General features: G+C 40.6%; 9 protein-coding genes across 9 annotated transcripts; 5 read left to right on the forward strand and 4 right to left on the reverse strand.

Annotated features, from left to right (window-relative positions):
- Positions 1 to 5,532: 5,532 nt before the first annotated feature.
- Positions 5,533 to 13,436, forward strand: ube2b (ubiquitin-conjugating enzyme E2B (RAD6 homolog)). Its single transcript, XM_083910645.1, has 6 exons — positions 5,533 to 5,665; positions 9,043 to 9,123; positions 9,805 to 9,830; positions 10,738 to 10,827; positions 11,297 to 11,385; positions 11,926 to 13,436. The coding sequence occupies exons 1-6, from the start codon at positions 5,622 to 5,624 to the stop codon at positions 12,052 to 12,054; spliced, it is 459 nt and encodes a 152-aa protein (XP_083766771.1). The 5' UTR covers positions 5,533 to 5,621; the 3' UTR covers positions 12,055 to 13,436.
- Positions 13,437 to 13,758: 322 nt separating this feature from the next.
- Positions 13,759 to 14,759, reverse strand: cdkn2aipnl (CDKN2A interacting protein N-terminal like; the record flags this gene model as incomplete). Its single annotated transcript, XM_083903943.1, has 3 exons — positions 13,759 to 14,001; positions 14,092 to 14,197; positions 14,548 to 14,759. 3 exons carry the CDS (start codon positions 14,757 to 14,759, stop codon positions 13,993 to 13,995), a joined length of 327 nt encoding a protein of 108 aa, XP_083760069.1. The 3' UTR covers positions 13,759 to 13,992.
- A 5,467-nt stretch (positions 14,760 to 20,226) lies between these two features.
- Positions 20,227 to 141,735, forward strand: jade2 (jade family PHD finger 2; the record flags this gene model as incomplete). Its single annotated transcript, XM_083910296.1, has 14 exons — positions 20,227 to 20,271; positions 33,382 to 33,445; positions 35,925 to 36,013; positions 51,089 to 51,246; positions 89,701 to 89,855; positions 92,656 to 92,867; positions 94,660 to 94,827; positions 98,868 to 98,984; positions 101,358 to 101,891; positions 102,647 to 102,811; positions 128,650 to 128,767; positions 135,579 to 135,710; positions 138,746 to 138,891; positions 141,019 to 141,735. The coding sequence occupies exons 2-14, from the start codon at positions 33,382 to 33,384 to the stop codon at positions 141,733 to 141,735; spliced, it is 2,775 nt and encodes a 924-aa protein (XP_083766422.1). The 5' UTR covers positions 20,227 to 20,271.
- A 21,301-nt stretch (positions 141,736 to 163,036) lies between these two features.
- Positions 163,037 to 169,962, reverse strand: sar1b (secretion associated, Ras related GTPase 1B). The gene is made up of 7 exons (XM_083909852.1): positions 169,836 to 169,962; positions 167,673 to 167,738; positions 166,687 to 166,806; positions 166,441 to 166,506; positions 165,795 to 165,898; positions 165,430 to 165,561; positions 163,037 to 164,682 (listed from the first exon to the last, which is right to left on the reverse strand). The coding sequence occupies exons 2-7, from the start codon at positions 167,728 to 167,730 to the stop codon at positions 164,566 to 164,568; spliced, it is 597 nt and encodes a 198-aa protein (XP_083765978.1). The 5' UTR covers positions 167,731 to 167,738; positions 169,836 to 169,962; the 3' UTR covers positions 163,037 to 164,565.
- A 772-nt stretch (positions 169,963 to 170,734) lies between these two features.
- On the forward strand, positions 170,735 to 185,825 carry LOC310924186 (protein transport protein Sec24A-like). Its single transcript, XM_083885836.1, has 23 exons — positions 170,735 to 171,049; positions 172,918 to 173,526; positions 174,931 to 175,122; positions 176,971 to 177,030; positions 177,160 to 177,326; positions 177,448 to 177,635; positions 177,738 to 177,840; positions 178,202 to 178,328; positions 178,502 to 178,611; positions 178,703 to 178,815; positions 178,980 to 179,098; positions 179,218 to 179,273; positions 179,578 to 179,784; positions 179,916 to 180,039; positions 181,275 to 181,433; positions 181,542 to 181,715; positions 181,801 to 181,911; positions 182,707 to 182,882; positions 183,002 to 183,139; positions 183,336 to 183,440; positions 183,527 to 183,619; positions 183,731 to 183,834; positions 184,013 to 185,825. Exons 1-23 carry the CDS (start codon positions 170,989 to 170,991, stop codon positions 184,125 to 184,127), a joined length of 3,411 nt encoding a protein of 1,136 aa, XP_083741962.1. The 5' UTR covers positions 170,735 to 170,988; the 3' UTR covers positions 184,128 to 185,825.
- A 559-nt stretch (positions 185,826 to 186,384) lies between these two features.
- Positions 186,385 to 196,556, forward strand: LOC310944165 (four and a half LIM domains protein 1-like). Its single transcript, XM_083909867.1, has 6 exons — positions 186,385 to 186,453; positions 193,241 to 193,420; positions 193,509 to 193,683; positions 194,009 to 194,178; positions 194,268 to 194,454; positions 195,800 to 196,556. Exons 2-6 carry the CDS (start codon positions 193,265 to 193,267, stop codon positions 195,949 to 195,951), a joined length of 840 nt encoding a protein of 279 aa, XP_083765993.1. The 5' UTR covers positions 186,385 to 186,453; positions 193,241 to 193,264; the 3' UTR covers positions 195,952 to 196,556.
- A 264-nt stretch (positions 196,557 to 196,820) lies between these two features.
- adgrg4b (adhesion G protein-coupled receptor G4b) lies at positions 196,821 to 207,406 on the forward strand. Its single transcript, XM_083910480.1, has 18 exons — positions 196,821 to 196,924; positions 197,011 to 197,090; positions 198,674 to 198,824; positions 202,046 to 202,137; positions 202,224 to 202,428; positions 202,503 to 202,668; positions 202,747 to 202,893; positions 202,962 to 203,087; positions 203,170 to 203,215; positions 203,309 to 203,412; positions 204,009 to 204,130; positions 204,226 to 204,494; positions 204,580 to 204,694; positions 204,767 to 204,845; positions 204,967 to 205,168; positions 206,074 to 206,175; positions 206,272 to 206,423; positions 206,922 to 207,406. The coding sequence occupies exons 2-17, from the start codon at positions 197,012 to 197,014 to the stop codon at positions 206,415 to 206,417; spliced, it is 2,151 nt and encodes a 716-aa protein (XP_083766606.1). The 5' UTR covers positions 196,821 to 196,924; position 197,011; the 3' UTR covers positions 206,418 to 206,423; positions 206,922 to 207,406.
- A 948-nt stretch (positions 207,407 to 208,354) lies between these two features.
- Positions 208,355 to 214,746, reverse strand: adad2 (adenosine deaminase domain containing 2; the record flags this gene model as incomplete). The annotated part of the gene is made up of 10 exons (XM_083910481.1): positions 208,355 to 208,465; positions 208,580 to 208,712; positions 209,401 to 209,638; positions 209,881 to 210,095; positions 211,638 to 211,808; positions 212,085 to 212,235; positions 213,108 to 213,236; positions 213,507 to 213,636; positions 213,896 to 214,040; positions 214,595 to 214,746. The coding sequence occupies 10 exons, from the start codon at positions 214,744 to 214,746 to the stop codon at positions 208,355 to 208,357; spliced, it is 1,575 nt and encodes a 524-aa protein (XP_083766607.1).
- A 12,043-nt stretch (positions 214,747 to 226,789) lies between these two features.
- On the reverse strand, positions 226,790 to 250,396 carry cpeb4b (cytoplasmic polyadenylation element binding protein 4b). Its single transcript, XM_083903064.1, has 10 exons — positions 249,985 to 250,396; positions 247,966 to 249,203; positions 239,634 to 239,724; positions 235,679 to 235,729; positions 231,080 to 231,250; positions 230,905 to 230,994; positions 230,469 to 230,587; positions 230,238 to 230,352; positions 229,420 to 229,601; positions 226,790 to 228,313 (listed from the first exon to the last, which is right to left on the reverse strand). The coding sequence occupies exons 2-10, from the start codon at positions 249,154 to 249,156 to the stop codon at positions 228,086 to 228,088; spliced, it is 2,238 nt and encodes a 745-aa protein (XP_083759190.1). The 5' UTR covers positions 249,157 to 249,203; positions 249,985 to 250,396; the 3' UTR covers positions 226,790 to 228,085.
- Positions 250,397 to 275,801: the final 25,405 nt, after the last annotated feature.

Genomic DNA, 275,801 nt, shown 5'->3' on the forward strand with positions numbered 1-275,801 from the left:
TGTGTCTGATAGTGTTTTGAACGGAGCTTTAGATGGTATTGAAACTTGCACTGGCAAACGATTATCTTCATTTCTATCGCATAAGAGATTCACTGCAGCCTCAGATTGTGATAAAAGCGTGACCATAAATACTGGCGTGCAAATTCCTTTTGTCTCTCCTCTGTGATTCTGACAGAAAACAGGGAGGATCTCACACTGCACAGCATGTTCTCTGAGGAGATGTTCTGTTTTTTACCCCAGCACATTGTGGTCAGTGGTCACATGCCTATACCCTGCCCCTACATTTTCTTTTAATCTGAATCAAGGCTCCTATGTTTGAAATGCAGACCCCAGTCTCCTCCTCTGATGTAGAGTAAGACGCTGCACATCAAATACAAAGCAATGATCAAAAGCTGAATCTGCTCGCTGACGCACTTACACACACACACACACACACGCTCACACCGCATGTAAATCAACCATTATTCATCATCATAATTGAAACCTGTAACGATCCTTTGTAAACACAATGAAACACGTGGCGAAATGAAAGGATGACAGTGAGCAACAGTGAGCGTGAGCACCCAAGATAGACAAGTGACTTCTGAGCAGTCTTAGCAACAGTGGGTTTGTGTTGTTAAAAACCCAGTTTTCATTCAGTCATTGTTTACATAATGCATGTTGCACAGTGAAAAACACTTTGCTCTGGATCAGTTTCAGACTTCCTGTGCATATCGATAACCTGCATTTTGGACGTTTTCAAACCAGGGAGATGCTGTTTCGACAGCCTCCTGAATCTTCGTCATTTACTCCATCCATTTTCGCGTCTCTTGATCTGTCAACCCTGTGGCTTATTTTAGATCGGTTGTTTTCCACATTAACATTTCATCAATCACTTTGGAAACAAGCTCATCTCGCGCTGCTTCCCTGGGCTGTTTTCCAAACCTGGCACGCCTCAGCACTTTGTTCGGCCTCATCACGACTGTCTGACCTGCTCGTGTTTAGTTTGTATCTTCGTGACTTCACATTGTATTTTTACCTAAATGTAATGCAGGTTATATTGTAGTTCGAGCCGTGCCAAGCCGAGGTGAGGCGTGGCAGGACCATGTAGAGGAAAAGCAGCAAACGTTGGCTTGTCAAATGTAAACAAAACTAAATCATACGAAGAGCTATTTTTAAGGAGCTGCAGTTGGTCATATGTCGGTCAGCATGTCTCTGGTAATGTGTGCCAAATGTGACGACATGTTTACCACCATTGTTTGAAAAGGACAGAGGCAGAGAGCTTAATCCATAGTAACATAACCCTCAGCTGCAGCACTGATGCACACTGAGGAATCGATGAGGAAACATGGATACAGGAGTCTTGTTTCATGACCAATCAAATGACGGCAGAATATCAGAGGGGGGGTTTGGTCTATTGTGGTTGTAAAAGCTATTCTTATACCTGCTAATAATGATGTTGACGATGATGATGAAAAAAACCTGTGTGCCAGCGAGGTTTGGATAAAAGCCTCCTTTAATTCCGGATAAAGCAGATGCAGAGTGCGTGTTTGATGTTTATGTCAAAGCTATCAGGGTAAAATAGATGAAGCCTCATGTTCACAGCACAATCAAAGACGTGTGTGTGGGGGGGGGGATTAATTTGTTGTTGTGGAAAGTTGGACAGGCAGCAGGTGGGTAAGACAGAGAGACCTTACACACACACACTAACCCTTTAATGGTTGTGTAACATTGGCTTCTCAGGCACATGACATTACATCATAGGTGCATTGTGTGATCATGTGATTATTAACCGCTCCATAACCTTGTGATACTCCAAATAATAACAGGCTGACTGAGCTCACATGCTTTGATTAAGAGAGACATTACATTTAATTACGTTATACTCATCACAGAGCTACAGATGTATAGTTTTTTTTAATTTTCAAACCTCAATCTGTCCCCTGTCCACCAATTAGCATCCATGACTGTGTCTCCAAGACACTTGAAACCATGACAACAGTGCTTTTCCCATTTGAAATCTTGAGCTCCATCTGCTGTTTACAAAGAGGAAGTCCATGCAGGAAGGATTTTTTATTTTAGTTTTCCTCAAATGTAAGGACCAATTTTGGGGGGAACGTGAGCAAGAAGCGAAAGTCCTTTTTGTTTGACACATTTACAGACAATAAGACACCACTATAGACGTGTATCTGTGGCTAAAACTCACCTACTGCCCTATTGTATTGCTGTAAAATGCCTCGTTATTGCATCATGCATAAGAAACCATAAAATTGGAAGCCATGGTACGCTACAGATTTCTACCTGGTTTTCTCTACATCACATAATACAGTATATCTAATGTTGACGCCTGTAATCATACAGCAACGTTGTGCTATTTCCACAGATCATTTCCAAATGAAATCGCTCCATTGTGTGGCCTGAATGGACATTTCTTTTATCAACAATCAAAATAGGAGTTTAGAGTCCTCTCTGTAAACAAAGAAACACCATATTAGGTAATACCCTGCAGGAGAATTGTAGTTCAAAGACAGAGATGTTTGTTTGTGATGGTCGCACACATATTGTGTTTGTTTTCTTAACTGTGGGAGTCAGACAGTTTCCCACCTCGCAGGACGGTGTCATTGACGTCATCTCTACACTGGCCCAGAAAAATCATTTCATACTCCAGACCTCACCCACAGCACTGTCCTCTCCTGCCAAATGAAAATACGCTGCCTGTGGGATTCATGTTCGTTGGTACTTATTGATTTTTATTTCAGAGTGTATGTAAAAGACTCTCTCCCAAGAATGTGTTCAAACACTTTATCAGTGGATACATTGGGAAGGGCACAGTCATTATCATTCGAGTTGCAGTGTGTGTGTGTATTTATGGGATGGGCTGCTTTATGTGGTTAATTTGATAAATGGGAGTGCATATTCTCTCTCTTTATTCCTTCCTGTGGCCTCGTGGACAAACAATGTTTCCCAGTGGAAACGCTGAATTAAGACGTTCTGTCTGTGCTCCATCACCAGCAGATAAAGTAACACGATAACAAAAGTGCGAGTCTGCAGCAGCCGCATCAGTGGCCTAACCCTAACCACAGCAACACAGCATTCAGTCAGCATGTTAACAAGGTTAGAAGAGTTTTGACGTTTTGAAAGTAATAGTGAAGTAAAATCACTCAAAAAATGGCTGCCCCCTAAATAAAATAAACTACATCAACAGGCTGCACACTTGAACGACTGCAGGGACACTCGCCCAGTCAGCTGTGTCATTCAATTAGCACAACTGCCTATGCAGATGTACAAGACAACGCAGCTCTAATGAGACGATTAGCTTGTACCATCTCAAAGCTTGTAGCTCCTCATTAGCTGCTGATGGCTGCAGCACCGCCCTAACACTCAGACTGGAGTCTTCCAGACACCAGAAGCAGCTTTCTGTGTTAAGACGTTAATGGGCGAGGCTGATGAGCAAGAGGAAAGAACCAAAACTTTGTAAAAAAGTAACTTTTACTCTGAGTACATGTTTAACAAGCTATATTAACATAGTTTCAAAGTCTCTCTAAAGCAGCTAAAGAGGGGAAAAGAACACTTGATATCTTCTCATAACCTTCCTCAGAATACATGTTTTATTTACCGCTGTTTGGTGTCAGAGGAAAACAGGACAACGTGGTGGGAAACAAAGAAAGAGAACCCCCCCTCACACAGTCCGTCTACCTCTCTTCTGTCTATTTAAAGTACCTGAGCTCAGCGGTCACACTCTCGTCCTGCCAATTTTAACTGGATCCAGGCATTTGTCCAAACGCTGTCAAACAAACATGGTGGCTCAGAACTGCAAAACAAACTAATATACTCCATGAACACGATAGGCTTTAAAATGTTGTTAATTCGTTAAAAAACCATGATGCGTTACAACGAGCTTCTGTGTTCTAATTACTCATATACCACATGATGTGACTGTGTTTGATATTATGACATTAGGGAGCATGCTTTTCATTACTGGACCCATAAAAGACAAATGTTCCAGCCTTTTGTTACGAGCCTTTTGTCCATGTGTGACCTACATTTTTCACAACAGTGGCTGCAGTCTCTCAGGGAAATGGTCAAGAGAATTGTTTTTAAGACAGATAAGACGGCACTGGGCAACTTCAGCGAGAACAAATGAGCGTCCTTTAATGAGCAGTGTCATTGAGGTCAATATTTGGAACAGTGAATGCTGTTTTTTTTGTCCTACAGAGGACGAGACAGTGAAGTTCTGGGAAGGTAATATTAGTTATTATTCTTACTTTTCATCTGCCCTCAGGTGAACGTTGTTATTTTTTCACTGATTGAGTCATGTGGATGAAACGCTGCATCCTCTGAATGCAGATGCTGTGAGTTCATCCAAATTAAAACACAGTGACTGCACAATTCTCTCTCGACACTGATGATTTTTTTACTCTACCTCAGCAAATATTAACAGAGCTATTTTTTAAAAAGTGACACAAAGGCAAGATTCTGGTGAGGCGATGAAATGTGCATTGCATTTTTATGTAGATGAAGTTGCAATGAAGCTCCCGCTGGTGTCTGTTCCTCCCTGTACGTGCCTTTTTCTCAGTAAGACAGTGAAGTACACTGTTACCATGACAACAGACGAAGTCAGTTTGGAGTCCATAAGCATAACGCTTACATGTCTATATATATATATATGTGTGTATAGTGTTCTGTGTGTGAAGAATGCAATGAGCAAAACATTTGACGTAAACAACAGCAGAGGCCACTCTTTCAAAATAAAGGCTCATTTTATTTTTAAACTGGCAGATGTTGGGCTTTCTTTCAGGCCTTTTTTATATTTATGAATGGGAAAACATTAAAGGCAGAGTTCATAACATTTAGGAGGGTTTGTTGGCCTATACAGGAAATCTTTTGGTTTTATTTTGGAACTCCTTATATGGACATTTGCATGATTATAGGTCATATCTTCAAAATGCAACTGTTTAGTCAAAGTTGTGATTCATTTTATTTGCAAATCTCTTTTAAAAACCGGGATTTTTTCCCCCCGTTTTTCTGTATTTTTGTTCATAAAAAAGAGCCAAGCGAACTTTGAACTGTGTCGTTTTTCCAAATTTCCAAATTTCTCAATTTCAATCCTTTTTATCCTCATATTGCACATTCTATTGTGTGAGATAATGAGAGGTGAACAGAGGAGTTATCTCTAACAATCTGAACCCTTCCATCACTAATTCTGACACACTGTGAGAAGAAAATATTGTTTACATCAAAAATAAAGAAAAATAAAATTCAGTTTCAGGAGATTATTTTGAATGTGTTTGCTGATCATTTGAGCTCCACATCTGCCTTTCATGTGCGCTGTCCACTTCCATTCCCTATGGATTATGTTTGTTTTTGCAGTTCTTCATCATATATACACAGTGCACCGTTATTCCCAGTCAAAGTGCACATGTTTGAATAATAGTTGTCCTAATACAGTTATTTCTAACCAGTGGTTGGTTGTTTGTACCTTTTGAGGCTCCAGCGCTCAGAGCCACTGACGTCACCATAAATAGCTGGCTAGCCAGTTGTTTTGGGAGAAGAAGAAAAGGGCTACAAGCGGAAGAAACACCGTATTTGGTGGCAGATAGTTTTTCGGTTTATGGTCCTGGTTTTTTAACACACTTTGAATTATGTCGACCCCGGCAAGGAGACGGCTTATGAGAGATTTTAAAAGGTACCGCTTTCGTTTTTAACTATCACTATTATCATTTTTTTCTGCTGTGCAGTCACCTCTTGTGTTTGTGTGTTGCTAGCCGCGTTAGCCTGCTAGCTTAGCGTTAGCTTTAGCGGCCGGTGTGAAAACGATACTGTATATTATGATTGAGTGGAGTTATAATGATGGTAAGTTGACGTTTTGCATGGTTTATGTCTGTGTTGGGCGTATGTGTGATTGACAGTCAGTATATGACACTGTATGTGTAATTTTATCGCTATTCGGAGAAAGCAGTTTGGCGTTATAATCTACTTTACCCACGGGGATAACGTTGGTCCTTTTGTCTTTATTTATTCTTCCCTGACTTTAGTGTTTTTGTCGTTGTATGATGTTGGCGCAGTTTCAGGTGAACTGACGTTGGGAAACAAATACAGCCGGATAAAGACAATGCATCATATCTTTTTGTCTTAGCATGGCTGGCCCTGATCAGAGGCAACACTGTTTGTGACAGTACTTATGTTTTATTTACTCGCTGCAGTAAACTGCAGCCTGTCGGATTTCATTTCAACAACATCCAACCTGCCTGCATTCAATGTAGTTTCAGTCGCCCTCGACAGCAACGTGGCTTTCAGGTGTTGCACAACCGGCGACTGAGCCCCCCAGGTGTCCCCCAAAAAATCTCTATTTTACTTGTTCCATACAGTTCATATAATTGTCACTGTAGTTTACATAGGTGTGTGGCAGGGGAACCAGAAGCAGGACATTTAACATGGCAAATAAATACATTATTAAGGACACATTCAAACAAGTTAAAGACCTGTAGCTCAGGTGTAATTATTTCCATTACGCACATTCAGTCTTTTGTTTTGGGATTGTGGCTGCAACCATAGGAATGTCATCATTTTCTTTGACATTAAGAGTTAGATCGGTTCTCTTGATCTTGAGAGTATTGATCCACATGGCCAAGTGGAAAGGGAACTTGGGTACCCCTGAGAAAGGTATCCAACCCCCATTGCACAGTGGCTGTCTGCTGCTCCTAGTTCGAGGAAGGTTTCTAGTCGAGGAAATTATAAAACAATAAAACAATAACCAATAACCAATTATAAAACAATAACCAAATTCTTTGAAACAGACACACGTTCTTTGTGAGAAACAAAGAACGTGTGTCTGTTTCAAAGAATTTGGTTATTGTTTTATAATTTCCATCGCCCCATCTGAGACCCACCTGCAGTACTGGTTTAGATGAACAGCAACAGAAACAACATTTGTATATGAGTAATGAATCGTGCTGTGAAGCTAAAAACAATAATAGGTTTTGGTTTCCTGGGAGAGTCACACCTGCCAAAGGGACTGTCTGTAATACCTGCTATCACCAATCTGTTGCCTTGTTCCATATCCTCTGCACCCCACAGTAGGCACTGTGTGTGAATGACACACACACCTGTCAAGTGGGGGAAAAAGATGCTGTTTCACTAAAGAAGAGCCATTGAGCTGGGGTGGATAAGGTGTCTCTGTAACTCTACTCTGCTGTACCATTCCCCAGGTGTAAAACTGTAACGCACTGATGAGAGGAGAACACAATAGCACTGGATCCCTGGATCAGCATGTGCGTCCATGCCAATGCTGGCTCATTGAACTCATCAGCCCTGTGCGATATTGCCCAACCGGCTTTGTTTGAACTCTTAACTCGTATTATTTGCACAATGTTTCTTGAAAATGGCGTTATGTTTGTTATGTTTGTTATGCGTTATGTTTGGCAAGCAGCATGTTCAGTGAGATATTTTTGGCTCGGTACTTTGTACACTGGTGTTAAACTGTAGTGCCGCCCAAAATATATTTTTCTTTAAAATAAGTGTATGTAAGAGCAAGACGGTGTTCCATCAAGGGAGAGGCACAATTATGCGTCTGTTTGTGTAACTGCATACATTCTTGGTACTCAAATACCTGTTTTCTGCTTTGTTGTTGGAGTAAAATGGTCATTGCTGCAGTTACTACCACGGTTCTTCAACTACGTGTTTGGTGCAGCCGTGAAAAGGACTAACCCCTAATAGTGCTGTCCATTACCTATTCAGTCTGACCTCTCCGGACTTGTGAACTATCACTTCCATGTAGAATACAGTCACTGTGTAGTGGAGCATCAGTTCACCAGCAGAGAGCTCCGGCAGATTGCTGTAAATGAGGTTAATTGCAGTGGGTCTGTCTGCAGCAAGGGATGTAGAAATAGATCTACACTCGCACACATACACAGAAAATCAGCTTAGCTTGTTTTACACATGCACAATCTATATACTTTTATACCAGCCAGGGGATTGTAGTCCTACATAGTCTGTGGTGACTCTTATCCAGGCTTGACCTGCCATGCATTTGTGATCTGAAGACCCGTCATGGCAACAGTGTTGTCTGATTACATGGCTGCCTTTTAATTGTCACGTAAGAGCAATAAACCAGAAACCTGTTTCACATTCAACACTTACTAATAGTTTCAGAGACTTTATTTACACTGTTGACCTATGACACGTGTTTTGATTTGATGACAGCTTTGTTGCTAGGGAGTTGTTGCTGTGGCATTTTTTTGTAGTCAGTCAAACTGCTCTAGGCAGTTTTCATTGTGAAGCTCGAACAAATGCTCATTTAAAATAGTCTGTGTGTGTGTTTTGGCATGTGCAATAATTCATTCTGGCTGCAGAATGTGGAAAATACAGATAAACGCCCATGTTGTGTTTCTGAATTGTCTGTTTGTACATTCAGCAATGACTTGAATGCACATAAATAGAAAAAATCTATATTTTGATGATGTGTTCTTCATTCAAAAAAACCCAGAATTGATTGTGTGTTGCTCAAATAATTTTTTTATGCCTTTCCCTCATTGAAAACCACCCCTGTCACATAATTAATACCCATCTGTGTTCAAAGATGTACATTTATAGATATACTGATAATTGATAAAGGAATATTAATGGGCCTCGGTATCTGTCCATATCTATGGATTAGAAGTAATTTCAGGTGAAGGTCGACTTGGTTGACTTATGATACTGTACTGCATTGATTCAGATAAGTGCTCATGGTACAGGTTATGTAAACTTACGAACCGCATGCAGGGTGGACACTGTGCACAAGATCCTGCAAGCCTGGCTGCTGTCTGCAGTCACATTGATACAGTGATTTATGTTTATAAATTATAATTATCCTGCTGTCATGGTGATAATTAAAAACCTCATGCTCTCACCCAGCCACTTGTTTGTCTTTTTCTGTCACTAATGCTCTCTATCTTTCATTTCTATATTTTCTGTATGCATTGCTTCCTTCTCTCTCTGCTGCTTTTGTCCTTCCTTGTTTGAGATGTTTCCCTCTGGTCTTTCTCTTACCATGTCTCTCTTTTCCCTCTCTGCCTAACCCAGACTTCAAGAAGATCCTCCCACCGGTGTGAGTGGAGCGCCATCAGAGAACAACATCATGCTTTGGAACGCTGTTATTTTTGGGTGAGTCATAAGCTCTAAATCCAACCCCACCCCAACTATCTTTACAGTGCCACCGTGATATGCACGTTCCCCTGTAGAGCTGCAATCGTTTGAAGTTTAAATGAATCTCTTACTATTCTTACGATTGGATTAAATTTATTAAATAAATACACAAACAAGTGTGTTTTGTAATAAAGCTTTTTCAGCTTATTAACTGTAAGTAGTTTATTTGCTCCATATAATAAAGAAAGCATTAAAACTGAAAAGATGAATTGATGAAAATATTCTTTAGTTGCAAACCTTTTGGTGTGTCATTTTTAAAGTGGGTTTAATTTAGAAAAAAGAGGTGACAAGCTTCATATGAGTGGTATAATGTTGAAAGGTCACAAGTAAAGTATGCAAACAAACTGAATGGATGAAGGCAGCTGTAGACATTTATTTTGAATAAAAATAAAAATTGACTTGCTATAAACTTCATCACTTCATTCAAAGTGAAAGCTGCCCAGAACATGAAGGCAGCTGCTCTTATTGGCTCTTTTACACTCTGAATAACGGAGGAGCCTTTGTCGAGCGTGTCCTTTTGAAGTTTATATGATCACAATCGTGTTTTCGACAAATCATCTTATTGATAGCAGGGTGAAGAATTTTAAAGTGTGATACTAATTTTATTTTTCTCTCTCTCTCCCTCTATGTGTTTGGCAGGCCTGTGGGAACACCATTTGAAGATGGTGAGTTGTCCGTTTTTTTGATTTATCTCGTCCATAAAGTGCACACTCTGCGGGAGCACATTTTTATTTCAGCCCTGGTTTGATTTAACTTTCTCCTGTGCTGTTATTGCTGTGGAGTTGCATTATTCAGTCCATCTGTTACAGCCTGCTTGGCAGTGTTTTGTTGATTAAAAAAACATGGACGCCAAACGGCTCAGGGTGATGTGGGTTATGCACCCAAGCAATCGATGTGACTGGACATTAAACACACACACACTGGACACACAACATCCCTGCACCCACAGATACATGCTTTTCAACCAGCCCTAAATCAACAGGTTATTAAAGGGTGTTTTTTTTCAGCTTATAAACGTCGTTTGGCTGCACTTTCATTGTACCTGTGCACTGACAATAAGTGCTTTGTATTTTAACTTATTTAAATGTAATACATCGAGAGCTGGAACTGTTCTACCCCTTATGTTTTGTGCAGTTTAGTGATATCAGAATCAATCTCACATTATTGATTTGATATATTCTGCACAATCAAATACACAAATAATGACAAATATGTTCCATCATTGCCACTGAGTGGCTGAACAGTTGTGCGTGTGTTCAGATTGTAATAAACACTTTAAATAGGGGCAACACTCCCACATTTTTACTCGTACACTTAATGTTTTGTGCTTCTTTTAACGTCTGACTCAGTGTTTATAGTCTTCTCCTGTTAGTCATCTGTCTTATTATGATTCTCCTCGACATCTGCACATCTGTGAGGCATTAGCTTCTCCTTCTAATCGAGCCTGTTGTATTTTTGGTATCATAATTGTTTCTCCTCGAACCTTCACACCGGTGCTCTCCTTACAAAATGACTTGTGTGCACCCCCTCAACGCACTCTCTCTCCATTTTTATGTCTCCCTCTCTCTGCAGGAACATTTAAGCTTCTGATAGAGTTTTCAGAGGAATACCCAAACAAGCCTCCTACAGTTCGATTTGTGTCCAGAATGTTTCATCCAAATGGTAAGTGTTACAAAAGATGTACTCGCACTCACACACTCACTGAATTCAAACCATGCTTCTCTGGAAAATGGACAAAAATGTCGGCACTCGCTTTGTCCAAACCCGTCATTCCACAGTTTTCATTCTTTTGTGTATGACACACGAGAATTCTTGAACGTGGAATGTAGCACAGTTTGTGCCTCCTTTATGTTCACTGCTTAGATCAAGTTCCTCCTCATTCAAACCGTTTCCTCTCATTCAACGTCTTTCTCAGTCCACAATAGAATACAGTTTATTAGGTCACATTGGGATGACTTTGCAATTCAAAGAATTTCTGTTTATTTGTATGAGTAAAATGACACCGAGTTCACTGAGTTCAGTATGTTTTACTCTGTGTCACAGGCTCATCTGTTTGATAGATTCCATATGTGTAAATGTATGACACTGATTTGTCCTAAATGTATTCTCTCTATCTCTCTCTATTCTCCAGTTTATGCTGATGGCAGTATATGTTTAGACATCCTTCAGAATCGCTGGAGCCCCACATATGATGTTTCATCCATACTCACTTCTATCCAGGTTGGTTGTTAAGATTGTCTTTAACTATTTATCTGTGCCGATTTAAACACCGGTGCACTGTGTGTTGTTAAATGCATTGAACAGTCTTATCTGAACAACTAAAACAGAAGCTCGTCAAACGTGACATCCTATACAGATTTGAAGCACAGCATATTGCGGTAAATAAATAAGTAGTTAAATAAGTAGTAGTAAGACTTTTGCCGTTTTTCTGTCTTCTCTGGGCTTCTCCTGATTTCCACCCACAGTCCAAAGACACTCAGAGGTGAATTGGAGTGTGAGAGTGAACAGTTGTTTCTCTGTCTCTGTGTTTGTCCTGTGATGGACTGGGCAACATGTCCAGGGTGTGACCCTGTATCCTTGGCATTCTGTGTGCGTTCCCCGCACTGGCAGCCATGTTTTCGCTGAGCTTGTGCCTGCCCCGTCTCCTGCGGGTTCTCTCGGCACAGGAAGTGCCACAGAGCGCAGGCAGCTTTAAAAAGAAACCACCCCCAGAGATGAGATTACAATAAAAAAGGTGAATGTTTTTGTTGTTTTCCACAGTCATTGCTGGATGAGCCAAACCCAAACAGTCCTGCCAACAGTCAGGCCGCACAGCTCTATCAGGAAAACAAGAGGGAGTATGAGAAGAGAGTGACGGCCATTGTGGAGCAGAGCTGGGTGGACGTCTGAGCTTTCCTCACTCTTTCCTCCCTTCCTTTCTCTCACCCTGTCTTCATCATCCCCATCACTTCAGTCTCCTTTTTTTACCTCATCTAAAAAATAAAAAAAACAACTATATATCTGAAGAACTCAAGTGCCACCCTGTGAAAAAAAATGAATGAAAAACCTCCAGAGAACAACCAAACCAGAATGGACATTAACTTTGCTTGCCAATACATTTGAGGAAAACGAGGGAGGGATATCAGTCTTTTATTTGTTTTTGTCCTTTTTATTTGACTTTTTTTATTGCATGATGTGAAATAAGTTATTGCTAACAGAATTTGTAATATATCTTTGTTGTTTGGATGGATTTTAGTTGGACTGTTAGTGTTTTTGAGTTCACGTTTTTGTTGTTTTTCTTTGTTCCTTTTTGTAAGGTCTGCTGGTTTTGAGTCGTGAAAGAATCCAGAAAATGCCTTCTCAGAGTTGGTATCACTGATATTCAAGTTTTAGTAATGCAGCTGACGATAAAGAACAATTCCCAATCTGTTCTAGCATATCTCTTTATTATTTTAAGACGCCGTAGGTTTTTGGGCTCACAGACGTTACCGGCTGCAGCAGTGCCAGGTGAATCATGTCGCTCCGTTTTGCGCCAGCTCTGAGCTTTTATTTGAATAATTTCTTCTCTGAGTTGGAAGATGACAGAATTAGAGAGTTTTAAGAAAGGAAATATTTACAAAGATATGTGACATAGAAAAGATAGCTGGACTAAGGAAGTGTTCAATCAGTTTTAATCTTTCTTAGGTCACCTAAAGGACTTTGTCATTCTTAAAACCTTTTCAATGTGTATGTAGAACATGTGTCTGTGAGCTAAGGTTGGGTTATGCTCTGGGTTGATAAACATACTTATCTTTAGCTTCATGTTCTCTTTTATTCCACATATTTTCTGTCATTCAGCTCGTGTTGTGCCCACCTGGTTTTCTATTTCCACTGCTGTGCTGCCAGTGACGTGTGTCATCCTGAATTAAATGTCAGGTGTTTTTAATCCTTTTTTTTTTTTAAATGACACAGTTGATGTGTAAAGTTTCAGATGGGATGAGAGAGAGAGCATCACATTTATTTTTTCTTTGCTCTAAAAGGATAGCAGTTGATCAGAGGATTGACAGAGCAGACCTTTCTCCAACAAAAAATGTTCTAATGCCTGCATTTGTTTACTTGTATGTGATACACAATTAAATAACCACCCGAGTATAAATTCATGACTTAATAACCCTGTCCAGCTAATAATAGTCCATGGAATACAGTCATCATGAAACACAGTTCCTCTCTTTCTGAGACAGTAACGGTCATGTTGTGGTTAGTGACTTATATCACCTAATAATCAGATAGGATATGTTATAAAAAAAATTGTGAAATACGCAAAAAAAAAAGTGTATACTTATAATATGCTGTATAAACATAATAAAACACATTTTTCAGACTTTGAAACAAGATTGCCTCTTACTTTACAGTTGCTGGGGTTATTTGTGTAATTATTATTGTAATGTATAGTCTTTAAGTCACATTCCTACACAGCCTTTTTGTTTTAGTTAATATTTATGATCAAAGAAAGGTTTTCCTGAATTGTTAAACTTGACAAAAATGACAATACAATGCCATAAAGGAGAAAATGTGTACTTTATTCTACTGGAAACAGGAGATCCAGTGTCACCTTGATTTAAAAACAGTCTTTAAAAAGCTTAAAACAATTGCGTCGATCACCGTGTTAAAACATCTTCATACAATAAAAAAGTTGTTTCATAAAATAGCACTTATGAGGTTTACACTCAACATAGTGGGATGTTAAAAACAAAACAAACCACTGAAATGTGGTCCAGCGTGTTACAAGCACAGCCTGCACGTAGGAAACAGCAGAGTCCCATCGGCTTTGAATCAAAACAACCAGGAGAGACCACATGTCCGAGCTCGTCATCGACCCTGTGATGAAAAGACGTGTTTTAACCATCAAACATACACGCTTCTGTATGAGTTTGTATACGTGTTTGTGTGCGGTGTTCACAGACGCACCTGTTGCTTCTTCATGATCTCATCTCTCGTTTTGAAGACTGGCGCGTCCTCCACCACGATGCCCTCAGCCATTTCATTCACTTTCTCCAGGAGTTCTGTGCTGTACCTGAAGAATTAATCAGCAGGGGTTGAGTAAGTCAAGTCAATTTTATTTACACATTTATATATATATAGCCCAAAAGGGCTTTAAAATGCCAACATTATGAGAAATTCCAGGTTTGGTTGTTCTCTTTACGGACACAGGGGGCAACAGTGAGCCCAACGTGTGTGGAAATACAAGCGACGAAGAAGATTTATTACCCTAAACATAAAAACACACACTCGTATGTAAACTGCAAATGAAACCGGATATTAAATAAGGGGTTATGTAACTACAAGACAGTTAAGAAAGTTAAAACAACATATATATGTGTCAGATAAAGAGTTTGCCTGTGTTGAGTGTCCGTGTCCACTCACCGGCAGCCGAGGAAGACGTTGTTGGCCCAACACATGGACAGAGAGACCAGGCTGTCCATCTGCTCGAACTCGTAGTCGTCCATGTTCCGCAGGATGAACTCTCTTCTCGCCTGCCAGTGTTTCTCGCTCTCCCAGTAGCCTCGGAACGTCTCCACCTGGTCCGCTACAGCGCGGTTCTGCTGGATAAAATCATCTACGTCCATGGCCGACATGTTTGCTACACAACAAAAGGCTCCTTCCGCTTTTCAAAGCGGACGTTGAACAAGTAAGATCTAAGCGGGGTTTTTAAACAGCGCCACTGAATGGTGGGAGGGGAGAACTACAATTGACGTGATAGACTGATAGAGACTAGGATTTGGCCATTTATTCCTTATTTTATCTATGAATTAATTCAATTATTTCTGTCTTTATTCATTTATTAATGTATTATTTATTTATTTATGTATTTATTCCTTCTTTCTTTTATGTTTATGGTTTATGTCAAGCCTTTTTAACATTTAATTGTGACGTTATATATGTATGCTACTTATGTTTACGTTAACTTGAGTACATTTTTAGACCTGTACTTTCACAACTAAACGCCTAACCTTTAACCTTTAACCTAAACCCAATTCTAACACTAAAACCAAGCCACACTTTTTTGGAATAGTCTGCCCAGTGAGTTAAGGGAGTGTAATAGTCTTTCGATTAAAAAAAAAAACAGCTCAAAACCTGGATTAGGGACGATTACAATTGTAACTATACACCAAATATTTAAGTCCATGAACACACTTTTCTTTTATTGCTTTTTCCTGTTTTATTGTTTTTCTTTTCTTTCTGTATTTATACTGTATTTCTACGTTTAACTGTAATTAAGTGGGTGAGGTGAGGTGAGCAATATCTGTGTCTTTTGAGGCTATGCTCATATCTTTTAAAATTGCTGCTGCATTTTTTTTAATCAACTTTTGCATTTTAGAGGAACCCCAATTTTGAGGCACAACTCAAGGCCAGGGGGCCAGATGTGGCCCGCCACGTAATTTTATATAAATCTGTGTTAAAATAGGTCTATGCTGCTTTAAGGCGTGCGTTGACCATAAACTACATTTCCCACAATGCATGTCGATTGTGTTTCCCGCAGTGACGGAACCGGCACTAGATCGCAGTGTATAATTGTATATGCATCATGCAATGAGTGAAATTAAAAGGTGCCATATGTAAGAATGTGGCCAAAAACGGTTACTACATTCAAATTCAAAATACCGAGGTCTTTTATGTTTCGTTTTTTGACGTAACTGGCAACCCGTGGTCGCTCGGCAGATGAGACTCTACTGACTGCAATGATTGGTAGACGGTGGTAGGTGGCGCCACATGCTAAAACATGATTTCAAAACATAAACATGATTTGCAGTCTGCAAAATATTTTTTTTACAGCAAATATTTTGGCTGTACTGTTGTTGTTGGTGAGTTCAGTTTGTTATATGAACATTATTCCTGAGTCTCTGTGACATATTAAGAGGATTTTATGACCAGTTGCTTTAGGTTTATTACATAATGCACCTTTAATAAGCAATCAATACAGAAAGTTATTTAGCAATATGTTACGGAGTAGTTACCTTTATTTTACATTATATTTGGTTACATTCAGTTCCATTTATTCTGTATGACAGTTTGACACCCCTGTTTTAAGGGGTGACAGAACCAACTAATGTCCTCACTCTCACTCGCTTATAGGTTTGTATGTTTTTGGTCCTCACAAAGATACCCATACACTCTCTCTCTCTCTCTCACACACACACACATACAGACTCACACACCTGCTAAACCTAAGCCAGCTTCTGTCAGAGGTGTGGCCCCTAAAATGTGAAATGCTCATGCCTCAGACATTCTTCTTTCCTCATGAGTCTGAGTCCCAGCAGAAACACACACAAGTACACTCATAAAAATGCACTTTCACCTCCTCCTCCTCTCAAATTCCCCCCAGAAACCCCCCTCTCTCTCTCCCTGAGTGTTTTATATTTTGGCCGGCCTCCAAGTCACACAAGTCACCACTTTATTGAGTGAACTAACCCATTAAGTTTATGGCTTCTTCTTCTTCTTCTTCACTCCGCCTAAATCGTACACTGATGCTGAAATAATACACCGTGTTCCAGTCGACTCTGGCAGACGCAGCCGTTTTTGGATGAGTCACCTAATGTATGCTGACTCGGGAGAAAACTATAATTGGGAAAACACACAGACAACAGGTAGCCCTTTCTTTCAAAGCGAGTCCTGAGAGACTGTTAATGAGAGAGGCTTTGAGGCTCCGCCCTTTCTTTTTTTTATCTCTGTTCATCATTTTTATTACACTGTGTAGTGAATGGGGAATTGTGCTTTTGTCACGAAATTGAATTATTTTTCTGACAAAATCAATGCACATTCGCTCATTTCTCAATATCCATAAACACCAGTCGTGCAATAATAAAAAGTCTACATTTGACATTGCTGTGGCTTTTATTAGCCTACACATTTTAGGCTCACGACCTACGTGATAAATGTAGTCCGTCGTCCCGGGAGCCAAACTAATTAAAAACTAGTGCACTTGACATAAGGAATGCTGGAGCAGAAAAGGCCTGGCAGATAATTCTATGTCCTGAATACTGAGCTGCACTGTCGTATATATGTTTACATGCAGTCTCTGTTACAGGCCTGCAGTCACTGCTGTTGACATGGACGACGTAGCCGTGATACAGTGTCAGGTACTGTAATCCCTGCAGATTGTGGACGTCCACATGACTGTTTTTGTCTTCTTGTTGTTGTTGTTTCAGAATGAGAAGAACTTTATGAATCCTGGAGGGAAATGGCTTTGGTTACAGTTACTGCAACCAAGCAGAGACCAGAACTCGGAGTGATTCACTGCCTTTTAAAAGCTAAGTATACAAAGAATTATGTTTAATTATTACAGCTGTGTTATTATAATGCAAGAACTTAATCAAGAGACCTAGTTTAAAGGTTAAGGTTATAAAATAAAGCAAGTGTGTGTGTGTACATGTGATGGTGTGATGTCACCAACAAGTTGTAGAATTAACTTTAAGTTCCACAAGTAAATAAACTGTAATAATAATATATAATAATAAGAAAAAGCAGGACCCATGTTTGGTATTGTATCATTGTGAAAAGGTTTAATAGCAGTAAAAGACTTCTCAAATCAATCTAATCAGGGAATATTTGAGTCATTAAACTGTTGTGTTAAATAGAATCCACATATTTTTTGGTCCAAGTTTGGCATAAATGCTTCTGTAAATATATAGTTTTTCATTATTATTTTATATTCTACAGACAGAAAACCTCACGTCATCATGTAATCCTTCAACTTTCCTTGACCTAAAGGCTGTCGACAGCGTTCTTGTCCCATCAGGACACGACGACACATTAGCTGCAAATACTAATCGCTCTCAATTGATGCGTCTAATGATTTAATGAGTCTTCTTCACTCTGCCCCATCTGCTGCAGCCTGCAGAACAACACAAACACACACACACACACTGTACAAACCCCCCACTATTATTTGACCCAGAGCTTTACCTCCTTAACAAACAATGTGTGTGCATCTCATCAGCCAGGAAATTGCATTAGTGCACATTAAAAGCGTCAGTGTGGAGAGACAGAGAGATAGAGGGTCACAGGCTGTTTCCTCAGGAGACTCCACCATCACTACGCCTGTGTACCTGCATTATGAGGAGGGGGAGGACAAACTGTGGGACACTGCTGTTGCATTTGAACGCGTGCCATGAAATTCCTCCTCTGTGTCCTTCACTGCCTCATTTCACTTTGTGCAAAACACCAGCACCACTAACACCTCCCACCATCCCCAGTGTGATACAGCTGATACGAGCAATTGTGCACCTGACATTCCTGCCTGTGTGTGTGTGTGTGTGTGTGTGTGTGTGTCTCATTTGTTCATTATTCACCACACATTAAGAGCTGAGTGAGGATCATTCTACAGCCTGTCACAGCCAGAGGTGGAAAATAAATAAATAAATATACTTGTTTTACTGTAATTGAGTTGTTTAAAAGTCATTTTTTAAAAATGTATCATTTTCTTTTTACTTAAATATGAGGTTTTTTTGGAAGTAACTGCACGTTGGTACATTTTAAATCACTCATCATCTGAGTAAAACAAATTAAAAATAAAATCATTAACTTTAGCTGGGAACAGGTGAATGAATGAAGGACTTTTAACTGCTACTCTGACTTCATTACCTGTACTTGAGTACATTTTTAGATCAGTACTTTTACTCGTACTTAAGTAAAAATACCAATATTTTGATAACATTTCACTGGAGTAGAATATTTCAGTACTCTGATGAAGACAATCCACTGAACAAAAACAAACAAACAAACATAAAACTATCGAAATTGATGTTTTAAATGTACTTTATTCACTTATATGTGTTGTTACCTCAACAACAGATGTTACCATTTTTATAACAACCTGTTTTGACTTTGAATGATGCTGTCAGTTCTTCTTATTATAATAATAATAATAAAGGATAAACATGGCTCAGATTAGTAAACAAACCATATTTATTCCACTACTTCATTTACCTGCTCTCATATATATTTAATGCAGCTCCTTCTTCTTCTGCCCTCACACAGTGACAGTACATCATCATCATCATCGTCATCATCATCAGTGGCGGCTGCAGGTGGACGAGGTTCAATCCCCCGCGCGTCCACTGCGCGGCGCACTCCTCCTGCGTTTGGCCCGAGTAGGAAGTGCAGCCTGCGGTCGCAGTGAATTGAAAGTACGCCATAAATATGGCGCCAAAAGAGTTTTCAAGCTCATGATAAAAGCCGATTTTTTTTTGTTGGTGGACTCTTGTGTTGTCTGTTGTGTTTTTTTTTGTGTGTGTGTGAAGGTGGGAGGAGAGCTTTGGAGACAGGACCCGCCTGTGCAGCAGTGGATCAGCGGTGGATCAGCGGTGGATCAGTGTGCACGGCCACTGTCCACAGCGCAGTCAAGACGCGGATGTTTTATTTTTTAAAGGAGGGACGTTTTCGAAAGTGGACTGCGATCTTCACTGACTCACCGTCTGGACATAAATAAAGCATCCTTTTTTCTTTTTTTTCCTCCTCCTCTCCATTTTTACCCTCCTCCTCCTCCTTCTCTTCCTCCTCTTGCTCTCCTCTCCGTCCCCTCCTCCTGTACCGCTGGCACCGGAGAGGAAAACACAGTCGTCGGGGTTTTGACACCACCTCCTCCACCTCCTCCTCCACCTCCACGTTCGGAGCTGCGAATGCGACATGCTTGACTGTGAGCGCAGCGGCGCAGCTGTGCGCACACGCTGAGCACCAGCGCCAAACACTCACTGCGCGTGTTTGTGTTGAAGGCTCCAACTTTACTGTGACACTTTGTTTTTCAGGAGCGGGAGGGAGAGGGGGTTTGATGGTTGATGGTTGGGGGGGCCCCCTGGATGTTGGATTTTATTTGGGATTCTGTTCTGTGGACGCGGCGCTGTCAACGCGCACCGTGAAAGGGAAGTGGAGCGAAGGGAGGGGACGGGTCCTGACTGTCACCCAGCAGCGTGGACTCACACCGAGGAGCAGCAGCCACTGAGGGCACCGAGCGGGGGGGTGGTGGGGAGGGGGGGACTGAGCGGAGCTCCACTGAGCTCCACTGGGGGAAACTACATGTACATGTGCGGGGATCTCAATGAGAGCCTGAACTGCGCCGTCTCTGCACCCGAGGCGGACTCCGCCATCAAGGTAAAGCAGCTGCGTGTGTGTGTGTGTGTGTGTGTGTGTGTAGGTGTGGGTTGAAAATGTGGAAGAAAAAAAAAAAGTGGGAGTGTTTGCACGCGCAGAAGTGCTACATCAGTGCTAGGCTAACAGCAGCCTGAGCTTGGCACGCACTTTTACAGCGGGGCTGTTACAGTGTTGCCTCCCCGCACACATTGATGGGGGAGTGTGTTGTTTATTTTTCTGTGTGTGTGTGTGTTATGTGTTGTGTTTGCAGCCTGCACGTGCACGCGCGCACGCTGGGGTGAAATGGACCGGGGTAAACTTGACCATGTTTGTGCTGCAAAACGTAGCGTGAACGCGCCTCCCGTGGGAAATGAGTGAGTTGGAGGAGTGTCCAAGAAGTGCTGTTATTTATTTATTTATTTATTTATATATGCATAAATGTGTATATTTACATACGTATATATGTGTTTGTTTTTGTGCGTAATTGCAACAAATAGAGAAATGTAAGTTGGACTTGAATTTGACAACACACACACAGGTTTGTATAGCATTCATAGTGAGGACACAGTGACATAATTCATTACCTATAACCCATTACTCTACCTTTAACCCTCACAGCTAAGTGTCTAACCCCTAACTCCTAAAACCAGGTCTTAACCCTGGGTTAAGAACCTCACTTCCTTAGATACATAAGTTGTTTTGGTCCTCACAAAGATACACATACAAGAACACACACACACACACACACACACACACACACACACACACACACACACACACACACACACACGTACAGTATAGCTGGCAGTGGATGATGTGACATGGAGTTGTGTAGGTGAAGGGTGGTGGCACCAACCGTTTACTCTCTGGATTATTTGCAGCTTCCTTCTCCTCTAGTTAATAATAAAAAAAAAAAGGTGTGTGTGTGTGTGTGTGTGTATGTGTGGCAGGTTTAGGAAGACTGAGCACGCAGCCACACACACACATCAACGAATTACAGCAGCTCCTCACTGCCTCCTCCTCCTTGTGCTGTGCAGATCTAGCTGGTTTTATAAGAAGTGTGTGTGTGTGTGTTGTTTACCTCATCTAAGCCACAACACTATCTGTATTCCTGGGTTGATGTAGGAGTGAGTGAGTGAGGTGTGTGTGTGGCTGTTATGTCGTTGCACTGCAAACAACACAGTGATGTCACATGTGGATGCAGGTGCTTCTCATGCTGCTGCTGGTGATGATGATGATGATGATGGTGGGAGTCAGATGTGAGCAGGATTAATGGGGTGTAAGTGGGGCATTTGCCTCCAGGGTGATGTGACGTTGGTGGCTACCTCCTCGTTATAATCGCCCTGGAGAAAACCTCCACACGCCGATGTGATGTTTGCTTATTATTATTAGTGCTGATCCTTAATATGAGCAGTTCATCCAGTTTTTTACTGGTTTATTATTTTTTTTTTTACACATTTTCTTTCTCCATGCACGAGGCCTGTGAGAGTGAACATCATGCTCTGTAGTCTTGAATCAATTAAGCAGGAATCATCTGGGGGCTTGTTAAATGTTCCCGGTTGTGACAGCACAGCCTCTCTCTGCACACACACACACACACACACACACACACACACACACACACACATGCAGAAAAGCTTGACTTTTGCACACATAGTGTGGCTCTCGTACACACTGTAAACACAGATTTAAATAAAGACGTATGCATCATTCCTCCTCACACACACACACACACACACAAGCCTCCTCCTGCTGGGTATGAAACCGGAGATGAGTCATGGTGTGTGGGGGCATAACAGCTCCGTCTCAATCCCTCTATCCCCCCCCCCTCTCTCTCTGTGTCTTTCATATCTTTTCCTGATGCAGTGCCATCTCCTTTTCACTCATTCTCATTACCTCTCCCTCCCTCCTTCCCCTTCCTCCCTTCTCCTCATCTCTCGCCTAGAGACAGCGGTTGTTTACAAGCGATCAGGGAAGGAAGGGTGCTGTTGTTTTCAGCTCTCCTTCCTCTTTTTCCCCTCCATCTTTTCTTGTGTGTGATGTGAAAAACAAGCACGCAGAGAGACATGTGTACATAAGCACACATGTGGGTGTGGTGTAGTGTGTAGTGTGTCTGCTGCATTAAGCTGCTGCGCTCTGATTGGTTGGAAAAGGGGGTAAGGACCCCCACGTGGTGTGGTGTATGGCATTAGCAGTCGTACGTAGTGACGAGGCACAGGAGGAGGATCACGGATGACGTCACGTATACTGTACCTTCACACACACACACACACACACACATGCATATCCCTCCATGTGCAAGTGCATGTTTTTACAGTCACTGCACAGTGAAGGCTGCAGGGCAAACGTGTGTGTGTGTGTGACTCACGAGTACGTGATGTCACATAAGAAGCAGCTGAGCTGAAGGGCTTATGTGTGTGTGTGTTTGTGTTTGTTTTTCTGCTGTAAACACTGACCTTGTCCAGGCTAGTTGTCCTTTATAGAGTTGTTATTATTATATTATTATTGACTTTATTTAATAATTAAGGTTTATTTTGCATCATAAATACGTTTTATTGTGAAGTAGACGTCGTTCCGTATCAAAACAAACAGCCTTTACTTTGAAATTTTGTTACATGTCATTCTGAATATCTATTGTTGTTATAATTTTAAGCTACTGAACAGTTGTTTTTGTTCTCTACATCGCCCCCTCTTGACCAGACTAGTAACTATCGCGATATATTATTTTCATATTATCGCAGTTTAGGTTTAAAGTTGATGGATAGGCATTAACATATCCACAGTTATGGTTAATAGTGATAAATAGTTTTTATTTCAAACACGTGCAGAATTTACATCTTGTAGTAGAAGTATACACTTATGTTATGATGTTATCCCATCACCCAATATTTACATATTCACTGTAATTTCTATATGTTCAAGAATACACGTGGCTTTAATTAGAATTAAGTGTGTTATCTCACTGATGGACAGGCTGACAGATGCTGCCTGAGCTCCTGATGGAAGACTTTCAGCACCGAGTGTTTGTGTTTGTGTGGAGAAAAGATGGAGAAACATAAAGTAAACAACAGACAGAAACAATATGTCCGACTCTCCTCTGCTGTTTGAACACCTGCTGATGCACGTTTGAAATACGCCGCTTATTCACAGATAGTCGAGCTGAGAGTCAGAGGAGGTGCAATTGCACTTCTGTCTTTAGTGTTTTTAGCTGAGTTTAAAGACCTGGTTTATTGTGTCGAGGAGGAGGAGATGTTGTGAGTGTATGAAAGATGACAGGAAGGAGGGATGGATGGACAGAGGAGGAGGGGGGAGGTGCAGGTAGATAAAGAGGTGGGGAGGTCACAGGGAGTGAAGGACAGAGTTCTCCTTCACTCCCTTCCAGGAGCTAATGAACTCCTGATGGCAGCATGAACGGGAGCCATGGATCAATGCTCTCTCTCTTTCTCCTCCTGGGCTTTTTGGTGACGGCCCAAACCTCTCTGACTGCTGCTCACCTCCTTCACTGTTTGTCAGCAGTTTTCCAGAGAGCAGGAGGTCTAGTTAGAGAATAATTTGGGCCTTGGTCTCTCTTCTTTCTTACTTTCTTTCTTTCTTTCTTTCTTTCTTTCTTTCTTTCTTTCTTTCTTTCTTTCTTTCTTTCTTTCTTTCTTTCTTTCTTTCTTTCTTCTATCTCTTCTTCCTCTCTCATTCCAGCTCCTATAATAGTGCAGCAGCAGCAGAGGCAGTGACACCGTCAATAAATATTCTCTTAATGTTCTGGTGGTGGTTTGGAGGCAGCGAGGTGATAAAGAAAATCTATTTGACTTCTGTAGCGCGTGAATTTGGCATCGATTTTTTTGCATAAGTATGTTCTCGGAGTATGTGAGGAATAACGGATGAGGAGGAGGAGCTTTTGCTGAGCTTAAGTGGCTTAACACCTTAGTATACAATAATATGACATATCATAAGTCCTTTTTGTCACTCCCTCCATCTTCCCTCGCTAATATCTCCATGTCCCCTACAAGTTCTTACGACACCACTGGAAACCTCCTCCCCCCTCCCTCCCCCTCTCCTGGCCATGTGCGTTTGTTATTAATGGAGCCGGCAAACCTTTGGAGCCACATCCAAAGGTCTGTCTGCGTCTGTTTTGCATGCTTTCTGTGTTTCACTTCTCACTGTTCGATACCCATCGCGATCGCTGCCTTGATCTTATAGATCAGGGCGTCTCAAAACTCAAATGAATCACCATCACGTCACATGCTGGAATAAAGGGGCAGAAGAACTCACTCATTGAAACACTTTTTGGACAATTCTACAGCCATAAAATCAAAATAAATCCAGTTTGCCTCATTATCATGATGCTCATAAGAGGGGTAACCATCGCAATGACTCTGAAGCTGTTAAATTAGGGTAAAAATCCTGCATAGTTCTGCTTTAAAAGCAAAATTGGGACCCAGCACCTGTTTAGCCGTCTAAAGAGGAGATGACGTCATGAGGCAGTTTTATTTTAGTACAGCCTTAGACTCAAACTGAATTTAATTTAAATAATAAAAAACACATCATTAATTCATTGATGTGTATTTACACACTGTTTTCACACTCTACACTTTATTTATAGTGGTCATGGTTGCTGCTATAATATATTTTTTAGTTGCTTATTTTCTTAGCGTCGTCAGAGGAGAAGCCTTAGCTCCCACAAGCAAAACACGAGAGGACAACGGTTCACGTTTTTTATTTGACTCCCTCCCACCACAGTGTGGAACTGATGGGAACGACAGCGGTGATATCAGCATCAGAGAGAGTGACTCATGACTGCTCTCTTTAAGTGGCACTGTGCCTTCCAGTTAGTCAGGATGTGTGTGTGTGTGTGTGTGTGTGTGTGTGTGTCACACAGGCTGCCTTTGGGAATACTCTTCATCCTAAAGGCCAGTTAATCCATCGTAGCTGTAGAGAAAAGGAGGTGAGTCATGTGTCGGTAAATCTAGTTCTCTCACAAACACTAATCCAGAGACCTTTTCAAATTAAAAGTGCAGGTTTTTCAGTGCTCACATTTACAAAATATAGAAAAGAAAATATAGAAAGTAAGAAAATTAAAAATCCTTAACTAAGTGAGAAAGACGGTCACACACAGACGTGTCCTGAACTATGAACCTGGGATGTGATGGATGAAAGAATGATTAAGTGCTTTAAAAGAGATAAATATGTACATAAACAGATAAGCAGCATTTAAACAGGTGATAGCAGATGGACAAGTGTTTCTGAAACTCTTCTTCATGGATCTAAAGATTCAGATTGTGTGTGTCTGTGTGTGTGTGTGTTTGAAGTCAAATATGAATGACACGATACGTGACATTACAGAGTGCAGAGTCGACACGCACAAATTTAAACATGCACCCACACTGTGACATTTTTATTCTTTCAACTCATTCATAATAGTTTCCCTGTGTCTCCATCTCTCTCTTCCTCTTCTCTTCTCTTCTCTCACTCTGTCTTTTTTCTCTCTCTCTGCTCTTTCAACCTCACTTTATGAATCCTTTTGATTCGTTTCTTTGGTGCCTTTGTCACCTCTCCTCACCTCCTCTCTCACCTGTCAAACATGTCTGTGCGAACCGCTTTCTTTTTGCCTCACACTTTCTCTCTGTCCAAAAATAGCTGTGTGTGTCTGTGTGAGAGAGAGAGAGAGAGAGAGAGAGAGAGAGAGAGAGAAGGTAAGTGTGTGGTGTGTGTGTGTGTGTGTGTGTAGGAGGAAAGTGAAGGAAAGAGTGAAAATAGTCTCTGACTTGTGTGTCCCTGTGGTGCAGTGTTCCCTGCCTCTTTCATACCTTCTACATTGTTGTTGCTTTTTCTTACATTTGCACATTAACATTTACACACAAACACACACACATACACAGAACTATTCTTTTTTAGTACACTGCATGGATTTAAACAGTATAAACAAAGCACATTATCCTTAACCCCGACTTTTAACCTCAGCACAATGTATAATATAACCTTAACCGGGTCTCCAGGAAGTAGAGACTGGTCCTGACAAGGTCAGTGTTTATGCCAGAGAAGGTCCCACACACACATACACAGCCTCTGTGCGATGGCTTGTTATGAAGCAATTTATATGCAAGGACTCTTTATCAAACTGACTGACCTCTGGCTCCACGAGGAGAGGAGCTCTAAGCACCAGTGTCTCTCTCTCTCTCTATTGTTGTTCTGTGTGTGTGCAAACATGCAGCAGCCACAGATCAACTTAATCATCTGCACTTATGATCTCCATCTAAAGTGTTTGTTAAAGAAAACACTAATGTATATATACTGTATATTAGTGTGTGTGTGTGTGTTTGCAGTTCCAGCAGTTACTTGACTTTTTGTGTTTACTGTCGATGGACCATCGTCTGCTTTTCTTGACAGCCACAGACTGCCTACTCACCCCCAGAGAGTGTGTGTGTGTAGTGTGTGTGTGTTTGGGCCAGTCTCTTAATAATAGATCTCGCCGTGGTGGCAGCAGCCATTGTTGCACGCTGACATTAAGTGCTGCAGAGTGCTGCGAAAGAGACACTGACCCACATCAGTGCTGCTGCCCCGAGGTAAATGCACTGTCATCTACAGACAGAGGGACAGATGGTGGACAAATGCACAAACATGCAGAGTCCAGGAGAGACAGACAGGTGGCAGGGTTATAGACGGAGAGAGAGAGAAGTGAATAAAACTGAAAAAGCTGAATGATCTTAAAGTAATTTCTCTTTTCTTTCTTCTTTAAAAATAAGACCTTTTTTCAGCTTCCAGTGTACGATTTTATTTTGCATAATCAGGAGTGAGGAAAATAATCAATATTTCATGTGAGTGACTTGAAAATGCTGCCTACATACAGTCTTAGTGATTTATATTGATGTTGCACAAGGTGCATCTTGCATCTTATTTCAGATTCTTTGCAGTTGAAAGCATATTATTTTAAGTCTCTATTATTGTGGTTTGGATAATCGTCACATTGTCCTCTCCGTCGCTTAGTCGCACCGAGTTCTCGCGAAAGCTGTGATGGATGTTTTCGCCGCTGTTTTACGACGTGAACAATTGACACGTTAATTGAAAATGAAAAAAATAACGAGCACTCTCAGCCTTCATTGTTCTCACCTGCACAAATGAACAAACCCCTAAAAATCAAAGAAATGTTCCGAGGTGAGAATAAGCTGCGATAATAGCACGCTGTGAGCGAGTGGATACACTCTGAAACGTGCAAAAACTGTCTCTCTGTGCTGAAGCGTAGACTTGTAAACTGTGGATCCAGATCCTCGCTTTAAAGTTTGACTCCGTGATTTCTTCCCCACCTGCGGCTCAGTGTCCACGCTCAGCCGTTCCCCCCTCGGCCTGATCCGATGCACGTGTGAGCGGAAGAACCAGTTCCATTTTAAACGCTGCACTCTCGACAGTGTCACAGTCCGCCAATTAATTAGCTCCCCAGGCGACTTGGCTTTTCCCAGCATGCATTAGTCACTGTTTGTCTTTCTATTTTTCAAACCGCACCACCGTGATCATATGTGAGACCGACAGGAAGTAGTGTCCCCACGTCGGCGTCTTCCTGACTGTGTCCCCCATTAAACATCCTTAAACTTGCACTATTACATTTCCTTTATTAACTAAGGAGGTTTATATACAGTATTTTGTTGAGCCACTTTGTTCATGCACAGAGTCAACACTCACACTGCTCGCTTATTATTTGAATTAATGGGCTCATAAGCAAAGCTGCTGGGGTTTAATATTACATGGTGTTTACAGCAGGATGTAGGAAGTTAAAGGTTGTTTATGTTCTTGTGCTGCTACTGTACTTACAGATTGTATATTCTTTTCACTGATGAAGCTTCTCTCCGTTAATCCCTAAAAACGTCATTAGTTCCTTTTTAGTTAATCCAGCAGACCTACAGTGTTATTTACACGTCGGCAGTGTTCAGTCGCACCAAAAGCCGCATAAGATTTACGATACGGTCGTGTTTAATTTCGTCCGATTGGCTTCTCTGGTTTGTACGACATGGGTTTCATTAAAAGCTGACAGCTGCTGCTGCCTGCAGCTATTGTCCTGCTTCACTCTGACAAAGTGCAGATTGGAACAGTTCTGCTTCAGTTATGACATCATCACACTGCAACTAAACAATGCCACGTCTGTGAGACGCTAAAGCAGCACTAAGTAACATCTCCACCACTCATTTTATACTTGTATGAAGAATTAAAAGCCAACTTCACTTGTTCTTTGCGCTCCCTCATTTGTTCTTTACTCCTTCATTTGTTATTTGTGCTCCTTCACTCGTTCTTTGCGCTCCTTCACTTGTACTTTTCGCTCCCTCATTTGTACTTTGCGCTCCTTCAATTATTATTTGCGCTCCCTCACTTGCTCTTTGCACTCCCTCACTTGTACTCTACACTCCTTCACTTGTTCTTTGCCCTCCTTCACTTGTACTTTGCGCTCACTCACTTGTTCTTTGCCCTCCTTCACTTGTTCATTGCGCTCCCTCACTTGCAATTTATGCTCCCTCACTTGTACTTTGCACTCCCTCATTTGTTCTTTACGCTCCTTCAGTTATTCTTTGCACTCCTTCACTTATACGTTGCACTCCCTTATTTGTTCTGTCACACTCCTTCACTTGTACTTTGCACTCCCTCATTTGTACTTTGTGCTCCTTCAATTATTCTTTGCGCTCCCTGACTTGTTAGGAAGTTAAGATGTTTCCAAACCCTGACATTTAGTTTGCTGGATTTACATGACATTGTACATTTAGTGCATCTTTTCCACTTCTCATCTCTCAATAGAGAGAACAAGAAACATCTCAATCTCTCACGTCCGGCCTCTGGTTCGCTGCAGAGATTGAGACGAGGGCTTGGTGATGCAGAGACTTACAGTTTGACCTGGAAACTGAGGAACGTGAGCATTGAGTGGAGGTGGAAAAGGAGGAGATCAGGTGGAAAAGGAGGGCAGTAAGTGAGGCGTAGTGACGGAGAGATGGAGGAAATAAACTCCTGAGAATGTTCTGAGCAGTTGCAGAGCTGTAAGTCTGCCTGATGCCTGAGGTGATGCAGCTCCATGAGAGAAAGGGAGGGAGAGACAGTGACATTTTCAATTACCGTCAATACTTTACCCAAACGAGTGCTTCACTTACACACACACACACACACATGTGGAAATGTGGGCAAGAAGTTGAAGAGACTGTTCTGTCAGCTCATAATTACAGGCTCAGGCCTCGTGACAGTTGAGACGCTGAACCCCAGCCAGTGAAAAAAACTGAATCAATCAGTCAAAGTTTGTCCTTACATGTACAAGGGGAATAGGGCATGGAGGTGTTGTGGAAATCACTGGAAAATCATCAGAATTCACTTCACTATCTGAATAAACTCACCATGTACAGAGCAGGGGGTCAAACTCGGGGGGACAAGAACACAATATTTCATCATGATATTAAAAAGTTAAGCTATTCATGATGATATTTCACAGACTTTCAAAGTAAAAGTCCTTGTTTTGATGTAAACTTCACAACAGAAACATATTTATGATGCAAAAGTAATCTATTTGTGTAATTAAAACACCAAAGCTTTTATATATGTCATTTAATTTAATAATGCAATAGAGTTAAATAATAACTGGGGGACTTTACTGAGCAGAGTGATGAATCAATCCAACCCACAACATTTTAAGTGGACCTAATTTAACTTATTACTCATATATTTGACAATTTACTTCATAACACCTAATATTTCTATGTCAGAATGTTCCAGTACTGTAGTTTTATTTTGTAAGAAAATCCGAGAGACTTGATTTAAGTTGAATTTCCTTTGAAAAGGTGTAGGAGCAGATCCTACTCATTCATTCTTTTTTTTGTCTTTAATGTACACTGACACCAATTCTGGCTTCTACTAAATCCTCGTTTTTTGGAGTTCTTTTATATAACTTGAATTTGATTGAATTTGAGCTTTCTTTCCCACATTGACACAGTAACACGGTGCCTGTGGTTTGTTGCTCTTGACAAAGCCTCACTGTTGCTGTGGGAGATCCTTGTCAAATCTACTGGGAGTCGGCAGGACACTGTATCATCTCTCTCTCTCTTTATGTGTATATATACAGTATATATACATGTATATATCTCGCTCTCTCTCTGTGGTCAGATTGGAGTCGAGTGTATTGTCATCTCTGCGTGTGTTGTTGGTGATCTGGGCCACAAGACGCTAATAAAGCAAGTGCTCAGTGACGAAGTTTCCTGGAATGACTTGTGTGTGTGTGTGTGTGTGTGTATTTGTGTGTGAGGTTCATGCTGTTCTTTTTTTCTTTCTTCCACCTGAACAACAAGTGCAGTCACTCAGTGAATCAGGTTTCTCATCCTTGAGCACAATTGAGTTTGTTATGCAACTCTGCAAAAACACTGCAGGACGAGGAGAACGTTTCAGCGTCACAGAGAAGAAGAACTGAACCCAGTTTTTATATCTGCTGTAGTATCTTTAGCTAATGAAAACCATTGATGGGTGAACCCTTAATCAAAGAATTAGTTTGCTCAATTCATAAAGTGAATTCGAATTCCATAAATTGTCACCCAAGTATCGTGATACAAATCCAATTGAGACAAAAGCACGAGAAATAACTCCATAAAGTAGTTGTAAAGAGTTTCATTAGAGGATTCATGTTAAGAAAACATGTCAACATGTTTTGTACTGCGAACATTTTCCTCTGTGTGGTCAGGAATGAGAAGCAAGTGGACTGGTTAAACATGAAAAAGGGAAAGGAAAAGGAAAAACCCAAGTGTGGTTTAAGTGTGGGTCGCCTCAGAGTTTAATGGGCGAGGGTGTGTGTGTGTGTGTGTGTGTGGGGGGAGGGGGGGGGGTGCAGAGTTAAAGCCAGACAGACGTACCTGCAGGAAGTCAATGATGTACTTAACCGATGTCCTCACAGGCGGCACGATGAGGTAGAGGCAGACCGAAGAGGAAGAGGGAGAGACTCGACTCAGCACGGCTGAGAAAGTCAATAATGTACTTAACCTTACTCAACACGCTCCCCGTGTCCCTGTTATTGTAAGGCAGGGGTGACCGTGAAGGGAGGGAGGTGAGACAGAGACAGACAGAGAGAGACGGCAGGACGTGGGGATGGAAACAGTCGGAGGCGGCGAAGAAGAAGAAGAAGAAGAAGCGCTGAGCGTAAATGTCAGAGTCGTTCCCCCGTATGTGTGGTGGAATATCCCGGTTTTACGGTCGCATAAATCTCACGTCCCCTCACAGAAGTTTGTATCCCTCATCCTCCTCTTCTTTTTTTTGAGTTCTTGACTTCAGCTTCATTTCTCTCTCTGTCAGACTCTTACTTGACCTTCACCCTCCTCCTTTTCTTTTTTTCCTCTTCTCTTTCATTGCTCCTTCATCCTTCTGGGAAAATATATAATGAAATATTTCATCCTCAGGCTGCGTTGACTTTTCGCTCTAATCCTTTATTTATCAGCGCCGCTTCTGTTACAATCCTCCGAGTTTCTGCGAGTAAAAGAATTTGGTGTTGAATGGTTATGTAAACGTCATCAGCAGGTAGTTTTCTCTCTGCCGCTGGCGAACGATTGTCCTCGTTCAGTTCAGGACGTTCAGAAACAAACGTCTGAATCATCCTGTGCTCTGATGAAGCACCAATGTGAACACTATGTTCACTTAGAGTTGTGCACAGATCTGTTTTAAGTGCTATTTTTTGAACAAAAACAGGCGAAAAGGAATTATTTGCCTTGTTTTTCTCTTTAAACAACATGTATGACGTTTGCATTTTAGAGACTTCTTTGTTTCTGTCTTTTTTTTCACTCCTGTTGACTTCTGTAAAGTCACTTTTGAGTTAGAGCTGCAACTAAGGATTACTTTCTTGATTAATCGAGTAATTGTTTGATAAAAATGATTCCGTTATATGATTTCTATGATATATATGGAGCAAAGAAACCAAAAAACGTCTTTAAATCTTTTAAAAAAACACTCAAACGGATAGATTATCAAAATAGTTGACAATTAATTAAGACAATTAATTCAGTTATCGATTCGGAAAATGCATAAATAAAAGTACTATAAGATGAACTAGGACATGGGCAAATAATAGGTGCAGTAAAATAGTTAAAGTTAAATTCAGTAAAAGGAGACTAAACGGTAGAATAAAATAATTTGTCAGGTCCTAAAATGAAGTAAAAAGAGTTTATATAGATCAGAAATTGTGTTTTAATTCTTTAAAAGACACTCAAACTGTTTAATCCATTATAAAACTAGTTGAATAGTCAGCATCTCTCTTTTTCTCTGTGCGCATAATTGAATTAGACGTAGATTTGGTATCTAATAATATTTGCTAAACAGTTATTTTTGAGTCCAGTACTTATTGCTCTCATTTAAGTCTCCTCTCCAGGCTTTTAGCCAGCAGGGCGTCCGGGCGTCCTGGGGACGTACTGTACTGTACTGAGACCACGGAGTAAAAACAATGAAAAGTGCGCTCTTGAGAATCTGTCAACGGTTTACTAAGATCTACTCGGATCTCATCGATTCGCAACCCTGTATTTCATCGCGACTGCACTCGATCCTCGTCGAATGTGGGGATGAACCTGCGCACAGAGAAATTATATATTCCATCCATATGAAGCGGCCGCTTACAGTTTCCGGATGGCAAAAAAGCCTGCTCCTCTCTGTCTCTGAACAGAGCAAAGTTAATTTTCTGTTGTTGTGAAATAAGGTGAACTGTGTTTGATAAATTAATTGTTGTGTATTTTCATCCCTGATGGAGGCAGATTCATCACATTTTTAATCCCACAGTCAGTCAACCCTGTGCTGTTTCATTGTGCTGATGCATCACTGTTTCCTCTGCTTTGTCACTGTCACTTAAAACAGTAAATAGTATGAAAAATGGGAGCATTGTTGTGTGTCACATTGTGAAGTGTTGTTGTGTTTACATCAGCATCTCAGTGTGACAGAGACAGAAGAACCTGATTTATGTCGGTTTGATGCCACACTCAGCTGATACAGGGGTCATTAAAGACGGAGTCACAGTTTACAGTCTTATTTACAGTCAATGGTGATCACGTCTGTGTGTCCTGACATCCTGGTGTCGTCACTGCCATTATTGCCATGAACGCTTTTTCCTGTGTTTTCTTCTAACTTTTCACTTTTCACTTTTCTCTTCCTCGACAGATGGAGAGCGAGAAGAAGAGGAGGAAATACTCGACGAGCAGCAATGACTCTGACACCACTGACAGTAAGTTAGAGCGGGATTCACTCTGTGTGTGTGTGTGTGTGTGTGTGTGTGTGTGTGTGTGTGTGTGTGTGTGTGTCTGTGTATGTGTGTGTGAGAGAGGAAAAAAGAATAAAAAGCTAAAGTGTCAGAGAAGCAGAGTCTCTGTGTTACTGCCGCACAGTCAACTACACTCAGTGATTCTACTCCACTTCACATACACACTGTCTCACTCCTGTTCATTAGATTCACTCTCACACTTTACTTATTTGGTCCAAAACCTTCAGACTTTTTCAGTTTCATCCAAACCTCAAAAATAATGAGGTGTGAAAGAGTTTGTCCTTTTGGACCAGGATTTGTAATTATTATGGTTGTTAACAATATAAATGTGTAGATTAATCATCTATCAGCGTTTTCCCCCTCTTTAAACTAGAGTTATATTGTCGTTTAGGGTGAAACAATTACCCGAATAATCAATTATTACATCTTTTGATCATCGATTTATCAGTTTGAGGGTTTTTTTTATTATTAAAACAAGATTTGTGATCATTTTATTGTCGTAAATAAATATGTTCTGCATTTCTTTGCTCCGTATCGCAAAGAAATCATTAAAACTGAATAACTGAAAAATGAATCAACATTTTTTAACGTTTTCTGACATTTTATGGACCAAACGATGGCTCCATTATGAATATAATAGTTAGCTGCAGCTCTAATTGTAATGTACTTTACAAAATAAAAGCATGACAGACACAGCAGTAAAAACACTGCGTGTTAAAAGCCATTCTGAATAAATATCTTTTCGGTTTGGATTTCTGCCGTCGCTCCACCTCTCACTCTGAGCAGAGCTGAGAGGAGAATCATTTGAAATCATTATCCACTCATGGCTCTCAACTTACATTTCCTCTTCCTCCTGTTGTGGCAGTAAATGTTGTGTCAGTGTGTTTTTAAATGTGTCGTCGTGGGCCAAACGTGTGTGTGGGTGATGCATATGTGCTCAATACATGTGTGTGTTTGCAGCCCCATATATTATTTCTGTGTTTATGTGTGTGTGTGTGTGTGTGTGTGTGTGTGAGTTGTTCAGACGTCACGAGTAAAATTAGCGCAGTGGCAGCGCTGCTGTGGTGAGAGGGGAAATATGTTGAGTGGGAGGCATCACACACACACACACACACACACACACACTTCACAGACACACACAGAGTCATGGTTACAATGTGCTATATTACAAAGTGTTGGCAAATTTGTTTCCCGTCATCATGCCACTGTGAGGTAATTTAATTACCAAATGCGACGCCTGTTTCTTCAAAGAGCACAAATGAAAACACGCTTTTGAATCTTTCTGTTTGTGATCGGAGAAAATAAAGTATGTTGTTATAACAGCATGAATGAAAATGCTTCTTCTCTTCATGTCGGCGTATGTACGTAAGTGTGCCGCTGATTGAAGAGGTGGGCGTGATATTGGCTTCATTGTCTGTTTAATGGCCATTAGGTTGAGTATTAATGAGCTTGTAAAAGGACCACAGTGAACTCCACTGCGTAACTTTATGTTGTCGTTACTTATTACGCTCTCTAATAGATCCACATCAGTTTAAGTCTAAGTATTTAAACACTGTCCACGTCCTATTTCGACCACTTTTGATGAGCTTTGATAAATTCCCTTCCCTTGCTGCTGCTGCTGCAACGTCCGTCCATCGTCTGGTGCTCTGTCCTCCACATGAGAGGTCACAGGGGTCACTCCCAGCTGACTCAGGTCCATCAGGCCAACACACATAATCGGTTTGAAGCTTTTTTCATGATTAAAACAAGATTTCTGATTGTTTTAGCTTCTTAAATGTGAATATTTTCTTGGTTTCTTTGCTCCACATAACAAAGAAATCATCAAAACTGAATCAAGACGTTCAAGAACATCGTAATTTCCAGGTTTGACAAACACTGATCAACGTTTTTTAACATTTCCTGACATTTTATGAACCAAATCGAGAAAACTAGAAAAGCACTCGGAGAGCGCAGACCTCTGCCAAGGCAGCTCAGCTCCCCACAAAATAGTGATAAAAATAGTGATAGCATCTACGGATCACACCGAAAATTTAACAGACAGACAGACACGAACTCCGGTGAAAACAACAATAATCCACTTATTAGTTGATTATGAAAATAATCCTGAGCTGCAGCTCTAATTCACATCACAAAACCCAGGAACACACACCAGGTTCCGACCCGGTCGTGACCCAGGGTCTTTAACCAGATTATATGAACACTATAAACTCATTCTGATGCAAATTTAAAGTTTCTCCTCCGTGAGCATGAAGTTTGATCCGCAGCCAAGGCCCCTGTTCTTCATTTTACCCACTTAAAGATCAGTGTTTTGCACTCATGAATACACATTCTTAACAAATCAAACCCACATTAAGGCCTTTACGCTTTATGCTCTGCCCTCACGTGAGTTGGAACACTCGTGTCGGTGCTAATTTTTTACGTTTTTTTTTGTCCGCCGCTCCAGGTCAGGTGACCTCGTGGTCCAGGTCGTCCAAAAACATGGGCACCAGCAGCAGCACGTGGGTCCGCCACCAGCACAAGAAACCATCCGAGGTAAGAGCTGGTTTCATTGAAAACAGTCACAGTTTCAGATATTTGTTGTGGCCAACATTTTGTCTGGTTGTTGGGTTTTTCTGCAACGTTTATGGCCTTCATTGTTGAAGTGTGGAGAAATCCTAAAGGTTTCTGGATGCGCTCGGTTGCAACCAGTTGTCCAAACGTAATTGCAGCGCTGCTGAGGATGTGTAGGAAATCAGGGGAAAAGTGCAAACAGCAAATTGGATGATTAGAGACCTTCCATGTTTGGAGATTACGAGAGCTTTAGTGTATATATCAGTTCCCGACTCCGTCCAATGTAAATACAGCCGTCTCTGTCACCGGGGGTTAGAACATCCCAGAACGTTTCCCATGAGCTCTCAAACGACCGCCGCGAGGAAGACGCTGGCATGAACGCGGGTGGAAAATAAAACAGTGGCTGCCACAGTCACACATTCCTCCCACTCTGTCAGTGAAGTGGGTTCAAATCCGTTTAAAGGACAACTTGCTCTTTTAAATCAAGAAAATGTTTCACTCCAAAAATAACTTGGACTCCAGTCTGAGAAATGAGGGAAGCAGCACGTCCAAAAAAAGTTTCATTCCACAAAATAAATCAAGTAATGATGAACGTTAGTGGGTAATTAGCTGTAATTTGATGTCTTAATGTTTCCCTGACTCAAAATGTCAAAAAGTGTCTGTGTGACTGCACAAATGTTTGGTTTCTTTGGTCGTGGGATGCGTTCGCCCTCTGAACCGTCCCAAAGTAACAGTCATAAGAGGAGAGCATCTGTCATTCCTGTGCATTTGAAGCTTCCTCCCCCTTCAGCTCCATCCTCTTAACCACAGGCTGTTGGAAGGTCCTGTCAACAATCAGCCTCTCAGTAATTACTACTGTAGCTCTCTCTCTCTCTGCTTTGACCCGGGCCTCAGCTGAAGAGCCAGGGGCCACGTTCCCTTTCAGAACTCCGAGCTCCGCCGCTCGTCCATTGAGGAAAGAAAAAAAAGATGTTTTACAGCGATTTTTCTGCCTTTTTTTTGGAGGCTGAAATGTGGGAAAACTCATGACTGAAATATAGACTCTGAGGTTCTTCTCGGCTGAGTCTGACCCACATTTTTGAAAAACTGGAACGTAGACGTTCAGCCGTGTGTGGAGGTGTGAACGTTGGCAGGATCTGAGCTTCTGTTCCAGCCTCTGGTCTCGTTCTCGACGCACAACAACAACATTGCTGCTCATTTTCACTCGGGCTGCAACGAGTAATCAATTAGTGAATAAATTGACAAACTCTTTATTAATCAGTGAATTCAGTGACACAGCAGATGTTGCTGCTGTCAGTGTGTGACGCGTCCTGAGTTAAGTTTTACATCACAAAAGGTCAAGACTCTTAAATGTCAGAAATCTAAGCAGAAGATAAACAACAACTAAACTTTGTGTTGAATATTAATGGAGATTATTAAACACTATCCACACGTTTATGGAGCGTGTGGCGAATGGCGAGTAGTGTGTAATGACGCTGTAGCACATTATTCTAAAAATGAGCCGTCTCCATCTGTGCCCTTTGTTTGCGAGCCTTTCACTCCAGACTTTTCTCAAAAGTGGTTTCAAGGGCTTTTTTTTTTTTCGGTGGAAGAAGGACATGTTTTTTTTAGGTGAGGACAGAGATTTGAGGTTGTTGAAAAGGTAGGAGTTTAAATGGTTAGGGTTAAGTGGTTTTTCCAACTAATATCACATAAAATCTTATTTCTTTGAATATATTTGGATGTTCCTCACCAATATTCACTCACAACAGCGGAGTCTGCAGATTAATTCCTTACTTTCTCATCTATATATACGTATAGAACCCAGTTTTTCCTCATTTGTTGTCTCCTGTGTGGCTTAGATTTTCTGTTTAAAAATGATATGATGATGGATATACAATTATGATAAAACAGTGCATTTTTGTGTTACTTTCACTGCTGGCCCCCAGGAATCTTCACACTATCAGATCTTGCCCTTGTTAAAGAGTTTGGACACCCAGATATGAAGTTTGAGCTCTTTTTAATTGACTTTATTACGTCAGATCAAATTCTCACCCTCTCGTCTTCAGTGTTGTTCCTTTTCATCCTTTTAGTCACTGTCTGTGCTCCATTAAAACCTTTTTTCTCACTTATACCACACCAAGAAAATCACAAAAATAATAATAACATAATGCATTTCATATGTCACATGTCTTAAATGTTATATATGAAGTGTGTGTGTGTGTCATATGGCTCTTAAAGGGAGAGACGCAGACATAATATGTCACATCTGGTCTTAATGTGTTAAGCAGCTTCTTCTTCGTCTCCTCTGACAAAAGCAAAGCTTGTCTTCTTCAGAGAAATCCCCTAACACACATACACACACACACTGACACGTACACACACACAATTTTAGCACTCTGGGTTTTTTCTTTCAGGTTTGTGGTATTAAAATTTTGTGCCGCACAACATGGAAGGGAAACTCTTTAACCAAATTCGTTGTTTCATTTGCATGTTTTTACAAAACACCTGCACAACACTGCACTTTAGCAGCACATTTTTCAAATATTAACACAATTTGCTCAAAGTCCAGACAAAATAACATGAAAAATACTGACAATAAAATCTAGCGATTATGATTTCAAACACAGACTGAGTGCATTTTGCAGCTTAAAACCCACACAGGTGATCTGTGTTTGGTCAGAAGAGATTAAAACATCATTAAATGCCAGTGTTGAGAATGAATGAGCTTATTTTGATGCATGTATGATGTGTTTTGTTGGTTTAGAAAGAGTTGAGGAGGTGTTTTTTGCAGACTATGTGAAGAGTGAATGATTGATTTTGCATTTTCATCAGGTCAGTTCTGACTGTACAACGACAAGCAGAGTCGCTCTTCTCGCTATCGCAGGGTATTTTTCTCTTCTGGACTTTTTTAGTGATGAACTTTCCATGCCAGTCAAAAATATTATGTGACAGTCATTAAAGATTTTTTCTTACAAAGTCTGTTGTCGCAGAAGAAGTGAGATGAGGACGAGCTCACGGTGCAGCGTGGGGAGGAAGTGGTGTTGTCAGGGTTTGCCAGAGTACATGATGGTGGAGCAGGTGCAACACTTTCTCTGTGGCCTCATTGTTTACTTGAGCATATACAGTTATATTCATATATATGTGTGTGTGTGTGTTTAGGTGTGAGTGGTGTTTGGTGAAGTCGCTGCAGCATTTTCTCTCTCATCGAGGCTGGAAACACTAAAGTAAAAGAGAAATGAAGTCGCATGTTGTGCTGGTTTTCATCCGTTTGCACTTTGGAGGATATTGTTCTCACATTTGCACGATAACATGCTTCCTGCAGAATGCAGATCCTTAAAAACAAGGCCTTAATTCATATTAAAATGTCTTAAATCTCTCTTTAAAGTGTTAACACATAGGAAGTAGACTTTTATGATTATAGATAATAATAAAAGTAGATGCACTGGACCAGAAAGTTGGTTTTAGGTGGTTTTAAGTTGAAATAACTTTTTTCGGCAAAAAGCAGCTTTGTTGTTTTTGTTTACTGTAAAATTGGTCTTAAGATTTCGCTCTAAGTGGCATTTAAAAAGTCTTAAAAAGTCTTAAAAAGACTTAAATTGAACTTGCTTTAAGCTGTAGGAACCCTGTGTAACGTTTGTGTTGCCACATTTGTTTTGTTATAGGTGTGACAAAGTGACAACAGATGAACGTCATCAATAACCATGTTTGATTAATGTGTAATCTGTCAATTTGGGTGTTTTTTAAAGAATCTCCAGTGGTTTTCCAGCCCTCTATGTGTCTCTCACACAGCTTTAGTCTCCCCTCACTTTCTGCCTTATTGCTTGTTGCAGTTCAAATTAAGACACTGGGAAAATTTCCTCGGGGCATTTTTACAACGAACTCTGCGAAGCATTCTCCAAAAAATGTTTTCAAGCAACTTCTCAGCTCAGAGTCATTGTTCTCTGAGGCAGCAGCTGGATTATTGGTCCAGATGTGCGGATGTTAGCGGTGGATCACTGTCAGTCATGATGAGGATGATGAGGATGATGATGATGATGCCCTCTTTGGTGCCAGCAACAAACTCTCTGGAATTCGTAACCATGTGTACTATATATATACATGTACATATACATATATGTGTCCTAGCAGACGAGCAGCTGTTGTAACTCATTAGGCTCTGTGAGAAACAGCTGTGAAACTCCATGGCAACAGCAGCTTGGTGTTGGAGCGTGTACACACACACACACACACACACACTCATGCAAAAAAAACACTACTTTTCCTTATTATTCAACCGTCAGTGGTCGCTCCCCTCGCTCACCTGTGCTCAAACACGTCGACAGAGAAGGGAGTGACGAGAAAGGGATGATGGATGTAAAGATAAGGAAGCCGAGGGTGTGAGGAGCAATGGAGTGAGGGATGGATGACGGGTGAGAGGGTTCATCGCTAAAGATGGAGGAAAGCCAGAGAAGTCCACAGATGTGATGTGAGATTATGATGAAGATTAAATGGATAAAAGTGTTGTTAACAGCGAAACCAGCGTTTATGTATCTGGATTTTCCCCCTGACAGTCAAAGTGTTTACTCTGTGTCAGAGTTTAAGGCTTCTTAGATCAGTGTATCTGGGTCAACACGTGAATGAAACTGAGAAAGAACGTCGATAAACTGGTTACAAAGTCTTCATGAAGTGTCGGACCGTTATTTTTGTGGCCTGGAACATAAACGTCTTTGGTTTCCGAGGTAAACTGAACTGCACTTGTCAGATGAGGCGTAATACTTGACCTTGTCATGAGCAGTCGTTTGTGTCAGCATTTATTCTCCGTCTTCTTCGTGTTTGCTTGTTTTCTGGATTATGGAGATTAAATTAAGTCTGCATAAGGCAAATTATTGTATTTTAAGCTGAAGACATGTTGTATGGGTTAGGATGAGGTCAGGTTTAGGGCCAGTAGTTGTTATGGTTAAAGTTGGAGTAAGTGCCAAATGAATGGAAGTCGGTGCAGCGTCCAGAGACAAATAACTGAGCAAACTGTGAATTATTGTTGGTCAAATGACTATTTTAGGTGAAATATTGTCCTGACAGACTGAAGAAAACATCTCTGTGTCTCATGGATCTGCACAAATATCATTTTAAATATGTTATTCAGATGAAAATGAGAGTAATTAAGTAAAAATGACCATTCCCTCTCATATCACCAATCATCAATCGGTCACCTTTATTTTGTTGCACCTTTAAAAGCTAAATACTGTACCATAATATATACAACTAAGTTGAATAAACTCTAATGTAATGGATGATGATGATGAAGAAATAAAGGACAGTAAAATAAAAGTGTATGAGTGGGCGGAGAATCCTGCAAAACTAAAAAGACGAACATTGTTAAATAAATTAAAAAAAACAAAAAAAAAACAATATGTTTAACAATGTTTGTTCTCTGCTGTGTTGCAGAGCAGAGGCGGTGGTTTTTGAAGTTTTCATCGGTGCAGGTTTCAGTATCTGTGTGTGTGTGTGCGTGTGTGTGCGTGTGTGTGTGTGTGTGTGATCATATCACTTTTCTGTGTCGGTCGACTGCGCGTGACTCTGTCGTCTATCAACGCCATCGAGGCACACACGGCTTCCTGAAAAACTGCTGTGCAAAGAAAGTCTTTGTCGTAACAGAGACATAAAGATAATTGTAAAACAACGTATTTATCTAATCTTGAGCCCACATTTCATTCCGTTCCATATGAAAATCTATTTTTGTGTCAAAAATAGGGATGCAATTTTTATTTTGATAATCCATAACAATAAAACACACTCTTTTTTCTTTATAAATTTGAATATTTTCTCTTTTACTGCTCCTATTTGACTTAAAACTTAAAATATATGCTTTGCAGACAAGCTATTTGAGTATACTATTATGTTTTTTGTTTTTTTTTACCATTTTTTGAATTTTATGGACCAAAAGGTCATTTAATTAATTGATAAACTATATGAAAGATGACTCAATAATAAAATAAATCCACTAGAGGCAAAGTGAGAGTTTAATACCAAAAGTTCTGGAACACACAGGTCATTGTTTTTTTTTTTTTAATGATGTTTTAATGAGCTGTTGTTACGATGAATGACTCAGGGTTTTCTTTGCGTCTCAGAGAGAGGGCGTTGATGTGATGTCACTGCACAGGTCACGGTGTGTTATTATAAGAATCTGCAGCAGACTCCTGTTCACAAGTCACACTGTTTACTTTGGCCCACACACACACACACACACACACACACACACACACATAGAGGAGCACCAGATGGGTGGAGTTTGGTCACAGAGCGGAATTTAAAAATAAATCAAGTGATATTTAGATTGAGTTTGTTTTCTAAACCCTGCTGAGCAGATGAAACGCACAACAAGTGACTCAAAGTGGCAGCGCACTCTCACAGCGCCATTAATCATGGAGTTGTTTTGGTAGTTTTTCTTCTTCTTTTTTTTTCATGCCACAAAAAAAACATTTCCAAAAAAAAACTGGGTCACATCTTCCCCAGCTTCAGCTTCTGCCATTTCACCACGTCGTCGCCGTCGTCGTCGTCTGAGCCTGAGTCTGCCACGCTAAGACTGATATTTGCATCAGCCTCTGTGGGGGAAATTGGTTTATCCCTCCTGCCTCTTAAGTCTCCCTCACTCTTTCTTGTCAGTGACCCAGTTTTTTAACTCGTCATTTATTGAGGGCAGGATTTCTCACCGTGTTTGCCCTCTCTCTCTCTCTGACAGTGAGGAAATCTGACTTCAGATTCTTGATTTTACACACTTTGACTCCTGGGAGTCACAAAGAAGAAGCTCTGCTGAGCTGGTCCATCGTTACAGTTTTCAGGTCTTATAGGAGACTTCTTATATACGCTCTCTAATCGATTCATCTGTAGATTATTTTCTCGATTTATTCTTGTTGTTGTGCTTGTTTGCTCTGTAAAATGCCAGAAAACAATCAGGTGATCTGTGTTTACCAAACCTGGACGTGATGATGTTCTCCAATGTCCTTATTTTATCCACAAACACATCATTCAGATTCAGTTCGACTGATTTCTTTCTTATATATGGAGCAAAGAAAGCAGAAAATATTCACATTTAAGACGCTGAAAAAACAGAAAAAGTTGTTTTAATTATTGAAAAAATATACACAGATCACCAAGATATTTGACGATTCATTTATCGAATGATCAATTTGAAGGTTGTCGGTTCGATTTCCGGCTCTGCTAGTCGACATGCCGATGTGTCCTTGGGCAAAGCACTTATCCCTATGTTGCCAATGGTTATGAATGGGTGAATGTCAAAACTGTCGCGTAAAGCTGCTTTTGAGTGGTCATCAGTATTAGAAAAACGCTATGTAAATACAGACCTATAATACTAACACTAAATACTTTAATACTTTTTTTTTTTTTTTTAAACACTTTCTTTATTGAGTTTTTAGAACAAGTCACATAATGACAACAGTGCACAAGACAAATACGACACAAAAAGGATAAATGTGATTTACAAAATGGAAATAAACGACAAAAGAAAATGATAATGAACAAATATTTCTCCTATAACTTATAATCACCAGTGTCCAACCTCATACACATCACATACAGTGAGTTGCACTATGTCTGCATCCTGCTCCTAATAGGAATCCATAATATGCATTTGCATGATTTCAACATGCATTTACCATCTTTCAAGTATGACATATTTAACGTGTTTAGTAGAAGTTTGGAGGTTAAAAGGTTACTGTATTCCTGAATATTGATCTTTACATTTAAAGTCACGCTCTGTAACTCATGAAGGAAAAAGGCTGGAGCTCCGTCTTTGCCAGAGAGTCAGAGAATCACATCTGTTCAAACGCAGTCAAAAGTCTGATTGAATGGACGAACAAAAGCTTAATTGCGTGACCTTTGAGCGAGGCCTTGGCAGCTCGCCCGCCCTTTTGGCGTGAAGGGTTAGCGCCGCCGCTCACAAGCATCATCACGACGAGGAGGAGCTGGCGTTTGGAGAAAGACTCGAAATTCACTGTTTTTGCTCTACAAGCGACGGATGTGAGATTTCAGATCTGAGAGCGAGAGGAAATCCTTTTCACGCTCCCATCAAACCCTTTGTGTTGTTTGAAAAGCGTGAGTACGCGTAAGCGCGTGGATGTGCGAGCGATCCGCTGTAGCACAACGCTGCGCTTTTTTTACGCATAATAGCGGCGACTTCCTCCTCCGTTTTTCCTTTTCATGCCTCCTTCCCTCTCATCCATCCTGAGCTGGAGCACGTTGAAAAGGTTTCTTCCGGTCTGTGCTCTTTCTGCCCTGCATGGAGCCGTTTATTCTGCAGCGATCGCACAAAGAACGAGTGAAACCGCGAATCATCCAAAAGTGTGTACTTCAGGGTTCATTGCTTCAAAAATAATGAATGAATAAAAATTAAAAAAAGCAGGTGCGTTGTCAAAGTTTGCATCGGAACACGCTCCAAGGAATATAGATATTCAGAAATGTCTCATTTTTGTTTTCCGTTATCTGCAAAACAATGTGAGAACGTTGCTCACAGCGCCCTCTGCTGTTGGTTATTGCTTCACACGGTCTGATGTGTTTGTAGGCTGTATGTTTTAAACTCTTTGACTGGTTTAAAACATAGTTTAAAACATAGTTTAAAAGTTTAAAGTTTAAATCAGGGTTCGAATAATGTGGTATGAAAAAGTAATTTCCTTTATATGATGCATGTAGGTGTCATAATGTGTTCATTTTGTAATTCTCCATAAACTCATAGATTATTCATTTAGTGCTGCAGGATTTATCAGAGGTCGTATTGATTTAGAATTTTTAGCACTTTTCAAGATTGATATTTTTAACGTAGTCTCATAATTTGGAAACTGGACATGTTTACAAAAAGCAAACCATAATTAAATAACCTATAGTGAACAGAGATAGTTCATCAATTTGCAAAAGATTAGTGATCATTGTTCTCTTCATCTCTTTAAAGAATGAAAATATGGTGCAAGATAAATTAATTTACACTGTATTTAACTAAATTCTTTGGTTTGCATATCTTATATAACGTCCATCACTTGTATAATATCCTCATTTTGTTGGTTTATGCCGTAAAATAAGAATGTTGTCAGTGATATAATGCAAATGCAGGTGATGCAGATCTGCTCAGGCTTTGACAGACGTGACCTTTGCCCTGTTGTAACTTCATGTAGCGTCAAAGAATCACGACACTGTGTCACGTTTATGGACATAAAGCACCTGATTCCAGGTGCATGTGAAGGAAAGTGTGTGTGTGTGTGTGTGTGTGTGTGTGTGTGTGTGTGTGTGTTGAAACCTGCTGCAGAAATCACTGAGTCATTGTACTCATGCTCCTTCTCTCTCTGTTATTCTTTCATCAGCCGCTGCCTCTGCCTCTCTCCGTCTTCTTCTTCCTTGCTTTTCTCACTCTTAATCACCCACTTGACACACACACACACACAAGCACACACACGCACACACACACTTCCTCCTGTGGACCTTCCAAGCAGCCAATCATTAGAGCCCGTCCCTGTTCTCTGATGTGGCTGCTAAAATTAGCCTCCTTCTCTCTGTGTGAGTGTCGACATCTGCCATGACGCACTGTGGAGAGCCAGGTAGCCATGATGCCCAGAGGAGAGCAAATAAAACAACAACAACTTTCCTTTTTATTTCAGGCTGCTCATATTTGGAGAATAATATCACATTTTTTGCATTTTGTTTTTCCTCGCCCGGTTGCATGAATTTCATGAGTTTTTGCTCGACTCAGGCTGTGACCAGGGTTGAGGATTGAGATAAATTGGATGAAAACTTAGGACTTTTCCATCTCTGGCCTGACACTCAATATTTCTCACTGCTGTTTACTGTTGTAGGAAAGTGGGCTGTGTTACCATGACAACCAGAAAATATCTCCCCCCCCCCCCTTTTTCATAAGTTTATCACTATTTGATAATTATGCTATGAGGTAACACTCCTCTCATACATTTTAGCGGCACTCTGAAACTGCCGTTACGGCTCTTTTGCACCTTATGTGGCGATGATGACTATCTCTATGATCCCAGTGGAGTTTGAAAGCCAGGGCTTCACGCTGTGGGATTTGTGGGCTTTCATCAGATGAAACTATGACTAGAAGAGGCGATATCTTTTGGTCGTTTGGTCCAAAACGGTGGTCTTATACGCCGTTACCGTTAAGACGGGTTCACAGACGGACAAAGAAGAGCTGGTTCCAGGGGGAGCGGTGCACATGGAGGAGGTCGGAGAGATCGCGTGGAGCAAGGGAATGGAGAGAGACTTGTAGCAGAGGAGGAGAAGCTGCAAGATGATCTGGAACTTAGTGAGTTACCAAGGTTTGGTCCGAGTGAGAAGGAGGGAGGAGCCTATCCAGGGTTTTAGGGTTTTCTTGGGGACTCCAAACTGGACGGCGAAGGATGAGGGTCTGGACGGAATCAGGGAGTGACGGCCGGATTCGTCACACAGTGAGAGTCCTACTACGACCCATTGGTCGACTGAAGAACAAAAACCAAAACGGAGAGAGCTAGACATGGATGGAATGGAAGGAAAAAGTAGTGAGTTGGATTCCAAAGAAGAAACGCTCATTGTTTATCTCCCGTCTGGTGGAGAAGACGGAGGGCACGACGGATGACACTGATGACCTCTAACTCTTGCTTCTTGACCATGCATGGTCTTTGCATCCATCAAATTTGATTTTTTTTTATTTCAGGCGACTTAAGTTCCTTGATTCCCTGCTAGAATTTAGCAGTCTGATAATAATAACAGTGTAAGAAGTGGAAGGAAGAGCTCTCGTTCGCTCTCATCCGTTCCAAATAAGGCTGATTGTTGTTGTTGTTGTTGTTGTGTTTTTTAAAAGAGGGGAAAAAAGAGTCAAAAGAAGGTGTGATGTCAGCAGGTCTTTCCAAACACCTGCGCTGTGCTTTAAGGAAACACTGGCTCAGCTGCTTCATAATAACAAGGTCTGTTGTGTGTGTGGGAGGAGCATGTGTGTGTGTGTGTGTGTGTGTGTGGAGGGAATGATCATATATGCATCCATGTGTTTGTGTTTCTTCCTCTGTGTAAATTAATGTAATCGTTTATAGTTTATCGTCAGTCAAATGTCTCCTTTCAAACGGTGGTTTGTGCAGACAGCACTAATCGTTCCCCGCTCCCACAGATGGTCAGGGATAGAAGTCGAGTCCACGCAGAATAAGACAGACATGTAAACAGACCGCGTGCACAGAGACACAGACTGCTGAAATAATCAGAAGTGGCAGCAGCTCATGAAACAAGGTGAGGGTTTTTGTTCCTGAGCGATCGCGGGTTCACGCCCTCAATACTGCGTACGTAGTCACAATTAAAGGCTCGTTCATGTGTCGTGTAAAAAGAGTAATTACTGTATAATTTATGCTCGGGTTCTTGCAAAAAGAGGATTAGGACCACGTAGGTTTTAGTTGTGGATGTTAGTAGAGCTAACGTAAACAGTAGCAGTAAAATAATGCACACAGTATTAGAGTAAAGAAGAGTAAATAGCAGAGGTTTTCATTTTAATAAAGGATGGAGTTGATTTAATTCCACATTACAGCGACAGTGCAGACATAAGTAACAGAGTCGTGATCCCTAAGTATTAATGCCAGTGCACACACACACACACACACACTTCACACTCCACAGTCCCTGCTCGTGTCATCATCTCATTGTGTGTGTTTTGATCGTGTGTGTGTGTGTGTGTGTGTGTGTGTGTATTAGCATGGAACATCATCCAGAGCAGCTGAATCTGTTCACATTCAGTCCGAGGGTCATCGATCTCTCTCTGCAACTAATTATGTAACAAAAATTAACCTCTGAGCGATTAAAATGCAAATGAGTGCAGGATCTCTCCAGACAGAAACTTGATACTGTGATTGTTGCTGAGTCACGATTTTCGGGAGGAGGATGAAGCCAATCAGGATTCCTGGAATGATTCAGCTGATTTCTAACACACCGAGCCAGATGTCGGTGGTGTCTCTGGTACGGAGACGATTGTGGAATGAGTAAATAAAGCTGTTGCCGTTCAGCTTCTCTTCACTGTGGCATTTTTAGGAAATAATTAGGTGTTTTTTTTTTTCCGCAGTTGTTGCTGCAGGAGGAATTAAAGGGAGCGTATAAACAAACCTTAATAAGCGACCGTGTGGACTATCCACAGGCAGCAGAGCACAATAGGTGATGGCGATGATGACGACGAGGCTTCTCGGTCCCTCGCTGCATCGCTCATGTGTTCTTTTAGCAAAATCTGATTTATCAAATGTGACGGAAGGAAGTGGAAAAATTCAATCAGATGTTCTCCAAAACAAAGTATTTACGGTTGATCGATGTGGAAAGTCTTCCCGGCGATAAATAAAATAAAGTCTCAAATGGAAGAAGAAGAAGAAGAATGCACTTTTTGAGTAATTACCACTTCAGAGTTTCCGAAGCCGCTTCGGGCTCACGACGCTCTCCGTCCATCCAAATCAGCCGCTAATGACATTTGTCCTGTCGCTCCAGTACATAGCTCTTCATTACTTTTTCCAATAACCGAGTACTTTTTTTTCTTTGTTTTTTTTTTTTTGCCTCGACGTTGAAATACAGCCGACGTTGAAGGCAGATAAACGAGTTAGTGAAATCGAATCAGCTCGGGAAAGATTCTATTCTCCATTTTTTATTTCTGCTGAATGTGTTTTTTTGACTTTGAGTTTTAACATTCTTTAGCGTGCGTGTAAACACCAACTGTTTATCTGCCCTCTACCTTTCTGACTTTCAGTCTGTCTTCACGGTCGTGTCATCTTTTTATAATGGTCCTCGTTTCCATCTGTCTGCCTGCCATCAATCATGACGAGGAGTAAAAAAAAGAAAAAACCTGAGAGGTGGATGAGAGCGAGAGAGGAGAAGGCAGAACATAAAACTGCAGGAGCTTGTAATGGTGTTTCGTAGACATTAATTAGCCTCAGTCATTCCTGTACAAACACACAGTAATAAAACTGATATACTCTCCTCATCCTCTCCTCCTCTCCTCCTCTCCTCCTCCACCCAAACTGGTGCGGTGTATGAAGTAACAGTGATAGATTGCAGCAGAAAAAGAGAAAGATGAAGGAGGAGTGGATCAGCCTCGCTCTCCGTCTGTGCTCCTCTTGCTGAAGGGGACGGCGAGATTCATCACGGCCTTGGCTCTCTGTCTGAATCACACACACACATACACACATGCAGACACACTAATTTCTTAAAGACTGACTCTCACGTACACACACAGTTATTTATGCAGAAAAACACACAGCTGCACAATCAGGAGAACACTCTGGACCAACTTGGACGCAGATGTAGCCGCAGAATCGAGGATGCTTTTCTTTATACATTTGTGTCTTTTGGTGTATTAGTGGAGGACACACACACACACACACACACACACACACGCACACACACACACTCCTCTCCTTTTCTATCTCACAGTCAGGTCAGGGAGATCAGCTCCTCTGAGAGTGGAGATAAATACGCAGCAGCACATCATCTGCTTCTCTCTCTCCATTAATGCAACCTCGTCTCCCTCCCTTTCTCCTTTTATTCACGATGCCCCAAACTCCATAATTGTCGTGTTTATTTTTAAGTCTTCAGAGTTGTCTTATTAAAGCACACCGTAGTCTTAATGAATATAGTATACAGTGAGGCTCTCCCACACACACACCTGTGCAAAGACTGCTCATCCACAAGGTTTTCTCTCGTATTATCCTGCTAATTTATGACAGTTCCTTTCATGCTTCATGTCTCTCTGTGTGGTGTGTGTGTCTCAAAATAAACAAAGTATGAAAGAACAAGGAAGAAAACAGTGAGTGGGAGGAGGAGGAAAATGGAAAAGGGAGGATGAGGGGAGAGGTTAATGGAGAGAAGGTGGAGGGGGAGAGGAGCTCATAAAGCGAGGATAAGGAGGCTTAGAAGAATAATCATAATAATAAAGTGCAGAGCTGATTTTGTTCGTGTGTAGATATTATGACTTATATGAATATATGAATTTGTCGTCTAGAAAACTTCGCCACTGATTGGTCAGAGAGTGTCGTCCCTGGAAGAGTCACGAGCGCGACGTCCGACACAAAAAACACTTAAAAACCCCTTAAAACGTGTTAATCTCCAACATTTAGCAAAAGGAAAATATCTTTTACTCCTCTTTGGCCGTTGTGTAGAACTGTTGTCTCCTTGTGAGTGTGAGATTATGTCATGTAATGTTCATGTTATTGTACAGAACTTTGTGCGACTGTGTTGTTTTTTCAATGTTCTCTTCTATAAATAAAGTGGATTGGATTGGATTCTTATCTCTGGTGACAACAGATGCTCGCGCGTGACGCCGACCACCAAATCCCTTATCTCTGTTAGCTCCTCTGCAGTTGTCAGTTGTTTCAATAATCTATGACTCGTGAACGATCAACACAGTCCTTAGTTACAGCCTGAGTGTGCACAGTGTGTTTATTGCAGATTTTGTCCATATGAAGGAGTCAGTGGGTGATTCCGACAGTAAATCCAGTTCGTCAGTTTGTTTTAATTGCTGTTTTGTTCCCTTTGAGCATCTTTTTCCACTGCACAAATAAAGATGCACAGTTTCCACACTGACAGCATAATAAGTGACAAGAGTACGGAGAAAAAAAAATAAAAAAAATCCTGTCACCTTTTTCTCTTCAATAGCACTTAATTGTTGTCACAATCTTGCGTGGGAGTGGAAATCAAACACGATGACAGAGCGGTTACCAAAGCAACCGAGAACTAACCACGCAACTAATCACTCAAATCTGCAACGGAGCCAGTGGATCTTTGTGTTTTTGATCTGCAAAAGAAACTTTGAATTCATGGCCTTATACGTCCCTCATATTGATGATGATGTCACTTATACTTAATCTCCTCTCTTGTACTGTACATCCCTGTCTTTGACCACCAAACATTCTCTTCTAGAGCTGCAACTTACAGTTATTTTCTAATCGCTTGGTCCATAAAATGTTGAATAATGTCAATCAGTGTTTGTCAAACCTGGAAGTGATGTCTTGTTTTTGTGCTCATACGAAAATTAATCCCAATTTATCGATTATCAAAACAGTGATTTTTTTCCTGTTTTCTGTGTCCGCGCAGGTGTTCCGCACCGACTTCATCACGGCCATGAAGCTGCCCGACTCGGCGCAGCTCGGCACCGACGACTTCTACGTGCTCTCCGATCCCTGGAGACAGGAGTGGGAGAAGGGAGTCCAGGTCCCGGCGAACCTGGAGGCCATACCTGAGCCTGTGGTCAGGTAGGACATACTGTGCATATACATTCACACACACATGAAGGATGTGACAACAAGGGATTTATAAAGAGTCGAGCCATGTTGTCCTTTTATGACAACACTTGTGTGTGTGTGCGTAATTGGACAGAGGGGTTGTTATTTGTCGGCTGTGGCCGGAGCACACACAGACGTTATGTCACCGCCGTAAACACGGAGGCACTGAGGGCGAGTTCCCACGCTTACAGAAATCCACCACTTATGAGGATTTGGACACTTGACACTTGAGTTATTAACGTAAAACTGCTTTCGATCATTTTTGACGGAGAAAAAAAAGTCAACAGAAAATAAATTGCATGCTTACACTTATTAGTGTTATATATTTGTTAATGGAACACACAAACACACACACTAAAGCTGGAAGGCAGATGTGTGCAGGCATTTACTCCAGCCCACTTATACGTACATCCACTCTCGTACTGTAGTCTCCTCTCTCTGGTGCTACTGCAGCTGCTCCACATGCCCATATGGTTTGTTTGGCTTTTGTCGGAGCTCATGAAAATGCTCAGACTGCCTGGTTAAATGCCCTGTTACAGGGGCATGCACTGCAAGGCCACACACACACATACACACATAGTTTAGTTAAGTGGAGAAAACTCAAAAGTACAAACTCAAAAGTACAAAAACCTTCAAAGCAGATTTACGCTGTTGTTGCATGTTAATCAAAACAGAACAGAGTCCAAAAAACATGTTGTTCTATTGTTTTCTTCTTTCTATTGAACTTGACAGGGAAGAAAGAGCTGGATAAACATTTAATATATTAAAATAAAGTGTGTCTCATGTGAGTCATAATCAAAGCAAACTCCTTTGGCGCATTATTAACATACAATAAGGGCTTGAGATTCATAAGAAAATCAGTGTCATTCTTGCACGTTAAATAAAGTCAACATTGAAGTGAAGTTTAGTGCAAAGTGTTTAATTAGTTACTTCAAGGACAGTTTTTGATCAGACTTCCATTAAAATGTGCACAATAAAGCAGTAAAAGATGGATGAATAAGTAGTTTAAACTCCTGCTCCTCAGAGACTTAATGAAGGCAGAAGAAAACACTGTTTTCCAGGGATCAAAAGCGCTGTTAACGTCTCATAAGTCATTGTTGATCTGCGTCGACACCTGCGACACAAACAAACACAGATTATTATCAGAGTCTCGTAGCGCAGAGATGAATGTGCAGATTGGACAAAGAGGAGGAGGAGAAGCTGCAGAGAGAGAGAGGTGAGGATAAACGATGTGTGATGGTGATCGACGGCGGTGATTTATGGTCGGAGACGATGTGAGTGCGACTGAGCTGATGGTCTCTGTCAGCGTCTCTGACAGCGGTTTGTTCATCTTTGTTCTTCCGTCTGTCGCCGTGATGTCGCTCTTTGTCTTCTTCCCCTGTTACTGTCATCATCATCATCATCAGTTCCTTATTTTTCCACATGTTCCCTGACAGGAAATGACTCTGACTTTGTTCAGTCAGGTGACCAAAAAGGGGTCAAAGTCTTTTACTTCTGTAACAAAGACACCAGCTCAGACTTTAGCCTCAGGTGAAGTCTGCAGAGCTTTCTGAACACATGACCTCACTCATGTTTCAGAGACCCAGGGTTAATCCCTTAACTTTACTAGCATCGCTGTTATGTTTCCGCTTTCCGTCTCCATCAGTCGTGAATGTAAAAATGCGTCACTCTGTGTCTCCACAGACACGGAATATAGAGACGAGTCTGGAATATGGGGACGGATAGAAACGTGAAATCCGATTGAAAATCCTTAATATTGCGTGCTTCAGTGTGCACAGACTGTGTAAATAAAGTGTAAATACAAATCAGCAAATGCATTTTAGCTGAGTCATGTTTGCAGGGATCACACAGATCCTTAAAAGCTCTTAAAACAAGGCCTTAATTTGCACTAAAATGTCTTGAATTCCTCTTTCAAAAGTCTTGGAAATGTTAGCACATAGAAAGTAGGCTTTTAGGATTATTTTTTTGCAACTGGAAAGTAACAATTATTCAAAAAACAACAACATTTTATGATGAAATAAACATTTTGGGCAAAGTTATCCTGAACTCATGTGTATTTGGCAGCTTTGTTGTTTTTGTTTATACTGAAATTGGTCTTTAATTTCCCTCCAAGTGGCGTTTAAAGAGTCTTAAAAAGTCTTGAATTTGCTGCTCTTTGTTTTCCCTCTTTTTGGGGGAGAACAATATTTGTTCCACAGTTGCAGAACGATGTCTTTGAAATGACTCACAAATGTGTTGCTAACAGCTTCATATGTTCACAAATGGTCTAAAATGACTAATATCGGTATCGGTAGATGCTCAAGTTTGTGATATCGGCTTAGTCAGGATTGCGTGAACTCGTTATTTGTTCTACGATAAATTAGTTTGTAAGAGGGAGACGGGCAATTAATCATTATAAGGTAAAAACATTATATATGTTAATAACAGAGCTTCTCATAAACCTGTTCACCTCCCTCTATCAAGAGTTTTTCATCATTTATTCCAAATGTTGCTCACGTTGAAGTCATTTTTCAGTTAAGAAACTTTTGGGAGCAAAAGGTAGATTAACTTTCCTTTTTTTCTCTCTTCTCTTCTAATTATTTTCATCTCATTTCTTTTCCTCCTCTCCTCATCTTTACATCTCCTTTCCTTACCTTCCCTCCTTCCCCTCTCCAGTGAAGCCTCAGGCACAGACACATTTGTCTTTTTCTTTTCTTTTTTTTTATGAATAATGACATCATCTCCAAAAATTGTTGGAGAGGAAAAAAGGGCTGCAGGGCCCGTCTGGCTTTGACAACACTCCTCTTCCACATTTGTCTCCTCGGACCAGATTTGGCTGCTGCTGCTGCTGAATGGTTTTCTTTGGTCAAACTGTTGTGGTGGACGGTGAAGAGGTCACTGTGGGTTGTTTTTTTTGACTACCAAAGCACAGAGGACAGAAGATGTCTCCTCTCTCAGTCTCTGCATCATCCTTACCTCTGTTTCCTCCTCATTATCCGTCCACATTCTACCTTGATGATTCCTCACTCCTCTCCTTCTGTCTATTTCATTTTATGAGTTTCTTTTTCCCTGTTTCTTCCTCTCTCTCTCCCCTTCTCTCTTTCTCCTCCTTTCCATGGTTTTGTTCGGGCCGAGTGGAAGTAATTAGCCGTTGCATAACACTGGCTATGTGCAGACAGTGAATGGGGCTTTGGCAGCAGCTCGACAGCCTCAGTCCCCAAAGACAACGCAAGAGCCAGAGAGGGAAATAATTACACACACACACACACAAGAAGAAGAAGAAGATCTCTGCCTCTTCACAAAATGAAAAGAAATGAGATAGCGGTTACTTTATTTATTGCTTTATTTCTTGTCTTCGGACCGGTGGCTGAGTCTTCGTCAGTGTAAACCCGTTGTTTGTGGTTCTGGCTTCTTCTTTCTTTTTTTTTAATGACGTGTAAACGGTGACCGTCACACACAGAGACTTTCTACCAATGTGGTTTCTGTGCTGCTGCAGGACTAAGAACTCAGTGATTTACAGAATTCCCAGTTTAAATGAGTGAATAGATCGGGGTTTAAATGGAGGTGATCGTGCAGCACAGAGGGGGATCGCCGTGATCACGACCGCACAGCTTGGATTCTATATAAAAACCTGGAGTTATCGTCACACTCTTTTAAGCCTTGACCAGAGTGTGCAAACACTGAGAGAGGACGGAGATAAGAGCGGCACGATCCAACAAATATTTATCTCCATCGCAATATCAACACGCGCGGTACATGGAGATGGTTCTTTGTGCTGGTTTTGTTTGGCCAAGAACTTAACAGAAAGGTTTTATGGTGGTTTATTCACCATTTTCTCACGTTTCTCATACTTCAGCGACTTGAGAAGAGAAGAGAGATGTCTCGTTTTTGTCCACAAACAAAAAAAATATTCAGTTGTAATGATTTCTTTGTTATACGGAGCAAAGAAGCCAGAAAGTATTCACATTTAAGAAGCTAAAACGATCAGAAATCTTGATTTAATCATGTAAAAACCCTCAAACGGATTAATAAATGGATTATTCTGGTAATCGTTTCAGCTCTATTTCAGTTGCACTCAAATTATTAAGTTTACATCCATTTAAAATTGTACTTGTTTTAAGATTGAATGGATTTTTAAGATGTTTTAAATGTAAATAAAACACTGGTTTGGTGAAATTCTGCCAAACACAGTCTCTAAACACACAGAAAAGGAAAATAAACATCACTCAGTGAATGTATACACATGCACTATGTAGAAAAAACAAGTATATTTATTGCATAAAAACACTCGGCCAGTTTTAAAACTTCTTCATTTTTAACGATTTGTCTGCACGTGTGTTATGACGATCTGTCGCTGGCTGCTAACGACACACAGACATAGATATTATGTCAGTTTAAACTCCTGGAAAAACATTCAGTGAGTTGTTGAGATGTTAATGTTGTACTTTTTGGATTTGTAGCATGTTACAGAGTATTATTGGCTGGTTGTGTGACTGTAATTAGCCTGGACACTCACCAATGAAGTGATTGAGCGGGGGAAAAGATTCAGTTGGGCATAAACAGCAATGATCGGTCAACAGTTTTCTTTTTGTACTTCTTAAAATTCCTAAATGCAACAAACTATCATTCTTATTTTATATAAAACACCGTTTTATGTGTTATTATCGTCAATTTGATGCAAATAACAATGTTGTAGCACCATATTAATGTTATTTTAGTTGCTCTTTTCCATCCTCTGCCCTGTTCGCTTAGAGGAAGCCACTGAAGTTGACTGTAGCTCATTATCGTGTTTGGTGTCAGATCTCGATTTCATTATCGCTTTCGCGTCATGACCCGAAAAAATCGGCAAAGACCGATTACGCGATCCACTTAACGCCCTGAAGTTTGACTCCAGTGAAGGAAGAGAATCAAAGCCACAGTATAATCACATTTATGTGTGCGTAACTGCTCGACACAGACTCTTGGCCCAGACTGGGACACTTCAAATCACTCAATCTGGAAATAATTACATATTTCACTTGTGAATTATTTGTATTGTTTCAGATAATATCGACCGTGTTAGTAGCCACGGTGGGGGAAAAAAAAAATAATCAGCAAGAAAAACAGGTTTCTTTCTACACGAGAGGAGGAGATGAATCAGGAAAAACAAGAAGATTTATGAAGTATGAAGGATGATTAGATCCAGGCGAAGTCAGTAAAGCAATGGTAGCTGCTTTCTGACACATTACTAACTAGCTTTCTTTCCCAATGCACAATTAGACAGTCACGTTGACAGATATATCAGTATTTTACCTTCAAATATATCTATTAAAGAAGTAAAATCCTTATCAACTCAACTGAATCAACTGCAAGTGTCTCTCGTTGTGTAATTTGAGGTTTTTTTTATAACTTGTTTGATATGTGAATCTGGCAAGTGAACCTTTTAAGAAATGTATCCTTCACTGGCAGCCGTTTGAAAGAAAGAAATCTGGTATTTATTTTCCCGTTCTTGGAGAAATGTAATGATGAAATACTCAAATATTTGACTGTGAGACACAGAGAGAGCGTGAGGAACACCCTGGATAAATGTGGCGGCAGTTTCTGACGGAGACAAACAGCCGACTAAAGGTCGCGACACGAGCACTGATGCGAGTGCGTACATCAGTGGCGCTACACGGCGGTTTAGATGACTGAAGCGCTCCTGTGGGACGATGCTCCGTCCACCAGTGCACAAATACAAGAGGATTATTCCTTTTTGTATGGTTTTACATGAATATAAATGTAATATTTATATCAATTAATATTAAGTTTTATTTTAGACCAACAGTGACTTGTAAACAAAATTAACTGGGTTCAATTATTTGTTACCGAAGAAAACGCAAATGGCACACGTGCCAAACGGTGCCAAATTGTTCCAGATTGTGCCAAATTGGAGAACGCCTAAAAATCTCTTTACTAAAACCTCTGTAATTCTGCTCTGCATCACTTCAGCATCATCAGTCTTTACACAGCTCATGTCCACTTGTTGTTGCATGACTTTCTTGAGTTTTTAAGCTCCTACTGAATATTTTTGATGGTGATATTTACTTCAAAATGTAATATTATTTTAGGTGAGGGAAAACAATCCTTTATTTATGCTGGGTTCTACCTGCATTTACTCTGACACAGTGGCATTGACAGTGGAGCTTACTTCCACTTCTGAAGGAATCTCACAAGGGCTATCTTTATTCTGATACCTAGATAATTCACGTAGAGCTTGTAATTGCAGAGAAATACGCTATTTAGTTTGGACATGTCATTTTCGAGCAGGGACCCCAAAATGAAGAGGCTAATTAATAAAGAGTGACTTCAACTTCTCCCAAAATAATTTTCTGGTAAAATACTTTTACTTTTACTCAAGTAAACCTTTAAGTATATAGATTTCTAACCATTCGAGACATTGGACTTCAAACAGAGAATATAATGAGTGATTGAACAGCGCTGTATGTAAAGTAAATGTGTAAATATGCTCACGGCGTTAAGTGCTCTGAGCGGTCGTTAAGACTCAATAAGTGCGATTATAAATGCTCATATTAATGAGAGAAAATGGTATGGTGCCATAAATACTCGCGGCTAACAAGTTCAAGTGCTGTGCAAAGACAAACATGCTGCTAAGGAAGTGATTTGCTCATTAAAGAGCTAATTGGTTCATTTAAGAGAGAGAGTATTTTTTTTTTTCTTCTTCTTCTTGTGAACACAAAGCTGTGCTTTAATCACAGGTAACACATATAGAGAGCAGATTATCTGATTAGATTTAAATAGGTCTATAATGATGAAATAAAAGTCAACCTGATGCTTTTGAGTTAGATGCATCGCTGAGCACTTTAGTTTGTTAGGGTTTAAAGAGTAAAAGTAAGATTATAATAGTTTTGACCTTTTTCTTTTTAAAATGAGTTAGTTTTAATTAGTTTTTAAATTACCTTTTATTTACCTTTATACCTTTTTGGTACAAGATGCAAAAAGGTCATAATAATAAGCATTGTTTGCCTTAAAAACCCAACAAAAGATGTCATTGATGTCAAAGATATACATTTTATGATGTATGAGGACAAATGAACCACCAAATGCGATAGAGTAATAACAACTTAAATACTAATGAATTATTCATGAGACACATGCCGGCAGAGAACAAATAAACACACTTCATATGAACCCAAAAGGATTATTTATGAGATAAAATTACACAATTCAGTTTCAGTTCATTATCGTTTTTCTTTTAACTCTCATTTTTGTTATTTGTTATTAATTTTCATTAACTGTAATAACCTTGAATTCAGTTGTTGACGTGAATCATTGAATGCAGTGAGGACAGAAGATTTTATAATTCACTTTTCTCGCTTCTATCTTGTTAGACTCTTGGAGGAAATGTTTTTTAAATTCTTTAAACGCTTGAGAAAAGTGTTCATCTTTAAATATAGTGCATTACATTGGTTACTTAGTGTGGTCGGGAACTGGATATGGTCTAAGTGTTTTTCTATATTATATCCTATCACATTTCCAACTGACTCAAAGACTGTATTAGTAAAAAAAAACAAAGTATACACAATGATTTTGTTGATTAATGGCTGAGCGGACTGATTGATGAATTGGCTGAAGAATAAAAAGGTGAGCTCATGGTTCGCAGACTCGCTGACGAGCGCGTGGACAGTCACGGTTACGACGACATCCAAACATTCGCCCGCATGAACTCATCACCGCGTCGCGCTGAAGGGTCAGCGGGTGTATTTCTGACCACAGGCTCGTTCGGTTGTTCTTGGACGGACGAGACGGTGAATATGAGAACTGTGTTTCTTAAAGTATGGGTCTGCGGAGCCAAGCTGGGCCTCAGCCATCTGCGTCTGGTAGGTCCCTATGACAACACTAATAATGTAATACATGTCAGAAGTGGCTTTTGATCTCTTTTCCTCGGGGGAAGGGGCTTTAAAGGAACTTCCCACAGAGGCAAAACACAACCATAATGACAAATAACGTCAAATAATACTCATTTTAGTCGTTCACCGAGTCACTTTACCACATAAATGTGCTTCCAAGTCTCTGACTTGTCATGTGATACACTAAGCTGTGAGCTGACAGACCTATCGACTGACTTATTGGCTAAACGGTTGAACAATTAGCCGTCTCTTTGACGACCACATTGACGACTGCGTGCTGTGGAGCCTCCGAGCACAGATTCTCTACATCTTCATGACTTCAGCTGCGACTGTGGAAGTCGTCTGTTGCTTTCCACAGTTCAGGCTTTCTGCTCGAGCGGCTGAGCGACCACGTTGACCACTTAGTGGGTGGCTGGCTCGTCGGCTCGCTGGCAGAGCGGCTTGTTCACTCACTGACTGATTGGATGGATGAGCAGCACAGGGTCAATGGGTGGTCGGATGAAAGTCGAACTGGACGCTTTATTCATCACATGAAGGACACGTTGCCTTGTTTGTGGAACTGATTGAAGTGAAGATGGCAGAGTGCGTGATGGCTGTAGTGACTCAGTCAAGGTTTTTTTATCGATGCGATCAGATTGAGTTCAGGGTTTGTGGACACGGAAATCTGAGCATGAATTCTGATTTTCAAATCAGATCTGTATGTGGTCCAATATCAGATATATATCTGATATACGTGAGCATGCAAATCAAATGAGAATCGGAATCCATGCTGCTTCATTTGCTTCAAGGTCATTTTCACACCTAATAGTCCCAATCGTATGATCACACTCACACTTTCCCACTTTAGTGAGTCAAACCGAAACTGTTTCAAAAAATGTATTCCCCTCCTGGCCTGAGGTGGCGCTGCATCAAGAATTACTGAAGGAGAAGACGAGACAAACCATGAACAAGAAAACTTGCTAATCCGTTGGTTGCATCAAATCCTATTGGTCGTTTATTTGGTTTTATGCAAACACATGACACATAATATACGCTGCAACAATAGACTCAGGCATTTCTACCGGTTATCATTCTACACGCGCATGTGTGTTTTGGTTGCATTTACCCACAATACCCTGCATTGTAGTCCACTTCCTGAACTCAGACCTACGTTTTTTGGTGGACTAGATTTCACACTTCTTTGGTGCACATCGCCAAACAAAAGCAGCGTTTCCGAGCCAACAAACTCGGGTTCGATCAGGAAGGAGCTGGTGTGAACGCGACCTAGTACGCATGTGCTAAGCACTGATTTCTCACTCACACTGCGATAGCTTCCATTCCTGAAGTTTTTCATCTTCCCGATCTCCTGTTTCATAACAGAGTTGCCTCACAAATGTAATTTCCTCTCGTTGATGACGTGTTTGTGCGCAAACACGAGAGCGTGAACTGTGAAATGTGATTTGTAACGAAACCGATCTGAATCAGATTTGTACAATGCTGTTGCTAATGTGAACGTAAACAGTAAAGTCACATCTGGCATTGACGACTAGAAAGTGCAAACCACATTTTTGATGATTGTATTGATCTGACTGACTGGGTTCCTGCCCGTTTGGCTGACCTTATTGAAAAAGACAGTGAAATCAGGACTGGCAGCCTGACTTGATGACTGGTTGCTCGCCTCGCTGGCCAACGGACTGTGTTTCTGACCACAGTAACCAAGTGTTGGCCAGAACCGAGCTGGTTTTTCTGGTTACAGTGGATGAGTCAGGCTCCAGCAAAAACCCATTCACCCCTGGAGGCTTGTGGGCAAAGAGTGAGAGAGGGGGACCTGGACAGTTTAAACATTTTCACCTCCAAAAAATGTTTTTTAACCTGCCGAGCTCTCTCTGTGTGTGTGTGTGTGTGTGTGTGTGTGTGTGTGTATTAAATCTGGCAGAATTTCCTGCCAGAACCTAAATGTGCTGGCGTGAAGTCCATCAGCACATTCTCTACTCAGTGATTCACTTTACAGGTTTTGAGGTAACACTTTAGATTATTATACATATTCAGCATTAACTGGGTGCTTACTAACATGCATATAAGTCGCATACTAGCCCTTTATCAGTAAATATTAAGCACATATTAACACCTTATGTAATAGAGGTAGAATATGGTGTTAATACGTGATTACTAATAAAGGGCTAGTATGCAACTTTTTATTTGTATCTACTATTGAGACTGGAGACTTTGACCAAAAAAACAGTAAGAAACTAGAAGCAGATTTTGAAGAAGGGATCCTGGTGTGAATCTAGATTTGTGTTTGTGCTGCTTTCGCAGATTAAAGCCAATCCCTCAGCTCAGTCACACAGTCCCGGGCATGTGTGACATGTGTGTCTGTTGGTGTTTAGTGCACAGGCTGCCCCTCAGGCTCAGTGTGCCTCGATTTTTGTGAGTTTGCACTTTGTGTGTGTGTCTTTGTTCCCCCGCATGGATGTTATGTGAAGAGTAACCCCCGAGAACCATGTGTGGGAGTCTAGACTCTAACATCGATGTATGTGTGTGTGTGTGTGTGTGTGTCTGTGTGTGTGATGCATGGGAGAAACCCCTATGGTGTTTTCTCAGAACGTTTTCTTTCCCTTCACATTATATACTCCGGTCTCTTCATGTCTCCTCGTCTCCATATGTTGTTTAAGTCGGGTCGTCTCTGTGGTGTGACACATCAAAGGCCTTTTGCCTTCTGCAACATCTGGGTCGGCCCATTTCGCCATTTACCAATCGACCATCTGCCAGTTTCACTTGACTTGTGTCTCCCTGTGTGTGTGTGTGTTGTGTTAAAGATTTGGAGATGGAGACTTCCACCAGTCTCTGCTTTTGTTTGTTTGTGTGTGTGCATGCTTAATTTCACTAAAGCCTGGTTTATACTTCTTCTTGCAGGGACGGCCGCATCGACCGCGTGTACTTGTGCGCTGGTGTGTGTCTCCATCGCCTGTGCAATTACTCTGCCAAAACAAACGCTCGCTGGCAAAGTGCCTTCTACGCCACTGTGTGTGTGTGCGTGTGTGTGTGCGTGTGTGTGTACTTAAAACAATGGCGGCTGAAACTGAGCGGATCATGTTGGAGTTGGGAGATAAAACAGTGATAAACAATAGTTAGTGGAATCAAAAGGAAAGGAGACGACGTGTACAACCGCAGAATTGATTTAAGCAGATTAGGTTGTCTTTCTATGAAAACACGAACATTTACTATAATAATCTTTATTTACAGATCACTTACGATTAACAAAATGTACTAAATGAGGGACAACAGTGAAAAATGAACAGTTTACTATGTAAACATTATTTGCATGTCTAAGGAGGTGAATGACAGGCTACAAGAAGTAGAGGTGGCTTATACCATATCTAAGGTTTTGATTCAACACACATGTAATTGGTAGAGCTGCAACTAATGATTATTATCATAATTGATTAATCTGTCAATTATTCTCACGATTAATCAAGTCCATAAAATGTTGATGATGATGTTCTCGAATGTCTTATTTTTGTCCACAAACCAAAATGATTCAGTTTTTAATGATTTCTTTGTTATATTGCAGCAAAGAAACCAGAAAACACTCACATTTAAGAAGCTAAAACAATCAGAAATCTTGTTTTAATCATGAAAAAAGCTTCAAACCGATTAATCAAAATAGTTGACGATTAATTGCTTCAGCTCCAGTAAGTGGCCTTTTCTCTATAGCAGTTCATCAATCATCTCTTTTTCTTGTCTGCAGCAGTTGCGTCAACTCCTCTTTTTTACCTCCACCTTCAGCCGTTGTTGCCAAGGCAAAGCTCTTGTGTTTAATGGTCACATCGGGGACGCCGGTGCACTCAGGTCGGCCACTTAAACTTAACCACCTCTCGCAGAGTGAACTCTGTTTACTGCTTTGTCTCCCTGCAGATCTTAAAGTCTCTTAGATGAATGAATGCAGAAAGAGGTTCATAAACTGACAAATGGATGGATGAGGACTGATAGTCACTGATGAGATTTTGCTCCGTCGGTCGTGAGGAGGAAACACACACACACACACACACACACACAGATAGCTGTATCTGATGATGCGACTTCCTCTGCCATTTTGCCATTTTCTCTAAATGGCAAAGCGGCAGGAGAGAAAGTGAAGCGTGCAGAGATCCGTCAGACAAACTGTGATCTGATTCTAATGTTGACGCTGTAGTCGCGGCACAAAGGAAGGTTTGTAGAGAAGGTTTTTCTGGAAAAATATGTTGTTTTTTTTGCTTTGAATTTAAAGTGAAAAACAAGTTTATTTTTATTTTACATAACACGGTTAGATAGGAGTTTCAGCAGGCAGCAGGAACATGACTTGGTGACATTGAAGCAGGAGAATCTGCACCATTATGTCTGTTATGTGAATTTTGGCTTTGGATTCAAGACGTGATGCAACTTTGCCTGAGTGCATCTTATTGTGAAATGATAAACCTACACTTATGGCGTTTTCTCACCGGCTCGAATTGAATTAACTGATCTTGTAGGGTAAAACCAACCTAAATCGTGCTGAGGTGAGGATGAAATAGATGGAAAAGAGGCTTTAAAGTTGTCTTTGTGCAGGCTTTGGAAATGATGTTGATGTGTGACCAAAAATGTCCCAAAGCAATTGTCCTGGAACATGGATTCCAATAATTAATCAAATAAGAACTCAAAAATGACCCAAAAAGGCATCTAATATGATGTAAAGAAGCAAACACTGGTGTGGAGTGTTGACTGGACCAAAATAACAGTATAAAAGTGAAAAATAAATCCATAAACTCTTAATGTGATCAGCTTTTTTAGGATGACCACATCAGTGTCTTGTGTTCAGGTGGTTGCTGTTTGTTACTCATCGTTTTAATGGACTTTAATGAAATAGCAGATGATGTCATTCGTGTCCCCCCAAAGACAGTCGCCGCTCCCCCAGAGAGGTCCATTTTTAAAGCTGGGACAAACCAAAGTGATGTGAATTATTCCTGTCGTTTTCTGTGGGATAAACAAAGGAAGTGAAGAGGAGAGAGAGAGGGAGAGGATACTGTGGAAGGTAAACAGTGATGACTGAAGAAATAAATAAAAAAAGGAATAGAGACGGGGAGTGAGGAGGCAGAGGAAGTGGGTAAATAAGTAAACAAACAGGTTGACGAGGCGTTTGAGTGGAGCAGATCTGCAGGGAAACGACAAAGAGAGAGAGGCAAAGAGGCTGATGGACACACCGGGGGGGGGGGTTTCTCCTGACTCCTCTCCCCTGTGTTTTACTGTTTTCTGACGTATGTGTGGCTTTAATTGAAGCTTTTAGGCTCAGAGTTAAAGCAAAATGGGAATAATAATAACGCACCTCTGAGGAGACGACTCGAGGCGGCGATGTCACGCCCCGCTAATGCAAAGACACGTTTGAAACAGAGCTCATCAAAGTGGCTCCAGCAGGAGGTGAAGGAGATGTTTATTTTGTGGCTGCAGCACAAATAATATGTCCACCAATATAACAAAAAAAACCATAATATCCTTAAAAAGAATGTTAACTTAATCTACACTATCGTTCAAAAGTTTGGGCTCACTTATAAATGTCCTTATTTTTTAAGGAAAAGCACTTTTTTTTTCAATGAATATAACATTAAATGAATCAGAAATACACTCTATACATTGTTAATGTGGTAAAAGACTATTCTAGCGGCAAATGTCTGGTTTTTAATGGAATATGTACATAGATGTATTAGATGTATAGCATAGGTGCTATTGGATGGTTAGAAAACCCTTGTGCAAGAGCTGAAAACAGTTTTGCTAGTTAATAAAAAGCATTATTTCTAATTCTTGACTATATTTTCCATTCATTTTGCAACACAACTAAAAGTGTGATTTTTAATCGAAAACACAACAAAAATCGCATAGGTGAGTCCAAACTTTTGAATGGTAGTGTATATTTCACTTTATTTTAATTAAACATCTTTAAAATGATCTCCCTGTGTGTGGTATAGACTCAAACTGATACCAGAGTGGATTTTTCCGGAGCCAAAGCAGCGGCTTTTTCGCCCACATTCTTTAATAAAGACGGTGGAGTTGTTTGTGACTCTGTGTGCGACAGAGCAGAGCATGTTTTCAGCAGCCGCTGACGTCTGGAGGGGCCGGTGGTGGTGGTGGGGGTGATGGTGGGGGTGGGCTGTTTTTGAAGTGCTGGTGGGCTTTACTGGAAGTGTGTCAGACAGGAGAGGAATGCAGGAAGAGGGTGGGAGTCCATGCGTATGTATGTGCGTGTGTGTGTGTGCATGTGTGATATATGGAGTCGGTGCTGGGGTAGCCCCCCCCCCCTCACATTTTATGTGTATTATTATGTGTGTTTGCACATGTGTGTGTGCGTGCACTTGCATACCCAAGGGTTCAACCAAACACCTCCCCTTGTCTCACTTAATAAGCTTACAGTGGTTTCCCACAGTGTTTCTGCTCCTAAACTTGACACCGGGCTGAGTTTACTACCAACATAGCGCTTATTATATTCTCTGAAGCAAAATAAAAATAAATAGTGTAACTTCATAAATGAATAGAAAACAACTGTTTATTTGCCTGAGTGTTTCACGTGAGTAAGAGTTCTCTCCTCTTCTCTCTCTGTAGAGCAAATTAGTTTCGCATTCTCTGCAAGAAAACACAACAACTGACACTGAACACTTGGTGTGTAAACATGCTTAAAATGTATGCGACTATAACGTTGGTAAACTGTGGGGTTCAAACTCCCAAATCCTTTCTGCCGGAGACTGATCTTCAGATTATTAGCAGATCACTGCTCGTCTTCTCTCTCTTTCTGCTGCCGGCTGACACGTTCTTTTTTTTTTTTTCTCTTGAGAGCATTGAGCTTTTCCAAAATCCAAGCTCCAATTATTGGACTTTTGAGTTTGGCAATGCAGTGCATGTGCAAAATGACTTTCTCTTTCTCAGCTGCTATACTTCTCCAAACTATCAAAGAAGGTTAAGAAGAGAATTCTTTACTGAAGTAAACTGTGAAATTCAAGTTGAAATCTAATCATTTTAGACCAAATCATCCATGTTTTACTCTATTAAAGGTCCAGTGTGTTACATTTCAGTAACATTTGCTGCACAGACATCTGATTGTATGACTTTTATATATATTTTAGGAGCTGGGGCAAATGTATGGAGGCTGCCAGTTTTACAATAATCCACAACAGACACTTTAAACATCTTTTTGCTTTCTCAAAAAGGTTCTCCAACCCTTCACCCTTCCCTTGGATGAAGTGAGGCATTTTCAGCCACATATTCCCAATAATTATGAAAGCTAAGACACAGTAAAGATGCAAAAATGTACCTTTTAAGGAACTGCTGATGTTAAATTGTTGTACCAGAAAGACACAGGACAGAATAGACCAAAAAAAGTAATACAAAAACAAACATCTTCCTGTATTATGAAGAAAGCACTTTATCTGCAGTACTTTGAGAAAGAAAGATGAAGTGCAACTTTCAAAAACTCAGATTCAGGTAAAGCCAGAGACTTTTCTTTCAACTTGAAGTAGTTTGTGAATGAACTTTTAATTCGAACCAAGATTAAATGACTAATATTGATCTCTGGGTCGCATTTTTAAGAACTATTAGAAGAGTTTCATCTCAAACCTGAGCCCATCTCAGCAGTAGAACTTCACACTTTTGGGAAGTCAACTTTGTTTGTTTATCAACAACAACAGTGTCTGTTTGTGTTGATATTCACATGTTTCTGCCTGGATTTTAGAGCCTGTTTTATAAAGAACATAACATATATAGTGCTGACTCTGGCAAAAAAGGTTTCCCTCATTTTCTTCTTGATCAAACCAGCGTCTAACCTTCAGCCACATGTCCACAACCACATGCAAGGTGTACAGTAAGTCTGCACTGTGTGTGTAGTGTTTGGCACATCTGGCTGCAGCTGCACTGTGGTTGCCTTTTTGATAATTATCAGGAGATGAAGGTTAGTTAGTGAGAGAGCTAGGAGCTCACAGTAAAATAAAAGATGTCAAATTAAAAGGCAGAGAAAAGCCAGTTTTCTTTTAAAGTGTTAGTTTGTGACCTGTGATCGTTAAAGAAGCTGCAGAGTCGTATGATGAGGGTTTGTCGATACAGTCCACACTAATAATGCCACCACTCTGCACCTTGAGTGTAGCAGACTGCAGATTTGTGCTGTATTTGCTTCAGAACTGTTCATTAAGTAACTGGTGAGAGAAAAATATAATAATAATAATAATAATACAGGGGTTGTTGTCGAGTTGGCAAAAAGACAAAGTGCCGGCAGAGTCGCTGCAGGCTCTGCAGTGGAGAGGCTGCTGGGAGAGAACGGGCATAAAGTTTCCCTATTAACTGTCGTCTCAAGGTTGACAGAGAAGAGCAGATTCAGAGTCAGGACTCTCTAACTTTACCTCTATTTCTCATCCTTCTTTTTACTTCACCTTCTCTCCATCACCATCTGCTTTGCCTCTTGTCGGATTATTAAGTTTACAGATCTGGGACGAGCACCAGCTCAGGTTTGACATGGACTTGTTTGATTATTTTATTGTTGGGTTTTTTTAACGGTTTGGCACCATCTTACCCTCTCTCTATCTAGTAACTTCTTTTTCTTCACTCTCCTGCATGATCAGGCCTTTTCTTTAGCTGCCCCTAAACTTTGGAACGAGTTACCCATGGAAATGAAATCTCTTTTTAAAGACGCACCTCTTCTCCTTGGCATTTACCATTTGACTGTTCTTTTGTGTCACTATTTTACATCTATTTTTGATTGATTTATATTTGATTTACTTGACTGTGTAAGTACTGTTCAGGTCAAATGTGCTTGACACTGTTCAGTGTGTCACTATAGAGCCATTAGTGCACTTGTAGTCTGTTGTAGTCATGTTTCCTTCTTTATATTTATCTAATATTATATGTATTTGTGAGTGGACACTGATATTATATGATAAAGCTTGGCTCACAGGTTTTGTGTGAGGTTAAGGGTCTGGAGCTGCTGCTACTCACTGGCCACTCAAGTACTTTCATGCCAGATTGGAAATAGACATTTGTATGGATGTGGCTTTGTGAACAGTCCCCGTAAACTGATTTTTCAGCTTCTTAAATGTGAATATGTTCTGCTTTCATTGCTCCATTTGACAAAGAAATCATTAAAAACTCAGTAGAGACATCCGAGAACATCGTAATTTCCAGGTTTGGTAAACGCTGATCAATATTTTCCGACATTTTCTGGACCAATTGTTAATTGTCGCTCTACATCGTCTAAATATCTTCCACTATCAGTAAAAAAACTGATAGGGGAACACAGAGCAAAGGGACACAGATGTAATGTACGTCCACATTCACTCCCACCAGTGATGCTTTCAGCATCAAGAAAGCAGAGATAACATTTGGTCAGAATGAACCCTCTTTTCTGCCTCTTTTCCTTCACACCGAACCATTTTTACTTCCTCTCACCTCTCTCTCTCTGGGAAAGAGACGAGCTGACTGTTGGCGTTTATATCCAGACTATATCCAGATATCTTTGAGTAGTTTTATGTCAGTGTGTGTGTGTGTGTGCGCAGAGTCAAGCCTGTGCTTATTATTTCTATGGATGTGCGTTAAAAAGCAGAGATAGTGTCTCTCCATCTCTCTCCACTGCTCTTGTTTTCCCTCCTCCAATGTGTTGACGACGAACAAGTCCGGGACAGTTTATTGCAGCTAATTGGTCGTACGCTGCTTTCCCAGAAATCTCAGCGAGTGTCTGAGACTCAGTGTGACAGCGTGACAGTGAAAACCGCATCTCTCTGTCGCTGTTTCTCTCTCTCCCTCAGCCACCAACTGGTTTGTGTTAATATTCATGACCTGTACATGTTTCACAGAACTGAAAACACTTGACTCTCTGCTCCACATCAGTTTTTCCTCCGTGTGTGTGTGTGTGTGTGTGTGTTTTCTGCCAAAAGCACTGACCTTGTCTGGACCACTTAGTCCAAAAACCTGGTCCTAATGAGGCAGAAGCTCGTCTCTGAGGAGCTGGAGAGGTTTAGGGCTAAGATTTGCATCGTAGTTAGGTTAAAGTTAGGGTTAGATATCAACTGATTATGCTTAAAATACGGCATTTAAAACCCCAGGGGAGAAACAATTCTTCATTCTTATCTGCTCGTCTGTATTCAGTGCAACACTTGGCTTTGGCATGAAGAAGAAGGAGGAGGAGGAGAGAGGGGCTGCTGGGGGTTAGGAGGAGAGTCTTCTGACTGTTCTTCTGAAATAATAGACACCAGTATTATAAATCACAGGCCAGATTAGATTAGATCTGATTAAATTAGCGTTGATTAAATCAGCTCTCTGGGTAAATTGGGTCATTGCTGGAGCAGATCTGCAGCCTGCAGCAAAACAATAACAACAAAAATCAAAAGCATCAAAAAAAAAAAAAAATGATTTGTGCAAATGGAGGGAGATTGTGTGTGTGAGTGGAAGTTAATGACGGGGCGGCTCCTGCAGCTCCTTTTGGTTTGGATGTGGATCCACTGGTGGCTTTATGAGCGAAGAGACGTCAAAAAACAAAGCAGTCTTCATTTTAAATCGTTAATACACTGTTTTAACATGCGGTAAATTAGTAAATAACTGCCAGATATTGAACGTTATTCTGGAAAACTGCAAAACCACTGACTCGCTGGACATTTTCTGGCCCTTTTATGGTTAAAATAAGTCAAATATTTCATAACAAAAGATTGTCCCCTGTTACAATAATGTAGATCTTATGACGTCAGACTTAAATGACAGACCCTCTGTGTTTTTACCTGTGCTTTTTAATGTGTTTTTGAATTAATTGTTAAGTTAAATCCTGGCTCTTTGTCCTGGTTCATGTGTGACCGATGACTCCTGCAGGAGGTGCAGAAATCCCTTCATTTACATTATTCTGAAAGGTCATAAAACACTGATTTAATAATTCTCAATGAAGCCATCTAATAGTTGAGATAAGTGAAAAACAACACCTTGTGTGTTGTTGTTTTATATTAAATTCATAACACTAATATCTTCTCCTCCACCTGCTCACTTTCACCTGGTAGAGGCAGAGACCTTGTGACCGTGAGTCATCATCATGAGTTATTCAGTCTGTATTTCGTGGGCCTTTTATCGCACATTTTTGGAACTTGAAATTCTTGGAATTTCCCAAAGAATATTTGTATTTTATTTTTTTTATTTTTTTTACTCGTAATTTCGATTCAAAGAGCTCTCAAGTTCTGAGAAGGTCACAGGTGTGCAAGTGTGCAGCTGATGGATTGTGAGGCGGCGAAGAAGAGGTAATGAAAACAGCTCTGCCTGCTCCTGTGTGTGTGTGTGCATGTGTGTGTGTGTGTATATGTCGAGATATAAAACTGTAATCCTACCTATCAAGTTGGTGTAGGGATGGCTTAGTGTGTGTGTGTGTGTGTGTGTGTAGTTGCATTTCTGCCGGTGAAAAGTGACTCATCCTTTTCCCACAATAACCCACTTTACGCACACACACACACACACACACACACACACACACACACACACACACACACACACACACACACACACACACACACACACACACACACACACACACACACACACACACACACACACACACACACACACACAGATTGCAACTCTCATGACATCATCTAAGGCAGGGGATGGCATGTGAGCAGTGAAATTACCTTTTTGTCTCATCTCTTTTACTGCTTTTTTTCATCTCTACCTCATCTTCCAAGGGAGCTTTTAAAAACAACCCCCACACACTTTTGTCTGATGTGTCCTCCGACAACACACAAACACACACCATGTGCGTAATTAGGACCTGAGCCCTTAAAAACACAATAAATTGATGGATTTCACTTGAAAAAGCCCCTGACTCTGTGTCATATTTGATAATAATGAAAAGAACAGAGCCTGGACCAGTGTGCTATCGCCCCCCTGTAAACATGTTTTTCCAAAATACCTTTTGATTTCCTCGCCCAGTCTGTTTTCCTGCAGCATTTTAAGGCTGTAATCTGTGTATAAAAGTGAAGCAGAGGGCAGCTGGAGCTGTCAGAATGTGGCGGCTTCATATAGCTGCATGTGACAGTTAAACACGTGTTATTGTTTGAATGTGTGTAAATATCTGATCAAAGAGCCTCAGACAGCTACACATTTTTCTATGGTGAAAATAATCCATTAATCAGTTTGAAGCTTCATTTAAACAAGATTACTGATTATTTTTAGCTTCTTAAATGTGAAGATTCCTTCGTTTCTTTGCTCCAATAAAACAAAGAAATCGTTAAAACTGAATCTTTTTCATTCGTGGACAAAAACAAGACATTCGAGAACGTCATAATTTCCACATTTTCTGATGTTTTATGGACCAAACAATTACTCGGTTCGTCGAGAATATAATGGTGTGTTGCAGCTCGACCCCTCATTAGTTCCAGCAAACGTCGACACAGCTGTGTTCTCTGAAAATCTACGTATTACTTTTATAATTAGGACCAGGTATTTCTCTGGAGATGGAGGATGGAAATGAACGTTGCCATGGTTACCTGTTTTTTTTCTTGAGTCGTACAAGTCTTTGCAATGTTGCTGTAAAGCATTGTGTCGTGTTTTTGTGGACGCACTCACTCAGATGTGAACTCGGGTCATAGTTCATGTCGTATAGTCGTGTCGTCGCCACGGCGATGCTGGACATTATGGTCTGTTTCCTAACCCGTGTGTGTGTGTGTGTGTGTGTGTCCATGTTGTGCACATCCGTGTCTGTCTGTGTTTTTGTGTGTGGTTGTCTGTGTTTGTTTTTTTGCCTTTTCATGTGTTTTTCTGTGTGAAACGACTGTGTGTGTTTGTCCGTCTGTGTGTTTCCGCCCACACACACACACACACACACACACACACACACACACACACACACACACACACACACACACACACACACACACACACACACACACACACACACACACTCAGAGAGAGAGGGAGAGGTTGGTGCAGTTATTCCTCTCAGGGCACTGCATTGACTTCCTTACACAAACTCTTATCCACAACATCAACCATAACCAGTTAATGCCTAACCTTAACCTTAACCTTAACCTTAACCTTAAACCTTAACCTTAACCTTAACCTTAAACCTTAATCTTAACCTGAACCACAGCTCGAGCTCCTGCCTCATTAGGATTAGCCCTCGACGACGACCGGTCCTGACAAGGTTAGCGTTAACGGCCGGCACACACGCGGCGCGTCCTCCTGTGAATTGGCAGAGTGTTGTGTAATCATTTATATAAAGAGGTATTAGTGTTTTCCTCCTCGAAGGAGCATCGGAACATTGCGGCTCGCTCGTGTGACATTCCTCTCCTCCCCGGAGGGCAGACGCAGAACCACGGCGTTAAATCTATTGGTTCCCAAAACTCGATCACATCAAGGAGGCCCTGAGTAAACACTCTTTACTGGATGATGATGATGAGGAGGAGGAGGAGGATGTTGTGCCCACTCGGTGACATTTTGTTCCAGGAAATCTTTGTGTGTTGGTGATTTAATGAGGAACTTCACTGCTGGTTATTCATGTAAACTCGTAATGACATTAAAGCAAAGTAATGTGCTCCTGATTTTTCTGGAAGTGCTCGCAGCTCTCTGTTAAAAGAGAGGTCGTAATGTAATGCTAGAATTAAGACAATTTGTTGGTATGGACTACAGGAAGTAGAAAGGTTCGGGGAAAGACAATTCTGTTTCCCTATATCTTAAAAACGTTACCAAAAAGAGAGATTCAGATTACTCTCATAGGCCCCCTGTACACCTGGCATTAAACTGCACCTGACCACTTGTAAGTACAGGTGTAAATAAAACCCGGAGACACATTGAGGACAGATTGTTATCCAGTTCCGATCTGCTGAACCACTTCAGGAGGTGGTCGGAGACACATTGTGACCACATTGACACAGAAGTGTAAATGCAACGAGTCTCCGATGCGTCTCAACTCCACCCACAACAACAACTATGAGAACGTAAATAAATACGTTGGTGTCTCCTAGCGTAGGCGTTGAAAAGCTTGTAAATGCTGCTGGGAATCTTTGCAGAAGAAGAAGAAGAAGAGGGGGAGGTGACGTGATCACATAGCAATCAGATCTTGATGTGGACACTGGAAACACATCCAAACCCGAAACTGATTCTAATGCCAGGTGTAAAGGAAGCCATTGAGAAAATAAAGCAGGAGTTATTTCACACCTAAGATTCTGAAAACCATCCAAACCAATTCACTGATCATAAGATTGTTGCGCATTAACTTGTTGGAGCTCTAGTACTCATAACACTGACTGAAGGAGGAGGCTCCTTTTTTTTATTTCTGGCTTGCATTGAGTGCACATTTTGCTGGAAGAGAAAAAGTAGGTCTTAAAAAAACAAACTTGACAAATATCTGTCGCCGACCAAAGGTGATCATCATGTGAAGCCTCCCTTCATGATCACAATCGGGCTGATTTTAAGACCCAAAGAGCTTTCATTATGGTATAATACATACAAATGATCAGACAAACCAGACCTTGAGAACGAAGCAGTGGGAGTAAAATAAAACGGCTTCACCTTTTTATTCTAATGTGTGTTTCATTCATAATGTAATTAATCAGAGCTTTTATTAAAAGTTCAATTAATAGATTTGATAACCCTGATTTAACTCCGAGCGTATCGCATAGACGACACGTTGGCATTACCATAATCATGCAACGTTTTGCGCTGTCGGAGAAATTCCAACAGTTTCTGAAAGCTGAGAAGTTGCACGTCAAAGCCGATGTGTGGTTATTACGGTAATATCACTCGGGCTGTTGCAGGAAGCTGGCGAAACAGCGTTTGTGAGTTGGAAAAATGCCTGTACATAGAGAACTTTCCATTTGTTTGGCCTGTTTTTGGACATTGAAACAAAAACCCAAACAAATGCTACTTGATATGTTTTGTACTGTTCAAATGTCAAATTTAACATGCAAAATGTGTTGTTTTTTTCTCCATAAAACTGATAATACACTATTTGAACATGCAGTGAGTTGTAAATAACTGCCAGATATTAATATTAGAGCAGCAACGCTGAGTCAAATGATTTATTTGTTATATTGGAGCAAAGAAACCAGAGAATATTCACATTCAAGAAGCTGAAACAATCAGAAATCTTGTTTTAATCACGATAAAAGCTTCATTGATCAAAATAGTTGACGATTAATGAAGTTATTCTGGAAAAATGGGCAAAGGCAGAAGCACATTTTTGAGTCTCAGGTGTTGAAGGGTTAAGAGAAAATGTGCCACTCTCATCCACTTTATATCCTGTGTCACTGTCGTTGTCTCTCTCTCTGCTGGGCGTATGGCTCCAAACTAACTGAGTGGAAAATATGAATGAAAACACCCCCCCCCACACACACACACACACACACACTTCATCATTGGCCCAGTTCCTGCTTCAGGCACAAACACAGTGCCCATCTTTCTTTTCTCTCGTACGTGTCTTGTTCTCGTGTGATTACGGTCCGCGTCTCAATGTTTAACAATGTTTGCACATTTTCTGAGGATTGGACTGAAAGGAAGAGGCAGGGGGTGCTGGCTTTGTGTGTGTGTGTGTGTGTGTTTCCTAGAGGGGGGGAGGGGAGGGGACTGGCAAACAGGGTGACACACACAGTGTGAGTGTGTTTCTGTGTGTACCCAAGTGCATTTGTGTCAACAGCCATTAATGAGTGTGTTGTTGTGTGTGCATTTGCACTCTCAAGAACTTGGGGTGTGTGTGTGTGTGTGTGTGCGTGTGTGTGAGAGAGAGAGTGAAGTAGCCTGCAGTGCTATAGAGTGGTGGTGTTAATAAGTCTGAGTCATATCCTTGACAACGGGGAGACTGTACTGGCATCTGAACCACAGAACAAAATGGCAGTGACTTCCTGTCTTCAGAGACTGTCTGAAAAACACTCCACTTAACTCCGTGAGTGATGGCGGATAAAGGGCATTAAATTCTCTTCAACTCTGAACTGTGAGTCCAACATCATCCACTTAAAAAAACTCTCAATTCTGTCCGGACAGAAACAATCTCTCTCTGTCAGGAAATAATGTGCACCCACATTTTTGTGCAAGAATCCCAGTCTGCACAGTGTGAAAATAAAGGGGTTTTTACCTTTTCTTGTTTAGTCAGAGGGTCATTTCCATTTTAAAAGTCAGGTGCGCTTGCATCCTGGTTACACTGGCAGATTTACTGGAAGCCCTCTGGTAAATAACCATCATCATCATCACCATCATCACTGTTTGTGTTCTTAAGCAGCAGAACGTAAGAGTTTTGTGCACCTGCTTCCTTTCAGACTTCAGGAATCACAGCACAAAAACACACATTAAAACAGTCATTTTGTGACCTTTAAAGGTCCAGTTTTTGCTTTTAACTTATTTCCATTTTGGCAGAAAGGGAATATAAAAATAGTTATCCTGACAGTGATTGACACTCATGTATGCCGTGATACATGGTCCACGATACAGCGATTGTAGGCGCCGTTATATTCATTTGTAGTTTCTGGGTTTATACAACCTGAACACCAGGGGGCGTAATTTTTAAGGCCCGATGCTGGTCAGGCAAGTTCATGTGTTGGATTTTTATGGTTTAAAGACTTTTTAGTTAAAGTACGAGAAAGTTTCGGTATCAGTTTCTCAGAGTTACACGTCGAGTAACGGCTGAAAATGCGACTTAGCCACGAGGGCCATTCTGCGATAATCAATATATCACCTAGTGATGCATCAAAAACAAAACAAAACGTCTGTGAAAAGTTAAGTTATTATTCACAACATAGAGAATAAAGTTATTGCACGAAGATAACGTCAGGTCACTTCCACGCAAGTTTCCCAAGCTTATTTATTTAAGCAGCGCCACCACAAGGAGACATTAAGTAGTGACACCCAGCGAGTTTACTAATTAAAATATCGATTTCTTTGCCCTGGTGTATTGATTATCGTGTTGATAAATACATTTTGACCCCACTTCTATTGGACACTGATGTATGAATTGTTGTTTTCAGCTCTCCTCGTCTTTAATGGACAAACTAAACATCTTAGGAGTTTTACTGATAACTGAAAGGTTACATAGTTTCTCCTGCAGTCTTGGAAGGAGATCTTCTGCTGCAAAACTTTATTTTTAAGATGCACAAATGAAAACTGTGTTGCTTCCAAAACAAGCAAAGATTCTCGTGTCAGGTTTGGCACCAGCTGTACGACAGAGCTCCAGTTGCTGTTGGCTGCTTTCTTTCAAAGTTTTAAATTGTATGCAATCTTTGGACAAAGTCCAAGGTTTATTTATCCCCACCTGATATGATAGATAGAAGAAAAACTAGATTTAAATCTACTTTAACTCCTTGACAGTGATGAGTGGTTTGATAGTTCTGCTCGTGATGAAGAGATTCTTTAAATTATGCACAAAAACAAGACAGAAACAGACAGGAGAGCTTGTAGTGAAGTCACATTTTTCATTCACCGACTTCAAATGGAAATCATCTGGACGCTCATTTTTGAAATATTCTCTCCATATTTGGTGCTCGGCGCTCATTAACTGCGCCGTTTCTGCTGCGTACCTTCCAGAGTTCATCTGTCAGTCAAACAGTGTTTCTGTCAACGTCTTCTCCTTGGTTTTATTTCTACTGAGAAAAGTTTCAGGAAACTTAAGGTTGAAAAAAAAAAGGACGATATTTCTGTTGCTGTTTGTTCGTGTTTTATTATACTCAGTGTGTGTATGTGTGTGTGTGTGTGGAGTCAAAGGGAAGTCATGGGTTTAAACTCATGCAAAAATATACAGTGAGATAATGAAAGATGATTATTTTGTTAGAGTGAAGACTGCTTTACATGTGTGTGCGTGCGTGTGTGTGTGTGTGTGTGTGTGTGTGTGTGTGTGTGTGTGTGTGTGTGTGTGTGTGTGTGTGTGTGTCTTGCTGATTGCTGCACAGACAAACACAGAGGTGAGTCATCTCTGAAAAGGTCACTGTGCAAATGATGTTTGTGTGTTTGCTGGAGAGATGATTGATTTCGTTGACATGAATATGACATGGAGATGATGACTCACGCTTTCCCGACTATCACTCCTCAACCGTGTGTGTGTGTGTGAGATACAGTTACATGATTTATTCCAGATTTAACAGAGATGACTCCCTATGTTAGGTTTTTTTGGGGTGTGTGTATTTTGCATATAAATGTGACGTGAAGATTGACTCATTTCTCCAGAGCAGCACCAGTCTGTGTGTGTGTGTGTGTGTGTGTGTGTGTGTGTGTGTGTGTGTGTGTGTGTTAACAATAAAATGACGAGTTTTAGATCCAACAAGCTGTTAAATAACATATTTCATGTGTGATTACAATGCACTTCAGTATAAAGTCTGCAGAGTCAATGTGTCGTGGTGTGTGAGGTAGGATTCTGCAGCTGTATCGTACCAAAGTATGTATAAATATCATACTGCTAGTTAGTGATGGGACAATATACGATAAGTTAGTTGTGGTGAATTTTGTGAAATTATCGTGTTCATCATGAATGAAGGAAAACATACATTTTGACGTGAGAATCCAGTCCAAAAACATGCAGATTAGGGGATTAGGCAAAATTGGACTGACTGTATGTTGTTTGACCCCCGCCTTTCGCCCTATGTCAGCTGGGATTGACACCAGAGGATGAAGTGGTAGAAGATGGATGAAGGTTGTTTTTGGTCTGTTCGTGTCTGTGTATAAGGTAAACATGCAGTAACCATGGAAACAGCTGCATTGAGCCCAGGACAACAAACAGATTACCTATCAGGCTCAGGATCTGTGTCCTAAACTGTCTTCATCTTGATTTTTGCTGTCCCCCAATGGACAGAAATAAAAGGAAGTAATGCTGAAATTCACACACACACAATCATACAGAGAGGGACAGACAAACACACACACACAAACACACACACACACACACACTTTTCTACACACATGCTTCTCCTGCTCCAGGGTTAGGGTTAGGGAGCGTTTCTTAGAGGAAGGGGACTTTGTTTGGGTCATCTGAGGATAAGGGGGCTGTTACTGTGTTTCTCACACACACACACACACACAGACACACACACACACACGCACACACACACACACACACACACTGGGTCTAGTGTGAAAACGAGGGGAAGAAAGGAAGGGATTACAGGAAAGAAAAGGGAAAGGGGACGAGAGAGTTTTCTCAGCCGTACTGTGACAGTGAGTTATTTCAAGAATGAGAGATTATTTCACACACACACAGACCACAGTATGTACACACACACACACACACACACACACACACACACACACACACACACACACACACACACACACACACACACACACACACACACACACACACACACAGTGAAGTGATTGTGTTGTTTAATCTTGCATCCAAAGTCCTTATCTGTAAGGGCGTTGTTGTACATTGCGGGTTTAATTTATTCTTTAGACCTCGAGAGTCAAAGAAAAACGTCTTCCTCTGTGATGTTCGTAGACGCGTCCAGTCCTCTCTGTCTGCGGCGACGTTATTAAGCTGAGAATTTGGCTCCGCTGTGCGTTTTCTGGCACTGAAGTAACACACAAATCTAATCTTAATTCAGCTTCCATCGCTCGTTCTGCCTCCATCTCCTTTTCATCTTTTTACCTGCTCTGTTTGTTTATTTATTTATAATTTTCCCTCTTGTAGTCTCTGCTTTTCTTTTATGTGCGATGTTAACGCTGCAGGATTTCATAAAGTTTTGAAACTAACTTTCAGACAGAGTTCCGTGCTTCCTTCAGGGTAAAATGATAACACACAGAAATGAAGGTGTTGGAACCATGTCAAATGTACAGAATCTGTTAATTTTTCCATAATCTGTCCAGCGATTTTGATTCACAGGCGTCAAGTGTGGCTGCAGCTGAAGATAAAGACGAGCCTTGAATGTGCAGCAGTTTTATTTCTCACTGACATTATTATTATTATTATTATCATAATTATTATTATTATTATTATTATTAATAACACATAGCGTTTGCGTGTTTGGAGGTGGTGAAAGCTGCAGTCGTGGAGGTGACAGCTGTGACTGGCAAATTCAGTCACTGGCAGCTAATTAAGAACATTTCTGTGAGGTGGTTTCAAGGAAGACGTAAACTCTTGTGAGGTTGTGCGAGTTTATTCTCCCTCTTACTTCATTCCCGGCGGTTATTCAGACGGACGCTCGTCGATTTCTGTTGTTTAAAACACGTGGTGTCCTGTGTGGGCAAAAAGAGCTGAGATCAGCGTGGCTGTCACTCACACTGGAAACTTCTCATGTAAACATGGTCTAATTTGTCCCTCGTTGAGCAGAGGAGATTATTTTTGGGGCTTTATGATGATGAGGATGATGATGATAAGGAGGAGGGAAGTGAAATGCACACAGAGGTGAGAGACATGAGAGTGAGAATGAAACTCCTGAACCTTGTCTTTTATATAAATAGAGCTGTGTGCTGTTTGTAAAATGACTAAAAGTTGCACTCGCATAATAAAGGAACTGTTTTTATAATAATAACAAGCATATTAAGATTAATTACCAAACCTACAGTTTCTTCTGATTGTGACAGTGAGGGCTGTCGTCATCGTCAAGAATGAAACACGGAGCAGAAAATGATTTGCATCAGTTATTTGATCCAGGTGTCTCTGCAGCGTCTTCTTTCACTCTCGCTCACACACACACTTACACACACACACACACACACACACACACACACACACACACACACACACACACACACACACACACACACACACACACACACACACACACGGGCCAATAAATCACTCGTCCTCCCTGCTCGAGCACTCGTATAACAGACGTTTCAGTGCAGATATACTTTACTGTCCTCACTCGCCTGCTCCCCAGAGGCACATCCAGAGGAGTAAACCCAACACACTTCTGCTCAGGGCCTCAGTGCCGAGTCAGTGCTGTGTGTGTGTGTTTGTGTGTGTGTGTGTGTGTGTGCGCGCGTGTGCGCGTGTGTGTTTGGTTTCCACAGCAGTTTTAAGAATCGCAGCCCCCACAGTCAGTGTGTAGCTCCTCCTCATAAATATTTTACAGGATGCACCAAGTATGATCAAAGCAAACTCAGCTGTTGTATTCTTATGAATGTGAGGAGGGAACGTTCTCCCTCTGCTCATTAGGAATCCTCAATTGTGATTTTTTTTAAAGGTTTCTTCGGTATTATAATTTTTATTTAAATCAAAAATACTCTTGGTAAGGGAGTTTCAACAGAAAAGTCCATAGACGCACATTTTCCACTGATATAAATCAGTGGATTTTATTGTAACCACACACAGATAAAACATGGACTTAGAGTTTCTTCTAAAGTTGTAATCATCTTTGTCTCCGTCTACGTGTTCACGATAAAAGCTGAGGAACCTTTCTGTTTACCTACGTTATGTAAGATCGCTTCAACACAGGCTTTGATTGTGTTTGCCTTTCAGTATCTGTGTGTGTGTGTGTGTGCGACACACGATACTGACCGTACAGGGAAGAACACACTGTGCTCTGACCACCGCTGACTCACATCCTGTTCTGTGGCATGACTCCACATAATTATGACATTATTGTGTCTCCTTTGCCTCTGAAGCTGCAGACAGAATTCAGACGTTTGGATAAATGACGGAGAGACGACGCTGAGAAATGTGAACGGCAGAGGCACGTCACATGACGTCGTTGTGATTGTTCTGTCGTTTCTGAACTCCTATCAGTGGATCAGATTATAATTAATAATTCTGAGATTAGAGAAAAAGTCATAATTTTGAGATTAAAGTCATAATTCTGAGATTAGAGAAAATGTCAGAATTTTGAGATTAAAGTCATAATTCTGAGATTAGAAAAAAAGTTAGAATTCTGAGATTAAAGTAATAATTCTGAGAGAAAAAGTAATAATTCTGAGATTAAAGTCAGAATTCATTGAAGAAAAAGTCAGTATTCGGAGATTAAAGAACAAGTCAGAATTTTGTGATTAAATAAAAAGTTAGAATACGGAGATTAAAAAAAAAAAGTCTGATTTCTGAGATTAAAGAAAAATTCAGAATTCTGATATTAAAGAAAAAGTTAGAATTCTGAAATTTGACTGTTAAAATACTGAGATTAAAGAAAAAATCATAATTCTGAGATTAAAGAAAAATGTAGAATTCTGAAATTTAACAAAATGTTAGAATACTGAGATTAAAGAAAAAGTCAGAATTCTGAGATTAAAGAAAAAGTCAGAATTCTGAGATTAGAGAAAAAGTTAGAATTCTGAGATTAAAGAAAAAGTTAGAATTCTGAAATTTGACAGAATGTTAGAATACTGAGATTAAAGAAAAAGTCAGAATTCTGAGATTAAAGAAAAAGTCAGAATTCTGATATTAAAGAAAAAGTTAGAATTCTGAAATTTGACTGTTAAAATTCTGAGATTAAAGAAAAAGTCAGAATACTGAGATTAAAGAAAAAGTCAGAATTCTGAGATTAAAGAAAACGTTAGAATTCTGAGATTACAGGAAAAAAAAGTTAGAATTCTGACTTACATGTGGCGTTAATATTCTTCTGTATGTAACATCTCTCATCTTTTAAAAAGCCACCACTGGATACGTTAAGTTGACATTTTTAAATCCATTTCTCTCAATGTAACGTAACATGTGATGTCACAGACATACAAACATTTATTGTTGTGGTTTTATCGTCGTCTTTAATGAGATTTGTCAACAAAAACAACAAAAACGCTGGAATATCACCGTCCTCGTCCTTTTGTAATATAATAACAACGTCCATTAATGTAATTAGAGTCTTAAGTTGCTTTAACATTACATAACAGAAATGGACTGTGTGTGTCTGTGTGTGTTTGTGTGTGTGTGTGTGTGTGTGTGTGTGTGTGTGTGTGTGTGTGTGTGTGTGTGTGTGTGTGTGTGTGTGTGTGTGTGTGTGTGTCTGTCTCTAATTCCTCCTCATCCACTTGACTGGACAGGCCTGTTTGTCCAGTATCAGATATCAAACCTGATAGCAGCTCCGTATCAGTTTCAGTTTTCTGCTCCGTGGTCGTCGTCGTCGCCCACAGAGTTATTGTAGAATTTAAAAAAATGAATTAATGATCGGACATGATTGCGTGTCCATTGATTGGCTGCAATAAACCGATCAGCTCTGTGGTTTTCATTAGATGAATGGATGCAGCGTCATTCGCAGGATTATTTGATCCGGTAATCGAGGGGAATCCTGGGTTTTCACCGAGGAAACTCACACAGATGTGTGATCGCGTGCAGGAGAATGTCTTTATCTGCAGGGTTTTCCCTTTTACAAACAACTAAGAAGGCACATTTACTGTAGATGCTCACACAAAAGGAAAAGTGGAAGATGATGATGCATATGAACAGACAGGAGCGACGGGAGCTCATTCCCAAACCATGAAACAAGCTGTTTTTTGAGATTCACTCAGTGAATTTAAATCAAAGTCAAGCTGCAGTGTTTGAGGGTTTTTTTGGGGGGGAATTCTGCAACAGGACGAAGTGGAGAAAGTGTTCTACGCTTGATACGTCACACACATGTTGGTGTATCAGTATAATCAGGAGGAAACATGACTCCATATTCCAATATTATTGTTTTGTATGTATATTACTGTTGTGTATGAAGTAAATTGTCCCTGTATTGAATTGTGGCAGCTGTAGTGATGATGATGATAATGTTGAGGAGGAGAACGATGATCACGCGGCTCCTTGCCGTGCGAGCAGTGACACAAGACAATGATGATAATCATCATCATGATGATTTTCAGGGAGCGATGTGATAACGAGGCACTGGAAAGGTGAAGGAAGTGGGAGAGAGTTAAAGGTTGTTGTGTTGTGTGTTGTCGTGATCACTGACACACTTCACCTTTTCACACTAAAGGTCACGACGCTCCTTAGGCAGATGTGTGAATAATAGCTGTGTGTTGCTGCTGTATCAGCTCCTTTATGTGGGCCAAAATGTGTATGAATGAGCGAGTGAGTGAGTGAGTGCACAAACGTATCCCAGTCTTTATTGGCTCCCAGTGGCTCGAGCACAGTTCCTGACCCCATTTCCTGCTGTTGTTGATAGAGAGACGTTCAGAGCCCCTGAAGGCTCCAGAGAGCAGACACTGCCTGGAGGAACTTCCTGCTGCTGGTGCCACCGCTCGCTCAACTACAAACACTTGATCTGTCATTGTTTTTGCCTCCTCCTCTTTTTTTCGGGGCATCCATCAAAGTATGCTTCAGTCTTTCTGTGAGCGCGAGGTCGGGACCCGAGTGTAAGAGAGAGGCCCCTGACATCAGAGGAGTCTGTCAGTAACTCCTATTGTCATGAGCAGAGACATGAAAAATTAACTCTGTGGTGCAGTTGTGGATGATTATTGAAGAACTCTGAAAAACGCTGAATATTATTGGTCGGAGAAGAGACTTTAAGGAGCTGTGTGCAAGAATGTTATTGTATTAAGTCATAGAAATACCATGATCATTTATTAAAGAATGTTCATTCATTCATTCATCCACCGCTCGCAGCTCACACTGTGATATCGGAATGTGTTAAATTGAAATATTTATTGCCTTGACTGATAACAGTGCACAAATAATCTTTATGTTTATGTTAGGGTACAAGCTTTTCAAATGTTCTTATTTAGATTGCAGTAAACTTAAGTTTCCTATCATACACAAAACCTCTTTTTTTTTTTTTTAAACTTTTTATTTAGCATTTTCAGTTTAAGAGAAAAACAAGTTAACAACAAACATGGGGGCTCTTCAGTTAAAAGTCCTATATATAGTGTCCAGTGATTTTACTTGTTAGTGTGTAGCGTCCTCAATTGTTTTGATAAAAGCAGTCCATTTCTCCCATTTCCTGGGAAAAATTGTTCCTCTTGATCGGAGAGAGAAAGTCATCTTTTCCATGAAGCACATTTCCTTCACTTTGTCCATCCATTGGTTAATGCTTGGAGACTCAGATTTATACCAGTATTTTGTTATAACTTTTTTACAAGCCATCAGCAGTATTTTACACAGATACCAATCTTTTTTTTCAACCACATTTTCATTAAAGACACAGAAATAGAGGACCATCACATTATTAGGAATTGTGTATCCCAAGATCTTTGCCACAGTGGTACTTACACAACTCCAAAAGGTTTGAATTTTTGGACATAGCCAAAATATATGGGAGTGATCTGCGTTCATGTTTCCACACTGCCTCCAGCACTGTTCTTGAGATTGAGAGAATTTGCTTTTTATATGAGGTGTAATGAAAAAACGAATCAAGTTCTTCCATCCAAATATTTTCCATTTCTTCGAACTCGTAGATGAATGCTGTGCACTCCACATAGAACGCCACTCCTCCTCTGATATTTCCATGTTTAGTTCTTTCTCCCATTTTGCTTTAATGTATCCTGTGTTGATCCCTTTCTGCTTCTGAAGACCTTGATAAATGTTAGATATTATTTTCCTATTCTTCTTTTTATAGGCTACAGTCAGAGTATCCACCACTGCATTGCCCTCTTTGGACAATGTTGGTTTGATTCTTTTCTCGTAAAAATCTCTTAATTGCAGGTAACGGAAAAAATCCTTGTTTTCCAGTCCAAATTCCTTCTGTAGCTCACTGAAACTTTTTAAGAGCCCTCTGTGAGTTATTGTGCATACTGCTGTAATGCCCCTGTCACACCATCGCCTGAATCCAGCATCACTGATTCCTGGTTCGAATCTGGGGTCTAGAGCAGGCCAAATTAATAATTTGATGTCTCCCTCCATATTGTATTCCTTAACCATCTTGCTCCAGATAGCCAATGTTTGTTTAATAATTTCATTATTGCTTTGTTGAGCCAATTTGTTTCCTATGTCCCCTAGTATTGCCTGAATCTGGAAACTTTCCATCTTGGCCTCTATGTCTTTCCATCTTGCCTGATATAGGGGGCAGCATGTAGAAACCAGGAACTTTACTTGAGCTGCGTAGAAGTACTGTTTCAGATTAGGCAAGGATAGTCCCCCCTCTTCTTTTGGTAGTTGAAGTGTCTTATACCTGATCCTCGGTCTCTTTCCGGCCCAGATAAATCTAGATATAAGTTTATCCCAGTGTCTAAATTGTGTTTCTGGAATCATCTGTGGGATGGACTGGAAAACATATAACAGTCTCGGTACCACATTCATTTTTATTGCCTCGATTCGTGTCTCAAAGTCCATGTTAAAAGCAGACCATCGCCCGATATCTGTCTTGATATTATTGTTAATGTTCTTGTAATTAATTTCAAATGTTTTAATGTGGTCTTTTGCCAATACCACACCCAGGTATTTGATAACTTTGGAGTTCCATTTTATTTCATATTTTTCTCTAATTTCTCGGCCTGGGGTATAATTCAGCGTAAGAATTTGTGTTTTTGCAAGGTTTAATTTATAGCCTGAGTATTTACCATAATCATCTAATATCGACATCAGATTAGGAAATGTCCTATCTGGGTCTTGAAGGGCCACAATAACATCATCAGCAAAGAGCCCTATCCGATGCTCCTGCTGTCCTATATGGATTCCTTTTAGGTTAGTACTTTGTCTGATCAATTGTGCCAGCGGCTCAATAAATATAGCAAACAGGGTGGGGCTAAAACAACATCCTTGGCGAGTTCCTCGCTGTAAAATAAATCTGTCAGTTAGGTGTCCATTAATTTTTATCCTCGCTGTTGGTTCTTGGTAGAGGCCCTGGATACATTGTATAATTTGTTCATGAATCCCTAGTTTTCCCAAAACCTGATACAGAAATCTCCAATTGACACAGTCAAAGGCCTTTTCTGCATCAAGGCTCACTAGTACTGCTCTCAGGCCCTGTCTTTGGATCTGATCTATCATGTGGAGAATACGTCTAATGTTATCTTGAGTCTGCCTGCCTGTGATAAAACCTGACTGATCTTCATCTACCAAGTCTGACATAAAATTTTCAAATCTTTTGGAAATTATTGAAGTAAAAATCTTATAATCCACATTTAGGATTGAAATAGGTCTATAGGATTCACAAAGTTCTTTATTTTTACCTTGCTTTGGAATGACTGAAATTATGGCCTCTTTCCAAGAAGGGGGCAGTTTGCCCTCTGTCAGAGTCTGATTGAAGGAATTCAGAAGTAACTGAGTTAATTCCTCCTTAAATGTTTTATACCACTCACTAGGGAATCCGTCACTACCTGGCGTTTTGTTTGATTTCAACCTACTAATTGCGGCATCTAGTTCTTTCTTCGTGATGCTGGAGATTAATTTTATATTTTGCTCTTTTCCAATAGCAGGCAAGTCCAAAGAATCAAGGAATTCTTTCATTTCGCACTCTGTTTTTGCTCTGGGTTGGGTATACAGGGCTTCATAATAATCTTTAAAAACCCTTTCTATTTCTTCAGGCTTAAATAGTAATCGTTTCGTTACAGGGTCGCTAATCTTGTGTATAGTGTGAGAAGCTTGCTGGACCTTAAGTCTTCTTGCCAAATATTTTGTTGCTTTAGATCCAGATTCATAATAGGTCTGCTTAGTGAATCTTAGTTTTTTCTCTACCTCTTGACTTAGGATGTCGTCTATCTGACGTCTCACATTGATTATTTGTTGTAAAGCCGGATCATCTTTTTTATTTTTATTTTTATGTTGCTGTTCCAGTATTATTAATTGTTTAACTAATTTCTTATAATCTTCCTCTCTAGTCTTTTTTTGGTAAGCTGCCCTCGCTATTAACCTCCCTCTCATTACAGCTTTTACCGTGTCCCAAAGTATGGTAGGATCCACTGGGCTGTCTAAGTTATCCTCTATGCAGCATTTAATTTCTTTCTTAACCTCCTCCTGTGTTTTCTGGTTATTCAGCATACCAACATTTAATCTCCATAGTGTATTTTTATTTCTCCTAGTCAGGTGGATATTGAGGTAAGTAATACTGTGATCAGATAAGTCAGTTACCCCTATTTTACATTCCTCTACTCTATATCGGTCAATTGTGTTCATAAAAAAATAATCTATTCTGGAGTACACAGAGTGTGGAGCAGAATAGTGTGTGTAGTCCTTCTCTAATGGATGGAGCTCTCTCCAAACATCGAACATCCCCAATTCAGCTAGAGAGGTGCTGACAAGTTTCGATAGATGAGTCTTAGTTCTCTTGCTATTATTTGTGTCCAGTTTAGCATTCAAAATCATGTTGAAATCCCCCGCGCATATTAGAATTCCTTCATTTTCCTGGGCTATGATCTCAAACAGTAATTTCAAAAACATTCTATCAGAGTTAGGTGGCACATAGACATTGACCAGAGTAACTAAATGATTATCCAATTTCCCTTTTGCTATTACATATCTCCCTTCTTTGTCATTTATTTCTTTGATGAGTTCAAAATTGACAGAGTTGGAAATTAATATGGCGACTCCTCTCTTTGGACCTTTCTTAAATGAACTGGAAAATATATTTTTAAATCCAAATTTCCTCATTTTGTCATGTTCTTGTTGAGTTAGATGTGTTTCTTGTAAGTATATAACTTGCATTTTTTCTTTCTTAATTTTTGCCATTACTTTTCCTCTTTTAATCACATTGTTTAAGCCATTCACATTTAAGGACGCTATTCTCACGTTATTACTCTGCATCACTTATAAGGATAAAGACAAAAGAAAAACATCAGTAGCCCCACAAACAATGCCAAAACGGTGGCATGGAACGAACATATTAAATATAACAGGTGAACTTCCAAACAGTTGAGGACGTTTCTGTCCTCCCACAATCTGATCCCGTTGGTGGATCTAGGGAAAACCCCCTTAGATGAAGAGGGGCCTAACTTAGAAATGACAGGGCCTACAGTGAGGGTTATAGTCATTCTAAATGAGTCCAACGTTACAACTTAGAAAAGAAAATTAAGCAGCCCAGACCTCAGATAGTAATTTTCCTTTTAGCATGGGAATAGCAGAATAACCATAATTTTGACAACTAGAAACACAAATTATATCAGAACATTCCTACCGGTTTTGCTTCATTTTATAATCATTAATCCTTAGATAAATTATCTTCGGAACTCTTTCAGCTTTTCCTTGGCTCGTACGGCTGCTGATGGGTAGTTCCTCCGGGATCCCTCACTACGCTGCCACTCCACGGCTGAGCGGAGCCGTGACTCCAGCCCGGCCGCCGCCGCGGTCGTCGGTGTCGCCGATGTCTTCTCCGCGAGTCCGCGTCTCTCCAATTCCTGCTTAACCTCCCCGGCGCTGTTGTATACTCGAGTTCCCGTCTCCCAATGGATCCTCATCTTGGTGAACGGCGTCTGGAACCGGACGCCTTTCTCCTTCAATATTCTTTTAGCGGCATTATACTCCTTTCTCTTCTGCACAACCTCTGTCGCGTAATCGTGGTCGAATGACAGGACCTTGTTCCCCAGCTGTATTTTCTTTCTCCATGCCTCTCTCAGGACTCTCTCTTTAGTAGAGAATTCCAGAAAGTTCACAATGATGGGTCTCGGGTGGGTTCCGTCGGCAGGTTTCTGTGCGAGTGACCGATGCGCTCTTTGAATTTTGAGATTAAAATCTTCCGGCAGTTGGAGTTCACGTCGGAGCAGGTCTTGAACAAACTTGGCCGCAGACTCGCCCTCTTCTTCCTCTGTAACTCCGTAGATACGGAGATTATTTCTCCTCGATCTTGATTCCAGATCAGTTAACTTATCCTGCAGGGATTTTTGTTCTTGCAGTGAGATAATAAGAGCGTTGTTAGCCTCCTGTGCCCAATGTTCCAGCTTTTCAATCCGCGACTCAGCCTCGTTGATTTTGCCGCTCTGTAGTTGCTGCTCAGTGGCGACATTAGTAAGTTGTCGACTTATATCCTGTTTGAAAACATCCAAGTCCTTTTTCACGTCGCTCCTCAATGTTTCGCCAAATGAGCAAAGGGCTTCTTTTAATTCTGTTTTTAAATCTCTTATCTCCTTGCTGATAATTTCAAGATCTGACCCGTCTGTCTTACTTGCAGCGAGGTGTGTTGTGTCATGGCCGCCGTCTTCTTCAATTTCACGGTTAGCTAGCGGTTCCTCCATTTCGTCTGTCGTCGTGTTTTTAGTCTGAGCGAGTCGAGTTTTCCTTCCCATTGCAGCTTTTCCCCGGTCACATTACAGTCGGTGTGATTACAAGCTTTAGTTATTCGAGTTTTCGGGGAGTTTTACGCTTAACTATCGAGAGCTCTGATGTCACGCAGCCTACCGCTCCATGCGCCTTCCCGGACCACAAAACCTCTTTTAAACAAAACTTGACCTTTTAGTTTGGTATTATATAATAAGATTAACATTAAAGGGCCACTTCTTCCAAAAAATACTTTTTTTTAAAATAAATTTCCAGAGATAAATGTGTTTTGAACAACAGAGAGTGGATCTGAGATACACGTCTTATTCCCACAACAACAGAGGAAGTTGGGATTGAAAAAATCATCATAAAATTGACCAAAAAGTTGACTTGAAAGTCACTTCCTTCAAAGAAAATAAAAGCCCTACACTGCTCTTTACACACCGCAGCATCATAAGGATTTTAAGTTTATTCTACATTTGACCAAGTGTGGGAAAAAATGGGTGAAACTGCCCTTTAACTGAGTGTGTGTGCAGTTGACCTGTGTCATCGAAGCTGAAGGTGTTTAAAAACACTTGATTTTGACTTACTTGAGAAACTTCCTGTCTGCACCTGCAGGTTACTGCCGGAGTCGACGTACGGGCTTCCCGGCGACGGACCGGAGACTAACGGCGAACCTCGGACTCCGCCCGCTCGCATCTACAGCTGCTATGACCTGGACGACCTGGACGTGGCGTGGCTGGAGATGGCCAACCAGGAGTTCAGACAGATGGGTGAGTGGGTCTGTTAGTCCGACTAAGACTAGCGTGTTAAGAAAACCGTATTATTGTCTTAGCCCGACTAAAATCTGACTTTTAAGGTGCAAGTAAACACACTGACTGATGATAAAAAGACATATTTTAGTGTTCAACACAACATTTCATATCAAAAGCTCCCAGAAGAATGAGAGGAACACAATTCTCTTTCACTCCACTGAGACCATGTTCTTTTGGCTTGTGTGTGTGTGTGTGTGTGTGTGTGTGTGTGTGTGTGTGTGTGTGTGTGTGTGTGTGTGTGTGTGTGTGTGTGTGTGTGTGTGTGTGTCAAATCTCTATTTGTTACGCCTCACCAATTTTCAGCCCTTTTCCACAATGTATTTTTATTGCAGCTTAATTTGAATATTGCACGCATGAACTTTTGAACTTCAACGTTTTATTGTGTGACTTACTTGATGTCCTCTTTCCGTGTCCTTGCATCATCATCATCATCATCATCATCATCATCACCTGCCATCTTTTGCCGCAGCCTCTTATTTTTGCCATGGTGACAACAACTGGCACAAACCCCCGGCCATCTCTCTCCCTCATCTTCTCCTCTATTTTATTCAATATCTGATTGGCTCCTCTCAGATAAAGCATCGTAATCGAGTTTATAAATCCTCAGGCCTTATTTCTGGGACACATTATCTTTTTAAATCACACACACACACACATACACACACAGATGGTCGACTCAGTTTACTGGGTGAGGCTGTAGGTGCTCTGGACTCATGATTGTCATCCTAAAATGTCATACTTTGACACTCAGGGTTCACGCTGGATGTGCTGAAACTTTAATTCATGTACATTATGTCATCATTATTCTCAGAAAACTCATTTAAATATAATTATAAAAGTACACAAAGGCCGAATGAACGCTTCGTTACCTTGAGACAAAAAAAGGGTAATTGTAGTCGTGTGCACACAGATAGACCTACACGTAAATGTGTCTGTGACAAACACAGATGATAAATATTCAGTACGCAGTGCAGGAACTAAACACACACACACACAGATTGTGTGTGATTAATGCTGTTGTTTTCCTGCCTGTGCATGTGTGGAGTTGTCTAAGGCGTAAATGTCACGGCAGGTTAATGTGTAACTTTACTTTCCTCTTCTCTGCTGTTTCAAAAATCAATTTCCAAATGCAGAAAACACCTGCAGGGCTTTGTTATTAAAGTTAATTAATTTCTAAAATGACCTAAAGTTATTTACTGAAGGACCTCATCAGGTTTGGATGATATCTTCATTATCTGCTGTGTTATTTTCTGAAATAGTCAGTCTTGTACTCATGTTTTTAACTGTTTAACAACGTGTTATGGGTTGTTATTATTGCTGTATTTCCTCTTTTAACTAAAACTTTCTGCCACACTGCCTCTACACTGCCACCTACTGTTTCGGGTTCATTGTGCTGATGCTTGCTTGTGTCGACTAAATTTCTGAGGACGTGCACAAGTAGCGCTTGGCAGCTCAGGTTACTCAACATCCATATTGGCAATAAGACACTGCAGAATCACTTTACTTACTTTTATTTTGAGCGGTATAAATAACAGACACAGAGGACTTTCAAATCCACTGAGGACTGACTCCTCCAAAATAAATCCATAAATAATCCTTAGGGGCAGAATCCGGCACCGCGGAACATTCATGATCGGTGCACAGAGGCATTAGTTAGTGTGACATCATCTCCAATTTTGAATTATTAATATTTCCCAGGAGATTTTAAGATCTCAATGTATGTATTGAGATAATAATAATAATAATAATAATAATAATATATATGTCACATTTCTTTAACACCAACCAGACTGTTTACTTCCCATCTGCTCCTTTTATCTTTTGTGAGTGCAAAAAACCCCCCCAAAAAACTTTGACATCAACTATTAATCAGCCTTAGAGCAAGGCATTACTGTGAGAGCTGTGGTGGAGGAGAGCTCAGCAGCAACATTTGGAATAGCAAATGGACTTTAAGTGATGAAGGACGTTAGGCAATCCTCTGCCGTCCTCTCACTCCCACGTCCTGCAGCCATTTTTCTTCTTTTTTAATCCCGTGCTGACCCTGTGAGGTGTAAACACTAAAGAAAACGGTGTGCATTTTCAATATAAGTCACTTGAATTTGCTAAATTGGCTCGCTCATTTACACGTTTCTGTCTATTTACACTTAACCTCGCTGATGAGAAGAAATGGAGGACACCTTAAGTGTTGACTCTGTCACTTCCCTCTTACTTTTAATTGCTTTGCACAGGTACTTTCTCTAAATGTACATCTCCTCTGCACGAGGCAAGGTCTCAACCTCTGCTTTTAATGTGTTTTCAACAAGTATTATGCGTTAAATCACAGAGCATTACAGTATATACAGAGGCCATAAGAATGTGCAATATAGAGTTCCTTATATACTTTTTTTCCCAGCGAAAACGAGACAATCTGATCAATTTTGACCAACTTTATAAACACACCTGAGTGAAAAGTACTCAAAATGTTTAAAATCCGATATACGTCACAGTTCAAAGTTCACCTGTCTGGTTTTTATGAACAAAATTAAAGAAAAAACTGTATCATTTTGTGACTTCTGCACAATTATTGCTACTTAATATTTTTAAAAAAATGCATTTTTTAAAGCCTGAATATGTGACCTATAATACCAGGATGTCCATATAAGGAGTTGTGTATCATTCCCTCGGCAATTTACCAAGGGATATAACCCTCCTTTCTCCTAAAATCATTGGAAAAGCCGTCAACCACAACTAATCCTGTCTCTCCCTCTGCTCGCTGCAGCCTTACCGGAGCTGGACGAGCTGATGATGGAGTGCGTCCTGGTGGCGCTGGAGAGCGTGTGCGAGGAGAAGATGCAGCAGGCCATCGAGACGGAGGAGGGCCTGGGCATCGAGTACGACGAGGACGTGGTGTGCGACGTGTGCCGCTCGCCGGAGGGAGAGGACGGCAACGAGATGGTCTTCTGCGACAAGTGCAACGTCTGCGTTCATCAGGTCAGGAATTAAGGACGATATTCACTCTGTATACGTGTTATTTGCATATAAACACTTGAAATGAAACATACTAGTAGATATTTAAAATACATAATAATAAATGATCACTAGAATAAATAAATCTGGCAAGAAAGAACACTATTAAAACTAAATTAACGACTATAATAGATGGATAATGTGCAGTATTACACGGCTGCTGGTGCAAAGCTTTGTTTTAGATATTTGAAGTGGATTAGCTTTAATTCTTAAGACTTTAAAATCAAGGTCAAGTCACATTTTTCTTTTCTCTCTCTCAGCAAATATCACAAAAACACAGAGCTGCGACAGCCCGAGGCTTCAGGGGATCTGTTGTGTTTGTACGACGGTGTTAATTATCCTGTCTGTCGGTCTCTCTGCACACCTTCAATGTCATAACACTCATAACACGAGACAGAAATAGACGACGTCTCCCATAGGTTACAGGAAGTTTCACTTACACATAGACAAAAGTAAATAATGCATGGAAGTGAGGTTATCGGAATGGATTTGCTCTTAATCTGTAGTTTTGGGAAAGGACTGATTTAATTATAATGAAATATTATTGTCTTTGTAGATCATCTATTTAACCTGAGTCTCTGAAGTGCTTTGTTTCATCAGTGCCGTCGTTTGATCAATGAAATACTTGAAAGCATTCACGATGACACTGATCACTGTGTATGTTAGCTTTTTTTTTGTGACTACAAAATGAACATTTATTATTATAATAAGTGAAAAGGGAAATGGAGTCCTGATGGCACAATGACCTGCTGGGTTTTTAAATCCACTTTTGATGATGAACATTGACTTAATAATGTGGAAAGAAGAGTTTTGTTCATGTGACACTGGTGAAGTTTTATAGGGTGGAAGAAAAACACACAGTACACTGTAATGTACTTTTCTTTTTTCTTTTTTCTTTTTTTTGAAGTTTTTTGGCTCAGACTCAGCCGCCAGTGAAAATAAAACAAATGAAAAGAAGTTATCGAATTGTGAAATGAAAAACACGGCGACGTGACGGCTTGACCTTGAGGCTCGCGCCTGTTTTAAATCATTGTTTGTGACGACGCTCTCCTTCAGTCTGACTCCTGTCATACGCCTTTAACGAAGGGCTTTAAGCGAGGGATGGAGCAATGTCATCTATTTTATAAAGTCAACCAAGTATATATATATATATATATACTTATATAAAAGCAAGGTTATGATGAGATAACACAACAACTTTACTTTTCAGGCAGCTTTAATGATGATTCAGGCCAAATAACAGATGTGATTTAAAACATAGTACACTCTTAGAAATAAGGGTTCCAGTAAGAACCATTTTGATCCAGAGACCCCTTTAAAACCTCTTTCCTGAATAAAGGGTTTTAAAAGGGTGCCAAAAAGGGTTCTCCAAAGAACCTTGGTTCTACTTCTAAGAGTGTAAAGTACAGTAACTTCCAGAAAAAACATACTGAAGTAAAAGTAAACTTACACATTATTAAAAATGACTTTACAACGTAAAAGTACAAAAAACCCACTCAATAACAGTAACATGAGTAAATGGAATACATTACTTTCCACCTCTGCTTTTAACTAAAGTAAAGTAAAGTAAAAAAAATCAATAAATACAAAATAATATTGACTGTATATATTGTAATATTCATTCTCTTATCGATCGACTTTGGAAAATGTGTCTAATTGACATAAGAGACAGTAAATACACAGTAAATATGACGTTACTGTACGTAAACTAAACACAAGGACATGAAATATCACCGTCTCTGTCTCTGTGTCTCAGGCGTGTTACGGCATCCTGAAGGTTCCACAGGGGAACTGGCTGTGTCGGATCTGTGCCCTCGGTGTTCAGCCCAAATGTCTGCTTTGCCCCAAGAGAGGCGGCGCCCTGAAGCCCACGCGCAGTGGAACCAAGTGGGTCCACGTCAGCTGTGCCTTATGGATCCCCGAGGTAAGAGTCACCAAAAGACTACACAATCTGCTGCAGATGAACTTTATGCACTTTTATGGTTAAGATACTAACTTTACCGAAGCTGATTCCTGTGTATAAAAAGAGGTTTTCACATCATTCAATTCACATCGCTCTGATCTGGTTTTTCATTAAAAAAAGAATATTAATGGTACATAAAATGGCCTATATTTAATTGTTGATTCAAGGATTTTAAGAATGTATATTAAATATGTAAAATGAAGATTGATATGGTTTGGAAAATCAATTTTTTGAGTGTTTTCAAGCAAGAAATCCCATTTGTATTCGTCTAAAAGTCGGATTATTTTAACATCAATATGAAATCACCACATGGTATTAGTGGCATTAATCTAACACCGTGGTTTATAATGAAAGCCAAGAGGATTTAAGGTTTTCTTGTGACTTAATAATGCATTCAACCTTATTTTACTTGATTTATTTGTGATTCGTGTGTCATAAATAGCTTCAGGTATAGTCTAACCCATCTATTCAGTCAGAGAGGAGTGATCCTAACAGCTTATACATATTGATTTTAATATAATCCGGCTTTTACACAAGTACAAATGTGATTTCTTGTTTTTAAGCACTTTACATGTGCATACATATACTGTGTGTATTGTATCTGAAACAGCTGGCTTTACAGGAAAAGGTGGCCGTCATTTTAAAAAGACACTCTCACCTGTACAGTTTTCTTAGTTTACAATAAATCCTCCAAAGACTCCGTGCTGCTGCTGCTGCTGCTTCCCGAGTCCAGAAAGCTCACATCTAACAGCCTGTAGATAATGTAAATTGATTCAAGTGGGAACTTATTTCCAAGCGTGTCCCTAAACCAGCTGCTCATTCTGTCTCGATGATGATGATACCTTTTTTCAGGAAAACGAGGCTCCGCTGAAAGTGTCAGACGCTCGTTTTCGTTGGTTGCTTCACGCCTTGTACACCTTTAAATGGTTAAAGACTGTCAGTCATGTGTCCTCGCTCTATTCATCTGCTCCATCGCTCCAGCTCCACCACCAGCAGCAGCACATTCTCTCAGTAATGGAGTGGCTTCTGGCTCCTCGCACCTTCTCTCTTTTTTCTTTCTTTACTTCTAATTGCCTTCTGTCACCCTTGATTGGGCTAATTGTTTCCGTTGCTCCGTTTGCTTTTGTTTTCTCTTCCTACCATGGAGGTAAAAAAGATCATTTGCATGTGTGTGTGTGTGTGTGTGTGTGTGTGTGTGTGAGTGTGTGCATCCTTGTATGAGCTAACAGCAGCAGAAGTGCACACTGATTTTTTACTGAATATCATAGTGGAAATTTCCAAAAAGGAGGCAGTGTGTGTCATTCAAAGAGAATACTAGATGGATGTGTGTGTGTGTTTGTGTGTGTGTGTGTGTGTCCTCAGTTCTCAGAGAGAGTGTGAGTCTGTCTATCTTTAAAGACACTTTCACTCGCACAAACACACTTGTTCAAAACTTATACTCCTTCCCTCTGCACCTGTGTGTAGAAATGTCTCTTTGCCGTTTTTTTTTGAAACCAACAGTTTTGTATTCTGTCCAACGCCGCTGTTGTTTTTCAGAAACAACAAGAGTTCGTCAACCTGCTCCTGCTCCTGCAAACACACGCCCAATGCACATACCCCAATACACGCCATGTTTTATACCATCTATTTGTCTTTGAATGGGACCATAATTTAGAAAACAAATGATTCATATACTGTCTTTATACACAACATAAAGGTGGAATAAAGGTGTTTTATTCCTACCTGGCCGTGCAAAAAAAGGGGCTGTGTCCTTATGAATTCCTCCCTGTTTTCATAAATAAAAATGGGTCCTTAGGTCGTTTTCTGGCATAAACACTGACCTTGTTAGGACCTGAAGTATTAATGGAGACTAAAACATGGTGAGGAAATGCTTAAAGGGCCATTTCACCCAAAAAATATACAGTTTTTTACTTATTTCCAGAGATAAACGTGTTATTTGATAGTTGACAGTGGATCTGAGATGCACAACAACAGAGGAATTTGGGATTGAAAAAAAATTAAAGTCATTTCCTTCAAAGAAAATAAAACCCCTGCAATGCTCTTTACTGCGTTTCTAAGTTTTCTGAGCAAAAGATCTGGAAAAAAATCAAATAAATAAATACAAACTGGTCAAATTTAATCTGAATCTGTAATAAAATGTGGATTAACAAAGTTTAAGTTCAAGTTTATTCGACATTTAACCAAGTGGAAAAGAAATTTAGGACTAAGATTGGTTAGGTTAGACATTAACTTTGTTTAATCTGTCCAAATGGATGAAAGTCAGCATTATTGCCTCAAAAGAATAAGATAAGATAAGATCAGGTAAGAGAGTCCTTTATTCGTCCTGCACTGGGGGAATTTACAGCGTTACAGCTGTAAGACAGTTAAGATAAGGATAATAAATAATAACCATGCATTAACAAGAAAAGTACAATATAAAAATATATTAAAACAGAGACCATATAATAAAGTTAAATAGAATAGAATGTATAGTGTACATAATAGACGATACACCTGTGTGCATGTGGCCTATTTTGTTTGGGCATCATAGCTAAAAACAGTCCATTCAATTAGACTAGAAATCCTTTTTTTTGCCATCTGTCCGTTATTTGATCAGTTGTTAAACACAAGTGAAGGCTGACGGTGGCGTCGCTGTGTGAAGTCTACTTTATTATCGACGTCTTCAGTGAAGTGTAAATTGACCTCTGCTTCTATCGAACGTGCCGCGCCGAGACGTCGATAACACGGAGGCACAAGGGGCCGTGGGCTCTGATATCCTGATATGTGCATGAGAAGTTGAGGAAAAAAAGGGAAAAATATTTACAAAAAAAAAAAAATCAGATAGAAATGCATGTGGAGAGCGAGGAGCGGAGATCGGTTGTCAGCTTTTTAATTCAAGCGTGAAGGACGAGGAATCGAGGGCCAAGTACAGTATGAGGAATAAAAAAGAGGTGGAATGTTTTTTTGGAAAGGAAGGAAGGAAGGGAAGAGAAAGTGGCTCTTTGGTGATGAGTACTCTTCACTTTCTTCTGCATGGCTGCTTTGGCACAGGTCAGTAACTTTTGGTGAAGCGAGGGTCAGAGCCAGAGTGGTTTTGAATAGAGACAGAGACACACAGAGTGTCACAGTCACACTGGGCTTTACAATTATGTCCTCAGAGCACATGTGTCCTCTTTGCCTGGGCTTCCATCGCAGACATGGTAATCCACAATCTTGGCCGTGAAATTGGAGGAAAGTCAGGAAATCATCATCGAAAAGCTGCAATAACTTTGTTGTTGAGGGTTAATGAAATATTTCAGTTGATGTTTTTCCCCCAAGATAAATGAGACCAAACATATCATGCTCAAGTCGAGTTAAGTTTTCCTTTATTTTGAATTTAAGTAAGTATTCATATGACGCATTTAACCCTTTAACTCCAAGCGAATTGCAGACGACACCGCGATGACCGTAATTACACGACGGTTTGTAATATTGGAAAAATTTCAACCTTTTCTGAAAGCTGAGAAGTTGCCCGTTGAAGGCACATGTGGTTATTACGGTAATGTGACAGGAAGTTGTTCCAGGAAGCCGACGAATCAGCATCTTTATCACCAGAAAGGGGAAAAAGTTTCTGTTTTTTTGGACATTGGGACAAAAACTCAAACAGTTATTTTAAATATCCTGCTTAATCCTAAATCCTAAATTATATCCTTTATTTATCCTATTATATATATTATAACCCTAATTACCCTATTAATACACTTACCCTAACACTATACTGCTCAAATTTGTGTGTAAAACTGTGAATAGACAATTTCAAAATGCAGTAATTTGTTAATAACTGCCAGATATTGAAAGTTATTCTGGAAAAATGGGCAAAAGCACTGACTCACAGGACGTTTTCTGGTCCTTTTCTGGTTAAAATAAGCAAAAAAAAGTGACATTTTGAGGCTTGTTAAATGGTTAAACTACAGGAGTTAAACCAAGGCAAATATCACAAAACATACTATATCCATGTCTCCTTGTCCTGTGTTTCCTTTTAGGTGAGCATAGGCTGCCCAGAGAAGATGGAACCCATCACCAAGGTGTCCCACATCCCTGCCAGCCGCTGGGCCTTGTCCTGCAGCCTGTGCCGAGAACACACCGGAACCTGCATACAGGTACAGGTCACATACAGCATTTATTGTGTGAAGTTTTGTGTGTTCTTTTTGTAAACTATAGAGCAAATACAATTATCAAATGATTTATATCCTCGCCGCACGCTTGTGGAAATCATATTTAATGCTTGAGTGTGCAGGATTTGCACTGAAGCAGCGATTTTTGTTATTGCAGCTAAGTGAATGACTAACAGTGCAGCGTGTGTGTGTGTGTGTGTGTGTGTGTGTGTGTGTGTGTATGTGTGTGTGGGTGGATCCGTTTCAAGTGTGCACTTCTTCAGCGCTCGCCGCTGAGAACACAAACAAACCCCCCGCCGACACAATCACACAAACCTACTTTCCACTTATTAGCCTGAACATTGTTCAGCATTAAAGGGCGGCCCCCGAGGTGAACCGCATCTCTCTAAATTTCCCGTGTTCCCGCCTGTAATTGTGTGCACATACGGAATAATATTCCACAAACGAACTCTGTGTAATGTAAAAATAACGTGTGCACAAGTGCATCGAAGAGATTTCTGCCGTCGCACAGAGAATCCTTGACCCGCGGGACTAAAGAAAGTCTCTTTTTCAGTCACCACCTCGCACATAATGTACAAATCTTTATATACTAAAGCACAACAGAGTCTGAAGGAATAAAAAAGATGTTAATCCACAGTTTTATGCACATCTCTGTGAAGGATGAAGCCCACGTCACGTTGTCTTTTTTTTCAACGCGGTGACAAACCTTTTTATTTTCCCGTGATTGCAGCGTTCCCACGGCGATGACAGTCCAGTGTCTCGGCTGCAGTAATACGCGCTTTTAATTGGCGAGTTCTCCGAGTGTAATGAGACACTTAATTAGCGCGTTATTAAAGGAAGGTCAGCCAGTCGGACCTGCGCGCCGTCTGCTGAAGCTCACAGAGAATCTGTCTGTGAAACAGCAGCAGTCGTCTTTAGTGACGGGGGTGACATCCTCTTTTCTGCTAATTAAGAAAATGCTGCTTCTTCATCTCTTCACAGTCTGTGGAGGAGCCTCGTGTCTGCTCCTCTGCACATTAAATACATTTAGAAAGTTTGTTTTTTGCTTGAAAAATATTGTTACGTAAACATCACATACAGTAGCTTTATTGTAGAATATATATATTCTGCATATCTTATGCTCTCACACTGAGTTGGGCTTCAACAATGGATCAGATCAGTTAATAAATAATGACTTCTTGCAGTAATCACCAACTCTTCATTATCATGTAAAGGGATAGTGTGTTAAACCATTTAAAAGATGCTTAGTTTGTCTTTTGTGGGCTTAAGTAAAGATATACAAGTCTCAACAATCAACACAATCAGGTGATTATAAAAGTAAAATAAAACGACTGTAAAAACCTTTAATCTGTTATTTTTTCTTTATGGACCAAGCTCAGGAATTGATTCATCAATTACGAAAATAATGTCTGGTTAAAACCTTAAAAATGTGACGTGAACAAGCAAAATGAATGAATTAATGAAAGCCTAGCAGCAAAAACCATCAGTTTCCCTCAGCTGTGAGGCTCTGGTTCCAAGGATCAGTCTCATCTTCTCATTTTTCACGAGAACCATGTGATGGATACTCACACTGATTTACTTTCACTGAGCTGTCAAAGCAGGATTGATTTTCCTGACGAGGTAGAATTTAAAGAAAGGTTGTGATGGTTTAGATTTCTGTGACAAATGACTGACGTTTTTTAAAGCTGCCAAACAGCATATTTGAGATAATGGACATATTTTTGTCAAACTATAAACAAATACTCTGTTCAATATTGTGATTTATTTTGTTCACTTTACTTTTAACATTGATAAAGAAAAAGCTCCACATTGCACTCGTGGAACAACAGATAATTTGATTAAAACTCAACCAGATACTTAGACGTCTTTGTATTTTTTGCTGTGTTCACTTATAAAACACAATATAAGTACATCTTGTACATCTCCTCTGACACTTTTTTTTATCTTCTCCTAAACATGCAACAATCCTTAATGATGAAATATTTTAACCTGTATTTCTAAGGTTCAAAGTTGCAGAAAACAGTCAGTAAAGGGAGAAGCAGAGAGGGAAGAGTTCTGCTGTCAGTCCGTGCTCTTTAAGAAAACTCACACAATGCCTGCAGCGACTCAGTGGGAGACCACCTCTGACTCTGACCTGTAATGGATAGTACTGACATGGACATGACACACACACATATTGAAATGTCAGCTGAAAGTGGCGGAACTGTGTTTGTTGTGACTGAATCTGTTCTCGTATTTGAGCCTTGAAAACCCAAGAAAACTGAAAATGACGCCTGGAAACGACCAGTTGTGACAAAAATGTCACTTTTTGGCATCTGTACCTTCCTTCACGTTTTCATATTCCTTCCCTCTCTGCAGTGCTCCATGCCCTCCTGCATCGTGGCCTTCCATGTGACGTGCGCCTTCGACCACGGCCTGGAGATGAGGACCATCCTCGCAGAGAACGACGAGGTTCGCTTCAAGTCCTTCTGCCTGGATCACAGCTGCACCGCTGTCGCCTGCAGCAGCAGCAGCAGCAGCAGCAGCAGTAGCAGCAGCAGCAGTGCGACAACAAACAACCACACCTCCAGTCCAACCTGCGTAAATAACGGCAACCGCATCACTATTTCCACCGCGAACGGAACACACGGCACAGTCAGACCCACCTGCGTCGGCTCTGAGCACCGACTCGAGCAGCAGCACCAGTCGAGCGTCGTCAGTGGCCTGGAGCAGAGGTCGATACCGTTCCCCATGTCTATGTCTGTGTCGGCGTCCGAGCGAGCAGAGCGAGACCAGCTGGAGAGAGAGAAAGTGAGCCAGAGGAAGCAGAAGCTCCAGGAGCTGGAGGACGAGTTCTACCGTCTGGTGGACCCCAGGGAGGTGGCTGAGAACCTGGGCCTGCCCGACTCCCAGGTATGTTAATAATTAAAAGCTTGGAGCTTCTGAGAGGTCGGCTGAAGTGGCCAAATCTGATTTAAATGCACAGTATGTAATTTGTCTCTCTCAATCGAAACAATAACACAGGCTGTAGTATAGGCTGTGGAGTCATGGGAATTGCTGTCGTCTATAGTTCCCCTGTGCGTTTGTACTTTACAGGAAGAGCTTCGATGGCAGCGCTCGCAGCAAATGACACATAGAAATAGTCAAATAAAAAATAAAAAAGACAAAACATTGGCTTAACCCTTTAAATTCCAACGGTTTCTGAAAGCTGGAGACGTTGCACTTCAAAGTCAACGTGTATTCCAGTAAATACGGTTATTATAGTATTTTAAGTACAATAACAGCCAGATATTGAAAGTTATTCTGGAAAAATGGGCAAAAACCACTTAACCACAGGACATTTTCTGGCCTTGTATGGTTAAAATAAGCAAAAAAGGCTTAGGTTTTAAAGGGTGAACTTGTAATGCTGAATATTTAACTCCAACTAAGACCATAAAGCAGATGAACTCTGCAAGTCCATTACCTTGATGGGGATTTAAAGAGTGTTGGCAACATTATTGGCCCATGAAAAGTACATTACTTAACAAAATATATTGCATTATTATCGTTATAGGTCTGGGGCGATCACATATTTCCAAAAATCATGCTCATATGAATGTGTCACAAGCTTTGCAATCAAAGATATGCAGATATGGGTAGTTTGTTATTTCCTGTATTTCTTCTTCCAGGTGGACTTCCTCTATCAGTTCTGGAAGTTGAAGAGGAAGGCCAACTTCAATCAACCTCTGGTGACCTTAAAGAGGGACGAGGTGGACAACCTGGCCCAGCAGGAGCAGGACGTCCTCTACAGACGCCTCAAACTCTTCACGCACCTGCGACAAGACCTGGAGAGGGTGAGTGTGTCTCTGTGTGTGTGTGTGTGTGTGTGTTTGCATTTTTGTTAATTGACAATTAAAAAGATTGTGATGAATTTTGAGGTTAAATTAAAATAGTAGCCTGAAGGGCTGAATATACAGTAGTTATTGACCGAATGATTGTATGTAAAAAATAATTTTTCCTGATGTGTTAAAGTGTTTTTATGTCTCTGACTTAAGAAAGACCTCATATTTAGTCTCAGGTGTCCCAGAGCTTTGCAGAATCCTGTTTTTGTGTCTTGGGATACATGTGATTTCTGCAGTACAACACTGTGGGGGGTATCTACTGTAATTGGATATGACTCTCCTCTTCTTTTCTGAGAGACTTTGGCTGAAAAGCTCTGAAGTCTCCCGCTGTGCTCTGCTGTGCTGGAGTTATCCAGACAGAAAGATGATGGTGTTTGTGCAGCAGCTTCATGTCATGTAGAGGAAGCCTTTGATCCAGATGACTGTAAACGGGTCCCGACAGAGGGAGCTGCTCGGGGAAAAGAACAGCACTGACTGATTTTAACCTACTGAGTGACGCTTAATTCAGCTAATGAAGTAGAAATGAGTCGAAATAATGAAACCTCAGTGTTCAAGAGTGGTGCGATTTGTGTGTGATACCAGAACAGACTTGTACTTCCAAAATGGTGGTGTCTGCTGTGCTGGTAACTAGGGGTTGGAATTATGACGATATGAGATCGTGAAGGACTAGACTAGAACAACTGACCAAGGCAGAGCGATCATAGTATCGTCTACAGGGCGCATTCTATCTATTGCTGTTCTATTTCTTCAGTCTTTTTATTCCTTCAGCCAAATCACACTATTTGCTCATCCTCTTCAAGAAATTCAAGGATTTCTAACTCCCTGCCCTGTTTTATTCAGAGTGTAGCGGGGAAGTCATGGCTGAAAATGATGAAAACAAAACAAAGAAGTCTGTCCCTAAAAAAGAACTCCACCTCTGTTATATTATGGAACTGGTAGCTTTTTCCCCAACGAAAAGGCACACGACTAACCACGACTAACTAACCAACAAACTAAGCAGAGCAGTTACGTTTAACCTTGCAAAAGTCCGCACTGTCGTTTAAGCGTTTAATTTAAGACTCTGAGACTGTGTGTACTTCTTAAATGTCCATTGTACTTGGCACAAATGCACAAATCTGTTCAGCAAAGTTATTTGGCCTCAATGTTTGTTATGTTTATTTCCTTCAGGGCTATTTTTCCCATATCAAAATTGTTTGGTTGCACTTTTAAGTAACGTGCCAAATAGCTTTAGTTAAAAAAAATTGTGATTTTACTGTGAGAAAATACATAAATTGTAATATTTTTTTAAGTATCTCCCACCCTTACTGGAAACCCTAGAACGTTGCTGGTGGTGAATCTGCTTTCTAGTTGAGGGATAAGATCTCTCTGACATGCTTTAGCCTGCGGAAAGTGCAGACAAGTGTTGGCAGGCCATGAGGACTGCAGTGTGTGTGTGTGTGTGTGTGTGTGTGTTCATGCACAGAAAGAGTCAACAAAGACATGGTATTTTTCTTTATCTCTAATTACGCTCTCTCTTGCTTTCAAATTCACTATTTGCGGACAGTCGTTAACAGTGACTCAGATTTGATCAAACTGTGAAAGCACCGGTGTCGCCGAGCCGAACGTGAACTCGTCGTCTGGAATAGTTTTGAAATCTGTGAGAACCCTGAAGTATTCCTGCGATGCCTTCAGCATCACAGCTCACACTTGGCAGCTGAATACTAACCACGATGTAAATTTCCTTTTTGGGTTTTCCTCGGATTGCTTCTGCCCGTGTCTGTCCGTAACCCTCAGTTCAGGCTCTTCAGGCTCATGTTTGCAGTTCTTTGATTGTTGATTGGCATTCACTGCAGCCGCGCTCTCAGAACCTCTTTCTGACCCGCACACCGCGCTCTGCAGAATCTGAGCAACAGCCTGCAGCCAAAACATCTACTGCAACCCGAGTTAAAGGGAGGATACAGTTGACTGCACGTCTTCCTACGCTTGGACACATGTTTAATATCTTTACCACAATCTGGTATCCTGTAGTATTTGCTTACTCTGTGATACTAAACCGACTCAAAGTTTCCACCACAAACCTTTTTAGTGACTTCTAATGTGTTTTTCTTTCAGAAATCTGTAAGATAAACCTAATACTCCTACTGTGTGTGTGTCCTAAATGCCTTTTTTCCCCCTCCTTTATATCCTCAGCATGAGATTTGATCCTCTTGCCTTGGTTTGGTTCAGCTTGGTTGATTTAATTTGGTGCACAGTGGGACGACCTTTTGGCAATTGAATGGTTGTATATCAACCATATTATGAGCCGTATGAAAACACACAGATAGAAAGTAATTGGACGACATATTTTAATTGTTCCTTGGTTTTTCCCGTGAGCAGATCGGCTTCCTGTTGAGCTGATTGGATTCTTAAAGTTACAAATTCTCGCTCCTTAACTTTAAACGATGGCATGAACAAAATACTCCTCACAAAGCCACGTCGTCACCTATTAAATAGCACCTTTATTGACAGATTCAGTGCATCATTGATCTGTTTTCCTCATATATGTGGCCCAGTTCATGAGTTGTGCGATATATTATATTTTTTTTGTAACTGTAGCCTCACCACAGCGCTCTCCAGCGCGGTCAGGGATTATCGATCGTTGCAGGTCCTGCTGACCTCCTGACCTGAGTCAGCTCTCCAGAACTCTTCTTCTCCCTACGACTATTATTGATGTGCGTTGTGCAGCTTGACCCTAACCACTTCAGGTCTCTCTCTAAGGTTTAAAGCTCTTGACTTGTCTCATGTCATCAAAAACAATTAAGCCACTATTGTATTAAAAAATTAGTTTAAAGAAAGACTCAGAAAATACAGTTGTGCAGTATCTGAAAGACTGTTTTTGCTGGAGCTGCAACTAATGATTATGTTCATAAACGATTAATCTGGTGATTATTTTCTCCGTTAATCGAGTAATCGTTTGGTCCAGAAAACGTTAAAGAATGTTGATCAGTGTTTGTCAAACCTGTAAATAATAAGGTTCTCTAATGTCTCGTTTTGTCCACAAACCAAAATGATTCAGCTATATTTGTTATCTGGAGCAAAGAAACCAGAGAATATTCACATTTAAGAAGCTGAAACAATCAGAAATCTTGTTTTAATCATGAAAAAACCGATTGAGTAATTGTTTCAGCTCTACCAGGGATCCTTGTTTGCAGTTGGAGGAAAGTGTATATACAAGATGGGACAGCCTCATGAATTTGTAAATACAACAAGAAATAAATGACACAAGTTCACACTTGACTAACCACAAATACCAAAAGTGTGTTGGTACTTGTTTATAACAAATGTCTCCATGTGATGTTGTGCCTCTTACAAATGTTGAATGCTGTGTTGAGTCAAGGTTTCTCTTTTGGCAGTTCTATATAATACATATTTGTGTGTAAAGTTGCTCAGTATGTGTGGTATTTATAGCTTTTAGGTAAGTGTAGGTGTGTTGTGTGTTTGTTGTCCAATTGCATGTTTTTTCTCTGGCAGGAACAGTGAACTGAGCTCTGTGTGCTCTCTGCACAGAAATATCTACAACACTATCATCTATTAAATGTGTTGAGGCTTTTTCACAGTAGCACTTAAAGCAGTACAGTTACATAAAATAATAGTATTGTATTCATATTCCACTTTAAAAGCAGTTTACAAAGATACTCAGGGGGGAAAAAGGCAGCAAAACCACCTGAAAATACCTTTTGATGGAAAACAAGTTGTTTGGTCTCGAGCTGCTTCAGATGGAGCAGTATTCATTGAAAGGCTGACACAGATGGGAGGATTGAATGGCTCTGCCACCGACAGCTTTCCCATGAGGACAATTGATCATCAATCGGTCACGTATCGGCTCGAATGAATGTTGACACCTCGCCGCTACTCATGCTCGTGGCTGTCAATATACAATCTTCTTTCCTCCTCATCCGTCTGCTTCACTTTCCTTGCACACTTTCTTCTTTTTTATCACACTTTGAACAGATTTAGCACCTGTAAGAAATCAGAAGAGTCTTATTGTTGATTGCTGACCCATTTTCTTTTTTAACAGCATATTTGTTTGGGAACCACTCGGCATTGTGAGCGAAACGCTCTGCCCACTTCTTATTTCTGCCTCTCTGGGTTCAAGCGCGAGGTCTTTACCGCGGAGACGTGTGTTGTATGGACAGCGTTATGTTTGTGTGTGTGTGTGTGTGTGTGTGCATCTGTGCACAAGAGAGTTCTTGCAATCATCAGTGATTTGCTGGCAAATTGAAAAATCCCCTCCATCCTCCATCCCGTTATCCCCAGACCCCAACCCAATCAGACCCCATGACCAAAACCCTGCAGCCTGCTGCTCTTATGAATATGTGTGTGTGTCTGTGTGTGTGAGAGTGTGTGAGTGCACGTTGGCAGTGGTGGAAGATTCCAGGGGCTAATGTTGCCGTGGATTATCACCCCGCCTCTTCTACTTTGAAGTGTTGCCCAGTGGAGTGAATTGCTCTGTGCTGTCCCTAATGCACTGGTGAGCTTTCTCCATTCCTGTGCTACTCTGCAAAGTGCCACCCTACACACACACACACACACACACACTCATACACATCAGTCATCCAATCAGAGTGCATGTCGAAACAATGTGCGGCTCTGTGACTGGGTAATACAAATTAGCTGCTAAATGTTACTTCATTCCTTTTGGCGTGTGTGCTGTTTGTGAAATAGGCTAAAGGTGGTTTGTGTGTGTGTGTGTGTGTGTGTGTGTGTGTGTGTGTGTGTGTGTGTGTGTGCGTGCATGTGTGTGTGTGCCAAGTGAACAGTCAACCACAGGAGTGCCTTTTAACAAACCACTACAAGCCCACAGTTCAACCTGAGGTAAATTCCTCAAAGAAGTATGTGGAGATGTGTGCCAATGTGTGCGCTGTAAAAGCAGAAAATAGGTCTGTGAAGCATGTTGACATTAGTTAGGAATGAATGCTTTTATGTTTAAAAGTTGCAACCAAATTTAGTAAAATTAAAAAAAAACGGAAGATTTCTCCTTACCTGTGGTGTCCCACAAGGCTCCACCCTGGGCCCGTTGTTGTTTTATGTATATTGGCTTCCTCTGGGTTCTGTTTTTCATAAACAAAATGTCTCTTCCCACTTTAAAAGCTAAATGTCATGACTCCCCTGTCTTAATGACATTAGGACTTGGATGAAACTGAATTTCCTCAGTCGTAATGAAGGGAATAGGGAGATTATTTGGTTTGGTGATTGTTTTGTTGACTCTGCTGATGCTCTTGGACCAAAAATCTCTCTTTCAAAAAGCCCCAGTGTCACATTTGATAGCAGTTTTAAATTTGACAAACAGATTGGCTCAGTTTTAGCAGCTGAGGCTCCAAAATTCTCCAAAGTAAAGTCATACGTTCTCCCAATGACTTTCAGAGGGTTATCCATGCCTTCATTTCATCGAGGTTGGATTATTGTAACGGTCTAGTATACAGTATGTGGGCTTAAAGCAACTTTTTTACTTGTATTTTGTTCTCTAAACCCTTTGGTACAACTCTGGTTAGTTTAAAATATTCTTTATAAACAACGGTGACCTTGACGAGCATGCTTGCACAGACATTTTTCTCTTAACTACTTGCATTATATTTAGACTTTGGTTTATCTTATGTCAGTTTTACTTCATGCAATTTTTGAATTTGAAATGAGGCTGCAAATAAAAGATTTGGAGTAAAGTTGCTGAGGGTGAGGTGAGCAGAAGAGAGAGTTGTAGCCAGGGTGAGTGCAGGGGTGGAGGCCAAGGTTCGGCGAGCACAAAAACAGAGGAGAAAGACTGAATGTTAGAGTTTAAGGACAAGAGGTGGTGACATCCAGGAAGGGGGTTTGATGGATCAGGGCTAAATGCCAAGGCTCAGCGTGGGACAGGAGGCATAGGAGCGCTGTGGCTGACAGAGGGAAAGGAGGTGTGAAAGAAACAGTCTCTCTTTTTCTCTGACTTATTTCCTCTCAGATGTTTTCACATCTATAACTACTTGAGGGGAACAATTGTACTCGGTCTTTCTCCTCCTCCTCCTCCTCCTCGGTGCATTTGTGCTGCAGCCAAGGCTGGCACGGTGTCAAATGGCACACAGTGTGGTTCTGTGCCCTGCCCTCCGCTCTCACTCATTCTCTCACGACGCAGACTTGGCAGAACACTTGGCTCAGCGGGTCAGCGGCCCCCGGCATACAGGGCAGTTTACTTATGAAACAGGCCATGTATGGGAAGCTATGTTTCATATAACATGTGTTTTTTACATTGTCAAGTAGAGACGACTCAGGACCATCCACAGTTTTTATCCCAGTGCCATCATTGCATTGAATAATGCCAAAAAACTAGATACTAGGACTAGATAAAAGTGCAAGACTGTCTATTTTTATCTTTAAAAGATCTATTGGGTTTTTTTTATGTACAGTTTTTTATCTTATTGGATTTATACTGTGCCTGTTGTCTGTTGTCTCTACTCTAAGTAAAGGTATGGATGCTGGATGGTAAAGATTTGATGAAAAGAGAGTTAAAAAAAAAAAAAAAAGCCCTGCAAAGAGTTAAAGCTGGACAGACGGCAGGTGTGGCGACACCTCGAGTTCAGCTGCAGTTCACTCAGGTGTTTTTAGGATGTGAGGTGAAGTCAGTTTACGCCCCTGTGCCGCGGCGAAGAGGAAGAAGCCCATCAGCTCGCTTTCTTTGGCTGCAGGTTCTATTTTACACTTTGTTTTTCCTTCCACGTTTGAACAGAGCGCCGAGGAAGTTTCAGAACAAGCACATGCACAAGTCTGTATTTCGAGAAGTGCTCGGACTCACGGTGCTGTGAACGTCTTGGCGGGGAAAGGATAACAAAAAAGAAGTTTCTGCTTGGCAGATGAGGCTCGCTTGTATCTTTATTATCTCAGACTGCCAACAGCTATGGATTTCCTATAAATTTTGTGGGCTGTGTTGATTTACGTCCACAGTTTACAGAGGCCAAGATCCAGTGAACTCAGAGCTTCTCCCAAAGCCGTGTAATTTATTATTTTGTTAACTTGAGGATTGTTGTTGGAGAGAACCACAAGAAAACCTTTGGAGTCTCTTTCCCCCTGACTTTAGTTCCTCTCCCCTCAGTCGTCGTCATTCTGTGAAATTATCCAGACCTAAAATTAAAGAACACACGCAGTAAGTCATTTGTCAGTTTTTATGGCTTTGACCCTTGTTCACTTTACTTCTGGTTACATCTGATTTTCATTTGCCCTCTAAAGTTCCACATTTAATCCCATATTATATAATATATAGAAATCTGTGGACAAACAAGGCTGTAATATACGTATTAAAAACGTATATTACAGCCTTGTTTGACCACTTAATCTGTGGAAGTCTTCAGTATGTAATATTTTTCCTTGTTAATGAGAAACATTCAGAAGTTTTATTCGGTCTATTAAGAGAATAATTCAACCTCAGTATTTGGAAGGGCAAACCTTCATAAGTTTGGATGATTCACAAACGAGAGTTAAGTACAAAAAGTTGACATTGAAGCATCCAAGGCCAAGAGATTTTCACTTTAACCCTGGATTCCTACTTCTTTTAAATCTGATTTATGCTGCCTGGACAGTTCCCAGCTTTCTTCAAAGGCTGCACACCCTGTTTTTTTAATGCAGGTTTTTCTTTTCAAAGTTGTTGCCTCAGTTTTTAAAAGTTCCCCTAGAGCAACAGGAGACACTAAAAACTGTTTCCAGTGGCGGAGCAGTGCAAAATAGACCGAAATTCATGTGTAAAATTATTGCAACGATCCAAACGTGAACCACAGTTTCAACAAACTAATTTTGAATCCAACGTTAGGTAAATCTAACACTATCACACACACACTGAGCTTGATCTGAAGGATTTACTTCACTTTCACTGGCACAGAACATTACACTTTAGTGTACACTTACTTACTTTTACTCCGCTCATTGCACACTACACACTATTATGTTTGTGTAGCGCATGTAGTGAGGACACTCTTAGACATAATGCATTCCCTAGCCCCTTAGACCAGGTCTTAACCCTTAAAAAGCCCCTTTAAGAGGTGACAGAATGTGAGGACCAGCCAAAATGTCCTCACAAAGATACCCATGCATACACACACACACACACACACACACACACACAATGTGACCCTTAAAGGAGCTGCAGACTCTCATTCACAGCTTGACTTTACTGTTATTTGCACTTCTGTCCGATTTGTTTCATCGTAAAAATCTAGATTTTTATCTGTGGAAATGTTGCTGCACTGTACATCCTGCAAAGAGCCTTATTATTGACCTTTTTTTAAGACTTCTCAAGGAACACAATCGACCCAAAGGTGACGCCAATGCGCCATAACAACCTGGAACTGGGTCAGTTCATGAATGACCTGCATTGTAACATCCCTATAGACCAGTATACAGCCTATAGATGATAAATACCTGCAGTTTGTCATCGTCCGAACTCTTGGAGGAGAGGAAGTTGACCTGGATGACTGAAAACCTTCATATACAGAATTTATTTCTTGTTCTCCTGTTGTGGAGGCTTTATAAAGTCAATACATTGCAATTTTGGGCTAAGAAAATCTTGGTCTTTTCTCTGTTTTTCCCCTTTTCCCCCTGATTGTCAATGTGAGACTCTCAATGTCAAACGCATCCATGAGGCCTCACGTTTTCTGCCTGGGTAGTTCTTAAAATCATCTTCCTCATAAAATGGATGGATTCTGGTCTTTTAGGAAACATCTATTGAATGTAAGCAGCGATGAAAATCAACACCTGCATACAAACAAAGACTTGTTTTGCATCCAATTAAACCAAATTGCATAAAATTGTACTGAATTGAGTTGTCCTCTAAGGGAGAGACGTGCACCCCCCTGATTTAGATGTGTTGAAGTTTGCATAGAAGATTTATTGCAGCCAACTACTAAACTACTTTCTGTAATTATTTTGATAGCTGCTCCCTGCACCCGTTCATGTTCCTGTATTTGCGGGTGAGTGCGTGTGAGTCCTCGTCTCCCTGTGAAAGTGTTGCGGGGCCAAACCGTGCAGCAGACACACCCCGCCCTGTTGGACCGGCATCAACCTGGCTCCACGCACATAGCTCCTCTCCAAACCTAATACTGGCTCGCTTCCCAACATACAATCCCCGTCTTCTTAGACTGCGCCTGTCTGATTCCAAGAAGCTTCAAGGTAGTGAGACAAGAGCTTTTCTGTGCACCAGCAGCAGCAGCAGCAGTTGCTCTTCTACCTCACCACTACAAGTGTTTTTGCAGCCAACCAGGTCTCATGTTCAGACTTCAAATATCATCGTTGGCTCGCTCCTAAACGGAAACGTATAGACGTCCTGAAGAAAGATGTCTGGTTCATGCTTTAAGATCTGTTTTTAGGATTTTGGCCCCAGTTCATACTGATGCTTTCTCCAGAGAAACTTCCCAGACATAAAGAAAACTTATATGGAGTTGATGTGGATGTGGATGCGTTGTTTTTTCTGACATGTCCTCACTTGTTTTGTCTAAACTCGTGCAGAAAAGACCAGCTGTGAACAAACCGGGGATTTATCAGGACATGTGATATTGTGAGATTCATTTCATGTGATAAATCAATCACTTTAGGGTTAACAACAATCAGAATGTGGGATTTTAGGTGGGAGGTGGATAGGAAAGAACATATTGACATCGCAACCTTTTAGTTATTGAATATATAAATAATTGGGGTAAAGGTTATGGAGTTATGTATTATTAGCCACCTGTTTATATTGTCTCTGACTAACTTTATAGGTGGTTTGGAACCATTAACACATTAATAACAGGTGTAAATTGGGAGTACGACTTACTAAAACATGTGACCTTGCATCGCTGTGGGTGTAAAATGTCATAAATGTCACATGGAGTCAATGAAAGCACTTTAAACAGGTAAAAAGTAATAACTAAATCTTCTGTTCCATTGTAAAAATCCACTGTAAAAGTGAAAGAACATGCGTCTTTGATCTGCTTGAGAATCTGGCTGCATCATTATGTATGAGCTGAAGGCGAGAACAGGCTTTTACACCTTCAGGTCGCCTTGAGCGCCGTTCACCATGCTGGAAAACCGCCTGTTGAGATTCACCGCTGCTTAAAATGCTACACGCTAAGCTCGACTGTGTAACACGGTCCTGAGGCTTCAAAGCTTACCGAGCGCTGCTCGTCTTTGGCTTCAGCCTTTTGTTAATGCGCTGCCACAAGGTCACTGAGCTGCCTCCCAGGGCAAAGAAACAGGAGAGATCAGAAACACTTTATTATGCCAACATCAATGAAAGTATGTGTGTATTCTGGCTTTTCAGGAGAACAGAAAGTGGCAGCGTGGAGTGCTTTCACGTGTACTGTAACCCTGGATTTATTGAGACGTTACCTGGAGCAGCTCTGCGCGTTAGAGGGCAAGTGTCGGAATGAGTTTGCCCAGATGTTAAATGGTCTTTACCCCCACAGGCTCCCTGGTGCAACGTCAGTGTAATGTCCGATTAAGCTGATGTGGAGAGTCGAGTAGAGTAGGTGATTGTCGAGAGAATTAGTGAGTGAATGAGTGGGCGCGGTGATCTTGTTATTGGCGTCTTTCCAGAAGGCGAGACGGCGTTTGTGAGGGAAAACACAGCAACAGATATCTTTGAAGACAAGTCGATGACATGAATCTGTTGTGTAGAAACTGGTTATGACCCATTATCACACATTAGGATAATGCAGACTCCTTGGATTGGATTGGATGAAACCAGCTGTCAATCCCACTGGTGTCCACTCATATGTGCATACGTAGCTTTTTCATCTGTTTTTATCTAAATGGGAACATAATTAGTAATTTTTTACGATCTAGGGTTCACTTAAAGGAGTCCACAGGACAGGAAGGACACTGGCCTCCCTCTGGTAATCATTGGTCTGATCACAATGTGAATGATGCACGATCAGAGCTCACTGCTTAATTAACTACAGAATTTATTCGGGGTTCCTTTAAAGAGGAATTAGATTTGTGTTACAGGGCCTTTCGTACAAATTTGAAACGATGTAATTAGCAAATCACCAAGGCTCCAATTTAATCCTTCTATTTTGGATTATTTCACCGTGTGTTCTCAGCAGTTCAGTTCATATCAGGACAGTCGTTGAATTTAAACATCAATTCAAAAGGCAATATTTTACCCACATCGTTGAGCCCTTGTTTGTTTGCCGTTGCTTCACCTCACGCGGAGGACATTTGAAGAAGCAACACCAGAACTTTACTCTTCAACAACAACAAAGCATCTGCTGACTGACTCCGTTCTGCTTTCACTTCCTGACATTTTCCACCTGGCAGCTTCAAACCCTGTTTCCCCCCCAAAAAAAAGGACCAGGGCGATGTCGTCTTTTATCCCAGCTAAGCACTTTCAATTGTGCACCTCAATCATTTTCTTTTTAAGGCCGCTCGATCGTAACAGCGGCGACACTTCCTGCGCCGCCTCAGCTCTCCGCCCACCTCGTATCGCTCCTCTAAACTTTTATGATCTGATGTCATTGTCCTGACTTTCCTCCTCCTTCCCTTCTTTCTTCACTATATTCACCATGCAGCCCTTTTCTGTGTTGTCTGTCCTCTTACCTCATTTTATTCCACCCCCTATCCATTTCTCTGTTTTCATCTCCCCATCTTTTTTTTTTTGCTTCACATTTTGTAAAAAAAACGACCTCAGTATTTCCACATTTTTGTGTCAATTTTCTCTTTTTTTATTCTCTCTCTCCCTCTGTATCTGGATCTGGATATCCTCACCATGGTGCTGCCCGTCTGATAAGAGTTCTGTTGGATGAAATAAATATGAGGCGGGAGAGGTATAAATATTTATAGCTGCTTCAGCTGTATAATTCTGTGTGTGTGTGTGTGTGTGCGCGCTATCAGGACCTTGGCCTGTGGAGGTGCATTGGCTGCCGTGGAGATTAATAATTCAATGGGAGTTAAATCTTAAATGCACATCATTTTGATAACACAATACCAAGCAGTATGACAACACACACATATTTCATGCACATGCAGTAATCGTGCATGAAATAGACACACACACACACACGCATTCTGAGTAGCTTACATGTTTATCTTAATGAATGCAGATTAAAACATACATTTACAGTATTTACACACACACACACACATAGAGATCGTCTTTATGTGGCAGCTGCAGCGTTCACATCCGTATCCATTCGCTTTTACTGTGTGTGCATAAATGTGTGTGTGTGTGTGTGTTGACAAGTGTTTGCTCATGTCAGCCACAACACACACTGCCACTGTACAGGCTCACTTTCCGTGTCACACACACAGATACGGACGCGTCAATAAGTGATGAGGGCGATATGAGGTGGACCCAGGTCTTTAATATTTCACCGCAAGGTCTCTTCTCTTCTCTTCGACTTTCAGTACCGTTCCGACACACACTGCCACCACAACTCGAGCGTGAAATCTCACTTTCACAGAGGTGGACGGCGCGCGTCGCCCTCTAAGGTCCACTTTAATAACGTCCTCTGAGAGACTGTGTCAGTGCGGTCCAGTCAGAGAGTGCTGGGACTTCTTTATCCTATGTTTGTCGGACTAAAAGTGTTAATTTAAGCAACGTTTTAGAGTTGTTTATTTGTCATATGCAGGCTGTGGATAAAAAAATATCAATATAGAGGACAAATATTAAGATAAATATTAAGATAATATAGAGCTGAATCAGTTTGAAGCTTTTTTAAATTATTAAAACAAGTTTAGCTTCTTAAATGTGAATATTTTCTGGTTTATTTGCTCCATAAAACAAAGACATCATGAAAAACTGAATCAAGACAATCGAGAACATCATCGATTCCAGGTTTGATAAACACTGATCGACGTTTTTTAACGTTTTCTGACATTTTATGGACGATAAACGATGACTCAATCGAGGTTTTTTTTTTTTGTTGCAGCTCCAAGATGAATTAAATAAAAATTGTCTGTATGCATGTGCTAAAAAATAGGATTGTAAACATTAGTAAAGGTCTCAAACCTGCGGCCCATGGGCCACATATGGACCCCCAATGGATTTCATGCGGCCCTAAAGTTATAATTATTTTAGTATTATATATAGTTTTGTATTGTCTTTTATTTACAGATTAATTTTGCATCATGAATTTTTAATCGTAAACGGTATATATACATAAATAAACACTTTTATTTTGAAATTCTGTGAAATATTGTCACAGTTGTTATTATTGCAGCACCATGATATTGTGATATAGTTGGGAGTTTTTTTCACATGAACACATTCGGCTTTTAGCGCCCCCTCTGGTCACCTGAGTTTGAGAACCCTAGTCTATCGATCTCTCTGCTCTTTTTAATGGTTGACCTATTATTTCAGTTGTGTGTTTCTCTTTTCTTTCTGCCAGACAACATGTTCACTGGTGGACGTTTAATTGCTTTGCTCAAAGGAAACGCCAGCAGTCGTAATTAAGGAAGAGGCCAACATTTTTGTTGTTTTTTTCTGCTAACCAAATACAGTGTATTGGCCAGCATTTCAATGAAGACCAAATTTATTCAAGGCTCGACAGCACAACACATGCGTGCTGGAGATCATCAGTAAATGTGGAAAATATCATAATAATTATGATAGTGAACTGTTTCAAAACACGACTCGGTTATTGTGAGTTAATAATGAAATGAAATGACTCACAGCAACTAAACAAAACAGCTTGTCCCCACTTGACCTCTTTGAGCTTTAGTTATTTTTCTGTAAACAGCATGAGTGAATATTCTAAAAGTATCATCTGTCACAGCATCCCTGTTATCAATTTTCATATTTAATGATAGCAATTTCATGCTGTAATCCTTTTTATGGGAAATAGATAGAGAAATCAACATGTATACAGTCTTTTTAGACTTTTTTATCAATTATCTGGGCACAAAAAGGTTGAAAAAAAGCTCCAACAAAGAGAAGAACAAACATATAATCTGTTTCTATTTTACTTTCTTATTTACAAACGATTGATTTGTTTCAGCCGTGGAATCAACGATGTTCCATCTCATAACTGAGAGCAGACAATTATTTTTATTCAACATGTAAAAACCAAGATGCTGCACATGCATTTTTCTCTCAATACCAGGCGCTGATTTATGGTTGGCCATTATAGTTAAGTGCGCGCTGTGTCTCGTGTGAATATTAAATATCTAAATTACTTCAGTGATGTTGTCACGGTTGCTTTGGGCACATTTTTCCACCATTTTTTTTTCTTTTTACTTTAGCAGTTTTATGAGCTGGTATGTAAACAGTCCCTCGACTCAGCATCTCATAAAGAAAGGTGTTTTATACGTGTTACAGCTGCAAAAACAGGCATTTATAGGATGTGTTACAGTATTTAGTTTTTTCCTCAGGATGTGACTGCAGTGAAGTCGGCTAAAGGTCATAGACTGTTGCAATGTTTTTGCCGTTGATATTTTTTTCATATTTATAAGTTGAAGCCGTCCCTGAGCTGAGGTGTTGACCCTCACTCTTAATAATCACTTGCTGGCGTATTTTATTTATACTCCAGTTTCTATACATTTTACATCCTTTTGCATTCGTATGGACGTTTACGCAGTGCTTCCTCTAGAGGGCAGTGCCGAACACCAAGTTGCAGGCGTCAACAGACATAGATGCAACAATTGAAGAGGTTATTTTACTGTGCTTCATCAAAAATAGACTGAAACGCAAATCTCCCTTTTTCCGTATTTCGCAACTTTTGACAACTAGCTTCACTGGATAGCCTCTCATGTCAAACTACAGCGTGCCTCACAGTCGCTCTCTGTTTTCTGGCTGCAGGAATAAGTCAGCAACAACTGTAGGTTTCTTCTTCATTGTTCTCCTGACTGGTTGGACTATTAACTCTGTACTACCCCAACGATTTCCGGTGCTATTGCTCCGTTTTGTCCGACATCGTAATCCCCCCTTACTCGATGGACGAAATGAACGCAAGGTACGGACGAAAGGCTCCGTCCATCATGGGTGTCAAACACTTCTCATTCACTCTGAAACTGCAAGTGTGGGTCTGTAGTTTCACTTCGCGTTTTGCAGAAGTTGAGAAATGTTCATCTTTGAGAGCATGAGCTTGAGCAAACGCCAGTCAAATCTTTTCAAATCTGTGCAAATAGTCCCAGCACAGACACTATCGCCGATCTAATCACGTTTAATGTTTAAGCTCAAATACGACACAAGCCAAAGCTGAGCCTGGTTAAGGTTCAGCTTGAGTGTGTACCCACGCTCAAAGATAGTGAGATCTCTCCTCTTGATGGGGGAATATTAAAAAATGCAACATGGACGTATGATGTCAGTAAGAGTTGATGAGGTAACTCGTCTCAGATGAATTTCATATCGCAATCACAAGGAATAGAAAATGTATTTGACTAATTTATTCAGTCATCAGTAATTCAGCCCCAGCATTTGTTCCTCTGGTTTTTTTTGTAGCCGGCGCCAGTTTCAGATCCTTTTAATACGAGAACCTATGATAAAAGAAGAAGAATAAAATATTAACACTAATAGACTTGTAATACAGTCACTTTTATGGTTTCGTCAGACCAAAGAAGTTGCCTGCCTCTTCCAGCCTAGCCAGCTCACGCTGCTCTCCTCCTGCGGGGAAGCTTGTCCTCAGTCTGTTAACCAGAGTACAATAAATTGAAACTAATTGGAAGATTACAGTCAGCTGGGTCCACCCTGTTAGCGCCCAAAATCCATCACTTTTCAAACAAGAGCTCCACCGTAAAGCTCCGGACACAAGTTTGCCCAAGTTCACTCATGCTATAATTCCTTCTCTCGTCTGCCTCTGGAGCCGTTATGGACTGAAGTTTCCCTGCTGAGGATCCTGGAGCATCTGCAAACACATTCCTCAGGCCTGCACTTACCTCGGGCTGAGCGGCTCAATAAAACACAGCCAATTAGGCTTCGCCTCCTCGCTGTGTGGAGCTCTTTTTCTCCCGCTGCTGAGTGTGATTCCAGTCTGGACAACTTCCTCCTCCACTTCCTTTCCAGAGGAGAGCTGGATGGAGAGGAGCCTCTCAACACTGCTGTGCCAAAAAAAGGGCGGTCACACTATATGTACCTATATAGTTTTCTTCACATAATCAAAAATGTGCATGTTTTAGATGTTTGGATGGTCGTTCCGCAGAAGTCCTGAGGTTCTAACCAAATATTGGACATAATGAAAGCTCTATTTCTCTGCTTTCTGGCATCCATCCATCCATCTTCTACCGCTTTATCCTACACATGAGGGTCGGGCATGGTGTCGTGCCAATCTCAGCTGACATAGACATAGGGTAAAAGGCCCTAGTCCATAGTTTTTTAATTTTCTACATATCACCATATAACAGTCTAGGAGTTACGGTAATGAGAATGAGGCATTCCAAATCCTGTGGACGATGACGGAAGGGTTAACCCATTAACAGATAGATGACATATTGCAATCTTTCCATTTTTGCATGTTCAAACTAAAGAAATTAATGAATTCATTCAGTAATCCATCCATCCATGTAACTCAAGAATGCTCCAGCCATCGTTTGATACACGTTTTGATGGTTGTGACAGTTCCTCTGGGTTTTTGGACAATAAAGTAATTGTGGGGTCACTGAAGAAATAAAGACTCAGGCCCCAAAATGACCTGTGAAAGAAACACAGCACAGAACAGAGGTCCTTCTTTTCTTTTTGCTTCTCCATTGTTCTCATCTCTGAAGTTCAGCAGCAGACGAGGACAAACGCTTGAGTCACCAACAACTGGTTGACTTTTTTCTTATGTTCTTCTATCGTGCCATGTGTGTGTGTGTGTGTCCATCTGTGTTATTTTATTGATTTCATATCCCCCGGTCAGTTTTCTGTTCCACCTGTTCCTCATTTGTAGCTTGAAGGGAAAGCACTTAAGCAGACTCGACCGTGTTCAGCAAAAAGCCCCTTGAGTTGTGCACCTGCTTATGTAGAATCAGATTATTATTATTTCTATTATTATCTTCTACCTTTAGGACAACACTGCATCATTGACCTTAGACCGAGTTTATGTTGGTTAATAACACGCTCGCTTTCAGCTACTTTAAGATAGCAGCGGCTCGCTTTAGCTCCAGATGCGTTTGTGATAATACCACAAACAAACATTACTCTGTGTGACACGTCGCACACTGATAATTGGACACCAAATAGAAGTCAGTGTTGTACAGTGCAGCTCTGGGAGGTTTCTTCAGGATTAGACATTTCCAAAAGCTCACACCAGTTTCTTCTGTCTTTAATCCTTTCAGGGTTCATGCATGCTGCATACGTGATATCTGGATACATACTTACGCAGACGGAGATTTATCAGATAATTTATTCCCTCACCAAATCCATTTTTGGCTCACGTGAAACAATTTGTACATTTATAATAACATTTTTATAACAGGTATTTGATCTTTAACTGTAGATTTAGAGAGCGGTCGGGAGGTAAAAGACGAGAGAAAAGATGGAGGAGCCGACAGAAGGGATTGAGGAAGTGAAGGGAAAAAGGGGGAGATATGGATTTGAGAATAAAGAGAAGAGTATGTGATTGGAGAGGGAAGAGAGGACTGTTGGTGTCACAAGGTTTATTTAGAGTTTATTGCTTTGGCAGAGAGCCAGCTTCCCTCCCCACACTCCTTCAGTGTGTGTGTGTGTGTGTGTGTGTGTGTGTGTGTGTGTGTGTATACGTGCATGTACACAGTGTGTGTGTGTGTGTGTGTGTGTCCATACCCCTGGACACGTACACGCAATCTTATGTGAAGGTTGCACATAATTTTATTACCATGAACGGAAAGAAAAAGTGGAAAAAGGAAGACATTTTTTGTCCATTTAGACACACACACACACACACACACACACACACACACACACACACACACACACACACACACACACACACACACACACAGCCCAAAGCTGAACATCTGAGCTCTGATTGGAGAATGATGTTGCTATGGATCCCAGGTGGGAGTGGCCACAGTGTCAGAGACTTACTAGCAGGAGCTAATAAATCATGTAGTTTGTGTTTGTGCATGTGTGTGTGATCATGTCTGGGTGTGTGCGTGTGTACGTGTGTGCGTCTGGCGGATGCACATCTGGGAGGGCTTCACAAAGCTTCACTCTGCCTAATTCAGCTGCAGCAGCCTCCTCCTCCTCCTTCGCCGGCGTGACCCACTTTCCTCTTCTTACCTTTCCTCTCTTCATCCCTCGTTCGTTTGCCTCCACCTGTCGTCTCTTCCTCTCTTTATCTTTCATCCACGCTTCAGCCCCTCCTCCCCTCTTCTTGTCCCTTCTTTCCCCCCCTTTTGTATTTTTTAAACGCCCTTAAGCTTCTCATTGTCTTGGGTGATTGCTTCTCAGGAGGTAATTTATTCTGAGTTTATTTGTCTCTCACTTGTCTCTGCAGCGTCCCTGCATACAGTAAAGTATATTAACCATGAGACTGAAGATCTAAAGTTAAAGTTTTATCGACCCAAGATGGAAGGGAGTCATAGAATGATAGTAACCAAGAGTGATTGTTTCTTTTAAGACTGCCAAAGTGAAAGTTATCCACACTGACAGTGAACGCTCCTTCTTGTTTCAGTCACTTGTCAACGGTGCGAACACGTCTCAAAGAGCAGCGAGTTTTAGACTTGAAGATAAAAGTCAGGATCTCCAAATGTGAATTTATCCAAACATCGTCGTGTTGCATGGACTCATAATACGTTTGGATCACAACGTGAGCTGCAAAGAAACTCACAAACACCCTGTTCCAAACAGGACGGTGCAAATATACGAAGCGTTTTTGTCCCCACATTCTCAAACATAAACGATCTGCATGCAAAATACAATTTTAGCTCCTTATCAGAATGAATCTGATGTTATATTAATATCCCCAAAGACCTTCTGTATATCACATTACAGGTTCATGTACATTGGGCATGTATGAGCAGATTCTCCTTCTCTGTTGCCTCGTTTTAAAAAAGTACCACTAAAAAGTCACGGTACAGTTTTCTTTCTCTAATTGAAAAGTATTAATGGAGCTTTTTGTTGTTGTTGTTTACAACTGATTGTTCACAACAAATAAGGAGCAATTACAAGTAACTGCATTACTGATGTTAAGTGTCTCCATTTCTGCCGTGTCCAGACTAAACACTGCTCTGCTCTGGAGAAAACAAACTTGTAGGTCTTCTAAGTTACGGTACAAGGAAATAAATGCTATGACTCCAAACTCCCACTGCTGTCATTCACTCACTCACCGTGACCTTTTAAAACACTACATTTACTGGTCGGCCTCACTTCAACTAAAAACAGAGGGAATTCCTTCCTGCAGAGAATGTGAGATAAACCTTTAATATCACCCTCACCATTTAGACTCTCTTTGAATCCAGATATTGCTTTTATTATCTCGCTGGCACTCGCTCGCCTTTCCGTTTTGGGTCGTGACCAGTCGTTAGGAAGTGAGGAGCGAAGAGAGCGCACGCAGTGCACGGTCGTGTTATTGCTTCATGGCTTGACAGCTTCAGGAGGTAAAAAAGGCGAGAAGTAAGCGACTGTTTTAGCATCCTCTGTAGTGCATTAAAGACGTAAGGAAGCAGGTTCCTCGGTGGCGAGAGTAACATCTCAAGGTCTTTACGGTTGGTAAGATAAATATTTGTGTTCCCGCTGCCAAGATTCTGCTTTTATGGCAGCCATTACTTCAGCACCCACTGTGTTTTATTTTATACGCTTTGTTTAAGTTGGCAAGTCAAGGTGAGTTTGTTTGTCACAAATGCATTTACATTTAGTTTTACATATGGCATTATATACATGTGTATATATATATATATATGTATGTATATATATATATATGTAAACATATATATATGTATATATTTGCAGCTTTACACAGGCAGCCATTTTCCCGTTCACATGGAAATCAGATTTACACACATTTCATCTGAAGCTTTCGACTTTTAATCTTTTGAATCTTGTTCTATTTTGACTGGTGAATCCTCACCAACTCTTAATTGTGTCTTCTTCTTGTTTTTATTTAAAACAAAATGTCACATTCCTTCGCTCCAGTTTATCTCCGTGATGAATGATTTCGACTCGACGATGTAAATCATCCCCATTGTCTATAAGCGGCGCGGCTAATAGACGAAAGCATAAATCTGCAACGCGCCGACACTTTGATTTACTGTCAGCACTTGGGGAACAATCTGTGTGCATTTAAGTGCACACTTCACTTTAATTATTCCAGCTGGGATTGTCTTGTTAGTAATTAACCCTGTCGCTCCATATTGGGTTTTAGGCTGATTTTGGGCCAATTAATGATCAATAAACCTGATCTTTAGCTGACGGCCGCCTCCTCCTCACACTGGTGTCTGTATATTAAGTGCTCATTAGTGGACAGCACAGGTTTGCAGTCACTTTTCTGTGAACCTGTGAGGATCAGGTCAATATGGATCTGAGCTGAAGGAGAGTTTGAGACGTAAAGGTGGAAACGAGAGAGGTTGTGATTTCACTGGTGTAATAAACGAGACGTGTTGTATCATCCTGATACACTCAGTATCTCTGCTTATCTCTGTGTTTGAGAGTCTCCACTGTGTTTTACCACATATCCCCTCAATCAATACGCTGAAATCCATTTTTAGCCACAGACACTTAGACGGACAAAGCCCCACTCTTTATTTTTATCAAGAAAAGCACAGATACAAAATAGATAGAAACTCCTCAGGAAACACACTAACTCTTTTTCTAAGACTTGCTGCCTCCAAATTGAAGGAGATACTCATTACTTATTATTTCCATCTGCCTGAAATTGTGGATAGCTGTTTTTTTATTTTTTTATTTTTCAAAGAGAAATTAAATTACCTGAAATAATAATAAAAATTGGGGGAACATTTTTATTGTTGACTCATAGGAGATGTACGATGGAGTATGAGGGCCAAAAGTTGTAACGTTTTGAGAATAAAATCCTAATGTTATGAGAATAAAGTCTTAATTTATGAGAATAAAGTAATGTTATGAGAATAAAGTCTTAATATTATCAGAATAAAGTCATTATATTATCAGAATTAAGTTTGAAGGGAGAATAAAGTCTTAATTTTAACTTCTCTATGATATGAGAACTTCCCAGGAGTTCCTTTCCACTTGAGTTTCTCGTGAACTCTGAATTGTTTCTGGCCAGAACTAACATTGTTCTTGTTCTTCTCGAGAAAAATAACACATTTCTTGAAAAAATCCCATATTTTAATTATTTTTGACAGCTATTGCGATGATGATTCACCAATATTTGTCAAATCTGATCATTTTTGCATCTTTACTGTCAATTTCCTGACAATAATATATCATTTTTTTGGCGTTTGTTTTCTCATGGGAAGATTTTCGGGGCCAATGAATTCCTGCAGCACTGCAGAATTATTTCACAATAACGCTGCTTTTGTCACAGTTTTATCTGAGAATCTTTTGCTCATTCTTGGTTATTTTGCAGTTTTCAAATCATCATCATCTTCATTCGGTTAAACTACACCTTTATCTCTTTTCTTTTGTTTATTTGATTCATTCCGAGAACCTTTGTTTCCAGAGTGATAGTGAACCATTGTCACCAAACACATGCTCTTTGTCGCGTGTTTGTGAGTTAGCGTTACGAGATGGGATGGATTAAAATAAAGAAGAAGTCGAGCAGTGCTGTGTTTGCTGATTCTGGGATGGATAACTGCTCAGGACGATGAATGGATAGAGACTCAGGGAAAGACGGATGGAGTTGAAGAGGAACGAGGAGAAGTTGGTCGCCTGAGATGTGCGGATGTGATTAGATGTTTCAGTCGAGATGGAAGAACGAGGGGGGGATTATATTGTGGAGGAGGAGAGAATGATAAAGGAGAGAGAGTTGGTTAAAGGGCAGGAGGCTGCGGAGAAAAGGTCAACGAATGTTTGTGCTAAAGCTAAATCATTTCAGGTCAACTCAGCTACACTTTAACCCTTTCACAAGGAAGTCTGTCAAATTACCTTTTTCAAGGTTAACCCGGGATTATTATTGGCTAATTCCAACTAGGAAGACTGAAAACTGATGTGATTCTTATACTTAAACAGATGTAACCTTCTGTCTGCATTAAGGGTGATTAGAAACATCGCAGCTAGGATGCATTTTTTTAAAAAAATTGTGAAAAATTACACATTTAATACGATCATAATAAGTCATGAGGAGAGCTGCAGCTCCCCCTTGTGGATAAATCACAAGGACTGTGTGATGGTGAGCTGCACAGGATTTGTTAAGTCACTTTCGTGAAATTTTCTCTATTCAGGATTATCACAATAATATAAATTCACCATGATTAACTTATTGAAAGTGCTTTTTATCACGATATGCGATGATCATATCCTATATTGTCCCTTCACTATAAGTCTTACAACCAGGATTATGATTTGAAACAGTGGAAAGTTAAACATTTAAGGTGGAAATTCAACAAATAATTAAGTGAATTATTTAACGCGTGTGTTTGTTTAACCCTCGTAATAATCATGCTGTCTGGATTTATGTCGATTTTATGGCTGTAGAATTGTCAAAAAAATGTTTATTTTGCTCCTTTTTTTCCAAGATAACTTTCACTTTCCATATCCTAAACGGTTATTCAACCGTTTAGGAATTTATGGTACCCAGAAGCTGACGTATATAAAGCTCTATTTCTCTGCTTTCCTGTGCTACTCTCTGCTGACATTGGGAGTAAGGCGGGGTCACACCCTGGACTGATCGCCATATCATCCATAGTTTTGGAATTTTCCGGTCTCGGAGTTACGGTCATGAAGTAATGCATGCACAGAACAGAAGGGTTAAAGGTAGTTTCCACTCACTGATATCCATGTTGCAACAAGACATTTTAACTTTGTCGGTCACTGAAATAAGAAAAGAGACAGAAGCTCCTCAAGTTTCTCAGGTGCTTGAGACTTAGAGATCTAGAGAAAGAGAGGGAGGTTAAGTTCAACTGAGCTGTTATTTTACTTCCTCTTTACCTCGACCTACTCTGTTCTGTGTCCAGAGACAGAGGTGGTTGTCTTTTGATAACCGGGTGTACTTGCTCACGCCATTATTTACCCAGTCCTGTTGGCCCATGACCCCCTAAAGCTGTGGCCACATGCCACGCCTTCCTGGAGCCCCGGAGTTTTGTTTTTTCCCAATTTTAACACATTATTCACACTATTTGGGGTGGATAGTTGCTTGAATAAGTCATGTTCATGGATGAATTTTGCTCATTTTCACTCTTTTTCGAAGCGCCATTATTTACCCAGTCCTGTTGGCCCATGACCCCCTAAAGCTGTGGCCACATGCCACGCCTTCCTGGAGCCCCGGAGTTTTGTTTTTTCCCACTTTTAACACATTATTCACACTATTTGGGGTGGATAGTTGCTTGAATAAGCCATGTTCATGGATGAATTTTGCTAATTTTCACTCGTTTTCGAAGCTCCATTATTTACCAAGTCCTGTTGGCCCAAAGATACAAACAGTGTCCTATTCAAAGCCAGCCTTTTGCACATTGTGTCCCAGTTGAGCAGCTATTTTTATCTGCAGCCCTCTAACAGGGATGGAATCGGTTAGATAGGCCAGGCTGACGAATCCATCAAGACTAACTGATAAACAGTCAGCCTTTACTACACACACACACACACCACACACACACACACACACAGTGTGTAATTCCTCATTATGGGAACATTTAGCTGCACAACACAAATATAAAAGCTTGTTTTTAGTGTTGAGATTAGGCCGAAACTGAGACGATTATGGTAAACAGAACATGTGCACACGCAGTCTGTCCTGTCACATCAGCACATGGCTCTCACACATACATATGATGCTGTTACAGACACATGATTACTGATTTGCCGTCATAAGAGACAGAAATCCAGCTGGCTCAGATCCAGTTTTCTGGCTTGTTAGTTTGAGATTTAAAAGCTCTGGCTTGGACCCAATTAGTTTCTCTTCCTCTCTCCACTTGCTTTGCCGTCACGACTGTGTGTCATATCCAACAACAACACACACACATATCCACTCTGTTACTGTGCTTAAAAACACAAACCCGAGAGGATGAATTATTTGTCTGCTACATTAAATAAGTTGTTTGCAGCAGAGATGTAAAATGACACACACACACACACACACACACACACAAACCATGAAGCTTTCCCCTGCGGTGTGTCTGTGGCAGCTGGGAAATCATTTAAAGTCTCGGTCTGTCACTTATATCATTGGTAAATGTTATAGAGGGTAAATGTGCCAAAATGTATTTACAGCATGCAGCACTTTTCTCGTCTTTCTTTCTTGTCAATCACTCGAGTTGTTCGAGTTACTGGTTATTCTCTTCCTCTGACCTCTGGCATCAACAAGAGTCCTTTTTTGAGCCATCCTTGTTTTAAACCCTAGAAATGGTTGTGCCTGAATGTTCCAGTAAATCAGCAGTTGCTGAAATACTCCAGGAGCAGCCCATCTGGCACCAGCAACTGTTCAAAGTCACTTAATCTCCGTTCTGATACTGGGTTTTCAGCACGTCATCGTCGTCGTCCTGACCATGATGCATTGTGTTAGCAGTTAGCAGTAGAACAGGTGTTCCTAATAAAGTGGTCGGTGAAATTCACACAAAGTCAGGAAGAATTTTCAGTTCCATATTCATGTTCTGTCTCAGTCTGGCATTAAAATAATATGCACCAGACTCTTTTTGACCTTCAAACCTTCCAGTTTGATCCTTTGACAGCACGCTGCGAACATAATAACACAACATGAACTTAAAGTGAAATTGAATTATGATTAAAAATGTGCTCTCTCTCTTTGGTCACGGTGTCTTTTCATTGGAGCAACAACTGCAGCAGCAGCAGCTGTGGAATGTTCTGTACTCCAGCCTCTCTTTTGTTGTCTGTGTGAGTCTTGTTTACCTCGTCTCGTCTCTTGTATTTATTTGTTTTTTCCTGTCTTTACTTTACTTTACAGGCTAATAATATGCAGCCTCTTCACTCAGCTTTTGTCTCTGGTTTCCTTCTTTCATATCGTGCCAATTCAGCTTTAAAACAGTCACATATTTACAAAAAAGAGCTTGTCTTTATACGTCCACGCATCGGTGCTGCACATTCTTTACTGTATTTAAAGGCTCATGTGATAGTAATTGTTTGGTATAGACGTGTAGGAGCTGGAGATCTGCTGATTACAGGATGTGCATGAACCTGATGCAGCATCCGTGGCTTTAGTCACTTGTTTTTTTAGTTGTTGACACAGAGTCAAGTGTGCAGAAAGAAACTCTCTGAGACACAACGGTGCACACATGCTCGTGACATTTGTTCTTCATCAGCTTCGGTTATTCCCCCGTCGTATTAGCAGACTCTTGCTTACGTACTTACCCGCAAAAAGAATGTTTCTTGCAGATCTCATGCCAACCGTGACTGAAATATCTTGTCTTCTTGACCATTAGTGACTCAGAACATTTGCCTTTACACTTCCATCTCACAGTATTTGCTTTGTCCTCCACTTCTTTGCCATTGCACGCCTTTGCTGCTCCAGTGCAGTCTCCACTCGGCTATTTTTTTTGCTGACTCACAGCTCAGCGTTTCCCTTTGTTCAGCCTTTACTGATGAGTGTGTGTGTGTGACCAATATTTATTTAACTTTATCAGCAGAGTCCCGGAAAGGGAACAATGAGAGTTAGTAAATTAGAAAAGATTACGTTAATGTTGTGGACAGAATATAATCTCTGGTGCTGAGACTACAGAAGCTGACTCTGATGGTTCTGCTGATGAAGTTTTCACTCACCACATCCTTTTTCTGGCCATTTTTATCACATGTAAAACTAACACGAGTGTCACTTTTGTCCCTGCCTGTAACACTTTTGTGTGATTTTGTGTTTTAGGTGCGTAACCTGTGCTACATGGTGACGCGGAGGGAGAAAATGAAACACACGCTGTGCGACCTCCAGGAGAAGATCTTCCACCTGCAGATACAACTGCTGGAAGAGGACATGGCTGGAGGTAAAACACACACACACACAAGTGCCTAATGATTCTATCCAAACCCTTGTTGGCTAGAAGTGTAGACCTCACCTGACACCTGCACAGCAAACGACACTGAATGCGGGAGCTAGATTCCTCATCTATGCTCTGCACAGATGACTGAGTTCATGCAGCTGTGATGGAGGTCAGGGAGAAAGAAAGTCAGCTGGCTGAGTTACTGAGTTAAGTTGTAAGGTTAAGTGTTTATTTTTATACCACTAGTGGAACCCAGGAGGGTAGAAAAGAGTAGTAGGAGTTTCTGTAGAGGAGGAACTCCCTTTGAGAACTTCCTTTTACATGCATAAAGATGCTACGGTTCATGAATCAAAGGAACAGTTTGATGAAAAAAACATAATAACTGATTGGCTCGTTTTAGTGTAGACTATCCCATACTTGGGAGACACCAATATGGTGTCCATCCATCCTTTAAAATATGACTTGGATGGGTCATGGATCTCCTGAGTCTCACTTACCTGCAAATGTATGATTTGAACCATTTTCCTCTGCTAATATTTTCATACACTTCACATTATAACTCACCTCCCAGCTGCTATTGTGATGGAGGTGATATTTAAGTGGAAAAGCTGTATATTTACCACGTTAATGTTCAGGCTGCTCTCGCAGTGCAGAGCTGCAGCTGTCACGCTGATGTCAGTGATGGCTTGTTGTCATGGTAATAACAGTGATGTCTTGTGGGCAAAGTAATGATAGTGAACTCATGTCAGCCTGCCCCTGTGGCTGTGTGATAGAGTGTGTGTGTGTGTGTGTGTGTGTGTGTGTGTGTGTGTGTGTGTGTGTGTGTGTGTGTGTGTGTGTGGGGGGGGGGGGTGTGCGTGTGCGTGCAGTGGATTGCTGACAAAGGAGGCTGCACACACACACATATCTATACATACGCACTCAACTAAATCTCGCCAACACTTTCTCCCTAACTCCACTGCACACACACACACACACACACACACACACACACAGAGTGCAGAGCTCCTGACTCAGCAGACTGCTGCCATCAAGCCAGCACAGCTGCTGGCACAGAAAAGCCATATCTATTCACACTGCCACAGGAGTTAGATTAGAGGGTAGTGTGTGTGTGTGTGTGTGTGTGTGTGTGTGTGTGTGTGTGTGTGTGTGTGTGTGTGTGTGTGTGTGTGTGTGTGTGTGTGTGTGTGTGTGTGTGTGTGTGTGTGTGTGTGTGTGTGTGTGTGTGTGTGTGTGTGTTGGAGAGAGAGGGCGCAGCAGAGAGTGAAGGATAAGGTTGTCTTCTATAATTATTTGCCGTGTCTTTCACCTCCTATCTACCTATCTCATCTCTTCTTCTTCTCTAACCTATTTCCTGTCTCTCCCTCTCATTCCAAATCTCCAATCAGGCCGAACACCGCAGACGCGACTGTTACTGATGTGGCATTATTGCGTCGCTTGGTGTCACACTAGATTCAGCAGCTTCTCTCAAATTGAACATAAATAAAGACTGTGAGTGACCCACATGGAAGTGGCAATAAGTCTGAGCCACAGATAAAGTCCAAAAATGTGCGATGTTTCCATTCTGCTGACTTGAGTAGAAGCACATCCTCGGTCTTACAGGACGGTTTAATGTTCTAAACATCAGGAAAAAAGTGGCTTCACTCTCTCTCATATTCAGAAAACCTGCAAATCCGCTGACTTTATTCCGCTTCTTCCCCGTGTCCCTGTGGGATTGTTTCCATGTAGAAAACACACACACGCGTCTCTCCTCTAACCCGAGTGAAACAAACCTCTGTCTGCCTGTCTGTCATGTTCCACGCTCTGTCTGTCTGACTCTGTCTCGTCATGCTTTGTGAATGCCAGTGTGTGAAAGGCGGTCCGGTGACAGTACAGTACCTGCAGTCTCTTGGGCAGATAGAAAGTAAACTGCAGAGCAGATCAACAGCCGACAACTCAGTTTTTGACAGCATGTAATTAAAAAAGAAGTCCTCACACCTAAATGTAGAAGTAAGATTAATTGGTTCTTGTGTCCGTGTGCAGATTTTCTCTGCTTCCTGCCACAGTCCACACACTTGTAGACTGGCGTTCGCTTCATTGGAGACTCTTAATTGACCAGAGGTGGGAAGTTTTTAAAAAGATAGAACATTATTTCAAGGCCACAAATTAGAGATTTTTTGTCCACTGTCACTGAGCAAACTCTTTAGCTGTCAAAATATTATAGAACTGCGTCAAACTGATTTTACCCAAGAGTGTTCTACTAAGACTGTGGAGCGTTGAAGAAACTGTTCTGTGGCCCAAACAGCTGACTGTCGTGCATCCACGCAAAAAAAATACCTACCCTACTGAACTGCTTAACTTTAAAGGCCAGTATCTATTCTCAGAAAGTGTGTGTGCATGTGTGAGAGTATGAGGAAGAAATAAGGACAGAGGAGGAGGACAATGGGAAGGGACAAGCAGGGGATGGGATGAAAAACGAGAGGAGGAAGAAATGGTGCTGATGAGAAAGGAAAGAATAATGCGAGACAGAAGAGAGGGCGGAGAACGGAAGGAAAAGGCAGAACGAGAGAGGGAAGAAGAAATTCTCGCGTTTCTTTAATGAGCTCGGCTAAGAAATGGGACGCGGTGGCTACGACTCGCCGCAGTCCATCGTACCTAGAAAGAGAGAGAGAGAGAGGGGTGAAAATTAATCACACACTTCAAAAAGATGAATCCCCCGGTGCTGTTGCACTTTTCCAGACTATAGAGGGGAAGGCAGTTCACGGGGAGGGATAACAGTGCAGAGATGGAGAGAGAGAGAAAAGCTAAGATCTGACAAAACACTGTTTAAGAAGGTTTCCTCCACTGATGGTTAAGATTTGTGCTGAGATTACAACCTGCAGGGGGAAAAGCTTCCTCAAGTTCAAGAGAACAGAGCCTGCAGGCCTCCTCCAAAACCCAAAGACTTTAGCTCTCCAAGCAGTAGAACAAGATCAGATTAGGAGGTGGAGGGGGGGGATTGTTGAAAAATTAACTCCGGTAGATGAAAGGATAAGACGCTCGCTCTGTTAAAACAAAAAAAAAAGAACGAAAGAAGAAGAAGAAATGACATTTTAGGAGCTTTTGCAAAGGAAGGCGTCTCTCGGGAGTTCCCTCGCAGATCCCCCGGCGTTTAATGGCCCCCGCAATTTCAGCAAAAGCCATAAAATAAATTGGAAAACTGGGTACAAGAGTCGTGGTAGATGTAACCGTGGTGTTTAGAAAGAAAGTTTAATAGAGTAACGCAGCGCTTCTGACACGTCAGACAAGAACCTTCAACCCCAACTCCATATTCTTCATCTTCACGGTGTCGGCTTTAGGCTTCATGACAAATCCACCTGCTGCCTCTGCCACATACTGATGTTCTTAACATGTTAATTTTAACACGTTAACTGGGAACTGGGTCAGCGTGAAAAGAGCAGCCGCATTAAATTCTCTTCTATTCATCGCGGATACTCTGTATCACGCAGGCTTCTGCTGCTGCTGCTCAGCTGTGCATGGTTTTAATGAATATTCATGACAGATAATTTGAGATTCAAAGCACAAGAACAAAATGAGGATCGCTGTTCCTTTGGGTGGGAAAATGTGGAGTAAATGTTCTGAAAAAAGGTTTATGTTCGTCCTTGTCGCTAAAAGGGTTTGTAGTGAATGAAGGTAACGCCGTGAGAGACGGAGTGAGGAGAATTCACAACTTCTAACATGAGGACGTTTCCCAACCTTGTTCTAACACTTCATTCCATCCCATTTCCTCCCCCTCATCATCAGTGCACCCCTGTTTTTTTTTTTTATCTCATTTGGTTTATTCTTTCATGTCCCACCTTTGTGCCTGAAATAAAACGTCAATATCGAGCAACGAAACGAAAGTTTTCAGGGCGACGTGAACGTGCAGTGAATATTGTTCTCTGTGTGTGTTTTGCTTTTCTTTGCTAAATAGTGAGCAGTGTTCTGCAAACAAATCAACTTGTCACTCACTCACACACACACACACACCCATCACACACACACACAGACAGTGGGACGTCTCTCTGTGGTCTTCTGCTCAGCTTCAATGAAGTGTGTCCTCCTCCTCCTCCACGCTAAAGCAAGCATGAGGACAACCTGCTGCTGTCTGTGACAGTCAACCACACACAGACCCACACACACACACACACACGCACACACGCTTATACATGTACCAAAACATCAAAAAAGGAACAGGCTGAAGCATGTGGTTTATTTTTCCTGTATAATACAAGGAATCTTTTTTAAGACTTTCAGTTTACCCCCAAAACTGACATCGTTTTGATAGTTTTAAACATAAATAATATCCATAAATTATAATTTTCTTCTCTTAGTTTAAAGCATGTCTGAATGAAGAGTTTTATTCACCGCACAAAGACTCAATGAGATGACCTGAATGTTGACATTGAGAGACAAACAATTATCAACAAATAAATCCAGCTCTTCTATAAAAACACACTTGCATCACACCGACACACACACACACACAGGTCCATGGACATGACACACAGCAGTGTCAGAGTTAGTTAGCCGTGCACACACACACACACACACACGACTCTGTGTGTTTGTGTAAAACAGTAGGAGACGGTTTACAGCGAGACGTCCTGACGACGAGGGCTTCCCCTGTCACACAGTGAGATCATCACTGTACTTTAGATCTGAGTCAGTGCAGTCAGTCAGACTGAGTATGACTGTGTTTCCTCACATGCTGAGTCCTGTGTGTGTTTGTGTGTGTGTTCAACCTACACACGTTTGCATCTGCACAGATCAGCACTACTGTCACCACATAGACACTGGCATTAAACGGAGAGCAACTGTAGATCTGCAGCTGTTTTTATGCTATTTTAGACAAATGGGTTTCAAGCTTAATGCCAACAAATTTAGTAGTGATTTGACTCTTTGTCTGGACTTTTTTTTTTGCTTATTTTTATCATAAAAGGGCAATTTTTCCAGATAATGTTCAATATCCGTACAATACAATTTACTTCATGTTACAATAGTGTATTAACAATGTTAAAATGAAGAAAAACACTGTTGTGGAACATGATTTTGTGCTTAATTTGAACAGTATATAACATTATTTAAAAAAATTAAAAACTATAGAATAGAAACTTATGTACAGGCGTTTTTCCAACTCTTTCCTCTCTGATGACAAAGAAGCTGATTCGCCTTCCTATGACAGCGTGAGTGAAATTACCGTATGACCACGCGTTGGCGTTGACGTGCAACTTCTCAGCTTTCAGAAACCGTTGGATTTTTTCCGATAACACAAACTGTCGTGTAAAATGACGGTAATGCAAACGCGTCGTATGTGATACCCTCAGTGTTAAAGGGTTCATCATCGTTACTGATAACATGGTGTTTGACAGTATTCTGCAGTATAATGAGAGTATTTTTCCATGTTAAACTAGTTTTACTGGCCTGAATTATTGTGATTTTGTCTTTCATCGTTGTTTGCCGTGTTACCTGCCATCACTCGCAGCTGGAGGCCGAGAGCGAGGTCTCCTGCAGAGAGAGGAAAGATCACAGCGTGGAGGCTCTCTGCAGGACTCTGTTACATGCCATAGAGAGTGTGTGTGTGTGTGTGTGTGTCTGTGTGTGTCGGTGTGTGTGATGACTGACACACAACTCGTGTGTTTGTGTGCATAATATGTGCTCGCTCTCGTTCCTGAGAGGCCGTGGTTTCTGACAGGGCGTCACACACACACACACACAGTGTTGTTTTTCTTTTTCTTTTTTTTGAATAAGTCCGGTGGACTCATGTTAGATTTTTGATTTAGATCCAAGAAGAACATGCAGCACAGTGAGTCCACACAACAGATAACCAGGAATAATAATCCTCATATATTTTCTTTATACACCGAAACTAAACTCTGAGATTCCTGAAAACGACAGCATTGGCTTTTAAATGTAAAATTAAACTTACTTGAGCTTTATGTCAACCATTAACATCCATTTTCTGTGCAGACTAATATCACATTATGAGATGTGGAGATTATGGAGATATTTGAAGACATTATGTTCTTATTTGATGTTAAATAATCAGAACTCGGACTCTTTACATTACACTACGTTAATAATATGGCAATATCGAGATCATAATGTTGTTATATTGTGATATTACGGTCTTATAACGTCACTGTCTACCTTCAAATCGATTGCCAACTTCAAATGTACTTTTGTTTCATCTTAACTTTTTACCTTTAATTTGTTTTAGTCCATACTTGAATAAATATAAAGTATGTTGGCCATAAGGGAGGATGAATTCCAACATTATTATATAAAGTAATAATCAATTATAGATAGGTTTTTCATCATTTTTCCACATTCTTTCAGGGAGAGAGTGTAAAAAAACAACCCTGGTGTTATTTTGGTTTTTGGTTTTTCAGGGCAGTTTATAAGAACTGTCCTGGTCTGAGAGTTTGTTTTCAGCCTTTAAGGATGATTATTCCTCCTCCTCCTCCTGCTGCTGCAGGGTGCTGCTCGTCCAGGGCGACGTCAGGGTTTAAGAACATTTCTCTCTCAGGAGCCTCCAGCTCTGACTGAGAGTGCACACAAACAAACACAAAACAGTGCAGAAAAGAGTGCAGTATTCTCTTAAATATGTGCAAACTAAGTCCTCGGGCTTTAAATGCTCTTTCTCCTTCTGGCAGCTGTCTGTCTTCCGAGCTTTGCTTTCATCCACGAGTCGAACCCTCGTGTTTCCTGTCGAGGTGATTTGGTGGAAAATGAAATTAGTTTTGTTTTCTTATTGTTTGCCGCTCAGATGAGGCTGAAAACTGAATAAATGGTCATGTTCTGTGTCTCCCAGCAGAGAAAACCCAGAAGGGAGAAAAGAGGAAGCAGAATGGAGTGAAGGAGAAAGGGAAGGAGAGAAGGAAGGGTAGCCCTGAGACCAAAAAGGAGAGGTGGAAGTCGGAGAACGGCTCCCTGCTTAAAGAGCTAGGTACACTGTATGTGTGTGCGTGTGTGTGTGTGTGTGTGTGTGTGTGTGTGTGTGTGTGTGTGTGTGTGTGTGTGTGTGTGTGTGTGTGTGTGTGTGTGTGTGTGTGTGTGTGTGTGTGTGTGTGTGTGTGTGTGTGTGTGTGTGTGTGTGTGCGTGCGTGCGTGTGTGCGTGCGTGTGTGTGTGCGCCCTGCAGAGTTTGATTGAATATGCTTCACTGGCTGAAAATCTGCCTGTGTGTGTGTGTGTGTGTGTGTGTGTGTCTGTGTGTGTGTCTGTGTGTGTGTCTGTGTGTGCATGTGCACGAGAGCTCCTGCTGACAACAGGTCAGCGCTGTCGCAGCCCTCATGCATCAATAATTCATTTAAGGCCCCGGTTTCAAATTTGCCCAGAGTAAACACAATTATCAAACCCTCTAAGAAGACTTTAAAAGAGTCATATTTCTTCTCTGTTTCATCACGATGACGACGTACAGTGCTGTGTTTCTGCTCGTGGAAACCAAGTTTGCACAAGTTTTACTGAATACCGAATACTGTTTCCCTTCCTGTGTGCTCCTGTGCTGTTAAAAAAAGCCTGTTAAAGTGTGCAGAGCCTCTGACTGCAGCTCTGATGTGATGTGATGCATCAGTCTGACGGACACGAGCCAGAAAGCTACAGCGATACTGGATGTTATAAAAAAAATGTCACCTCGGTAAATCACGGCGCAGACTTCCTCTCAGCTTTTGTGTGACAGATAAATCACCGTGTTTCAGAGACAGTAGACGTATAGACCGTCGTTTTATAGTATGACGGTGCAGCAGATGGTCGTACACTGTAGTGTTTAGTGTCTTACATCATGCAAATCATAGAAAGGAGCGAGGCAGCTGTGTGAGGAAGAAGAGCTGCGATTGGCTTGTTATGACTGCTCATCGTTTTTTTAACGGTAGAAGTTAAAGTATCTCACATGCTGTCGTTCAAAACGTCAACAATTGATTTGAGCTCCAAATCAATACTTACAGTATCCTCAGTGGACTGTTTTTAACCCCGTATGTAAACCATGAACCTGTTCATTCCTTCAAACCTCAAAGGCCACGTATGTAGACGACATTTTAGTGTAAAAATCAACATTAATTTAAAGGTGCCATATGTAAGAATGTGGCCAAAAACGGTTACTACATTCAAATTCAAAATACCGAGGTTTCTTTTAGGTTTCGTTTTCTGACGTACCTGGCAACCCGTAGTCGCTCGGCAGCTGAGACTCTACTGACTGCAATGATTGGTAGACGGCAATAGGTGGCGCCACATGCCAAAACATGATTTCAAAACATAAACATGATTTGCAGTCTGCAAAACATTGTTTTAATGTGAATATTTAGGCTGTACTGTTGTTGTTGGTGAGTTCAGTTTGTTAAATGAACATTATTCCCGAGTCTCTTTGACATCTTAGGAGGATTTTATGGCCAGATGCTTTAGATTTATTACATAATGCAGCACATTATTGAATAGTTTATTACACATTTACTTTATTTTTTAATAATAAATACTAATGAACTTGTCCTAAATCAAGGCCAATTTGTTATTACCTGCAAACCTGTAAGTTCAAGTGAAAGACGCCCAGTGTATGTGGAAGAAAATAAGATAATGAAGTTGTTTCACAGCGTTGTGATTAAACTGTATCTCTGTTTTTTTTTTTTCGCTTCCACAATCAGGACGTTAAGTGACTGTATTTTTATTTCTTACATAACACCTTATTAGATCCACGTCTAATCCCTGCAGTGACTGTGGGCTGCGTATTTACTGCACTTTGATTAATGGAGATTTGATGACTCAGCGGCCACTCTGATGTCATTTATCAGGTTTGTGTAAATGCACCGACGCACTGGATAATAGTTTTAATAATGTTTAACGGTTCATTTGAAAATTAAAGACAAATTTCTCTCTCTGTGATGGACGTGCAGAACAGACGTTTTACTGTGACTTCAGGACCAGGTTTTGGTCTCAGCCAAAGTCAGTGTTTATGCCAGAACAGGTCCTAAAGAGTACACACACACTCACACACAGATATCAGCGATGACGCAGAACTGCGTCTCCTTTCCGTATTTAGCCAGATCGGAGTGTCGCGGCGCTAACGGTCCTTTCCTGTCAAAGCGAATGCGATCAATAAACGTTGACAATAACAGGAGAACAGGAGAGTCTTTTTTTTGCTCTGCGTCACTTTCTTTCTTCCTGTTATGATTGTGTCTTCTCCCACTCATCTGTTTTTCACAGTTCCAGCTGCCTCTCTCTCTCTCTGTGTTTATTCTTCCATCTTCTGTCCTCTTTTTGTCAGTGTCTCGCTCTTCCAGAGGGACACAGAGAGGAGACAGTGTGATGGATATGTACCCGTGTGTGTGTGTGCGTGTGTGTGTGTGTTAGTCTCAGGCCATCTGTTCTCTGTCGACGTCTGGTCCCGTCTCCCAAAGCTCTGTCTTCCTCTCACTGTTTTGGGATCAAGAAGAGCAACATGTACCATGTTATGTACCATAACTCCTTCTCCCTGTCAGATGCATCGATGCCAGCAGGGGAAATAGAAAGTTTTCATTCTTAAACCAGTTAAAAATCTCCACTCAAATGCATGTTAAAGTGTTGTTTTAACAAAGCAGACTACGATAAGAGATTACATCCTTAATCTGGTTAACCATTTACTATGAAAATAGAACATTGTTGTCCTCTCTCCACCCAAATACAATGAATCCTGAACCCATGTGACCCATAAAATTCAGATAATGTCACATATAAGATGTACTTTATGTAAAATAATGATAGTTTATGGCATTAAGAACTTCCAAAAGGAAATTGTTTCATTGATAAAGAAATATATATTATTATTTGAATGGAACTGACTATTATCCATTGATGGAGTGAATTCAAAGTTCCTGCTCTATATTTATGCTCTGTATCTTCAGTGACTTTGTCCATGTATGTTTTATTTATTTCTGCTTATGTTTCTCTCCCTTTTTGTCTTTCTTCCCTTCATCTCTTAACTCTTCATCACCTGTTTGGCCTCCCTCCCCCTCAGGTTTGTCAAAGTCCTTCCCGTTGGACAACTCTTTGTTTGACAGCTGGCTCGCCCAGTCGGTCCAGATCACCGCTGACGACATGCTGAGCCAGTGGGCTCTGGGCGCTCAGCACGGGGAGAAGAGCGGCAGCCTGCTCTCCGACCAGGTACGGACTCAGACTTCAGTTCACACCTGGAATTATCGTCCATCTTTGGTCATAAAACATCATTTTGTCCTCATAAACGGACACGACAGGTGATTCTGTCCACATGTGATCTGATCACAAAGGACAGATGTTATCACCACATCTGAATGAGGCCATAATGAGAAATTAAGTTGATATTTCTTTACTGAAATAAGCCTTTTAGTTGCTTTAGTGAAATATTTGTTTAAGTGTTTTGCAAGTTTAGTTTAGTTTAGTTTAGCTCCAGTACGGATGAAAACTGTTGTATTATATGACGCTTTACCTCAAACTAGATCCTGGAGAGGTTTCCTCTTCACAGATACGGTACAAAAGGTTGTTTTCAGTCGAGGAAAGAACTAAACTCATGTCTGCCAGAGCAGAACAAAATGTGTAGGCGAGATTATTAAATAGTCAACAAGAAGAATCTGAAGAATCTCATTTTAAAGCAACGTTCAAGACAGGATTAGTCATCAAACAGCCAGAACTGTTAGTGTTTGTACTTAATCAGTTGATTAATCTTCAGTTGATCGACAAACAAAATAATCTGGAACGATTTTATTATTAAACACGCGTTTTGGTCAGGCTCCCTCCTACCTGTCAGAGATTTTAACAGTTCGCGATCATGGTAGAGCCCTCCGTTCTTCTGGCCAGCTCCTGTTAGAGGTCCCGAGGTCCAGGCGTTAAACAGTGGGGCGATCGCTCTTTTGCTGTCGCAGCTCCCAGGCTGTGGAACAGACTGCCCTCTGAGATTCGCACCAATACTGACCTCAGCCTTTTTAAATCGAAGCTGAAGACACACTTTTTTAGATTGGCTTTTAACTCTGACTAGGGTAGTCCTTCTCTCAGGTGTACTTATTTTACCTGTTTTCTACTTTATGCACTTTTAGAAGGCCTCTAACACCCTGCAGCACTAGTAGCACTTTCTGTTTTTATGTATTGTTTTTACATATTGTTTTCATGCATTATTTTATTGATTTTATTTAAAGCACTTTGGGTACCGTCTGGCTATTGTTAAGTGCTATACAAATAAAACTTGATTGATTGATTATTTTTAGCACCAAAAACTACTCACAGGAGGATTTGTTCTGTTTATCTTGAAAGTCATTAAACTAAATTATCATCAGATTATTGAATGGGTTTGTGAACTGTTTACACCTTTGATGTAGAATTATTATCACAACAACCCAGATATTTGATCTTCATGTGAGTGGATTTTTGTGTTCTCATGATGTTTGCTGGATTGTGGCGGTGGGTGGATCCGTCAGATCAGACGCAGAGAGCTGGTGGTCAGAGCTGAGCTGCTGCACTGTTCCTGACCCGCTGTTCTCCTCAGGAATGTGTTGTGTTTGTGTATTGATTGGCAGGAGGCTGCGGCCGCAGAGCAGGAGAAAAACTCAATTGTTGGGAAATGTGTCATGGAAGAAAAAAAACAAATGAACAGGAACATGGTTAATTTTCAGAGAAGCAGAATGAGATGTGGACATGAGCTCATTTATAAATACAGTATAAAGGTTTACTTGTACCTAAAGGAGTTCCGAAGGACATTCTGTTTATTTATTGTTAAGCCATTTTGGCTCTGAATGAATACAGCTCAGATTTTCCAAAGGATATTAATTTTAGTGCTGTCATTTCAGTTTCTTAAATTAGCCTAAAATGGCTACATACGAATTTACTTATTTGTTCCTTCCCTTTATAACTTTATATATTTATGTTTTTTTTACACTGTAAACAAGTAAATCTTCTAAATCTAATAATGATTATAATCAAATTCTCCTTGAAATGTATTTATGGAAATTATTGTAGTTTTGTTGTGTTTTTTCAATAAAAACAGTGGATTTGTGTAAACATTCTGGCCTTTAAGGGTTAAAATTTCCAAAAATATTATTTGTTTGTTATATATATAACAATACTTCAGGCGGAAGTAGCTTAAATAGATCGACTCATTTAAAGTTGAAAAAAATTTGAATGTGATGTTTTGACAGCAGTTTTGGGGATGGTGCACATTTTCTGCCTCCAAGAACAAATAAGTAAGTTTTTTAAAGAAACTCCTCCATCTCTGATCCCTGTCCTTCCACACCTCCCCTTCCATCTTCTCCTCCTCTCACACAGCTCCTGCAGGGCGAGGAGAGCCTCCTGAATCTCATGATGGAGAACTCCACCTGGAAAACACCGCAGCTGGGCCGCAGACGAGCGAGCGCCAAGCCCCGCGCTCGTGGACAATCTACTTCCCCCGCCCACGCTCAGACGCTCCCCTCTGCGGCGGCCAACTCCACCGCCAGCAGCCCGTCCACCGCAAAGGACCTGTGGGCTACTGCGGTGGAGGAAAAGCCCAGCTACATGGGCCGGAGAGGGGAAAGGTCCAGAGGATCGTCGAAGGCCTTGCACCACCATCACCTTCATCACCACCAGACCAGGAGCACGGACGTCCTGGGCGACTCGCCACCGCCGCCCATCTCCAAAATGGACTCCTGTCACATCTCGGAGGACCGCGACGCCTGGGAGAACGGGGTTTCATCATCGGCGGCTGGGTCGGTTTTCACGACGAGATCGTCGCCGCCTGCCGCATCCGTCACGGCGCCTGACGTGGGCCCTCGGCTCCGTCTGCTGCGCCAGAGTAAGTCGAGAGAGAGGAGCGTCAACATGCAGAGTCTGCCGCTCACAGGGAAGGACATGTCTCTGCTGGACGCCGCCGCAGAGACCGATGGGTACTTCTCCGACGGCGAACACAGCGATTTGGACACGCACTCCGGTGGACGTAAGCTCCGCCTGCCACAGTTGCATTCTGGGAGCGAGGACCTGTTGAGACGGAGTGTGCTGGCGTCCTAAGGTTTTCAGACTCAAATACGACACACAAACACAACAACAAACACACAAATAGAGAAGCAGACTCACGCCGGCTTCATCATTTCTCCACAAATTAACGACGGCAACCAAATCCCTGTCACGTTCACCAACGGAAAATCTCTTCAGCTCTTAGTTTTTTGGGGGGGTTTGAATGTAGCTGTTTACTTCTCCATTGGACTGTCGTAAAAACACACACAAGACGCGACACAATCAACAAAAATAGGAAACAAACTTTGCTCTTAGACCTTTTTCTGTTTCGTCTTTCAGATCCATTTTCTCCGTGGGTGTTGAAGTACCCTGTTCTGGCCTCATGTCTGTGGTATCTGTCAGAACAAACACTTAGGGGCATTATTATGATTGTTCTTATTACACTTATTAATATTATTCAAGCTGGTTTCAGGGTCTGCTTCTTGTTTGAGTCCTAGAAATATATTCTACAGACAAAAAAAAGACAATTTGTGTGTGAATCGACATATATTCAAGCTTGAAAAGCACAACTAGTCATGAGAGCCGTTATGTAAGCACTTGGGTGTGTGTATAAAAGACGTTTAATGAGGGTCGAGGTCAGTTCTTATTATCGCGTCGTAGCCTCACTCTCGACGTTTGTCGCTTTTCTCCGGTTTGCGAATAACGAGACGGATTGACCTCAACTCGCATGATGCAGATTGTCACACAGAGACGTAAACACACACACACAACCACACACACAAAAGCATATCCACCGTTTCCCTCACATCTCAAATTCTTCCTGAGTTTGTATTTTAATCCCAAAATCCTCGGAGAAAAAAAATAATCGTCAAAACTCTGTGCCTTCTGTCGCTCGTTCTCCCACCATTATCTCAGTCAAACCAAACAATCAACGAGTCGATCAATTCGTCTTTCTCCTTTCAATCGGACTTTGAACAATCAAACCAAAAGAGGTTCTCCACCGCTCCTTGTCACCTTAACGATATTTATCTAGTGCCTGAAACAAGGATGTAAACGCAGCAGCAGCAGTTTGCCATCAATCAACAAAAAGCTTCTGCGGTTCGTTATCAAAACGCAGAAGAAACGACGACAACTATCAGTGCAAAGAGCTGCCGACTCTTCTGTGCCCCCACAACACGATTACAGCGGTTCAGAGGCGGCGTTTAACAGAGCTTGGCCACGTCGAACTTTATTTTGGCGTCACTTTAGTGCTATTTATCCTTATTGTTCATTATTATTCAAATTTCTTCTTTAATATATTTGGGCAGAAACTGAAAATGTCCAGTATTTGGAGTCTCAGTTGTCTAAATGTGGAAAAACATTTTAATGAGCGTCTAAGAAATTGCACCCAGGGCGCAACTAACCATTTTTTTTCGATATGTCCATACTTTTCTTATTCTTTTGTCCATAGAATGTAGTTAAAATGTTGAAAAATGTCAATCAAATCTGGAAATCCTGGGTCTCAAGTGTCTTTTCAGTTTAAATTATAATTTTTTTTGTCAAATGGTGCAAAGAAATCAGAAAATATTCACATTTAGGTTAATAGGTCATAGGTTAACAATCGATTAATCGAATAATCGTTGCAGTCCTTATATATATATAAATACTCAGTTAAAAACTTCCTTACCAAACTGATTTTCTTAATGAATGTATATATTTATTTTATTGAGCACTCAGGGCCACCTGCAGAATCTTTAGGGCCCACCAGGGGGCCACACCCCACACTGTGGAAATCACTGATCCTAATGTATTGGATTATAGTTATATTATTATATTATTACTCATTGCTCATCTTTACTTTGACTTCTTTTGCCCAGTTTAATCAGCCGTTAAATGTGTTCTCATTCAGCCGAGTCATTCATTATCAGTCACATCTGGATCTTGTAAAACCGTAGATTTTGACCGTGTCTCGAGTCGATGTCTTTTGTGTGACGTGACCAAGCTCTCGCCGCTGACGCCTCTGCTCTGCGTCTGTTCAAAGAAAACCACGACAATGTAAGAATAATCAGCTTCAGAGGCCTGTACCTGTCTTAAGTTCACAAATTGAATTGTTTGTAATTCTTTTGCTTTTTTTAAATAGTTTTCTTTCTCTCGGGAGAGTTGTATTTTGTACTTAAGCAGTCCATGGTGTTCTCAGGGGTTTAACAGATTTAAAGAAGAAGAAGAAGAAAAGGTACAAAACGTTTATCAAAAGAAGCAAGGTGTAGATACACACACACACTTACACATACACATTTTATATCATATACTATACTATATATATATATATATAAGTGATATGTGTATGTCTAGAAACTTCCTTATTTGGCAAGCTTCACTGTTTGAACTCGTACATGACTACTATACTGAGCATGCTCCTCCTCTCAGTGTGATAAATATAACCATCACTCGTGGGTTCGGTCGTAACCAGACGATAATCAACGGTCGTTTTAACGCGTGGCGTCGCACTGGCTTTGTGGTCACTGATGAATGAATTCTATGTCAAAGTTTCTTGCAGCTAAAGACCCGAATTTGGGTCCAAATGTTTGGACACGTGTCCTCTAAAGTGACCGCGCCAAAGAACGAGACGTTAGAATGTTAGATAAGGATGTCACGCGCCTCAGTCGGCTCGGTTTATATACGACAAACACTGTAAGCTCAGGCACGATGTTGTGGTGTCGCGTGAACTTCGCTCCTTTTTAACCGGCGCTGTCGATTCTGCTTAAAACGAACCAAACGTGGACTCATGTAGGGAGAGACTCAGACTTACACCTTATTATCCTCCCCACACCTTTCAGAAAAAGCCAAATTGCTGCTGAACTGAACACATGATACACAGCTTATACACACACACACATGTACACACACATCAGAGCTGGTATAACAGGGTTATAATGTACAAGATGACTAGTTTTTTATGTATATGTGCGGTCCTGACTGCATCAGGAAGTACGAGAGTTACTCAGAGAGTGAAATGTCCCCCGGGAGAGTATTTTAACAGGAGACGTCTCCTGTCTTCTTTGTCCTTCAGGTGTGTAGCCATCAGACAGACAGACAGACAGGCAAAGTCCAGTTTAAGAAAAACAACAAAAACAAAAACACCCGTTCTCTGAATGTCAGGGGTTTTTTTAAACTTCATCGTTTAAAGCAAGTTGACACAACGGCATAAAGACAGGACAGATGGACAATTCTCCTTTGGCTTAGCGCTATTAAAGATCCACATGGAAACGGACCATAACAACACATACAACAACAACAACAACAACAACAGCCGCACCAGAAGCGAGGACGTGGTTCGGTGTCGACCCTTCATGTGTTGCTAAGACAGACAAAAAAAAAATGTACTTTTTGGTTTTTCAGTATTCAATGTTCAAGAGTAGCCTGACTTTGTAGAGACAGCGATGTTAGACGAGGCCTCACATGTACGGCCTTTAACATGTAGTACGTAGCCCACGCCAAGGCTGCACAATGCTGGCAAGAAAAAGAAGAAACAAACACACAAAACAAAACAAAAAACAAAGTGAAGGTGAGTTAGATTTTGCTGCTTTTTGTTTGAGGAAAGCATCGTAGTGCCGTCTCTGGCAGTTTGCCATTTTGATAATTGCAGTTTTGTTTTTTTTCCCTAGATATTGTGCAGCCTTTGCAAACACAAACTGGTTATTATTCTGTATTTACAGTGTGGCTTCAATGCCCTCTCCTTCCGCTTTGTAGATGCTGTAGACTGGAGTCTTTTACAGGTTTTTTTTTTTTTCCTCTTTTAAATCAATATCCACTAGGACAACTTCAAAGCGTTTGCTGTCATCTGTGTGGTTCACTGGTGTGGGTGTTGGCTCTTGGCCCAAAACTGAGTGCTCTGATGCTCATTGGATTTGGCAACTGTGTCAAGTTAAGTGTCCTCTGGATGTGTTGTTCAAATATGACGATCAGTTCTCGGCAATATCAATCGTTCTTGGCCTCAGAGTGAAGCAGAGAATGGTTAAAGTGGCACTTCTCAGAGTGTTTGTACCGGTTGATTTTTGCGTCGTTGGTGGTTTAAACTCTGTAGCGCTGTAGCTGGAGTCTGCGGCGGGACACCGCTAAAGGAGTTGTTTACCTCGCTGTGAAGATGAAGGTGTGCAGCCAGTCGCCTGCAGCTCTTCATCTAACAGCTCACTGTGGCTGGGTTTTTCTTTTTGTTCCATTTACTCGCTGCAAGATTTCAAACAGGGAAAAAAACCCACCACCAATGCATTCAAAGACACTTTTTTTTTTTACCTCATTGACATGAAAATCTTTGCGTTTGCCACTTTAAGACATGGTTTGTTATTGATACAAGCTCTGTAAGAGGTGGAATAATGAATGTGAAACACACACACACCTACACATGGTGATGGATTCTTGAATTCTGAAGATCTAGTCAGAGGTCGGTCATATTTGCTGCAGGTAGTCGACGGTTTTACTGCACGGACACAGTTGTCAAATTCCTTGGAAAGACATCAGAGCACGGGCCGGGGAACGGTTTCTCACAACTCCCTCAGCGGCACAAAGATCATCGTAAACGTGTCGCTGGCTGTGTTTTTTTGAGAAACCGGAAGGGCGTGAGAAAAGTGTGTTCATATACGATATCTCTCTTCCTCTGTGGTTGCCTCTTCTGTGGTGTGTGGCCGTCGTCGGGTCAGTGAAGCCAGGATTAACCATTTAAAATTGAATTTCATGCACCAAATGTCTCCAGATATTCTGTTAATGAAGTAAAATTAAGGATTACTCTTAAGAAATTATGTCATTTGAGACCCAGTGACTGCTTAGTGCTTCCTGTTTTCTGACATCACTGACAGTCTTTGCTTTATTTACCTGCGACAGCCACACAAGCCCACCCACCTACCTATCTACCTACCTACTGCTGGAGTTTATATACATCTACAATAATGTACAATACTGTTCAACTACTACTACTACTACTACTACTAGAGACATTTTAATTTTCCGTGTTTTGAAAAAGCCTTTGAAAGCTGTTTTTTTCCTTTCGTAACGCTCTAGCTTCTCCACCGTGGCTTGTATCAAACTAGAAAGCTGACTTCGGTATCTGCTTCCTCTGTTTTTACTGGCGCTTCGCTCTCCTTCTCCTTTACAGTAAAGTTATGGCTTCAAGGTCTCAACATTTATCAACACACTGAAGGTTTAGTCGTACAAGCACTCGTCGCTTTACTTTGAAAACTGGCAAATTCGGTAAACGTACACTTCCTTAACGAGCATTAGGGAGAAATTAAATCATTTAGTCGTTTTTGGCAAACAAATATTCTGCAGCTGTTTCGATAATCTCCCTTTTTATAGCTGCGGTAATGACTTAATCCGTTGACAGCCCCCGCGTGACAACTCAATAATACTGTTTTTAAGCAAATTCTCTCTGGTCCCAGCTTCTCAAATGCAAGAATCGATCGTTACTTCATGATGGACCGTCGTCTGCGACCTGTGACCTTTAAAAGAAGAGCGGTACTGGATATTAGTACGATTATGGTTCTGATTTGTACCTCGTTGTACAAACGTGAAGAGGTGAAATGAGAGAAAAGAGACGGAGAGCAAGAAACTGCTATTGACATTTAATAAAGGTCATGGGTTGGACATGACGGGCTTTCGTGTTTATCCCTCGCTGTAGATCAACACAACATTCTTAACTACCAGTTTCGCTGTCGAGGCCAATTTGGAGAAGGAATACATAAATCACAGTAAGCCCTGCAGTGTGTGAGCCCGCCAAGGTTTAATCCCTGTGTCTGTTGAATGTAAAACACATGTTTTCAGATGATGTTGTCAGGCGTTCAGACACAAATCTTCCCCCATTTGAAGAAGCTGTAACCAGAGAGAATCTGCAGGCTTTTTTTTCCTCCAACAATAAATCAATTGGCTCTTTGCTCAAGCGATGAATTCATCGACTAATTGCTTTTCTCGGCAAACGGAGCGCCGTCATCCTCTCGTTTTTTTTTTGTTGGCTCCACCCACTAAAAGGTCAACGCAATTAGACGACTTCCACTGTCAGAGCAGATTCGAGAGATGTTTGTACGACTAAAGCTCTCATCTGCACAAACTGCAAACCTCCTGCCTGTACCATCTTCCCCAATCCCCCCAAAAAACACCACCATCTTATCCAATCCCTCTTTCTCCTCTCTTCTCTGGTGATCAGCCTCCGTTCACAGCACACGGCTCTTTCCCAAATTGCTAAAGCATAGGATGAGCAAAGGCAAAAAGAAGGAGAGAGAGAAAAGAAAAAAGTGTTGTCTGTAGCTTTAAGGACAAATAATGACGGGCACGTGTTGTGGAAGTACGTGTGAGGAGGGGAAAAACATGGCTTTGAATGGAGGGAGATATTTGCTGAACTGGAGCCAGCGAGGCAGACGGGGGGGGGAAAGAGTACAACTTGTTCTTTCCTTTGTGTTTTGTTTGCAGCCCTGTCCACACAGTCAAGTTAACAAGCAGCTAATATAAACAAGAAGGCCCTTCTCCTTCTCCCTGCCCTCTCGCCTCCTCATCTCCATCTCTCTGTTCTCTGTCTCCTCTTACAGCCAGGTCTCTCCGTCCAAATATTTGCTTTATAATGCGTAACAATTGAATCAGGAGAGCAGAACAGATTCTGCTTGAATGTTAACGTTAATGGCGTGACGGCAACAGCAACAGCAACAGCCCAGAATACTTTCATAGGAATCCATTTAAACATGACTTTAACGGTAGAGATCAAGTCTCCCAAAGATAATTCACCAAAAGACCAAAATCAGACGGTGAAATGAGCAAAACTAGCGAGGATAATCTGGGAATCCAACGCCCGACGTCTCTGCTTCCTCTGTAGCGTTGAACCGAATCCAGTCTGAAGTCAGGGAATCACAGTTTAGTCATCCGTCTTCTACCAATTTATCCTCCAAACAACCACCCACTCTCACACGTACGGTCAGTTTTACAGTGTCCAATTATGCCTAATCCACCAAATCTGCATGTTTTTTAACCCCGGTAGAAAACCCATGCACACACACGAGGAGAACATGCCACCTCCACGCAGAAAGGATGCACAATTTTATTTTATATTTAGGAGAAATTACTGCACAGACAATCCTGTCGAGAGTCGATTTGAGCAATACACCAAATGAATTTAATCCAATCCAATTTTATTTGTAAAGCACAAAATAATAAATAGAAGGCATAATACCTATAGAGGTGATAATGTGCATCTAAAAACAACTAAAATAAATTAAAAGACATAAAAATGTGGATTAAAAACCATAATAAATACAACAGATCAAATAAAATAAAATAAGTAAAACCAGAAACAGACTTCAATGAAAAGAGGTGAGTTTTAAGAAGAGATTTAAAACCAATTTAATGATTTTAATCTATAATCTGTCTAGATTACATTACTGAACTGGCAATGGTGACTGTATTTGGTCTCACTGCATCATGTAACATGAAAAACCGTTAAGATTAGATTAAGTTAAGATTTAACTCTTCAGTCTAGATCTAATTCCTATTTCTAAACGTCATTAACAGCCAGGTGACCTGTTTTTTTATGTTGTAACTTTATATGAAACCTGGATGGAAACATCTGGGTTTTTTTTAACGCTTCCGTTCTCACAATCTGAGCAAACTATTCAAACCTCCCTTTACATCTGCTTTCACCATCACAGCTCCTGTGAGGTTCAGGCTCCTTCTCGCGTTTGCATGTACGTATATATCATACATGTAGACGTGAGCGGCCAAAAAACAACATTCAGTTCAGGTTCAGCTCAGTATTTTAAACACAAAGTTAAATACAAGGGGAAAAAAGGGGGCAGTGGGTGGGAATCTGTTTTATGGAAGAAGCTGTGATTTCGCCACAGGCTCCGGAGACACTTTACTCCCTGGTGAAAATGTAATCCGGATAAATCATGTCGAGACACAATCTGGATTTAAGATAAATGTTGTGTACCATGTGGTAAGAGGCGCCGTGTATTCCCGTCTCTGCTCTTCCTTCCTTCCGTCCTCATGATTTGTTATTTTTTCATAACCTGACATTTTTATCTCTCACACGCAAGAACAGAACAGGACATTTATCATCTTCCTCGGTGGTAAATATGCATTCATTCAACTCCAATATCCAATCTTTGACATGTGGTGGGGAGCAGTCGGTGTTTTGATGACTTGAATTAAGTTCTGAAAATACAGTTTATGTGCGAGAGTATACACTGGTGACTGTGGTGGCAGCAGGCTCAGGAAGAAGTGAGTGTAGCGTCGTCGTGAGTGGATTTGGCAGGAATCCTTGTTTTGTGTGTTCATGGAGAGAGAGACTCTGGACAAGAGGTCAGCTGAACATTTCCTCCTCCTCCTCCTCTCCCTCATAACTGGACATGTGTCTCTCTTTCTCCCTCTCTTCCTTCCTTAAAGTGCAAACCTAAATGTGGTAGAAGTGTAAATAGACAAAAGGGTTAAATCACGATTCACAGAGGCTTGTAAGTTCAATCATGATAGATGGAAAGTCTTCTGCACTTGACTGATGCACAGCTGCTGATCAGACACAGGTCACTGTGGTTTGTTGGATGTTGAGTAAGACAGATTCAGGGTCAGCGTGGACAGTGTGGCTGTATACGCAAAGCTTTCCCTTCTCTCCTCTTCGTTTCTTTGCTCTTCAGCGTTGTCTCATTTCCTCACATCCTTTCCTCCCATGCAGTGCAGAGCAGGCAGTTTCTGATTCGCTTTTGACCTGCGGTTCCTTCAGTCCTTACGTTTTTCAGAGGAATTATCAATCAAAATCAAAAGTTATCTGTTTTTTTTAAGCACTTAGAATGTGTGTTGACACGTTTAAATATTACTGGGTATCCTTTTTGCATCTTCAATGATTCTCACATATATATACAGGCACTATTTGAGTATCAATCATCATATAATAATAATCAGAGCAGAGCTGGACAGGTGTGTTTCCCCCCTCTTTATTTGCTCTTGGTTAAAGGTGTTTTTCAAATCTCTGCTGCTGTGTCCAGTTCCTCCTCCACTCTGCATTGGTTCTTCAATACAATAATATGAATGTTGCAGGAGTTAATCCTTCTGTGTTCTTTGTTTCAAAGAATGTTGTGCCATTTGTTAATAGCAAAGAGAACTATTGAACATATATGAGAAAAAAAAAAACAGAAGAGCTATTTTAAATTATTTTTGGCTTTTTTTGCTATATTTATTTTCTTGTATTAGAATCTTCTTCGTAGGAGGGGAAAAAAAATCAAAAAAAATTATTTTTCATTAGTGCGAAAAACCTATTTTCTTCCTTTTTGTACAATTTCGATGTTCTAAGCGAGACTTTGAAAAGCAATATGATGATGATGATGATGATGACAATGTTTCCTGTGACTGTATCTGCATGCTGTTTCTGTTGCCTTAATGATGGCTGCATTCCACTATGACCCGACCTGACCCGCTCACCCATCTCTGACCCCGCCCCCGTCCCCCTTCATTCACACCCCCTATCTAATGGAGTCCTATAGTCCCATCCGATCCAGTCCAGACCAATCCAGTCCAGTCCTGTGCAGTCAATAAAGCAGTGCTTTCTGTGTACACCAAACTTTACGCCTCAATTTATTCAGCATCACTGAGAAATTCATCTAATTAACTCTTTTAGCTGTGTTTATTCTGAGGTAACCTCAACGACCTTCATTTACACTTTGACTCAGGTAAAACTACAACTGGTGAAACTGGTCAGGACCTGCATTGTTAAATTTAAAGCTCACATAGAGCGGTTCTATCGCACATATATGTGACTTATGGAGGTCTATTTACTTGTTTTTATGGTCAAAAACCTCCAAGCTTTCTCAACTGTCTTGTGATTGGCCAGGTACCGGGAAGTGACGTAATTAGCACAGCAGCTCCCCCTCTGGAGCGGTGGATGCACTGCTACTTATTATCAAAACAATGTTTAAAAATGGCCTGGTCGCCACTCCCCGCCGCAGTCCCTTTTATGCCCTTTGACCCGAAGTTGGACCCAGATTCCAGTAGTATTTTCACCTCTTATTTGGAACAGAAGTTGATCATAAAAAAGCATTGAAACGAACACTGCCAGATCTTTCTGAACCACAACTGCCAGTCTCATGGTGGACTTAGAGGAGGATGTGGAGACAAAGGAGTCGTCATCTGGGGAAATTGTTTTTGACGCTAATAATCCAGACTGGCAAGTGAAAACGGGGTGGAAAAAGGAAGGAATCTACAATGCTGTTAAAATTCCTTTTCTTGGCACCATGAATTTCAGATTTTTCACCGAAAGCCAAAAGACAAACTCATGAATCCACATCGTCTTTCTTCTCCCTGCTCCTCAACAACAAACACTAGACCGTAAAAGAGAGCTTCTATGAAGCTTCAAAACAATATCAGCCACTTTTGTTCTTTGCAGCTCAAACTGTGCTGACCCCAAGGACACGGACACTGCAAATTGTCTTTTGCTTCAAAAGCAAAAATGTAATTACCAGGACTTTCCTGAGAACTGTTTCTGGCAAAAGCAGCGTCCTTCTGAGAAAGACCTTCATCAGGAAGATGGGCAAGATTAGATTTTCAGAACCTCTTCCAATACATTTCCATTGTTTTTCAATCATGATGGAAAATGAGTCTGAAATCGTTCTGGAAATGTGACAACAGCATGGAGTCAAATATTCTGTAAACTGATGATTCACATTGTTTGGAATGCACAGAATCTGCACGAAGCAAGTGAGCTGAATCGATCAATGAGTGCGATCTACGCCTCGCAGCCAACGCTGCAGCCTCAGCTCTGGCTAGAGAGACTTGGCCGGAGGTCCAGAAGAATCTGTGGAGGGATTGGATTTCATGCTGCTACAGGAACATCAAACTGTGCCAAACTGATACAGATGTTTACAGGGAGAGGTTTGAATGTCCTTAACACAACATAAATTAAAGGGGGGGCAGTAAATGGAAAAGATGAGAATTAAATGTCTTGTTTTTGAGCTGTTACCCAGTACCTTCGCTTTGACACACATTTAACCAAAAAGTCATACTAAAGCCAAAATTTGACAAAACTGCCCCCCGGTGGATACACGTGATATTACATTTAGATTAATTTTTGATTCATGGCTGCTCGACTGTTGAAACTGCCCTCCATACTTGTATGGAACACAACTCATCCACTAGAGGGAGTCAAGACTTACAAATGTCAATGTTCAAAGTCTGCAGTCATAAGCTCTAAGAGATATGTAATATCACATGTGTCCACCAGAGGGCAGTTTAGATAAATCTATTTGGAATCTCCCACTTCCTGTTTGCCAGTCAGGACTTCCACACATGCAGAGACAGCAGGAGCAGGAGGAGACACATGGAGGACGAGGAGCAGCGAGGACAAACATGTGGTAACTGCTGCTTAAAAATGATCCACACATTTCTTAGATGTTATGTTGACGCTCTGTTTACAACTGTTGTTAACGTCCGACCCGATTGATCTGATCACAGGTGTTCGGATTACACATGCTGCTTCTGCTAATGCTAATGCTAATGTTAATGCTAATGTGACGTCACTGCTCCACAGTAACCAAACACCTTTTATGTAATTTGTCTTCACATACAAATTATGTTGTTCTCTGTTTGTTACAGAAAGACAAATAATCCAGGAAATGTTCATGTAATTATTTTCTTAGTTTGGTCCAGAAAATGTTTGAAAAATGTTTATTAATGTTTCTCTTCTGTTTCTTGAGGATTCTTAAATGTCTTCTTGTTATAATTATTTATTGTCATAAGGAACAAAGAAACCAGAAAATGTTCAACATGTGTAATAAAATAAAAGAATTAAAAAAACAATTGATTGATTATTAAAGTATTTGACAATTGGTTTAGTAATGGATTAATATTCATTATCATTGCATCTCTACTTGTTTTATATATAGACACCATGATACGATTTATCACAATATTTGAAAATCATATATTGCGTTGCACTGACAGCACAACAAGTGAAAGTGAGCACTTGGCACCATCTAGTGGACTGAAATGTCAACATTTGACAACTTTTTTTGCTCCATAAAAACAAAGAAATCATTCAAACTCAATCATTTTTGCTTTGTGGACAAAACAAGACATTTTAGAACATCATCATTTTCCAGGTTTAAAAAAACCTGATCAACATTTTCTGACGTTTTATGGACCAAATCATGAATCCAGACAATAATGGACAGTTTAATCCATTATGAAAACAATGACTAGTTGCAGCCCAAGAACAAACACAAACGGTGTACATGTGTATTTGTTTATGGAGCAGTAAAATTCACCTGTGATTTCATCACCTCAGACGGACGTTAACAGCAGTTGTCAACAGAGCCTCTGTTTAATGTGTCTGCATTGATTTCCATTGTTAACATGTGACTTTAGTGAAAACCACATTCACCTGTTTGCTGCTTTTTCAGGCTGAAGCCAGTCCAAGTCAACTGCAGCTGTTTGGAGCTCTTCAGTGTTGGGATGTTCACACAGAAACTTGATCAACACTCAATTTTCTCTTTATTCAAACACTTTAGATGATCCATGTTTAGCTCACTGTGCCAAATTTGACCATAATGTCAGACTGTACTATGTCGTACAAAATTTGAAAAAAAATATTTTTGGTCCAAAATTTAACAAACTATACTATATGTCATACTATACTATGTCGTCCAAAAATGTAAAACATTTTTGAAAAAACATTTTTGATCCAAAATTTGACAAAAACGTCATACGATACTGTCGTCCAAAATTTGACAATTTTTTTTTTTTAAATATATATTTTTGGTCCAAAATTTAACAAAAAATTTCATACTACATTTTGTCCCCCAAAATTTTACAATTTTTTACTCCAAAATTTGATTAAAAAAGTCACTTAGTCGTCCAAATACTGGAAAAATGTCATACTATACTGTGTCGTCCAAAAATTGACAAAAATGTCATACTATACTATGTCCTCTAAAAGTGTAAAAAAAAAATTTAAAAACATTTTTGGTCCAAAACTTGACAAAAATGTCATACTATGCTATGTCGTTTTGAAAAAGCAGCCAGGGAGCCACACACTTGCTCATGGCTGACAGCAGGGACAGCCTTTTGTATGTGTCCTTCTGTCCCTGCTGGCAGCCACATAAACATGGATCATCTAAAGTGTTTGAAAAAAAATGAGTGTTGATCAAGTTTCTGTGTGAACATCCCAACACTGAAGAGCTTCAAACAGCTGCAGTTGACTTGGACTGGCTTCAGCATGAAAAAGCAGCCAACAGGTAAACGTGGTTTTCACTAAAGTCTCCTGTTAACATGTAAAAATGATGTGCACACATTAATCACACAGAAGTCTAATTAATGTGTGGATGATTTTTAAGCAGCAGTTACTGGACACCTGGACCCCAACTGTCTGGTGGACTTTCCAGGGAGTGAACCCCTGTCATTTTTTTATAGTTTTTTTTTATGCATTTTTGGGAAAAAATTTGTGAAATAAAACATCATAACCCCCTCCTCTCATGTCTGTGAATTTCCGGGGGGGACACAAGCCCAGCCCCGTTCTCCTACCACCACACCACCACCAGTGAGTAATCTCTTGGGACCGCGAGGGGGAATCGAACCAGCCACCACCAGACAGGTACAACCTTACGGTTGTGAACCAAACCACTACGCCACACATCCCTGAGAGATTTGGGAGCTCTTGGTGCTTTTCACTGTTCACTTTGGATGTGGAACCTTAAATGTTGGCGTATAAGGGAATTGAACCCAGAATCTCATGATCCAGATGACTGCTCCTTAACCAGTTGAGCCAACTTCATATTCTTTCTCTCATTGTTCGAACTCCTATTTACTGTTTGTGGTTGAATATTGTATTTAAAAATCAGTCAATGCAAGAGTCAAACCCATACTCACAGGAATCAGGGATTTGAACCCACAATCTTAGGATTCTGACTACTGCTCCTTAACCAGTTGAGCTAAGTCCACACTCTGTATGTCATTTTTCGAACTCCTATTTACTCTTTTTGGTTGAATATTGTATTTAAAAATCAGTCCGTGTAAGATTTGAACCCATGCTCACAGGGACCTCAGGAACTTGAGTCATTCTCTTAGTCCCCTGAGCTATTTGTCCTTGTGAGATTTTTCAGAAAATTTGATAGAATAATAGAACCCATGACTTCAACATATTGAACTACTAAATAACATCCGTCTGGCACATGCAGTCAAACAGTTAGTGTAATGGTTTACACACTTGTCTTTGTAGCAGGAGACCTGGGTTCAATTCCCACTTGGAACAAGTACATTTATGCATGCAGTTTTTCTCCCCGTGTGATTGACACACACACACACACTGAAGTCTGGTTGTTTGACCATCAACACTGCCACCTTTGCTTAACTTGCTTATACACACACTGATTAACTGTGGGGGGTGGGGAGTGTGTGTGGGGGGTGGGGAGTGTATGTGGGGGGTGTGTGTGTTGGGGGTTGGAGTGTGTCGGGGCGGGGCAGGGGTAATACACAAATACAGGGAGAACATGCAAAACTGCATGAAGGAAAGCACATGTTGCAACCGGGATTCGAACCCTGGTCCAAAGGCAAGATTGCAACACTGCACACAAGAGTGATCAACAAGGTGAGCTATTTGTCCTTGTGTCCTTATCTCTAAAATTTGGCAGCCTTTCAATAATAGAACCCATGACTTCGACGTATTGAACTATTTAATAAAGTCCATCCAGAATGGTAACCTACAGGTAGTGTAGTGGTTTACCTGCTTGACTTTAAAGCGGGAAAGGCTGGTTCAAGTCCCGCTTGTAACATGGGCTTTTCTGCATGCAGTTTTGCATGTTCTCCCTGTGTTTGAGTATTACCCCGCCCCACTCCCCACCACACTCCCAGCACACCTCCACACACACACACTCCCCAGCACACCTCCACACACACACCCCATCCCCCCAATCCACCCCCACACGCCACAGTTAATCAGTGTGTGTGTAAGCAAAGTTAGTGTTGATGGTCATGCAACCAGACTTCAGAAAAACTGCATGCATAAAGGTACTTGTTCCAAGTAGGAATTGAACCCAGGTCTCCTGCTCCAGAGACAAGTGTGTAAACCATTACACTAACTGTTTGACTGCATGTGCCAGACGGACGTTATTAAGTAGTTAAATACGTTGAAGTCATGGGTTCTATTATTCTATCAAATTTTCTGAAAAATCTCACAAGGACAAATAGCTCAGGGGACTAAGAGAATGACTCAAGTTCCTGAGGTCCCTGTGAGCATGGGTTCAAATCTTACACGGACTGATTTTTAAATACAATATTCAACCAAAAAGAGTAAATAGGAGTTCGAAAAATGACATACAGAGTGTGGACTTAGCTCAACTGGTTAAGGAGCAGTAGTCAGAATCCTAAGATTGTGGGTTCAAATCCCTGATTCCTGTGAGTATGGGTTTGACTCTTGCATTGACTGATTTTTAAATACAATATTTAACCACAAACAGTAAATAGGAGTTCGAACAATGAGAGAAAGAATATGAAGTTGGCTCAACTGGTTAAGGAGCAGTCATCTGGATCATGAGATTCTGGGTTCAATTCCCTTATACGCCAACATTTAAGGTTCCACATCCAAAGTGAACAGTGAAAAGCACCAAGAGCTCCCAAATCTCTCAGGGATGTGTGGCGTAGTGGTTTGGTTCACAACCGTAAGGTTGTACCTGTCTGGTGGTGGCTGGTTCGATTCCACCTCGCGGTCCCAAGAGATTACTCACTGGTGGTGGTGTGGTGGTAGGAGAACGGGGCTGGGCTTGTGTCCCCCCGGAAATTCACAGACATGAGAGGAGGGGGTTATGATATTTTATTTCACAAATTTTTTCCCAAAAATGCATAAAAAAAAACTATAAAAAAATGACAGGGGTTCACCCTCTGGAAAGTCCACCAGACAGTTGGGGTCCAGGTGTCCAGTAACTGCTGCTTAAAAATCATCCACACATTAATTAGACTTCTGTGTGATTAATGTGTGCACATCATTTTTACATGTTAACAGGAGACTTTAGTGAAAACCACGTTTACCTGTTGGCTGCTTTTTCAGGCTGAAGCCAGTCCAAGTCAACTGCAGCTGTTTGAAGCTCTTCAGTGTTGGGATGTTCACACAGAAACTTGATCAACACTCATTTTTTTTCAAACACTTTAGATGATCCATGTTTATGTGGCTGCCAGCAGGGACAGAAGGACACATACAAAAGGCTGTCCCTGCTGTCAGCCATGAGCAAGTGTATGGCTCCCTGGCTGCTTTTTCAAAACGACATAGCATAGTATGACATTTTTGTCAAGTTTTGGACCAAAAATGTTTTTCAATTTTTTTTTAAACTTTTAGAGGACATAGTATAGTATGACATTTTTGTCAATTTTTGGACGACACAGTATAGTATGACATTTTTCCAGTATTTGGACGACTAAGTGACTTTTTTAATCAAATTTTGGAGCAAAAAATAGTAAAATTTGGGGGACAAAATGTAGTATGAAATTTTTGTTAAATTTTGGACCAAAAATATATATTTAAAAAAAAAAAATTGTCAAATTTTGGACGACAGTATCGTATGACGTTTTTGTCAAATTTTGGATCAAAAATGTTTTTTCAAAAATGTTTTACATTTTTGGACGACATAGTATAGTATGACATATAGTATAGTTTGTTAAATTTTGGACCAAAAATATTTTTTTTCAAATTTTGTACGACATAGTACAGTCTGACATTATGGTCAAATTTGGCACAGTGAGCTAAACATGGATCATCTAAAGTGTTTGAATAAAGAGAAAATTGAGTGTTGATCAAGTTTCTGTGTGAACATCCCAACACTGAAGAGCTCCAAACAGCTGCAGTTGACTTGGACTGGCTTCAGCCTGAAAAAGCAGCAAACAGGTGAATGTGGTTTTCACTAAAGTCACATGTTAACAATGGAAATCAATGCAGACACATTAAACAGAGGCTCTGTTGACAACTGCTGTTAACGTCCGTCTGAGGTGATGAAATCACAGGTGAATTTTACTGTTCCATAAACAAATACACATGTACACCGTTTGTGTTTGTTCTTGGGCTGCAACTAGTCATTGTTTTCATAATGGATTAAACTGTCCATTATTGTCTGGATTCATGATTTGGTCCATAAAACGTCAGAAAATGTTGATCAGGTTTTTTTAAACCTGGAAAATGATGATCTTCTAAAATGTCTTGTTTTGTCCACAAAGCAAAAATGATTGAGTTTGAATGATTTCTTTGTTTTTATGGAGCAAAAAAAGTTGTCAAATGTTGACATTTCAGTCCACTAGATGGTGCCAAGTGCTCACTTTCACTTGTGCTGTCAGTGCAACGCAATATATGATTTTCAAATATTGTGATAAATCGTATCATGGTGTCTATATATAAAACAAGTAGAGATGCAATGATAATGAATATTAATCCATTACTAAACCAATTGTCAAATACTTTAATAATCAATCAATTGTTTTTTTAATTCTTTTATTTTATTACACATGTTGAACATTTTCTGGTTTCTTTGTTCCTTATGACAATAAATAATTATAACAAGAAGACATTTAAGAATCCTCAAGAAACAGAAGAGAAACATTAATAAACATTTTTCAAACATTTTCTGGACCAAACTAAGAAAATAATTACATGAACATTTCCTGGATTATTTGTCTTTCTGTAACAAACAGAGAACAACATAATTTGTATGTGAAGACAAATTACATAAAAGGTGTTTGGTTACTGTGGAGCAGTGACGTCACATTAGCATTAACATTAGCATTAGCATTAGCAGAAGCAGCATGTGTAATCCGAACACCTGTGATCAGATCAATCGGGTCGGACGTTAACAACAGTTGTAAACAGAGCGTCAACATAACATCTAAGAAATGTGTGGATCATTTTTAAGCAGCAGTTACCACATGTTTGTCCTCGCTGCTCCTCGTCCTCCATGTGTCTCCTCCTGCTCCTGCTGTCTCTGCATGTGTGGAAGTCCTGACTGGCAAACAGGAAGTGGGAGATTCCAAATAGATTTATCTAAACTGCCCTCTGGTGGACACATGTGATATTACATATCTCTTAGAGCTTTTGACTGCAGACTTTGAACATTGACATTTGTAAGTCTTGGCTCCCTCTAGTGGATGAGTTGTGTTCCATACAAGTATGGAGGGCAGTTTCAACAGTCGAGCAGCCATGAATCAAAAATTAATCTAAATGTAATATCACGTGTATCCACCGGGGGGCAGTTTTGTCAAATTTTGGCTTTAGTATGACTTTTTGGTCAAATGTGTGTCAAAGCGAAGGTACTGGGTAACAGCTCAAAAACAAGACATTTAATTATCATCTTTTCCATTTATATGTTTGCTGCTTTTTCATGCTGTAGCCAGTCCAAGTCAACTGCAGCTGTTTGAAGCTCTTCAGTGTTGGGATGTTCACACAGAAACTCGATCAACATTTTTTATTAAAACACTTTAGATGATCCATGTTTATGTGGCTGCCAGCAGGGACAGAAAGACAAATACAAACACAGTATGACTTTTTTTTAAATCAAATTTTGGACCAAAAATATTTTTCTGCAAAAAATTGTCAATTTTGGACGACAAAGTATGATATGACATTTTTGTAAATTTTTGGACCAAAAATATTTTTTTCAAAAAAAAATTTCAAATGTTGGACGACAGTATAGTATGACGGTTTTTTTTTCAGTATTTAGACATCTTAGTATAGTATGACTTTTTTTATTATCAAATTTTGGACGAAACATTTTTTTCCCCAAAAAATTGTAAAATTTGGGACGACATCGTATGGTCTAACATTTTTGTGAAATTTGGTGCAGTGAGCTAAACATGGATCATCTAAAGTGTTTGAATAAAGATAAAAATGAGTGTTGATCAAGTTCCTGTGTGAACATACCAACACTGAAGAGCTCCAAACAGCTGCAGTTGACTTGGACTGGCTTCAGCCTGAAAAAGCAGCAAACAGGTGAATGTGGTTTTCACTAAAGTCACATGTTAACAATGGAAATCAATGCAGACACATTAAACAGAGGCTCTGTTGACAAGTGCTGTTAACGTCCGTCTGAGGTGATGAAATCACAGGTGAATCCTACTTTACTGCTCCATAAACAAATACTGGATTCATGGTTTGGTCCATAAAATGTCAGAAAATGTTGATCAGGTTTTTTTTAAATCTGGAAAATGATGTTGTTCTAAAAAATCTTGTTTTGTCCACAAACCAAGAAACCAGATTGTTAACCGATTTGCCAAACAACGACAAGAGGTGGTCGGAGCCACCCTGTGACAATATTGAACAGATGTGTAAATGCAACTCTCGATGCATCTCCAGTGTCTAACGTGAAAGTGGCGACAAAACTACATCCAAACAATAGTGCAACTTAACGTACAGCTAATGGTTGCCGTGGTTGCACACACTGATGTTACATATAAATGTCAAACGTTTTTGTGGATTGGCATTAAAAAATAACAAAATAAAGGTATAGTTCAGTCCACTAGATGGTGCAAAGTGCTCACTTTCACTAGCACTGTCAGTATAACGCAATATATGATTTTTCAAATATCGTGATAAATTGTATCATGGTGTCTCTGATGATTTAGAAAAATATATAAAACAAGTAGGGATGCAACGATTACTGCATTATTAAACCATTACTAAATTAATTGACAATTACTTTAATAATCAATGAATTGTTGTTGGTTCTTTAATTGTTTTATTTTATTACACGTGTTGAACATGTTCTGGTTTCTTTGTTCCTTATAACAAAGAAATAATTATAACAAGAAGACATTTGAGAATCATCAATTCAAGGTTTGAGAAATATTGATGGACATTTTTCAAACATTTTCTGGACCAAACTAAGAAAATAATAACATTAACATGTACTGGATTCTTTGTCTTTCTGTAACAAACAGAAAACAACATAATTTGTATGTGAAGAGAAATTAAATGAAAGGTTTTTGTTTACTGTGGAGCAGTGACGTCACATTAGCATTAGCATTAGCAGCAGCTTGTGTAATCTGAACACCTGTGATCAGATCACTCAGGTCGGATGTTAACAACAGTTGTAAACAGAGCGTCAACAGAACATCTAAGAAATGTGTGGATCATTTTTAAGCAGCAGTTACCACACGTTTGTCCTCGCTGCTCCTCGTCCTCCATGTGTCTCCTCCTGCTCCTGCTGTCTCTGCATGTGTGAAAGTCCTGACTGGCAAACAGGAAGTGGGAGATTCCAAATAGATTTATACAAAGTGCCCTCCGGTGGACACACGTGATATTACATTTAGAATAAGCTTTGATTCACGGCTGCTGCTCAACTGTTCAAACTGCCCTCCTGTGGACACACTGGAAGATTTGATTAATGGTTGAGAAAACAAGTAAAAAAAAAAAAATGTGTTCCAAAATTGGACCAAAAAGTCATACGATAGCATGTCGTCCAAAATTTGACAAAAAAAGTAAAAAAAAAAAAATCTTACTTAAGTTTCAGGACAATGGGACAGTGGTTTGCCCCTTCTTGGACACAGAGACCAGGCATGATGTCTTGCACAGCATGAAATGAGGAAAATAAAGGTGTCAGCTCTGCAGCTTACAGACTCTTTGTGAAACACAGACACAGTGACACATCTCTGCACACGGAGGCACAGTCAACGGGCCTGAGGCAAATCTGACTCTCAACAATTACTCAAAAAAAAAACCTTCACTTTTCAGCATCTGTAATTACACTTTGACCAGTTCAATCAATTAATTCAATCATACATGTTGGGTTTCTTAGTATCAATGTGTTTAAGTTCAGTTTGCATTACCTTAAGGTAGAACAATCTGAATGGTAATGGTAAATGACAAATCTCAAATTAAATTAAATTAGAAGAGAAAGCAACTGGGGAACCCTGATCTAAACAAGAACTTTTCCCCACTCTCAAGTGTGCCACCCTGTGGCATGATAGTAAATTGCATTTGCATTTTCAGCTGTAACTGATAAGTGACGTTTTTATTAGCACAATTTCTCTGGCAGCTTGTAGTACATTTTAAATTATATATATGTTATACTTTCCCTCCCAAATATAAATATTGTCTCGTTAAGGTCCCTTGTTGTGTTTTAGGTATCTGTGAGTTCATTTCCAAAAGGATTCCCTTATATATATAATAAATCTGAAAATGTAAACAAATAATATTGCTGTTGCCATTTATTTTTGATAATCAGTCATTTAGGTGTCAAATACTGCTGTATTGGCTCATCCCTGATCTCATTAAAGAAACATGACATTGTGGATCAACGTTAAAGCCTGCTTTGTTATTCATTGCAAACATTTATTACATTTTTTGGATGCAAACAACAGCCAAGTCCCACTCACGTAGGAACAGCTCATTACGTCGTCGTGAGGGAATGAAAGAGACACAAAGAGAGGGAAAGAAAATTTTATGTATTATGCGCAATTCTATCATTTCCATGTTTTTCTTTAAAAAAAAAAAAAAGGGAGGAAGGAGAAAAACAAACAAAAACATGATAATAATAAGCTGTCATTGGAAAATTTTGGCATCTTCTTTCCTCCTGTTGTGTTCTGCAATAATGGTCATTATAAAATCAAAAGAACAAGGCATGCATAATAGTTTCTGGTAATGCACATAGATCAAAGGATACCACTTATGAATACAAAAATCCATGTACGATGTTTGTGTACATTTCATATATACATGGTCCCTTTCCTGGACGTGTCAGAATGCCGGTTATCTGTTCCCGTGGTGGGAGTTTGTCCTCTTTTTATCTACGCGTGGTGACTATCACCTGTAAAAAGGTCTGCTCTGCAAAATACATGTGTAGGATGAATTATTAGTCTGGATTACCACTAGATGTTACGCCCGTCTATCACAGTCCTCCCTTCATCTCGTACTGCAAGTTATTACCAAGCCGTTTCTTCAGAAGTGTCATTTACTTAAATAGTTTCCTTTGCATTCACTGACCACTGTGCTATCTACATGATTCCATAAAACCTTGTTGGGAGTTACAGCCAGTATTATTTTCTATTAAAAGTCTCGTCCCGTTGGTTCACCCATGGTTTACAGTTCAGCGCTACCGTGCCCACAAGATAGAAGTCTGGAACAAACGTATTTTTACTTGCTAGTACCCTAAATTAATCACTAATAACCATTTTAATAACTGGGTGAAACAGCCACACGCTATAATGAGGGCTGTATACATGGCCACACATTTTATTTATTGAAATAATGTAGAAAAAATAAGAGTAAAATGGACAAAGCAAAGTACAGTGATTGATTACAATGCTGAATGAATGTCTTTACTGTTAAAAAAAACAAAACAAAAAAAAAGTGTACTGCAGTGAATACAACTATGTTGCTCTCAGTCATTTGCTCAAGATGAGATGAAAAGGGGGAGAAGAAGAAGGAGGGCCGGGGATTATTCTTTGATATATACGTGTACAGATTTACAGTTTTAATGCGTCTATCATCACACGCGACAGGTGGCAGGAGTGGAGGGGAGTGAGGGCGGCGAATGACAGACACATTATAGAAAAGATTTGAATCTGTTTGACTGGGAACACGCTGCTTTTTTCTTTTTTTTTATGGGCTGGGAAACCGTTGCTTTTTCGCCACTCTCTTAGAAAAGAAAGAGAGACGGAGACATGAGTATTGTGTGTGGTGTGAGAGCAAACAGGTGAATGAATGCTGTGACTGCGGAACCAAATGTTCGACCAATAAAAGTCTATTGGGATCAAGTTGTACTGGTCTCTCTGGAGGTGGAGGCGGATTTGTTAAACCAAACGTGGGGCCGAGTATGATGGTACTGATGGCAACAATGGGCGCCTTCAGTGGTCGAGTTTAGCGCCCGCCTGGTGGTGGTGGTGGTATTGTCGGTACGTCGCGGCTGCTTGGTCGATTTTTTTTTAGTCAATGTACTGTGAGAGCCAGCGGAAGCCCTCGCCGTAGCCCTGCCTCTTCAACACACTGCACATGAACACCTCCAGTGGTCTCGTGTTCAGCTCCTTGATAGGAATGTTGCCCTGGGAGAAAAGCAGGGAAATGATATAGATGTTTTTGGAATAAAACAAGTGCAACTGACAGTTTAACTCTGTGGTTGTTGCAGCTTTACGTTTTTAGTTTGAAAAACTGCAGCTTGTGTTAAGTCTGAGGAGCATAAATTAAGACCTTTACTAAAAGGACCTCTTTTTTTGGGTCAAGAATCAGTGAGTACTGCTGAATCCTTTCCATGACTGCATGCATGAAAGGAGAGGAAAACACAGTCAAGGTGACTTTTCTTAAAATCTACTTTTATAGTGGACACTGCTCCACTTCAGGGCCCTAGAGTATAGACGTATTTGACTTGCATAGTGAGTGTTGAGCCATATTCCTCATGGCCAGTACATTACAATGTGTACAGACTTCTTTTACAGTTTATTTGTTAGAAAAAGGCAGTTGTCAAGCTCCATGTAAAAGTAGAGTAGTTACCTCAGGAAAGAGCTTGTGTATACAAGCCATTAGCCTACTAGAATATTTGCTTTGCATCACAAAACGTTTGCCTTTCCACTTATCAATGCTCTACACCCAACACTGTCGTTTCAGACTGCCACTAAGCAAATTGTGTCAAACATCTCTGCAATCCAAATGACAATGATCTGTATAAGCAAGAGATAACTATAATCCTTGAAACTTTTAACTGTTAGGGTGGAGACTCATTCTCCCTTTATTCCACCTTTGGTTCCCCATGCATTCTTTTGAATAAGACGTCTAAACTAATTGACTCTACTTACCTTGCCTGTTGTCTGTCCATACAATCCAAAGATTTCCCTCAGCCTCTCCTCGCTGATGGCTTCTGATCTGTCAATTTTGTTGCCCAGAATCAGAATAGGCACATTTCCGATGGTCTCATCTGTCATTAATGCCTGGAGAGAATAGACAAAGTTATTAAAATTATAAGTATATTATATTATTATAAGTATACCTTTAAATGTGTTCTGACAAACACTACTGATGAGTTTCATTTGATTCTTAACAACACATTTTCAGTATCAATTGTGTGTGTGTGTGTTTTGAAAACGTAGCAGAGCGGTTCTAAACACGACTGAAACCATTGCTCTGCAGTGCGACAGTAACCAAGCAGATAATTGCTACTTACATCAAGTTCTGCTTTTGATTCGGCCAATCTTAAGTGATCCGCACAATCCACGAGGAAGACGATGCCATTAATGGCGGGGAGGTAGTTTTTCCACACTCTGCGGGCTGCAAGAACCAACACACAACATGAGTTTTGAGTGCTTACTGTCCAGCTTTTATTTTATTGATTATTTAAGCGGAATCAAATCTTCACTGAAACATACCCATGATATAAACACTGCAGGATTCTATGTCACATGACCATTAGTGAGCCTACGGATCATATGACCTCCCTGGCACACTGGTTAACCGCGTGTGGTTATGCTAATCGGAGAAAACATGGAGACACCAGCCCCCACAACTAAGTCTTTGAAATTGTTTTTATTTGCTCTTGCTTGTTTGCTGCAGTTTACCTTAGAGCAGAGCATCTCAATGTTTACCCAGAGTCCAATGTTTCTTCACTGCAGTTTACTTTAGTCTTTGAATTTTTAACTTACATACATAAGTTGAAAAAAAGAGGGAGTGGTTCCCCTGAAACATTGATAGAATTGATATAATCTTAAATAATTAAAATCAAATTTTAATGGATATCGATTAATCATCATCACAAAAATATCAAGATATATTTATTTGCTTGTATCGCCCATGCTTAATAAACACCTACACACCTTGTGCGTGGCCTCCAAGGTCAAAGGTGGTGAAGGTCATGCCGGCAATTGTCAACTCTTCGGATGCTATTGGAGAGGAAAATAATCATGAGAACAACCCTGAAATATTCCACATCTGAAGTCACTGACTCGTCAAGTTTATTTAGACAAGACGTGAATATTTCAACAAACGCCATATTCAGTAGGATTGTTTGAAAATGTAAAATAAATATTTGGACGTGTGCGTGTATGAGAGCAGAAACTCACTTGGATGTAAAGTCGGCACATGCTGTCCCAATCTGTCATCTTTGAGCATGTGCAGTAGCGTTGTTTTGCCAGCATTGTCCAGGCCAAGAAATACTAACTTGCCTGATTTCTTGAACAGTCCTGAAACAAAAAAAAAAGTGAGTCATAAAACCTGGAAAGCCTGGACAATACATCCAATTAAAAATGCACAAAAATGTCAGCGCTTTAAAACAGAAACCAAGACGATTTTTCTCTGAATACACACGTTTCTGACCAGAGAACAAGGTCGTGAGTTTGCTGCTCTCTGACTCAGCTTCAAAATTTTGTGAAATGTATGACTTAGTCAGCTTAAATTGACGTCAGCAGATGGACGCAACATGCCTGACAGGGAGAACAGGAACGACTGCTTTAAAGAAGCAGCTCTGACACAGAGACAGGGAGCATCCGCTGGCAAAGCAGCTGGTGAACAAAACAAGCTCCGATACGAGTCATTCACCTGGGGCGGGATAATAATTTAATAACAACAATTATCACAATATAACATTGTGCAATTGAAATACTAATTTCAATATATATCAATGTGTATGCATTGTGCAAACACATTTTGAGCTATTGCTTTGGATGTTGCACATTTTATTTGTGAACTTAGAACAAAACTGGTCAGTTTCTGCCCTTAAAGAAGTGTAAAACTATAATGAATTGGTTTTGTAGCTGAGCATTTTAGCTGAGTCACAATTAGCATGCATGGTCTCAATGGGAATCAAACCAAACCATTGTATTTCAGATTAATCTCAAGGCACAATATAAACAAACACAACACATGAACTGTTATGAACAACAGCTTATCACTGTGGTCCTGATGAATGAATGAATCAATATAAAACAGACCATTATTAGTATTATTATCATTGAATACATTAATCAGGACATTTAGATTAATGACATAAAAATACAAAAAAAAAATCAAAATTGTGTACAGTTGTGTGTGGCCGATCACCAGTACTCACCTAAAAACTGTAGTACACTATTGAAACCACTTGTAAACCAACTAATTAGGGCTGACATATCCGGAGCTGCAAAGAAAAAACAGAGATAAGAAGACAGACATGATTAGAAAGAAAGGGAACAAAAAAGTTCATATCCATCAAAATAATCCAGGATCAATATCTAAAACATATGATACAACTTTTCTGATAGTGGTCATACAAGAAAACTGTTCCGTCACTAATGAAGCCTAACTCGATGCATATGTACTACTATTGGTAATTGGTAATGACTGTATTGCTACAGCTGATGCTGATGATGACTCGTCTTTGTCTCGTAGAAATCTTTGGGCACGAAGACAGAGGATCCAGAGCACTAATCACATACCAACTGACAGCATCTCAACAGGCAACAAGAGCTCTCTGTCCAACACAAGCCAACTGCAACGGCCTTGAAAACAAAGCCAGGTCTTTAGACTTTCAAGATAGGAAATGTTCTATTTGTGTGAAATCGGCTCCCTGAAGTACTATAGGCAACAGCTTGTGGCTTCTTCTTTCTAGTTTACCCAAGCTCTTGTTATTCTGACAACTGAAATCAGAAAATAACCACTAAACTTCCTCCATCTGTGACTGCTCCACAATGTCACCATGTTTCAGTAATATTTGTTAAAGACAAACACAAATCCCAATTAATATAAGTTTTTGTTTGACAGCTACAGATGTTCCCGGAGCAAAGTAAACGTGTGCTGACCTCGAGTTCCAGTTGCACAACACACAAACGACTCCAGGACTAAAGTTTAAAGCAGCCAAAGGTCAAGATCATGCTAATACAGCTGAACTCCACGTCAGCTGTTGCTCCTCTCCAGTTCAAAACGCCGACACTCGTGGCTCACTGGCTGCAACACTGTGGGCTGACATTACAGTCTGATACTCTCGTATTATATTAAGTGTGATGCTGATGCTGCTGCTTTGAGTGTGAATCTGCTTGATAGTAACTAACAACCACAAGCAAACATCGGCCAATGAGAGTTTCAAGCAAGCATGATGACTACATAAAGTAGGCTTGCAAGTTATAACTGCTATCTTACTGATTAATATGACTACATATATATATATACTGTCAGTATAACACCAAGAAAATGCACATAACTTCAAATATATTTGTTGAAATATTTGTGTAATTTGACAATAATTGAAAAATCACTTATTATCAATACTGTTTGCACATCGACATTGCTTTGAAGGACTGTCATTGTCATCATCACTGTACCAGTACATGTAAGAAACATTAATAAACACAAAATGCTGGGAGCCAACTTTTGTACAGACATGTAGAAGGGCATATTTGGGAAGAAAAACCATCAACGAGACCACTGTCAGTTTCGAAATAATTAAGTAATCAATTAACTAATTAATTAACAACCTTTGACTGTTTGAATCTAAGATGACAGTTTACTTGTAGTACGTTCTCCTAGATCAGATAAGGAAAACCAGAGGTATTTAATCAATGTAAGAATAACAATGTCATGTCATGAGATAAAGTGACAAACTACACATATTGCCACCATCTCGTGTCATCGATTGTGACTCTGTGATACACTTAAGGCTGACTCGGCTGTCAAACCTCTCACTATCACTGTCAACGTAGCAGAGGAAATTAGCTAACCTTTACCTTCCACGGCTATCGTTACATGGACCATTAACACCTTTCCAGATTCAGCGTTAACGAAAAGGTCAAAATATCGGAATAATAAAACACGTATTAAACACGGACACGCTGCTTTGGATATACAAATTTAAGTCCTGGGTGAGGCCGACTAACAGGATGGCTAGCAGGAAGCCTCTAGCTACGTGTCATAATCCTGAAGAGGCGACGTTGCATCGGGGGGAAGCTACCGACTACGTTGGCTAATTAGCAGTTTGAGAGGAAAACACTTCACCTATCGTACAATAGTTTCATAGTTCTGCAAATAACTCTCGATGTTAAATACACACATTCGCGAGTTGTTTCTGGGTTTAAATCCGACTAAAAAACGGTGTAGTAGTACGCGAGTTAGCCAACTCGGTGTTAGCCAGGCTAACATAGCGTCGTTAGCAGCCGGGCTGATTTTGCTAGCACAAATGCCGAGCGTTCCACATAAGACTCTCTCCCGATAAGACATAAAGGCAATATATCCAACGACTCACCTGTTATTTAGGCGCAGGTTAGCTTATTTAATGTGTGTTCGCTCCTGTACACATGTAAAGTGATCTCCCGGTGAGAAAACAAGAGGGCCTACGAAGTGCCAGGTCTTCCTCTCCTTTTTCGTGTTTTGTTACTGAGCCACGACACTGCAATGGCTGTCTAACTACTCCCCAAAACTCTGCTCCGCTTCCTGTTTATGTTTCACAATCAGCACTCCGACAGGACACCAGCATCATACAGAGGGTACAACCACTATCATATAGTCATTTATATATTTGGTCAAGTACTTCACATATCAATCTATACATTTTGAAGCAATTTACTGCCCCGAGTTTCATTAGTCCTACATGTTATTTTTATGTTTCACAATGTCTCCAGTGATCGTTTGGAACCCAGGTGGATATCAACCTATATTACTGTATTATTATATTCTTTAATGATACTGCCGCTCGGAAACATTTTTGTCATTTTGCACACATATTTAACGTTTGCATATACTATATATATATATACTATATGCATATACTATATGACATATAGTATATGCAAACGTTAAAAATATGTAAAGAAAGGCAATAGAAATAAAAATAAAAAAAAGACCAGGGAGAAAAGGGGGGAAACAATAAATGTGTAGGTGTGTTTACATACTATATATATTGCACACAAATGCTTTAAATGTGTGCATTAACGAATTGACTCTTGCGATTTAAACTGTTAGATGAATTCCTTCTTGTTGCTAGTACGACAGAGAAACCCAGAGCACGAGAGGAAATGCCACGTGTACACACTGCGCATGCCCCAGAATTTTTACGTTGATCCTGCTGGGTGATCCCAACTTCCGGTGAAAGAGAGAAGTGTCTCACACGATTACTCCGGCGAGGCCTGTCGTTACACACCAATAGCCAGTCGAGCTGGGTTTCGGTCAGAGCCATGACCCTGTGATCGCCAACAAGTTGGTTCGTTAACTTTAAATAAAACAAACCAGGGGTTGTCGCCGCGTACGACGGTGTTTTTTTTTACCTGATCGCCACACCGTAAGAGCCACAGGTTTGAACATTACCCCCCGACTGCCTGCCAGCTAGTTAGCAAGCTAAAGACGCAGCTAGCTATTCGCCAAGCAAGCGCCTCTAAATTGGATCGGGTGTCTGTTTCAAGATGTCAACTGCTGGTTTCAACTCTCAGAACGGGACAGGGACGGGGCAAGCTTATGCGAATGGTGAGTAGCTTTCAAGGCGACGGAGCTATCAACGCAAGTAACGAGCTTATTCTGGTAGCCAATGTTGGAGCTCGTCCCCGGGGCTATGTGCTAAGTGTTGGCTAACTGCTCTGCGAGAGTTGAGCTGTCAAGGCATATTTATATCGGGTTAAGTGCGTTAAGTCTTGACCCGTGCTACGATATTGAAGTAAGATGGCATGAAAGGTTGTTATTGCTGAGGTATGCTAAATACAGCTGTCTTGCTTTTCAAAGTTAGCAGTGCCTTTGGCACTTGTAGTGTGTCGAGTTGGCAAATTAACAGGTTGAAAAGCGTTACTTGAACTATTTTGAATAACTTTCAATGCCGCGTGTAAACAGGAGATAGAAATGCGATTAGTTGTTTGAACCACAACGAGACAACTCGTATGTTTTGTCAAGGTATCTGGTTAACCATGCTTTCCCAAATACCAAATTAGCTTATACTTTTCTCTTCCCCTCTGTATCATCAGAGTGATTATTGGTTCATTGTCACCGGATAATCCCATTTGCGGGTTAATTTCACCCTTGTTAATTCCACCCTTCACTGTTTTGTGATGGTGATTTTCACCTGTGGTTTTGTAGTGTTCGTTTTATTGTACATGTGGCATATTGGTGCTGATCCAGATATGCTGCTACAGTGTTTTCTCCAGAAACAATAATTTATGAGATCATTAAATTGAAGCGGTATACGATCAATGAGTGAATGAACAAACTGATGTCTAATGGGTAAATAAAGTGTATAACCTTGTGCAGCCTTCAGCACTTTATTTTGTTTATCTGCAGATGAAGCAACTGCAGCTGGAGCTCACAGGAAAGCTCGAGCTGCAGTGAGACGCCTGCTTGACTTTCCAGTTGTTCTTCTATTAATTTCACTTGTTTGTCCTTCATCTTATTCCCATATCCCTCGACTGAAACTTGAAGCTATGATGCTAATCAAGCTCTAAAAACAAATCTTTTTCTGACAAACGTGATGAAGTGATCACTTTTTAAAGAAATACATTCTTATAATGGGTTTTATCTTTAAAAATCCTCACGATGTATGTTATGTTTAGTTATTTCACTTGCTGACGATAACATAATGTGGCCCTAAGTTTCACTTAAAAAGACCAAACACAATCATACAGAACCAACTGCTGTAAGGACATTAATGCACCCATTTAAACAGTATTGTAAATTCATCAATTTGTACTTTCTGTTGTATTCTTCAAATGTCTTTTATGTTGTCTGTTTGGGTGAGTCTTTCATTGATGAAAATGTCACTCTGCTCTTGTATGCGTTTAAGAATCAAAGAATGCAGACAGCTTACTGGCTGCACATGATTAAAGTGATGACTTTACCATAATACAACTAACCAAATACCCCATCTAAATATTTTTTTAACCAACTTCTAGCTTTCGTTCTCAAGATTTCTCTTCGCCCAAGGAGAACAAAGACTGCAGTGGATTGTTCTGTGTTTATCTTTGCTCATCACAAATAGTTGTTGTTTATTCCCCCCTCACTTCAGTGACTTTGCGTCAATGACTGTAGTGATTTCGTATTTTTTATCAGTTTTTGAATTTGGTAGGAATTTTATTATTGTATTACTAATAAGGCAAGGCCAGACTTGGCTCAGAGCCCCACACTCAACATGATTAAGGGCAGATTGTGTCGCATTAAATCCAGGTAAAGGGATTAGACCTTGGACCGTCAATCCATTGGTCATTAGGTGGATCTTAATTCTTTACATTCAGTGTTGTCAATACATTGTTTTGCCATCTTTTTCAAAGTTCATAATGAAACTGAGATATTCAGTAGAGTTGCCAGGACATTGTTTGTGCTGCAATGAACATTTTTGTTTTGCCGGTGTCCAGGTCCATCACAGAATCCAGTTGGCCTACAGCAGCTGCCGGGGGTCAGCTATGGCATGGCTCACCAACCAACCTACAACCCAATGCAGGCCAAAGCTCCCGCACCCCCTGGCCCTGGACTCTACCCCACTGCAGCGTACCAGTCTGGTCCCCCAGTCAGCTCCTACCAGTCTGGCCCAGCACACACTTCATACCCACCTCCCCCAGGCCAATCTTTGTTGACCAGGCCTCCAATGGGAACTCCTCCATCTCATACCCCTCCACAGTCTGCCAGCCCCAGCCATGGTCCCAGGATGCCCCTTCCACAGGCCACTCCGCCCCCTCCTGCTGTATCTTCTAGTAGCTACTACTCAAACCCCCAGCAGCAGCCCATTGCTCCAACATGGCAGTACAACACAGCTCCAGCACCCATGGGGCCACCCCCTTCTTTAAGTGCCCCTCCCCACGGCCCTCTGGCAAATCACACAAACCCATCTTCAAGCTCAACGGTGCCGCCACCACCAACATTAACAGCGTACAGCTCCGCACAGCCAGCCTATGGGTCCCATAGTGCCACGCAGCCTCCAGGCCCCAGAATGCCGCCCACCTCTCACCTGGGATACACCCAGCCAGGTAGGGACAACTAAGTGCCACTGAAAGTCTAACAGGACACTCCGTTCCATTCCAGTCTGCAGTTCATTACATTATGCAATTATTTGCATTTCCATTGTCAAATGTTGAGAAGGATGCCAAAATAACTCATCTGTACATTCCAGTTTTGGGATCTGGACATGCTCCTGGAGCGTGGGGCTACACAAATGATATAGACACTTCATTAGTCAAATCCTATAATAAAACAACTCATCCCTCTTGTATATCAGTGGACTTTAGCTGATCAGTCTCGATTGTCCCATCACTAAAGCATTTAATGTTATTTTATAAACCCTTTCCCCCTGTACAGTAACTTTTATTTAGCACAGTTATGTCTGGTGTCCTCCTTGTGCCTCGTCATTGTCTTCTTTCAGTGACGTACTGCAGATGTTCATATCAAGGGTGCTGATATGTTGGAGCTGAACATTGCCCTCTGCTCTTCCACTGAACATGTTGGCTGGCTCGGCCTTGGGTCCCTCCCAGGCACAGAGGCTCATTTACTGTGAATTTGTACAAAGTTCACATTCGACCTTCGTTGCTCTCAGTGTGATTCTTAAGTAGTGGTATTTTATGGCTTTTAAGAAGAAGATATAACTTTGACTGAAGCTCTGCTGCATATTATAATGTTAAATGTCTGCTTTCTACTGATGATACTCGCAAAATGCCACACAAAAAACAGCTCTGAGAGAATCTTGGTAACTATATACCAGTCATATTTTCTCTGAAATAAGTGGCTTAGCTCAGTGATATTATCATTATCAGTTGGATATGCGATCATGGCGTCTGAATGATTTGTCATAAATTAACCTTGATTCTCTTTCTTTGAAAGCGACAGTATCTTGAGTGTATTACATCTGAGCAGAAGCAGAGTCACATGATTGCCTCAGTCTGTGTGCTCCCACCACATATCTCAATCTCATGATCACATTTACTTGAAAATCTCTGTTCACATCATTTGCAATAAGAGTCAAAAGTTCGAAGACCTTTACAGCATACAGTGTAGTTTTGTTTAAAAAGTAAAAGAGTGCAAAAATGTTTTGTGCCCAAATAATTTTAATCATGAGCACATAGCTTAGTATCTTAGTTTAAGATCTACATATCCAAGGTCACAGATTTTTCTCAGTGGGATTAGGAGTTGCCATTTCCTGTCACCGCTGTCGGAAAAATCAGCCTGTACTGTTTAATATGCCATTAAGGCGTCATAACTCTTTCTAAATAACGTCCTTGATATAATACAGTGTGGTGGTTGGAGACGACGGGACACTTATTTCACAAAAATGACCTTCTGATTGAATTGTTGTATAAATAGAATTTTGTTTCGTGATGAATCAGGAATCTATTGTGAAATGAATATAGTTGGAACCCTAACACAGTTTTCCTCATCAGGTGCTGCACCTCCACAAGTGAATCCCATGCTTTCCCACACATACCAACCAAGCAGACCCGCATATGGACCTCCACCCACAGGACCCCCAACTCTAGGACCCCCACCTCTTGGTCCACCACCTGCAGGCCCACCACCATCTTCCACTGCACCCCCACTGGCCAATGTCACACCTCCTCCCCCCAAAGCTGATGGTAATTTATTTATTTTATTTATTTATCATTTTCATGTATGGCAACAAGATCATTTGGTATATATGCATTTTACAGGCAAATTCATTTTCATTTTAAAGCCAGCTTTCTATGAGACCATGTGTTGAGTTGTTATTAAGTTTGTGTGTTTGTAGAAATGCCATTATACACTAATTATATCCCATTAGTGTGGAGTGATTTGACAAATGCCATTTGTCAGATCAGTCGTCATGTTTTCCCAGTAATTAGGTATAATTATTATTATGTAACATAAATTAGATCACATACATTCAGTGTAAGTCAGGGTTCTTCAGTCCTGACCTGCATGTTTTGGATATTTTCTCATCAGCAAGCGCAGCAGAGGCCTGGTAACGATCCATTTGTTTGAGCAGGGAAACATCTAAATACCATGATAGAGAAAAACACAGGTATAGCTGATGTTCATTTGGGAAACACCATGTTAAACACTTCAAAATTGTCATCAGTGGTTCTTTAGTAAAAATTACATGATGTGAAATATGAGACTGTTCAATATTCATGTCCACGACACATCTTTGATAAAGAGTAAAGTTTCTTACTTTGCATTCATTGAGGTTTACTAGAAGGCTGTCTGGTGTTGGTTAAAAGATGTATATTCCTTGCTCCAACACACCTGATTTAAATGTTCAGCTCATCAATCAACAAGCTCTGCAGAAGCCTGATTATTTGAATCAGCTGTGTTGGAGCAAGTTACTTCTAAAACATGCAGGGCAGTGGGTCCCCTGGACCAGTGATAGCATTGTCTGTGATGATCAGGTTATCATATCGCTGTGGACCAGGGCTGTGTTTTTCTTTTCCCCCCCTCCTACAAGTGTGACTTTTTTTCTGATACTCTTGATTGTTTCCCTCCCCTCCTTCTTCTACATGCCAGCTCAGTGCAGGGAGGCAGTTAATAGCACGTTGTCCCCCACTGAGCCCGACTGCCAGGAGAGCGATATTGAATGTCCAGGTGTGGCCATATCTGTCCGTAGCTGTTAGATGCTGTGCTCATCCTTTCCTCTCAGTGCTGTTGTCCATTCTATTCACGGATGCACTAATTTTTATTTTTTAAATTCCTTAATTTTCATAATGTAAACCAGATATGAATGTCTGAAGGATCAGGTGTTCCTGACCTCCGGTCTGTTACTTTTACTGAATAATACAATTGGCGAATATATGTCAAGATAATTCAATCTCTATAGCCTGTAGCTTAGGTTGGTATTAAGTGACTTATATTTTGCTCAATATTTTTTTTTATTATTGCATCCTTGGTTAGTAGTTTTGTTTTTTCCATCACTCACTCTCACCATAATATCCCATATGACCTCTGAATAAATGTCTTACAAGAACCAAAGTGCAAATATTTCATTTAACCCTTGAACACCTAAGCCTCAAAATGTACGCCTGGACTTTTAGACTTATTGTTACCATGAAAGGGCCAGAAAATTAGCCTTTTGCCCATTTTTCCAGAATCATTTTCAATATCTGGCAGGTATTTACAATGTTAAAATGGTGTATTAGCAATTTACTTACACTGTAGTTGTACATACCAGCTTTTGTTTGTTGAATCTGGTGAAAAAGATCCTGATTTGCCAGCTTTTCTGGCAACAGCAGGAGTGAATTACCGTAATAACCACATGTTGGATTTGGCGTGCAAATTCTCAGCTTTCAGAAACCACTGAAATTTACGCCGTAACTACGGTAATGCAAAGTCCACGATACGCTCGGTGTTAAAGGGTTAAACACTGTCTGTTTCCATCATTGGTATGTGTGTTAGTATTAGTGTGGTGCCAACTATTTTTCATGTCATAATTGTGTTTGCTTTTGAAACAGGAACGTTGGCTGGCAATGGGCCTCAATCTCAAACCTTTAATAACATTGAAAACAAAATGGGTAAGGGCATTTCTCCACCATTAGATTTGTTGTTTTAGCAATGCCATAATGACCAGACTGTATAAATATGTCTCAATCGCTTTATTGAAACACAATTTCAACCTAATTCTGTTGCCGTTTCTCTCACAGCTGGTCTGCCTCAGCCCGGACTGCCTGGTCGTCACTTGGGCCACTACCCCTCCCTCCCCCCTGGGTACCAGAACACCCCTGCTCCCCACAAACCCACCTCCCCCATGCACCCCGCGATGCAAGCTGCCACACAGCCTTACTCTCAAACAGCTCAGCCATACCAACAGGTGAGAGGAACGCAAAGCCTCACATGACCTGGCACTGTCGGAATTCGATAGACTTGATTGTCATATGTCAGACTGGTTAAACTGAATACTTCATTTTCTGTTTTGTTTTTTTTTTTGTCAGCCACACGGTGGCCCAGCGCCAGCCCAGCTGAGCCCATCCTTGGCGGCCTTGAGCCTCCAGTCCAGTTCCCCAGAGGCCCTAAGAGTGGTCAACCTGCTCCAGGAGAGGAACCTTCTGCCACCAGGCCCAATCCCTGCCCCAATACCATGCCTAACCCAGGACCTGCAGAAGATTAACTGCCACCCAGAGTAAGCTATGGCCGACTAATGCCAATAAATGCATCGGGGAGAAATAGGCGATGATGATCTTTTACATGTTCTTTTTCAACCCTTCTGTGTTTGTGTATCCAGAGTTTTTCGTTGTACCCTGACCAGCATCCCTCAGACACAGTCTCTGCTCAACAAAGCCAAGATGCCGCTGGGCTTGCTGCTCCATCCCTTCAAGGACCTCTCGGTATTTATATCACCTTAAACTACCTTTCTACTGTCAACTCTTAATAATATGTTTTTTTGTTTTGTTTAATTCACCTACAAACTAATTTATCTTAAAATGAAATAATCACATTAAAGGGTTAAGGAAGTGCTTTTACAGTATAGGATCTGACTCGACATGTCTTTGGGGAAAATCTGTCAGAATTAATGTGCGTGTGTGTTCTCATCTTAACTTTGCACACAAGCTGCAAAGATGTTGAACATGAACAACAACAAGAAAGCCTTTGTTGACGTGCCAATCATAGTGAGCTATTTGTGTTTTCCTGGTGGTGCTTTTCTCTCACACACACTGGGCTTACACTTTTATGATTTTGTTCTTGCAGCAACTTCCTGTCGTGACGTCCAGTACCATTGTCAGATGTCGGTCCTGCAGAACTTACATTAACCCCTTCGTCTCTTTCCTGGACCAGAGGAGGTGGAAGTGCAACCTGTGTTATCGGGTCAATGATGGTGAGACGAGAGGAGGGTTTATGTGTTCATTGCAAGAGGAAAATGTTAGTTTGGGAGGAGTAGAGGATGAGAATTGAACTCACTCACCGCTTTATCCTCCACATGAGGGTCGCTGACTGAGATTGGTTAACACTAAGATCTTAGTGTTTAATGTTATGTGTGTCTGTGTGCAGTTCCAGAGGAGTTCATGTATAACCCAGTCAGCAGATCGTACGGAGAGCCACACAAAAGACCTGAGGTCCAGAATGCTACCATTGAGTTTATCGCTCCTTCAGAATACATGGTGAGAAGAAGCAGCTTTTTTTTATTGTCTCAATCTGAAGCAGTTATGTGTAAACTGAGTTTGCCATGTAATGCCTGTTCACTTTGTCCAGCTGAGGCCACCACAGCCTGCCGTTTACCTCTTCCTTCTGGACGTATCCCACAATGCTGTGGAGACGGGCTATCTGACTGTGTTCTGTCAGTCACTGCTGGATAACATTAATGCGTAAGTAGACTTTATGGCCCTTTTTTTTGTGTAATTCCTTGCAGTAATTTTAAAGCCAGCGGAGAGTGGAAACATTTCATTATTTCATTTCTTAAAAATAAATGATATTCTAAGGTATATAAGACAACAGAAAGCTAAGTGAGTGTGTGTTTGTGTTCCTGCAGTCTTCCGGGAGACTCGCGGACAAAAGTAGGCTTCATCACCTTTGACAGCACCATCCACTTCTACAACCTTCAGGAGGGACTTTCCCAACCACAGATGCTCATTGTGTCTGACATCGAAGGTAAAGTGAAAACAACTGCAAACGTACTGCAGAAATGTACACGAGAAAAATCTAATTAACTTAATCCTTGATCTCTTTGTCTTGTGTTTTCTTACATTACATCTTGTTGTGTTTCACAGATATCTTTTTACCAACACCAGACAGCCTTCTAGTAAACCTAAATGAATGCAAAGAAGTAAGAAACTTAATTGACAATTTAGAAGTGTTTAACATACTGGTACTTTCCCCAATGAACGTCATCTATACCAGTGTTTGTCTCTGTCCTGGTCCTGTGAACCGCTTGTTGTGCATGTTTCCCTGCTCAAACCCACCTGATTCAAATTAACGATCGTTACCAGTCTTCTGTTGCACTTGCTGATGAGAAAATATGTACATTAATAAAAATATGTATTACATGATTTCTCTGACGTTCTTGCAGACGAACAGACGATAAAAACTACTGATTAAAATTACACTCACACCCTTTTTTTGTTTCTCAGCTCGTGCAGGATCTGCTGAGGAGTCTGCCAAGTTTATTTGAAAAGACGATGGAGACCCAGTCTGCCCTTGGATCGGCTCTGCAAGCAGCCTTCAAGCTGCTGTCGCCCACTGGAGGGCGCATGTCTGTCTTTCAGACACAACTGCCCAACCTCGGTGTGGGCGCGCTGCAGTCCAGAGAGGATCCCAACCAGCGAGCGTCTGCCAAGGTAATGTGATCCAACTAATGTTTCTATATCATTCAGTGAGATTTGATTTTTTTGTTTCATATGTTTTTCGAGCTTAGTTCCTCAAAAAATATCTTGTTTTAAATCATGGTTAAATCATGTTTGCTTTTCAGGATATTCAGCATTTATCCCCAGCGACAGACTTTTACAAGAAGCTGGCTCTGGACTGCTCTGGTCAGCAGGTGGCCGTTGACCTGTTCCTGCTTAGTTCTCAGTACTGCGACCTTGCATCACTTGGTGAGTCCTGCACTGACTGGTTTACTTGACTGCTATTTGTGCTTTATTTATTTATTACGTTATTATATCAACGAGAAACGCGTGCGGATATTATGGAATCGGTCTCGCGCGTCCGCGTCATCGTTCGTGTCCGCAGATTTTAGGCGTTAACGCGATAACTGGAAAGGCGTTTGAGATTAAATTTTCTTCTTTTTTTTATGGGTCACATACCCCCTGTAGATGATCCCTATTGATTTTGAGCTGTCTACCATTATTATTAATTAGTTAATTAATTAATGATATAAAAACCATGTTTTCGTCTGTATCATCCAAAGTATTGCAGGTATTGGCTTCAAATTTTGCATGGGCATCACATACCACCATCCCTATCTTTGTAGCTTTATTCTTAATTAGCAAATGTATTAATTTATTATGCTAAAAACACATTTTCGGCTTTATCTTCCAGACTAATGGAGATATTGCCTTCAAAGTACAATCATTATTACTTTGGCTATGATTGGTGATAGTTACATAATAAGTTAACTGGTTAACTTATTAGTGAACACAATAAAAATAGTTAAGGCATTTTTTCTTTATTATTGAGCTCATTTGGACACATTGAGGATATCATGGGTTTATTTAGCACTTATTCATAATATTTATTACATTATAATATAAATGTATTAATTATCATATAAAAAATAGTTAAGCCTCCATTTCTTTATTAATGCATTGAATGGAATGTTTCAACACATTGTATGCTTTTTCATGAAATTGAATAAACATAGTGTATGCTCTTTTTGGACACTTTGACGATATGGCAGGTGTGGTTAGCATTTTAATATTCATAATATTTAACAAGGTATAATAGGTTAACTAGTTTTATTAAAAACTAGAGAGAAATTTATGAGTTCAGGTATTCTGTGTTCAATATCGAGTTTATATGGATACTTTGAACATGTATAAAGTGTAGTCAGCATTATATCATAATATTTAACAGTTATTTTGTTGTACTTATTATTATATTATATTTGTTGTATTTATTAATAATTAATTAAAACAGTTAGTGGCAGGTGCGAGTGCGTATACTTTGGGTATATTGGAAAGTTGAGGATTGGACAAGTTCGCGGATATACCCCTTGCTGTCGGCCCCCGACAGCGTAGGCTAGTTTTCTGTTTGTAATGAAACAACAAAGAGGAGGGAGGAAAAGACAGTCAGCATCTCATTGTTACCTCATCTTTCATCTCTTTTTCAGGCTGCATATCCAGGTACTCGGCAGGGAGCGTTTACTACTACCCGTCTTACCACCACCAGCACAACCCTGCTCAGGTGGAGCGATTCCAGAAAGATATGAAGAGATATATAACCCGGAAGATTGGCTTTGAGGCCGTCATGAGGATACGCTGCACAAAAGGTTGGCTCATCGAACCCTGACCTAAATATGAATTACAGTGCTTTTGTTGTTGTGTTTGCTGGAGTCAAACTCTACATGGATTCATTTCAACTCTCTACCCCTCTGCAGGTCTATCCATCCACACGTTCCACGGAAACTTCTTTGTGCGCTCGACGGATCTGTTGTCCCTCCCCAACGTCAACCCAGATGCTGGCTTTGCAGTTCAGATGTCCATCGAGGAAAATCTGGATGACATGCAGGTCGTCTCTTTCCAGGCTGCCCTGCTTTACACCTCCAGCAAAGGTACACACACACACACATCCATGGATTTTTATTTAATTGATAGATCTGTCCCTTATTTGTTTTAATTGCTTTTTCCCTCGAACAGGTGAAAGAAGGATCCGCGTCCACACCTTGTGTCTACCTGTGGTCAGTTCTCTGTCGGATATCTTTGCCGGGGCAGATGTTCAAGCCATGGCTGGGCTCCTGGCTTGCATGGGTATGTACGGCATTGTCAAACATGATCATGAACACAAGTCAGTTTGGACTATTTATGAAAAACATTTTTCTTGTGTTGTATAAACACGTTTGGATGGATTGGCTCTGAATGTAAAAGTTTCCATGAAACAGATAGGGTAACATGTTCTGATCCATCATTTTTAAACATTTGGAGCACCCTGTATGTCATAACTCATTCTTAAATGCATTGGTTATTACTTTGTAAGTTATTGTGAATTTGAAATTGTATGAAACTTGACAATGAATTTGTTGCATTAAGAGACTCTCGCAGGGTTTTGATCCCCTCCGCTGCTTTTAGCACTGCCAGATGGACTTGAGTAGAGACAGATGCGGTTGCCTAGCGACCACAGACTGCAAAATTAATTTCAGATTCACTCGGATAACAGGCACTCGCATTCGGCTTTCTACAAAATATGCTGCAGAAGAGTTTGGCATTTAATTTGGACAGCGGCTACTTTTGAACAGTGGGTTTGTACACGATACTGTACAACTGAATGTTTCATCAAAAATTGTCAAATATAATACATTATTATCTATTCGCTACATAAACTGATTATTCTGGAAAATAATCATGAATGTATAAATCATTTTTGAAACACTAATGGCAAGAATAAACTTCCATGCTCAGCTTTTGAGTTCATATAAAATCAAAATCCCTGTGTAGTTGCCTGTGTGTTTCTTAACTGCCACTGGGGGGAGCCAAAATACCAGAAACCCTTAAAAACAGACCAAGAGTGATGTGTGATCCTGAGCCTTTCTCTTGTTCCCGTTACAGCTGTGGACCGCTCAGTGACGGCGAGTCTGAGCGACGCCAGAGACGCACTGACCAACGCCGCCATCGACTCGCTGTCGTCATACCGACAGTTCGTGTTGACCATCCAGCAGCCCGGCCTGCTTGCCCCGGCCTGCCTCAGATTCTTCCCCCTCTACGTCCTCGCCCTACTCAAACAGGTCGGCTTCCTCACACGATACACTGCTGATCCTTTACCATTTAAATTTTTGTTTTTCCATTCTCAAGAACAAGTCTGTATTGATCCTGTTTTTTCCCGTTTGATATGTGGATCCTGCAGAAAGCCTACAGAACAGGGACAAGCACTAGACTTGATGAACGGGTATTTGCCATGTGTCAGTTGAAGTACCAGCCGCTGGCCTACGTCATGTTGATGATCCACCCGGCTCTGTACCGCGTGGACGACCTGACAGATGAGGTGAGGAGAGCGGACATTTCTGCGTGTTTTAGCTTGTGCTTGTTGGAAGCAATTTCAGACAAGAACAAAGTGTATTTGATTTAGTAAACGCTCAATTCATAATTGGTGTTTTTGTCATTGATGTGGGAATTCAAAAATGACCGATCTGATCCTTCCTCTGTGTAACTGAATATTCTCCTCTTTCCTGAATCCTCAGGGAGCTTTGAACATCAACGAGCGAACCATCCCTCAGCCCGGAGTGTTGCAGCTGTCTGTGGAGAAGCTCAGCAGGGAGGGAGCTTTCCTCATGGACGCTGGGACGGTGCGTTTCAAAGGATGAGACAAGTTTGACACTAAAGCATAGTAATACAACTATCTATTGACCTGTCCATTATTTTGCTTTCATAGGTGTTATATCTGTGGATCGGACGGAACTGCCACCCTAACTTCCTCTCACAAGTCCTGGGAGTTCCCAGCTACGCTACTGTGCCTGAAAACCTGGTAGAAAACCTCATGTTGCCGCTTTTGTAAAAAGCAACACTTAATGCTCTTGTTAATTCCTCCACAGTTATGGTATGAGTCACTCACTCACCTCCCTCCCTTCTCTCGTAGTATCTGCTCCCAGAGCTGGACACCGCTGAGTCACAGAGAACCAGAGCCTTCATTGGCTGGTTGAGAGATCAGAGGCCGTTCTTCCCCATCCTGCATGTCATCAGGTCAGTTAACAGCATGAGGAGTCGTAGAAAGTTCAGTTTTATCTTCTTAATTCCCCTTTTCACCAATTGGACCCTCGATTTTTAAGTGAAAACAAAAACTGTATTGCAAAAAAAGTATTTTATATGTTTGATATGACTTCCCAATGACTCTGTGTTTATCATTTTTCTGTATTGTCAGGGACGAAAGCCAGCTGAAAGCCAGCTTTATGCAGAACATGATCGAGGACCGAACGGAGTCGGCCCTGTCTTACTACGAATTCCTGCTCCACCTCCAGCAGCAGATCTCCAAATAACCTTCAGCGTGACTGTGAGAAACTAGTGAATGCTGAAAGCGAGGACGCCCATCGGTGTATGTGTGCGTGCATATATTTGTATATGGTGTGTGTATGTGTTTCAAATCAGTGGGGGCGGCTGACTGGAGGGATGCCTCTGGCTCTGTTAGCGGCGGCGGTTGTCCGCCGTCTCTCTGAGGAAAAACCTTCTGTGCTGAAGTGATGTGATGCGTCACTTTAAATCAGTCTTACGTGACGGACAATGCAAGGACACAGAGTGACAAAGAGTCTATTTTGGATGCTTTTTGTTGGCACTTTTCACCCAGTAGAAGTTGAAGAATTAACGATTATGATGATGATGATGTATGTGGCGATCAAATAGATCAGTGTTGAACGCCGTCTTGACTAAAGCAGCGTGTGCAGGTGATCGCCGCAGAGCAGATGGTGTCGAGTGTTTTGTTTTTGTTTCCTTTCAAAAAAAAAAAGCACATTCGTCTTCACCAAAACAAATGGAGTAAGTATATTCTGTCTGAATGGGAATGGGTTCGTGTGTGTGTGTCTGCTAAAGATTAGGTAAATAAGGAAAGCGTGTGCATCAGCTGGTGTCAGGTGACACTTGCGGGAGTGTTTGTATACAGGACACCTGAGCTTCTAACACTCTTAATACTGTACGTGAGAGAGGGAATGTGTGCTTTTTATTTTTCAGTCATTATAAATGTGTGTCGAACAAATCTGTAGATGCTGTTGTTACTGGTCGGAAACGTCGAAGGTGTTTTTGAAGGCAGATCAACCTCACTGTCGTCACTGCCTTGAATGTGTGCGTGGACTCGGCAGTGAAGAGTAAATCTTTTCTCTGGACAGGCAGAACAACTCTGTTTTCTTTTTTTTATTATTATTGTTATTCTTTCCCCCCCTCCCCCCCTGTTTAATTTATGAGACTTCCCAATCTGATTAAATTCTATAATTGCCTTGTACGGGAACTCACTTTTTATTATTAAACCTCAGTTTAAATACAGACTACATATGAAATATTTTAATATAATAGGATATGGGAAATTCTTTAACACAGACATAACAAAAACTATTGTTTTAATCATACTTATTGATACTTGTATATGGATTAAAAAAACTGCATTATATAGAAGTGACTAAATGCCGATGATTTGAGTATAAACATGAAATGACGCTAAGAAAATAAAATGTTTGGCACTTTTTAAACGGAGTTTGTGTGTTGGTGGGTTAACAGTGTTTATTCAAGTTCAAGCCGAAATATGGACCAATGATATTGTCAATATTTCACCTGATTGGGATTGAATTGAAGGTTGTTTTGATTTGGTCTGAGTTTCATACGGTTTGTATTCTTATGTATCATACAAGCAAAACAAATATATTTAGGAGCAGACGGATATGTTTTGATTTTAATGCACAAATCTGTCTTTCATAAAAAAAAAGAAAAATATTAATGAAAAATAAAACCTATCCTGTGTTTGTACAGAGTAAATTTACCCGACTTTGGGTTTCTGTGAAAGCTGCACACACTGACTGACTATGGGACATGACACTGTTTTGACAGACTAATCTGGAGTTAATGTGTTTCTACATGTAATTTACTGATCTTCTATATGAGCAGTTTCACAGATTATTGGGCTCGATAAAATATCCAGCTGATGTAAAAACAGTTGCAACAATTTTAATAAATTGAATATTGAATTACTTGATTTACGGATTATTGAGGATCATTAATTTTTAGAGATTGGTCAAAACGGTTATATTTTATTAAAATATTTTATCCTTATACTAATAATACTATTGCATCTTAATTTGTATATTATATTTTTTTAAATGAATATTAATGCGCTATGCTTCTGTACAAAACTGTTAAATCAGACACATGCTTCCTTAGTGAAAATTATAAATGTAAAAAATACATGCATGCTGTATAATATAATATTCCCAATAAAACATTTTAATTAATTATTTATGGATTTACAATTTTGTTTTATTTATTTTATCAAATTCCTGCATTCATGTTCAAGGGTAAGTTCTCACTTAGACCCGCCCCTCCCTCCTCCCTGGCTCCACCCTCTCCCCCAAATTGGGCCATTTCCGGGTCCAAAAAAATACCAACATGGCGTCGGGCAAACGGCGGAAAAGTTGGTGGTGCTCCCGAAAGGAAGCCTCCGCGGAGCAGAGGCTGACGTCACGGTGGGTGGGCCGGCTGTTGTCTGGGACACTTGACGCTGCCGTATTTAAAACGTGTGTGGGTCTCCAGAGGAGCGGAGAACAGAGCCACTGCCTCCGACCCTGAGAGCCTCTTCTCTCCGCTAGGTACTGCACTCTGAAGCCGGTAAGACCACCGAAGAGCTGTGACTACACACACACACACACATACAACAAATATGCTACCACTTAAAACCTGTTTATAGACCAAAAACAACAACAGCTAATTAAAGTTATGTTTAATGACATTATAGTGAAGCTCTTTAATTTTAAAGTTGTAGCTGTGTGAAGTTATAGGTGTCAGTGAAAAAACTCATTAACCTTAGAATTATGTCAGTTTGTACAGTAGTGTATGGCTGTGGTCTCTCTCTCTCTCTCTCTCTGTCTCTCTGTCTCTCTCTCTCTCTCTCTCTTTGACACACACCTCTTGGGAGTTTATACACTTGTTTAGCAAGGCAGCATTGTTGATATCTGGAGAGGAAACAAACTTGAAAGTTGTGTGGGGCGTTGGCTGTGCGTGTGTGAGTGTGTGTGCGTGCGTGTGCGTGCGTGCGTGTGTGCGTGCGTGTGTGCGTGTATGTGTGTGTGTGTTACATGCTGACTTGTGAAAGTCTGGTCTGCTCCTGAAATCTGTTTCCATTTAGGTTTAAGTCCACTCTCATTTTTTTTCCTCCTCCCAATGATGGAACTGAAAAAAGGGAGAAAAAATATGCAGAGATCAATTAAAATTCCTCTTGCTGTACTTCAGTGTGTGTGTGTGTGTGTGTGTGTGTGTGTGTGTGTGTGTGTGTGTGTGTGTGTGTGTGTGTGTGTGTGTGTGTGTGTGTGTGTGTGTGTGTGTGTGTGTGTGTGTGTCCATGCATGTAACGCAGATGTTTCCAGCGTCTGGCTCTTGTACCAACCAGCTGTAAGAGTGAATTCAACATCCACATCTGTGTGTGTGTGAAGTTTTACTTATTCCACGTTGTGCAGCCTTCCACAAAACTGTGATTTACTCAAGAAAATTCTAATTTTAAAGACCTAAAAAGGGGGAAGCAGATATTTTCCACTGAGGACATTGTGAAACAGTGCTTCATATACAGTAAAATCGTCATATGGAAGCAGTTTTAATTTCCAGCGACACACAGTTTGACTGACCTTTTCTTTTCTTTTTTAGATTGAGTCGTATAACGGTGTCTGCATGTTTAAAGAAAATTACCATGAGCTCAGTCTCATAAAATGCATCACAGGCTCATAAAAGTTTATATCTGGCTTCACATCACGCTGACTCCCGGTTACACTTCGCCTGTGGTGATTTTTTTTTAAAGGATGGGTTGTAAATGGTTCTGCGTTTACTTTTCTCCGATCCCCAGTGGTGAAATCATAACTTCTGTTCTAAATCGGAAATGTTAATGGACTCGTGCAGGAGAAGTAGATCAATGTGAGGTTTTCTTGTTTTGTTTTTTTGGTCAGTGTTTTTCCCCCACATCTCATAAATTATATCAGTCATGCATGACAAATGCATAACTCAAACACTTATTTGGTTTGTCGCGGCCTGTATTTTGTGTCTGCTCTGCAATTATCAATCATAATAATATATTTAATATTTTGTTAATTGCAATAATATGATTAAAGCTGCGAGTAGCATTGTGCAGCTGCCGTGCTACCAGCAGGTGGCGCTCGCTATGATTTGACTTACTTACTGTATCTTTTCTCAGTCTTTATATTTTGTTTTTGTCCTACTGGGTTTCACCTTTGAGGGGTGCTAATGAGCCATTTTGCACCACTTTTATGTATTTTAGAAACGTTTTCGTCCGTTTTCGCCAACATTTTTCAGTGCCTCAAAAATGCGATCCTTTCAGTGGAAAACTAGATCAATTCCATGAATTCCAATAGTTCCTCTCACCACTGTGCGAGCGCTCTGGCCCTTATAATAAAAAATAATAAGATGTAAAGTAAATTAAATGATGATTAAAAACCGATGTTCAGTTTGACAACATGAGGATGATTCACTGTTTTATCTTTGACCTGCAGCTATTAAAACATGCTGCAGTGTGTTTTTCAGTGCGCTGACGTTCATCACTGGTTGTGAAATTAAGAGTCACAGAAAGCTTTTGTTCCATGGAAAATGGAGTGAGGCTGTTTTTCTGTTGCTTAACCATTTTTGGCTTGGAGAGAAACTTGTGACCTCTCTTTTCTTTTCGTTTTTTTCCTTCTCCATGGTTTAAATTAGCTCCAAAACAAATCTTAATATGGAGAAATCCTAACAAAGGTCTCAGATTATGTTACCCTGATAATCAATTAGAATAGGCCAATGTCAACAATGGGAGCTCTTGGCAGTCAATCAGTGAGCGACAAGTAAAATATCTGAATGAATAAGTAGTTATTAAGGAATGTGATGTTTTTCCTTCGACTCTGTTAAGGGTTCTGTTGTGGTCATGTGTTCAGGGTAGGGAATCTGGAGGAATGATTAGGAAGTGATTCATTCAGAGGTTTCGTTGAGGACTTCAACATCTCACAGGATAATTTAAAAGACAGACTCTCAAACGTCATGGATATTCTTTGTCATACTCTGCTGCTGCTGCTGAACATTTGCCCTGTTACACAGGACAAACGTGTCTTGTTAGCTTTGGTTGCAGCCTCTCTGGTGAAACCATCACATTCATCCTCCTTTTATTGTGGGTCATGCAGGGTTTCTTCAAACTCACTCCACAGCGCTCACGTCTCACGCACTGGCTTTTAACTCCCAGTGCCTGGAATGTTGCTCGCCGCATCCAAATAAAACAGGGATCTTGATTTTTTAAGGCCAAAGTGCAGTGAAAATGTTTAGCTGAACCTGCCGCTCCGTTTCAAATCATTGATTTGTGTTTATATTTCACATTAGCATGAGTTCAAACAGGGCTGTGAATGCTCCCACTGTGCCTTTAACACCTAAGCCTCAAAATGTCTGTCTGGACTTTTCTGCTTATTTTAACCATAAAAAGACCAGAAAATGTCCTTTACTGCATGTTAAAATAGTGTATTAACCATTTTAAATGAAGAAAAACAAAACATTTTTGTAGTTATACATGAAGACCAGATTTAGCATGTAACAGTTTAAATTTGAACAGTATAAAACATGTTAAAAATGTCTCAATGTCCTTGAATAATAGAGTCTGACATTGTTCAAAGTTAAAGTCTGCACGGTCACACCTGCAGCACGAATATGCATGAATGTTAACGTATGTGAAAGAATTCACTCTCCACTTTTCTGTGTGTGTGTGTGTGTGTGTGTGTGTGTGTGTCTGTGTGTGTGTGCATGTGCACGGTGCCAACTTCACAGTTCTGATGGAGAGACTTCCTGTTTCTCAGTTTTCCACTACATTCTTCAGCAGTAAGCTCATGCCAACACACACACACACACAGACATGGACATGCACAGATGGTTGGTACTCGCAGACAAAATAATACAAACATATTTTTAGTTTGTCGGGTCTTGTTTCTCTCTCTCTGTCTTCATCTGTACTTTCTCGTCCTCCCGCATGTGTTTAAAATACATGTCCACAGGACATGATGTCACCGCTCTGCGCTTTGGCTACGACGGCACACAGCTCCAGGAGCTTCTGTCAGTGACTGTGGAATTGTTACCAGGTGGAGAGGAGGAAGAAATAAATTCATATACTTTATATACAAAGAAAGAAGAAGATGTATGAAGCTAAATCACACATAGTTTTGGAATTTAAATTGCAAGGGCAGCAGACTACATGACCGGTTAACCCACCCAGAAAGATAAGATGGGTGATCTTTTGCAGGATACACTCAACACACCCTGAGGGACGGTTGTGTGCTTCGTTTTTTTTTTTTTTATATGTAATTATGGCTGTGTACATGTATATGGCATGAATTTTATATTATCAAACTGTGTACAAACAAGTGTTACACTCACAACGTTAACCGCAAAAAATGTCCCATTGAAACCCATTCTAAGTGCCATATTTGTTCTCACTTACCTCCAGTAAAGCATAAATACATGCATTCTATTATATCTGGGTGTATATCTGGGCTTTTGCCTTGGAATTTATCATTTTTACTACTCACCACCAGACGGCGTTGTTTTCAGCATATTTCCACTAGATGGCACTGTCACAATTCCCCTATCGTTGACATATTATTGAGGCTGTAATAATTAAACACAAATGTTTTAACGTTGCATGTAGTATATTAAAAATAATTCAGATTTTCTTCTTTTTTTCAATCCAACGACATCATGACAAAAACCTGGCATTTAAAGGGTTAAAACAATTAGTATTTGATATCAATAATTAGGTCAGATGAACGTGAACATAACCTCTTAATGAAAGTACAATAATATTTTTTATAGCTTGCTTTTTTTATATAGCACATTTTTGTGCTTAGAGCTACGAGTGTGACTAATATCCGACCCGGCCTGAATATTATTGTCTGTGTGTCCAGCTCCTTTTTTTCTAACTTCCACAGCTGTCAAAAACACACACAGACACTGACGCTGAAAATAGTCCTCAACAAATGTACAATTCACGTCTGTTTGACTTCATCTCAGGACAGAGACAGACGGACAAACGTGTTTGAATGACGTCAAACCTTTTTAACAGGGTGGACGTTACTACTTTATGGTTAAAGCACAGTTGTAAGATGTAATGTTTTCCTCTAAATGTGCAGCTAGTCCTCATAATGTGACTTTATGAACAGATTTATGTCCTGACACAGTGATAAACTACACACAAACACAGAGTTTGTCTCCCTCCCTGTCTCCCTCATGTCATTTCACTCTGAGACTTCTTGTATTGGCAGCGTTAAAGGAAGAAAAAGATGTATATGAGGTGTTGTGCAATGAGGAGCAGAAACGACGTGCAGCAACATTCTCCTCACTTGACGTCAGCTAAAAACCTGGGTTATTTTTTTCTCCCCGACCTGTGCAGACACCGAAGCTTCCTGTCAGCCATTGTTTGTCGACTCCCATCAGATAACGTTTGCACGGCGCTGTCGGCCAAAGCACTAACGCTAACGGAAAACTAAATAATGTACATTCAAGTGTCGTGAAAGGCAGGAAATGTAGTGTTGTCTTTAACTGACTGCTGTCATCCAATGTAGATGGATGAGTTAACTCACCCACAGAGCAAATAACCAGCTAAAGCTTTTTTCTTTAATAAGTAACACATTACCAGGTGACTGTATGTGTCCGCTCCACATGACAACAGCCCCCCTGAGTTAACTCTGTCATTGTCTGCAGGAGAGACAAGGCCTCAAAAGAAGGCGATTTAAAGCAACTTTATTAACAGTAGTGCCCTCACAGAGCAAACAGCAGCAGGTAACGACGTGAACAACAAGCAAAAAATGAGTTTGACCTTCAGTGAACTCCCCGAAAAAGCCCTTTCATGATACTTAAGTTAAGTAGTGTACATGATGAAGTACTCATTTGGAGTCGTGTCCAGTACACTTGGAAAGACAATGAAATGACTGCAGTTTTCTTTTTGTAGTTCTTAAATTTCATAACTGCAAAATGTAGCTCTTTATGTGTGTATAACAATGATATTATATTCATTTTAAAAGGTCCAATAGTCTCCAGGTTACACTTTTAAACCAAAATCCTCATAATATTTAAACTTTCTTTCCTCAGAAAGAAAAGGCAGCACAAACTCATGGTGCAGAAGCAGAACGTCCTCATGAATCTGTGCAGACTTGCTGCTCCAACCACGAGGCCAACGCTGTAGTTTGTGGTGTTTGTGGTTTCCTGGGGAGTGGTGCACGTATGAGGTCATGTGTGTGTGTGTGTGTGTGTGTGTGTGTGTGTGTGTGTGTGTGTGTGCTTTTAATTGTTAGGTCTTTTCCTGCCATAAACAAGAGCAGTAATTGGTCCTGTTGAGGCAGAACCTAATTTTTTTTGAGGAACTGGTTGAAATATTTGGATTGTGGTGATGATGGGATGAACGTAAAAATAAATGGAAGTCAATGCGAGTTCTTAAAAGGATAGCTGCACAAACCTGTGTGTGTGTGTGTGTGTGTGTGTGTGTGTGTGTGTGTGTGTGTGTGTGTGTGTGTGTGTGTGTGTGTGTGTGTGTGTGTGTGTGTGTGTGTGTGTGTGTGTGTGTGTGTGTGTGTGTGTGTGTGTGTGTGTGTTCAAGTGTCCAAGCAATGTGGTGAATACATGGAGGAATGCCTGGTATGACAAATGTGGTGAGATCTGGACGCTGACAGAAACTTCTCTCTCTCTCACACACACACACACACAGAATTCCTCATGGTCAGCCAGCATGAACTTCATGTGGGAAATAACTGAGCGAACGGCCGCACTCGTTCCGTCTCTTCCTTGACGTTTGATTTTGATTTTTGTTGGTGTTATTCACCCGCCAAAGTCCTGACTCTGTAATCACAGCTCACCAACGTGCTGATTTAGGGTCTATGTTTAGGAAGTTTATATGTTGTGTGTTTTAGCAGACTGTGGTGTAAGAAATTAGTTGAATAAGGAAGGAGTTTTTTCTGTATGTAGTCATAGCTTGATAATAATGCAATAAAATGTCAGTTTTTTGCTTATTTTTACCATAAAAAAGCCAGAACATGTCCTGTACTTTGTTTTTTTTCAATTTACTGCATGTTAAAAACTATGCTAACAATTTAAAATGAAGAAAAACAAAACGTTAGTAGTATACTCAGTTAGTATTAGTATTAGTTAATACAAAAATTTAAATTATGTAGTGCCGTTTTCTATGTAGTGACGATATAAGGTCTATAAATATTGTCTTTTTGACTTTGATACCCTGGCTCTTCAGTCTCATTAAGTGAACCAACAGCTCCCTCGTGTGGTGGCTTTGAGTTACCTCAGTCGAATGAAAACATCTCTCTTTTGACGTTATGATGAGCATTTTTTTGACATTTTGAAGTCATTGTTTTTGATTCTCCTTTTTTTCTTTTTGCCGTAGGTGTGAATCTCGTTCGCCGCGGTGATGGCTGACAGCTCGCAGTGTTTCTACTGTCGAGAGGACCTCGGCGGGAAGCGCTATGTCCGCAGTGAGGGCAGGCAGGTGTGTGTCCGCTGCCACACCAAGTTCTGCGCGCACTCCTGTGCCGAGTGCCATCGACCCATCTCCGTGGAAACCAAGGTGAGATAGAACGGCTCACTGATGTCTGTAGACACAATTTTTTTTTTTTTATTTACATGCGCTGCTGAATAATCCAATCCGCCACCAGGAGCTTAGCCACAAGGGCCGCTACTGGCACGAGGAGTGTTTCCGTTGTGCCAAGTGTTACAAGCCTCTGGCCAAGGAGCCGTTCAGCACCAAGGACGAGCGCATCATGTGTGGAAAGTGCTGCTCCAGAGAAGATGCTCCACGCTGCCACTGTTGCTACAAACCCATCCTGGCAGGTGAGACCATGACTCAAAGGGGGAGTAAAGCTCAAAGTTATCCAGAGATAAGTTGAATCGCTTTATTGAAGACAGCTCAGATAAGTAATTTTGGACAGTAAGAGAGGTGAGGTTGAGATGGTGCCAGGCAGGAAGAACAGAGGACTTTCATAGATGTTGTGAAGGAGGACATGACAGAAGAGGATTAGGGCAAGATGGAGGCAGAGGATCTGCTCTGGTGACCTCTAAACAAGTAGAAGAATCAGGCACCACAGACAGAAACAATAAAAGCAGGTTCTGTGATTTTGAAGCATGATCTTCTCTTTGTTTTTTCCATCTCCTGCAGGAACAGAGAGTGTGGAGTACAAAGGCAACTCCTGGCACGACGACTGTTTCACCTGTTTCAACTGTAAACGGCCAATCGGCTCGCAGAGTTTCCTCTCCAAAGGCAGTGACCTTTACTGCAGCCCCTGCTATGACAAGAAGTTTGCTAAACACTGTGTTGGCTGCAAAAAGGTGTTGATAGTTTTTCTGGCACAGAGCAGAAGAACCAGTTGTTTTATAGAAGAGGATGTTGATGTTGTTCTTCTGCTGTCTGCGTGCAGACGATCACCTCTGGAGGAGTGAACTACCAGGACCAGCCTTGGCACAGCCACTGCTTCGTGTGCAGCGTGTGCTCAAAGTCTCTGGCCGGCCTGAGTTTCACAAACCACCAGGACCAGGTCTTCTGCGTTGACTGTTACAAGAGCTCTGTGGCCAAGAAGTGCAGCGGCTGCCATAACCCCATCACAGGTAAACTTAGTCACAGACGAAACATCGTCTGACTCCCAAGGAATGAAGTCATTTTACAGCGCATATTATAAAATATTATTATTAACATATCAACATCTCTCCTTGTCCAAAGCCTTTTTTTTTACTTTGGAATAAAACGTAGCCTTGAGAATAAAGTCGTAATTGTATGACTTTATTCTCATGAAATGACAACTTTATTCTCATAATATTACAACTTTATCCTTGAAAAATTACGGCTTCATTCTCGTAAAATGACGAGATTATTCTCGAAAACTTATTCTCATAATATATTCTCATAATATTAAGACTTTATTCTCATAAAATTACAACTTTTTTATTCTTATATTACGACTTTAATATTACAACTTTATCCTCGTAATATTACAACTTTATCCTCGTAATATTACGATTTTATGTCTTTTATTACGACTTTATCTCATAATATTACAACTTTTTTAATATTAAAGCGGACCTAGACTGGAAGTACCAATTAACGCTGTTTTTTAGTGTGCATCTGCGTCATTACCTTGTTTACGAAGCCCTGAAGGTTCAAAACAAACCACTGCTGAGAATGCTGTGTTTATTATAATCTCGGGCTCAGCGAGAGCTCTGAAAAAACAGCACATCCTCCTTTCTCCGGGCACTAGTCCGGGCACATCCGGTTGCGTACATTGATTGAACCGCAGAAGAAGAATAACGTCCGTTGTGGAGGTGTTTCACGAGCGCCAGTGTCTTCTGACTCTGGGTCTGACTCCGGGTCAAAGGTCGTCAAAGGGACTGCGGCGGGGAGTCGTGAAGAAGCTATTATTAAACACTGTTAAAACAATGTTTTGATAATGAGTAGCAGTGCATCCACCGTTCCAGAGGAGGGAGCTGTGTTTCTGAGAGCGGGTGTGCTGAATATGTCACTTCTGGGTATTGGCCAATCACAAGACAGTTGGGAAGGCTCTACGCTGGCTGGCCAATCACAACACACTCTGTCTTCTGGGTGTAAAAGTTCAGTCTGAAATATCGTGGCTGAGGAACAGCGTCAGAAAAGAGGATTTTTATCGGCTCGTTTACAGCAACTAGGAGGTTTTTGACCATAAAAACAAGTTAATGTATGTAAGTAGACCTCCATAACTAACATTATGTGCAACAGGACCACTTTATGTGACCTTTAAGACTTTTTTCTCATAAATATTACGACTATTCTCGTAATACTACATATATTCTTGTAATATTATGACTTATTTAATATTACGGCTTTATTCTCTTAATATTACAGCTTTATTCGTGAAAGATAACATTGTTTTCGCTCTCTAGTTTGGCCTCTAATACTGCGTTCTGTACTTTCTCCTCCCAGGGTTTGGTAAAGGAGTGAATGTGGTGAACTACGAGGGCGGCTCCTGGCACGAGTACTGCTTCAACTGTAAGAGATGCTCCCTCAGTTTGTCCAAAAAGCCTTTTGTGATGAAGGGAAGAGACGTCCTCTGCACCGACTGTGGCAACAAGTAGTGATGGAGACATGGCGAGAACAACTGCAGTCGTATTTTTATTTGTTGTTGTTGCTTTGCTGAGTCTGACGTTACAGGCTGTTTTCAGAATATCTCACATGTTGCTGTCTGACAATACTGTACATAACTGAGTATGTATTTTTTTTTCTCCACCTTCTTTTAGCACAAAATTACTGCTCGTTTTAAAAATGTGTCGTTTTAAATGTGATATTTTCCTATGACCAAAAAAAGTTTGTTGCTTTAATCTCTACATGTGCCTTCTGACTATCAAGAGAAGTTGATACGCTTGTGTTTTTATTATTATTAAATAAACTCTTTTGCACTTTTGTAAGCCATTTGTCCTGAAAGGAACGATGGAAAAATCAATGAATATAATATGGGGGCAATAAACTTTCTACAAAACAGGAAAAGTGTGTAACATTTGCACCTGCTTTGAATATTGAAATATCTTCCTTGTCCAAAACGAGAACTGGGACATTTGACTATTAAATTGAAAAGTACAAGCTTTCTGTGTAACCCATTGTCAGAGAATGTGGCGTGTTAGTTCTTTTCTGTCCGTTGCTCGACACAGACACACAGGAATCGCCCAGTAAAAGGTCAGTCTGTTGATGCTGTTGATGCTGCTGCTGCTGCTGCTGCCGCCTTTATGTTCCCGCTCTGTTCTCTGCTGTGTTTACAGACAGCTGTGTGTGTGATTACCTTCTGGTTCATTACCTTCTTTTGTGTGGGGAGTAAATCATTTTCTTTCTCAGAGTACACTTTGGTTGCATTGCTAAGATGTATGTACATATGCACACTTATCTCTGTCACACCAATGTCTGTCTCTCACCTGCACACACACACACACATACACGCACACACACACACAGACAGGTGTGTATCTGTGTGTTAATGGAGACTGGTTTGTGATTCAGATCTCTTGTGTCGTCACTGCTGGACCAGGATTTATCTTCACGGTGCTACTTTGTTCTGAGGTAAGTTGCTTTTTTTCTTGTCTATCATTAGTTAGAGTTTCTTGGTTTTACGGAGAATTAACTTGTTCTTTTCTTCAATATTTTAGGATGACTTTCGGGTACAATGTCCTGATTGCGTTTGTCTATCTGTGTCTGCTGAGATGTCCTGCGTCCACTGATCAACAAGGTATGTGAAGATAGTTTGACACAGATCAACATATGATTAATAGTAAAAAAAAAAAAAAGATGGAATGGGAATCTGTTAAAATCACTGGATTGGATAAAAGTACAGTCCAAAAATACACAGGCTGTTAAAAATGACTTGACTTTAAAATGACTCGGCACAGATGTGTTTGTTAACTTCATAAATGGTCTAAAATAACTGTAATCGGAAATAATATCGGTATCTGTGTCAGTAGATACTCTGGGTTTTTGGTACCGGACACAAAAAAGTGGTTACCTATGGGGCGCTGTTTGTCAGATGGCTCATGCTGAAAGTAAACATTTTGTCACATTTACCTTCTAACAATGTTTGAAAAGGTGGTGTGAGTTTTTGAAAGTCACTTTTTAGCACATTTACAGCAATATATGTTAACTTAGAAATGTATTAGTTAAATCTAAATATTAAATGTTACACCTAAATGTTGCTCAATCTCCAAATGGCACCCCATAATCGTCTCATCCCTCGAAGGGTTAATTGTAATATCACTGTACAGTATATATACTATAAACCCTTTTGAATTAAGACGCATGATTGTTCCAATTTATCAGCATATTTTTTATTTCACAGTTTTCTTCCTTAAATAAAAATGTAAAGAAACATAAAACTAAATCATTTGGTTTTCGTTGCGCTTGCGATACCTCATGTGCCAAATGTTGACATGTTTCGTTTATTCCATTCTCATATCAACGTGAACATCAGCGACAAAATAAATTATGACAGGAAGTTGAACCTCACAGTCATGTATGAAAATAAGACTTCTTAATTTTTTGAACACAGAGCAATTCAGCTGCTATTTTGTGTCTTATAACCAATGGGAGGAATACACAACTCCTTATATGGACATCCTGGGGGTTGTGTGTCACATATTCAGGCTTTAAAAATGTGGTTTCTTGATTTCATTACGATTTGTTTTATGTTGCGGTTTTAGCTGTGATTTAAAGTAGCGACAATTGTGCAGAACTGTTTATGTAGGTGGTGAAAACTGAAAAAAAAGGGATACAAGACATTCTATATTGTACATTCAGGTAACAGGTAACAGTGATGCAGGTTTTTAAATAATCCCCTGACACATTTGAATACATAGTGCATGTGAAAAGGTTTTTCCACAGAAGGCGTGAAGTCATTTGCCTGCTGACGATTGTTTCAACGTCCACATAAAACCTAGTTCTGCTTTTACGTTAAAGCAGCAGAGGTTCCTGTTGTTATATTCAACACGCCATTTCACCTTTCACCGAGTGTTGTTTTATTTTATTTTAATTAGTTAGATTTAGAGAAGTGTGACCCGAATGTGCGAGAAACCACACAGACATTTATAACCTTTCATTAAAATAAAACACAGAGCATTTAGGCTGCTTTTTTCCATTAATTTTTTTAATAAATTTTTTCCATTAATATATTAAAATGTACAGTTTATACAGTAGTTTATAATATAGATTGTTATGTGCCCTGTTGGTAGGAACAAGTCCTCACTCTGTATTCATGTTTGGAAATATGTATATATATTTATATAAAAAAAGATCCTCTTTTATGATAATCTTTTTTTCCAGGAAGCACCAGCACCAGCATCCCCACCACGAGGTGCGACGAGAAAACCCAGCAGACAAGGAAAGGCCTGTTCCGCTGGCCCTTCACTTCAGGAGGACAAAACACAACTCAGTCGTGTCCGATGAATCCAAGTCACAACGCCACCCGACACTGGTAAGACTTTGTCCTTCAATTATTCCTCGACATGTAATATCATGTTTGTCCACTGGAGGGCAGTTTCAACAGTGTTTTGGTCCAACATTTGGAAAAATGTCATACTATACTGTCATCCAAAAATGGACAAAAATGTCATACTCTACTATGTTGTCTAAAATTTGACAAAAACGTCTTCCTTGACAATTGACAATTCTTTTGGAAAAAATGTTTTGTCCAAAATTTTACAACAACGACAAATTATACTATGTCGTTCCAAATTTGACAATTTTTTTGAAAAAAATATTATCGTCCAAAATTTGATAAAACTTGCTCTCCCTGATAACATGGCTGACAGCAGGGACAGCCTTTTGTATTTATCCTTCTGTCCCTGCTGGCAGCCACATAAACATGGATCATCTAAAGTGTTTGAATAAAAATTAGTGTTGATCAAGTTTCTGTGTGAACATCCCAACACTGAAGAGCTTCAAACAGCTGCAGTTGACTTGGACTGGCTTAAGCATGAAAAAGCAGCAAACAGGTGAATGTGGTTTTCACTAAAGTCTCCTGTTAACATGTAAAAATGATGTGCACACATTAATCACACAGAAGTCAATTCATGTGTGGATGATTTTTAAGCAGCAGTTACTGGACACCTGGACCCCAACTGTCTGGTGGACTTTCCAGAGGGTTGAACCCCTGTCATTTTTTATGCACCAAAATGTGTGAAATAAAATGCCAGTCTCATGTCTCTTCCCACCTCCACTCCACCACCAAGTACTCTGTTGGATTCTATTATTGAAAGGCTTCCAAATATTAGGAGAACTCACACAAGGACAAATAGCTCATTGGACTAAGAGAATGACTCAAGTTCCTGAGGTTCCTGTGAGCATGGGTTCAAATCTTGCAGTGACTGAATTTTAAATACAATATTCAACCAAAAAGAGTAAATAGGACTTCGAAAACTGAAAGAAGGAGTCTGGATTTAGCTCAAGTACTTAAGGAGCAGTCATCAGGATCCTGAGGTTATGGGTTCAACCCTTGGTTCCTGTGAGTATGGGTTGCTGCTAAGGCCGCACCCTCTCATGTGTCCCCCATGCATAACCCCCTCCTTTCATGTCTTCCCCATGCATGGCCCCCTCCTTTCATGTCTCTGAAGAGCCTCCCCTCTCCTTTCATGTCTCTGGAACGCGGGGGGGGGGGGGGGGGGGGGGATCAAGCCCCCCCTCGGTCCCACCCTTCCACCACTTGATTGCTGCTCCGCACCACCGAGTAATCTCTTGGAACCACGAGGTGGATTCGAACCAGCCACCACCAGACTGGTACAACCTAACAGTTGTGAACGAAACCACCACGCCACATAAAGGTGCTTGTTCCAAGTGGGAATCGAACCAGGGTTTCCTGCTCCAAAGACAAGCGTGTAAACCATTACAATAACTGTTTACTGAAAACCACAAAGAGCTCCTAAATCACACAGGGATGTGTGGCGTAGTGGTTTCATTCGCAACTGTAAGGTTGTACCAGTCTGGTGATGGCTGGTTTGATTCCACCTCGCAGTCCCAAGAGATTACTCGCATAAAAAAAAACATAAAGCATAGTTTCACTCCCTGGAAAGTCCACCAGATAGTTGGGGTCCAGGTGTCCAGTAACTGCTGTTTAAAAATCATCCACACATTAATGAGACTTGTGTGTGATTGATGTGTTTACATGGTAACATGTGACTTTAGTGAAAACCACATTCACCTGTTTGCTACTTTTTCAGGCTGAAGCCAGTCCAAGTCAATATAAAAATGAGTGTTTATCAAGTTCCTGTGTTAACATCCCAACACTGAAGAGCTCCAAACAGCTGCAGTTGAATTGGACTGTCTGAAACATGAAAAAAACAGCAAACAGATGAATGTGGTTTTCACTAAAGTCACATGTTAACAATGGAAATCAATTACACATTAAACAGAGGCTCTGTTGAAAAGTGCTCTTAACGTCCGTCTGAGGTGATGAAATCACAGGTGAATTTTACTGCTCCATAAACAAATACACATGTACACCGTTTGTGTTTGTTCTAGGGCTGCAACTAGTCATTGTTTTCATAATGGATTAAAATGTCCATTAATTTCTGGATTCATGGTTTGGTCCATAAAACGTCCAGAATGTTGATCAGGTTTTTTTAAACCTGGAAAATGATGTTCTAAAATGTCTTGTTTTGTCCACAAACCAAAAATGATTGAGTTTGAATGATTTCTTTATTTTTATGGAGCAAAAAAGTTGTCAAATGTTGACATTTCAGTCCACTAGATGGTGCCAAGTGCTCACTTTCACTTGTGCTGTCAGTGCAACGCAATATATGATTTATCAAATATTGTGATAAATCGCATTATGGTGTCTCTGGTGATTTAAAAAAATATATAAAACAAGTAGAGATGCAATGATTACTGCATTATTAATGCATTACTAAATTAATTGTCAAATACTTAATTTAAAATAATCAATCAATTGTTGTTGTTTATTTAATTGTTTTATTTTACTACACATGTTGAACATGTTCTGGTTTCTTTGTTCCTTATAACAAAGAAATAATTATAACAAGAATACATTTGAGAATCATCAATTCCAGGTTTGAGAAATGTTGATGAACATTTTTCAAACATTTTCTGGACCAAAAAAATAAAATAATAACATGGACATTTCCTGCATTCTGTAACAAACAGAAAACAACATAATTTGTATGTGTAGACAAATTAAATGAAAGGTGTGTGTTTACTGTGGAGCAGTGACGTCACATTAGCATTAGCAGCAGCAGCAGCATGTGTAATCTGAACAGCTGTGATCACTCAGGGCGGATGTTAACAACAGTTGTAAACAGAGCGTCAATAGAACATCTAAGAAATGTGAGGATCATTTTTTAGGGGCAGTTACCACACGTTTGTCCTCGCTGCTCCTCGTCCTCCATGTGTCTCCACCTGCTCCTGCTGTCTCTGCATGTGTGGAAGACCTGACTGGCAAACAGGAAGTGGAAGATTCCAAACAGATTTATCTAAAGTGCCCTCCGGTGGACACACATGATATTACATTTAGAGGAGTATTTGATATTTAGTCAAAAATAAATTATTCCAAAATTTGGAATGGAGCAGAGTTGACAGAGAAATCAAACACCTCACAGCTGTTCATGTACTCAACATGATATATGAGATTCCATTTTTCCTTTTTCATAAAGCAAGTTCTTCCTTCTCCCGTTTGTGTGACAGTAACAGAACCCAATGGTCAGACTCTTACCTGGAAGACTGTGTTACAGTGGTGGAAAACATCTCTGACCTGGAAGTGGTCAATGTCACTGCTGGTCAGTTACACAAAATAAAAATATAAATACATATGTTTACAATCTCAAAGTAGAATAGTTCAGTCCTCTTTCCACCTCTGCTGCAGACACTGCACTGGACGTGGTGGAGATTATTCAGGGTCTACTACACAACCAGTCCAACATCGCCGACCAGGCTCTGGTCACAGTTCTCAACAAGCTGACGGACATCATTGACGTCAGTGTGGTCACTCCAGACCTGGGCCACTCTCTGATAAACATCGTCTCTGACATACTGGAGTCTGACAGCAACACGATGCCATTCACCAACAGGTAAAACCTGCTCAGATTTTCCTGTTTGACATCCGTTTCCTCATCCTTCCTCTGTTCTGTCCGTTCCACAACAGTATTCTAAATATCATGGAGAGCGTGGGAGACAGGTTGGTCGGATTCGAAGGCTCCTGCTCTCTGGTTGCTCCGGCCATCGCCATCTCAGTGGTGGACATTGTTCCTTCACAATTCGCCAATCTGATGTTTGGGGTGTCGTCTCATAGCGGAGACTCAATGCCCGAGGTTTGGAAAACAAACATTAACTGGCAAAATAGTGAGTCTGCATTTAAAAGAGAGTTAAGAAAGGTTTTCTTCTTGTAGCCCTTTCTCAACAGGTATCCCTTTAACAACACAGTGGCTTTCATCTCCCTGCCGTCCATCCTCAATCACAGTCTCCCACAAGTCGGCCCAAACCAGAGTCTACCAAGAATCCAGTTTCAGTTCTATGCAATCCCAACGCTTTTCCAGGTACGGTATGAATTGTTTTATTCTGCTCCTTCTGCACGGTAAAGAACTAAATCTCTTACGACTTACAGAGCAGCCAAAAGGATCAGATCCTCAACACCTTTGTGGTGTCGGCCAGCGTGACCAACGCCACCTCGCCAATCAAAGACCTCAACGAGGAGATCCAGATCATGTTCCGTCATCTCACGCCCAATACAGTAAAATCAGTGTCCTGTATGTGTCTATACTCGCTCCTGCCAATGTAATACTAGTAATGCTTCATTTTAATCTCCGTTAAAGCTTCACAAGGACGTACGCTGCGTCTTCTGGAACTTCAATAAAAACAGTGGGTTTAAATCAGATTTGTAAACCCGCTCGACAGACCGAGCGTTGTGGTGTGGTGCTACAAATTGTGCGTGTGCGTGTGTTGTCGTTCCAGACGGACGCGGAGGCTGGGACGACCACGGCTGCAGGGAATACAACAGCAGCTCCAACTACACCACGTGTCTGTGTGATCACCTCACACACTTTGGAGTTCTCCTGGTAGGAGCCAACGAGTGTTATTATTATTCCAAACCTCTTCAGTCAGAGCAAAAAAAAACCATGTACTTCTAGTAGTTGACAAGCAGATGGCACTCCAGTACAGTAAATAAAGTTCTCTGTCATTATTTGAGGACATTTTATTTAAATGTAGCTCCACTGGAACTGATTAGAATTATCGAAGATCACTATGACAGGTTTTTGCCACACACACACACACACACACACACACACACACACAGGTGTATATTTATACTTGATATATTTCATACACGTTTTAGTGAGGAAATACACCTTTTATGGGCCAATCATGCCACTAATATGCAACCTGGTGCTCGAAATATCATTTAAGTCATTCACAAAGGGAATAGAAAAACATGTACTTCTTGTAGTTCACCAGCAGATGGCACTCCACTACAGTAAATAAAGTTCTCTGTGATGCCTTGAGGGCAAATGGAGCTACACTGGAACTGATTAGAATTGTCGAAAGTTTTTTTTTAGCCTTATATATATCTAAATATCTATATATAGATATATAGACATCATCCAGATATAAATACAGAATACTCATAACAAATCAATCCTGTGTGTGTGTGTAGGATGTCTCCAGGGATCCGGTGGATCCACATAATGAGAAGATTCTCACCATCATCACCTACATCGGCTGTGGAGTCTCATCACTGTTCTTGGGAATCACTGTCCTCACCTACACGATTTTCAAGTAAGACCAGCAAGACCTCTACACAGGTGATAGTTGAAAAAACTGCAAGCTCTCAATTTTTTTTTTACCTTTTATGATTTGCTGTGTGATGCCAGGAATCTCCGTCAAGACTACCCCTCTCAGATCCTCATCAACCTCTGCCTGGCCTTGCTGGGCTTGAACCTGGCCTTCCTGGTCAACCCCTGGTTGTCCTCTTGGGATGAGTATGCCCTTTGTGTTGCTGCAGCGTTCACACTGCACTACTTCCTCCTGGCCACGTTCACCTGGATGGGATTAGAGGCCGTTAACATGTACTTGGCTCTGGTCAAAGTCTTCAACATCTACGTGCCTTTGTACATCCTGAAGGTCTGTGCTGTGGGATGGGGTGAGTGGTGTGTTCAGAGGTTTGCTTTAGACTGAGATGACTGTGGTAATTCTTGTTTTCTGAGCCTGTGACACTCTTCCTCCAGGGCTTCCTCTCATGATCTGCATCACAGTGATCAGTGTGAACATAGAGGTTTATGGCAGTCACCTCTACACAGACTCTCAACCTGTATTATACTTGTTAGACAACTCTAGTAACTTGTGAGTTCCAAAAAGAACATTGTTTTAAAAATGTAGTCAGATGTAAATAATCTGACAACCTTGTTTCTGCAGCTGCTGGCTCCAGGACAACGTGGCGTATTACGTCTCTGTGGTTGCCTACGCTTTCCTGGTTTTGCTCTTCAACATTGCAGTAAAACACAATATTTCAAACACCTGAATTCAAACAATTTAAACACTGGCTTATGTATTTCAACACATCTCTAAAGGACCTTATTATCTAGGATATAAAATCCGTTTGTGTCTTATTGCAGATGTTTGTGGTCGTACTGATTGAGCTTCATCACATGAGAGTCCAAAGTCCTCCTGGAACCCACAGTCGACTGATGCAGGACCTGAAAGGAGTTGCCAGTCTGACCTTGTTGCTTGGACTAACGTGGATCGCTGGCTTCTTCAGCTTTGGCCCGGCCAGAGTCGTTGTCCTGTATCTGTTCTCTGGACTCAACACCCTGCAAGGTTGCTGAGGTTCTTTTATTCTGTAATCATAATAATACAGAAACGGCTTCATATTTGTTCCTCCTTCCTGATTTAAGGGTCAGTGAAAGTGTCTCAAAAAGACTTGACCCTTGACCTGACACTGATCATTTTATTTACTTACCTCCATCTTCAACTTCATTATCTATATATTTTCAAATGTCCTTTTAAGCTGTAATTGTAGAGGAATTTCCCCGGGCCTTTTGTGCAGGTCTCCGTCTGCGGGGAAACACACACACACTATTATTTTCTCATCAGTCTCCAAGACTGCTGCAATCAACTTCCTTTACAAGTCACGATGTTAAGTCTCAACTTCACTTCTAATCAGTGTTTTCTATATTTCAATCATTTGTTTCTACTCAAAGTCCAACATTTCTCACACTGAGTTTTCATACGATGTTTCTGGGCAACGGCAGCTTCTTCTGGAGCAGGAACAAGTTCATTATTAAGAGGAAAAAGGACAATTTACAACAAGGTTGTTTAAGATTAAGATTAAGAACCCTTTAAGTCCCGCAAGGGGAAATTTAATTCTGCAGTGAGTGCTGTTCCAGTTCATTGTGAATGTTTATTTGTGGCTTTGTAAACCACATAATGCAGTTTTTCCTTATTATCCAACTTTTCAAAAGGAAACCAAAAGGAGGGAATCAAACAGAGGTCAAATGATGCAATTATTTCACAACAGCTTTTCCCTTTACCTTGGCTGAGCGCCGTTATATTACTTTTATGTTATTATCCGAGAGTGACGCAACAAAGGTCCTCAGTTGCCTGCCTCTTGAGGTGAAAAACCTCCTTCAAGGACAAATGGGCATTATCTGCAGAGGGAAGAATGGATCCACCAGCCAAAAAGCCCAGCATGGTTCATGACCTCTCTTCTCCATTTATTCCAGGACTTTTCATCTTCCTCTTTCACTGTCTGATGAAGGAGAAAGTCAGGCAGCAGTGGAGGATTCAGTTTTGCTGTGAGCGCTTTCCACTCGACCAAAGCTCTGGTACGAAAGCCACACAATCATATGATGCAACTAAAGGAACTTTATCGATGAGAACAATATCTGTATTTATGTTTGTTTGCTGGTGTCGCCCTGCAGAGTGGAGCAGCTCTGCCACCTCAGGTGTGGCTGCAGCTAATCCCAGATTAAATCCTCCAAGAGCTTCAGTGCCATCGGTCCGCTCGGTGAAGTCGAGCTCCACAGAAAGCACGTCGGCCTCATCCGACTCCAGCCACCGAGACTGAGTCAAGGTAAGGAGAGCAGCACTCCATCACCCGCTGCTTTGTCTGAATGGATGAAAAGCAGATTACAGCAAAGATGATTTCAAGATTAAAGTTCACCAAAATATAAAAGGCAGTTATAATCTTTACTTTTCCATTCTTCTTTTGTCATTGTACTCTTATTTAATTCCTTGATCCTCATCTGTTGTAGAACAATAAGGACGGTAATCTAACAGGTGTAATGATATGGTTGAGATTCAGCCTCCTCCATGTGATATAATCACAGATTAAGTCAGACTTCACAGTGCCTCAGCTGCCAGTGGGTGAATGTCACTGCAAACATTAATGGGACTGCACCAACATTGAAAAATTACATGATTGCTTTTGTTTTAATCTACTATTTACATCCTTCACAATCTGAAAATGACATAATGTACGAGACAGCAAGTACATCCATGTGTGAGATTGAATGAAATATCAGTTTATCACACCTCTAAACTGCTCACAGATTATTCAATTACCTTGCAGGCCTTTTTGTGAAGTCCCTGGTTCTCCCTGGAGCCCAGAGAAGCCTTGCAGGTACTGGAGCTCTGCCTTCACACAGGCAGACGACTCCCTACGCCTAAGTGGAAGAACGACTCGCTCAACCGGCGAGAACAAAGATAAAAACGCACACACACGCGTTTACATGTAGACGTACAAACGACATTAAACTGCCACGGAAAACCTGAAAACCATGCAGTATCAAGATTGAACTCGGCTTCCATTGTATTTCACGTCATTAGATCATTCTACAACACATCTCTGCTTTTTCTTTTTGTTTTAGCTAAATATTGTAAAAGAGCCTATAATTACAAAGACATGAGTGGTTGAATCAATTCCAAGGAGGAGTTGGTTGCCAAGCAACTGGTGAGTGGAGCCATGGTGACAATGAACTCTCGCAGTCTGTATATAAAAAAAAAAAAAAAAAAATACACAATTTCAAATTCAAGATGATGCAAAGCTCCCTATGTTTCCTCATCACCATCTTCCCTTTGTCTAATTCTGCTGAATTAAAATCATCCATTGTTACCAATGATAAACATTCATGGTCAAATTTGAGCAATTTTATGGCAAATCTTTTCTGGATGGCACACTAAAAGTTTTAAAACTAGACTCACATCAGTCGTCTCATTGTGGTAATTTTGTTTCATTACACAACCACAATTGCACAATGAAATTATGAGGTCAGGTGGAGGATAGAGAGGGAGGGAGGAGCACGCTGTCACACAATGGACCAACCTGATCCACTGTGTCTGACATTCATACGTGAAGTTCAGCGGAAACCCACACACACTCAGAAGTTATGTTACTGTTAATTGTATTTAAAGGTTTTTAAATATAAAAAAGGTTCAGGTTTTTCTCTTAATATGTGTGAAGAAGCTGTGAGAACTCCGTGTACCACCACTGCTGAAGCTGATCTATAGCACTGTGCAGATTAAATTCATATACTGACATAACATTAGGCTGATAAATGAGGGCATTTTCTTTTTCTTTTTCCCTTTTTAATTAAAAAGCGCTCTAGCGATATTTCAGCGTACGCAAATTAAATATTATCGGGTTTCTTTGCTCCATGTAACAAAGAGATCATTACAACTGAATCAAACAAAAACAAAATGACGTTAAGAAGACAACCAAGCAATTAATTGAGAAAATAATCGACAGATGAATCGTTATCTGCGTGGTTACTGTATATGGTTTGGATCATTACGAGCTTTGGCATCATTTTTATCATTTAAGCAACGTGTTTCCACCCATAACTCAAACCGACGACTTGACTGTGCTGCATAACCGTAAGTTTTTATTTTTCTCCACTTACACAAACTAAAAACTACATCAACGTAATAAATTAAATGTGGAATATTGTGTTAACAGAACATTAACAGGAACCTGAACCTGAACCCATTTTCTACTAAAACAGTTTAAGCACGAAAGCAGTCCACAAGTTTCTTTGAATTCCAAGGCCCAGCGTGGATGTTCTGAAAATGTTGCTTGACCAGATCTTTGGCAGCCTGGTAGGAAACAGCTTCCACCTATAAAAGCAACACATCATGACCAAAAACCCAGAAAAACTGCACTGGAACCTACTTTAGATACACTCAAATGCTGTAGAACTAGGGTTAGGGTGAGCTGACACACACACAAACCTTGACTCGGAGGTAAGTGGAGAGCTCCAGCAGATAACTGTGTCCACCCAACTGTGCAGCTCTGAGGAAGTAACTGTAGAGGGCTCTCTTACAAAGTCTGCTCGTGAAGCCAGGCCCACTCACAGAGGGAGAGCTGGGAAACAATCAGGGATATCACAATTTTTATTATTTCTTTTAGTGTCACATTTTTCCAAAAATATATTAGCATAATTCAAGAAATGTGAATGCAAGGCAATCACTTTAGAGACGAATTTGCCTGCTGCTTCTACATCCCTTAATTGAAGTCACCAACATCATCATAATGTGTCACAAGCAGCATCTTGTTTCACTTTAACTTTGCCTTTTTTCCAAACGGGTGCCATCCTTTCACTTCCTCTTCGCCCTCCACATCACCCACCATCTTTCTATTTTTACTTCATTGTTTGGAACACGGTGCAGACGTCAAACGGACACTTTAACCCACAGTGACGCCTAAAAAGAACAGTTCAAGCTGCAGGACAGTTGGCTGAAATATGCAAAAAAAAAAAAAAAAACACACACACACACTGTGGGAGTGCCAAAGCTGGATCTCTAATCTATTTTTAGCTGTAATCTCTGCTCAAGGACAACGCAGCCTCCAGTGAGAGGCGCGTCTGTGTTGTACTCCAGTTACTTGGACTTCTGCAGACTCCAGAGCTCACAGAGGCTGTAACGCCTGCAGCTCTGCCCAATCCCCGGAAACGGCTAAAGGAGTGTGATGATGATGAGGTGACCCCACAGTCAGATTCTGAGCGTCTCACTTGTCCCACAGTGTGCAGAAAACAGACTCACAGATATCTTACCCGTCGACAAGGAAACCCGTGCTACTGTCCAGAACTTCAATGTCCTTGTCACCGAGACACCAGTTGATGCTGAGGTCATCGTTCAGTAAGGACGATGCCACAGCAGGTCCCACGTAGTCGCCACAGAGGAAGACGATGGCTTGTTTCTTGTAGGACGGCAGCAGAACGTCGTCCCAGCCGTCGCCCATTCGCTTGTTGGTGAGATCAGACACTTCCTCGTTGGAGAGCTTCTGGTCTCCTGAATCAACACAACAACCCGAGTATGATTCCTTTAATCTTTCAGAGACATTAACACCAACTTCCTTACAACTCTGGCTATGTCAAAAGGTGGGGAAACTCAACCCAATACCACTTCTAAAGCGATTACCATTAATGAGACAGTTATCTGCCAGACTTGTACTTGGCTGCGAGCAGGAAGCTGTTATAGAGCAGATGTATAACTCTTGGCAAATAAGAGCAATTGTTTTTGAGGCTCTTTACCGAGCACCATGGTGGTGATGTAGAGCGGCTGGATGAAGTGGCTCAGTAACGCGCCCTGAACGCCGGTGAGGATCCAGCGACACAGCTTGTCACTTCCAGACACGCAGCAGATCCTGGCGCCAAAGTGGCTCGGGTCAAGGTAGGCGACAGGGACCAGCATGTCCTTGGTGTGATAGTGGAGCTTCACTGCCGTCCAGGTGCTGTTTGCAGATGACCTAAAGCAGGACATTACATAAACAAACAAATAGAAACAAAACAGAATAATAATATAACATTTCCATGTTTTTGTCATTGTAAGAACAACTTAACTTAAGGTTAATAATGTCACTTTTATGGATAATATTAATTATATTATATTATATTAATAACATGCTCTCCAGGTTTTCACCTCTTTCAATGTGATTATTTTTTGGTTTCTTAGCTTCATACAAACAAATAAGTAATTTTGGTTTGTAGACAAAACAACTCATTTTGAGGTTTCGGAAACAACATTTTTTCAACATATTATGACATTTGTGGATGAAACAATCTAACAGTTAATCAGAAAAACAGATAAACAAAGCACAAAAGGGCAATTATCAAGTTTATAGTTCTGAATCTATAAAGACATGTGAGGCACTGTATTAATTTCTATTTCTATTTAATTTAATAATTTAATTTCTCTCTTTTAAATTATTGACATTATATTGAAAAATGATGTATTTGATGATGTATTTCGACCTTAAACCTTGGTCAGTGTGTCCAGATTAGGGTTTATATATATATATATATATATACATATATATATATATATATACATGTATATGTGTATTTATATATATATATATATATATACATATATATATATATATACATATACATATATATATATATACATATACATATATACATATACATATATATATATATACATATACATATATATATACATATATATATATATATATACATATATATATACATATATATATATATATATATATACATATATATATATATATATATATATACATATATATATATATATACATATATATATATATATATACATATATACACATATATATATATATACATATATATATACATATATATATATACATATACATATATATATACATATATATATATATACATATACATATACATATATATATACATATATATATACATATATATATATATACATATACATATATATATACATATATATATACATATATATATATATATATACATATATATATATATATATACATATATATGTATATACATATACATATATATATACATATATATATACATATATATATATATATATACATATATATATATATATATATATATATATATACATATATATATATATATATACATATATACATATATATATACATATATACATATATATATATACATATATATATATATATATACATATATATATATATATACATATATACATATATATATATATACATACATATATATACATATATATATATATATACATATATACATATATATATATATACATACATATATATACATATATATATATATATACATATATACATATATATATATATACATACATATATATATATATATATACATACATATATACATATATATATATATACATATATATATATATATATATATATGTATACACATCATAGTTGATAAAGCAATACCTCAACTTCTTGTAAGTTTAACAAAAATAGCACACATTGGACGGTAAGTGGGTGCTGTACTTGAAGTAGAAGTTCTTGGCGGCTCCTTCAGGACACTGATTGGTGTAGAGGTGCAGGCTGATGTGGACTTTGAGCTGAAGCTGATGGCTGTCTGCACTGCTCTCGAAGATGCACTTCTCCTTGGCCTTTGGATCGACATCAAAGAAAAGCATCACCTGTTTGTACAGGAACCTGAGCAGAAAGCAGAAGAATCTCAGTTCAGCTCTGCACACCAGCAAAAATCTGCTTTCTCTAAGCAACAAAAAAGCTATGTTTTCCCAACAGGAATTCATCTTTAATACAGAGAAAAACAGAGCAGTTACTCATTTATTTATCACGCAAATTGAACAGTTATAGGCCAGACGATTATACATTTTCTTTTCTCTACATATTCTGAGCTACACATAGACTGTGTAAATATGCTTTAGTTTTCATGTGCATGCTCATTCATCCAGGAGGAGTCTGTACCTGAGCAGAGCCCGCCTCGCGATGATGATGGCGTGACAGTCGTGGACCATCGTCCCATTGAAGCGAAGCCACTTGTTGCAGCTTGAGTGTCCGGCTCCCAGTGCCACAACCCTGGAGTGATTACACACAGGACCTGCTGTATCCAACACTTCTGTGGAGGAAATTAAACTGGTTTTCATTCAAATTTATCAACTTGAGACAAGACACACAAGGGGCATCGAACTGTGGTCAGAGCAGTGAGTGACCGTAACAAGAAATAATACATTTTAAAGCAATGGTTAGAATGTCAAAGCACTATAATAACACACTATTCTAATCAGTCTCAATTCAAACCAAAGGGGGACAAAGGACTCACAGCGTCTCCATCAATCATGCAGGTTTTCATGAAGGAAAAAAAAAAAAAGAACTGCAGCTCAAGATGGAAAAAAATTCATTCATGCACTAAACTAGAATTGAAAATGAGCATGTCCAAATATTTAATAGACTCATGCAATTATGACTGGTCGTTCGTCAATCACAGGTATGAATTTATAGAAACTAGAGAAAGATATAGTGAGACAGATGGTGAAAATGCTTCTTAGATGCATCAGATTCCTTTGTAAAAATCTGTATCTATTTGCGTCATGTTCACTCACACCAGTGTCAAATAGCAGTCTCAGTATTAAATACACATTAATTAAAATATTTATAAAATGACACAGAACTAGCAGAGCAGCAAATATTAATATTGTGATTATTTCTCCACTAACATCAGCTGGTGGACTCATAGAGACACACCTGATCTCTGCAGCAGCTCTCTCTCTGCTCACAGACAAATTATGTTTCATATAAAGAATAATTTTCCATCAAAACGAGCTGAGAAGGCAGACGTAGACATTTCTCTACAGCTTCAGCAGAACAATGTGGCTCTACTGTCATGTGTATCCCAGACACATCACTTTGTTGTTGTCAATATACAGTATATACAGAACTTGTTTTCAGTAAACAAAACCTTTTTATGAAACAGGTACACAGGGAACTCACCTGTTACTAAGACAAATGCTGCCATGTGGCTCTTGCAGCCATGGAATTCAGGAAACATCTTCAGAAGGCTGTCAAACTTCTCACTACTTATCGCTGCCATGTGTTTCTTGTGCCACTCACTTCTCCACTCTGCGAGAAACACAGACACAAATATCTGCTGGCAATGCAGAATTTATTTATTCTACCCCTGAGAAACCAGAACAAAGAACTTTTACAAAGATGATCCTGAAATGAGACCAGTTCAGGTGACAGTGTTTGACTTAGGCTTTTAGTTATGAGCGACAGAGTAGCATGAGAGAGTTGACCTTGGATGCAAGTTACAAGAAAAAAATAATTACATAAGTATGAGATTAAGCTTTATTGCATATCTTAATCCCCCAGTGGGAGATACTACTGCACCTTCAGGCTTCACTCTGTCGTCTTGATTGTTGTTGTAGTCCTTGTCCTTCTCTTCTTCCAAGATGACGCTTTCAGGCGGGGACATACAAGGGCTCGAGAGGACAGCTGCTTCCTCAATTGACTCCTCGTCCTTAAACACAACATTTATTTCATAGCTTTCCAGCTCGTCGATGAAGGATAATTTTCATGTAAAGCATTGAAATATACATGTGATAATTAGATTTTCACATTCAGAAATGAGCAACAGTTTGTGACAAACTACGTCTGACACATAGTTACAACATTACATTTGATGTGGGAAATTTGGTGATGAAACAACACCCTAAAGTGCTTGTGCAACAGCACTTCAATTCTGGGAAATTCTGACACAGTTCTTCGCAATTATTTACCTCATCTTCCAACAGGACGTCGCCAGGTTCATCCTCGTCGATGTCCAGGTTGAAAACCCTCTCTCTTCTGGTTCTATCACGTTCCTCCAAAGGTGAAGCCTCTTTTTCTTTGACATCGTCTCTGGAGGCGGAATGTATATCTTTCCTGGACAAACAGGGATAGAAAAAATAGATGATGGGAAGTCTGGATAAAGCAAGTATTGGGTTTTAGGGTGAGGCTCAAGAGAAAGGCATCCTTAGGAAGCTCAAGAGTGGCTAATTAATCATCACGTACATGAAGCATGTCACAACCAAATGAGCCAGAAGGTTGTCCACTGTCCTGAAACCACTGGTGCACTCATTAATGGGTTTCAGGAACTGACAGTGTGTGGACACACTGGGCAGCAGAACCCTCAGTAACAAGCATCGATGACACCATAAAAGACAAGCTGCTGTTGTTAAAGAAGCAGTTACTGCCTGCTCATATTGACCTGAGCTTTTTGATGTTTTCTCTGAAGTGAGAAGAACTGAGAGTCCATTTGAAATGTCTGGTGAAAAAATAATAAGGCCAACACTAAAATATGATGAAACTCTGTACTCTTAAAAGATCAGTTATTAAAACTGCAAAGTACCAGAAACACATAACGATGACTGTACAATTAGGAACAATCTAGAGGTGTTTCTGTAAGTGCCGTTCAACAGTGAAACCTTTAACATCACCTCTGGCCAGAGGCACCGTTGTAAAATGGTTCATCATCCGTCATGCAGAGCTGAAGACGGCGAAGGTGCAAGCTTGATTCAAAGTCTGGCAGAGGATGAAACCTGTTAACGCCTCTCCTCGGACTGTGTTTAAGTACGTCCTGAGCCTCCATCGCTTTCAAGCAAACTGTAGAAAAATTAAATATTATTAGCACTGTACTGCTATCATTAATAATACAACAGTTCAATACCTCTTTTTAATTAAGAGCTACTTCGATTTCAGGGACATAATGACTATGATTATATGATTTAAAAGTAACAGTAAATATCATATCTTGCTACTTTATTTCTGAACAGAATGAGCCATCAAATCAATGATACAAGTCTGAATTGTATGTATTATGTATTCAGTTATAAAACATGCATTGTTGATTCTGTCAGATTTAGGAGAATATTATTCACTTTGTAGAGGTTCTGCAATTCCACAACAATGGTGTCATCATTTCCATTTATCCATCCATTTAATGCAAATGAAGAATGTTAATAATAAATGTATTGATAATGTTTACAATGGCTCTGTTCATTTCATGTATGTCAGGACAGTGAGACAGTGAGTTGACATGCACCTGAAGACTGAGGAAGCTAAATGGAACACAGCCATGAGCCATCATTAAATTAATTATTCAAACCTGTGAAGAAATCACTACAACGCTAAAAACAATACTATTTCAGCTTGCAAAAATTAATTATACCACTTTACAGTTTAAGAACTGATAAAATAATTTAACAAAAAGACAAAACTCTGACAACAATCAGCAGTAATATTAAAAATTCATTGCAAGCCTATTTTAATTAATCTTATCACTGTAGCTAATTGGGCCTACCGGATTCCTGCTAGCCCTCTATTATTAATTAAGCTACCGTAGGCTAATCACTGCCTAAATATCATTCAGTGTCAAACATTATCCATAATGTTACACTTAGGTGTTAAGAAACAATTATTATCCGCTTTTTTCACCACGAAACAAGAAAAGTTAAGAAAGTGGAGCAAGTTTAGCTAACGTTCCACTGTTTAGCAGGTGAGTATTTTCGCTAGCATGTTTCGCTAGCATCCACTTACACGTCAAAGCGTTTGTTTTTCCGCAAGAATAACGTGATCAGAGAGGATGTGGTTGATTCTTTAATGTGAACATTAAGGTGAAACGATTGTTGTTTAACTGCCACGTCGTTTAAGAAGTTTACCTTTAGTTGAACTGTTTGTTTTTGCTGTCCACAAGACACGAGCGGTCAAGTTTCACCGTCATTCATTCAGCTTTGGTAAATTCAGCGAAGCGAGCAAATATGCGGGGTGGAACAACTTCCGGTTTTCAAAATAAAACCGGATATAGAAAACACTATGAATTAACACAAAAAACGCATGTTACTAGTGTATCTTCACTGGGAATCCATCAAATATCCTGCATCAATTAAAAAATGAATAACAGCAGTTGGAAAAATAAAACAATCTTTAATTTCTGAACTGTGAGCTCCAAACTTGTATTTTTATTTATGTATTATTTTATATAATAGAATAATAATTACAAGCTACAGATAAGACTAGGCTGTTAATACATTAGTTTATTGTCTACGACATTATTATAAGTTAAAGTTAACACATATATCCTTTTGACCATTACTTCCAGCTATTTTGATGGTGTCATTTTATACATGGCAACGCTGGGTTGTCATAGGGTGGTAAACATCACAATAACAATAGTATCAGATCCCCGTCGATGCTGTGACGTCTTTGTTTATGTCACCGTTTCTGTTTGGAATGGAGATTGAATCTGAGAAACGAGAGGGGGAATGAAAAGGGCAGATCTGTCCGTCATGTTTTATGTATGCGAGCAGTAAATAAGCAAATAGGTACAGAGTGGTTTTTGAAGAATTCTATGAATTTAGAATTGTTTGTTTTTTTTGTTTTTTTTGCAGAGATCCCCTGATCATTGCAAAACCAACACTGAACTCCATTTCGCTTGGTTCACCTTCAAAAGAAAAGAAACAGGCCTCAGATCTGTCTCTCCTGAACCTAATTACGCCGGCTGTCTCATGAGTGCGTGTGTGTGTGTGTGTGTGTGTGTGTGTGTGTGTGTGTGTGTGTGTGTGTGTGTGTGTGTGTGTGTGTGTGTGTGTGTGTGTGTGTGTGTGTGTGTGTGTGTGTGTGTGTGTGTGTGTGCGCAGAAAGTGTCTCACATGTGACAAACGTTCTGCTGTGAAATATGAAGTCACTCACACCCTGAGAATAGGCTGCTGAGACGCCACGGAAACTATCCCGAGTGTCGTCTTCCTTTTAAACATCACCTCCTCTCTCCCCTGACTCCCTCCTCTTTGTCTTCTCCTGTCTATGAAGCTCTCTCTTCTCTCTCCTCACGGTTGTTTGCTTTCACAGACACTTTCTCCCTTAAAGATGTCTCTGTTTATTCTTATTTCTTTTTTTTAAAGGAGAATAATGAAACAGCGCGCACAACACACACACACACACACACACACACACACACACACACACACACACACACACACACACACACACACACACACGACCCTAACAACTCAATCCAGTATGTTGTCTCCTGTCCTCAGGGAAACACTTTGGTAAATACATGGTGACAGCTTTTTATTTTGTGTGTGCTGGAATGTGGACAAGAAAAAGTGTGAAGTATTGAGCTTGTTGTTTTTTAAACATATGTCAATGTGTGTGTGTGTGTGTGTGTGTGTGTGTGTGTGTGTGTGTGTGTGTGTGTGTGTGTGTGTGTGTGTGTGTGTGTGTGTGTGTGTGTGTGTGTGTGTGTGTGTGTGTGTTGGTGGGCTTGATGTGTGAAAAACACAAACATCTATGCACCGTCATGGATAACACTGGAGAATCAATTTATGCTAATTATTCAGAACATTCACAGAGCATCATCACAGTCCTTTTCCTCTGTATCCATCACTAATGTCTTCGTTTATTTCCCACTGTTATCAGACTCTTTAACAGCTGATAGGAGTCATAATAATGGACTATAATACTATATCACCTGACTCCTACCATTTTGCACATCTATACTCATCATTATCATGTTTCATAATTCACTGTATAATACAACAGATGTCTATTTCTATTGCACTGCCCGTATTATGTGTTATTTTATTACTTTATTTGTCTATTATTAACCCTACAACAATATCGCTCAAATTCAAAACACCATCACTGACACCGGGTGATATTTACCCGAGATAATAAATACACCCAATAAAAAGTATATCAATACATATATAAAATATATCAAATTTAAAAAGTGGTGTTCTAGGGTTAAGATAAAATTGATCCTTTATTAATCCCACTGTGGGACAGGTAAAGATAAAGATAATAAATAATAAACGTGCAATTACAAGAAAGTACACTATAGGGAGATATTAACAATAAGTATAATATACTATATAATACTATAAAAAAGTAAAAAGAATCTACATTATCGATAGTTTCCAGAATATTGATATTGATAAATTATAAACAGAGATAGAACATGGGATATTATGTATGTATATTGCACTTTATAGTTATATTTTTGACAAAAATGTTGTTAAAAAAAATCTATTTCTTTGACTTTTAACTCGGGCATTTGTGTGGACAGCAAGAAAGAAAGAATTTCTAAACTGATCACCTGACCGTTGTGATCCAGCATCAGACTAAGGCAGTAGTTACTAATTCAGTGTGATTAAAACTGTTATGTGATGAATAATTTACGCGTACACAGAACTGTGCAAAAGTCCTGATAAAAAGAAAGATTTTTAACGACTTCACTCTTGTTGTTGCTCTTAATGCAGACGACGTTTCCAGATCTCTGTCTCTGTTTATGTCGCACAAGTGACATCAGCGTGAATGACTGATTGTTTCCCCCCCAGTATAATATATATATACTGTATATATTATAATAAGACTTTGACATACATGCACAGCATTTTCACATACATATTACCACTCAACTGAGAGACAGAGACAGAGAGAGAGAGAGAGACTCACGCTGGTGAATAAAATATGAAATTTAGAATTGGGGGGGAAACTCATTTCCAACTGGGTCACTAACTCCATGCACAAGTGAACACATATAATTGGACATTCATATATTTTCTTAAACTAATTTGACAGGCCTTTCCCCAGGCTCACCACTAGAGGGTAAAAAATAATAATAAATTAAAAATCCTTTGTTAATGTAGTCCGTTGGTTTATTTCTGATACTCACACAACAGCCTAGAACAGAGAGGAGGAGGAGAGAGGGATGGAGAATGGAACTTCACTTCTGTTCTATACGAAATATGAGTTGTTACAGCAGTTGTGGAACATGTGTTCTTCTATAAAATATGAGAAGACAACAGGATTCATGGAAAACAACACACAGGTCAAACTACACTCCACTATAGCTTGTATTTATCTTTTAAAGGTCCAGTACGTAACTGTTGGCAGAACATGTATATCAGTATGTTGTATTAGTGTATGCAAGCTTTAAAATTAAAACTATAACATGGTTTTCATAGCCTTAAGGCCCTGGTAAAGACCCGACATGCAGGCTGTGCGTGCAGCCTAGATTTTGTTAGATTACCAGGGGCTTTAGATGAAAACAGTGTACGTATATAACAGCCGTGCTGCCATTTTGTGCCGCCATGTTTCTACAGCAGCTCCGAGTATGCGTCCTCTCTGGTACGTGAAGGCCACCATAGTTTCCCTGAAATGTGCCGTCTCGAGTGCACACTTTAATCTCTGCAAATAGTTTATGAAATCCTGACTGTGCTCAGGGTGTACGTAACACCGAGAGCATTATATCACAGAAAGAGAGAGAGATTGCTAACACGAGCATGGCGTCTAAATCTAATCCAGGAGGAAGGACACAGTGTCAGAGTAAAACTGATTATGCACTATATTTCATTGTCCCACCCTTGCAGCTCTTTTTTTTTCCCTGAGCACAGAGGTTTGGACTTTAGGAGGAGCTTTACGCAGTCAAAGTCCGGCAGCACCTCCTCTTTCTTTCTCTGACTCCCTCGTGTAGCTGCTGCTGCTGCTGCTGCTGCTGCCTCATGCATCTTTCAAAGATGAGAGGGCGGCTCACATCCTCACATCCTCACATCCTCACATCACATATGATGAGGAGGGCGAAACTCGAGACGGATGAAGGTGAAACTCTAGGCATCGGGAAACCTGAGCCCACATATAATGTAAAATATAAATACACTGTATTAAAAATAGTGAACCATGCGTTCGCTCTCTCTCTTTTTCTTTTTTTTCCCCCGTGTGAATCGTGGGAATCACGACGCAGGATTTCTGCGCCGCACTCGGTGAATCTCATCAGGATAATCATTGGCACAGAGGCGTCTGAGGCAGGAGCATCTGCCTCTCCTTCTGTTGACCTCCCCCTACCTCATCCTCTCCTCCAGCACATTCTCCAGCTTCACCTCCTCTCCTTATATTCCTTCTTTGTCATCTGCGACCAGGAGAGTTGGTGCAGTAAGTAAGGAATAAAGCAGAGATTAAAGGTGACTGGATGGATGCTCAAAGAAGCAGATGTGGTCACATAAAAGCAGTATTAGAAACATGAAGGATTCTCAGCCCGTGCAGTAAACTATAGATAGATATGATCTGTGCATTAGCAGAACGTCCGGTTGCAAGTCATCGTCGTATCACCTTACATATAGAATATTCAGTGGCTGCTGAGACACTGCATCTAAAAAAAAGTCATCTTTCTCGATGATGACATGATTTTTAAATATTAAACTGTGCTGTCGAAGACTCCTGGCTGTCAGACGCTGACCTTTTTGTTATCACATCTTCAGATGATAGATGTGTCTGTGTAAGCAGGAGAAACATATTAACTGGGCAGCAGAGAGAGACGCTGTGAGGAGACGTATTAACGCCTGAACACGATGACGACGGCGACGAGGAGGAGGAAGAGGAGGAGGAAGAGGAGGAGGCTCCTCTTTTATTAAACCACTCACAACTATTTTGTGCATGAAATGAAAAAATGGTCACAAATGTCAGTAAACACTTTTAAAAACTTATTTTTATAGACCGGCCTTTATGTGACGCTGTCTTTTTATACAAGCACCGCAAATCAAGGTCATATTTGTTTTATTCATACTGTTTATATATGTGTGTATGTAATGTGATGTAAAAGCACTTTGTAAACTGTTGTTTATATACAAATAAAGGTATTATTATGTATTTCCTGAAGAGTTAACAGTGTCAACCGCAGTTGTGTCATGATTTTTTTCTTGAATAGCACACAATGTTAATTGTTTATTTAATGTTCCATAATGTGAAAACAGACGATGAATGAGCGGTAAAACTTATCACGGTGTTTTAACTCACGTCGCTGCAGGAAGTCGGCGAATCAGCGTCTTTGTCGTCAGAGAGGAGAGAGTTGGAATTTTCTGGGCCTGTTTTTGGACAAAGAACAAACAAAATGTGATTTTAAATATGTTATATACTGTTCAAATTTAACATCTACAGTTTAAATTGTACATAGACTATGTTAACATGCAGTATAACTGTCAGATATTGAAGGTTATTCTGGGAAAATTGGCCAAATGGAACATTTTCTGCTCCTTTTATTGTTAAAATAAGCAAAGATGGACATTTTAAGGCTTAGATTTCAAAGAGTTAAAGATTTTAACATTAATAAGCAACTGGTCATCGTTCCTTTCTCTTTATCTATGAAGCACTGAGATCTGAGTGAACACAAGCAAACGTCGAATTATACGTCTATAGAATTGAGTGCAATGAAACAGAATTACAGAATAAGGGGAATATTTTCACACGTGTGCAGAACAGATTCAAAATTACACAGTGGGTGAAATGTGTGTGTGTGTGTGTGTGGGGGGGGGGGGGATGGGAGCTCGTCTAAGTCGGCCACAGTAAGAGATGGAGCACGATGCACATTCAGGATGCAAGGATGCCTATAGTATGGCACACTTACAACAGAGGGCTTTCAAGGGCACTGCAGTGTACGCCGTGTTTGCTTTAAACCAGGTACTCGATATGGAGACGAGTCACAGAGACGCTGATGAAGAGGGGGTTTGTGGATTTCTGTAAATGTGTATGATGCATGTGATGGAAAACAGAGAGAGAGAGAGGGGGGCATCTGTGAGACATCGGCCCGGCTCACTCATATTAATTAAACATCAGTGGCCGGTGGGACGTCAATCACAAAGCACTGAACCGACTGGCGGATGAATTCCGGCAAAATCCTCGCGTTGGACTGAGACTCTGCTTCCAAAAATAGGGCTGCATTGATTAAACATGAATGCATGTGTAATTCTTTGATGAGTTTGTGTGTGTGTGTGTGTGTGCACTGGGTCTTTCCCCAGAGCGGTTCAGTTCTGTTCCTCACCAAGGTGACGCTGGTTACCATGGCAGCAACATCAGCTCCGATTCTCTCCCTCTCTCCTTCCTGTTCCTCCTCTCTTTCTCTCTCCACCTCCTCCTCCTCCTTCTTCGTCGGTCGGTCGGTCGGTCTGGAAACAGTCCACCAGCAATCACTGACATGACACAGTTGTTCCTCTGCCAGGACTTTGTTATCTGTGGCAGAGAGAGATTGAAATTATGGAAATGTCACACACACACAGGCGAGCGCCGTCCAACAACTCAGGAGTAACAGACATGTTTGACTTCTTTCTGCATGTCCTCCATCTGCAAGACAACGGATAGATGTTATCCTCTCTGGCGTCCATTTGTCTTCTTTTCATTTAGTTTGAACAACGAATCGACGGAGGCCACAAAAAGACGTGAGCAGATAGAGGAGAGGAGAGATTTCCATTCCCAGTAGAAATCAATAGACTGAGATCTAACGTTATGGGAATTTGTGTGTGTGTCTTTATAAAGACAGAATGTGGACATTGCCTAAAACAGAGTGCTGGAGGGTAATCAATACTGACTCTAAATGATGGCTATAATGGGACAGTGGCTGTGTGGGACACTGCTGCACTCATGTGTGTGTGTGTGTGTGTGTGTGTGTAGAGGATGCAGTGCTGGTATTTGATCCTGTGTGAGTGTGACCTCCACTGCAGCGAGCGAGCACAGAGAGGGTGTGGTTGGTTCATGGGCAGACAGGGTCCCAGTCTGAGTCCTGGGTGTACGATAACAGTAATTCAATTGAGCTGGCGAGGCTGGACCACTGGGATTCACTGCTGCCTGTGGGTAAGTGTAAGTGTGTGTGTGTGTTTTAGTCATTAGGCAACCTGATCCTCTCGGCTCTCTCCTCAGGTCTGAATGAATAAGTGATCAAGGTCTGCACTGTGTTGTGTGTATCTGAGTTGGTCTTTTTTCCCCCCATCAACCTACTTCCTTTGTCCCCTATTTCCATTTCACCGTCTTTTTTATTTAAGTTAAACGAGGTAAGAAGCAGATTCAACATTAAAGGAAAACAGCCGTGAGCATGTGACCAACACAGATTATACGGAAGAATAAAATAAGTGTCACATGTTAATAATTCTCAGAAGAAAAGTCAGAATTCTGAGATTAAAGTGAGATTAAATTAAAAAAAATCTGAATTCTTAGATTAAAAAAAAATCTGAATTCTGAAATTAAAGACAGAAGATTAAAGAAAAGAAATTCAGAATTCAGAGATTAAATTTAAAAAAGGTCTGAATTCAGTGAAGTCAAAATTCTGAGATTATAAAATTCTGAATTCTGAAATTAAAGCAATAATTCTGAGATGAAAGAAAAAGTCAGAATTCTGAGATCGAAGTCAGAAAATCCGACTTTAATCTCAGAAATGATGCCGTTTTATTTCTTTTACATGTGGCCCTAAAACAACTGTGCAGTACGACACATATAAACAAAAGGTAAATAAATGTGAATAAAGAAACACGCCACGCACACGTCTTCATCACAGTTAAGATTTATTTCATTCAACATTTCACATTACAAATATTTAAAAATTATGCATACTGTTATAAATAGTTGGCTGCAAACAATTAAATAACATTAGATTTTTCTTTTTCCGTTTCACTAGCACTTCTACAGACCAACTCCTAGAAATATGGACATATCTGTATTACATAACTTAATTAGAAAGAAAAAAATACAAAAATAGGAACTTATAAAGTGAAATGACAATAAAAATTAAGGTGATATCTTAAGTAAAAAAATGCTATTAATAAATACAACAACCTTCCCATACACAGTTAAAAACTATTGAAATCTTGCCATTAAGTAACATTAACAGACAAATATTTAAATATTTATTTTCCTTCAGAAAATGTGAACCATATATTGTGGAGCACAATATAGCAATTAGTAAAAACTAGACACTTTAACATATTAAAAGCTTCACCTCAAAAATATAACAAAAATCTGATCAAAATTATAAAAATCAATTATACATTCCAATTAAAAATATACCAATAAACAGCTAAATACATTGTTGACCTAATAATTACAATGCAATCAATCACAGTAGCTCAAAAATAAACAAAAACAAAAAAATAAGCAAATGAGCACAAAACCTTTTTAATGTTTTAAAAATAACTTCAATTATTTATATTAGTACAAATAGTTTTGATTTCTTTTCTTTTTTACAAACACCAGCATGAAAAGGATTACAATAACAGTAGAAAATGACTGTGAAAAACATATTAACATCTTCCTTTAATTAAATGTCTGCAATTAAAAATGGCATTAAAGAATTACATTGCAAAGAGTCTTTATCTGGAAAAAGGTTCAAAAGAAGTATTGCACATAACAAACTTGAAGTTAACTTGCAACATTTACCACATTCAAGTCTAAGCTCCGCCCCCCCGCCACCCCCCTCCTTCAGATAGGTCTCTATAAGATCACCTCGACAGAACAGCGGGGGACGAGTTCTCAAGTCTTTTTAAAACAGTGTTCTTTTAAGGATGCTCAAAGTCATGCACTCCTAAAAATCAATTTGTAAAAATCAGATTCTCGTCTTCTCTCTCTCTCTCTGTGTGTCATGTGCATCCTGCAGAGGTCAGCCAATGGGGAAGCCAGGAGTGGGAGGGGGCGGGGTTTGAGAGTGGGTCTGGGGGGGGTGTCCTTAACAACTTAATAGTTGAGAAACATTTGGTGCACACCACACAACAATTAATTTTTAAATAGCTAATTCATGTACTTTGTTATTTTCTCTTTTTTTCTCTTTTTTTTAACTTCTCGTCATGCATGCTACAGATTACGATAGGTGCTAGTTGGCAAGTTCAAGAATATATATATATATTTATATACTTTTTTATGTTTTTTTTTTTCTCCTTTCTTTCAAATATTAAAATATCTAAACACCAAAAACATCCATCCCTCACGATGAAACGAGGGTTTTTTGGCGAGCGTTAGCGCGCGTGAACTTGAAATTTTGCATTCTCCGTATAATAAGTTATACTCACACCTATGGAGAGGAAACCAAGACAGAAGTTTACCGTTTCCAACTATAGTATCGCCTTTGTTTTTAAGACATTAACATCAATTTTTTTTTTTCCTTCTTCTCTCGCCATGCCGTCATCGACCAGTTATCGATCGAGTGTACGAAAACAAAACGCTAAGACCAAGACAGCGATACACTTTGGTCTCTCCTCCGCAGATCTGACGTCGCATCAACACAAGTGTGCACTCGTAGTTGTAAAGATTCCTCAGCACTGAAATGTATAAAAAGCATAACTGAAAATAATATATCTTGAAATCACTCAAATTTTTTTTCTTTTTAACTCTTAAAATGAACATTTTCCATATATGCGGATCTCTCAGTAACAAAAGTACAAAAGCTACCTTTCACAATGTGAAAAAATTGAGGTATTGCAAAAAGGAGTTTTCCCCATTTGTGAAAAATGTGCCTAAAATGACTGTTGGAAAAAGAAAAAATATTTAGAAAAGTAGTGCATAATAAATGTTTATATGTGCATGACAAAATAATTTAGCTAGAAAACACTGTACCAAAAAATCAGCAGGCCATGTATAAAATAATCTTTTTTTTTTTCATACTCATTTTAACAGCAAATTCTTCACAAAGAGTTTTAACTTCTAAAATGCTCACCCACCAACAACACCCACAAAAACTAATGTCCCGGGGGTGCAAAAAAAGACTGGTGCAAGACACCCAACACCGACATGAGGATTCTCACTAGTGTGTGTGTGTTTAATCAAGTTTCTGTTCTAACTCCCTGACTTATTTATTTAAATGCTCGGCCAGTAGGACACCACCACCACCGAGTGACCTTAGACAAAGTCAAAATAAAAAGGTGAGGATTAGTTTCAATTTCACTGTGTGTGAATGTGCACTTTGTTCCCAAACATGCAGACCTAAAAAAGAATAACGTAGCAGTGCCCTACCAGTGTGCACCTCCATTTGTGAAGCTACGGAGAGCGTGAGGCCTTCTGTGTACGCGACTGTGAGCCCTGTTGTCCTTGTTTGTTTTTGTGACTACATTTTATTATTATTATAACGATGTTCAAGGCCAATCTTTGGTTTGCTGGAGTTCACCAGGGCTCGACAGTGTAGTTAAGTTAAGTTAAACTGGGCAGATTATTTTGAAGAAGTATATGTGAAGAAGAAAATAAAAAAGGAAAATCAGGATTAAAATTCTAGACAAAAGAAATGAGCTACAGTATGAGCCCCACTACTGCACAGCCATCTTTGGTTCCCAAAAAAGCTACTGGGTAAAAACCGACTGGAAATCCTGCAATCTAGTTATGGGGAGCAAAACTGCATGTGGGTCATGAGTGTGTAGTAGTAGTAGCGCACACTGAAGAGACCATCTTCATTTATGCTTCAAAAACACTGGATGCTGAGTTGGATTAAAAGGAGAAAGGATGGAGGGATGAAGATCCCTGACTCCGTGACTCAAATGTGTGCTGTGACGATTTCAGAAATCAGACAATTGCTTCTTCAACTAACTGGAGCTGAGCAGATTTGGGGAGAATTGCACAAATGTTTTTTTTTTTTTTTTTGAGGTGAAGAACAAAAAGACAACTACCGTTGTGGCTCTAGGTAGCCCCTCCCCCTCCCCCGACCACCACCACGACGACAACTGCGATTAAGTCGGTCGAAGAGTTTAGCTTAACCTTGCTCGGTCCTGAAATATCTCTGTGTCCAAGCACGTGAAGCGGGTTTTGATCCATGAATGAGGCCGAGGACCCTGCGTTTACTCAGGGTCAGACGTGAGGAGGGGTGGAGGGGTGGAGGGGTGGATTTATCTCTCCTCCCCATAAACATACATTCCCCTAATATACAGCGGATCACTGTACGTACGACGCTCTACTTCTGTCCCTACAGCACAACCCTGGGTTTGACTGGAAAAGAAACATGAGGTGATGAAGCGAGTGAGAACACCATCACATCACATCACACTGCGCGTCGTGTCACTTCCCTTTGATTACGAGTTCTACGGGGAACAAAAACAAAACACGGGGCAGGTGATAACGCCTTCTTTCTTTCTTTCATTCTTCTTTTTCCCGTTCCGTCTGAACCTGTATTCGGCACATTAGCAGCTGAGTTTGAGGTATTAGTTTTTGCATGTCAAAATGGAGATCAAAACCCAAATATGTGTTGCTAAAACTTTTGTTGCGTTTTTTCAAGTAACATCAAAATATCAATATGGACTTGGAAATGATAAAAAGAGAGAGGTTCAAAAGGACTTTGATCTGGGAGGGGAGTGGGGAGGAGGGGAAAATAATCCATTTAATCTGCAGTGGGCCCTCTCTGTTTTGTCAAAGTTAAAAAAGATTCAGCTTTGGTTGACAACACAGGGTCTCATAAAGTTTATCTGCACTCCTTTAAATCGGAAATAAGTGCACTCTTCTTTAGCAACACCTTTTTTTTGTTTGTTTATATCAATGCACGTTTTTCTCTGGAGCCTCCTGTGTCCAAACAAAAAAAAAAAGAATCACACTGCTAAGAAATAATTATCAGCCAATGAGAGATGCTGTTTCAACAGCACTCGCTCCGGAGACTCAACACAACAACAAAAAAGCAACAGCTCTGCTCCAAAAGAGTCAAACCAAATGTCACATGACGAATTTTCATCGCTCCAGGACACCTCGTATCAAAATTAAAAAACACATTGTTGAGCAAAAACAGAAGCCAATTGAATAGCAGAGTACCATATCACACCTCAACGTTTCCTATATATATATGTTTTGTTTTTTTTGTTTGAGAACTAAAAATAAAAATATTTCAAAAAATCAAACGCATAAATAAAACGATGTCACACATCTCTTTTTTTTCTCCTTGCTGGACATGTTTGGATATAATTCCAGTTCTTTCTTTTCTATCTTCAAAATATATATAGATATATATATATGTATATATTAACTTAAAAAGAGAAATGAGGAAAAAAAAATAAAACAAAAAAAAGAACAGAAAAAAAAAGGTTTGGTGAAATTAGAGCAAAAAGGAACCAGCAACAGAAAAGTGCATTTATTTGTACAATGATTTGCGACTCCTGCACTCCCTGCCCTCCTGCTCCCCTGTTGCCTCTCCCTGTCTCTGTCGTCTAACCTTAGTTCCAGCGGAAGGAGATGTGACGAGGTCGGTCGCCGCCCTCCTTCACCAGGGGTTTGTGAAACTCTCGGCCGGCACGTGAGTGGATGGCCGCCCAGCAGTACTCGCAGTAGTACTGTAGACAGGTGACGTTGGCACAGAAGAACGGTGCAAACTTGCCGCCACAGCGAGTTCCCTGGCACTCGTCACACAGCTGGTCGTCCAGCACGTATGGCTTCACTTCCACCTGTGAGCACACGTGGAGATGATTTGGTCAGTGTTGTCATTTCCTGTTTCACTATTTCCTCTCGGGCTGCACGATAAAGGCAAATAAACGATGTGCGGGAAGCAGAAATAAATACAAAAAGCGATGGTGACGAAAACCCCGGAGGTAGCGACGAGAATCACACAACCACATGACCTGAGCTTGTGCCGAAAGAAGGCTTCGGCTCGCGAGCACCAGGCTTTCAGTACTAGACTCCTCCGTTAAATAATGAGATTTTAGACATTTACGTTACTAAATGTTGGAGATTAAACCACATTTTCAGGATTGTTAAGTCTTTTTCTGTTCGGTTTGATACTTCCTGTGACGCCACTCACATTTTCCCTGGTTATGACATCATGAGTCCAGCTAGTGGAAACACGTCATATAACACTATAGTAGTAATAACAACAACAATAAAGCAGGGCCATGTTCATGTAATTGAATGTTTCTAATCTTTTGTTCATGAGTGCCAGAGAATCGTGATCTCAAATCTAAGGAAAAAAAAATTGTGATTCACATTTTTTCCAGAATCGTGCAGCCCTAATATCCACTAGTTTCTTTTATTCAAAGATGTTTTCATGTGGTGTTTTCACTGCACTAGTGTGGGAGGTAGAAAACTGATCTCAGAACAGGAAAACATGTCAAGGTTATGTTTTAATTTGTTGTACAGGGACAGAAAACTCATGATATTGGGTTTTTACTCAACTTTTTCCTGACATGAAATCCATGAATTCCAATCTCCCTCTGAAGATGAGACTGAAATTCACCTCTTGTAGAACTGTTCAGTATAAGTCTGCAGTCACGACGCCCTGCACACTTCTACTACAGAACAGTATCACTAACGACAATCAACAGCTCAACGTGTGCAACAGCTAGTGGAACAATCTGCCACGATTAATCTCTCTACAACTTAAGCGCTGATCTCCAAACCAACCAACCAACCGACTCAGTGAATCATGTGCGACTAACAACTGTCTGTTACTATTCAGTTTTCTCTTAACTTAACCCTGTACTGCAGATAAGTCAGATAAACAAAAACATGAGGAGGGAAGACACCAAAAAGCTCTCTTTTTCCCCCTTCTACTCACCCGTTTATCAATTTCTCCGTGCTGCAGCTGTACAAAGCGAGCACTGATAGCAGCAATGTAGCTCTGCTGATTAGAGAAGGCGACCCGCCCCGCTCCCTTGGGGTACTTCAGCTCTGGGTCTGTGTCAATGCCAGCGTAGCACACTCCGCCGTACAGGCGGTCCATGATCATGGCCAGTTCCACTGCGCAGGAGAGAAGAAGAACATACAACATTTAACACACAACGGCCAAACGGGCTGCAATAATAACTAATGTTTATTGTTGATTTACACTTTTTCTTAGCAGCAGTTAAATATTCTAATTGACTGGAGATACAACTAAAATGTAGAGTAATATTCTGCTGGTAGACAACATGAAAACACGTCTCAAGCTGAGGATAAGAAGGGAATTTAATATTCTCCACAGCTCAGCGTGCCTTAGAACACTTCCTGTTAGCACCAGTCAAGGTCAAAGGCACTCTTTATGCTCCAACCTCTGCTGTTTATTATGAACACAAGCTGATCAAATTACAATGTCTTGGGAGAACAAGGATTCTCACCCACACTTAAAAGATTCAAGCATGAGCAGTTTTTAATATATATATATATATATGTAAATAGAATATGCTAACAAGGTACAGGGATTACATATTAGATTATGTAACAAGTCAGATTCATGTTATTGTGTTGTTGTCACTATATTTATTGAATAGTCTTACATATTCAGCCCATATGGACGTCATGAACGGCAAACCCCTGGTGTTGACCTTATAAACACATTTTGTTGTTGATTCATCCAGTGGAGAGAGAACAAAAACATGAAAAAAAAACAATGGCTACCTGCACGTAGAGGACGCGGGACACCTCCTACAAAAATAGTTTTTCTCGGGTCCAGGGGCTGAGATCCATCCATCACAAAATCGCTGTCGTTCAAGTTCCACGGGCGGATCTGGACCTGACGCACGCAGAATTTAAAGTTAAAGACGTGACCTCTGAGCTCAGTGAAAAACAGTAAAGGATGTAAGACGCGAGTGTGTGTGTGTGTGTGTGTGTGTGTGTGTTCCCACTGACTGGCTTGTCTTTGATGGTGGGGCTGGACACACAGAGGTACAGCTTGCCGTCCTCCTCGATGCAGGCATCGATCAAAGCCTGCACAGAGCTCTCATCCTGGAACAGCAGGAAGGCGTAGCCTACAAATAAATACAAAGCAAAGCTATTCATGCTGCTGGGGACAAGAGGAATCCTGTTGGATATTTGTGCACTGATTACTGAGACTGATCTTACATCACGACATTCTGTGCTCACACAGTGAGGCTATAAGCTTTGTACAAACAGACAAACAGTTTGGATACGGCGAACAAATGCTGCAGATAACGGCGCAAAGAACGAAAACCAGACAAAGCCGAGGAACATTGATAGTGACGCGCCAGTGAACATGTCTGCCACAATCGCCAAAGTAGTGTTTGACAGTAAAGTACACGATAAAGAATGTTGAAATATCACGTACCTTTAGGTGGGAAATAAGATTTACTCTCAGCTTTATGAGGCCAGTCCACAAACAGGTGTCCAAAACGCCGGAAACTGGCTGTTATCTCATCTGAAATGAACCAGGAGAGATTGTCATTGGCAGTGCACAGGTTTTTAAAAGAAAGCCTAAGCCTAGAATCAAATGTACAGTGTACCTTCATCTATATCAGGGGGCAGTCCTCCGACAAACACCTTGCGTGAGTAGCGTTCGACGCGCTCTCCGTTCTGATGCGGAAAGCAATGTGGTGACCCCAAACCTGCAAGGCCCTGGTCGCCACGCTCATCATCTGGGAAACCATCCTCCATGGGGAAGAGAGAGGAATGGCCTGAGAGACGGAGAGAGAGAGAGGGAAGGAAAGCAGGCACAGTTTATTTCCTGAGAAGCAGAGGAAGTGGTGGGGTCACTGTAATCATGGTAACACTCAGGCAATAATTAGACCTGCATAGTGGCACTTTAACTTCTCAGACTTGTTTCACTTGGCAATGAGACGAGAACAGGGGGAAAGCTTTTCATAGAATAAAAGCCATTTTCATATCATTTCTAAGTTTGTAGCATGCACATCAGTGAAGGTAGAGTATTTTTAGTCTGTGGACTTGAGTGCTTTGTGGCTTTAATACGTCTGATGTGCGGAACAAGTGAAGAAAAGAAACTTGGCAACGTCTGCAATAACGTATGCCGCAATCTACACTGCACCACGAGGCAATGTGCACTTTATATTATTGGCGCTTCATGTTTTATGTACCTTTGTTGCCGTACTTAATACAGGTGTCACCATATATTATTGTGTGCACATCACTATGTGGATTTATGTGTTTATTATGTTACATTAACCTGTCTCGAGAGTGCGGATGGAAATTAACAAATGGCTAACATCTTGTGTATGTTCATTAATGCATACAGTCACTATTATTTCTGTTTGAAAGCCTTCCACTATAAAGTCCCGTATTTCTCCACATATTCCCACAGTGGACCGAACATGTGTGTGTGTGTGTGTAGCAGAGGTTAAGCCCTCGCTGGCCTGTTGCTTCTCCTGCACAGCCCACTCTGCGCTGAGCTGCTTTATGAAGATTTATGCAAAGGAGGGAGTTAGCCTCGGCTTACAGTATGTGCTGTGTGCGAGTGGCCGTGTCCAGCCGGGTGTGTAAATACTACACTTTATGTGCCTCATTAGCTTTCAGCTAAATATGGCACCAACAACTTGTGCTGTCTGCTTAACAGTCTTCACTAAATCCTCATGACAATGAGAAAATGCAGGCATACTCGAGCGTAATGAGAGAAACACACACACACAATACGGTATAGGATGGAAGATGCATTAAATCACTTCATGAGAACAACCTTCGACAATCATGCAGACAAACAGCACGTCACTGTACACAAGGCCATTTAAATATATATTATTCATAACAACAGAATCATAACAGCAAAATAACCAAGACAGAGTTGAATTTACAGTGTAAAAGTGACATAACATAATCCATGATTGCCCGTTACCTCGTCTCCTGCTATAATTCCTGGCTGCATGTGGAATAAAGGACAAATCAAGGAGAGAATGGTTATTAAAGATGTATAATACACTACACCGATGAAAGTGCCAAGTGGAGATGTTCCCCTGTCCCGCTGCCTGCCCTCCATCTGATCGCTTACCCATGAATCATAATCAGTCTGTAGAACTTTCAACATACGGCTAAAAGTACAGTTTGTCTGTGAGCTGACATTTATGTTTGATACCTGCAGTTTGGACATAATCAAGCTGTCACCACAGTAATTTCATCTGCCTCTATTTCAAAATAGGACGGAGATATCTGACACACTTCAAAATGAACACTTGGTGCCTCGCTATTTATATATACAGCAGCTATAAAAGCACTATACTAATCTTTATCAATAAAAGCACACAAGTCGGTATGAAAACAGACAATTCAACGACGAAACCAAATAAATCAAATTAAAAACATTTAAAGAAGATCAAGGAAACAGATGCTGGGACTTTGCTGCTCTCTCCGAGTTCTGTGAACAGGCCGTGATGAACCCTGGTAACCTTGACAGAAATAGCAGTAACCTTAGCTCTGCTCACAAAATAAAGAAACAGACATGAGGCTCCATGCTCACACACACACACAAACGCACACGGCTCTTCACATCCAGCAAATGGACTTCTTAAAGAATCAGTGGTGTTAAAATAACGCAAAAACAACAACAACAACGAAACACTTTCCCTGCATGTGTGCAGCAGAGCAGCAGACGTCCTCTTTGCTGCAGCACAGGATTCACTGTCACATGACCATTCGTGGGTCTATGTGATCACATGACCTCCTCCCTGCCGCACAGGTTAGCCGTGTGTGGTTATGCTAATAGAGTGAAAACATGGGAGAGACCAGCCCCGGCAACTAAAAGGCTTTGAAATTGTTTGTATTATTTGCTCTTTGCTTGTTTGCTGCACAGTTTACCTTACAGCAGAGCATCTGCATGTTTACCCAGAGTTCAATGTTTCTACACTGTACTAAGTCTTACAAATGAATAAAAACAATATATTTCTCAAGCATAGACAGACTTAAAATGCTGACATATATACTATATTGTAAGGCCTGCAGAGGGAAATGCACAAAAATTAAAGCCTGCACAGAAACCAATCACATGAACAGCAGCGTGAACCAGCTGCACGACCTAACCAGAGCAGAATATCATCATGCAGAACAGTGGGAGACGCCCCTGCCTTCTGATTAAATTTGATCATGATATTAATGGAAGGAGCAAAAAGCAAGAACAAACAAACGGCTGAACCCCGAGAGCGAACCACTGGAAATCTGTGTGATAGGACGAAAAGTCAGCCCCCTTTGCTTCAGTGAACCGAGGCGCTACTTGGCATTTGAGGCCAATTACAATATGTGATTTCCAGCCCAATTTTTCCACTCGCTATGTGTGGAGATGTGATTGGGCAGCTCAAGCTGACAAAGGGTTTGGGGAAAAGTATTGTTCTTTAACTACAACTGTAGTTTTAAGGCAGTTTCACTACCTTAAAACATGTCTATCACCAACAACTCTTCGGATGTAATGCACTCAGAAATCATTTTCCTTTGCACAGAGCCGATATGCAAAGAATTAAAAACCGTGGACACTGGAGAGAGTAAAGCATTGACCCAGCTAACACTGTAAGAACATGGGAGAGGATGAAGCACTGGCCAGTACACAGTACACACACACACACACATGCAATAATCCTGAGCTCCCTCAGTGGACTCTCCAACCCAGATGGACATTAACTCTGGGGGGAGGTCAAAAAGAGCTGAGAGAGGAGGGAGAGAGGGGGAGGGATGGAGGGGGAGAGAGAAAGAGAAAGGACAGCAGATTGAAAGAGTGGGGAGTGCTATAAAAAGATGTGTGTGTTTGAGGGAGGGAGGGAAAGAGAGAGAGATGGGGGAGAAGGGAATAGATTGGGTAAGATGAAGAAAAGCTGTGTGGGGGTGAGAAAAAATAAAAATGAGAGATAGAGATCAAGAGAATGGGAAACGCAATCTGTATATGCTTATGAGAGAGAGAGAGATATAGTGTGTGTGTGTGTGTGTGTGTGTGTGTGTGTGTGTGTGTGTGTAGTGTGGCTGGCACCATCTGTTTCAGAGCTTGATGACAGCTCTGGTCCATGTGATCGCACCATGTGACCCAGCTATCTCGTGAAGAAACGAGTGGCCTCTCCCGTTTTTACATCCTGACCACGACCACAAGGCACAGGCGGCTACAACAACACAATTACACAACGATGAAAAGGGAGCGAGATCGTGCAAGAGCACAGCCAAGGTAACTGATTATTAAAGTGCTATTGTGGAAACTGCACGTCACGGGGATTCGCAGGGATGTTTAAAAAGACGGGACATAAACACGGCCATATGAGGAGACACTGGGCTGGGTTCACACAGTAATTAGAAACTTACAGAATCACTGACATGAACCGTCATTTTCAAATGTACAGTCAAATTCAGACCACATTCAGGTCACATGAATACAACAGGAGACATTTGTTCCATCTCCTCCTCTACCGTCTCCTACAGATGAAAGATAAAGCCAGGAGTCCGTCCCTGAGGCCATTATACGTTTAAATTCTGCTCCTCAATCCCCCCCCCCCACCTAAAATCCTGCAACTTATTTCCTTGCATTAAAACTCACTACATCATCTCCCCATCTGATCCTTTTTCAGTCGACTCATCATCCATGTATTTGTTTAAGGGGCAAAGCAATACCACAAGTCAAATGAAAGGGGAGGGGCCCAACAGAAGTTACAAAACACAAGAGTTAAAGTCCCAAGTATATGTTTAAAAGATACATGATTAAATCCTCCTGGTCACATGGTGTAGCTTTGCTTTGAGTGCTACAAGATGTAAGAGTCATTTACATTTTCAGTGGTGTGTTGTAAAGTCAGAGAGGGAAATGTCCTCTGACCGCTGACAGGTCAAAGAAACCTTTGCACTAAAACACTCCTGCATGTCCTCACAACAGCAGCGTTTCAGCTCCGTTACCAGGTTTACCATGAGTGGCAGGGTGTCGGTTAATACCCAGTGACGGCCCATCCCTACCTTAAGTCTCGCTTAAAGCAGGAAAGGACAAATGGAGGGGTCCAAAACCACCGGACACACAAGTCGCAATAATTCATGCATTCATTACAGCTCGACATTTAATTAAATTATGCAAACACAAACTCCTTATGAAGATTTTCTATGTTAGTGGACACTTAGAAAACCCAGTGCGTGAACATACGTACCATTGAGGGGCAGAGGGTTGTCCCCTCCTGGATGAGGGAACCCAAGACGACCTGCACGAGGGGGACACAGAGGACAAATATTTAACATGATGACAACTATATATGACAAAAAAACAATACCTGAAAAGCATCTCTTTTTGTAGTTGGATACAAGTTTTGATTTCATGATAGAGTGAACAATAAATGTAGGGCCAATGCAATTTTTTATTGAATTAAACACGAACACAAAGAAGCAAAGTAGAATCGATAACCCTAATGTGTTAAAAGGTCAATGAAAACTAACGAAAAGACGCTTGATATATCGCTAGAACATGTTCTGTCCTCAGCAAGTTCAGACACGGGAGTGAAGAAAAAACACACGTGTTGAAGATTAACAGTGAAACTGAATGGTGAAATAAGGGGGAGGAGAAAACAAAACCTATTTTCCACAGACTATTTTTAATCGAACGAGCCACACAGATCAGTGATTGTTCCGCACACGGTCAGCTGCGCTGCACATCCACAGCTCGTTCTTGTCTGCGACTCTGTGTTATCTGTGTGGTCACAGTGTTTCGCTCTCTCTCTCTCTCTCTGTGCCTACAGTCAGACCGATCCTCCGCCTGCAGTAAATACTGCTAGATGAAGCTCAATCGTGCGGCAGAATTGGTGATTTCCTTCTCGGTAAATAGGTAGGGTTTTGCCAGAAAGTCGCGTAAAATAGCGACAAAGTCACCAAGTTGGCAACACTGTTGTTTGGCCCATTTGCTTTATGGTAACTTATTTTCTTTATTTATTTCCTCTTCCCCTGGCTCAATTTCTATGATTATATTCATTGTACTGTGCATATGTTCTACAGCGCTTCGTGTGGATAGTGACATTTCCAAAGCGATGCCGTGTTTAGCAACAAAGAACCAGAATTTTACGCTTGTTCCGTTTCATTGAGGACAAGCCTCAAGTCATAAATACATACACAAACTATTTGCTAGCACATATGCACACAGACATACACGCACCCACACAAATACATGTTTTGATGCCAAACAAGCCTCAAAGTTATGCAAGGCCCACTTGCTGCAGAGAAATAATGAGATGAAAGAGCTCAAATAGTGCAACCATTGTTGTATGCATATGCACCGCCTTGTGATTGGTGCATTCCAGCGCCTCAGTCACATGGAAATCTACTGGCCCCTCCCCCACACCTTGTCTATTGAGCCCCGCAGTCGTCAGTAGATGTGGTGCATAGAACAGAACTGAACCCCTAGGGCCACAGCATCCAGGGCGAATGCAACCAAACTGTACGACAGATTTCCATGCATTGAAACACATTCTAAACATCGCTCCTTGAACTGACTGACTGTAAAGCAAACTAAAATCAGACATGCCCACAAAACCAACAAACCCTGATGAGCTTAGTACACATAGAATACACAGGTTTATCTGCCTCTGTCGTTTACTTTGGTAATAATGTGCACACAAAAGCAAAGTCCATGCGATCAGAACAGAATACATAAGTTTTTCATTCTGTTGGCAGTACACTCAGGCACATCACATCCCTGTGTGTCTGCAGGCTCATGTGTGCCCACTCCGTGAACCCTCTTTGCATGCTGCTGGCCACATTCATGTTCAGTGCAGCAGCGGTTGAAGCACATGCACAGACCGAGCTCTGTGCGGTGTGTGTCTATGTGTGTGTGTGTGTGTGATGGCAGAACAGAGGGACTCGTTCTGTCAGTCAGAACAATGCTGGAAGCGATTCAAAGCCACTTCTACAGTAGACATTTTGTCTCGCACATTCCCTTGCTTCATCACTTTTACTTTGTTTAATAACTTCTGCCGAATTGAACCGATCCGTGCTCTACTTGTGTGTGTGTGTGTGTCGCGCTGTGCTCGTGTTCATGCTGTGTGCATGCATATATATGGTTGTACATGTGACAGTGAGCAAGAGGCAGTTGGCCTGGTGAAGCATCAGCGATAAATGAGGTGCAATTATGTTTTTCTTTGTACTTTGCTGTGAGGGAGAAAAGAGAGAAACTAACTTAAAGTGCCAAAACTGGACTATAATTATGAATACAATTAATAAACAGAATATAATGATTCACAGATAAAAATAAGCACTCTGTTTTTTCGTTTAATGCCACGGTCTTAGATCTAACAGTCACTGTGATATGTGCCTGCACAGTCAGAGCTAGGATACCAAAAATGTAGGTCATGAATTTATTTGTCTCTTAACACTAAGGGTAGATTTACTTATGCTTGACAGCAGAACATTAGATCACAGCTGGATGAGAGTGAACCTGGTGGGTGTGAGGCTGAAATAAATATATAGGTATAAAGCGAAGTGTCTGGAGCTCTGACTTGCACATTATTATGGTAGTAATTATGGTAGTAATACTGCCATGTGTTTTTCTTTTTTGAAGAACACACCAGAATGTATACATACAGCTAATAATTATCTTAAATATACGAGTGTGGGAGTGTTTGTACCCCCCTTTTCCACAAGGTCAAAAACCTGCTAACATCTGGCTTTTGATTCGATCCGCAGTGATGTAAAAAAAAAAAAAAAAATGACACCAGGTAGAATGCACTGGTGTGTTCGTGCTCTGCTTTATTTTGGCAACCCGAACACTGACTCTGCACCTTTCCCTTTGCAGCATTATGACACACAGTGATGTAACTGCTCTGCCTCTGCTCGATTTGAGGGAAGGACTTGAGAGACAGAAAGAACGTGTCCACCTCGCACATCTTGGGTTAAGACGGGAAATTACAAAGAAATAGGGCTGACATCTGAAACTAGTCATGTTGCAGCGCTCCACCCAGCTCCACCCTTGAGAAGTCAAATGTATTTCCTTTCAAGGAATTATCATTAACAGAACTGCTCCTACGAGCTCGCCAAGTCAGTGAAGCACTTCGATAACCTATTTGTGTTGTCAGTCATTCATGGACTTTGGCTGTTCCCTATAATCAGTCAGCAAAGTCAATATTAATTCAATATGAAATGGATAACTCTCCTGTAAACCTCGACTTTGTAGTGTAAAGTACACATATGTGTTTAAAAAAACATCCATAATAAAATAATGCATAAATACAAACACTACCAAACCATGGTGTGCAAACACGTGGTTCTTTTTATTAAAAAAGTGTTGCTTCTGGTGACGATTAACTGTGTGGTGTGAAGTTCTAGTTGTCAGTTCTTGGTAGAACCAATAATAGAAATGCACATTTATGTATATCATAGCTGTGCCAGATTCTTTTGGACAGAAAGTCACAGGTTTTAAAAAACTTATGATTGACTAAACCAGAAGGCTCAGCAGCTCTGGTCATCAATCAAGCGACTGCTGATGACTTGTAAATAGATCTCCACTTAAATAAAAGGCCTTAACACCTATTAGCATCTTTCTCAAAATATAAGAGAAAATAGTCGGCACTGGTGCTCAGACAAATCCCAAATGTTTTGTTTTGAAATTTAGACTGTGAGGGAAAAGTAGAAGTAGGAGGAGGACAGAGGTGTGAGCTGAGAGCTGCACAGACTGACCTTTCTCGTATTGTTGATCATAACACCAAAAGAAGACATGAAGGTGAGATGTCTGCTGTGTGGGGGAGGTGAAGTTTCACTGCTAAAAAAATTGGTATTGCTGTTAAGAGTGTGAGCAAGTGTGAATGTACACGCACTTACCAGCTGTAATATAAGTGTAAAGCTTGGCTAATTGCTACACACACCTCTCATCTCCCTATTTATGTAGCATCCATGTTATCGTACTGTCATTTTAGATGACTTGGTGGGTTTTATGATCATTTTGGTCATGTTGTTTATCATTCTTTAATAATTGTGTGTGAAAAGTGTTGTTTTCCATACCAAAATAGATTGCGTTTGGATCATCAGGAGATGAAATCAGCTTTATACACAGGTCAAACTCTTTGCTGAATTAGTTGTAGTGCTACTTAGTGTTCTGTGTTTATGATTGACAGCAAACAATATCACCTTTCAGAGTGTCCTGCTCGGCTCTCATGATGTCAATCAGGGAACTCTCCAGAGTGTTCATGTTAAAGCTGTCAAATGACCTTGTCCGTTCCTGCAGAGAAGAGGAAAAAGAAAAAGACACACTTTTTAATTCTATAATCCTACTGCATTTTTTTCTATGAGTAGGACCATACATATATATATTCATATTTAAATGCAACAAAGAAGGAATCAACGCAACAAGAGTAGGTAAGCCATTCATAAAATAAATAAAAGCTTTCCAAAGCATGAGCAAACTGACACTCTCCCCATTATTTATGATGGGTTTTAACTTCACAATAATCTTTTATCTGTGTCTTTCTGCCTTGCTATGATAAATGCAATGTCAAGGCACTGCAAGGTTTTAGATCCTGACATTTCAGTTCCTGACCTGAAACAGCGAGCCTGAAAAACAAAATACAATTAAGAGTGAGTCCCAGTTTCACACGAACATCAAGTGAATTTGAATGTGACCACTTACAGTCGGATGCACTTTATAATGAGCTCGAACAACATGTCAAACACCTTTGTGGCACGAGTGTGTGAATAATTTGAAAACAGGATTTGGACTTTTTCTTTTCCCTTTATTAAGCACCTTTTGTTGTCATGTTTCACGTTTGTTTTTGTGTGCGTTTAAGTGAACATACTAACCCAACGCGCTCACTCGTGCGCGACAGAAGGAAACACCAACACACAAACCAAACCAAGCAAATTCTTGAGAGACAACATTTGTCACCCTGGACAAGGGCGCCCAAAGCATACCAGTCATACTAAAAATGTTTTGCATGCACACACAATTGTGTGTAAACGCACACACCCATCCACAATGTGTATATACACAAAATATGTAAGCACACCACAAACCCGTGCCCAAACCCAAACACACTGGTACATACGCTAAGTGTCGCGCTGATAAGGCTTCTAAAAATAAAAATATGGCGTCTGACAACAAACTGATAACCTCCTAACTTCCTTCTGTTCACAAATAGCAAGGTGACTCGTTTACGAAAAGCCCCAACTCCATTCAGGATATTGTTTTAGAGATCATTTCAGAACAAAAGCCTGCACTAAATGTACCCATAACTTCACGTGCTTGACTGTCTCATCCTTTCCTCTTCCCCTGTTTTTCCAGTTATTCTCTAATGTGTGTCACCTTAAAAACAGACATTCATTTTTTTAAAGTTCTCCATTCCACGTTTATGTGCCACACCACGTGGAGTCAATGACTTCTCTGGTCACAAGGTGTTGTGTACGCCACTGCTGAAATGTTTAGTGATAGTTTTGTGTCATTTACTGTTCATAGTGATTAGAATACATTGATGCTGAACTATACACATTCATGTGTGGAAAACACATCAGGATACATATTCCATTAGCTCAGTTTTTTCACAATAGGAACAAACAACAAAATAAACAAAGTGCACAATTGAAGTGGGAGGAGTCAAAGATAACTCTGTAATCATAACCTACACACTGTGTGATCAATTTCAGGCTGATTGCTAATGAACAAGTAACGCACACCAAAACTTTCTAAAGGTGTCAACCTGTATGTGGCCTGTTTACAATCTGTATCATCAGTCACTCCTATTATGCACGTCTTTGTCTTTCCAACAAATGTATCTAGGCCTATCCTCTAGTATTTATCCAGCAACCAGGTCAGGCAACACCCTCACAACAAACTCTAGGCCAGTGTCTGCGGAGATCAATCTAAAAGCAAAACCGCCTGGGAAAAAAGCTCATATATGTTACTATTAATGGGGTCAAGTGCTGCTGTGTTAGTTTGCAACATGAACGATGGTGGGGCAGGCAGGCCACTCACTTTTTTCTCCCGTCTGTGGTGTCTACAGTGGCTCCCCAGAGTCACTATTGATACCAAAGTGTGGTTGGATGTCTGGCAGCCAAACTCACCAGCTGCAGCCAAAACTTTAACCAGCGCTGAAGCAGATTCCCCCACACTGACTGAAGGAACATACTGAAACAGTGATGGCATGGTCCAAGAACACACCCAGTAGACACTCTCCCTAAAAACAAATATCAGCGCAGGAATAGGGGCCAGGCTGTGTCTAATATTTTCTCATATCCGCCTCAGTATCTTATGTGGACTTAGACCACCGCTTCAGGTCAAATAAACCAATCACTCAGAGAAGAGGGAAGCAGGAATAAGCGAGGGGCTGGTGACTCTGGCAAGTTGAGGATGTATCGTCGTACAGCCAGGCAAACAAAAACATAATCCAAAGCAAATATATCTCTAGTATCCATCGACTGCATTTCAACAGTATACAATGCCGGTTTATGTATCAACTAATATATTTTGGCTGATGTAGTAAATTGCAGGGTAATCCTATTATGGTGTTTCAGGAGAATGAGAATTCATTTTGTGGACCGAGCACGGCAGGCTTGGAGCTTAGCTGGTGCTCTGCAGTTGCTAAGCATTAGCCTGGAGACTATAGCACACAGTGATTAATAATCTGAATCATGCAGCCTTCTCTTTCTTTCCCTCCCTCGCTCTCTCTCTCTCTCTCTCAACAACTGGCCAGCTGACCGGCAAAGTACACATCTGACAGATTGTAGGCCATGTACAAATACACATACATGGTCATGGTCACTTGTCACATCCAGAGACACAAACACAGAACTGCAGATTAGCTGCAAGCAATATATACACACACACACACGGTACAGGGCAGTCCATGTCAGTGTGCATCTTGCCCACACTCACCCAAGGTCGTAGGCGTAAACATGGTGAAATTTACTTCATCATTTACAGGCTGCAGCGAAATGAACCCCAGTGTATCCAGACATAAACATAAGACAGCTTGGTTCAAGATGATAAAATGATTGAAAAATCGGGACAAATACGTTTTGACTGGCTGTCAATACAATTATGGATTGATTTGCTACATCGGCACATCAACTCCGCCCAGGCCTGTCCTCATCTCTGACTGCTTCACCCTGAATCAACAATTGTGCACTGAACTAATATTAGTGTAACTGAATTACGCAAGTATAAACGCATCATTAACTTTTTTAAACATCCTATTAATTAATAAAACGAAACATATGCTCAATGATTAAAAGTCTGTCAATACACACACATTTATGTAATGATATATATGAAATATTATTGATTAATATGTCAATGTCAAACAAATAATTCCCCCTTTACAGGCGAAACAATATTTAAACCTTTTAGAACCAGGTTTGTTTTACGGCAAAGGTGAAAATGTAAAGAGAAAATCAGATTAAATGCACGCTAGATGATTCTCAAAAGGTTTCAATATATGCACTACAAAACAGAGCAGCAACCACCAACAGATTTTAATGATAAGTAACGAAGCAAAGGATGATTAAATGGAGAATGCTGTAGGTGATTAACTCGAGTATTAATCTTCCATATCACCTGCCTATTAATGAAAAATGGAAGGTGAGGGAGAGTGAAAGAGCGGAGAAAGTTACAGGGTGAACGAACAAAAGAATTTGGTGGTGCAGTATGATTTTTCTCTTCTGCTGCAGTTTTTCACCTTGTTTTTGTGCTTCTAATCACAACGCCGAGACAACACGGGAGAGAGGAAGCCCAAAGCAAAGACGGGAAAAGGAAAGTGGCAGATGAAAGAAGGGTGATGATGGAGAGCGGGAAGACAAGTCGCGAGGTAAGTGTAAAAGCAAAAAAGAGAAGAAAAGAGGGCAGGAAAGGGAAGCAGGTTGAGCTTTTGATGCTTGTGATAAAATCCAAGTATTTCAAAGGCTTGCTTTGACATTAAATACCCCCCAAACTGTCAAAACAACCTACTAGTGCTAGCTGAATGGTTGAATAGTGTGAGTGCATGTTTGCATTGAGGTGTGACAGAGGTGGAGGTTACAGCATTGCCCAGGGATATACTGTACAATCAACTGGCTCTTTTATTGTATGCAATGAGTGAGGATAAATACAGTGTGACACCTTGATTAAGACTCTGCTTTGTTTTCTACCTTTGCTGAAGACGTACGTGCAGAAGCCGGAGACAAACGGGCGCTTTGGCTTTGCCAGAGCACCGAGGGTGTGAGAAAGGCACAGTAAGGCCGTATGAGCCGCATGTGCTTGCTATCACAGCTTGAGCCACACGTTTGTGGAAAGTGATCAGAAACAAAGAAAGTTCACATCACTTAAGTGTAATATCAAACCGGGGGAAAATTAGGCAAGCAACTCTGCCCAGAAAGAATCCATTGTGCATCTCTTCACCTCAGGATAACTCACCGTTTGCTGACCTGATTATAAGAAAGAAAGGCATTTAAGGAACATGAGAAATGCCACAGAATATGAAAGAATAACAGAATTATGACAGCACTGAAAATCACTGGTTTTCCAACGGGTGTATGGGCCAGCACTATATGAAAGCCTGTGTTATAGGTAAGCTACATAAACAATAAGAAAATACCTGTGACCATCAGTTATCCCGGTAACTTATTGAGACAATATCCTGTCCAGGCTTACTTGCCTTTGGCTTTTGCAGGTTATTAACATAGTCGCTGGCCAAATCTCCCTGTACAAATCAGCCCAGTACACCTGACACAGCAGCAGGAATTCATTTAACTGGTGAGAAGGTGGGAGAAGGTGGAAAGAAAAATGGGTGAAATAACACAAAGGCGAGGAAATGGCTTCCTGGCATTTAAGAGTACAATTATCCGAGCTAAAGCTAATTACCAGCTGACCAATGCATTAACGGTTAGCAGCAGTGTGCCTGGTCAGGAGCCCATCACAAGGGCTAAAGCCGCTCTAATATTGCTGTTGCAGCAACAGCACTGAACATCTCATGTGTCATGGTGCGGTGCTGTACACCATTTTGAATAAACAAACCACCGAATGGAACTCTAAACACCACGAAAGCAGGCAGAGCGAGGTATCTCCGCTTTACATTCTAAATATTATAGGACAGCAACGTCTGAAGAGCAGAATATTGCTGTGATCATATCAACTGCATTAAATGCTACACAAAAGAGGAATTAAATGGCTGTCCAATACACTTTAAAGTGTGTTCAGAAATTGACATTTTAATGAGGTTACTTGTGGTGGCGTGGTGACAACAGGAATTCTAGCACAAAGGCCACTGTTCCTTCATTTGTTGTGCCAATGCTAAAATGAAAACTATGTGAGGCGGTTAGATCGGGCCACTGAAAGAGTGTGACAACAGTTCCTCATGGGGTATGTTTAGTTCTGAGTTACAGGAGCTACGGTATTTCAATTACCAAACCTAAAGGGGGGCGCCTTGTGTGAGGCAACATGCGTCATCATCAGTCATCTGAATCGTACATGATCTCTGACAGCGCTGTGAATTAAAAGTGGTGCAACAAAGCTATTGGTGTGATGGTGTCGGAAACAAGGAAATGTAAAGGAAATAAACAGGAAAGGGACAAATGAACAGAGGAGGTATCTGGGGGCTGCTATAACTGGAGCTGCATCAATTCATCGATTATTGGTCGATTACTAAATTCATTGCCGACAATTTTGACGATGGATGAATCGATTCAAGAGTTTTTCAGCTTCTTAAATGAGAATACTTTTGGTTTCTTTGCTCCATATAACAAACAAATCATTCAAACGAATGAAACAAGACATTTGAGAACACAGATCAACACTTTCCAACTGAATGTTTAATTGAGGAAATAATGATTATTTATGACAGTCGTCGACAGTTGCAGCCCTAGAAATGACAATGGTTTGCAAAGTAACAGACTCAATGCTGCCACCTGATCCCTACATCCCACAAAATGACATATTTTTCAATTCAGTAACAAGGGACAAGAACAATATCATCACCTCGCGGTTTTGAAAAACTTACATGTGGTTCACAATTTGATACGCTTAACTATTATTTACAGACACGTCCTTCTATTGCAAGCCGAAAATAACACCTCAGTAACACCTAATTTCCAAAATCATATGACGTGAATGCTTCCCAGCAGCTGCATTGTATGATGCAAGTCAATATTTAAACTCAGCGCAGGCAAACGATTGAGAAACACAACTGAGAGCAGGGAGTGAGGTGAGGTTATTTGCTTGTGTGGTCAGTGAAATCCTTCAGTTTAAAACACGTGATAAACAGTTCTATAGTCTGACAGCTATCACTGATCTAGAATGATTGGCCAGTGTCTTTCAGTCTCTGACAGTAAAACTAGGGGGAATGTTGTGTATGCCACACTATTAGGCAGAACTCCACAAAGAGGCAGTCCTATCTGCTTACGTGTTTTGGCTGTGTATCCGTGATTAGATCAGGTTCATAAGGTGACTTAAAGAGAATGGAGGGGAATGCTAGAACTGCTGCAACAGACAGAAGACAACATCACTGACAGTGAGTTTAAATTAAAAATTCAAATTCATGCTTCATACTGCTCCCTGCTTCTGGAGGAAACTAATAATCCCAAATCTAATAGTGAAGAGTCCATATCACAGCATTCTTACCAGACATATTCTCGTACACACACACACACACACAGCAAAAGCCTATTCTTCGCCCTTCCTCCATCTGCCCTTACGCTATCAACGGGGCAGAAGGACAACGCTACTTGAGCTGATCTGATTGAACTACAACAACAAAAAAACGACGTACTGCAGCAACAGTAATGCTCGCTTTAGCCTAAATCTGATATGAGGATACAACAGAAGGGACTGGCCGCTGCTCAAAATGGATGAACAATCACAGTTCTGATCAGACAAGAGATTTATTTTTAAATATACTGCTCGCACACAACATTCTGCACTATTAATTAGAATGAGACTTAATGATGGGGAGCACATCATATTATAAAACTCACCCTATGACTAACTATGATAAACAAGCTGTTATCTACTGTTAATTGCTACTCTGGGGTAAACTTTGCTACTTACTAAGTCTAAAGTCCTTTACAGGTTATCCTGTGGTGTGCTACGAGTAAAGTGAAGATAATGTCGATCCAAGTATAACTTACATAAATTTGAATTGATTTAATTTAGGTGTTTGCAGGATTTTTCATCGTTCCTGTAGAAAACATCTGAATAAAGACAAAAGACTGAGTGGAAAGGGTCAAGAAATGAAGTAGCCTCAACAGCCAATTAGTAATGTTGATAAGACGGTAACAAAACCCTGAAAGAAAAGTAAGCAATCACTCAATTTACAATTTAACAGTATCTATTCTATTTCAAGACGACATTAAGAATTGATTGTATCGTGATTATTTTGACAGATCAAGCTGCCCATAGATGAACAGGAACATTGTTTAAAAGATAAGAAAACAAAGAATATGCTTAGTGCTGAAATAAATCTCTCATCAGGTCAACAGGCCTAGCTGGGCAAATAGCAACCTTCCTTTCTCCACCCCCCACCTCCTTGATTCGACAATTAATCATAAGCTAGATCAATAAAAACAATCCATCACCATGCTCCCTTCAACTCCTTTCATTAGTCGTATCGGCAAATTCAACATGTGACAATACAGGAATTTAAACCGTCTTAATTGTGTGTGCGGCTCCAGCTATCAAAATTACAGTGAGGTAATTTGGAAAAGGAGTTGCTAGGCTTCCAAATCCATGACTGCTGAATAAAGCGTTAATCCTGAAAAAATCATTAGGCTCCATTTCACAGAATAAAATAGATGGATACCTCGTCATAGGGAGGGAGTAAAAAAATAGAGCTGGGTCCATCACTTCACAATATTACATGTGTTATCTCTTTTTGTTGTTTCTGAGTGGAAAAATAAATCCCCTGATGATGTCTCCTTGTTCACAGGTTCATCTATCTTCTCATCATCCGTCTTCTGGGCCATCCATTCCCACGATTATTCTCCTTGCACATTCGCTCGCTTTCCCCATTTCCAACCTCTTTCTCCCATTTCCACATCCTTCTCCCAATCTCTTTCTCTCCATCACTGATGCCCTCTCCACTCCCCACATCCCACCCCCACTCATCCATCCAACCCCCCAGCAGCTAGTATACGTGGCACACACCACTGCAGTGACAGAGCCACATTAGTCATCATCAGGGACATACAGCTGTGGAAGTACCGGGTCCAGCGACTGCTTTCTGTTGCTAACACGGTAACAAATACATCATGTAAATCGATGCCCTCCCCCCATCTCTAAAAATAGATTGCTATACCACATACTGAAGCAAAATTAACATCCAACATGAATGAAACGTTTAATAATTTGGTCAGCAAGCAGTTATTACTGTTAAAAATTCCACAACTAAGACATTAACACAAACACATACTTTAAGAACAGGGGGGAAAACAGTCATAAAAGGAAATTAAGATAAGGATTATCACTAAATCATACAATGCAGCTATTCAGACGCACACTAACCTGAAAGGGGAAGATGTTATCACTGCGGCCAACTCCATCATCCACCCAGGACTTGGGGTTGAAGCCTGCGGGACTGTTTCGAGGGTACTTCTGGGATGCCACATGGTTGTTAGGGAAGGTCTTCTTCAGTGGAGAGATAGAGTTGATGGGTGTCATCCCACCATTCAGGCCTCGGCGATAATCTCTGCCCTGAGAGCCTCCCCAGCCGCCACCACCACTACCATAGCCTCCTCCAGGACTCCAGGAGGTGGAGGAGCCAGGGGAGGGAGAGGGGCTCTGGTAGCTGGCTGGACCCCAGGGAGATGGGGGCTTGTTCAGACTGTTAGACAAATGCGGCAACTGGTTGAAGGCCGGATTCCTGTGTGGAAAGGGCGGTGGAGGGTGTGGAGAGGCCGGAGAGCGCCGATGCTGCTGGTGTTGGTTGTGGGGGTGTTGGAAGTGGGGGTGCGGTGGGGGAGCAGGGTGGTGCTGGGACAAGGCCGCCGCCGGTCCTATCTGGGGGGAGAAGTTCCCACCAAACCCTGGACTGACATGGTGTGAGAAGTTCTGGAACAGCAGGGGCCCATTATTGGCAGAAGCCGGATTGAAGAAGCTCACGTCCTCATTAATGATGGTCGATGGCGCCGGTGGAATGGCAGCAGACCAGTTGTTGAAGCCAGTAAGCGATGATGAAGTTGTACTGGACTGGACAGGACCAGTTCCCCCAAGACCAGATGTCTCCTGGTAATCAAAACCTGTCAGGACTGGAGACTCCAGACGTAGCTGCTTCTCCTTTCCGTTACTTCCTTCAGACGTGCCGTTGTCTGTCTTGGCTTCCTCTGACCGTGCCTTTTCTAGTTCTGAAATTATCCCACCTCCACTCCCAACATCTTGGTGACTCCCAGGAGACAACTGCTGCTGCTTTTCTTGCGTTTCCTGCATTTCCTGTTGCTGCTGTGCTTTGGGTTTCTCTGTTCCCCCCAGGATTTCATCTTGCACACTGTTGTGGGTGGCAGAGGCAGGGAAGAGCCAGGGAGAGCCTCCCGTGGTGCCATTCCCTGCAGCTGTGGTGCTGTTTATGAAAGCAGCTGGGCTCTGCGACACATTTTGATGGTGGTGTGGGGGCTGCAGATGCGGGTGGATTCGGACCGGGAACGCAGACTTGTTGCCAGTGTTGTTTTGAACTAGGACTCCGAACCCGTAATCCCCCATTTGTTTTCTCCCCCCACACACAAATGCTATCCTGTGATCGTTTGGTCCTATTGAGAGAAAAGCACACAGGATGGCATGCAGAGTTAGCAGTCAGCCCCTCTATCCACTCTCGATCAAAGAATTTACACACACCTATGTGATGAACACAAGACATTTTCGGGTAGCATTAAAGACCTTTAACGCTGACTACCTCAGAGTATAAGCAGACATGTGATAATCATTCAACATAGTCATGAATGAGCCCTTTCTTATGAACTGAAACACCTTAGCATATCACTTTAGGCAGTTGACAAAAGCAAACCAGTTAACATCTCATCTTTAGCTAATTATAACCCCGTGACGTTGCCAGCTCGTCTACAGCTGAGTTGCTGGCAGCCACCACAAGAACACACACACATACATTGGAGACGTTTTCCTCAAGCAAACCAGTTGGCACACAAGTCATGATCCACATTATAACGTCAACGACAACAGCGTAATGCGGCATATACGCGAATGTCGAATATATTAGACTTTAACGCCGATTTACGACGAAAACCACTCGACCTTATTTGACAGCTGCCAGTCCAACCTCTGAATAGATCAGATATGGACTCCGTTCACTCGCTTTAGCGGCTTTAAATGCGTCAAATGCGCAGTCACACGTTATAGCACATTAATACACACGTATGCCGTCGACAGTCGAGTGGTTTAAATGAAAGCGATTGTGTTAAATGGCCAGCGAACGATTTCTATCGTCTCTAGTGTTAGCTAGCTAGCTATCAGCCGTTAGCACGGATGCTAGCTAGCCGCACCGGCTGCTTACGGGAGAGTAAAATGTATTTTCACCTTCTGATCACCACCTTCGACCTTGACGATGTCTTTGTCGAGATCTTCCCCTCGGTTTGAGAGCGATGTGTTGTCCTGGAGAAGATGAGTGAAGACAGGCAGAGCTTTTCAGAGGCTGACTCGCACAGTGCAGTCGGTCAGCTTTTTTTTCCTCTCTCCCTTCTCCTGACGTGTCCTGCCTGCTCAATGACACAGCTCTCTGTGTGTGTGTGCTGCCTGTGATCTGTAACGTATCACCGAGCAGCTTTGTTAACGTGGCAATGTGTGAGATATATTCGGCCGCAGTTCTTTGAGGCAGCCTTACTCGATGGGGTTCATTGTTCGTTAATTTGTCGGTTAATTTTTTTTTCCTTGTCGCGGAGAGTCCTCTCGAGCACCTCCAGTCGCTTCTTGGCTGCCCCTCTCTCCTGAAACCGACCGTGGCCGAATAACAGCGACAGTTCAGAACGAGACACACTTCCGCTTCTAGGACCGCCCCCTCGCCGCTCTGGACACGCCCCCGAGAGCCACACCTCGGCGTGTGATTGGACGGAGTACCGGCAGCCTCGCCCGATTTCTCCATCATTTAACAGCCATGCACCAATAATACACGCATGGTATCGGTGGGCTCTTCCCACTGAGGTCGGAATCAAAAGAAAAAGAGAGAAAAAATCCCCCTCTGCACGGTCTTGTCCTTTCACGATGCAGCCGGTATCAGGTCGTGAGAAAGCTGAGACCCCCCCACACACACACGCCCCCACCCCCAATCACGAAGAGATGGCAGTCCCGCAGCAGAACAGCATCCATGCACCATGCATCATGATCTAATGCTGTGCACAAGTGGGAATTATATGTTAAATAAAACAAAGATATGTGCCACAGCAGCAATTATTTAATACATATTTATATGTACCAATCAATATTATCTTTGCAAGTGCAAACCTATGTTAGAATTTCAAATACACACACAAACACACACCATTTATTCATAGTGACAACTATGAATGAATGACCGAGCGAGCGCTGCTGTCTAACGTCAAGAAGCTCTCGAAGACCCAGCTCTTCCAAGAGCATCTTCTGTCCTCGATCTTACCTCCCCCCCTCCCCCATGCACCATCTCCTCCTGTACTCGGATCCACTCTGCACTCTCGCCCTCTGTAAATTCCACTATTCCTATTGTGGATTTGTAATTCAGCAAATTTGACATCTGCATTCAACCCATCTGCATCACACACCAGCAGTGACCACATCATCACATGTGATGTGGAATGCTCATTATTAGTCAATAATGAATATTGAAAACTGCACGCTGCTGTAACCCATGTCAGTTAAAGTCAAGGTTCAGGATTTTTTTTGCGTGCGATTGTGCGATTAACCAGCATCCGATTCAAAGGAGATTAGAAATGTTCCTTGTCAAGCTGCGCTACGGAAACCGGAGATAAGCACTGGCCAGATGTTCAAAATGTTCAGATTACCAGTCTGAAGCGACTCAAACTCCATAATTTCAGTGTGCAGTCCTCGTCTAATAACTGGCATTGTGACCTGAATGAAAATGTTTATTTCAGGATCCATGCAGCTTTTTCCATGCAACACAAGCGCGCTTAACTTTGATGTCATTGAGCTGCACTGCAGCAAAAAAATCGGAGAGGAGATTATCTGTGATAGCTTCTGTTTCTGAATTTCCCATCAGGCGGAGATCAATAATGGGACATCTTATCTTATCTTTCCTATCTAACACTATAAAGGCATGGTCTCACAAAAACGTGACATTTTCTGTTGCTGCTAATGAAGTATTTGTGCACATGCTCGCCGTTTGAGAGGGCCGTCACGTTCAGATGGAAGTCATGACTGTGAACTGTCAAATCTGATCTGTTCTGAATCAGATTGGACTTGGCTGGTCATTGGAGCGTAGCCTAACTGGCTGACTATACCACCTTTTGCATGACTTTGTGGGAGAACCAGGCCTAAGACATGGATGCACATGTATCCTCCCTCCACTGTAAGATAAGAACACTTCCCAGCTGTCCATGATGTCTGCACAGGAGAGTAACAGAGGCCTGAGTGAGCTTTAGAGGTGATTTCCATTCGCTTCACCTCCAGCCGTCGCTGACACAAGAGTTTAACTTGTGATTTATCTCATGATAATTTCAGTCTCCTCCAGATTCTCTAGTATATCACAACCCCCGGCCAAGACATGTGTCTGTGTGCTCCTTACTCTGCCAGATGTCTGTCCATGAAACCTTTTTTTACTTCCTCGCCCGCCCACGCCATTCTGCTCATCTCTTTATCTTGCTCTCCGTCCTCCTCCGGTGTCCTTCGCTGCTCTGCGGTCATTATCACTTCGAGGTCATCACGCAGCTTTGACTCTTGTCAGTCTCGCCGACCCTCGACTGGCGATGCAACACGCAGCTGCAAAATGGCCATCTAATAAATCTGTCACTTCAAGTCCAGCTGGGAGATAGCGATAAATTAGGAAATCTCTCTGGTGCTCGGCTGTGTGCAGAGAGATGTGAGGGTGGCTGGTGGATATTGGTAGTGATTGGCTTCAAGTAATCTGATTGGATAAATATATTACAGGTATCCAGGTAGCACTGTTCTCAGTCAGTTTGCAAATGAGACACAGTCTTAGTAGGTAAATACCTTCAAAAACTCAATAAATAAGAAGTCAAATTCCAAATTGAAGGCCTTTTTAGCTCAGGTTGGTCTTGGCACACGGGTTAGGGGTTATTTACATCATGATGCATACAGTGATGTGTAAAAAACAAACAAACATGCAAAATAATAAATAATAGTATTGCAGCTCGATGTGCGTCACAATTTAAAAAGACACACGGTGGAATAAAATAGGAAAAGACTAAAGATAGTGTGTTATTTATAAATATTTTAACGATACCAGGATGCTCTACCAGGACAGGGAATCCAATATGTTTTAAATGTCAATGGAAAGTATTGGAGCATTTCATTCTCTCAGAAATAATATAGTTTGCATTGTTTTATATACATATGTAACGGTATAGGTCGATTATTTAGTATAGCGCACAGCAGCAGCAGCTCCAACCTAACACGATAACTCTGTTATTCTTAATTGTGACCTACATTTTCTTCCCCCATTTTCTAATCTCCTCTTTCTGTAACCACACACTGCAGGGTGAGAATCAGCAGGAGGAAGAGTTAACATTTGGAAGTCAAAAATGTGCTAAATACTTTCTACTGCATATAGAGCAAGCTTTTCATTTCAAATAAAGCAGACTGGATTTGTACGATAGAATAACTTGTCCGACTGACCTCACCCTCGCCTCCTCTCCTTCTGTCCACTTGCTTGTCCTTCATTCTTTTAAAAAAAATCTAATTACAACATGTCCAGCACCAACACAAACAAAGCACGGGGCAGAACGGACACGACAGGCATATTAATGACAGTTTCGGTCTAAAATGTTATTGTGCAAAGCTACGGAGATAATTTCTGATACTGTATCACGCCGTTAATAGCCAGTTTTACCATGTGTCCTCTCTGTGGCAGTGTTTTTTGTGTGTGTGTGTGTGTGCTCTGCCATATTCAAGACTGGATGGGTGCTATGAATAAAACATTGAATCCATTAAAAGATTAATCGACTCTACCTTAGGCATAATTATGGTGCAATTCCTCCCAGAATGTGTGTACACACACACACGCTGAATTCGTCCATGTTCGTGACCTATATGTCAAAATCTCAAAAAACTGTCGCCTGCTAATTCAACGGTAAAGAAAACTCTCTCAGCTGATTGCCACACGCGGTTGAGTCAACTCATTGCTATTAATGCGAAAACATGGTTTTCCAGTTTGCCTTTTTGAGAAATACAGGACAATAAATATACATCACAGTGCATGTGTCAGGCACAGACAGAGACAGAGCGTTTTGAAAGATGTTACAGAAAAGCCTAATGTTGTGCTCCTGCACTGGAGTTGCACAGTTGTGTCTTATGAAATATTCAGGCGGTGTTACATGACGCTATAACAAAACGGTGTGGACATGCGACTCCACAAAGACCTTTGAGTACAAGGTGGAGGAGGGGTCAAATATGGGAGGATGAGAGAGGGCAGCGGCAAACATCCACGAGTATAAATGTTAACACCAAAGGGGATCTGATTAAATGTGTGACATTTATGGTGAAGAGACGATAGGACAAGATGGAGGCGAATGATCTGGTGAGGCCACCTCTAAACAGAAAAGACCACTAAGATTTTAGTGGTCTTGAAATGTTGTTTTAACCCTTACAACACAGAGCATTTCGGCTGCTTTTTTCCATTACTGTGTTAAAATATACAGTATATAAAGAGGCTATCAGAATGTGCAATATAGAGCGTCTTAGATCCTTTTTTATAGGCAATCTGATGAAAATGGTTTTTCATTTTCACCAATATAAACACACCTGAGCAAAAAGCACTCAAAATGTTTAAAATCAGATTGAATTTGTGAAATTTGGCTCGTTTTTATGAGCAAAAACAAAAGAAAAACGGTCTAATTTTGTGACTTCTGCACAATCATAACTTTGACTCAACAATACATAAGAAGACGAGAAAAACACATTTTTAAAGCCTGAATATGTGACCTATAAACACTCACACACACACCCAGGCTGTCCATATAAGGAGTTGTGTGTTATTCCCATGGCAATTTACAATTAGTGGGTTAACTATATATTCATAACTCTGACGGATCACATCTGTAACATTGCTACCTCCATTTTAATGACATGCATAATGATCAATATCGTTATAATGTCATATTCAAACGAGGAAAAAAGGCAGAAATTCTTTGTTTTAATTTTTTTTTTCTGACAATCTGAGATTGACCACATCCTTCATCTGTGCGGTGTATTTCGCTCTCTGTGGGGACGTTATACTAATGAAGCCACAGAGGTCTGTGCAGGTAGTGAGCCAAAAAGACACATGGAATCAATGTGTGTGTGTGTGGGTGTGTCTCTGTGTGTGTGTGTCTGTGTCATGAAGGCCAGGCTGATTTCATGACTCCACTGGGTACAGAAGGGATAATAAATTACAACAGAGCAGCAGCTGGGGGTCTGTGATGTGACTGTCACTGTGTGTCTGTGTGTGTGGAGCAAAAAAGAGATGAAATGAGTTTAAACACATTTCGAAAAATGTCACATTTTGCACTGGAGCAAATCTGCTCACAATGATAAAAGAAAAAAATAATAATTAAATAATGTGTGTAAAATTGTACTCATTGATTTTTACAAAGTTGAATTTAAAATGTGATTTAATTTAAAATGCATTTGAACGGACTCAAGAGAGGGAAATTTACAAAATTAGCATTTCTCTGACAGCGGCATAGAAAATATTACCGGTACATATTCCATCATTGGACGATACATTTATGCAAAAATTCTCTTCAATCACTGATTTCAGTGTTGTCGTCGTCGTCCTTGTGGTTTTCCAAAAAATACTATTGATCCCTCTCTGCGGGGGAAACTGGGTCAGTCAATGCAGAGAGAGGGGGGAAAAAAAGAGAAAAGTCTTGATCTGTCTTTGTGTATCTTGAGTGATTCTTGTACTATATCTAGTGTGTAATGTGTGACTTTGCTGTTGCCATGGAAATGTCTAATTTGCACCACTTTGCCTTTTTTCAGCCCGCGTTCATGACATATACATGTTCATGAGAGGCTGTTTTCACGTGTGTATGCAGATCTGCAATCAATGCAAGACGAGGTATTGGGGGAAAAAACTGATTTGCTAAAGAGTCACACACAAGGGTGTGTCCGGGTGTGTGTGTGTGTGTGTGATCAATTGAGAAATTGTGCGTCTGTAAGGAATGGTTTCATTTGTCATTTTCATTTATGGTCTTCTAAGTCAAATCTATATGAGGAATTTTAATTTTAGTTAGTTTAATGACACGGGTTATCACTGTGTGAACGCAGCAGAATGAATTATTAGCTGCTACCTGCTCTTCAAATCAATGTCTTGCAGCTTTTCCTCTCATTCAAAATACATTGTGTTGAGTATTTGGTGGAATAACTGGCATTGTTGTTGTTGTTGCCTCCACTGTTAGAAGAGAAATTGTCGTTCCTAATCCAAAAAAACCAAAGTCTGTTTGCCGTGCACTGACCTCCTGGTTTGGTCGTTTCTTGTAAGGTCAGTCTGTGTTGGGGTGCTTCGTCCTCTGTGTTTGTCTTTCCCTTGTTTTTCTTTTCCTGTCTATATGTGTACACACACGCACACACACATTTGCAGTGCTGACAGAGGCTAAAAGAAGGAGCAATGGACAGAAGAATGCTGAGTCAAGCAGACAGGAGCCCCTGCCCCAATAACGCTACAGAGCATGTGTCCTCATCAATAATGGAAAGTCCTCCCTAAAGCTCTGCCAGTCACACGGGTTACACTGTATGTGTGTGTACTGATATTTGTTACCTCTTTAGGACTTTTTCTGCCATGAACACTGACCTTGGGGTCCAAAAACCTGGACCTAATGAAGCAAAACCTCATGCGGAGCTAAGTTCAGGGTATGGAAGACTCGTGAAGATGAGGACACAAGGGACAGGATAAGATTGAGGCAGATGATCCGCTGTGGCCATCCCTGAAGGACGGAGCAAAAAAGAAAAGAAGACTTGAATTGTGAATTTTCTTTATACTATATACTTTATTTAACTTTTTGTATATAGATTTTACTTGACTCTTACAGTCATGTTTTGCTTTGCATCACTTTATAATTTCTCTATGAAAGTCACAACGTGACATTAATGGGTTTGTTCTTTAAACCAAGTCTCATTACACTTTATATTTTCTGTTTGTGTATTTTATAGACTAACTTATTGAGTAATAAAAGACGCCAAAACATTTTAATATTCCACAAACACCACAAACTGTGGTTTCCCTGTGTTTCTTCAGATTAAGTGTGACATAATGTTAACTAGCTGCTGAAAGGAAAAGTGTTTTCTATTTTCTAAAATGTGAAACTTTTCATATTAGCCAACTCATACCTCCAAATATGCACTGAGGAGTATTTTTTTGAAAGATAATAGTATATGTAATTATCTCAGTGAGCAAAATATTAAAACTCAGCAGAGCAATGGGCAGACTGATTCAGTGTGGAAATGATTGATGCTTTTCTCAGGCTCATTTGACATGAGAATCTACAGAAAAAGTGTCTGATACTCAGATGGTTGCTCAGTGATAAGGGCTTTCTTTTCCTCACTGTGGTTCCTGTTAGATGCTCACGCTGATACTGAATTCTCTTCTCAATCAACTTTTTATGCAAACACGATCCAGAAAAATTGAGATGCGGGAGATAAGCCAGTGTCCTCGCTCAGTACTTGCTATGATACAGTTTACATGCATATGGTTTCTTAATCTACAGGAATGCTGATCTCAGTCTCAGGTTTTCAAACTGATCCGTGGAAGGGCTACTATAAACGTCAGGTCACAGATGCAGAGATGGGGTTTACAGGATTTCATTAATCCTATTTGGTGTCTGGGCCTGTGATGATTGCTGTATGAGCTGCGTTAGCATTATTATCAAGCGGACAGTCTTTGTGACCTTAGCAGCAGTATAGGTGGGGGCCTTTAGTAAAGAGATTGATCCCTCCGACCAAACCCCACGGGCCCCCGCAGGATCTGTTGTCTTTATTGACCTCAGCATAAAGAGTTCACAATCTGGCCCATTGGTAGTTAGAGCCATTGATTGGAGTATCACACGTGGATGATCAATCTGTAAAAATCGCACTGGTTGCGAGCTCAGCCTGTCACTGTGGCTCTGAGGTCGTGTGGGAGCAAACACGACTGGTTTTTCTGCACCACTCTGTGAGTTCACGGGTTATTTGCATATCACAAAATAGCTCTACGAACGAATGTTATTGCAAGATTGCACTTTCCCTACATTGTGAACAAAGATGGTGCCATATAAAGATTTAAATCACACGATCATGTGATTACTATGTGCCATATCTTTGTTCTTTTAAAAGAATAACACTGTCTCTGTCTGAATATTGTATCTTTGCAGGGCTATGACTGAATTAAAAAGATTGAGTGTAAAGTGAGAGTATGACTGGACCATTTCCTGTGTTCCTGTAAAGTCAATCCATATTTTTCCATGCAGTACATTAAGATAACAGAGAAATATGACACCGTATAATGCAAACATATATAGGCCTAGCAGCGTACGCCTGAAATCAATGGCTGTGCTTTCTTTGTTCCTTTGAAATGTGCATTGCAGCGACAGTAAAAACACACTCACAGTCCTCTGTAACCCTGCAAACATGATAACATTTTATTTTTGAAACCTTTCTCCGTGTTGCCGCCCACTTTAACCCAGTCTCTCTCTCTCTGTGCTCTCTCTTAGCCAGCAGTGGTGGACAGATGGTTGGATCAAACTCCATCAAACATTTACAGCCTCACAGACACAGCCTCAACTCGCTCACCCCCTGACATCAGAGAGAGAGGTCCACTGATACCACCCCCACATACACACACACACAAGGAAACACCTAGCTTATAGTGGCAAGCTCTGACTGCTGCAGTTACTCTTCACCAAAGACCAAATGTGCAAAAGCTTCATATATGAAGCTGGATGTGTTTCTGTCTATACTGCTGATATTCTGCTCAAGGACTTTTACCAGAACATACTGAAGGCATCAGACTTTGCTTTACTGCAGCCTTGAGTCCCAGAGGTCTTATATATCTTAAACAAAAGGAGAAGGCCGATGGAGAGAGAGAAGGGGAGGACAAGGATGATGAGTCAAGGGAGAGAGAGCAAGAGAATGACAGGAGGAGGAGGAGGAGAAGGTGGAGGAGGAGGAGGAAAACACACGATTAGCAGGCAGAGTAGAAAGAGAGGCAGCAAGAGGAAGAAAGGTGACAGTCTAGGAGGAGGCGGCATAAGGAACTAAAATTGATGTCATGCCACAGTGTCCTTCAGGCTTACAGTGCAACAACAACCAGGCCTTCTCACCCACTGACTGATGATGATAATAAACAGTCTGAGACAACAGGGAAAAAACAACACAGCTTGCAGAATCATAGGTGGAAAAAAAACACACCCAATAACTTTAGCAGCACAAGTATCGTCTCTTAACACAAAGACATACATCGGAGTCACGTTCAAGAATGCAAATTGTGTGTGAAAATTAGGTGGACAACCGAAGTTATCAGCTCGTTTCTATCCCAACGAACCCCGCGGAGATTTGGTTGCCAAGTCAACCAGAGCCACTTGGATGACAGTCATCGTGCAGTAGTCAGCCTGTCTTCACCTCATGTCTTATGCATTTGTTTTTAGATTATTTTGCTTCTCTTTTTCTGACAAAAAAAGAACGTAACACCTGCTGTTTGATCATTCCAGGTTTGTGTGTGTTTTGTGTGATCATGGGATTATATTACATCGCGTGATTGGTCATTAATATTGTTATGTTTGTATGACGCTTGTCCTTCACACACAGAACCATATGTTTCTTATTTCACTTTATATTAGCATAGAAAGGGCTGTCCTATCATGTAATACGGTAGATCAGTGATTTATTAATGTATTAATATCATATTTAGTGCAGAATGAGTGAGCAAATTTCACCGTTTTAATATTTTATCTTGGAACATTTTGGCTGACACATATTTGGAGGATTATGTGGGACAGCAACATGTGACGAGTCTTAAAATAATCAAACATTATATGAATGAGGATGTTGGTGTGCAGCAATATATCCTTTACAGGAGAAACAATGTAACAAGGATGACAGTTTTGTGTCAGGGTTTCTAAAATACAGCAACATTTAAATATTTCTTTACTTGAATTTGAAGATCAGCAGCAGTTTTTAACACCAGTGTCCTGTCTAGTGCAGCTATAACCCTTTATTAATAGAAAATCAACTTGCATTGGAGTCTCCTAAAGCTACAGTATAATGCACAGAGCCTCATAGTTGCATGAAATGTTACTTACTGTGTTGCTTTTGGTGCACAGGGAAATAAACATTTAAGGAGCTTTAGCAGAACACAGTGAGGCAAGCATAAGTGAAATGCAAGTCATGCATAAACTACAGAAACTGCTCACACATGCATGGGCTCACTCACTCACTCGCCATTTTAACCCTTCAGATAATTACCCATAATTCCCCCAACACACACACACACACTCACAGTCACACCTTAACCTCCACACACAAAGTCAAAGCCAGAGCCAGCGACGACTCCCGGTTCTGTGCCAGTGCTGACAGTGCCCGTCTCATTCTGCAGTGAGCCTGCAGTCATTGAGATGCATAGCGAGATCTAAACAGAGGCTCTGCCAAGTTGCTGGCAGCCACTTAACCATCACCAGCACACACACACACACACTCATGTACACAGATGCATAGGAGAAGACAGAGAGAGAACAAGAACATTTACACGTAATAATATTTCACACAATCTACTTGCAGATGTGCTAAACTACGTTGCACCTGTTTGAGTTTTACCACCGACATTCAAATGTGATGTGGTCACGTCATCAGCTCTGCAGTGGAGCGTCGAGCTAAATGCTAATGTGTGTGCAAACATGCTCAAAGTGGCAGTACTAACAAGCACACATCGTAATGTTAATATTTACCGAGTCAGAGCACGTAAAACTGGAAAGGCTGATGGGAATCCCATTCGTTTTTGCATGTATTTGTTGGACAAATTTTCCCTGTGTGGAAGGAAAGTCAGGGGTAAACCTCATCCTGTCAATGGTGAAACAAGAGGGAAAAGTCACTTAATTCATTCAGATGTACCCTCTGAACACTGACCAGTGCTATTAAAGCCGAGCCCTGCTGCTCGAGACAATATTACTTACATATCATGCTCGAGGTAAATTCCGATTACCTTCATACGTAGTCTCTTCAGTAGACAGTTTTTGCTTCATCTGTTGGAACAAAGAGAGAGAGAGAGAGTTATCAAACAGGATCAGTTGGCTCCTTCGCCGCAGTAAATAAATAAATAAATAAGCAAATATTTGCACTATAAAGCCATGTTTGTAACAAATCCTCCTTTTGAAACTCAACGTTCCTGACGAAATGATGCAGAAACACTTGTACATTAAACTACAGGTAGTGCAGGGTCACAGGGCCATGTTGTTGTTTTTTATGGTAGTAACATTAGCAGTACAAGTTCTCATTCTTATCAGCCTCAGCTGTATGTATTGATTACCTGCTAAATTGCATTGGATGGCATGTGGTTGACCTCAAAACATTTATGTTACACTGTCTCTGCCTTTTCCATGTGCATATGTACAGCTGTTAGAGTCGCTAAGTCCTGGCTGTGGACCCTCAACGTCTCCCAGTGTTTTAACACAAGTCCAAGCAGATTCGTTCAAAACACCAAATTTATTTATCTTCCAAGCAGGTGCATACTAAGACATTTTTTCAGTAAAAAAAGCACATTGCAGCACCCTAATCTCTAATCTGTGAGGAGTGTTTAGTGGAGCAAAGGTCATAAGGCAGCGGTTTATCTGCAAACATGCAGGGGGGGAGGGTTAGCCACCATGTATTGATATGACATAGCTGACATAGCTAATCTGGCATATTTTCATGTCTAGCTATTCTCCATTCACTTAACTTATAGTTATTAATAGCACTTATATGATGCATGATGATGGGCAGGCCTGATGTTTGGAACAGGAGCTAATGTTGCTAAATTGATGGCAATACACATGTCCACAACGTAGGGTGCACTTTGTCCAACATAAAACACGAACAATAAGGTGAACAGTTTTGTCTAAGAGCTCCATTTGGTCATGCATAAACATGATTTGATGCCCTTGAAAGTTGAATAATTCTCAAACTGTTACGTTTCAATCGATGCCTCCACCACATACGTGTGAGTCTGTGTTCACTGTGATCTGTCCTTCCTTAGAATTATACTATTATATTTTAAAACCCATTTACATGTGATATTTACAGCTCAGGGCCACACAGTTGGGTGTAGTGGATATGCAGCAAGGGCCGGGATTAAGCCCCAATTGGAACAAGGGCCTCCCCGGGTTCTCCAGCTTCCAAAACATACAAAATGGGAATTAGCTGGACACTCTAAATTGTCCATAGGTGAGAGTGAATGGTTGTGTGTCCCTGTGATGGACTGGCGAACTGTCCAGGGTGTGACCCCCTCCTATCGCCCAATGTCAGCTGAGATTGCCACCCTTGTGTAGAGGATACAGTGGTAGAAAACGGATGGATGGAGTTACAGCAATATTCTAGTGTTAGCCGACCAATCAAAGACAAAACAGTGGCAAGTTTGAAGCCTAAATGCTTAAGGACACTTGAAAAATGATTGTTTTTCACACCAGGGTGAAAAGAAGTCTCCATAGTTATTATTTACTCAGTTAGTATTCCTCATGTGGCTGTAACCATCACAGCAGAACAGAAATCCCCCCCCCTCTCTTTCTCTTTTGCTTCCTTTTTTTTCTTTTTAGAGGAAAATGGTAATCACCCGATTCCATTGTTATAATTGGGGTCAAGGAGAACTCATCATTTATGAAGAAATGTCCCATCTCTCATCCCTCTCTCTTTCCCCCCTTCCTCTGCATTTTATCATCTTCTCGGAAGGGTGCCATGACACCTAGACAAAATGGTGACCTTGCTGTTCCACATCAGTTCACATCCATTTATGTGTGTGTACGCGTGCATGTGTGGTGGTCTGAAAACGCCCCATAGGAAGATTGTGTCCCACATTCATACCTGACAGAAATGCCTCAGAAGCCCCTAAAACCCAAATATAGTGTGCATAGAAAGGGAGAGAAGAGCAGGGACACGTGAAAGCCAGAGCTGCACTCTCTGCCTTATTTCCTTGCGAGCCGTGACAGAGCGAAACAGAAACTGCAAAGTCACTCTCTGAACAAAGATGCCATTTTGTTTCTGCAGGCACACGAGTGAAGTCAAGGTTATGACTGTGTTCCCAGTGCAGGCACAAGTCAGCGCATGGCTCTAAACATCTGCTGCTGTTTTCTTTCCTCCTCTAAAATCTAAATCTCCGATGAGTTGACATTTCCAGACACATTTTAGCTGCAAAACTGTGCACACACACACACAGTCTTATATGATGCTCCCATCTTGTCCCAGAGTCTCCGTTTCTCTTCGTCTTTTTGGTGCACTGATGCATGTGATTGCCACAAGTATCAAAAAATAAGTTGATGAGATTGCCATGACAACATGAAGGGAGTGACGTGTGTGTTATTTCTGAGGCCGACCAGTCCACAGAGACAAACTTGATGACTGTGGTGAATCATCACAGTGACACTCTTCCTCTCAGTTCTCCTCAATCCTCCTTTATGTGTATATGCATTATCAACAGATTTAACTGGGTTTTGTGAGACCACTCAATATTGAAACAGGAGATACGATAAGACAAGATCAGATCAGATAAAGATAAGACCCTTCTTACTGACGTCACATGGGAACATTGGATATACAGTATATCTGATCTAGAACCACATACTAAAGAGACACATATCTGATTTCAATGTCCGATGTTGCACTGTCTGGATTTTTTTCTGGATAATTTTTTCCATCTGGACTAATCCAATGTACTACCCTCTTCTTCTTTTTGGAAGTAAAGCCTTAAGGTACCACGCCGCTCTCTCTACATTTAAAGCTGAACTGTTCATTGATAAATAACCTAAATTATGCCTTAATTATGCTTCTATGGGCCCAGACTGTGAGTAGAACTCCTGTGGTGCTCCATCTCTCTCTCCCTGTGTCCTTGTCTGCAGGTATCTGTGACTCCAGAACTCTATGATGTAGATCCAGCTCTGACACTCTACCCCCACCCTCGCCTCTCTGCACTGGATGAGGAGTTTGTTTCTCTGTCGGGCTTTTGTCAGGTCGACCCTGAAATGCAAAGTGCCTTGATATTATGTATTTTTGTGCTGGAAAAATAAAAATAGATGTGCTTCATTCAGTATGAGTTTGTATTTGTATTATAATAATAATAAAAATAGAAGAGGACGGTGTTTCTTACATGGGCTCAGCCAAGGATAGAAATCAATGTCACCCTCATTTACACTGATGACACGCCATCACACTCTGTGTGCTTGAGTGCTTTGCTCAAGGGCACCTTGTCAGTGGTTGTCAAGGGAAAGGAGGGATTACTCACTCTTTAACCTTCTCAAACGCACCCCCCCTCCCCCACACACACAAACCTGTACCAAACTTGCTTTTTCCACCTTTCTTTCTCATCATGTTAGGTTCTTCACCTCCCGCAGTCTGACTTCCTGTTCATCATGAACGTCGCTGTGATTCCAGCCTTTTTCCCTTTCCCTTTCTTGGTTTGTGCCGTCCTCCATTTTCGCACCCACAGCCTCACCATAGCAACAGAACTGACTCTGTGTGTGTGTGTGTGTGTGTGTGTGTGTGTGTGTGTGAGAGAGAGAACCCGCATTGCATTGGGGAAACAGGGAGGAGAGGAGAAAAGAGGAGATGGAGGGAGGAGTTGCGGTCGTCTGCTTGTGGAAAGATAGGGAAGGGAAATGCCAAGCTTTGGTATCCGAAAAGATAAGTAGGTCAGTAATCTAGGGTTGAGTTTACCACATAAATAAATAATACACGTCTGCCTCGCGGTTGAAACAATTTCTGGGCAGAAAACCGGCTAAATATAAGGGCCCCTGCTCCGCTGCACTATATTATCCACGTCTGTCACGGCCTAATCTAATTCTTAAAGTACAACTGCGCTGGGTCACTATCACTGTACGACATCGCAGTGATACGTGGACATGGAGTCGTGGAGCGACATGTGATGAGCTGACTGAAACAGAGCTGATATAGAGGGCGATCAGAATGTATGTAGAGAGAAAGAGAACTGGACTTTGTTGTGAAGATGATAATGCATGAGATATGAGGTGCATTAGACAGATGGGGCATGTAGGTCATGTTTAGTAATGGAAGGAGAGGAGACAAGACGAGACAAGTACGTAGGTAAGTGTACGAATACAACTTCTATATTACACATTTTTTAGATACTTTTCCACAAACTACAACATGAAATTGGTCAGTTTGCGTATTTTTCCACTGGCGATAGTACCTGGTGAATCACGGCAGTTTCATGCAGCCGTGCAGTGATGACTCCGTCCACGTTGAGGAGGTAACCCTATATTATATATACACAACCTAAATCCTTTCCTTATTCAGGAAAGGGGTTTTTAAAGGGTTCTCCGGATCAAAATGGTTATAACTGGAACCATTAGTGTTACCAAGAACCTTTTTGAAAGAAGCAAATGGTTCCAGGTAGAACCTCAGCCCTTGTAGAAGAACCCTTTTGGAACCCTTATTTCTCAGAGTGTAGGTGGAAAAGTATGTTCATATCTCAACTAATATTTCTGTTCCTTTGCTTTCATTCAAAAACTGAGATTGACATTATTGATATCTTTAAAATAAAAATATCATGAAACAATCAGCTCTCCTTGGCTTGTCAATAAAACTAAATAGTGAAATAACAATGTATTGTATGTCCTTTAAAAGGTAACCAGGCCTGAGATAAGAAGAACGACCTCCATTCTCTGCTCCCTGGTGCAGACAAATACTACACTTTCAGTTTCTCCAACTGTCACTTTCAAATCAAAATAGCTGTACTTGTTTAGACGTCACAACATACCCACAAAGACTCCTCACTGGCTCATGGTTTCCTGACAGTTGATGATGATTGGCCTCGGGTTAAAGTAAAGGTTTAAGTCGTAAAAATACAGTCGATGTCGAAACCCTTTAATGAAATCTTTCATACAGTTTTATCTCCAGTCACGTCTGACCCCCGGTGTCGACACACATATGTCTTTATTAGCCTGATTCCATAACACACATTTCCTGCATCCTGTACTTAACCCTGCGCTGATATCTGGGACAACACCGTGCTGCCTGACACTCTCTTTTGTCACCGTCAGCCTCTAATGGTCTTCTTTTCTTTTTTTTCCCTTTTGCCCTAATAATGTGTTATAAAGACACCTTTCATTTCCCTGCAAGCTCAGAGAGATGTACAGAACAAAGTCTCTACTGGACCCAGCTCACACCTTCTTCCCTTCTGTCGTTACACTTTATACTCTCCTACTCTGACCTTGCAGTCACTCGGTCACGTTGTTAACCTAAATCACAGCATCACTGCCATCTTAGAGAACGCACAGTCACATTATATTTACTGTATATATATATATGTATATATATAAGGCAGGGTAGCTCACTATCATGAGTAGCATCATCAATGTATGCTGGAGTCTTCAGTTTGTGTCTGTGCACGATGAAAGAGTGTTTGAGGAAAAGCCAGAGGAAAAAAAAAAGAAGAAATGATTCCAGTGAAATTGTTTCCATTTGGCAAACATGGGATTGTGCAATTGCCTTTTCATTGCCACAGAATGAGCCTTTCATGTCTCTGTCAGTAAATGCTTGGAAGGGAAGGGCGAGGTGAGAGATAATCATGTCGCTAAATTCCACACAAAAGTCCTTCGATATCGTAGCTTATTTGTTTCCCAAAATACAGCAACAAAACATGTACCAGCAGGGTGGTAATAATCATACAATATATCTTATATAGAATTGCAAGTGGGGGAAAAATAAGTGTTTTGTTAGAAGGTCCAATCAAGGTCCTGGCATTCAGGTGCTGAACGTCACTGAACAATGAAGTACAAAAATATACCAGAGGGGCAAAATAGTTCTATGTATGAATGAATGCAAATGACAGCAAAAGTTGCTTTAGCTGTTTTTCCAAAATGCAAATTTTCTGGATAAATGTCCGAGTGAGCCTGTGTGAGGACACAGCAGAAAACAGTCCAGATAATCCACAGTGCACCGTTCATGTGAATGTTCTAGACATTCTCTTTCAGTCATGATGTCTGACTCTGACTAACACCCTCTGTTCATCATATGTGATCGTCTATATCCTGAAAATGTCAGGCAGTAGGAGATGATGATCATATGCATAACACGCTGCTCTTAAAATGAAATAAAATGTGTAGCTGTGACGATGTAGAAACTGTTTTTCTGATGTATAAACAGACTGTATAATTTGACAGAGGGCTGCCTGTAACAAGTGATCTGATTCCCCAGGACAATGGGTGACCTCATGTGATTGAACACCAACGTCTGTATCTCTGGTAACTGTTGTCGTAGCAACGAATGCTAATGCTGCCATGTCCAGAACTGTGTTGATGATGACAGCCTGGTTTGGACAGTTAATCCCATCCTATCAGCAGAATCATCCCTCTCTCTCTCTCTGTCTGTCTTTGTTGCTCTCCACTATCTCCCTCTAACCCTCGTCCTCCTTTCTTAATCGCTCTCTGACCACTGTCACAGTTTTTCCTGTTTTTTTCTCTCTTATACCTCTTTGGTGACTTGTCTTTTCCAGCCCAGGCTGATCAAAATATGTTTCAATATTAAACTAATTAAATTCTGAACATATTTTTGTTGTTGCTTTCGTGTGCCAGCAAGCGTTTTAATGCCAGAAGCACACTGTGATGAGCTGAGGCTTTAACATTATTTTTTTCCCTCTGATTTTTGCCATCGCAAAAAAAAACCTTTGGCAGTTTTAAAATGCAGATTAAAATAAAATAACGCAATCCCTCTGAAATGTATTTTCTTACATACACTCTTAGAAATAAAAGTGCTAAGTTACGTTGCATACAAGGTTCTTCAGCTTGTCTTCATACTAGAACCCTTTTTGGCTCAAGGCAGAACCTTTTTATAAAGGTTCCACCAAGAACCCTTTTAAAACCCTTTATTCAGGAATGGGGTTTTAAAGGGTTCTCTGGATCAAAATGGTTCTTACTGGAACCATTAGTGTTACCAAGAGCCCTTGAAGAACCCTTTTTTCGGGAAAGGGTTTTTCAGAAGCAAATGGTGCAGGTAGAACCTCAGCCCTTGTAGAAGAACCCCTTTGGAACCCTTATTTCTAAGAGTGTGTATATATATATATACACACTCTTAGAATAATATATATATATATATATTATATAAACCTATTTTCTAGCCAACAAGGTTAAAACCAGCAGCAATAATAATGATAAAATAGCACCGATGCTGCCAAAGGTATCAGAATGAGTCCAGATGGGAACTCTAAGTTATCTCATTTAATGGAAACGACTTGTTTGTCACTGGTAGTACAGATTCATCCTCAGTGCTGCTGCATGAAAAGTCAGCGGAGCTCCAAAGTCATTCAGATCAATCCTGAGTGGACCTTGACTGTCTGAACCAAAAATTTAAGGCGATTCATCAAAAAGTTATACAACTATTTCAGTCAAATATTTCACCGACCAGCAGACGCGGAGCTCGGCTATAAATCTGACGGGGGGTGTATCTGCGGAACACAAACATAAAACACGCTCCGTGGCTTTCATCACGGTCGCTCTGTTCTCGGTGCCACTGTCATCTTAACAGAGAGAGAGAGTATAGGGGGGAAAGATCACCTTGATGGTAGAAAAAGGCACTGTGTGGTCTTGACCAGACACAGCTGCTGTTTATGATCTCCTGTTGTTATCGCTGGACCATTAGGACACCACAGAGCAGCAGACAGAAACAACAAAGACACACACACATACACACAGCACCTGTTAAACCTGTGCAGCAGAAAAGTCTCTGAAAATAAAAGTAATTACATGTTATTTATATCACCTCTTTCATCTCTAGGATTATATTTATGCACCATAAGAGACTGTGCAGCTGAACAGGTGAAGAATAAACCAGAAAACACAGCATCTCATCTGAATTTCAGTCACTGTAATGATGCCAATGGTTTATTCTTAAGCACAGCATTAGTATAAGCGATCATGACCCTGCAGTGACTTACATTAGTCATAAGACACGTGCATAAAATCTCAATTATCTTATTGTAAATGATTGGGGATTTGTTAATTAGCCCGATGTGGTTCAGTTATCAGGAATAATAGTTGTCACAAATTGCTTATGTGATTCGTCTTATGACAACTTTGTATTGTACCACATGGCGTTTTTTCCACGATACAGTACCATCTTGCCCCGCCTCGCCTCAACTCGTTTTGGTTGGTTTTCCATTACAATATAGTGGGCGGAGTCATCACAGCCCGGCTGCATGAAACACACAAACTAGTGACTTGTAAAGCAGTTGTTTTCCATGTACTGACTCATTAGAATCAGTTCATTATAAAGATTAGTTCAGTACTTCCTGCACTGTACTGAAATACAGAAGACTCCTCTGTTAAATATTGCGATTTCCTTTGCTAAATATTGGAGATTAACCCATATTTTTACTATTTTTAAGTCTTTTTAACTGATCTAGTTTGATTCACTGATTTAACTGATCTAACGGATTCAGTTTCACTCTTCCTGTGATCACATATCGTATCGGCTCAGCTCGCTTGGAAACTTGCCAGAGCAGATACTAAAAAAAGTACCAGGTACTATTGCTTATGGAAAAGCAAAATAACCGTAACCCAAACCCTCGTGACATTTTGTCTCCTTTGCCTTTTCAGACTGATAAATAATATAACATAACCCCAGACTACGGCTTGTATCTGGTTACTGAAAATACAATAACTTGCATCTAAAAAAGTCCATCTATTTTATGTTTACGATCAACACAAGGGCCTGATTGAGCATTATCTATTGTAAGGTCGAATTTCAGATAAAAATACATGTATTTGAGTCCCTTTGGCACAATCCTCATTGTCAGGGGTGGAAAAATAAGCAAAAGAGAAAAACAGTCAGTGAATCACAATGTTATTAGCCTGTTTTTCTCAACATAATCACACACACACACACACACACACACACACACACACACACACACACACACACACACACACACACACACACACACACACACACACACACACACACACACACACACACACACACACACACACACACACACACACACACACACACACACACACACACACACACACACTGAGAGGATTGTTGTGTGAAGCCGGTTCATCAGGCCTCAAGCAGCAGCACATGGTGAGACCATGTGACCTCATCCATGTGACACACACCCTCTCTCTGTCTCTCTGTCTCTCTTTTTCTCTCGCTTTCATTTCAATTCAAGAAGCTTTATTAGCATTAACAAAAAATGATGTCCCTGTCAAAGCGCTTTTACAGTTCCACTTTACACGTCGCCGATGATACATCACATTTTACATATTTAATTTACGACATATATCATGTCTAAGTTTGATATTCTTTGGTCATTTCTTTGTAGAATGAGGCCCTGAGTGAGGATAGTCTCTTCGTCTCTCTTTCCTAATACACATATATGACATAAACATGGCGTACAACACGACAGCGGACACTCAACATGCATGAGATGACTCACACGCACACACACACACACACACACACACACACACACACACACACACACACACACACACACACACACACACACACACACACACACACACACACACATACTCATACCCTTTGCTGGTCTGAACCACTCATATGACACTGATCACAAGACCAGATTTCACTTCTCTGTGAATCTCCTGACTCCTGAGTCTCGATGCATCACAAACATACTGTACTGTACTTTACTGAGCACGCTCTGCTCTCCCACGGTGTTAAAACGAGGCGAGGCTGATTAAGTTAACGCAGGGATTAAACGGTGCCATCTTGGAGGCGAACCAAATGATGCAAAACTCCAAATAATCATGTTTTATCTCCACTCTGAGGATGCGTTTCACAACGTCACCGCGAAGACAAGCAAAGCTAAAAATGCAAAGCGTCATAGACGACAATCTATACAATCTCATGATACTTTTCTTTTATGATTGCTTGTTTTATAGCGGCGGGGGAAATCCAAAAAGTCAGGAGGCAGCAAACGCACTGTAGGATCGAGCTGAGCACATGACAGGATGTATAGCTGCGGGCTTGTGTGAGTGTGTGTGTGTGAGAGGCGCTGCCCTTGTGAGCACCCTTTAAGGACTTTTTTTAAACGTCGTGAATAATGAAAGACAGGGGATCATTGCTTATCTCGGGACCTGAGGGTGTCTTCGTCCCTCACTTTCTCCTGTTACGTTTGGTGGATAAGTGAAGGGACGACATGTACAGATGATGATTGTCTCACTGTGCAGACGAGCAGGGATGGGCTCTCCGTATGGCTAATGTTACTTGCAGCATATGCAATGGGTGATATGTTGGGGGGGCTGCAGCCACGTGTCCTCCTCGCCATCGACACCTAATTGACCGACTAACTTGCAGCGATTCAGCTGATGAAGCTTTTCGCTCTCAGGACTGCTGGCTGGACACAAACAAACCGAGCTGCAGAGGAGTGGAGACGAAGACAGGCCAGAGCGAGGTGGGGGGGTGGGATTCACTCTGTTTTGTTAACATGGCGACCCACAGTCAACCTCTCCTCCACACACCACCACCACCACCACGTCAACTGTGTGGAGACAAAGTGCTGATAGTGCTGTTCCCATTAGAGTGCAGCTGAAGCCACATGCATGGCTGGCTGGAGCTGTGAAGATAATGTGGCGTGCTAGGCTGAAGACCGTCCTGCTGGTGGTGCAGAGGAATGTTGTCTGACCCTGTGTGCTGGGACCGCCTTGTTGTAAGACTCGCCGCAGTCCTGAGCTCTTTCAGCTTGAATTATGCCGTCTAATCTGGTGTGTAGACATCCTAAAATCACCTCAGATCAATCCAACGCAACTCTTGACCAAATTCAAGCACTGACAGCACAGTATGAGGACAGATTATACTGTCTGTGCGAGGCAAACCCCTGCACTAGTCAACCCTCCCCTTCTCCTGTCAAGACTCCCCCCAATCCCTGCCTTAAATTCAGCCACGCTGCTGCATGTGTTCATGTGAGCCATAAATAGCTCAGGAGAGGCTGCAGAGGGAGATGTGCAGATGAGAGATGCACAACCCTAGATTACATTTGCCGCTGCAGCCTGGATTATTTATAGGGAAAGGACAGGAAAGGAAGGGAAAGGATGCAGGACAGAAGGTTGGTGGAGAGGACATAATAGAATTAGAAATTCTCCGTCATATCTGTCTTTCTATTGAGGTTTCATAAGATATTACACTGATCTTTCATCATTGCACACTCCACTAGATTAGATTTCTGTCCTTAAATCCCTTTTCATACTTGAGCATGAAATGTCTCTGGTATTAGTTGGAAAGCAATAATCTGCCTCCCCGTGAAAGCCATCGCTGGCAGATTTATGAGACAAGTGAAACAAAGTGAAAGGGAGAGCAGAGAGAGAGAGAGGGACCACGATTAAGGGGCAGTTGGAACTGCTGGTGAAAGGTCAGCGTGGTTTCTCAATCGTACAATCTTGAGCAAGACTTTTGTGTCATTTTTTGAACACGACAGCGAGTAAATGCCCAGCAGTGACGACATCGACAAAAGGCTGTCTGTGAGCCACAGATGTAATATTAAAGTATGATATTGTTTAACGCAACAACAACAACACAAACGAACAAAGACGTCTCGGGGGCCAAATGTGTCACTCAAGCGCCATTGATCTGGAGTAATGAAACGCTGCAAGAGATCAGCGCGAGGGCTGCTGTGTCAAAGCAATTACAAAGAAGAATAGCTCAATTAAACAGCAGGTGAGAGGGGGGCAGGAAATACACGTTTAATCAGGGATGTTTGGTTTGGTCCTGATGCAAATATTACAAATGTAATGAAATGATGAGTTTGTTCATGGAAGGAGAGTTTGCCACTGTGTTTATTTGCAAAATATGTGTTGCAATTTTGTCTTATAAAGTCATTTTCCTTAATGTATGTATTTTATTGACCAGAGTTTGCCTGTCTGTCTGTCTGTTAGCAACATAACTCGAAAACTTGCAGATGGATTTGGATGAAATGTCTGGAATGGGACCAAGAACAAGTGATTACATTTTGGACGCTATCACTATTATCGCTATTCTGTGTGGGGCTGAGCTGCCTTGGTGGAGGTCTGTGCTCTCCGAGTGCTTCTAGTTGTTAAAAGTGAACCCCAGAAACAGCACACGTTAGTATATTCTTACTGAGTGTGTAAATATAATATTTACGCATCTACCTGCAACGTGCAATATTTCTATACATATTTCACTGTATATAATGTCTATTACTTTTTATAATGCACATTGACTTCTTTTACCTTTCTTTAATCCCTTGCTTGTTTTTGTGTTGTGCACACGTCTGTCTTAATTGTTATTTTGCTGCTGTAACAAGTGAATAAATAAAGTTTATCTTATCTAAATATCTAAACTAAATAAGCAGCATCACCCAGTGCGAGTGAGACACTACCTCAGACAAACAGACACGACACGAGGAAAAAATAAAGAAAGTGATACATCTTTGAAAATGTATTGAAAATCATTGCAGCAAAAGAACATCAGAAACTAAATACAAGGGCAGCGGGCGAAGCCACCAGAAATATGAACTCCATCGACTGAAAAAGCTCTTCATCATCTCATCAAAGCCTGCATTTATTGGCAGTGGCAAAATTGGAAAACTGCTTACGCCGGGAGTAAACTAAAACCAGAGAACACAATATTTAGTTGTAGTTGTTATGTGCATGCACGCCAAATAATGTTGTTTCATTGTGACAAGATGGCCGACCAGTGACAGCGCGGCAGTTAGTGTTATCAGCTCCAGCGTTTGTAGAGTGAATGTAAGGCTGTTGTACACGAGCGTTGTATGCAATTATCATGCAAATTCCACTTCCTTCCTTCCTTGCTTCCCCTTTTGCATATTCAAAGTGCCCCATGTGCAACACTCAGTCACTTCCCTTCATTTCTGCACGTTTATGACAAAGAAATGAACTCAGTACAGTGGACGAGCATCGACTTTGTTATTGTTTAACTAAAGAAATATCACGCTATGTGAATTAGTCTTAATATAGAGGTGTTCTCTGGGTTGAGTTGTTACTTTAAATGCTCACATGGAGCTAATGGATGAGGGGGATTATGATTTAATTTAGAGGCAGAACCAGGAGAAATGTTTGTTTCACTCTGTGAAGTGGCTTAGCTTTTTTTTTTATTATGCCTCATCAAGCACTGCAACTAACAATTATTTTCATAATAGATTAATTGAGTAATTGTTTGGTCCATAAAATATCAGTGTTTGTCAAACCTGGAAATGACGGTTCTCCAATGTCTTGTTTTTGTCCACAAACCAAAATTATTCAGTTTTTAATGATTTCTTTATCATGTGGAGCAAAGAAACGAAGAAAATATCCACATTTAAGAAGCTAAAACAATCAGAAATCTTGTTTTAATCATGAAAAAAGCTTCAAACTGATTAATCGAGTAATTGTTTCAGCTCTAGTGAGCAAAACCCAGAAAAATTAAATATACTGAATGGAAGCAGATTTGAAATTGAGGTCATATGATCTGACAGTGACAGAAAACTAAAATTATGAATACTAATATAATGGGGTGCCTATGGAGAAATGTTTGACGGACTGAATGAAGTGACTATAAGTTGATTTAATAGCAATTGCAAAATTCCTGCTTTGAAGCCAAAAGTGTTGTCATGCACAAAGTAATTAACCCCAGAGATCTTTTTTATTCCAACTCTGATCTTATGAAACCACAAGACGTCTGTCAAAAAAAGACTAGTCCTGGGTTTTCTTTCTTTATGACAGACAGAGACACATAAGTGGTCACAGTGGGAGTTTGTCGGACGCTCCGAGGCACAAAACAAAAGGGGAAAAGGATCCCGACACTCGAGGAGGCAGAGACAAAAACACAGAGAGGCAGAGAGGCAGCGAACATATTGGTCTCCACTCATTACATTATCACCATGAGCATCCAATCTGGAGCTAGTTGGCATGAATACAGCATCATCCCACCATGAATGATTGTGTGTGTGTGTGTGTGGTGGCTAAATGACTTTGTCCTATAAACCAGGCCATGGCAGTGTACAGTATATGTCCCTGTGGGGAAAAACAGGCAAAGCTTACGTCTGGGTTCATATTAAACCGAGGATTATGCTAATAAAAAGCCACAGGGCTGGACAGAGGAGAGTTTGTGTCTGTATGTTACTTCTGATGCGCTGCCATATATGTGTATAGGTAATGTGAGATATATGCTGATGTGCTGCAGTCACAGTATATATATATATATACATATACTATATGCCTGTCCTTGCTCTTAAGAGGCACGGTCAGGCTGAGAGCAGAGAGGGAGGCTGCCATTTGTTTGTGCTTGGCCTGCAGAGGACGACCGGCTGCCAAGAACCGGCTCAGCATAGTGAGGAGGAAAGAGGCATGGAGAAGAAGAGGAGAGGATTTAAGCAGAGAGGAAATTAGAAAACGTACTCATGTATGCAGATTTAGTTAAGGTAAACAGAAATACAGACAAAAATATACTCTCTTTTACCTGTAATCATATTTAATTTCTTAATGTCTAATTGTTTGGGGTTGGATATTTCCACCACTATTCTCTTTGTTGTATTTATTTGAAAACAAACGCCATATTAAGGATTTGAATCGATCATTATGTGCGAGGAGATAATAAAGCTCATGGTTCAAATCACTGGTATAATTCGGAGAATAAATGTTAAAAAGGAAAAGCTGAAACAAGAGATCATATAGAGAAGAGATTATAAGATGAGAAACCTTGAAAAATACAAAAAAGTAAAACATGTGATGTCATGGTGCACTGCCTCTACCTGCAGCATGTTTTCACTTTAAACCAATGGTGGTCAGCAAAAACATCAATGTTCACATGGTGTCAAGTTGTTTTCCGACACTAAATCCACTATTATTTAATTAGAAATTTGACTTTAAATTTCAAACTGATGCTACTACAATTTAACTCTGCAGCATTTAAATTGAATTTTTTTTTTTTTGGCATCTCAACAAGTCAGTCAATCAATATCACACATGTACATGTAAGCTATAAATTACAGATAGAGTCCAAAGAAGGCAATGTGTTATTTCCTTAAACTACAGAAAAAC

Source organism: Microchirus variegatus (genome assembly GCF_963457635.1).
Source record: "Microchirus variegatus genome assembly, chromosome: 2".
Taxonomy (NCBI): Eukaryota; Metazoa; Chordata; class Actinopteri; order Pleuronectiformes; family Soleidae; genus Microchirus; species Microchirus variegatus.

Coding starts and splice junctions, on each gene's coding strand:
- ube2b (XM_083910645.1), top strand. CDS start 5,622: ATGTCGACCCCGGCAAGGAGACGGCTTATGAGAGATTTTAAAAG. Junction 9,831..10,737: donor GGGAACACCATTTGAAGATG/GTGAGTTGTCCG, acceptor CTCTCTCTGCAG/GAACATTTAAGCTTCTGATA. Junction 11,386..11,925: donor CCATACTCACTTCTATCCAG/GTTGGTTGTTAA, acceptor TGTTTTCCACAG/TCATTGCTGGATGAGCCAAA.
- sar1b (XM_083909852.1), bottom strand. CDS start 167,730: ATGTCAGCCCTAATTAGTTGGTTTACAAGTGGTTTCAATAGTGTACTA. Junction 166,807..167,672: donor TAGTGTACTACAGTTTTTAG/GTGAGTACTGGT, acceptor TTTTTGTTTCAG/GACTGTTCAAGAAATCAGGC. Junction 166,507..166,686: donor TGTGCCGACTTTACATCCAA/GTGAGTTTCTGC, acceptor CCTCTCCAATAG/CATCCGAAGAGTTGACAATT.
- LOC310924186 (XM_083885836.1), top strand. CDS start 170,989: ATGTCAACTGCTGGTTTCAACTCTCAGAACGGGACAGGGACGGGGCAA. Junction 183,140..183,335: donor TGGACGACCTGACAGATGAG/GTGAGGAGAGCG, acceptor CTGAATCCTCAG/GGAGCTTTGAACATCAACGA. Junction 183,620..183,730: donor CTACTGTGCCTGAAAACCTG/GTAGAAAACCTC, acceptor CTTCTCTCGTAG/TATCTGCTCCCAGAGCTGGA.
- LOC310944165 (XM_083909867.1), top strand. CDS start 193,265: ATGGCTGACAGCTCGCAGTGTTTCTACTGTCGAGAGGACCTCGGCGGG. Junction 193,421..193,508: donor CCATCTCCGTGGAAACCAAG/GTGAGATAGAAC, acceptor ATCCGCCACCAG/GAGCTTAGCCACAAGGGCCG. Junction 193,684..194,008: donor CTACAAACCCATCCTGGCAG/GTGAGACCATGA, acceptor CATCTCCTGCAG/GAACAGAGAGTGTGGAGTAC.
- adgrg4b (XM_083910480.1), top strand. CDS start 197,012: ATGACTTTCGGGTACAATGTCCTGATTGCGTTTGTCTATCTGTGTCTG. Junction 202,429..202,502: donor ACGATGCCATTCACCAACAG/GTAAAACCTGCT, acceptor GTTCCACAACAG/TATTCTAAATATCATGGAGA. Junction 203,413..204,008: donor CACACTTTGGAGTTCTCCTG/GTAGGAGCCAAC, acceptor GTGTGTGTGTAG/GATGTCTCCAGGGATCCGGT.
- cpeb4b (XM_083903064.1), bottom strand. CDS start 249,156: ATGGGGGATTACGGGTTCGGAGTCCTAGTTCAAAACAACACTGGCAAC. Junction 230,353..230,468: donor CCACCATCAAAGACAAGCCA/GTCAGTGGGAAC, acceptor TGCGTGCGTCAG/GTCCAGATCCGCCCGTGGAA. Junction 229,602..230,237: donor CCCGCGTCCTCTACGTGCAG/GTAGCCATTGTT, acceptor TCTCCTGCGCAG/TGGAACTGGCCATGATCATG.